This window comes from Bubalus kerabau, unplaced genomic scaffold, assembly GCF_029407905.1.
Source record: "Bubalus kerabau isolate K-KA32 ecotype Philippines breed swamp buffalo unplaced genomic scaffold, PCC_UOA_SB_1v2 scaffold_92, whole genome shotgun sequence".
NCBI classification, from domain to species: domain Eukaryota; kingdom Metazoa; phylum Chordata; class Mammalia; order Artiodactyla; family Bovidae; genus Bubalus; species Bubalus kerabau.
Genome location: NW_026577946.1, coordinates 31,642 through 310,766, shown reverse-complemented (window position 1 = coordinate 310,766; position 279,125 = coordinate 31,642). Strand labels below are relative to the sequence as shown.

Below are 279,125 nucleotides of genomic sequence, written 5' to 3'. Positions count from 1 at the left end.
ACCCTCGGTGTTCCCCTCGGGGGAACCCGGCGTGTCGGGGGACTTTTGGGGGTCGCAGGAAGGCTGTCAGGGACCGTCTCGCCCTTCAGGGCGGAACAGGGGACTTCCCTTGAGACGCCGTCGCGGGCAAGGGCCTCATCTTGCCAAGCGGTGGGAACCACGTGGTTTTTCTCGAGTTGCGGCGGCATTCTCGACTTACGACGGGGATCTCAGCCTTCCCCTTGGGTTGGCCCTGGGAAGCCCAATCTTCCCCTCGGGTTGCGAGGGAAAGCTGGGGGTGGCGCTCGAGTCACTGCAGGGCCGAAGAGACCTCACCTAAGCGTGTGTCCGGGACCTAATTTTCCTCTCCAGGGAAGGCAGGGATCTCGGGGTTGCATTCCAGGCTCCCCCGGGGAGTCAGGCCTCGTCTCGAGGGGAAGCCAAGGACTCCGCTCTCCTCTCGAGTCGCGACGCGGGTCTCTTGGAGCCCCCTGAGCGGCCTCAAGGGAGTCCAGCCTCCTCTTCCGTTTGGAGAGAGGACCCGGGATTGCTCTCCAGGCCATGCAGGAAAAGAAGGCCCTCAGCTCGCGAGGACGGGGGCGTCTCAGGGGTTTCCTCGAGCTGCGGCGCCTGTGGGGGTTTTCTCCCGAGGCACGACGAGGATCTCAGGGAGCCTCTCGTGCGGCGCCAGGGAAGTCAGGTCTCCACGCGCGTGGCGAGGGGGAGCGCGTCCTGGCTCTCGAGTCACGGGAGGGGACTAGGGCCTCGAGACGCGTTGAAGAAGGACTCTCGAGGTCTTTGTCGGGGGGCGGCGGGAAACCCTCGTGTCCCTCGCCTTCTGCCGGGGACCTTAGGGAACTTCCCAGGGTGCCTCTGAGAGGCGAGGGATCCTGTGGAGGTGGCGGGGCCCCTCGGGACTCCGCTGGGTCTGGCGCAACGGAAGAGGGCCTCACCTCGAGGGGAGGCAGGCACCTCAGGCTTCCTCTGCGTTTCGGACTCCGACCGCAGGGTCCCTGCAGAGTTGGGACAGGAGAGTCAGGCCTCGTCTTGTCTGAGGAAGGGAACCCCGCTGGCCTCTCGAGTTGCTCAGGGGGTCTCAGGCCCCTCGTCGAGCTGTGTGTGGAACCCGCGGGTCTTTGCGGACGATGCACGGGGGTGGCAGTGCCCCTTCGTGTTGTGCCTTCACCCACAGGGTTGCCTTCGAAGAGGGCTCCGGGCCTCGGGTCCTTCTCAAGAGCGGACCGGGGAATCGGGGGCGTTCGGCCTGTGGCCCCACCCACGTGGCTCGTCTCGAATTTCCTCGTGAGACCGGCCTCATCCTGAGGTGCGCCGGGAAGGCCGGGAACCCCTTCCAGACCACGCAGGGGAATCGCCTCTCCTGTCGCGATCAGGAGGGGAGAAGGGGCTCAGAGGAAGCGGTGCCGGGACCCTCGGTGTTCCCCTCGGGGGAACCCGGCGTGTCGGGGGACTTTTGGGGGTCGCAGGAAGGCTGTCAGGGACCGTCTCGCCCTTCAGGGCGGAACAGGGGACTTCCCTTGAGACGCCGTCGCGGGCAAGGGCCTCATCTTGCCAAGCGGTGGGAACCACGTGGTTTTTCTCGAGTTGCGGCGGCATTCTCGACTTACGACGGGGATCTCAGCCTTCCCCTTGGGTTGGCCCTGGGAAGCCCAATCTTCCCCTCGGGTTGCGAGGGAAAGCTGGGGGTGGCGCTCGAGTCACTGCAGGGCCGAAGAGACCTCACCTAAGCGTGTGTCCGGGACCTAATTTTCCTCTCCAGGGAAGGCAGGGATCTCGGGGTTGCATTCCAGGCTCCCCCGGGGAGTCAGGCCTCGTCTCGAGGGGAAGCCAAGGACTCCGCTCTCCTCTCGAGTCGCGACGCGGGTCTCTTGGAGCCCCCTGAGCGGCCTCAAGGGAGTCCAGCCTCCTCTTCCGTTTGGAGAGAGGACCCGGGATTGCTCTCCAGGCCATGCAGGAAAAGAAGGCCCTCAGCTCGCGAGGACGGGGGCGTCTCAGGGGTTTCCTCGAGCTGCGGCGCCCGTGGGGGTTTTCTCCCGAGGCACGACGAGGATCTCAGGGAGCCTCTCGTGCGGCGCCAGGGAAGTCAGGTCTCTACGCCCGTGGCGAGGGGGAGCGCGTCCTGGCTCTCGAGTCACGGGAGGGGACTAGGGCCTCGAGACGCGTTGAAGAAGGACTCTCGAGGTCTTTGTCGGGGGGCGGCGGGAAACCCTCGTGTCCCTCGCCTTCTGCCGGGGACCTTAGGGAACTTCCCAGGGTGCCTCTGAGAGGCGAGGGATCCTGTGGAGGTGGCGGGGCCCCTCGGGACTCCGCTGGGTCTGGCGCAACGGAAGAGGGCCTCACCTCGAGGGGAGGCAGGCACCTCAGGCTTCCTCTGCATTTCGGACTCCGACCGCAGGGTCCCTGCAGAGTTGGGACAGGAGAGTCAGGCCTCGTCTTGTCTGAGGAAGGGAACCCCGCTGGCCTCTCGAGTTGCTCAGGGGGTCTCAGGCCCCTCGTCGAGCTGTGTGTGGAACCCGCGGGTCTTTGCGGACGATGCACGGGGGTGGCAGTGCCCCTTCGTGTTGTGCCTTCACCCACAGGGTTGCCTTCGAAGCGGGCTCCGGGCCTCGGGTCCTTCTCAAGAGCGGACCGGGGAATCGGGGGCGTTCGGCCTGTGGCCCCACCCACGTGGCTCGTCTCGAATTTCCTCGTGAGACCGGCCTCATCCTGAGGTGCGCCGGGAAGGCCGGGAACCCCTTCCAGACCACGCAGGGGAATCGCCTCTCCTGTCGCGATCAGGAGGGGAGAAGGGGCTCAGAGGAAGCGGTGCCGGGACCCTCGGTGTTCCCCTCGGGGGAACCCGGCGTGTCGGGGGACTTTTGGGGGTCGCAGGAAGGCTGTCAGGGACCGTCTCGCCCTTCAGGGCGGAACAGGGGACTTCCCTTGAGACGCCGTCGCGGGCAAGGGCCTCATCTTGCCAAGCGGTGGGAACCACGTGGTTTTTCTCGAGTTGCGGCGGCATTCTCGACTTACGACGGGGATCTCAGCCTTCCCCTTGGGTTGGCCCTGGGAAGCCCAGTCTTCCCCTCGGGTTGCGAGGGAAAGCTGGGGGTGGCGCTCGAGTCACTGCAGGGCCGAAGAGACCTCACCTAAGCGTGTGTCCGGGACCTAATTTTCCTCTCCAGGGAAGGCAGGGATCTCGGGGTTGCATTCCAGGCTCCCCCGGGGAGTCAGGCCTCGTCTCGAGGGGAAGCCAAGGACTCCGCTCTCCTCTCGAGTCGCGACGCGGGTCTCTTGGAGCCCCCTGAGCGGCCTCAAGGGAGTCCAGCCTCCTCTTCCGTTTGGAGAGAGGACCCGGGATTGCTCTCCAGGCCATGCAGGAAAAGAAGGCCCTCAGCTCGCGAGGACGGGGGCGTCTCAGGGGTTTCCTCGAGCTGCGGCGCCCGTGGGGGTTTTCTCCCGAGGCACGACGAGGATCTCAGGGAGCCTCTCGTGCGGCGCCAGGGAAGTCAGGTCTCCACGCGCGTGGCGAGGGGGAGCGCGTCCTGGCTCTCGAGTCACGGGAGGGGACTAGGGCCTCGAGACGCGTTGAAGAAGGACTCTCGAGGTCTTTGTCGGGGGGCGGCGGGAAACCCTCGTGTCCCTCGCCTTCTGCCGGGGACCTTAGGGAACTTCCCAGGGTGCCTCTGAGAGGCGAGGGATCCTGTGGAGGTGGCGGGGCCCCTCGGGACTCCGCTGGGTCTGGCGCAACGGAAGAGGGCCTCACCTCGAGGGGAGGCAGGCACCTCAGGCTTCCTCTGCGTTTCGGACTCCGACCGCAGGGTCCCTGCAGAGTTGGGACAGGAGAGTCAGGCCTCGTCTTGTCTGAGGAAGGGAACCCCGCTGGCCTCTCGAGTTGCTCAGGGGGTCTCAGGCCCCTCGTCGAGCTGTGTGTGGAACCCGCGGGTCTTTGCGGACGATGCACGGGGGTGGCAGTGCCCCTTCGTGTTGTGCCTTCACCCACAGGGTTGCCTTCGAAGAGGGGTCCGGGCCTCGGGTCCTTCTCAAGAGCGGACCGGGGAATCGGGGGCGTTCGGCCTGTGGCCCCACCCACGTGGCTCGTCTCGAATTTCCTCGTGAGACCGGCCTCATCCTGAGGTGCGCCGGGAAGGCCGGGAACCCCTTCCAGACCACGCAGGGGAATCGCCTCTCCTGTCGCGATCAGGAGGGGAGAAGGGGCTCAGAGGAAGCGGTGCCGGGACCCTCGGTGTTCCCCTCGGGGGAACCCGGCGTGTCGGGGGACTTTTGGGGGTCGCAGGAAGGCTGTCAGGGACCGTCTCGCCCTTCAGGGCGGAACAGGGGACTTCCCTTGAGACGCCGTCGCGGGCAAGGGCCTCATCTTGCCAAGCGGTGGGAACCACGTGGTTTTTCTCGAGTTGCGGCGGCATTCTCGAGTTACGACGGGGATCTCAGCCTTCCCCTTGGGTTGGCCCTGGGAAGCCCAGTCTTCCCCTCGGGTTGCGAGGGAAAGCTGGGGGTGGCGCTCGAGTCACTGCAGGGCCGAAGAGACCTCACCTAAGCGTGTGTCCGGGACCTAATTTTCCTCTCCAGGGAAGGCAGGGATCTCGGGGTTGCATTCCAGGCTCCCCCGGGGAGTCAGGCCTCGTCTCGAGGGGAAGCCAAGGACTCCGCTCTCCTCTCGAGTCGCGACGCGGGTCTCTTGGAGCCCCCTGAGCGGCCTCAAGGGAGTCCAGCCTCCTCTTCCGTTTGGAGAGAGGACCCGGGATTGCTCTCCAGGCCATGCAGGAAAAGAAGGCCCTCAGCTCGCGAGGACGGGGGCGTCTCAGGGGTTTCCTCGAGCTGCGGCGCCCGTGGGGGTTTTCTCCCGAGGCACGACGAGGATCTCAGGGAGCCTCTCGTGCGGCGCCAGGGAAGTCAGGTCTCCACGCGCGTGGCGAGGGGGAGCGCGTCCTGGCTCTCGAGTCACGGGAGGGGACTAGGGCCTCGAGACGCGTTGAAGAAGGACTCTCGAGGTCTTTGTCGGGGGGCGGCGGGAAACCCTCGTGTCCCTCGCCTTCTGCCGGGGACCTTAGGGAACTTCCCAGGGTGCCTCTGAGAGGCGAGGGATCCTGTGGAGGTGGCGGGGCCCCTCGGGACTCCGCTGGGTCTGGCGCAACGGAAGAGGGCCTCACCTCGAGGGGAGGCAGGCACCTCAGGCTTCCTCTGCGTTTCGGACTCCGACCGCAGGGTCCCTGCAGAGTTGGGACAGGAGAGTCAGGCCTCGTCTTGTCTGAGGAAGGGAACCCCGCTGGCCTCTCGAGTTGCTCAGGGGGTCTCAGGCCCCTCGTCGAGCTGTGTGTGGAACCCGCGGGTCTTTGCGGACGATGCACGGGGGTGGCAGTGCCCCTTCGTGTTGTGCCTTCACCCACAGGGTTGCCTTCGAAGAGGGCTCCGGGCCTCGGGTCCTTCTCAAGAGCGGACCGGGGAATCGGGGGCGTTCGGCCTGTGGCCCCACCCACGTGGCTCGTCTCGAATTTCCTCGTGAGACCGGCCTCATCCTGAGGTGCGCCGGGAAGGCCGGGAACCCCTTCCAGACCACGCAGGGGAATCGCCTCTCCTGTCGCCATCAGGAGGGGAGAAGGGGCTCAGAGGAAGCGGTGCCGGGACCCTCGGTGTTCCCCTCGGGGGAACCCGGCGTGTCGGGGGACTTTTGGGGGTCGCAGGAAGGCTGTCAGGGACCGTCTCGCCCTTCAGGGCGGAACAGGGGACTTCCCTTGAGACGCCGTCGCGGGCAAGGGCCTCATCTTGCCAAGCGGTGGGAACCACGTGGTTTTTCTCGAGTTGCGGCGGCATTCTCGACTTACGACGGGGATCTCAGCCTTCCCCTTGGGTTGGCCCTGGGAAGCCCAATCTTCCCCTCGGGTTGCGAGGGAAAGCTGGGGGTGGCGCTCGAGTCACTGCAGGGCCGAAGAGACCTCACCTAAGCGTGTGTCCGGGACCTAATTTTCCTCTCCAGGGAAGGCAGGGATCTCGGGGTTGCATTCCAGGCTCCCCCGGGGAGTCAGGCCTCGTCTCGAGGGGAAGCCAAGGACTCCGCTCTCCTCTCGAGTCGCGACGCGGGTCTCTTGGAGCCCCCTGAGCGGCCTCAAGGGAGTCCAGCCTCCTCTTCCGTTTGGAGAGAGGACCCGGGATTGCTCTCCAGGCCATGCAGGAAAAGAAGGCCCTCAGCTCGCGAGGACGGGGGCGTCTCAGGGGTTTCCTCGAGCTGCGGCGCCCGTGGGGGTTTTCTCCCGAGGCACGACGAGGATCTCAGGGAGCCTCTCGTGCGGCGCCAGGGAAGTCAGGTCTCCACGCGCGTGGCGAGGGGGAGCGCGTCCTGGCTCTCGAGTCACGGGAGGGGACTAGGGCCTCGAGACGCGTTGAAGAAGGACTCTCGAGGTCTTTGTCGGGGGGCGGCGGGAAACCCTCGTGTCCCTCGCCTTCTGCCGGGGACCTTAGGGAACTTCCCAGGGTGCCTCTGAGAGGCGAGGGATCCTGTGGAGGTGGCGGGGCCCCTCGGGACTCCGCTGGGTCTGGCGCAACGGAAGAGGGCCTCACCTCGAGGGGAGGCAGGCACCTCAGGCTTCCTCTGCGTTTCGGACTCCGACCGCAGGGTCCCTGCAGAGTTGGGACAGGAGAGTCAGGCCTCGTCTTGTCTGAGGAAGGGAAGCCCGCTGGCCTCTCGAGTTGCTCAGGGGGTCTCAGGCCCCTCGTCGAGCTGTGTGTGGAACCCGCGGGTCTTTGCGGACGATGCACGGGGGTGGCAGTGCCCCTTCGTGTTGTGCCTTCACCCACAGGGTTGCCTTCGAAGAGGGGTCCGGGCCTCGGGTCCTTCTCAAGAGCGGACCGGGGAATCGGGGGCGTTCGGCCTGTGGCCCCACCCACGTGGCTCGTCTCGAATTTCCTCGTGAGACCGGCCTCATCCTGAGGTGCGCCGGGAAGGCCGGGAACCCCTTCCAGACCACGCAGGGGAATCGCCTCTCCTGTCGCGATCAGGAGGGGAGAAGGGGCTCAGAGGAAGCGGTGCCGGGACCCTCGGTGTTCCCCTCGGGGGAACCCGGCGTGTCGGGGGACTTTTGGGGGTCGCAGGAAGGCTGTCAGGGACCGTCTCGCCCTTCAGGGCGGAACAGGGGACTTCCCTTGAGACGCCGTCGCGGGCAAGGGCCTCATCTTGCCAAGCGGTGGGAACCACGTGGTTTTTCTCGAGTTGCGGCGGCATTCTCGACTTACGACGGGGATCTCAGCCTTCCCCTTGGGTTGGCCCTGGGAAGCCCAATCTTCCCCTCGGGTTGCGAGGGAAAGCTGGGGGTGGCGCTCGAGTCACTGCAGGGCCGAAGAGACCTCACCTAAGCGTGTGTCCGGGACCTAATTTTCCTCTCCAGGGAAGGCAGGGATCTCGGGGTTGCATTCCAGGCTCCCCCGGGGAGTCAGGCCTCGTCTCGAGGGGAAGCCAAGGACTCCGCTCTCCTCTCGAGTCGCGACGCGGGTCTCTTGGAGCCCCCTGAGCGGCCTCAAGGGAGTCCAGCCTCCTCTTCCGTTTGGAGAGAGGACCCGGGATTGCTCTCCAGGCCATGCAGGAAAAGAAGGCCCTCAGCTCGCGAGGACGGGGGCGTCTCAGGGGTTTCCTCGAGCTGCGGCGCCCGTGGGGGTTTTCTCCCGAGGCACGACGAGGATCTCAGGGAGCCTCTCGTGCGGCGCCAGGGAAGTCAGGTCTCCACGCGCGTGGCGAGGGGGAGCGCGTCCTGGCTCTCGAGTCACGGGAGGGGACTAGGGCCTCGAGACGCGTTGAAGAAGGACTCTCGAGGTCTTTGTCGGGGGGCGGCGGGAAACCCTCGTGTCCCTCGCCTTCTGCCGGGGACCTTAGGGAACTTCCCAGGGTGCCTCTGAGAGGCGAGGGATCCTGTGGAGGTGGCGGGGCCCCTCGGGACTCCGCTGGGTCTGGCGCAACGGAAGAGGGCCTCACCTCGAGGGGAGGCAGGCACCTCAGGCTTCCTCTGCGTTTCGGACTCCGACCGCAGGGTCCCTGCAGAGTTGGGACAGGAGAGTCAGGCCTCGTCTTGTCTGAGGAAGGGAACCCCGCTGGCCTCTCGAGTTGCTCAGGGGGTCTCAGGCCCCTCGTCGAGCTGTGTGTGGAACCCGCGGGTCTTTGCGGACGATGCACGGGGGTGGCAGTGCCCCTTCGTGTTGTGCCTTCACCCACAGGGTTGCCTTCGAAGAGGGGTCCGGGCCTCGGGTCCTTCTCAAGAGCGGACCGGGGAATCGGGGGCGTTCGGCCTGTGGCCCCACCCACGTGGCTCGTCTCGAATTTCCTCGTGAGACCGGCCTCATCCTGAGGTGCGCCGGGAAGGCCGGGAACCCCTTCCAGACCACGCAGGGGAATCGCCTCTCCTGTCGCGATCAGGAGGGGAGAAGGGGCTCAGAGGAAGCGGTGCCGGGACCCTCGGTGTTCCCCTCGGGGGAACCCGGCGTGTCGGGGGACTTTTGGGGGTCGCAGGAAGGCTGTCAGGGACCGTCTCGCCCTTCAGGGCGGAACAGGGGACTTCCCTTGAGACGCCGTCGCGGGCAAGGGCCTCATCTTGCCAAGCGGTGGGAACCACGTGGTTTTTCTCGAGTTGCGGCGGCATTCTCGAGTTACGACGGGGATCTCAGCCTTCCCCTTGGGTTGGCCCTGGGAAGCCCAATCTTCCCCTCGGGTTGCGAGGGAAAGCTGGGGGTGGCGCTCGAGTCACTGCAGGGCCGAAGAGACCTCACCTAAGCGTGTGTCCGGGACCTAATTTTCCTCTCCAGGGAAGGCAGGGATCTCGGGGTTGCATTCCAGGCTCCCCCGGGGAGTCAGGCCTCGTCTCGAGGGGAAGCCAAGGACTCCGCTCTCCTCTCGAGTCGCGACGCGGGTCTCTTGGAGCCCCCTGAGCGGCCTCAAGGGAGTCCAGCCTCCTCTTCCGTTTGGAGAGAGGACCCGGGATTGCTCTCCAGGCCATGCAGGAAAAGAAGGCCCTCAGCTCGCGAGGACGGGGGCGTCTCAGGGGTTTCCTCGAGCTGCGGCGCCCGTGGGGGTTTTCTCCCGAGGCACGACGAGGATCTCAGGGAGCCTCTCGTGCGGCGCCAGGGAAGTCAGGTCTCCACGCGCGTGGCGAGGGGGAGCGCGTCCTGGCTCTCGAGTCACGGGAGGGGACTAGGGCCTCGAGACGCGTTGAAGAAGGACTCTCGAGGTCTTTGTCGGGGGGCGGCGGGAAACCCTCGTGTCCCTCGCCTTCTGCCGGGGACCTTAGGGAACTTCCCAGGGTGCCTCTGAGAGGCGAGGGATCCTGTGGAGGTGGCGGGGCCCCTCGGGACTCCGCTGGGTCTGGCGCAACGGAAGAGGGCCTCACCTCGAGGGGAGGCAGGCACCTCAGGCTTCCTCTGCGTTTCGGACTCCGACCGCAGGGTCCCTGCAGAGTTGGGACAGGAGAGTCAGGCCTCGTCTTGTCTGAGGAAGGGAACCCCGCTGGCCTCTCGAGTTGCTCAGGGGGTCTCAGGCCCCTCGTCGAGCTGTGTGTGGAACCCGCGGGTCTTTGCGGACGATGCACGGGGGTGGCAGTGCCCCTTCGTGTTGTGCCTTCACCCACAGGGTTGCCTTCGAAGAGGGGTCCGGGCCTCGGGTCCTTCTCAAGAGCGGACCGGGGAATCGGGGGCGTTCGGCCTGTGGCCCCACCCACGTGGCTCGTCTCGAATTTCCTCGTGAGACCGGCCTCATCCTGAGGTGCGCCGGGAAGGCCGGGAACCCCTTCCAGACCACGCAGGGGAATCGCCTCTCCTGTCGCGATCAGGAGGGGAGAAGGGGCTCAGAGGAAGCGGTGCCGGGACCCTCGGTGTTCCCCTCGGGGGAACCCGGCGTGTCGGGGGACTTTTGGGGGTCGCAGGAAGGCTGTCAGGGACCGTCTCGCCCTTCAGGGCGGAACAGGGGACTTCCCTTGAGACGCCGTCGCGGGCAAGGGCCTCATCTTGCCAAGCGGTGGGAACCACGTGGTTTTTCTCGAGTTGCGGCGGCATTCTCGACTTACGACGGGGATCTCAGCCTTCCCCTTGGGTTGGCCCTGGGAAGCCCAATCTTCCCCTCGGGTTGCGAGGGAAAGCTGGGGGTGGCGCTCGAGTCACTGCAGGGCCGAAGAGACCTCACCTAAGCGTGTGTCCGGGACCTAATTTTCCTCTCCAGGGAAGGCAGGGATCTCGGGGTTGCATTCCAGGCTCCCCCGGGGAGTCAGGCCTCGTCTCGAGGGGAAGCCAAGGACTCCGCTCTCCTCTCGAGTCGCGACGCGGGTCTCTTGGAGCCCCCTGAGCGGCCTCAAGGGAGTCCAGCCTCCTCTTCCGTTTGGAGAGAGGACCCGGGATTGCTCTCCAGGCCATGCAGGAAAAGAAGGCCCTCAGCTCGCGAGGACGGGGGCGTCTCAGGGGTTTCCTCGAGCTGCGGCGCCCGTGGGGGTTTTCTCCCGAGGCACGACGAGGATCTCAGGGAGCCTCTCGTGCGGCGCCAGGGAAGTCAGGTCTCCACGCGCGTGGCGAGGGGGAGCGCGTCCTGGCTCTCGAGTCACGGGAGGGGACTAGGGCCTCGAGACGCGTTGAAGAAGGACTCTCGAGGTCTTTCTCGGGGGGCGGCGGGAAACCCTCGTGTCCCTCGCCTTCTGCCGGGGACCTTAGGGAACTTCCCAGGGTGCCTCTGAGAGGCGAGGGATCCTGTGGAGGTGGCGGGGCCCCTCGGGACTCCGCTGGGTCTGGCGCAACGGAAGAGGGCCTCACCTCGAGGGGAGGCAGGCACCTCAGGCTTCCTCTGCGTTTCGGACTCCGACCGCAGGGTCCCTGCAGAGTTGGGACAGGAGAGTCAGGCCTCGTCTTGTCTGAGGAAGGGAACCCCGCTGGCCTCTCGAGTTGCTCAGGGGGTCTCAGGCCCCTCGTCGAGCTGTGTGTGGAACCCGCGGGTCTTTGCGGACGATGCACGGGGGTGGCAGTGCCCCTTCGTGTTGTGCCTTCACCCACAGGGTTGCCTTCGAAGAGGGGTCCGGGCCTCGGGTCCTTCTCAAGAGCGGACCGGGGAATCGGGGGCGTTCGGCCTGTGGCCCCACCCACGTGGCTCGTCTCGAATTTCCTCGTGAGACCGGCCTCATCCTGAGGTGCGCCGGGAAGGCCGGGAACCCCTTCCAGACCACGCAGGGGAATCGCCTCTCCTGTCGCGATCAGGAGGGGAGAAGGGGCTCAGAGGAAGCGGTGCCGGGACCCTCGGTGTTCCCCTCGGGGGAACCCGGCGTGTCGGGGGACTTTTGGGGGTCGCAGGAAGGCTGTCAGGGACCGTCTCGCCCTTCAGGGCGGAACAGGGGACTTCCCTTGAGACGCCGTCGCGGGCAAGGGCCTCATCTTGCCAAGCGGTGGGAACCACGTGGTTTTTCTCGAGTTGCGGCGGCATTCTCGACTTACGACGGGGATCTCAGCCTTCCCCTTGGGTTGGCCCTGGGAAGCCCAATCTTCCCCTCGGGTTGCGAGGGAAAGCTGGGGGTGGCGCTCGAGTCACTGCAGGGCCTAAGAGACCTCACCTAAGCGTGTGTCCGGGACCTAATTTTCCTCTCCAGGGAAGGCAGGGATCTCGGGGTTGCATTCCAGGCTCCCCCGGGGAGTCAGGCCTCGTCTCGAGGGGAAGCCAAGGACTCCGCTCTCCTCTCGAGTCGCGACGCGGGTCTCTTGGAGCCCCCTGAGCGGCCTCAAGGGAGTCCAGCCTCCTCTTCCATTTGGAGAGAGGACCCGGGATTGCTCTCCAGGCCATGCAGGAAAAGAAGGCCCTCAGCTCGCGAGGACGGGGGCGTCTCAGGGGTTTCCTCGAGCTGCGGCGCCCGTGGGGGTTTTCTCCCGAGGCACGACGAGGATCTCAGGGAGCCTCTCGTGCGGCGCCAGGGAAGTCAGGTCTCCACGCGCGTGGCGAGGGGGAGCGCGTCCTGGCTCTCGAGTCACGGGAGGGGACTAGGGCCTCGAGACGCGTTGAAGAAGGACTCTCGAGGTCTTTGTCGGGGGGCGGCGGGAAACCCTCGTGTCCCTCGCCTTCTGCCGGGGACCTTAGGGAACTTCCCAGGGTGCCTCTGAGAGGCGAGGGATCCTGTGGAGGTGGCGGGGCCCCTCGGGACTCCGCTGGGTCTGGCGCAACGGAAGAGGGCCTCACCTCGAGGGGAGGCAGGCACCTCAGGCTTCCTCTGCGTTTCGGACTCCGACCGCAGGGTCCCTGCAGAGTTGGGACAGGAGAGTCAGGCCTCGTCTTGTCTGAGGAAGGGAACCCCGCTGGCCTCTCGAGTTGCTCAGGGGGTCTCAGGCCCCTCGTCGAGCTGTGTGTGGAACCCGCGGGTCTTTGCGGACGATGCACGGGGGTGGCAGTGCCCCTTCGTGTTGTGCCTTCACCCACAGGGTTGCCTTCGAAGAGGGGTCCGGGCCTCGGGTCCTTCTCAAGAGCGGACCGGGGAATCGGGGGCGTTCGGCCTGTGGCCCCACCCACGTGGCTCGTCTCGAATTTCCTCGTGAGACCGGCCTCATCCTGAGGTGCGCCGGGAAGGCCGGGAACCCCTTCCAGACCACGCAGGGGAATCGCCTCTCCTGTCGCGATCAGGAGGGGAGAAGGGGCTCAGAGGAAGCGGTGCCGGGGCCCTCGGTGTTCCCCTCGGGGGAACCCGGCGTGTCGGGGGACTTTTGGGGGTCGCAGGAAGGCTGTCAGGGACCGTCTCGCCCTTCAGGGCGGAACAGGGGACTTCCCTTGAGACGCCGTCGCGGGCAAGGGCCTCATCTTGCCAAGCGGTGGGAACCACGTGGTTTTTCTCGAGTTGCGGCGGCATTCTCGACTTACGACGGGGATCTCAGCCTTCCCCTTGGGTTGGCCCTGGGAAGCCCAATCTTCCCCTCGGGTTGCGAGGGAAAGCTGGGGGTGGCGCTCGAGTCACTGCAGGGCCTAAGAGACCTCACCTAAGCGTGTGTCCGGGACCTAATTTTCCTCTCCAGGGAAGGCAGGGATCTCGGGGTTGCATTCCAGGCTCCCCCGGGGAGTCAGGCCTCGTCTCGAGGGGAAGCCAAGGACTCCGCTCTCCTCTCGAGTCGCGACGCGGGTCTCTTGGAGCCCCCTGAGCGGCCTCAAGGGAGTCCAGCCTCCTCTTCCGTTTGGAGAGAGGACCCGGGATTGCTCTCCAGGCCATGCAGGAAAAGAAGGCCCTCAGCTCGCGAGGACGGGGGCGTCTCAGGGGTTTCCTCGAGCTGCGGCGCCCGTGGGGGTTTTCTCCCGAGGCACGACGAGGATCTCAGGGAGCCTCTCGTGCGGCGCCAGGGAAGTCAGGTCTCCATGCGCGTGGCGAGGGGGAGCGCGTCCTGGCTCTCGAGTCACGGGAGGGGACTAGGGCCTCGAGACGCGTTGAAGAAGGACTCTCGAGGTCTTTGTCGGGGGGCGGCGGGAAACCCTCGTGTCCCTCGCCTTCTGCCGGGGACCTTAGGGAACTTCCCAGGGTGCCTCTGAGAGGCGAGGGATCCTGTGGAGGTGGCGGGGCCCCTCGGGACTCCGCTGGGTCTGGCGCAACGGAAGAGGGCCTCACCTCGAGGGGAGGCAGGCACCTCAGGCTTCCTCTGCGTTTCGGACTCCGACCGCAGGGTCCCTGCAGAGTTGGGACAGGAGAGTCAGGCCTCGTCTTGTCTGAGGAAGGGAACCCCGCTGGCCTCTCGAGTTGCTCAGGGGGTCTCAGGCCCCTCGTCGAGCTGTGTGTGGAACCCGCGGGTCTTTGCGGACGATGCACGGGGGTGGCAGTGCCCCTTCGTGTTGTGCCTTCACCCACAGGGTTGCCTTCGAAGAGGGCTCCGGGCCTCGGGTCCTTCTCAAGAGCGGACCGGGGAATCGGGGGCGTTCGGCCTGTGGCCCCACCCACGTGGCTCGTCTCGAATTTCCTCGTGAGACCGGCCTCATCCTGAGGTGCGCCGGGAAGGCCGGGAACCCCTTCCAGACCACGCAGGGGAATCGCCTCTCCTGTCGCCATCAGGAGGGGAGAAGGGGCTCAGAGGAAGCGGTGCCGGGACCCTCGGTGTTCCCCTCGGGGGAACCCGGCGTGTCGGGGGACTTTTGGGGGTCGCAGGAAGGCTGTCAGGGACCGTCTCGCCCTTCAGGGCGGAACAGGGGACTTCCCTTGAGACGCCGTCGCGGGCAAGGGCCTCATCTTGCCAAGCGGTGGGAACCACGTGGTTTTTCTCGAGTTGCGGCGGCATTCTCGACTTACGACGGGGATCTCAGCCTTCCCCTTGGGTTGGCCCTGGGAAGCCCAATCTTCCCCTCGGGTTGCGAGGGAAAGCTGGGGGTGGCGCTCGAGTCACTGCAGGGCCGAAGAGACCTCACCTAAGCGTGTGTCCGGGACCTAATTTTCCTCTCCAGGGAAGGCAGGGATCTCGGGGTTGCATTCCAGGCTCCCCCGGGGAGTCAGGCCTCGTCTCGAGGGGAAGCCAAGGACTCCGCTCTCCTCTCGAGTCGCGACGCGGGTCTCTTGGAGCCCCCTGAGCGGCCTCAAGGGAGTCCAGCCTCCTCTTCCGTTTGGAGAGAGGACCCGGGATTGCTCTCCAGGCCATGCAGGAAAAGAAGGCCCTCAGCTCGCGAGGACGGGGGCGTCTCAGGGGTTTCCTCGAGCTGCGGCGCCCGTGGGGGTTTTCTCCCGAGGCACGACGAGGATCTCAGGGAGCCTCTCGTGCGGCGCCAGGGAAGTCAGGTCTCCACGCGCGTGGCGAGGGGGAGCGCGTCCTGGCTCTCGAGTCACGGGAGGGGACTAGGGCCTCGAGACGCGTTGAAGAAGGACTCTCGAGGTCTTTGTCGGGGGGCGGCGGGAAACCCTCGTGTCCCTCGCCTTCTGCCGGGGACCTTAGGGAACTTCCCAGGGTGCCTCTGAGAGGCGAGGGATCCTGTGGAGGTGGCGGGGCCCCTCGGGACTCCGCTGGGTCTGGCGCAACGGAAGAGGGCCTCACCTCGAGGGGAGGCAGGCACCTCAGGCTTCCTCTGCGTTTCGGACTCCGACCGCAGGGTCCCTGCAGAGTTGGGACAGGAGAGTCAGGCCTCGTCTTGTCTGAGGAAGGGAACCCCGCTGGCCTCTCGAGTTGCTCAGGGGGTCTCAGGCCCCTCGTCGAGCTGTGTGTGGAACCCGCGGGTCTTTGCGGACGATGCACGGGGGTGGCAGTGCCCCTTCGTGTTGTGCCTTCACCCACAGGGTTGCCTTCGAAGAGGGGTCCGGGCCTCGGGTCCTTCTCAAGAGCGGACCGGGGAATCGGGGGCGTTCGGCCTGTGGCCCCACCCACGTGGCTCGTCTCGAATTTCCTCGTGAGACCGGCCTCATCCTGAGGTGCGCCGGGAAGGCCGGGAACCCCTTCCAGACCACGCAGGGGAATCGCCTCTCCTGTCGCGATCAGGAGGGGAGAAGGGGCTCAGAGGAAGCGGTGCCGGGACCCTCGGTGTTCCCCTCGGGGGAACCCGGCGTGTCGGGGGACTTTTGGGGGTCGCAGGAAGGCTGTCAGGGACCGTCTCGCCCTTCAGGGCGGAACAGGGGACTTCCCTTGAGACGCCGTCGCGGGCAAGGGCCTCATCTTGCCAAGCGGTGGGAACCACGTGGTTTTTCTCGAGTTGCGGCGGCATTCTCGACTTACGACGGGGATCTCAGCCTTCCCCTTGGGTTGGCCCTGGGAAGCCCAATCTTCCCCTCGGGTTGCGAGGGAAAGCTGGGGGTGGCGCTCGAGTCACTGCAGGGCCGAAGAGACCTCACCTAAGCGTGTGTCCGGGACCTAATTTTCCTCTCCAGGGAAGGCAGGGATCTCGGGGTTGCATTCCAGGCTCCCCCGGGGAGTCAGGCCTCGTCTCGAGGGGAAGCCAAGGACTCCGCTCTCCTCTCGAGTCGCGACGCGGGTCTCTTGGAGCCCCCTGAGCGGCCTCAAGGGAGTCCAGCCTCCTCTTCCGTTTGGAGAGAGGACCCGGGATTGCTCTCCAGGCCATGCAGGAAAAGAAGGCCCTCAGCTCGCGAGGACGGGGGCGTCTCAGGGGTTTCCTCGAGCTGCGGCGCCCGTGGGGGTTTTCTCCCGAGGCACGACGAGGATCTCAGGGAGCCTCTCGTGCGGCGCCAGGGAAGTCAGGTCTCCACGCGCGTGGCGAGGGGGAGCGCGTCCTGGCTCTCGAGTCACGGGAGGGGACTAGGGCCTCGAGACGCGTTGAAGAAGGACTCTCGAGGTCTTTGTCGGGGGGCGGCGGGAAACCCTCGTGTCCCTCGCCTTCTGCCGGGGACCTTAGGGAACTTCCCAGGGTGCCTCTGAGAGGCGAGGGATCCTGTGGAGGTGGCGGGGCCCCTCGGGACTCCGCTGGGTCTGGCGCAACGGAAGAGGGCCTCACCTCGAGGGGAGGCAGGCACCTCAGGCTTCCTCTGCGTTTCGGACTCCGACCGCAGGGTCCCTGCAGAGTTGGGACAGGAGAGTCAGGCCTCGTCTTGTCTGAGGAAGGGAACCCCGCTGGCCTCTCGAGTTGCTCAGGGGGTCTCAGGCCCCTCGTCGAGCTGTGTGTGGAACCCGCGGGTCTTTGCGGACGATGCACGGGGGTGGCAGTGCCCCTTCGTGTTGTGCCTTCACCCACAGGGTTGCCTTCGAAGAGGGGTCCGGGCCTCGGGTCCTTCTCAAGAGCGGACCGGGGAATCGGGGGCGTTCGGCCTGTGGCCCCACCCACGTGGCTCGTCTCGAATTTCCTCGTGAGACCGGCCTCATCCTGAGGTGCGCCGGGAAGGCCGGGAACCCCTTCCAGACCACGCAGGGGAATCGCCTCTCCTGTCGCGATCAGGAGGGGAGAAGGGGCTCAGAGGAAGCGGTGCCGGGACCCTCGGTGTTCCCCTCGGGGGAACCCGGCGTGTCGGGGGACTTTTGGGGGTCGCAGGAAGGCTGTCAGGGACCGTCTCGCCCTTCAGGGCGGAACAGGGGACTTCCCTTGAGACGCCGTCGCGGGCAAGGGCCTCATCTTGCCAAGCGGTGGGAACCACGTGGTTTTTCTCGAGTTGCGGCGGCATTCTCGAGTTACGACGGGGATCTCAGCCTTCCCCTTGGGTTGGCCCTGGGAAGCCCAATCTTCCCCTCGGGTTGCGAGGGAAAGCTGGGGGTGGCGCTCGAGTCACTGCAGGGCCGAAGAGACCTCACCTAAGCGTGTGTCCGGGACCTAATTTTCCTCTCCAGGGAAGGCAGGGATCTCGGGGTTGCATTCCAGGCTCCCCCGGGGAGTCAGGCCTCGTCTCGAGGGGAAGCCAAGGACTCCGCTCTCCTCTCGAGTCGCGACGCGGGTCTCTTGGAGCCCCCTGAGCGGCCTCAAGGGAGTCCAGCCTCCTCTTCCGTTTGGAGAGAGGACCCGGGATTGCTCTCCAGGCCATGCAGGAAAAGAAGGCCCTCAGCTCGCGAGGACGGGGGCGTCTCAGGGGTTTCCTCGAGCTGCGGCGCCCGTGGGGGTTTTCTCCCGAGGCACGACGAGGATCTCAGGGAGCCTCTCGTGCGGCGCCAGGGAAGTCAGGTCTCCACGCGCGTGGCGAGGGGGAGCGCGTCCTGGCTCTCGAGTCACGGGAGGGGACTAGGGCCTCGAGACGCGTTGAAGAAGGACTCTCGAGGTCTTTGTCGGGGGGCGGCGGGAAACCCTCGTGTCCCTCGCCTTCTGCCGGGGACCTTAGGGAACTTCCCAGGGTGCCTCTGAGAGGCGAGGGATCCTGTGGAGGTGGCGGGGCCCCTCGGGACTCCGCTGGGTCTGGCGCAACGGAAGAGGGCCTCACCTCGAGGGGAGGCAGGCACCTCAGGCTTCCTCTGCGTTTCGGACTCCGACCGCAGGGTCCCTGCAGAGTTGGGACAGGAGAGTCAGGCCTCGTCTTGTCTGAGGAAGGGAACCCCGCTGGCCTCTCGAGTTGCTCAGGGGGTCTCAGGCCCCTCGTCGAGCTGTGTGTGGAACCCGCGGGTCTTTGCGGACGATGCACGGGGGTGGCAGTGCCCCTTCGTGTTGTGCCTTCACCCACAGGGTTGCCTTCGAAGAGGGGTCCGGGCCTCGGGTCCTTCTCAAGAGCGGACCGGGGAATCGGGGGCGTTCGGCCTGTGGCCCCACCCACGTGGCTCGTCTCGAATTTCCTCGTGAGACCGGCCTCATCCTGAGGTGCGCCGGGAAGGCCGGGAACCCCTTCCAGACCACGCAGGGGAATCGCCTCTCCTGTCGCGATCAGGAGGGGAGAAGGGGCTCAGAGGAAGCGGTGCCGGGACCCTCGGTGTTCCCCTCGGGGGAACCCGGCGTGTCGGGGGACTTTTGGGGGTCGCAGGAAGGCTGTCAGGGACCGTCTCGCCCTTCAGGGCGGAACAGGGGACTTCCCTTGAGACGCCGTCGCGGGCAAGGGCCTCATCTTGCCAAGCGGTGGGAACCACGTGGTTTTTCTCGAGTTGCGGCGGCATTCTCGACTTACGACGGGGATCTCAGCCTTCCCCTTGGGTTGGCCCTGGGAAGCCCAATCTTCCCCTCGGGTTGCGAGGGAAAGCTGGGGGTGGCGCTCGAGTCACTGCAGGGCCGAAGAGACCTCACCTAAGCGTGTGTCCGGGACCTAATTTTCCTCTCCAGGGAAGGCAGGGATCTCGGGGTTGCATTCCAGGCTCCCCCGGGGAGTCAGGCCTCGTCTCGAGGGGAAGCCAAGGACTCCGCTCTCCTCTCGAGTCGCGACGCGGGTCTCTTGGAGCCCCCTGAGCGGCCTCAAGGGAGTCCAGCCTCCTCTTCCGTTTGGAGAGAGGACCCGGGATTGCTCTCCAGGCCATGCAGGAAAAGAAGGCCCTCAGCTCGCGAGGACGGGGGCGTCTCAGGGGTTTCCTCGAGCTGCGGCGCCCGTGGGGGTTTTCTCCCGAGGCACGACGAGGATCTCAGGGAGCCTCTCGTGCGGCGCCAGGGAAGTCAGGTCTCCACGCGCGTGGCGAGGGGGAGCGCGTCCTGGCTCTCGAGTCACGGGAGGGGACTAGGGCCTCGAGACGCGTTGAAGAAGGACTCTCGAGGTCTTTCTCGGGGGGCGGCGGGAAACCCTCGTGTCCCTCGCCTTCTGCCGGGGACCTTAGGGAACTTCCCAGGGTGCCTCTGAGAGGCGAGGGATCCTGTGGAGGTGGCGGGGCCCCTCGGGACTCCGCTGGGTCTGGCGCAACGGAAGAGGGCCTCACCTCGAGGGGAGGCAGGCACCTCAGGCTTCCTCTGCGTTTCGGACTCCGACCGCAGGGTCCCTGCAGAGTTGGGACAGGAGAGTCAGGCCTCGTCTTGTCTGAGGAAGGGAACCCCGCTGGCCTCTCGAGTTGCTCAGGGGGTCTCAGGCCCCTCGTCGAGCTGTGTGTGGAACCCGCGGGTCTTTGCGGACGATGCACGGGGGTGGCAGTGCCCCTTCGTGTTGTGCCTTCACCCACAGGGTTGCCTTCGAAGAGGGGTCCGGGCCTCGGGTCCTTCTCAAGAGCGGACCGGGGAATCGGGGGCGTTCGGCCTGTGGCCCCACCCACGTGGCTCGTCTCGAATTTCCTCGTGAGACCGGCCTCATCCTGAGGTGCGCCGGGAAGGCCGGGAACCCCTTCCAGACCACGCAGGGGAATCGCCTCTCCTGTCGCGATCAGGAGGGGAGAAGGGGCTCAGAGGAAGCGGTGCCGGGACCCTCGGTGTTCCCCTCGGGGGAACCCGGCGTGTCGGGGGACTTTTGGGGGTCGCAGGAAGGCTGTCAGGGACCGTCTCGCCCTTCAGGGCGGAACAGGGGACTTCCCTTGAGACGCCGTCGCGGGCAAGGGCCTCATCTTGCCAAGCGGTGGGAACCACGTGGTTTTTCTCGAGTTGCGGCGGCATTCTCGACTTACGACGGGGATCTCAGCCTTCCCCTTGGGTTGGCCCTGGGAAGCCCAATCTTCCCCTCGGGTTGCGAGGGAAAGCTGGGGGTGGCGCTCGAGTCACTGCAGGGCCTAAGAGACCTCACCTAAGCGTGTGTCCGGGACCTAATTTTCCTCTCCAGGGAAGGCAGGGATCTCGGGGTTGCATTCCAGGCTCCCCCGGGGAGTCAGGCCTCGTCTCGAGGGGAAGCCAAGGACTCCGCTCTCCTCTCGAGTCGCGACGCGGGTCTCTTGGAGCCCCCTGAGCGGCCTCAAGGGAGTCCAGCCTCCTCTTCCATTTGGAGAGAGGACCCGGGATTGCTCTCCAGGCCATGCAGGAAAAGAAGGCCCTCAGCTCGCGAGGACGGGGGCGTCTCAGGGGTTTCCTCGAGCTGCGGCGCCCGTGGGGGTTTTCTCCCGAGGCACGACGAGGATCTCAGGGAGCCTCTCGTGCGGCGCCAGGGAAGTCAGGTCTCCACGCGCGTGGCGAGGGGGAGCGCGTCCTGGCTCTCGAGTCACGGGAGGGGACTAGGGCCTCGAGACGCGTTGAAGAAGGACTCTCGAGGTCTTTGTCGGGGGGCGGCGGGAAACCCTCGTGTCCCTCGCCTTCTGCCGGGGACCTTAGGGAACTTCCCAGGGTGCCTCTGAGAGGCGAGGGATCCTGTGGAGGTGGCGGGGCCCCTCGGGACTCCGCTGGGTCTGGCGCAACGGAAGAGGGCCTCACCTCGAGGGGAGGCAGGCACCTCAGGCTTCCTCTGCGTTTCGGACTCCGACCGCAGGGTCCCTGCAGAGTTGGGACAGGAGAGTCAGGCCTCGTCTTGTCTGAGGAAGGGAACCCCGCTGGCCTCTCGAGTTGCTCAGGGGGTCTCAGGCCCCTCGTCGAGCTGTGTGTGGAACCCGCGGGTCTTTGCGGACGATGCACGGGGGTGGCAGTGCCCCTTCGTGTTGTGCCTTCACCCACAGGGTTGCCTTCGAAGAGGGGTCCGGGCCTCGGGTCCTTCTCAAGAGCGGACCGGGGAATCGGGGGCGTTCGGCCTGTGGCCCCACCCACGTGGCTCGTCTCGAATTTCCTCGTGAGACCGGCCTCATCCTGAGGTGCGCCGGGAAGGCCGGGAACCCCTTCCAGACCACGCAGGGGAATCGCCTCTCCTGTCGCGATCAGGAGGGGAGAAGGGGCTCAGAGGAAGCGGTGCCGGGGCCCTCGGTGTTCCCCTCGGGGGAACCCGGCGTGTCGGGGGACTTTTGGGGGTCGCAGGAAGGCTGTCAGGGACCGTCTCGCCCTTCAGGGCGGAACAGGGGACTTCCCTTGAGACGCCGTCGCGGGCAAGGGCCTCATCTTGCCAAGCGGTGGGAACCACGTGGTTTTTCTCGAGTTGCGGCGGCATTCTCGACTTACGACGGGGATCTCAGCCTTCCCCTTGGGTTGGCCCTGGGAAGCCCAATCTTCCCCTCGGGTTGCGAGGGAAAGCTGGGGGTGGCGCTCGAGTCACTGCAGGGCCTAAGAGACCTCACCTAAGCGTGTGTCCGGGACCTAATTTTCCTCTCCAGGGAAGGCAGGGATCTCGGGGTTGCATTCCAGGCTCCCCCGGGGAGTCAGGCCTCGTCTCGAGGGGAAGCCAAGGACTCCGCTCTCCTCTCGAGTCGCGACGCGGGTCTCTTGGAGCCCCCTGAGCGGCCTCAAGGGAGTCCAGCCTCCTCTTCCGTTTGGAGAGAGGACCCGGGATTGCTCTCCAGGCCATGCAGGAAAAGAAGGCCCTCAGCTCGCGAGGACGGGGGCGTCTCAGGGGTTTCCTCGAGCTGCGGCGCCCGTGGGGGTTTTCTCCCGAGGCACGACGAGGATCTCAGGGAGCCTCTCGTGCGGCGCCAGGGAAGTCAGGTCTCCATGCGCGTGGCGAGGGGGAGCGCGTCCTGGCTCTCGAGTCACGGGAGGGGACTAGGGCCTCGAGACGCGTTGAAGAAGGACTCTCGAGGTCTTTGTCGGGGGGCGGCGGGAAACCCTCGTGTCCCTCGCCTTCTGCCGGGGACCTTAGGGAACTTCCCAGGGTGCCTCTGAGAGGCGAGGGATCCTGTGGAGGTGGCGGGGCCCCTCGGGACTCCGCTGGGTCTGGCGCAACGGAAGAGGGCCTCACCTCGAGGGGAGGCAGGCACCTCAGGCTTCCTCTGCGTTTCGGACTCCGACCGCAGGGTCCCTGCAGAGTTGGGACAGGAGAGTCAGGCCTCGTCTTGTCTGAGGAAGGGAACCCCGCTGGCCTCTCGAGTTGCTCAGGGGGTCTCAGGCCCCTCGTCGAGCTGTGTGTGGAACCCGCGGGTCTTTGCGGACGATGCACGGGGGTGGCAGTGCCCCTTCGTGTTGTGCCTTCACCCACAGGGTTGCCTTCGAAGAGGGGTCCGGGCCTCGGGTCCTTCTCAAGAGCGGACCGGGGAATCGGGGGCGTTCGGCCTGTGGCCCCACCCACGTGGCTCGTCTCGAATTTCCTCGTGAGACCGGCCTCATCCTGAGGTGCGCCGGGAAGGCCGGGAACCCCTTCCAGACCACGCAGGGGAATCGCCTCTCCTGTCGCGATCAGGAGGGGAGAAGGGGCTCAGAGGAAGCGGTGCCGGGACCCTCGGTGTTCCCCTCGGGGGAACCCGGCGTGTCGGGGGACTTTTGGGGGTCGCAGGAAGGCTGTCAGGGACCGTCTCGCCCTTCAGGGCGGAACAGGGGACTTCCCTTGAGACGCCGTCGCGGGCAAGGGCCTCATCTTGCCAAGCGGTGGGAACCACGTGGTTTTTCTCGAGTTGCGGCGGCATTCTCGACTTACGACGGGGATCTCAGCCTTCCCCTTGGGTTGGCCCTGGGAAGCCCAATCTTCCCCTCGGGTTGCGAGGGAAAGCTGGGGGTGGCGCTCGAGTCACTGCAGGGCCTAAGAGACCTCACCTAAGCGTGTGTCCGGGACCTAATTTTCCTCTCCAGGGAAGGCAGGGATCTCGGGGTTGCATTCCAGGCTCCCCCGGGGAGTCAGGCCTCGTCTCGAGGGGAAGCCAAGGACTCCGCTCTCCTCTCGAGTCGCGACGCGGGTCTCTTGGAGCCCCCTGAGCGGCCTCAAGGGAGTCCAGCCTCCTCTTCCGTTTGGAGAGAGGACCCGGGATTGCTCTCCAGGCCATGCAGGAAAAGAAGGCCCTCAGCTCGCGAGGACGGGGGCGTCTCAGGGGTTTCCTCGAGCTGCGGCGCCCGTGGGGGTTTTCTCCCGAGGCACGACGAGGATCTCAGGGAGCCTCTCGTGCGGCGCCAGGGAAGTCAGGTCTCCATGCGCGTGGCGAGGGGGAGCGCGTCCTGGCTCTCGAGTCACGGGAGGGGACTAGGGCCTCGAGACGCGTTGAAGAAGGACTCTCGAGGTCTTTGTCGGGGGGCGGCGGGAAACCCTCGTGTCCCTCGCCTTCTGCCGGGGACCTTAGGGAACTTCCCAGGGTGCCTCTGAGAGGCGAGGGATCCTGTGGAGGTGGCGGGGCCCCTCGGGACTCCGCTGGGTCTGGCGCAACGGAAGAGGGCCTCACCTCGAGGGGAGGCAGGCACCTCAGGCTTCCTCTGCGTTTCGGACTCCGACCGCAGGGTCCCTGCAGAGTTGGGACAGGAGAGTCAGGCCTCGTCTTGTCTGAGGAAGGGAACCCCGCTGGCCTCTCGAGTTGCTCAGGGGCTCTCAGGCCCCTCGTCGAGCTGTGTGTGGAACCCGCGGGTCTTTGCGGACGATGCACGGGGGTGGCAGTGCCCCTTCGTGTTGTGCCTTCACCCACAGGGTTGCCTTCGAAGAGGGGTCCGGGCCTCGGGTCCTTCTCAAGAGCGGACCGGGGAATCGGGGGCGTTCGGCCTGTGGCCCCACCCACGTGGCTCGTCTCGAATTTCCTCGTGAGACCGGCCTCATCCTGAGGTGCGCCGGGAAGGCCGGGAACCCCTTCCAGACCACGCAGGGGAATCGCCTCTCCTGTCGCGATCAGGAGGGGAGAAGGGGCTCAGAGGAAGCGGTGCCGGGACCCTCGGTGTTCCCCTCGGGGGAACCCGGCGTGTCGGGGGACTTTTGGGGGTCGCAGGAAGGCTGTCAGGGACCGTCTCGCCCTTCAGGGCGGAACAGGGGACTTCCCTTGAGACGCCGTCGCGGGCAAGGGCCTCATCTTGCCAAGCGGTGGGAACCACGTGGTTTTTCTCGAGTTGCGGCGGCATTCTCGACTTACGACGGGGATCTCAGCCTTCCCCTTGGGTTGGCCCTGGGAAGCCCAATCTTCCCCTCGGGTTGCGAGGGAAAGCTGGGGGTGGCGCTCGAGTCACTGCAGGGCCTAAGAGACCTCACCTAAGCGTGTGTCCGGGACCTAATTTTCCTCTCCAGGGAAGGCAGGGATCTCGGGGTTGCATTCCAGGCTCCCCCGGGGAGTCAGGCCTCGTCTCGAGGGGAAGCCAAGGACTCCGCTCTCCTCTCGAGTCGCGACGCGGGTCTCTTGGAGCCCCCTGAGCGGCCTCAAGGGAGTCCAGCCTCCTCTTCCGTTTGGAGAGAGGACCCGGGATTGCTCTCCAGGCCATGCAGGAAAAGAAGGCCCTCAGCTCGCGAGGACGGGGGCGTCTCAGGGGTTTCCTCGAGCTGCGGCGCCCGTGGGGGTTTTCTCCCGAGGCACGACGAGGATCTCAGGGAGCCTCTCGTGCGGCGCCAGGGAAGTCAGGTCTCCATGCGCGTGGCGAGGGGGAGCGCGTCCTGGCTCTCGAGTCACGGGAGGGGACTAGGGCCTCGAGACGCGTTGAAGAAGGACTCTCGAGGTCTTTGTCGGGGGGCGGCGGGAAACCCTCGTGTCCCTCGCCTTCTGCCGGGGACCTTAGGGAACTTCCCAGGGTGCCTCTGAGAGGCGAGGGATCCTGTGGAGGTGGCGGGGCCCCTCGGGACTCCGCTGGGTCTGGCGCAACGGAAGAGGGCTTCACCTCGAGGGGAGGCAGGCACCTCAGGCTTCCTCTGCGTTTCGGACTCCGACCGCAGGGTCCCTGCAGAGTTGGGACAGGAGAGTCAGGCCTCGTCTTGTCTGAGGAAGGGAACCCCGCTGGCCTCTCGAGTTGCTCAGGGGCTCTCAGGCCCCTCGTCGAGCTGTGTGTGGAACCCGCGGGTCTTTGCGGACGATGCACGGGGGTGGCAGTGCCCCTTCGTGTTGTGCCTTCACCCACAGGGTTGCCTTCGAAGAGGGGTCCGGGCCTCGGGTCCTTCTCAAGAGCGGACCGGGGAATCGGGGGCGTTCGGCCTGTGGCCCCACCCACGTGGCTCGTCTCGAATTTCCTCGTGAGACCGGCCTCATCCTGAGGTGCGCCGGGAAGGCCGGGAACCCCTTCCAGACCACGCAGGGGAATCGCCTCTCCTGTCGCGATCAGGAGGGGAGAAGGGGCTCAGAGGAAGCGGTGCCGGGGCCCTCGGTGTTCCCCTCGGGGGAACCCGGCGTGTCGGGGGACTTTTGGGGGTCGCAGGAAGGCTGTCAGGGACCGTCTCGCCCTTCAGGGCGGAACAGGGGACTTCCCTTGAGACGCCGTCGCGGGCAAGGGCCTCATCTTGCCAAGCGGTGGGAACCACGTGGTTTTTCTCGAGTTGCGGCGGCATTCTCGACTTACGACGGGGATCTCAGCCTTCCCCTTGGGTTGGCCCTGGGAAGCCCAATCTTCCCCTCGGGTTGCGAGGGAAAGCTGGGGGTGGCGCTCGAGTCACTGCAGGGCCTAAGAGACCTCACCTAAGCGTGTGTCCGGGACCTAATTTTCCTCTCCAGGGAAGGCAGGGATCTCGGGGTTGCATTCCAGGCTCCCCCGGGGATTCAGGCCTCGTCTCGAGGGGAAGCCAAGGACTCCGCTCTCCTCTCGAGTCGCGACGCGGGTCTCTTGGAGCCCCCTGAGCGGCCTCAAGGGAGTCCAGCCTCCTCTTCCGTTTGGAGAGAGGACCCGGGATTGCTCTCCAGGCCATGCAGGAAAAGAAGGCCCTCAGCTCGCGAGGACGGGGGCGTCTCAGGGGTTTCCTCGAGCTGCGGCGCCCGTGGGGGTTTTCTCCCGAGGCACGACGAGGATCTCAGGGAGCCTCTCGTGCGGCGCCAGGGAAGTCAGGTCTCCATGCGCGTGGCGAGGGGGAGCGCGTCCTGGCTCTCGAGTCACGGGAGGGGACTAGGGCCTCGAGACGCGTTGAAGAAGGACTCTCGAGGTCTTTGTCGGGGGGCGGCGGGAAACCCTCGTGTCCCTCGCCTTCTGCCGGGGACCTTAGGGAACTTCCCAGGGTGCCTCTGAGAGGCGAGGGATCCTGTGGAGGTGGCGGGGCCCCTCGGGACTCTGCTGGGTCTGGCGCAACGGAAGAGGGCCTCACCTCGAGGGGAGGCAGGCACCTCAGGCTTCCTCTGCGTTTCGGACTCCGACCGCAGGGTCCCTGCAGAGTTGGGACAGGAGAGTCAGGCCTCGTCTTGTCTGAGGAAGGGAACCCCGCTGGCCTCTCGAGTTGCTCGGGGGGTCTCAGGCCCCTCGTCGAGCTGTGTGTGGAACCCGCGGGTCTTTGCGGACGATGCACGGGGGTGGCAGTGCCCCTTCGTGTTGTGCCTTCACCCACAGGGTTGCCTTCGAAGAGGGGTCCGGGCCTCGGGTCCTTCTCAAGAGCGGACCGGGGAATCGGGGGCGTTCGGCCTGTGGCCCCACCCACGTGGCTCGTCTCGAATTTCCTCGTGAGACCGGCCTCATCCTGAGGTGCACCGGGAAGGCCGGGAACCCCTTCCAGACCACGCAGGGGAATCGCCTCTCCTGTCGCGATCAGGAGGGGAGAAGGGGCTCAGAGGAAGCGGTGCCGGGGCCCTCGGTGTTCTCCTCGGTGAAACCCGGCGTGTCGGGGGACTTTTGGGGGTCGCAGGAAGGCTGTCAGGGACCGTCTCGCCCTTCAGGGCGGAACAGGGGACTTCCCTTGAGACGCCGTCGCGGGCAAGGGCCTCATCTTGCCAAGCGGTGGGAACCACGTGGTTTTTCTCGAGTTGCGGCGGCATTCTCGAGTTACGACGGGGATCTCAGCCTTCCCCTTGGGTTGGCCCTGGGAAGCCCAATCTTCCCCTCGGGTTGCGAGGGAAAGCTGGGGGTGGCGCTCGAGTCACTGCAGGGCCTAAGAGACCTCACCTAAGCGTGTGTCCGGGACCTAATTTTCCTCTCCAGGGAAGGCAGGGATCTCGGGGTTGCATTCCAGGCTCCCCCGGGGATTCAGGCCTCGTCTCGAGGGGAAGCCAAGGACTCCGCTCTCCTCTCGAGTCGCGACGCGGGTCTCTTGGAGCCCCCTGAGCGGCCTCAAGGGAGTCCAGCCTCCTCTTCCGTTTGGAGAGAGGACCCGGGATTGCTCTCCAGGCCATGCAGGAAAAGAAGGCCCTCAGCTCGCGAGGACGGGGGCGTCTCAGGGGTTTCCTCGAGCTGCGGCGCCCGTGGGGGTTTTCTCCCGAGGCACGACGAGGATCTCAGGGAGCCTCTCGTGCGGCGCCAGGGAAGTCAGGTCTCCATGCGCGTGGCGAGGGGGAGCGCGTCCTGGCTCTCGAGTCACGGGAGGGGACTAGGGCCTCGAGACGCGTTGAAGAAGGACTCTCGAGGTCTTTGTCGGGGGGCGGCGGGAAACCCTCGTGTCCCTCGCCTTCTGCCGGGGACCTTAGGGAACTTCCCAGGGTGCCTCTGAGAGGCGAGGGATCCTGTGGAGGTGGCGGGGCCCCTCGGGACTCCGCTGGGTCTGGCGCAACGGAAGAGGGCCTCACCTCGAGGGGAGGCAGGCACCTCAGGCTTCCTCTGCGTTTCGGACTCCGACCGCAGGGTCCCTGCAGAGTTGGGACAGGAGAGTCAGGCCTCGTCTTGTCTGAGGAAGGGAACCCCGCTGGCCTCTCGAGTTGCTCAGGGGGTCTCAGGCCCCTCGTCGAGCTGTGTGTGGAACCCGCGGGTCTTTGCGGACGATGCACGGGGGTGGCAGTGCCCCTTCGTGTTGTGCCTTCACCCACAGGGTTGCCTTCGAAGAGGGGTCCGGGCCTCGGGTCCTTCTCAAGAGCGGACCGGGGAATCGGGGGCGTTCGGCCTGTGGCCCCACCCACGTGGCTCGTCTCGAATTTCCTCGTGAGACCGGCCTCATCCTGAGGTGCGCCGGGAAGGCCGGGAACCCCTTCCAGACCACGCAGGGGAATCGCCTCTCCTGTCGCGATCAGGAGGGGAGAAGGGGCTCAGAGGAAGCGGTGCCGGGGCCCTCGGTGTTCCCCTCGGGGGAACCCGGCGTGTCGGGGGACTTTTGGGGGTCGCAGGAAGGCTGTCAGGGACCGTCTCGCCCTTCAGGGCGGAACAGGGGACTTCCCTTGAGACGCCGTCGCGGGCAAGGGCCTCATCTTGCCAAGCGGTGGGAACCACGTGGTTTTTCTCGAGTTGCGGCGGCATTCTCGACTTACGACGGGGATCTCAGCCTTCCCCTTGGGTTGGCCCTGGGAAGCCCAATCTTCCCCTCGGGTTGCGAGGGAAAGCTGGGGGTGGCGCTCGAGTCACTGCAGGGCCTAAGAGACCTCACCTAAGCGTGTGTCCGGGACCTAATTTTCCTCTCCAGGGAAGGCAGGGATCTCGGGGTTGCATTCCAGGCTCCCCCGGGGAGTCAGGCCTCGTCTCGAGGGGAAGCCAAGGACTCCGCTCTCCTCTCGAGTCGCGACGCGGGTCTCTTGGAGCCCCCTGAGCGGCCTCAAGGGAGTCCAGCCTCCTCTTCCGTTTGGAGAGAGGACCCGGGATTGCTCTCCAGGCCATGCAGGAAAAGAAGGCCCTCAGCTCGCGAGGACGGGGGCGTCTCAGGGGTTTCCTCGAGCTGCGGCGCCCGTGGGGGTTTTCTCCCGAGGCACGACGAGGATCTCAGGGAGCCTCTCGTGCGGCGCCAGGGAAGTCAGGTCTCCATGCGCGTGGCGAGGGGGAGCGCGTCCTGGCTCTCGAGTCACGGGAGGGGACTAGGGCCTCGAGACGCGTTGAAGAAGGACTCTCGAGGTCTTTGTCGGGGGGCGGCGGGAAACCCTCGTGTCCCTCGCCTTCTGCCGGGGACCTTAGGGAACTTCCCAGGGTGCCTCTGAGAGGCGAGGGATCCTGTGGAGGTGGCGGGGCCCCTCGGGACTCCGCTGGGTCTGGCGCAACGGAAGAGGGCCTCACCTCGAGGGGAGGCAGGCACCTCAGGCTTCCTCTGCGTTTCGGACTCCGACCGCAGGGTCCCTGCAGAGTTGGGACAGGAGAGTCAGGCCTCGTCTTGTCTGAGGAAGGGAACCCCGCTGGCCTCTCGAGTTGCTCAGGGGGTCTCAGGCCCCTCGTCGAGCTGTGTGTGGAACCCGCGGGTCTTTGCGGACGATGCACGGGGGTGGCAGTGCCCCTTCGTGTTGTGCCTTCACCCACAGGGTTGCCTTCGAAGAGGGGTCCGGGCCTCGGGTCCTTCTCAAGAGCGGACCGGGGAATCGGGGGCGTTCGGCCTGTGGCCCCACCCACGTGGCTCGTCTCGAATTTCCTCGTGAGACCGGCCTCATCCTGAGGTGCGCCGGGAAGGCCGGGAACCCCTTCCAGACCACGCAGGGGAATCGCCTCTCCTGTCGCGATCAGGAGGGGAGAAGGGGCTCAGAGGAAGCGGTGCCGGGACCCTCGGTGTTCCCCTCGGGGGAACCCGGCGTGTCGGGGGACTTTTGGGGGTCGCAGGAAGGCTGTCAGGGACCGTCTCGCCCTTCAGGGCGGAACAGGGGACTTCCCTTGAGACGCCGTCGCGGGCAAGGGCCTCATCTTGCCAAGCGGTGGGAACCACGTGGTTTTTCTCGAGTTGCGGCGGCATTCTCGACTTACGACGGGGATCTCAGCCTTCCCCTTGGGTTGGCCCTGGGAAGCCCAATCTTCCCCTCGGGTTGCGAGGGAAAGCTGGGGGTGGCGCTCGAGTCACTGCAGGGCCTAAGAGACCTCACCTAAGCGTGTGTCCGGGACCTAATTTTCCTCTCCAGGGAAGGCAGGGATCTCGGGGTTGCATTCCAGGCTCCCCCGGGGAGTCAGGCCTCGTCTCGAGGGGAAGCCAAGGACTCCGCTCTCCTCTCGAGTCGCGACGCGGGTCTCTTGGAGCCCCCTGAGCGGCCTCAAGGGAGTCCAGCCTCCTCTTCCGTTTGGAGAGAGGACCCGGGATTGCTCTCCAGGCCATGCAGGAAAAGAAGGCCCTCAGCTCGCGAGGACGGGGGCGTCTCAGGGGTTTCCTCGAGCTGCGGCGCCCGTGGGGGTTTTCTCCCGAGGCACGACGAGGATCTCAGGGAGCCTCTCGTGCGGCGCCAGGGAAGTCAGGTCTCCATGCGCGTGGCGAGGGGGAGCGCGTCCTGGCTCTCGAGTCACGGGAGGGGACTAGGGCCTCGAGACGCGTTGAAGAAGGACTCTCGAGGTCTTTGTCGGGGGGCGGCGGGAAACCCTCGTGTCCCTCGCCTTCTGCCGGGGACCTTAGGGAACTTCCCAGGGTGCCTCTGAGAGGCGAGGGATCCTGTGGAGGTGGCGGGGCCCCTCGGGACTCCGCTGGGTCTGGCGCAACGGAAGAGGGCCTCACCTCGAGGGGAGGCAGGCACCTCAGGCTTCCTCTGCGTTTCGGACTCCGACCGCAGGGTCCCTGCAGAGTTGGGACAGGAGAGTCAGGCCTCGTCTTGTCTGAGGAAGGGAACCCCGCTGGCCTCTCGAGTTGCTCAGGGGCTCTCAGGCCCCTCGTCGAGCTGTGTGTGGAACCCGCGGGTCTTTGCGGACGATGCACGGGGGTGGCAGTGCCCCTTCGTGTTGTGCCTTCACCCACAGGGTTGCCTTCGAAGAGGGGTCCGGGCCTCGGGTCCTTCTCAAGAGCGGACCGGGGAATCGGGGGCGTTCGGCCTGTGGCCCCACCCACGTGGCTCGTCTCGAATTTCCTCGTGAGACCGGCCTCATCCTGAGGTGCGCCGGGAAGGCCGGGAACCCCTTCCAGACCACGCAGGGGAATCGCCTCTCCTGTCGCGATCAGGAGGGGAGAAGGGGCTCAGAGGAAGCGGTGCCGGGGCCCTCGGTGTTCCCCTCGGGGGAACCCGGCGTGTCGGGGGACTTTTGGGGGTCGCAGGAAGGCTGTCAGGGACCGTCTCGCCCTTCAGGGCGGAACAGGGGACTTCCCTTGAGACGCCGTCGCGGGCAAGGGCCTCATCTTGCCAAGCGGTGGGAACCACGTGGTTTTTCTCGAGTTGCGGCGGCATTCTCGACTTACGACGGGGATCTCAGCCTTCCCCTTGGGTTGGCCCTGGGAAGCCCAATCTTCCCCTCGGGTTGCGAGGGAAAGCTGGGGGTGGCGCTCGAGTCACTGCAGGGCCTAAGAGACCTCACCTAAGCGTGTGTCCGGGACCTAATTTTCCTCTCCAGGGAAGGCAGGGATCTCGGGGTTGCATTCCAGGCTCCCCCGGGGAGTCAGGCCTCGTCTCGAGGGGAAGCCAAGGACTCCGCTCTCCTCTCGAGTCGCGACGCGGGTCTCTTGGAGCCCCCTGAGCGGCCTCAAGGGAGTCCAGCCTCCTCTTCCGTTTGGAGAGAGGACCCGGGATTGCTCTCCAGGCCATGCAGGAAAAGAAGGCCCTCAGCTCGCGAGGACGGGGGCGTCTCAGGGGTTTCCTCGAGCTGCGGCGCCCGTGGGGGTTTTCTCCCGAGGCACGACGAGGATCTCAGGGAGCCTCTCGTGCGGCGCCAGGGAAGTCAGGTCTCCATGCGCGTGGCGAGGGGGAGCGCGTCCTGGCTCTCGAGTCACGGGAGGGGACTAGGGCCTCGAGACGCGTTGAAGAAGGACTCTCGAGGTCTTTGTCGGGGGGCGGCGGGAAACCCTCGTGTCCCTCGCCTTCTGCCGGGGACCTTAGGGAACTTCCCAGGGTGCCTCTGAGAGGCGAGGGATCCTGTGGAGGTGGCGGGGCCCCTCGGGACTCCGCTGGGTCTGGCGCAACGGAAGAGGGCCTCACCTCGAGGGGAGGCAGGCACCTCAGGCTTCCTCTGCGTTTCGGACTCCGACCGCAGGGTCCCTGCAGAGTTGGGACAGGAGAGTCAGGCCTCGTCTTGTCTGAGGAAGGGAACCCCGCTGGCCTCTCGAGTTGCTCAGGGGGTCTCAGGCCCCTCGTCGAGCTGTGTGTGGAACCCGCGGGTCTTTGCGGACGATGCACGGGGGTGGCAGTGCCCCTTCGTGTTGTGCCTTCACCCACAGGGTTGCCTTCGAAGAGGGCTCCGGGCCTCGGGTCCTTCTCAAGAGCGGACCGGGGAATCGGGGGCGTTCGGCCTGTGGCCCCACCCACGTGGCTCGTCTCGAATTTCCTCGTGAGACCGGCCTCATCCTGAGGTGCGCCGGGAAGGCCGGGAACCCCTTCCAGACCACGCAGGGGAATCGCCTCTCCTGTCGCGATCAGGAGGGGAGAAGGGGCTCAGAGGAAGCGGTGCCGGGGCCCTCGGTGTTCCCCTCGGGGGAACCCGGCGTGTCGGGGGACTTTTGGGGGTCGCAGGAAGGCTGTCAGGGACCGTCTCGCCCTTCAGGGCGGAACAGGGGACTTCCCTTGAGACGCCGTCGCGGGCAAGGGCCTCATCTTGCCAAGCGGTGGGAACCACGTGGTTTTTCTCGAGTTGCGGCGGCATTCTCGACTTACGACGGGGATCTCAGCCTTCCCCTTGGGTTGGCCCTGGGAAGCCCAATCTTCCCCTCGGGTTGCGAGGGAAAGCTGGGGGTGGCGCTCGAGTCACTGCAGGGCCTAAGAGACCTCACCTAAGCGTGTGTCCGGGACCTAATTTTCCTCTCCAGGGAAGGCAGGGATCTCGGGGTTGCATTCCAGGCTCCCCCGGGGAGTCAGGCCTCGTCTCGAGGGGAAGCCAAGGACTCCGCTCTCCTCTCGAGTCGCGACGCGGGTCTCTTGGAGCCCCCTGAGCGGCCTCAAGGGAGTCCAGCCTCCTCTTCCGTTTGGAGAGAGGACCCGGGATTGCTCTCCAGGCCATGCAGGAAAAGAAGGCCCTCAGCTCGCGAGGACGGGGGCGTCTCAGGGGTTTCCTCGAGCTGCGGCGCCCGTGGGGGTTTTCTCCCGAGGCACGACGAGGATCTCAGGGAGCCTCTCGTGCGGCGCCAGGGAAGTCAGGTCTCCATGCGCGTGGCGAGGGGGAGCGCGTCCTGGCTCTCGAGTCACGGGAGGGGACTAGGGCCTCGAGACGCGTTGAAGAAGGACTCTCGAGGTCTTTGTCGGGGGGCGGCGGGAAACCCTCGTGTCCCTCGCCTTCTGCCGGGGACCTTAGGGAACTTCCCAGGGTGCCTCTGAGAGGCGAGGGATCCTGTGGAGGTGGCGGGGCCCCTCGGGACTCCGCTGGGTCTGGCGCAACGGAAGAGGGCCTCACCTCGAGGGGAGGCAGGCACCTCAGGCTTCCTCTGCGTTTCGGACTCCGACCGCAGGGTCCCTGCAGAGTTGGGACAGGAGAGTCAGGCCTCGTCTTGTCTGAGGAAGGGAACCCCGCTGGCCTCTCGAGTTGCTCAGGGGGTCTCAGGCCCCTCGTCGAGCTGTGTGTGGAACCCGCGGGTCTTTGCGGACGATGCACGGGGGTGGCAGTGCCCCTTCGTGTTGTGCCTTCACCCACAGGGTTGCCTTCGAAGAGGGCTCCGGGCCTCGGGTCCTTCTCAAGAGCGGACCGGGGAATCGGGGGCGTTCGGCCTGTGGCCCCACCCACGTGGCTCGTCTCGAATTTCCTCGTGAGACCGGCCTCATCCTGAGGTGCGCCGGGAAGGCCGGGAACCCCTTCCAGACCACGCAGGGGAATCGCCTCTCCTGTCGCGATCAGGAGGGGAGAAGGGGCTCAGAGGAAGCGGTGCCGGGGCCCTCGGTGTTCCCCTCGGGGGAACCCGGCGTGTCGGGGGACTTTTGGGGGTCGCAGGAAGGCTGTCAGGGACCGTCTCGCCCTTCAGGGCGGAACAGGGGACTTCCCTTGAGACGCCGTCGCGGGCAAGGGCCTCATCTTGCCAAGCGGTGGGAACCACGTGGTTTTTCTCGAGTTGCGGCGGCATTCTCGACTTACGACGGGGATCTCAGCCTTCCCCTTGGGTTGGCCCTGGGAAGCCCAATCTTCCCCTCGGGTTGCGAGGGAAAGCTGGGGGTGGCGCTCGAGTCACTGCAGGGCCTAAGAGACCTCACCTAAGCGTGTGTCCGGGACCTAATTTTCCTCTCCAGGGAAGGCAGGGATCTCGGGGTTGCATTCCAGGCTCCCCCGGGGAGTCAGGCCTCGTCTCGAGGGGAAGCCAAGGACTCCGCTCTCCTCTCGAGTCGCGACGCGGGTCTCTTGGAGCCCCCTGAGCGGCCTCAAGGGAGTCCAGCCTCCTCTTCCGTTTGGAGAGAGGACCCGGGATTGCTCTCCAGGCCATGCAGGAAAAGAAGGCCCTCAGCTCGCGAGGACGGGGGCGTCTCAGGGGTTTCCTCGAGCTGCGGCGCCCGTGGGGGTTTTCTCCCGAGGCACGACGAGGATCTCAGGGAGCCTCTCGTGCGGCGCCAGGGAAGTCAGGTCTCCATGCGCGTGGCGAGGGGGAGCGCGTCCTGGCTCTCGAGTCACGGGAGGGGACTAGGGCCTCGAGACGCGTTGAAGAAGGACTCTCGAGGTCTTTGTCGGGGGGCGGCGGGAAACCCTCGTGTCCCTCGCCTTCTGCCGGGGACCTTAGGGAACTTCCCAGGGTGCCTCTGAGAGGCGAGGGATCCTGTGGAGGTGGCGGGGCCCCTCGGGACTCCGCTGGGTCTGGCGCAACGGAAGAGGGCCTCACCTCGAGGGGAGGCAGGCACCTCAGGCTTCCTCTGCGTTTCGGACTCCGACCGCAGGGTCCCTGCAGAGTTGGGACAGGAGAGTCAGGCCTCGTCTTGTCTGAGGAAGGGAACCCCGCTGGCCTCTCGAGTTGCTCAGGGGGTCTCAGGCCCCTCGTCGAGCTGTGTGTGGAACCCGCGGGTCTTTGCGGACGATGCACGGGGGTGGCAGTGCCCCTTCGTGTTGTGCCTTCACCCACAGGGTTGCCTTCGAAGAGGGCTCCGGGCCTCGGGTCCTTCTCAAGAGCGGACCGGGGAATCGGGGGCGTTCGGCCTGTGGCCCCACCCACGTGGCTCGTCTCGAATTTCCTCGTGAGACCGGCCTCATCCTGAGGTGCGCCGGGAAGGCCGGGAACCCCTTCCAGACCACGCAGGGGAATCGCCTCTCCTGTCGCCATCAGGAGGGGAGAAGGGGCTCAGAGGAAGCGGTGCCGGGGCCCTCGGTGTTCCCCTCGGGGGAACCCGGCGTGTCGGGGGACTTTTGGGGGTCGCAGGAAGGCTGTCAGGGACCGTCTCGCCCTTCAGGGCGGAACAGGGGACTTCCCTTGAGACGCCGTCGCGGGCAAGGGCCTCATCTTGCCAAGCGGTGGGAACCACGTGGTTTTTCTCGAGTTGCGGCGGCATTCTCGAGTTACGACGGGGATCTCAGCCTTCCCCTTGGGTTGGCCCTGGGAAGCCCAATCTTCCCCTCGGGTTGCGAGGGAAAGCTGGGGGTGGCGCTCGAGTCACTGCAGGGCCTAAGAGACCTCACCTAAGCGTGTGTCCGGGACCTAATTTTCCTCTCCAGGGAAGGCAGGGATCTCGGGGTTGCATTCCAGGCTCCCCCGGGGAGTCAGGCCTCGTCTCGAGGGGAAGCCAAGGACTCCGCTCTCCTCTCGAGTCGCGACGCGGGTCTCTTGGAGCCCCCTGAGCGGCCTCAAGGGAGTCCAGCCTCCTCTTCCGTTTGGAGAGAGGACCCGGGATTGCTCTCCAGGCCATGCAGGAAAAGAAGGCCCTCAGCTCGCGAGGACGGGGGCGTCTCAGGGGTTTCCTCGAGCTGCGGCGCCCGTGGGGGTTTTCTCCCGAGGCACGACGAGGATCTCAGGGAGCCTCTCGTGCGGCGCCAGGGAAGTCAGGTCTCCATGCGCGTGGCGAGGGGGAGCGCGTCCTGGCTCTCGAGTCACGGGAGGGGACTAGGGCCTCGAGACGCGTTGAAGAAGGACTCTCGAGGTCTTTGTCGGGGGGCGGCGGGAAACCCTCGTGTCCCTCGCCTTCTGCCGGGGACCTTAGGGAACTTCCCAGGGTGCCTCTGAGAGGCGAGGGATCCTGTGGAGGTGGCGGGGCCCCTCGGGACTCCGCTGGGTCTGGCGCAACGGAAGAGGGCCTCACCTCGAGGGGAGGCAGGCACCTCAGGCTTCCTCTGCGTTTCGGACTCCGACCGCAGGGTCCCTGCAGAGTTGGGACAGGAGAGTCAGGCCTCGTCTTGTCTGAGGAAGGGAACCCCGCTGGCCTCTCGAGTTGCTCAGGGGGTCTCAGGCCCCTCGTCGAGCTGTGTGTGGAACCCGCGGGTCTTTGCGGACGATGCACGGGGGTGGCAGTGCCCCTTCGTGTTGTGCCTTCACCCACAGGGTTGCCTTCGAAGAGGGGTCCGGGCCTCGGGTCCTTCTCAAGAGCGGACCGGGGAATCGGGGGCGTTCGGCCTGTGGCCCCACCCACGTGGCTCGTCTCGAATTTCCTCGTGAGACCGGCCTCATCCTGAGGTGCGCCGGGAAGGCCGGGAACCCCTTCCAGACCACGCAGGGGAATCGCCTCTCCTGTCGCGATCAGGAGGGGAGAAGGGGCTCAGAGGAAGCGGTGCCGGGACCCTCGGTGTTCCCCTCGGGGGAACCCGGCGTGTCGGGGGACTTTTGGGGGTCGCAGGAAGGCTGTCAGGGACCGTCTCGCCCTTCAGGGCGGAACAGGGGACTTCCCTTGAGACGCCGTCGCGGGCAAGGGCCTCATCTTGCCAAGCGGTGGGAACCACGTGGTTTTTCTCGAGTTGCGGCGGCATTCTCGAGTTACGACGGGGATCTCAGCCTTCCCCTTGGGTTGGCCCTGGGAAGCCCAATCTTCCCCTCGGGTTGCGAGGGAAAGCTGGGGGTGGCGCTCGAGTCACTGCAGGGCCTAAGAGACCTCACCTAAGCGTGTGTCCGGGACCTAATTTTCCTCTCCAGGGAAGGCAGGGATCTCGGGGTTGCATTCCAGGCTCCCCCGGGGAGTCAGGCCTCGTCTCGAGGGGAAGCCAAGGACTCCGCTCTCCTCTCGAGTCGCGACGCGGGTCTCTTGGAGCCCCCTGAGCGGCCTCAAGGGAGTCCAGCCTCCTCTTCCGTTTGGAGAGAGGACCCGGGATTGCTCTCCAGGCCATGCAGGAAAAGAAGGCCCTCAGCTCGCGAGGACGGGGGCGTCTCAGGGGTTTCCTCGAGCTGCGGCGCCCGTGGGGGTTTTCTCCCGAGGCGCGACGAGGATCTCAGGGAGCCTCTCGTGCGGCGCCAGGGAAGTCAGGTCTCCATGCGCGTGGCGAGGGGGAGCGCGTCCTGGCTCTCGAGTCACGGGAGGGGACTAGGGCCTCGAGACGCGTTGAAGAAGGACTCTCGAGGTCTTTGTCGGGGGGCGGCGGGAAACCCTCGTGTCCCTCGCCTTCTGCCGGGGACCTTAGGGAACTTCCCAGGGTGCCTCTGAGAGGCGAGGGATCCTGTGGAGGTGGCGGGGCCCCTCGGGACTCCGCTGGGTCTGGCGCAACGGAAGAGGGCCTCACCTCGAGGGGAGGCAGGCACCTCAGGCTTCCTCTGCGTTTCGGACTCCGACCGCAGGGTCCCTGCAGAGTTGGGACAGGAGAGTCAGGCCTCGTCTTGTCTGAGGAAGGGAACCCCGCTGGCCTCTCGAGTTGCTCAGGGGGTCTCAGGCCCCTCGTCGAGCTGTGTGTGGAACCCGCGGGTCTTTGCGGACGATGCACGGGGGTGGCAGTGCCCCTTCGTGTTGTGCCTTCACCCACAGGGTTGCCTTCGAAGAGGGGTCCGGGCCTCGGGTCCTTCTCAAGAGCGGACCGGGGAATCGGGGGCGTTCGGCCTGTGGCCCCACCCACGTGGCTCGTCTCGAATTTCCTCGTGAGACCGGCCGCATCCTGAGGTGCGCCGGGAAGGCCGGGAACCCCTTCCAGACCACGCAGGGGAATCGCCTCTCCTGTCGCGATCAGGAGGGGAGAAGGGGCTCAGAGGAAGCGGTGCCGGGACCCTCGGTGTTCCCCTCGGGGGAACCCGGCGTGTCGGGGGACTTTTGGGGGTCGCAGGAAGGCTGTCAGGGACCGTCTCGCCCTTCAGGGCGGAACAGGGGACTTCCCTTGAGACGCCGTCGCGGGCAAGGGCCTCATCTTGCCAAGCGGTGGGAACCACGTGGTTTTTCTCGAGTTGCGGCGGCATTCTCGACTTACGACGGGGATCTCAGCCTTCCCCTTGGGTTGGCCCTGGGAAGCCCAATCTTCCCCTCGGGTTGCGAGGGAAAGCTGGGGGTGGCGCTCGAGTCACTGCAGGGCCTAAGAGACCTCACCTAAGCGTGTGTCCGGGACCTAATTTTCCTCTCCAGGGAAGGCAGGGATCTCGGGGTTGCATTCCAGGCTCCCCCGGGGAGTCAGGCCTCGTCTCGAGGGGAAGCCAAGGACTCCGCTCTCCTCTCGAGTCGCGACGCGGGTCTCTTGGAGCCCCCTGAGCGGCCTCAAGGGAGTCCAGCCTCCTCTTCCGTTTGGAGAGAGGACCCGGGATTGCTCTCCAGGCCATGCAGGAAAAGAAGGCCCTCAGCTCGCGAGGACGGGGGCGTCTCAGGGGTTTCCTCGAGCTGCGGCGCCCGTGGGGGTTTTCTCCCGAGGCACGACGAGGATCTCAGGGAGCCTCTCGTGCGGCGCCAGGGAAGTCAGGTCTCCATGCGCGTGGCGAGGGGGAGCGCGTCCTGGCTCTCGAGTCACGGGAGGGGACTAGGGCCTCGAGACGCGTTGAAGAAGGACTCTCGAGGTCTTTGTCGGGGGGCGGCGGGAAACCCTCGTGTCCCTCGCCTTCTGCCGGGGACCTTAGGGAACTTCCCAGGGTGCCTCTGAGAGGCGAGGGATCCTGTGGAGGTGGCGGGGCCCCTCGGGACTCCGCTGGGTCTGGCGCAACGGAAGAGGGCCTCACCTCGAGGGGAGGCAGGCACCTCAGGCTTCCTCTGCGTTTCGGACTCCGACCGCAGGGTCCCTGCAGAGTTGGGACAGGAGAGTCAGGCCTCGTCTTGTCTGAGGAAGGGAACCCCGCTGGCCTCTCGAGTTGCTCAGGGGGTCTCAGGCCCCTCGTCGAGCTGTGTGTGGAACCCGCGGGTCTTTGCGGACGATGCACGGGGGTGGCAGTGCCCCTTCGTGTTGTGCCTTCACCCACAGGGTTGCCTTCGAAGAGGGGTCCGGGCCTCGGGTCCTTCTCAAGAGCGGACCGGGGAATCGGGGGCGTTCGGCCTGTGGCCCCACCCACGTGGCTCGTCTCGAATTTCCTCGTGAGACCGGCCGCATCCTGAGGTGCGCCGGGAAGGCCGGGAACCCCTTCCAGACCACGCAGGGGAATCGCCTCTCCTGTCGCGATCAGGAGGGGAGAAGGGGCTCAGAGGAAGCGGTGCCGGGACCCTCGGTGTTCCCCTCGGGGGAACCCGGCGTGTCGGGGGACTTTTGGGGGTCGCAGGAAGGCTGTCAGGGACCGTCTCGCCCTTCAGGGCGGAACAGGGGACTTCCCTTGAGACGCCGTCGCGGGCAAGGGCCTCATCTTGCCAAGCGGTGGGAACCACGTGGTTTTTCTCGAGTTGCGGCGGCATTCTCGAGTTACGACGGGGATCTCAGCCTTCCCCTTGGGTTGGCCCTGGGAAGCCCAATCTTCCCCTCGGGTTGCGAGGGAAAGCTGGGGGTGGCGCTCGAGTCACTGCAGGGCCTAAGAGACCTCACCTAAGCGTGTGTCCGGGACCTAATTTTCCTCTCCAGGGAAGGCAGGGATCTCGGGGTTGCATTCCAGGCTCCCCCGGGGAGTCAGGCCTCGTCTCGAGGGGAAGCCAAGGACTCCGCTCTCCTCTCGAGTCGCGACGCGGGTCTCTTGGAGCCCCCTGAGCGGCCTCAAGGGAGTCCAGCCTCCTCTTCCGTTTGGAGAGAGGACCCGGGATTGCTCTCCAGGCCATGCAGGAAAAGAAGGCCCTCAGCTCGCGAGGACGGGGGCGTCTCAGGGGTTTCCTCGAGCTGCGGCGCCCGTGGGGGTTTTCTCCCGAGGCACGACGAGGATCTCAGGGAGCCTCTCGTGCGGCGCCAGGGAAGTCAGGTCTCCATGCGCGTGGCGAGGGGGAGCGCGTCCTGGCTCTCGAGTCACGGGAGGGGACTAGGGCCTCGAGACGCGTTGAAGAAGGACTCTCGAGGTCTTTGTCGGGGGGCGGCGGGAAACCCTCGTGTCCCTCGCCTTCTGCCGGGGACCTTAGGGAACTTCCCAGGGTGCCTCTGAGAGGCGAGGGATCCTGTGGAGGTGGCGGGGCCCCTCGGGACTCCGCTGGGTCTGGCGCAACGGAAGAGGGCCTCACCTCGAGGGGAGGCAGGCACCTCAGGCTTCCTCTGCGTTTCGGACTCCGACCGCAGGGTCCCTGCAGAGTTGGGACAGGAGAGTCAGGCCTCGTCTTGTCTGAGGAAGGGAACCCCGCTGGCCTCTCGAGTTGCTCAGGGGGTCTCAGGCCCCTCGTCGAGCTGTGTGTGGAACCCGCGGGTCTTTGCGGACGATGCACGGGGGTGGCAGTGCCCCTTCGTGTTGTGCCTTCACCCACAGGGTTGCCTTCGAAGAGGGGTCCGGGCCTCGGGTCCTTCTCAAGAGCGGACCGGGGAATCGGGGGCGTTCGGCCTGTGGCCCCACCCACGTGGCTCGTCTCGAATTTCCTCGTGAGACCGGCCTCATCCTGAGGTGCGCCGGGAAGGCCGGGAACCCCTTCCAGACCACGCAGGGGAATCGCCTCTCCTGTCGCGATCAGGAGGGGAGAAGGGGCTCAGAGGAAGCGGTGCCGGGACCCTCGGTGTTCCCCTCGGGGGAACCCGGCGTGTCGGGGGACTTTTGGGGGTCGCAGGAAGGCTGTCAGGGACCGTCTCGCCCTTCAGGGCGGAACAGGGGACTTCCCTTGAGACGCCGTCGCGGGCAAGGGCCTCATCTTGCCAAGCGGTGGGAACCACGTGGTTTTTCTCGAGTTGCGGCGGCATTCTCGAGTTACGACGGGGATCTCAGCCTTCCCCTTGGGTTGGCCCTGCGAAGCCCAATCTTCCCCTCGGGTTGCGAGGGAACGCTGGGGGTGGCGCTCGAGTCACTGCAGGGCCGAAGAGACCTCACCTAAGCGTGTGTCCGGGACCTAATTTTCCTCTCCAGGGAAGGCCGGGATCTCGGGGTTGCATTCCAGGCTCCCCCGGGGAGTCAGGCCTCGTCTCGAGGGGAAGCCAAGGACTCCGCTCTCCTCTCGAGTCGCGACGCGGGTCTCTTGGAGCCCCCTGAGCGGCCTCAAGGGAGTCCAGCCTCCTCTTCCGTTTGGAGAGAGGACCCGGGATTGCTCTCCAGGCCATGCAGGAAAAGAAGGCCCTCAGCTCGCGAGGACGGGGGCGTCTCAGGGGTTTCCTCGAGCTGCGGCGCCCGTGGGGGTTTTCTCCCGAGGCACGACGAGGATCTCAGGGAGCCTCTCGTGCGGCGCCAGGGAAGTCAGGTCTCCATGCGCGTGGCGAGGGGGAGCGCGTCCTGGCTCTCGAGTCACGGGAGGGGACTAGGGCCTCGAGACGCGTTGAAGAAGGACTCTCGAGGTCTTTGTCGGGGGGCGGCGGGAAACCCTCGTGTCCCTCGCCTTCTGCCGGGGACCTTAGGGAACTTCCCAGGGTGCCTCTGAGAGGCGAGGGATCCTGTGGAGGTGGCGGGGCCCCTCGGGACTCCGCTGGGTCTGGCGCAACGGAAGAGGGCCTCACCTCGAGGGGAGGCAGGCACCTCAGGCTTCCTCTGCGTTTCGGACTCCGACCGCAGGGTCCCTGCAGAGTTGGGACAGGAGAGTCAGGCCTCGTCTTGTCTGAGGAAGGGAACCCCGCTGGCCTCTCGAGTTGCTCAGGGGGTCTCAGGCCCCTCGTCGAGCTGTGTGTGGAACCCGCGGGTCTTTGCGGACGATGCACGGGGGTGGCAGTGCCCCTTCGTGTTGTGCCTTCACCCACAGGGTTGCCTTCGAAGAGGGGTCCGGGCCTCGGGTCCTTCTCAAGAGCGGACCGGGGAATCGGGGGCGTTCGGCCTGTGGCCCCACCCACGTGGCTCGTCTCGAATTTCCTCGTGAGACCGGCCTCATCCTGAGGTGCGCCGGGAAGGCCGGGAACCCCTTCCAGACCACGCAGGGGAATCGCCTCTCCTGTCGCGATCAGGAGGGGAGAAGGGGCTCAGAGGAAGCGGTGCCGGGACCCTCGGTGTTCCCCTCGGGGGAACCCGGCGTGTCGGGGGACTTTTGGGGGTCGCAGGAAGGCTGTCAGGGACCGTCTCGCCCTTCAGGGCGGAACAGGGGACTTCCCTTGAGACGCTGTCGCGGGCAAGGGCCTCATCTTGCCAAGCGGTGGGAACCACGTGGTTTTTCTCGAGTTGCGGCGGCATTCTCGACTTACGACGGGGATCTCAGCCTTCCCCTTGGGTTGGCCCTGGGAAGCCCAATCTTCCCCTCGGGTTGCGAGGGAACGCTGGGGGTGGCGCTCGAGTCACTGCAGGGCCGAAGAGACCTCACCTAAGCGTGTGTCCGGGACCTAATTTTCCTCTCCAGGGAAGGCAGGGATCTCGGGGTTGCATTCCAGGCTCCCCCGGGGAGTCAGGCCTCGTCTCGAGGGGAAGCCAAGGACTCCGCTCTCCTCTCGAGTCGCGACGCGGGTCTCTTGGAGCCCCCTGAGCGGCCTCAAGGGAGTCCAGCCTCCTCTTCCGTTTGGAGAGAGGACACGGGATTGCTCTCCAGGCCATGCAGGAAAAGAAGGCCCTCAGCTCGCGAGGACGGGGGCGTCTCAGGGGTTTCCTCGAGCTGCGGCGCCCGTGGGGGTTTTCTCCCGAGGCACGACGAGGATCTCAGGGAGCCTCTCGTGCGGCGCCAGGGAAGTCAGGTCTCCATGCGCGTGGCGAGGGGGAGCGCGTCCTGGCTCTCGAGTCACGGGAGGGGACTAGGGCCTCGAGACGCGTTGAAGAAGGACTCTCGAGGTCTCTGTCGGGGGGCGGCGGGAAACCCTCGTGTCCCTCGCCTTCTGCCGGGGACCTTAGGGAACTTCCCAGGGTGCCTCTGAGAGGCGAGGGATCCCGTGGAGGTGGCGGGGCCCCTCGGGACTCCGCTGGGTCTGGCGCAACGGAAGAGGGCCTCACCTCGAGGGGAGGCAGGCACCTCAGGCTTCCTCTGCGTTTCGGACTCCGACCGCAGGGTCCCTGCAGAGTTGGGACAGGAGAGTCAGGCCTCGTCTTGTCTGAGGAAGGGAACCCCGCTGGCCTCTCGAGTTGCTCAGGGGGTCTCAGGCCCCTCGTTGAGCTGTGTGTGGAACCCGCGGGTCTTTGCGGACGATGCACGGGGGTGGCAGTGCCCCTTCGTGTTGTGCCTTCACCCACAGGGTTGCCTTCGAAGAGGGGTCCGGGCCTCGGGTCCTTCTCAAGAGCGGACCGGGGAATCGGGGGCGTTCGGCCTGTGGCCCCACCCACGTGGCTCGTCTCGAATTTCCTCGTGAGACCGGCCTCATCCTGAGGTGCGCCGGGAAGGCCGGGAACCCCTTCCAGACCACGCAGGGGAATCGCCTCTCCTGTCGCGATCAGGAGGGGAGAAGGGGCTCAGAGGAAGCGGTGCCGGGACCCTCGGTGTTCCCCTCGGGGGAACCCGGCGTGTCGGGGGACTTTTGGGGGTCGCAGGAAGGCTGTCAGGGACCGTCTCGCCCTTCAGGGCGGAACAGGGGACTTCCCTTGAGACGCCGTCGCGGGCAAGGGCCTCATCTTGCCAAGCGGTGGGAACCACGTGGTTTTTCTCGAGTTGCGGCGGCATTCTCGAGTTACAACGGGGATCTCAGCCTTCCCCTTGGGTTGGCCCTGGGAAGCCCAATCTTCCCCTCGGGTTGCGAGGGAACGCTGGGGGTGGCGCTCGAGTCACTGCAGGGCCGAAGAGACCTCACCTAAGCGTGTGTCCGGGACCTAATTTTCCTCTCCAGGGAAGGCCGGGATCTCGGGGTTGCATTCCAGGCTCCCCCGGGGAGTCAGGCCTCGTCTCGAGGGGAAGCCAAGGACTCCGCTCTCCTCTCGAGTCGCGACGCGGGTCTCTTGGAGCCCCCTGAGCGGCCTCAAGGGAGTCCAGCCTCCTCTTCCGTTTGGAGAGAGGACCCGGGATTGCTCTCCAGGCCATGCAGGAAAAGAAGGCCCTCAGCTCGCGAGGACGGGGGCGTCTCAGGGGTTTCCTCGAGCTGCGGCGCCCGTGGGGGTTTTCTCCCGAGGCACGACGAGGATCTCAGGGAGCCTCTCGTGCGGCGCCAGGGAAGTCAGGTCTCCATGCGCGTGGCGAGGGGGAGCGCGTCCTGGCTCTCGAGTCACGGGAGGGGACTAGGGCCTCGAGACGCGTTGAAGAAGGACTCTCGAGGTCTTTGTCGGGGGGCGGCGGGAAACCCTCGTGTCCCTCGCCTTCTGCCGGGGACCTTAGGGAACTTCCCAGGGTGCCTCTGAGAGGCGAGGGATCCTGTGGAGGTGGCGGGGCCCCTCGGGACTCCGCTGGGTCTGGCGCAACGGAAGAGGGCCTCACCTCGAGGGGAGGCAGGCACCTCAGGCTTCCTCTGCGTTTCGGACTCCGACCGCAGGGTCCCTGCAGAGTTGGGACAGGAGAGTCAGGCCTCGTCTTGTCTGAGGAAGGGAACCCCGCTGGCCTCTCGAGTTGCTCAGGGGGTCTCAGGCCCCTCGTCGAGCTGTGTGTGGAACCCGCGGGTCTTTGCGGACGATGCACGGGGGTGGCAGTGCCCCTTCGTGTTGTGCCTTCACCCACAGGGTTGCCTTCGAAGAGGGGTCCGGGCCTCGGGTCCTTCTCAAGAGCGGACCGGGGAATCGGGGGCGTTCGGCCTGTGGCCCCACCCACGTGGCTCGTCTCGAATTTCCTCGTGAGACCGGCCTCATCCTGAGGTGCGCCGGGAAGGCCGGGAACCCCTTCCAGACCACGCAGGGGAATCGCCTCTCCTGTCGCGATCAGGAGGGGAGAAGGGGCTCAGAGGAAGCGGTGCCGGGACCCTCGGTGTTCCCCTCGGGGGAACCCGGCGTGTCGGGGGACTTTTGGGGGTCGCAGGAAGGCTGTCAGGGACCGTCTCGCCCTTCAGGGCGGAACAGGGGACTTCCCTTGAGACGCCGTCGCGGGCAAGGGCCTCATCTTGCCAAGCGGTGGGAACCACGTGGTTTTTCTCGAGTTGCGGCGGCATTCTCGAGTTACGACGGGGATCTCAGCCTTCCCCTTGGGTTGGCCCTGCGAAGCCCAATCTTCCCCTCGGGTTGCGAGGGAACGCTGGGGGTGGCGCTCGAGTCACTGCAGGGCCGAAGAGACCTCACCTAAGCGTGTGTCCGGGACCTAATTTTCCTCTCCAGGGAAGGCCGGGATCTCGGGGTTGCATTCCAGGCTCCCCCGGGGAGTCAGGCCTCGTCTCGAGGGGAAGCCAAGGACTCCGCTCTCCTCTCGAGTCGCGACGCGGGTCTCTTGGAGCCCCCTGAGCGGCCTCAAGGGAGTCCAGCCTCCTCTTCCGTTTGGAGAGAGGACCCGGGATTGCTCTCCAGGCCATGCAGGAAAAGAAGGCCCTCAGCTCGCGAGGACGGGGGCGTCTCAGGGGTTTCCTCGAGCTGCGGCGCCCGTGGGGGTTTTCTCCCGAGGCACGACGAGGATCTCAGGGAGCCTCTCGTGCGGCGCCAGGGAAGTCAGGTCTCCATGCGCGTGGCGAGGGGGAGCGCGTCCTGGCTCTCGAGTCACGGGAGGGGACTAGGGCCTCGAGACGCGTTGAAGAAGGACTCTCGAGGTCTTTGTCGGGGGGCGGCGGGAAACCCTCGTGTCCCTCGCCTTCTGCCGGGGACCTTAGGGAACTTCCCAGGGTGCCTCTGAGAGGCGAGGGATCCTGTGGAGGTGGCGGGGCCCCTCGGGACTCCGCTGGGTCTGGCGCAACGGAAGAGGGCCTCACCTCGAGGGGAGGCAGGCACCTCAGGCTTCCTCTGCGTTTCGGACTCCGACCGCAGGGTCCCTGCAGAGTTGGGACAGGAGAGTCAGGCCTCGTCTTGTCTGAGGAAGGGAACCCCGCTGGCCTCTCGAGTTGCTCAGGGGGTCTCAGGCCCCTCGTCGAGCTGTGTGTGGAACCCGCGGGTCTTTGCGGACGATGCACGGGGGTGGCAGTGCCCCTTCGTGTTGTGCCTTCACCCACAGGGTTGCCTTCGAAGAGGGGTCCGGGCCTCGGGTCCTTCTCAAGAGCGGACCGGGGAATCGGGGGCGTTCGGCCTGTGGCCCCACCCACGTGGCTCGTCTCGAATTTCCTCGTGAGACCGGCCTCATCCTGAGGTGCGCCGGGAAGGCCGGGAACCCCTTCCAGACCACGCAGGGGAATCGCCTCTCCTGTCGCGATCAGGAGGGGAGAAGGGGCTCAGAGGAAGCGGTGCCGGGACCCTCGGTGTTCCCCTCGGGGGAACCCGGCGTGTCGGGGGACTTTTGGGGGTCGCAGGAAGGCTGTCAGGGACCGTCTCGCCCTTCAGGGCGGAACAGGGGACTTCCCTTGAGACGCCGTCGCGGGCAAGGGCCTCATCTTGCCAAGCGGTGGGAACCACGTGGTTTTTCTCGAGTTGCGGCGGCATTCTCGAGTTACGACGGGGATCTCAGCCTTCCCCTTGGGTTGGCCCTGCGAAGCCCAATCTTCCCCTCGGGTTGCGAGGGAACGCTGGGGGTGGCGCTCGAGTCACTGCAGGGCCGAAGAGACCTCACCTAAGCGTGTGTCCGGGACCTAATTTTCCTCTCCAGGGAAGGCCGGGATCTCGGGGTTGCATTCCAGGCTCCCCCGGGGAGTCAGGCCTCGTCTCGAGGGGAAGCCAAGGACTCCGCTCTCCTCTCGAGTCGCGACGCGGGTCTCTTGGAGCCCCCTGAGCGGCCTCAAGGGAGTCCAGCCTCCTCTTCCGTTTGGAGAGAGGACCCGGGATTGCTCTCCAGGCCATGCAGGAAAAGAAGGCCCTCAGCTCGCGAGGACGGGGGCGTCTCAGGGGTTTCCTCGAGCTGCGGCGCCCGTGGGGGTTTTCTCCCGAGGCACGACGAGGATCTCAGGGAGCCTCTCGTGCGGCGCCAGGGAAGTCAGGTCTCCATGCGCGTGGCGAGGGGGAGCGCGTCCTGGCTCTCGAGTCACGGGAGGGGACTAGGGCCTCGAGACGCGTTGAAGAAGGACTCTCGAGGTCTTTGTCGGGGGGCGGCGGGAAACCCTCGTGTCCCTCGCCTTCTGCCGGGGACCTTAGGGAACTTCCCAGGGTGCCTCTGAGAGGCGAGGGATCCTGTGGAGGTGGCGGGGCCCCTCGGGACTCCGCTGGGTCTGGCGCAACGGAAGAGGGCCTCACCTCGAGGGGAGGCAGGCACCTCAGGCTTCCTCTGCGTTTCGGACTCCGACCGCAGGGTCCCTGCAGAGTTGGGACAGGAGAGTCAGGCCTCGTCTTGTCTGAGGAAGGGAACCCCGCTGGCCTCTCGAGTTGCTCAGGGGGTCTCAGGCCCCTCGTCGAGCTGTGTGTGGAACCCGCGGGTCTTTGCGGACGATGCACGGGGGTGGCAGTGCCCCTTCGTGTTGTGCCTTCACCCACAGGGTTGCCTTCGAAGAGGGGTCCGGGCCTCGGGTCCTTCTCAAGAGCGGACCGGGGAATCGGGGGCGTTCGGCCTGTGGCCCCACCCACGTGGCTCGTCTCGAATTTCCTCGTGAGACCGGCCTCATCCTGAGGTGCGCCGGGAAGGCCGGGAACCCCTTCCAGACCACGCAGGGGAATCGCCTCTCCTGTCGCGATCAGGAGGGGAGAAGGGGCTCAGAGGAAGCGGTGCCGGGACCCTCGGTGTTCCCCTCGGGGGAACCCGGCGTGTCGGGGGACTTTTGGGGGTCGCAGGAAGGCTGTCAGGGACCGTCTCGCCCTTCAGGGCGGAACAGGGGACTTCCCTTGAGACGCCGTCGCGGGCAAGGGCCTCATCTTGCCAAGCGGTGGGAACCACGTGGTTTTTCTCGAGTTGCGGCGGCATTCTCGAGTTACGACGGGGATCTCAGCCTTCCCCTTGGGTTGGCCCTGCGAAGCCCAATCTTCCCCTCGGGTTGCGAGGGAACGCTGGGGGTGGCGCTCGAGTCACTGCAGGGCCGAAGAGACCTCACCTAAGCGTGTGTCCGGGACCTAATTTTCCTCTCCAGGGAAGGCCGGGATCTCGGGGTTGCATTCCAGGCTCCCCCGGGGAGTCAGGCCTCGTCTCGAGGGGAAGCCAAGGACTCCGCTCTCCTCTCGAGTCGCGACGCGGGTCTCTTGGAGCCCCCTGAGCGGCCTCAAGGGAGTCCAGCCTCCTCTTCCGTTTGGAGAGAGGACCCGGGATTGCTCTCCAGGCCATGCAGGAAAAGAAGGCCCTCAGCTCGCGAGGACGGGGGCGTCTCAGGGGTTTCCTCGAGCTGCGGCGCCCGTGGGGGTTTTCTCCCGAGGCACGACGAGGATCTCAGGGAGCCTCTCGTGCGGCGCCAGGGAAGTCAGGTCTCCATGCGCGTGGCGAGGGGGAGCGCGTCCTGGCTCTCGAGTCACGGGAGGGGACTAGGGCCTCGAGACGCGTTGAAGAAGGACTCTCGAGGTCTTTGTCGGGGGGCGGCGGGAAACCCTCGTGTCCCTCGCCTTCTGCCGGGGACCTTAGGGAACTTCCCAGGGTGCCTCTGAGAGGCGAGGGATCCTGTGGAGGTGGCGGGGCCCCTCGGGACTCCGCTGGGTCTGGCGCAACGGAAGAGGGCCTCACCTCGAGGGGAGGCAGGCACCTCAGGCTTCCTCTGCGTTTCGGACTCCGACCGCAGGGTCCCTGCAGAGTTGGGACAGGAGAGTCAGGCCTCGTCTTGTCTGAGGAAGGGAACCCCGCTGGCCTCTCGAGTTGCTCAGGGGGTCTCAGGCCCCTCGTCGAGCTGTGTGTGGAACCCGCGGGTCTTTGCGGACGATGCACGGGGGTGGCAGTGCCCCTTCGTGTTGTGCCTTCACCCACAGGGTTGCCTTCGAAGAGGGGTCCGGGCCTCGGGTCCTTCTCAAGAGCGGACCGGGGAATCGGGGGCGTTCGGCCTGTGGCCCCACCCACGTGGCTCGTCTCGAATTTCCTCGTGAGACCGGCCTCATCCTGAGGTGCGCCGGGAAGGCCGGGAACCCCTTCCAGACCACGCAGGGGAATCGCCTCTCCTGTCGCGATCAGGAGGGGAGAAGGGGCTCAGAGGAAGCGGTGCCGGGACCCTCGGTGTTCCCCTCGGGGGAACCCGGCGTGTCGGGGGACTTTTGGGGGTCGCAGGAAGGCTGTCAGGGACCGTTTCGCCCTTCAGGGCGGAACAGGGGACTTCCCTTGAGACGCCGTGGCGGGCAAGGGCCTCATCTTGCCAAGAGGTGGGAACCACGTGGTTTTTCTCGAGTTGCGGCGGGATTCTCGAGTTACGACGGGGATCTCAGCCTTCCCCTTGGGTTGGCCCTGGGAAGCCCAATCCTCCCCTCGGGTTGCGAGGGAAAGCTGGGGGTTGCGCTCGAGTCACTGCATGGCCGAAGAGACCTCACCTAGGCGTGTGTCCGGGACCTACTATTCCTCTCCAGGGAAGGCAGGGATCTCGGGGTTGCATTCCAGGCTCCCCCGGGGAGTCAGGACTCGTCTCGTGGGGAAGCCAAGGACTCCGCTCTCCTCTCGAGTCGCGACGCGGGTCTCTTGGAGCCCCCTGAGCGGCCTCAAGGGAGTCCAGCCTCCTCTTCCGTTTGGAGAGAGGACCCGGGATTGCTCTCCAGGCCATGGAGGAAAAGAAGGCCCTCAGCTCGCGAGGACGGGGGCGTCTCAGGGGTTTCCTCGAGCTGCGGCGCCCGTGGGGGTTTTCTCCCGAGGCACGACGAGGACCTCAGGGAGCCTCTCGTGCGGCGCCAGGGAAGTCAGGTCTCCATGCGCGTGGCGAGGGGGAGCTCGTCCTGGCTCTCGAGTCACAGGAGGGGACTAGGACCTCGAGACGCGTTGAAGAAGGACTCTCGAGGTCTTTCTCGGGGGGCGGCGGGAAACCCTCGTGTCCCTCGCCTTCTGCCGGGGACCTTAGGGAACTTCCCATGGTACCTCTGAGAGGCGAGGGATCCTGTGGAGGTGGCGGGGCCCCTCGGGACTCCGCTGGGTCTGGCGCAACGGAAGAGGGCCTCACCTCGAGGGGAGGCAGCAACCTCAGGCTTCCTCTGCGTTTCGGACTCCGACCGCAGGGTCCCTGCAGAGTTGGGACAGGAGAGTCAGGCCTCGTCTTGTCTGAGGAAGGGAACCCCGCTGGCCTCTCGAGTTGCTCAGGGGGTCTCAGGCCCCTCGTCGAGCTGTGTGTGGAACCCGCGGGTCTTTGCAGACGATGCATGGGGGTGGCAGTGCCCCTTCGTGTTGTGCCTTCACCCACAGGGTTGCCTTCGAAGAGGGGTCCGGGCCTCGGGTCCTTCTCAAGGGCGGACCGGGGAATCGGGGGCGTTCGGATTGTGGCCCCACCCACGTGGCTCGTCTCGAATTTCCTCGTGAGACCGGCCTCATCCTGAGGTGCGCCGGGAAGGCCGGGAACCCCTTCCAGACCACGCAGGGGAATCGCCTCTCCTGTCGCGATCAGGAGGGGAGAAGGGGCTCAGAGGAAGCGGTGCCGGGACCCTCGGTGTTCCCCTCGGGGGAACCCGGCGTGTCGGGGGACTTTTGGGGGTCGCAGGAAGGCTGTCAGGGACCGTCTCGCCCTTCAGGGCGGAACAGGGGACTTCCCTTGAGACGCCGTCGCGGGCAAGGGCCTCATCTTGCCAAGCGGTGGGAACCACGTGGTTTTTCTCGAGTTGCGGCGGCATTCTCGAGTTACGACGGGGATCTCAGCCTTCCCCTTGGGTTGGCCCTGGGAAGCCCAATCTTCCCCTCGGGTTGCGAGGGAACGCTGGGGGTGGCGCTCGAGTCACTGCAGGGCCGAAGAGACCTCACCTAAGCGTGTGTCCGGGACCTAATTTTCCTCTCCAGGGAAGGCCGGGATCTCGGGGTTGCATTCCAGGCTCCCCCGGGGAGTCAGGCCTCGTCTCGAGGGGAAGCCAAGGACTCCGCTCTCCTCTCGAGTCGCGACGCGGGTCTCTTGGAGCCCCCTGAGCGGCCTCAAGGGAGTCCAGCCTCCTCTTCCGTTTGGAGAGAGGACCCGGGATTGCTCTCCAGGCCATGCAGGAAAAGAAGGCCCTCAGCTCGCGAGGACGGGGGCGTCTCAGGGGTTTCCTCGAGCTGCGGCGCCCGTGGGGGTTTTCTCCCGAGGCACGACGAGGATCTCAGGGAGCCTCTCGTGCGGCGCCAGGGAAGTCAGGTCTCCATGCGCGTGGCGAGGGGGAGCGCGTCCTGGCTCTCGAGTCACGGGAGGGGACTAGGGCCTCGAGACGCGTTGAAGAAGGACTCTCGAGGTCTTTGTCGGGGGGCGGCGGGAAACCCTCGTGTCCCTCGCCTTCTGCCGGGGACCTTAGGGAACTTCCCAGGGTGCCTCTGAGAGGCGAGGGATCCTGTGGAGGTGGCGGGGCCCCTCGGGACTCCGCTGGGTCTGGCGCAACGGAAGAGGGCCTCACCTCGAGGGGAGGCAGGCACCTCAGGCTTCCTCTGCGTTTCGGACTCCGACCGCAGGGTCCCTGCAGAGTTGGGACAGGAGAGTCAGGCCTCGTCTTGTCTGAGGAAGGGAACCCCGCTGGCCTCTCGAGTTGCTCAGGGGGTCTCAGGCCCCTCGTCGAGCTGTGTGTGGAACCCGCGGGTCTTTGCGGACGATGCACGGGGGTGGCAGTGCCCCTTCGTGTTGTGCCTTCACCCACAGGGTTGCCTTCGAAGAGGGGTCCGGGCCTCGGGTCCTTCTCAAGAGCGGACCGGGGAATCGGGGGCGTTCGGCCTGTGGCCCCACCCACGTGGCTCGTCTCGAATTTCCTCGTGAGACCGGCCTCATCCTGAGGTGCGCCGGGAAGGCCGGGAACCCCTTCCAGACCACGCAGGGGAATCGCCTCTCCTGTCGCGATCAGGAGGGGAGAAGGGGCTCAGAGGAAGCGGTGCCGGGACCCTCGGTGTTCCCCTCGGGGGAACCCGGCGTGTCGGGGGACTTTTGGGGGTCGCAGGAAGGCTGTCAGGGACCGTTTCGCCCTTCAGGGCGGAACAGGGGACTTCCCTTGAGACGCCGTGGCGGGCAAGGGCCTCATCTTGCCAAGAGGTGGGAACCACGTGGTTTTTCTCGAGTTGCGGCGGGATTCTCGAGTTACGACGGGGATCTCAGCCTTCCCCTTGGGTTGGCCCTGGGAAGCCCAATCCTCCCCTCGGGTTGCGAGGGAAAGCTGGGGGTTGCGCTCGAGTCACTGCATGGCCGAAGAGACCTCACCTAGGCGTGTGTCCGGGACCTACTATTCCTCTCCAGGGAAGGCAGGGATCTCGGGGTTGCATTCCAGGCTCCCCCGGGGAGTCAGGACTCGTCTCGTGGGGAAGCCAAGGACTCCGCTCTCCTCTCGAGTCGCGACGCGGGTCTCTTGGAGCCCCCTGAGCGGCCTCAAGGGAGTCCAGCCTCCTCTTCCGTTTGGAGAGAGGACCCGGGATTGCTCTCCAGGCCATGGAGGAAAAGAAGGCCCTCAGCTCGCGAGGACGGGGGCGTCTCAGGGGTTTCCTCGAGCTGCGGCGCCCGTGGGGGTTTTCTCCCGAGGCACGACGAGGACCTCAGGGAGCCTCTCGTGCGGCGCCAGGGAAGTCAGGTCTCCATGCGCGTGGCGAGGGGGAGCTCGTCCTGGCTCTCGAGTCACAGGAGGGGAGTAGGACCTCGAGACGCGTTGAAGAAGGACTCTCGAGGTCTTTCTCGGGGGGCGGCGGGAAACCCTCGTGTCCCTCGCCTTCTGCCGGGGACCTTAGGGAACTTCCCATGGTACCTCTGAGAGGCGAGGGATCCTGTGGAGGTGGCGGGGCCCCTCGGGACTCCGCTGGGTCTGGCGCAACGGAAGAGGGCCTCACCTCGAGGGGAGGCAGCAACCTCAGGCTTCCTCTGCGTTTCGGACTCCGACCGCAGGGTCCCTGCAGAGTTGGGACAGGAGAGTCAGGCCTCGTCTTGTCTGAGGAAGGGAACCCCGCTGGCCTCTCGAGTTGCTCAGGGGGTCTCAGGCCCCTCGTCGAGCTGTGTGTGGAACCCGCGGGTCTTTGCAGACGATGCATGGGGGTGGCAGTGCCCCTTCGTGTTGTGCCTTCACCCACAGGGTTGCCTTCGAAGAGGGGTCCGGGCCTCGGGTCCTTCTCAAGGGCGGACCGGGGAATCGGGGGCGTTCGGATTGTGGCCCCACCCACGTGGCTCGTCTCGAATTTCCTCGTGAGACCGGCCTCATCCTGAGGTGCGCCGGGAAGGCCGGGAACCCCTTCCAGACCACGCAGGGGAATCGCCTCTCCTGTCGCGATCAGGAGGGGAGAAGGGGCTCAGAGGAAGCGGTGCCGGGACCCTCGGTGTTCCCCTCGGGGGAACCCGGCGTGTCGGGGGACTTTTGGGGGTCGCAGGAAGGCTGTCAGGGACCGTCTCGCCCTTCAGGGCGGAACAGGGGACTTCCCTTGAGACGCCGTCGCGGGCAAGGGCCTCATCTTGCCAAGCGGTGGGAACCACGTGGTTTTTCTCGAGTTGCGGCGGCATTCTCGAGTTACGACGGGGATCTCAGCCTTCCCCTTGGGTTGGCCCTGGGAAGCCCAATCTTCCCCTCGGGTTGCGAGGGAACGCTGGGGGTGGCGCTCGAGTCACTGCAGGGCCGAAGAGACCTCACCTAAGCGTGTGTCCGGGACCTAATTTTCCTCTCCAGGGAAGGCCGGGATCTCGGGGTTGCATTCCAGGCTCCCCCGGGGAGTCAGGCCTCGTCTCGAGGGGAAGCCAAGGACTCCGCTCTCCTCTCGAGTCGCGACGCGGGTCTCTTGGAGCCCCCTGAGCGGCCTCAAGGGAGTCCAGCCTCCTCTTCCGTTTGGAGAGAGGACCCGGGATTGCTCTCCAGGCCATGCAGGAAAAGAAGGCCCTCAGCTCGCGAGGACGGGGGCGTCTCAGGGGTTTCCTCGAGCTGCGGCGCCCGTGGGGGTTTTCTCCCGAGGCACGACGAGGATCTCAGGGAGCCTCTCGTGCGGCGCCAGGGAAGTCAGGTCTCCATGCGCGTGGCGAGGGGGAGCGCGTCCTGGCTCTCGAGTCACGGGAGGGGACTAGGGCCTCGAGACGCGTTGAAGAAGGACTCTCGAGGTCTTTGTCGGGGGGCGGCGGGAAACCCTCGTGTCCCTCGCCTTCTGCCGGGGACCTTAGGGAACTTCCCAGGGTGCCTCTGAGAGGCGAGGGATCCTGTGGAGGTGGCGGGGCCCCTCGGGACTCCGCTGGGTCTGGCGCAACGGAAGAGGGCCTCACCTCGAGGGGAGGCAGGCACCTCAGGCTTCCTCTGCGTTTCGGACTCCGACCGCAGGGTCCCTGCAGAGTTGGGACAGGAGAGTCAGGCCTCGTCTTGTCTGAGGAAGGGAACCCCGCTGGCCTCTCGAGTTGCTCAGGGGGTCTCAGGCCCCTCGTCGAGCTGTGTGTGGAACCCGCGGGTCTTTGCGGACGATGCACGGGGGTGGCAGTGCCCCTTCGTGTTGTGCCTTCACCCACAGGGTTGCCTTCGAAGAGGGGTCCGGGCCTCGGGTCCTTCTCAAGAGCGGACCGGGGAATCGGGGGCGTTCGGCCTGTGGCCCCACCCACGTGGCTCGTCTCGAATTTCCTCGTGAGACCGGCCTCATCCTGAGGTGCGCCGGGAAGGCCGGGAACCCCTTCCAGACCACGCAGGGGAATCGCCTCTCCTGTCGCGATCAGGAGGGGAGAAGGGGCTCAGAGGAAGCGGTGCCGGGACCCTCGGTGTTCCCCTCGGGGGAACCCGGCGTGTCGGGGGACTTTTGGGGGTCGCAGGAAGGCTGTCAGGGACCGTTTCGCCCTTCAGGGCGGAACAGGGGACTTCCCTTGAGACGCCGTGGCGGGCAAGGGCCTCATCTTGCCAAGAGGTGGGAACCACGTGGTTTTTCTCGAGTTGCGGCGGGATTCTCGAGTTACGACGGGGATCTCAGCCTTCCCCTTGGGTTGGCCCTGGGAAGCCCAATCCTCCCCTCGGGTTGCGAGGGAAAGCTGGGGGTTGCGCTCGAGTCACTGCAGGGCCGAAGAGACCTCACCTAGGCGTGTGTCCGGGACCTACTATTCCTCTCCAGGGAAGGCAGGGATCTCGGGGTTGCATTCCAGGCTCCCCCGGGGAGTCAGGACTCGTCTCGTGGGGAAGCCAAGGACTCCGCTCTCCTCTCGAGTCGCGACGCGGGTCTCTTGGAGCCCCCTGAGCGGCCTCAAGGGAGTCCAGCCTCCTCTTCCGTTTGGAGAGAGGAACCGGGATTGCTCTCCAGGCCATGGAGGAAAAGAAGGCCCTCAGCTCGCGAGGACGGGGGCGTCTCAGGGGTTTCCTCGAGCTGCGGCGCCCGTGGGGGTTTTCTCCCGAGGCACGACGAGGATCTCAGGGAGCCTCTCGTGCGGCGCCAGGGAAGTCAGGTCTCCATGCGCGTGGCGAGGGGGAGCGCGTCCTGGCTCTCGAGTCACAGGAGGGGACTAGGACCTCGAGACGCGTTGAAGAAGGACTCTCGAGGTCTTTCTCGGGGGGCGGCGGGAAACCCTCGTGTCCCTCGCCTTCTGCCGGGGACCTTAGGGAACTTCCCATGGTACCTCTGAGAGGCGAGGGATCCTGTGGAGGTGGCGGGGCCCCTCGGGACTCCGCTGGGTCTGGCGCAACGGAAGAGGGCCTCACCTCGAGGGGAGGCAGCAACCTCAGGCTTCCTCTGCGTTTCGGACTCCGACCGCAGGGTCCCTGCAGAGTTGGGACAGGAGAGTAAGGCCTCGTCTTGTCTGAGGAAGGGAACCCCGCTGGCCTCTCGAGTTGCTCAGGGGGCCTCAGGCCCCTCGTCGAGCTGTGTGTGGAACCCGCGGGTCTTTGCAGACGATGCATGGGGGTGGCAGTGCCCCTTCGTGTTGTGCCTTCACCCACAGGGTTGCCTTCGAAGAGGGGTCCGGGCCTCGGGTCCTTCTCAAGGGCGGACCGGGGAATCGGGGGCGTTCGGATTGTGGCCCCACCCACGTGGCTCGTCTCGAAATTCCTCGTGAGACCGGCCTCATCCTGAGGTGCGCCGGGAAGGCCGGGAACCCCTTCCAGACCACGCAGTGGAATCGCCTCTCCTGTCGCGATCAGGAGGGGAGAAGGAGCTCAGAGGAAGCGGTGCCGGGACCCTCGGTGTTCCCCTCGAGGGAACCCGGCGTGTCGGGGGACTTTTGGGGGTCGCAGGAAGGCTGTCAGGGACCGTTTCGCCCTTCAGGGCGGAACAGGGGACTTCCCTTGAGACGCCGTGGCGGGCAAGGGCCTCATCTTGCCAAGAGGTGGGAACCACGTGGTTTTTCTCGAGTTGCGGCGGGATTCTCGAGTTACGACGGGGATCTCAGCCTTCCCCTTGGGTTGGCCCTGGGAAGCCCAATCCTCCCCTCGTGTTGCGAGGGAAAGCTGGGGGTTGCGCTCGAGTCACTGCAGGGCCGAAGAGACCTCACCTAGGCGTGTGTCCGGGACCTACTATTCCTCTCCAGGGAAGGCAGGGATCTCGGGGTTGCATTCCAGGCTCCCCCGGGGAGTCAGGCCTCGTCTCGAGAGGAAGCCAAGGACTCCGCTCTCCTCTCGAGTCGCGACGCGGGTCTCTTGGAGCCCCCTGAGTGGCCACAAGGGAGTCCAGCCTCCTCTTCCGTTTGGAGAGAGGACCCGGGATTGCTCTCCAGGCCATGCAGGAAAAGAAGGCCCTCAGCTCGCGAGGACGGGGGCGTCTCAGGGGTTTCCTCGAGCTGCGGCGCCCATGGGGGTTTTCTCCCGAGGCACGACGAGGATCTCAGGGAGCCTCTCGTGCGGCGCCAGGGAAGTCAGGTCTCCATGCGCGTGGCGAGGGGGAGCGCGTCCTGGCTCTCGAGTCACGGGAGGGGACTAGGGCCTCGAGACGCGTTGAAGAAGGACTCTCGAGGTCTTTGTCGGGGGGCGGCGGGAAACCCTCGTGTCCCTCGCCTTCTGCCGGGGACCTTAGGGAACTTCCCAGGGTGCCTCTGAGAGGCGAGGGATCCTGTGGAGGTGGCGGGGCCCCTCGGGACTCCGCTGGGTCTGGCGCAACGGAAGAGGGCCTCACCTCGAGGGGAGGCAGGCACCTCAGGCTTCCTCTGCGTTTCGGACTCCGACCGCAGGGTCCCTGCAGAGTTGGGACAGGAGAGTCAGGCCTCGTCTTGTCTGAGGAAGGGAACCCCGCTGGCCTCTCGAGTTGCTCAGGGGGTCTCAGGCCCCTCGTCGAGCTGTGTGTGGAACCCGCGGGTCTTTGCGGACGATGCACGGGGGTGGCAGTGCCCCTTCGTGTTGTGCCTTCACCCACAGGGTTGCCTTCGAAGAGGGGTCCGGGCCTCGGGTCCTTCTCAAGAGCGGACCGGGGAATCGGGGGCGTTCGGCATGTGGCCCCACCCACGTGGCTCGTCTCGAATTTCCTCGTGAGACCGGCCTCATCCTGAGGTGCGCCGGGAAGGCCGGGAACCCCTTCCAGACCACGCAGGGGAATCGCCTCTCCTGTCGCGATCAGGAGGGGAGAAGGGGCTCAGAGGAAGCGGTGCCGGGACCCTCGGTGTTCCCCTCGAGGGAACCCGGCGTGTCGGGGGAATTTTGGGGGTCGCAGGAAGGCCTCAGGGACCGTTTCGCCCTTCAGGGCGGAACAGGGGACTTCCCTTGAGACGCCGTGGCGGGCAAGGTCCTCCTCTTGCCAAGAGGTGGGAACCACGTGGTTTTTCTCGAGTTGCGGCGGGATTCTCGAGTTACGACGGGGATCTCAGCCTTCCCCTTGGGTTGGCCCTGGGAAGCCCAATCCTCCCCTCGAGTTGCGAGGGAAAGCTGGGGGTTGCGCTCGAGTCACTGCAGGGCCGAAGAGACCTCACCTAGGCGTGTGTCCGGGACCTACTATTCCTCTCCAGGGAAGGCAGGGATCTCGGGGTTGCATTCCAGGCTCCCCCGGGGAGTCAGACCTCGTCTCGAGGGGAAGCCAAGGACTCCGCACTCCTCTCGAGTCGCGACGCGCGTCTCTTGGAGCCCCCTGAGCGGCCTCAAGGGAGTCCAGCCTCCTCTTCCGTTTGGAGAGAGGACCCGGGATTGCTCTCCAGGCCATGCAGGAAAAGAAGGCCCTCAGCTCGCGAGGACGGGGGCGTCTCAGGGGTTTCCTCCAGCTGCGGCGCCCGTGGGGGTTTTCTCCCGAGGCACGACGAGGATCTCAGGGAGCCTCTCGTGCGGCGCCAGGGAAGTCAGGTCTCCATGCGCGTGGCGAGGGGGAGCGCGTCCTGGCTCTCGAGTCACAGGAGGGGACTAGGGCCTCGAGACGCGTTGAAGAAGGACTCTCGAGGTCTTTGTCGGGGGGCGGCGGGAAACCCTCGTGTCCCTCGCCTTCTGCCGGGGACCTTAGGGAACTTCCCATGGTGCCTCTGAGAGGCGAGGGATCCTGTGGAGGTGGCGGGGCCCCTCGGGACTCCGCTGGGTCTGGCGCAACGGAAGAGGGCCTCACCTCGAGGGGAGGCAGCAACCTCAGGGTTCCTCTCCGTTTAGGACTCCGACCGCAGGGTCCCTGCAGAGTTGGGACAGGAGAGTCAGGCCTCGTCTTGTCTGAGGAAGGGAACCCCGCTGGCCTCTCGAGTTGCTCAGGGGGTCTCAGGCCCCTCGTCGAGCTGTGTGTGGAACCCACGGGTCTTTGCGGACGATGCACGGGGGTGGCAGTGCCCCTTCGTGTTGTGCCTTCACCCACAGGGTTGCCTTCGAAGAGGGGTCCGGGCCTTGGGTCCTTCTCAAGGGCGGACCGGGGAATCGGGGCCGTTCGGCATGTGGCCCCACCCACGTGGCTCGTCTCGAATTTCCTCGTGAGACCGGCCTCATCCTGAGGTGCGCCGGGAAGGCCGGGAACCCCTTCCAGACCACGCAGGGGAATCGCCTCTCCTGTCGCGATCAGGAGGGGAGAAGGGGCTCAGAGGAAGCGGTGCCGGGACCCTCGGTGTTCCCCTCGAGGGAACCCGGCGTGTCGGGGGACTTTTGGGGCTCGCAGGAAGTCTGTCAGGGACCGTTTCGCCCTTCAGTGCGGAACAGGGGACTTCCCTTGAGACGCCGTGGCGGGCAAGGGCCTCATCTTGCCAAGAGGTGGGAACCACGTGGTTTTTCTCGAGTTGCGGCGGGATTCTCGAGTTACGACGGGGATCTCAGCCTTCCCCTTGGGTTGGCCCTGGGAAGCCCAATCTTCCCCTCGGGTTGCGAGGGAAAGCTGGGGGTTGCGCTCGAGTCACCGCAGGGCCGAAGAGACCTCACCTAGGCGTGTGTCCGGGACCTAATATTCCTCTCCAGGGAAAGCATGGATCTCGGGGTTGCATTCCAGGCTCCCCCGGGGAGTCAGGCCTCGTCTCGATGGGAAGACAAGGACTCCGCTCTCCTCTCGAGTCGCGACGCGGATCTCTTGGAGCCCCCTGAGCGGCCTCAAGGGAGTCCGGCCTCCTCTTCCGTTTGGAGAGAGGACCCGGGATTGCTCTCCAGGCCATGCAGGAAAAGAAGGCCCTCAGCTCGCGAGGACGGGGGCGTCTCAGGGGTTTCCTCGAGCTGCGGCGCCCGTGGGGGTTTTCTCCCGAGGCACGACGAGGATCTCAGGGAGCCTCTCGTGCGGCGCCAGGGAAGTCAGGTCTCCATGCGCGTGGCGAGGGGGAGCGCGTCCTGGCTCTCGAGTCACGGGAGGGGACTAGGGCCTCGAGACGCGTTGAAGAAGGATTCTCGAGGTCTTTCTCGGGGGGCGGCGGGAAACCCTCGTGTCCCTCGCCTTCTGCCGGGGACCTTAGGGAACTTCCCAGGGTGCCTCTGAGAGGCGAGGGATCCTGTGGAGGTGGCGGGGCCCCTCGGGACTCCGCTGGGTCTGGCGCAACGGAAGAGGGCCTCACCTCGAGGGGAGGCAGGAACCTCAGGCTTCCCCTCTGTTTCGGACTCCGACCGCAGGGTCCCTGCAGAGTTGGGACAGGAGAGTCAGGCCTCGTCTTGTCTGAGGAAGGGAACCCCGCTGGCCTCTCGAGTTGCTCAGGGGGTCTCAGGCCCCTCGTCGAGATGTGTGTGGAACCCGCGGGTCTTTGCGGACGATGCACGGGGGTGGCAGTGCCCCTTCGTGTTGTGCCTTCCCCCCCCAGGGTTGCCTTCGAAGAGGGGTCCGGGCCTCGGGTCCTTCGCAAGGGCGGACCGGGGAATCGGGTGCGTTCGGCATGTGGCCCCACCCACGTGGCTCGTCTTGAATTTCCTCGTGAGACCGGCCTCATCCTGAGGTGCGCCGGGAAGGCCGGGAACCCCTTCAAGACCACGCAGGGGAATCGCCTCTCCTGTCGCAATCAAGAGGGGGGAAGGGGATCAGAGGAAGCGGTGCCGGGACCCTCGGTGTTCCCCTCGAGGGAACCCGGCGTTTCGGGGGACTTTTGGGGGTCGCAGGTAGGCTGTCAGGGACCGTTTCGCCCTTCAGGGCGGAACAGGGACCTTCCCTTGAGACGCCGTCGCGGTCAAGGGCCTCATCTTGCCAAGAGGTGGGAACCACGTGGTTTTTCTCGAGTTGCGGCAGAATTCTCGAGTTACGACGGGGATCTCAGGCTTCCTCTTGGGTTGGCCCTGGGAAGCCCAATCTTCCCCTCGGGTTGCGAGGGAAAGCTGGGGGTTGCGCTCGAGTCACCGCAGGGCCGAAGAGACCTCACCTAGGCGTGTGTCCGGGACCTAATATTCCTCTCCAGGGAAGGCAGGGATCTCGGGGTTGCATTCCAGACCCCTCCGGGGAGTCAGGCCTCGTCTCGAGGGGAAGCCAAGGATTCCGGTCTCCTCTCAAGTCGCGACGCGGGTCTCTTGGAGCCCTCTGAGCGGCCTCAAGGGAGTCCAGCCTCCTCTTCCGTTTGGAGAGAGGACCCGGAATTGCTCTCTAGGCCATGCAGGAAAAGAAGGCCCTCAGCTCGCGAGGACGGGGGCGTCTCAGGGGTTTCCTCGAGCTGCGGCTCCCGTGGGGGTTTCTTCCCGAGGCACGACGAGGATCTCAGGGAGCCTCTCGTGCGGCGCCAGGGAAGTCAGGTCTCCATGCGCGTGGCGAGGGGGAGCGCGTCATGGCTCTCGAGTCACGGGAGGGGACTAGGGCCTCGAGACGCGTTGAAGAAGTACTCTCGAGGTCTTTCTCGGGGTGCGGCGGGAAAACCTCGTATCCCTCGCCTTCTGCCGGGGACCTTAGGTAACTTCCCAGGGTGCCTCTGAGAGGCGAGGGATCCTGTGGAGGTGGCGGGGCCCCTCGGGACTCCGCTGGGTCTGGCGCAACGGAAGAGGGCCTCACCTCGAGGGGAGGCAGGATCCTCAGGCTTCCTCTCCGTTTTGGACTCCGACCGCAGGGTCCCTGCAGAGTTGGGACAGGAGAGTCAGGCCTCGTCTTGTCTGAGGAAGGGAACCCCGCTAGCCTCTCGAGTTGCTCAGGGGGTCTCAGGCCCATCGTCGAGCTGTGTGTGGAACCCGCGGGTGTTTGCAGACGATGCACGGGGGTGGCAGTGCCCCTTCGTGTTGTGCCTTCACCCACAGGGTTGCCTTCGAAGAGGGGTCCGGGCCTCGGGTCCTTCTCAAGAGCGGACCGGGGAATCGGGGGCGTTCAGCATGTGGCCCCACCCACGTGGCTCGTCTCGAGTTTCCTCGTGAAACCGTCCTCATCCTGAGGTGCGCCGGGAAGTCCGGGAACCCCTTCCAGACCACGCAGGGGAATCGCCTCTCCTGTCGCGATCAGGAGGGGAGAAGGGGCTCAGAGGAAGCGGTGCCGGGACCCTGGTGTTCCCCTTGGGGGAACCCGGCGTGTCGGGGGTCTCTTGGCGGTCGCAGGAAGGCTGTCAGGGACCGTTTCACCCTTCAGGGCGGAACAGGGGACTTCCCTTGAGACGCCATCGCGGGCAAGGGCCTCATCTTGCCAAGAGGTGGGAACCACGTGGTTTTTCTCGAGTTGCGGCGGGATTCTCGAGTTACGACGGGGATCTCAGCCTTCCTCTAGGGTTGGCCCTGGGAAGCTCAATCTTCCCCTCTTGTTGCGAGGGAAAGCTGGGGGTTGCGCTCGAGTCACTGCAGGGCCGAAGAGACCTCACCTAGGCGTGTGTCCGGGACCTAATATTCTTCTCCAGGGAAGGCAGGGATCTCGGGGTTTTATTCCAGGCTCCCCCGGGGAGTCAGGCCTCGTCTCGAGCGGAAGCCAAGGACTCCGCTCTCCTCTCGAGTCGCGACGCGGGTCTCTTGGAGCCCCCTGAGCGGCCTCAAGGGAGTCCAGCCTCCTCTTCCTTTTGGAGAGAGGACCAGGGATTGCTCTCCAGGCCATGCAGGAAAAGAAGGCCCTCAGCTCGCGAGGACGGGGGCGTCTCAGGGGTTTCCTCGAGCTGCGGCGCCCGTGGGGGTTTTCTCCCGAGGCACGACGAGGATCTCAGGGAGCCTCTCGTGCGGCACCAGGGAAGTCAGGTCTCCATGCGCGTGGCGAGGGGGAGCGCGTCCTGGCTCTCGAGTCACGGGAGGGGACTAGGGCCTCGAGACGCGTTGAAGAAGGACTCTCGAGGTCTTTCTCGGGGGGCGGCGGGAAACCCTCGTGTCCCTCACCTTCTGCCGGGGACCTTAGAGAACTTCCCAGGGTGCCTCTGAGAGGCGAGGGATCCTGTGGAGGTGGCGGGGCCCCTCGGGACTCCGCTGGGACTGGAGAAACGGAAGAGGGCCTCATCTCGAGGGGAGGCAGGAACCTCAGGCTTCCTCTCCGTTTCTGGATCCCATGGTCCCTGCAGTGTAGGCACATGAGAGTCACACCTAGTCTTCTCTTGAGGAATGGACCTTCGTTTGCCTTTCGAGTTGTTTACAGGGTGACAGGCCACTTGTCGAAATGTCTGTGGGACCTGCGGGTTTTTCTGGACGATGCACGCGGGTGTCAGTGCCCCTTCGTCTTGTGCCTTCATCCACAGGTTTTCCTTCAAAGAGTTGTGCTGGCATAGGGTTCTTTTCAAGAGTGGACCGTGAAATTGGGGTCTTTCGGCATGTGGCACCACCCACGAGGCTACGTCTTGAACTTCCTCATGAGACCGGCCTCATCCTGAGGTGCGCCCGGAAGGTCGGGAACCCCTTGCAGACAGAGAAGGGGAGTCGACCCTCCTGTCGCACTCAGGAGAGGAGAAGGGGCTCAGATGAAGTGGTGCCGGGAACCTTGGTGTTCCCTTTGAGTGAGTCTGGTATGTCGCGGAACTTTTGGGGTCGCATCAAGGGTGCCAAGTACCGTTTCACACTTCAGGATGGAACGTGGGACTTCTCTTGAGATGCTGTAGCGGACAAAGGGCCTCATCTTGCGATGACGAGGGAAGCACGTGGTTTTTCTCGAGTTGCGATGGGATTCTCGAGTTACGACGGGGAATTCAGGCTTCCTCTTGTGTTGGCCCAGGAAGTCTAATCTTCCATTTGAGTTGCCAGGGAGAGCTGGGGATTGGGCTCCATTCACTGAAGTGCAAACTAGACCTCATCTAGGCTTGTACCAGGACTTAATGTTCCTTTCCATAGGCGACAGGGATTTGGGGTTGCATTCCATACTCACCCAGGGAGTCAGGCCTCATCTCGAGGGGAAGCAAAGGACTCCACTCTCTTCTCGAGTCGCGACAGGTATCTCTTGGAGCCCACTGAGTGGTCTTCGCTCTGTAGGAGAGCTCTAGTGTACATAAGCCTGTACATAAGTGAACACAGACACTCTGTGTGCATGTTGCTGCGTACCCAAAATAGGGCCACAAGGAGCCTCATGCTCTCCATGCGGCACGGAAGCTGTGCAGCCACGCAGCAGCTGAGGAATCCAACCAATTGCTCTTTTCTTACCTCTGACAGAGCTCGCATTGCCGTAGCCCTTGGCAGTTTGGAAACACTGGACCCTAACCCCTCTCAAAGTAGGCCTGGGTTCTAGTTTGAATAGAAAGTCAATAGCGGAGCTGAGGACAGGAACGCGGCAGTCATTTATCACACGCTCCTGCAGCCTGCTACTACAGGGACACTAACGCTAGAAGCTAGGAATGTCTTTGCAAGGTGCGCAAAGGACAAGGGAGAACCTCGACCCTGACTCTAGTATTTCAGTCCCCTGAGCAGATCTGAGGTTCTCCCTCTGTAGAAGCTAACCCATTCCTTTCAAATACAGGCTTCCTAACACAGGGCCAGTTGGCTGCTTGCTCTTCCACGAAGCAGGCTTCCTTAACTTGCAAACTGCGAATTCCGCTTAACAGCCTGGAGGAAAATCGCTTCTTGGAAGATTTTTTTCAGAGGCTGTATCCCCGGAGCTGGGGCCAAGCTAGGGGACCCATACTGACAAGGGAAGGCAAAACCACATCCAATGTCTTTGCTCTGGAGGACAGCTTTGGTGAGCCTAAGTCTTTCAGGAATATTTCTGGCTCCAACAGAGTCAAATTCTGAGTGTGAAGCTGCACAGCCAAAATAGGGGAACAGAGAGCCTGATTCTCTCTGTGTAGCTTTGAAGCTGTCATTCAAACAACAGCTTGAGAATCCATACAATGCTCTCCCTTACTGCTAAGAGAATTCTCATTGCTGTCGTCCTTGACAGTTTGTAGAAATCCGCACCCTAACCCTTCTCCAAGTAGGCCTGGGTCCTAGCTCGGAACAACAGGCAACGGAGAAGCTGAGGCCAGTAAGGCACAAGTGAGGTCTCACACACTCTTGCAGCCTGATCGTCCAGGAGCAGTAAGGCCTCTTTTTCCCTGCAGGAGGCTCGCTTGCCTTGCCTCCTGTGAACTGCATTTCCCAGCCTGGGCGCAAAGCTGTTCCTGGAGATTTTTTCTCAGGGGCTGTTTCCCTGGAGCTGGGTCGGACCTCGGGGGCCCAACTCACAGGGGAAGACAAAACCACATGGACAGGTCTATGCTCTGTAGGAGAGCTCTAGTGAACCTCATGTCTCAGGAACATTCTTGGCTTCTACAGAGACACCTCTGTGCATGAAGCTACACACCCAACATAGTGGCAAAGGGAGTCTGATTCTCTCCGTGGGTGCTGATGCTTTGTGGCAAAGCACCTGCTAAGAATCCATCCGCATAGGCTTCCCTCACCTTGACAGAGGTCTCATTGCTGTAGCCCTTGGCAGTTTGGAAAGAATCAGACCCTTACCCTTCACCAAGTAGGCCCTTGTCCTTGTTTGAATGGAAAGGCAGTAGCTGAGCTGAGGCCAGTAAGGTGCCAGTCAAGTCTGACATATTCCCGATGCCTGCTCCTTCATGGAAAATAACGTTAGAATCTGGGAATGTCTTTTCAAGGTTGGCAAAGGGCAGTCAGGAACCTCGACCCTGCCTCTGGAATTTCTATCTTCTCAGCACATCTGGCGGTCTCGGTCAGGAGAAACTAACCCATTCCTTGCAAATATAGGCTTCCAAACACAGGCCGGTTGGCTGTCTCTTCTTGCCGAAGGAAGCTTGCTTATCCCACCTCCTGCAAACTCCGCTTCCCAGCCTGGGGGATAAGAGGTTCTTGGAGATCTTTTCCCAGAGGCTGTTTCCACGGAGCAGGGGCCGATCCCGGAGACCCACACGCACAGGGGAAGGGAAAACCGCATGGACAAGTCTTTGCTCTCTAGGAGTGCTCTAGTGAACCTCAGTCTATGGGGAATGTTCTTGGCTCCAACGGGGACATCTCTGTGTGGGAAGCTGCATAGCCAACATAGAGACACAGAGACCTGATTCTCTCTGTGCAGCTTTGACGCTGTCGTTCAAACAACAAATTGAAAATCCATAGAATGCTCTCCCTTACCACTGAGAGAGTTATCATTGCTGTAGCCCTTCGCAGTTTCTGGAAATCGGCACACAAACACTTCTCCAAGTAGGCCTGGGTTCAAGTTCAGATGAATATGCAATGGCGGAGCTGAGGCCAGTAAGGCACCAGTCAGGTGTCACACACTCTGGCAGCCTGCTCCTCCAGGGACAGTAAGGCCTCTATTTCCCTTCAGGAGGCTCGCTTGCCTTACTTCCTGTGAACAGCGTTTCCCAGCCTGGGCGGAAAGCAGTTCCTGGAGATTTTTTCTCAGGGGCTGTTTCCCCGGAGTTGGGGCGGACCTCGGGGACCCAACTCACAGGGGAAGGCAAAACCAAATGGACAGGTCTATGCTCTGTAGGAGATCTCTAGTGAACTGCCGGGGTCCAGCCCCAGCTGATCCAGGGTATTCGAAGCAGAGACGGCGTAGGCGAGGGTCAGGGAACAACTGCTTAATTAAACGTTAATTAAGGATATAAAGAGTAATAAAATGAGGATAGCTCAGTAGGAAAATTCAGTGGAGAAAAGAGGCTGAGTAGCTTGGTTTATGCGGGGGACCAATAAAACTTCAAGACAAGAAGCTTGCACCACTTACGTAGGCCGCAGGCGTCCTTCCGTTCTCCCGAAGGAGAGGAGACACTGAGGCCTCCCCAGTCGGATCTTAGAAGCCCAGGCAAAATTAGTAAGCTTGGTGGCTTCCGCGCTCCAGATGGAGACTCAACCAGAGTGAGAGAGAGAGAGAGACATGGGGAGACCAGTATTTCGAGAAACTGATCCCAATTCTTTATTTTCCATGGTCTACTTTTATACACTGAGATGTTATGCAAAAGTCACGTGGGGTCAACAGTCCTGACTTTTATCAAAGTCAGGTGCTTCATACAAAAGTATACAGAGGTCTTAGGGGTGTTACATCATCTTCTGGCCGGGGGGCCTGCTGACAATTTACGACCCTCTCCTTGTGACAGTGGTCAGCCAACCAGGACACTTATTTCTCCAGGGGTGATTATTCTTAAAACAGACGCCACCCAAATAAAGTTACATTCCTATAGGGTGAGGGTGTAGTGGGTTTTAGTTAAGGAAAGAATTTACTTAGCCTAAGGTCTAACGTGATTTATAGCAAAGGTTAATACTTATTTCTTCTATATATACATTAATGTGTATAAGGGCAGGGGATGTGGAGACTTAGCAGTAAACATCAGCTCAACAAATGAAAAACCCTTCACCAATATGATTTCTAATCAGCCCATTATACTTATACTAATAATTTTCTAACTTTTCTAAGGAACCTGTTTTTAGAAGGTTTAAAGCATCTCGTGCCTCTCATGGTTGGGAGGCTGTGAGCAATCACATGTGGCCGGACAAGCCTGTCAGGCAGGCTAGAGAACCTTCAGAGGAGTTTGTAGGTTAAAACACTCTTGTCACACCCAGGGGTTTTTATCAACTGGAGCTCTAGGTTAACTCCTTCTCCAAAAGAGGTGGTGGGGGACAGCCCCCTGTAAAGTCAGAGGTGTAGGTGAGAGCACAAAGTAGTAAGGTAGGCAGGCTCTGGTTATGGGGGTAGATGCTCGAGGATTTCCAGGGGGACTCCTGAGGCTCGATCCCGCCTTTGCGTATGTCGAGCCTCCTTCCTCATGACCTTTGCCATGGGCGGAGTGCCTCACTCTGGCCCCCAACAGTGAACCTCCTCTCTCAGGAACATTCTTGGCTCCTATCGAGACACCTCTGTGTGTGTAGCTACACACGCAACGTAGGGGCAAAGGGAGCCAGATTCTTTCCGTGGGGTGCTGATGCTTTGTGGCAAAGCACCTGCTTGAGAATCCATCAGCTTACGCTTCCCTCGCCTTGACAGAGGTCTCATTGCTGTAGCCCTTGGCAGTTTGGAAAGAAGAGGACCCTTACCTTTCATAAAGTGGGCCCTTGTCCTAGTTTGAAAGGAAAGGCAAGAGCTGAGCTGAGGCCAATAAGGTGCCAGTCAAGTCTGACATATTCCCGAAGCCTGCTCCTTCATGGAAAATAATGCTGGAATCTAGGAATGTCTCTGCAAGGCTGGCAAAGGGCAGTCAGGAGCCTGCACCCTGCCTCTGGAATTACCGATTTCTGAGCAGATCTGGAGGTCTCCTTTAGGAGAATCTAACTCATTCCTTCCATATTGAGACTTCCAAAAACAGGCCAGTAGGCTGCCTCTTCGTGCCCGAAGGAGGCTTGCTTTTCCTGCCTCCTATGAACCCAGCTTCCCAGGCTCTGGGAAAAGCGGATCTTGAAGATCTTTTCTCAGGGGTTGTTTCCACGGAGCTGGGGCTAAGCCTGGAGACCCAAACTCACAGGGGAAGAAAAACCACATGGACAAGTCTTTGCTCTCTAGGAGAGCTCTAGTGAACTTCACTCTGTCACGAACATTCTTGATTCATATGGAGACACCCCTATGTGCGAAGCTGCGTACCCAACATGGGGGAACAGAGAGCCTGATTCTCTCTGTGTAGCTTTAAAGATGTTGTTCAAAGAACACCTTGAAAATCCATACAATGCTCTTCCTTACCCGTGACAGAGTTCTCATTGCTGTAGCCCTTGGCAGTTTTTAGAAATCCGCACCCAAACCCTTCTCCAAGTAGTCCTGGGTCCTAGTTCGGAGGAACATGCAATGGCGGAGCTGAGGCCAGTAAGGCACCAGTCAGGTCTCACACACTCTTGCAGCCTGATCGTCCAGGGACAGTAAGCCCTCTTTTTCCCTGCAGGAGGCTCACTTGACTTCCCTCCTGTGAGCTGCATTTCCCAGCCTGGGGGAAAAGAGGTCCCTGGAGATCTTTTCTCAGGGGCTCCTTCCCCGGAGCTGGGGAGGACCTCGAGGACCCAAATCACAGGGGAAGGCAAAAGCACATGGACAGGTCTATGCTCTGTAGGAGAGCTCTAGTGAACCTCATCTCTCAGGAACATTCTGGCCTCCTATAGAGACACCTCTGTGTGTGAAGCTACACACCCAACATAGGGGCAAATGGAGCCTGATTCTCTCCGTGGGGTGCTGATGCTTTGTGGCAAAGCACCTGCTTGAGAATCCATCCACTTAGGCTTCCCTCGCCTTGACAGAGGTCCCATTGCTGTAGCCCTTGGCAGTTTGGAAAGAAGAAGACCCTTACCCTTCATAAAGTAGGCCTTTGTCCTAGTTTGAATGGAAAGGTAATAGCTGAGCTGAGGCCAATAAGGTGCCTGCCAAGTCTGACATACTCCCGTAGCCTTCACCTTCATGGAAAATAACTCTAGAATCTGGGAATGTCTTTGCAAGGCTGGCAAAGGGCAGTCAGGAACCAGCACCCTGCCTCTGGAATTACCAACTTCTGAGCAGATCTGGAGGTCTCCTTTAGGAGAAGCTAACCCATTCTTTCCAAATAGAGGCTTCCAAACAGGCCGGTTGGCTGCCTCTTCGTGCCCGAAGGAGGCCTGCTTTTCTTGCATCCTATGAAGCCCTGTTCCCAGCCTCTGGGAAAAGCGGATCTTGAAGATATTTTCTCAGGGGTTGTTTCCATGGAGCTGGGGCCGAGACCAGAGACCCAATCGCACAGGGGAAGGAAAACCACATGGACAAGTCTTTGCTCTCCAGGAGACCTCTAAGTGAAACTTACTCTGTCAGGAACGTTCTTGACTCCTATGGAGACACCCCTATGTGTGAAGCTGCGTACCCAACAATGGGGCACAGAGAGACTGATTCTCTCTTTGCAGCTTTGAAGCTGTCATTCAAACAACAGCTTGAGAATCCATACAATGCTCTCCCTTACCTCTGAGAGAGTTCTCATTGCTGTAGCCCTTGGCAGTTTTTTAGAAATCCGCACCCAAACCCTTCTCCTAGTAGGCCTGGGTCCTAGTTCGGAGGAGCATGCAATGGCGGAGCTGAGGCCAGTAAGGCACCAGTCAGCTCTCACACACTCTTGCAGCCTGCTCCTCCAGGGGCAGTAAGGCCTCTTTTTCTCTGCAGGAGGCTCGCTTGCCTTGCCTTCTGTGAACTGCATTTCCCAGTCTGGACGAAAAGTAATTCCTGGAGGTGTTTTCTCAGGGGTTTCTTCCTCGGAGCTGGGGCGAACATCGGGAACCCAACTCACAGGGGAAGGCAAAACCATATGGACAGGTCTATGCTCCGTAGCAGAGCTCTAGTGAACCTCATCTCCCAGGAACATTCTTGGCTCCTATAGAGACACCTCTGTGTTTGAAGCTACACACCCAACATAGGGGCAAATGCAGCCTGATTCTCTCCGTGGGGTGCAGATGCTTTGTGGCAAAGCACCTGTTTGAGAATCCATCCGCTTCCACTTCCCTCTCTTTGACAGAGGTCTCTTTGCTGTAGCCTTTGGCAGTTTGGAAAGAAGCAGACCCTTACCCTTCACCAAGTAGGCCCTTGTCCTAGTTTGAACGGAAAGGCGATAGCTGAGCTGAGGCCAGTAAGGCGCCAGTCAAGTCTGTCATATTCCTGAAGCCTGCTCCTTCATGGAAAATAACGCTAGAATCTAGAAATGTCTTTGCAAGGCTGGCAAAGGACAGTCAGGAACCTCGACCCTGCCTCTGGAATTTCCGTCTTCTGAGCAGATCTGGAGGTCTTCTTTTGGAGAAGCTAACCATTCCTTCCAAAGAGTGGCTTCCAAACACAGGCTAGTTGGCTGCCTCTACTTGCCCGAAGGAGACTTGCTTGTTCCGCTTCCTGTGAACTCCGCTTCCCGCCTGGGGGAAAAGTGGTTCTTGGAGATCTTTTTTCAGGGGCTATTTCAACTGAGTTGGAGCTGAGCCCGGAGACCCACACGCACAGAGGAAGGCAAAACCACATGGACAAGTCTTTGCTCTGTAGGAGAACTCTAGTTAACCTCAGTATGTGAGGAAAGTCTTGGATTCTACGGGGATACCTCTGTGTGTGGAGCTGCGTACCCAACAAGGGGGCACACAGGGCCTGATTCTCTCTTTGCAGCTTTGAAGCTGTCGTTCAAACAACAGCTTGAGAATCCATACAATGCTCTCCCTTACCTCTGAGAGACTTCTCATTGCAGTAGCCCTTGGCAGTTTTTACAAATCCGCACCCAAACCCTTCTCCAAGTAGGCCTGGGTCCTGGTTTGGATGGCCATGCAATGGCAGAGCTGAGGTCAGTAAGGCACCAGTCAGGTGTCACACACTCTGGCAGCCTGCTCCTCCAGGGACAGTAAGGCCTATTTTTCCCTGCGGGAGGCTCGCTTGCCTTGCCTCCTGTGAACTGCGTTTCCCAGCCTGGGCGAAAAGCGGTTCCTGGAGATCTTTTCTCAGGGGCTCTATCCCCAGAGCTGGGGTGGACCTCGGGGACTCATCTCACAGGGGAAGGAAAAACCACATGGACAGGTCTATGCTCTGTAGGAGACGTTAGTGAGTCCCATCTCTTAGGAACATTCCTGGCTCGTACAGAGACACCTCTGTGTGTAAAGCTACACACCGAACATAGGGGCACAGGGAGCCTGATTCTCTCCGTGGGGTGCTGATGCTTTGTGGCAAAGCACCTGTTTGAGAAGCCATCCGCTTACGCTTCCCTCGCCTTGACAGTGGTCTCATTGCTGTGTCTCTTGGCAGTTTGGAAAGCAGCAGACCCTTACCCTTTACCAAGTAAGCCCTGATCCTAGTTTGAAAGGAAAGGCAATAGCTGAGCTGAGGCCAGTAAGGAACCCGTCAACTCTGACATATTCCCGATGCCTGCTCCTTCATGGAAAATAACGCTAGAATCTAGGAATGTCTTTGCAAGGCTGGCAAAGGGCAGTCAGGAACCTCGACCCTGCCTCTGGAATATCTATCTTCTGAGCAGATCTGGAGGTCTCGTTCTGGAGAAGCTAACCCATTCCTTGCAAATATAGGCTTCCAAACACAGGCCGGTTGGCTGCCTCTTCTTGCCTGAAGGAGGCTTGCTTTTCCTGCCTCCTATGATCCCTGGTTCCCAGCATGGGGGAAAAGCAGATCTTGGAGATCTTTGCTCAGGGGTTGTTTCCACGGAGCTGGGGTTGTGCCCGGAGACCCACACGTACAGGGGAAGGCAAAACCACATGAACAAGTCTTTGCTCTCTAAGAGAGCTCTAGTGAACCTCAGTCTTTGACGAACGTTCTTGGCTCCTATGCGGACACCTCTGTGTGTGAAACTGCGTACCCAACATGGGGGCAGAGAGCCTGATTCTCTCTGTGCAGGTTTAATGCTGTCGTTCAGAAAACAGCTTGAGAATCCATACAATTCTCGCTCTTACCTCTGAAAGAGTTCTCATTGCAGTAGCCCTTGGCAGTTTGTAGAAATCTGCACCTAAACCCTTCTCCAAGTAGGCCTGAGTCCCAGTTCGGAGGAACAAGCAATGGCGGAGCTGAGACCAGTATGGCACCAGTCAGTTTTCACACACTCTGGCAGCCTGCTCCTCCATGGACAGTAAGGCTTCTTTTTCTCTGCAGGAGGCTCCCTTGCCTTACTTCCTGTGAACAGCTTTTCCCAGCCTGGGCGAAAAGCTGTTCCTGGAGATCTTTCCTGAGGGGCTGTTTTCCCAGAGCTGGGGCGGACCTCGGGGACCCAACTCACAGGGGAAGGCGAAACCACATGGATAGGTGAGCACTCTGTAGGAGAGCTCTTGTGAACCTCATCTCTCAGGAACATTCTTGGCTCCTGTAGAGACACCACTGTGTGTGAAGCTACACACCCCCACATAGGGGCAAATGGAGCCTGATTCTCTCCGTGGGGTGCTGATGCTTGGTGGCAAAGAACCTTCTTGAGAATCCATCCCCTTACACTTCCCTCGCATTTACGGAGGTCTCATTGCTGTAGCCCTCGGCAGTTTGGAAAGAAGAAGACCCTTACCCTTCATAAAATAGGGCCTTGTCCTAGTTTGAATGGAAAGGCAATAGCTGAGCTGAGGCCAATAAGGCGCCAGTCAAGTCTGACATATTCCTGAAGCCTGCTTCTTCAGGAAGATAACGGTAGAATCTAGGAATGTCTTTGCAAGGCTGGCAAAGGGCAGTCAGGACCCTGCACACTGCCTCTGGAATTACCGGACTTCTGAGCAGATCTGGAGGTCTCCTTTAGGAGAAGCTAACCCATTCTTCCAAATAGGGGCTTCCAAACGCAGGCCGCTTGGCTGCCTCTTGCTGTCTGAAGGAGACCTGCTTTTCCCGCCTCCTATGAACCCCACATCCCAGCCTCTGGGAAAAGCGGATCTTGAAGATCTTTTCTCAGGGTTTGTTTCCACGGAGCTGGGGCCGAGCCTGGAGCCCCAAACGCACAGGGGAAGAAAAACCACATGGACAAGTCTTTGCTCTCTAGGAGAGCTCTAGTGAACCTCACTCTGTCAGGAACGTTCTTGTTTCCTATGGAGACACCCCTGTCTGTGAAGCTGTGTACCGAACATGGAGACACAGAGTCTGATTCTATCTGTGCAGCTTTGAAGCTGTCGTTCAAACAACAGCTTGAAAATCCATACAATGCCCTTCCTTACCCGTGACACAGTTCTCATTGCTATACCCCTTGGCAGTATTTAGAAATCCATACCCAAACCCTTCTCCTAGTAGGCCTGGGTCCTAGTTCGGAGGAACATGCAATGGCGGAGCTGAGGCCAGTAAGGCACCAGTCAGGTCTCACACACTCTTGAAGCCTGATCGTCCAGGGACAGTAAGGCCTGTTGTGCCCTGCAGGAGGCTCTCTTGCATTACCTCCTGTGAACTGCGTTTGCCAGCCTGGGGGAATAGCGGTCCCAGGAGATCTTTTCTCAGGGGCTCCTTTCCCTGAGCTGGGGCGGACCTCGGGGACCCAACTCACAGGGCAAGGCAAAACCATATGGACAGGTCTATGCTCTGTAGCAAACCTCTAGTGAACCTCATCTCTCAGGAACATTCTTGGCTCCTATAGAGACACCTCTGTGTGTGAAGCTGCGTACCTAACATAGGGGCACAGAGAGCCTGATTCTCTCTCTTCATTTTGACGCTGTCGTTCAGAAAACAGCTTAAGTTCCACATAATGCTCTCCCTTACCGCTGAGAGAATTCTCACTGCTATAGCCCTTGGCACTTTGTAGAAATCCGCACCCAAACGCTTCTCCAAGTAGGCCTGGGTCCTAGCTCGGATGAACAGGCAATGGCGGAGCTGAGGCCAGTAAGGCAGCAGTCAGGTTTCACACACTCTGGCAGCCTATTCCTCCAGGGACAGTAAGGCCTCTTTTTCTCTGCAGGAGATTCGCTTGCCTTACTTCCTGTGAACAGCGTTTCCCAGCCTCAGTGAAGTGGTTCCTGGAGATCTTTTCTCAGGCACAGTTTCCCCGGATGTGTGGCGGACCTCGGGGACCCAACTCACAGGGGAAGGCAAAACCACATGGACAGGTCTATGCTCTGTAGGAGAGGTTTAGTGAACCTAATCTCTCAGGAAAATTCTTGGCTCCTATAGAGACAACTCTGTGTGTGAAGCTACACTCCCAACATTGGGGCACAGGGAGCTTGATTCTCTCCGTGGGGTGCTGATGCTTTGTGGCAAAGCACCTGCTTGAGAATCCATCCTCTTAGGCTTCCCTCGCCTTGACAGAGGTCTCATTGCTGTAGCCCTTGGCAGTTGGCAAAGAAGAAGATCCTTACCCTTCATAAAGTAGCCCCTTGTCCTAGTTGAATGGAAAGGCAATAGCTGAGCTGAAGCCAATAAGGAGCCAGTCCCGTCTGACACATTCCCGATGCCTGCTCCTTCATGGAATATAACTCTAGAATCTAGGAATGTCTTTGCAAGGCTGGCAAAGGGCAGTCAGGAACCAGCACCCTGCCTCTGGAATTACCGACTTCTGAGCAGATCTGGAGGTCTCCTTTAGGAGAAGCTAACCCATTCCTTCCAAATAGAGGCTTCAAAACACAGGCAGGTTGGCTGCCTTTCGTGCCCGAAGGCGGCTTGCTTTTCTCTCCTCCTATGAACCCCAGTTCCCAGCCTCTGGGAAAAGTGGATCTTGAAGATATTTTCTCAGGGGTTGTTTCCACGGAGCTGGGGCCGAGCCCGGAGACCCAAAGCCACAGGGGAAGGCAAGACCACATGGAGACGTCTATGCTCTGCAGCAGACCTCTAGTGAACCTCATCTCTCAGGAGCATTCTTGGCTCCTATAGAGACACCTCTGTGTGTGAAGCTGCATACCTAACATAGGGGGACAGAGAGCCTGATTCTCTCTGTTCATTTTGATGCTGTCGTTCAGAAAACAGCTTGAGAATCCATACAATGCTCTCCCTTACCGCTGAGAGAATTCTCACTGCTGTAGCCCTTGGCACTTTGTAGAAATCCGCACCCAAACGCTTCTCCAAGTAGGCCTGGGTCCTAGCTCGGATGAACAGGCAATGGCGGAGCTGAGGCCAGTAAGGCAGCAGTCAGGTTTCACACACTCTGGCAGCCTGCTCCTCCAGGGACAGTAAGGCCTCTTTTTCTCTGCAGGAGATTCGCTTGCCTTACTTCCTGTGAACAGCGTTTCCCAGCCTCAGTGAAGCGGTTCCTGGAGATCTTTTCTCTGGCACAGTTTCCCCGGATGTGTGGCGGACCTCGGGGACCCAACTCACAGGGGAAGGCAAAACCACATGGACAGGTCTATGCTCTGTAGGAGAGGTTTAGTGAACCTAATCTCTCAGGAACATTCTTGGCTCCTATAGAGACAACTCTGTGTGTGAAGCTACACTCCCAACATTGGGGCACAGGGAGCTTGATTCTCTCCGTGGGGTGCTGATGCTTTGTGGCAAAGCACCTGCTTGAGAATCCATCCTCTTAGGCTTCCCTCGCCTTGACAGAGGTCTCATTGCTGTAGCCCTTGGCAGTTGGCAAAGAAGAAGACCCTTACCCTTCATAAAGTAGGCCCTTGTCCTAGTTTGAATGGAAAGGCAATAGCTGAGCTGAGGCCAATAAGGAGCCAGTCCTGTCTGACACATTCCCGAAGCCTGCTCCTTCATGGAAAATAACTCTAGAACCTAGGAATGTCTTTGCAAGGCTAGCAAAGGGCAATCAGGAACCAGCACCCTGCCTCTGGAATTACCGACTTCTGAGCAGATCTGGAGGTCTCCTTTAGGAGAAGCTAACCCACTCCTTCCAAATAGAGGCTTCAAATCACAGGCAGGTTGGCTGCCTTTTCGTTCCCGATGGAGGCGTGCTTTTCTCTCCTCCTATGAACCCCAGTTCCCAGACACTGGGAAAAGCAGATCTTGAAGATATTTTCTCAGGGGTTGTTTCCACGGAGCTGGGGGCGAGCCCGGAGACCCAAACGCACAGGAGAAGGCAAGACCACATGGACAAGTCTTTGCTCTTTAGTATAGCTCTAGTGAACCTCACTCTGTCAGGAACTTTCTTGATTCCTACGGAGACACACCTGTGTGTGAAGCTGCATGCCCAACATAGGGGCACAGAGAGCCTGATTCCCCCTGTGCAGCGCTGAGTCTGGGCGGCTAAACAACAGCTTGGGAATGCAGCCTGGGGCGCTTCCCTTCCCTCTGACAGAGCTCTCCTTCGGGACCTAAGCCCTCTGCAAGGAGGCATGGATCATAGGTGCAAAGGGAAGGGAAGAGCGGAGCTGAGGCCAGTAAGGCGCCCGCCAGTCACGTCTCCCCCACTTCCGCAGTCTGTTCCTTCCCCTGCGCGAAAGCTAGAAGCTGGGAAGGGCTTGGCGAGGCTCGCTCAGGCAGAGCAGCATCTCGACAGGGGCTCTGTCCTATCGCGCCTGGGCACAGATCTGCAGCTCCGCCGGTGTGAAGCTCATTCGGTCCTTTCCAATACAGGCTTGCAAGAACCCGCCAATGGCCTAACTCATCTCTCCCGCGTGCTGGGACTGGGCATCCAGGCCTGGGCACAAAGCACTGCCTGGAGCTCTTTGCTAAGGGGCTGGTTCCCCTACGCTGGGGCTGTGCTAGGGAGCCCAAACGCACAAGTCAAGGCCCCAAAACACATCCACACGTCTCTGCTCTGCAACAGAGCTCCAGGGAAGCCCAGTCTGGCAGGCGCTTTCTGGGCACAAACGGAGGAACACTCTGGCTGTGGAGCTCCCTCCCCAAGACTGGGGCACTAGGACCCTGATTCCCTCCGTTTAGCGCTGAGTCTGGGTTGCCTAGCAACAGCTTGGGAACGCAGCCTGGGGCACTTCCCTTCCCTCCGACAGAGCTCTCCTTGCGGTAGGCCTTGGTAGTTTGCATACAATAGGGCAATAAGCCCTCTGCAAGTTGGCCTGGCTCCTAGGTCCAAAGGGCAGGCCAGAGCGGAGCTGAGGCTGTCAGGCTCCAGACACATCTCCCATACTCCTACATCCTGCTCCTATCCTGGCGTGAACGCTAGAAATTGGTAAGGTACCAGGAGCATGGCAGGGGCGGGGCGAAACAGGGCGGCGCGGGTCGGGGTTCCGATCGGGAGGGGTGGGAAGCGGTCCCAGTTGTGCTCTCGGGGGTCCCCACTGCGGCTGGAAAGGTACCGGGAGCGAGGCAGGGGCGGGGCGAAACCGGGCGGCGCGGGGCCGTTTTCCGGTCGGGAGGGGGTGGGAAGCAGTCCCAGTAGTGCTCTCGGAAGTGGCCACTGCGGCTGGAAACGCGCCGGGACCGCACCGGGGCGGGGTAAACTCCGGCTGCGCGGGTGGAGATTACGATGGCTGTAAGTGGGGGTCGGTCCCAGTTGTGCTCCCGGGGGTCGCCACTGTGGCTGGGAACGCGCCGGGAGCGCGGCAGGGGCGGGGCGAACCCTGGCGCGAGGGGAGGGGGTCCGGTTGTGGCGGGGTTGGCTCTTGGCGGGGATGGGGAGGGCTTCCCAGTTGTGCTCTCAGGGGTCTCCACTGAGGCTGGGAACACCCATTTCGTCCGCTCCTGGGTCCCCAAGGATCGCCATCCCGTGGGTGCAGCGGAGGGCTGCGGACCACTGGTAAGGGCACTGGGACTGCGTGGAGCAGGGAACCACGTATTCCGCCGTCTGTTGGTACATTCTCGGAGCTCCCCCACCTGGCGGTCGCAGAAAGGCCTCGCCTTTAGGGTCAAGGCCTTTACCGCTCCACCCCTTTGCTGAAAAATCTCCGAGTCTGCGCGGGTTTCCCAAGCAGCCTAGTGTCCGCTAGAAGTCCAAGGGACAGAACCCTGAACTCTGGCCGGCTGGCCCAGCCCTGCTTCTGGCACTTTGTAGGCCAGCGGGCCCTGGAGCACCTACTGGGATGGGAAAGCGAAGGGTCCACGGATTGCACCCTAGAAACTTAGTAGGGTGCATGGATTTCAAACCCTGGTGGCCGCCCAGGCAGCAAAGAAGGGGGGAGGGTACCTTGCTGCCCTTTCATGTCAGAATCTGTGGCTGTCCTGCTGCGTGGGCCTTTTCATGGGGACCCTGTGGAAGAAAAGTTTGGTGTTTTGGAACTGAATAATTAGAACGTGTAAAAAGTTTAAATTATGTGGTGGTGTAATTAAAACAAAACCAAGCTACAAGTGTTTTTCCAATGGAGTTCCTAATATTGAAGGCCTGTTTCCTTCCACTGTGGCATTTATCAAGAAGTGTGCGGGATATTTTTTTTTTTTTAAGAAAAGTGTTTGAAGTGAGGGAAACAGGAAACCCAGAGGTGCCCCTGTAGTTTGGGGAAGGCCTAAGGAGGTCACTTGGAAATGCTGCTTGCTGTGGGGTGGGGCAGATTGGCTGTGCAGGCTTGTCCTTTGCATGCATGTTCTTGTGTGTGGAAACCCAGCTCGAGCCATCTCCTGATGTGTAAGCATTTCGCAGACAAACCTTGAGCTAAGAAATGCTTTTTTTCCTGAGGAAATGTTTGTCTTAAGTGATATAAATATCCTATGTATTTCCACTAGACTCTGGCTTCAGGTCGTTTCCCCCAAAAGGCTCAGAAGCAACTTGAAAAAAACAGTATGTTTTCCTCCTAGCTTGTTCTCCTTATCTATATTAAGGAAATGATATATTTGCCTTGAATACTGCCTTTCTTCAAGATTCAGGTCTATCAAATTTTGGCCCGGGATGACTCACCTGCTGCCAATGATATCTCAAGGCATATCGAGGGGGAGGGGCCTGCGGCAATTCCCTGAGACAGTGTCTTTCTTTCCTTAGCTGACTGCTAGTGCCTGTAGAATACCTGGCTAGAGCCCAGCAGGGTGTACATCCAGCCTCAAGACTAAGTCAGCAGCTTTCTCTATCTCTTTTATACTTTAATAACAATTGATGACACAAAAGCTCTGAGCGATCAAACCATATCGAATATTTATTTCAGATGGAAGATGCATTCCATGTGATTGCCATCTTAAGTCTTTCCATCATTATGGAATATCTGTCCATGTATTCAGGATAGTTTTCAGCCAGGGTGTATAATTTCCAGTGTGCCAGTCTTGTCATCGTCGTTAATACATGGCAAATTGTTGTATTCATGTTGACATTATTGAAAGGGAATTATTTAAAATTCCTTTTCAGAATATTATCTGCTAATGTATACAGAGAAAACTGTGTAATCATTCGTTTTTATCAGTTTGGACAGCTTGATAGTTTCTTTAATTTCTTTCCTTTCTCATATTTAAGATTTTCCAGGCACATACATGTACTACCTCACCCCTAAACTCAGTCATGTGCTCAAAGAACTTCTGTCCTTATTTTTTGCAACATTGAATTCGTTTTGACTATGCTGGGTCTCTGCTGCAAGATGGAAGTCGCTAGGACCTCTGGACTGCAGTCTGCCATCTCTTACTGACCTCTTGTTGACCTCTGCAGAATCCTGCTTGGAGGGAGCTTGTTAGTTCCTTGTTGCTTACCAGGACCTCCTGTGTTAAGTGGTTTCTCTTCTCTGTTGCCTGGTAAGGGTGGATGGTCATTGGCATCCCAAAGCTAGCTAGAAGTCAATTATTTAGGCAGGCTTGTGCATAGATATGGGAGAAGGTAATGGCACCCCACTCCAGTACTCTTGCGTGGAAAATCCCACGGACAGAGGAGCCTGCTAGGCTGCAGTCCATGGGGTCGCTAAGAGTCGGACACCACTGAGCGACTTCACGTTCATTATTCACTTTCATGCATGGGAGGAGGAAATGGCAACCCACTCCAGTGTTCTTGCCTAGAGAACCCCAGGGACTGCGGGACCTGGTGGGCTGCCATGTATGGGGTCGCACAGAGTCGGACACGACTGAAACGACTTAGCAGCAGCAGCAGAAGCAGTGCATTGAAATCAAAAGGGTTGAGAACAGTCAGGTAGGATCACATATGTCACCGTGAAACACTACTTCTCCACTTAGCCAAAGCTAACCAAAGATTTCTGTTCTAGGTCAACCTAGAAGACATCACTTAAGAGGTAAAGAAACTGAAACTCCATTAGCAAAAGCAGTTCAACATCTCAAGAAAACTTCTGCTAGGCACAGAACTCTTTTCTGGGGGTCCACTTTTGCTACAACCTCCTTATCCCATTCTGTACCCATTCCTTTGCTTCTCCCATCCTGAAACTTCCACCTGTAAGACAGAACTACTTCGTTTTCCTTCCTCAAGTGTCAATGCATTCCACATACCTTCTTGTAAAAACAAGTCATACATTTCCCTTCAGCAACCAAGAACTGACTTTTATATTGGCGTTCGATATAGCGCGCTCCCTTCCCCCACCCCCAAGAATAGAACAAAACAAAACAAAACAATTGCTTTCTTACATTTAACATGTCAGGATGGTGCCAGACAAGATTCATGGAGAGTCAAAAATCTCTTTTGTTTCTGTGTAAAAGGGAGGTCCTTTCAGAACTTTCATTTCTTTGGAAATGACCCAGCTATGAAATACACTGCCATCACTTAGTTTAGCACAAGGGTAGAAACTCGGGGAACCAAAACACCTGGAGAAACGTTTTTCAGTTCAGTTCAGTTCAGTTGCTCAGTCGTGTCTGACTCTTTGGGACCCGGTGGCCTGCAGGATGCCAGGCTTCCGTGTCTGTCACCAACTCCAGGGGCTTGCTCAAACTCATCTCCATCAGGTCAGTGATGCCATCCAACCATTTTATCCTCTGTCGTCCCCTTCTCCTCTGCCTTCAATCAAGACTATGAGAGGCAGATATTTTAGAGTATAATCATTGTTAAGAGTTTGTCTAAAAGCTCATATCACACTTACGTTTTTTCCTTTTGATGTTGTCGTTTCCAGGTACTTTCTTGCTGACAGGCTTGTGACAGATATAACAATAGAGCAATTTTTACCTCAAAGGAAACCTAGGCACTATGAACATGTTGTGCTTAATGTTGTTGACTCTTAGACATGTCTATAGTGGAGGAGCAAAACCAAAAATACTAGATATTTCATATTGACTAGTTCCCAGTTCACGGGACTCTGACGTTCATTTAGGTCAATGTTTTCTTGTATTTCCAGCAGTTAGATTTGGAAGGGCTGCCTTGTCTTGAGACCATTGAAATCAGAACTCAGAACTTGAGCAATATTATCAAAAACCACAAGGCTCACACTGACACATACCTAAATCCAGAGAGACAGACAAGACATCTTCCAGTTTTCCACCTGAGATTTAAAATATTTCTTTGAGCCGGTCTTCTGGGGAGTGGGGGATGGGGGTGGGGGTGGGGGTGGCAGCGAGGCAGGCTTGGGTAACAAGCTAATTGTTGGTCATTGCATATGCAAAGAACCAGCTTTCCCGGTTCCAAGGAAAAAAGTTTCCTTGGTAACCAACTTTGTCTGGTTCTATAGACTCTCATGGCCCTCCTAGGTCAGGTCACCTTGCCTTTCTGTAGTCCTCGTTTGATCCCTAAATCATAGACAGCTTGGATTGTCCCTGTGGGGTGGATGTATTGTCCTCGTGTTTGAACTGGCGGCAGTAGCCAGAGCCTCTCCTGGAACCGGGCGTGGGGGCGGGGCTCACCGGGAGCCCCCGGTGAAGGTGAGCAGCGCGCCGCGCCAGGAGTGGGGCGAACCCTGGCGGCGCGGGTCGGGGTTCCGGTCGGGAGGGGGTGGGGGGCGGTCTCAGTTGTGTTCTCCGGGGTCCCCACTGCGGCTGGGAAGGCAACGGGAGCGCGGCAGGGGCGGGGCGAACCATGGCGGCGCGGGGAGAGAGGTGGGGTCCGGTCGCGGCGGGGGTCGGCTCCTGGCGGGGGTGGGGGAGGGCTTCCCAGTTGTGCTCTCGGGGTCGCCATTGCGGCTGGGCACGCCCATTTCGTGCGCTCCTGGGTCCCCAAGGATCGGCATCCAGTGGGCGCAGCGGAGGGGTGCGGACCACGGGTCAGGGCACTGGGACTGCGTGGAGCAGGGAACCACGTATTCCGCCCTCTGTTGGCACATTCTCGGAGCTCCCCCACCTGGCGGTCGCAGAAAGGCCTCGCCTTTGGGGTCAAGGCCTTTACCGCTCCACCCCTCTGCTGAAAAATCTCCGAGTCTGCGCGGGTTTCCCAAGCAGCCTAGGGTCCGCTGGAAGTCCAAGGGACAGAACCCTGAATCTTGGCTGGCTGGCCCAGCCCTGCTTCTGGCACTTTGTAGGCCAGCGGGCCCTGGAGCACCTGCTGGGATGGGAAAGGGAAGGGTCCACGAATTGCACCCTAGAAACCTAGTAGGGTGCATGGATTTCAAACCCTGGTGGCCGCCCAGGCAGCAAAGAAGGGGGGAGGGTACCTTGCTGCACTTTCATGTCAGAATCTGTGGCTGTCCTGCTGCGTGGGCCTTTTCATGGGGACCCTGTGGAAGAAAAGTTTGGTGTTTTGGAACTGAATAATTAGAACGTGTAAAAAGTTTAAATTATGTGGTGGTGTAATTAAAACAAAACCAAGCTACAAGTGTTTTTCAAATGGAGTTCCTAATATTGAAGGCCTGTTTCCTTCCACTGTGGCATTTATCAAGAAGTGTGCGGGATTTTTTTTTTTTTTTAAGAAAAGTGTTTGAAGTGAGGGAAACAGGAAACCCAGAGGTGCCCCTGTAGTTTGGGGAAGGCCTAAGGAGGTCACTTGGAAATGCTGCTTGCTGTGGGGTGGGGCAGATTGGCTGTGCAGGCTTGTCCTTTGCATGCATGTTCTTGTGTGTGGAAACCCAGCTCGAGCCATCTCCTGATGTGTAAGCATTTCGCAGACAAACCTTGAGCTAAGCAATGCTTTTTTTTTTCCTGAGGAAATGTTTGTCTTAAGTGATATAAATATCCTATGTATTTCCGCTAGACTCTGGCTTCAGGTCGGTTCCCCCAAAAGGCTCAGAAGCAACTTGAAAAAAACAGTATGTTTTCCTCCTAGCTTGTTCTCCTTATCTATATTAAGGAAATGATATATTTGCCTTGAATACTGCCTTTCTTCAAGATTCAGGTCTATCAAATTTTGGCCCGGGATGACTCACCTGCTGCCAATGTTATCTCAAGGCATATCGTGGGGGAGGGGCCTGCTGCAATTACCTGAGACAGTGCCTTTCTTTCCTTAGCTGACTGCTAGTGCCTGTAGAATACCTGGCTAGAACCCAGCAGGGTGTACATCCAGCCTCAAGACTAAGTCAGCAGCTTTCTCTATCTCTTTTATACTTTAATAACAATTGATGACACAAAAGCTCTGAGCGATCAAACCATATCGAATATTTATTTCAGATTGAAGATGCATTCCATGTGATTGCCATCTTAAGTCTTTCCATCATTATGGAATATCTGTCCATGTATTCAGGATAGTTTTCAGCCAGGGTGTATAATTTCCAGTGTGCCAGTCTTGTCATCATCGTTAATACATGGCAAAGTGTTGTATTCATGTTGACATTATTGAAAGGGAATTTTTTTAAATTCCTTTTCAGATTATTATCTGCTAATGTATACAGAGAAAACTGTGTAATCATTCGCTTTTATCAGTTTGGACAGCTTGATAGTTTCTTTAATTTCTTTCCTTTCTGATATTTAAGATTTTCCAGGCACATACATGTACTACCTCACCCCTAAACTCAGTCATGTGCTCAAAGACTTCTGTCCTTATTTTTTGCAACATTGAATTCGTTTGGACTATGCTGGGTCTCTGCTGCAAGATGGAAGTCGCTAGGACCTCTGGACTGCAGTCTGCCATCTCTTACTGACCTCTTGTTGACCTCTGCAGAATCCTGCTTGGAGGGAGCTTGTTAGTTCCTTGTTGCTTACCAGGACCTCCTGTGGTAAGTGTTTTCTCTTCTCTGTTGCCTGGTAAGGGTGGATGGTCATTGGCATCCCAAAGCTAGCTAGAAGTCAATTATTTAGGCAGGCTTGTGCATAGATATGGGAGAAGGCAATGGCACCCCACTCCAGTACTCTTGCGTGGAAAATCCCATGGACGGGGGAGCCTGGTAGGCTGCAGTCCATGGGGTCGCTAAGAGTCGGACACCACTGAGCGACTTCACGTTCACTTTTCACTTTCATGCATGGGAAGAGGAAATGGCAACCCACTCCAGTGTTCTTGCCTAGAGAACCCCAGGGACTGCGGGGCCTGGTGGGCTGCCATCTACGGGGTCGCACAGAGTCGGACACGACTGAAACGCCTTAGCGGCGGCGGCGGCAGCGGCGGCGGCAGCAGCAGCAGCAGCAGAAGCAGTGCATCGATATCAAAAGGGTTGAGAACAGTCAGGTAGGATCACATATGTCACCGTGAAACACTACTTCTCCACGTAGCCAAAGCTAACCAAAGATTTCTGTTCTAGGTCCACCTAGAAGAGATCACTTAAGAGGTAAAGAAACTGAAACTCCATTAGCAAAGGCAGTTCCACATCTCAAGAAAACTTGTGCTAGGCACAGAACTCTTTTCTGGGGGTCCACTTTCCCTACCACCTCCTTATCCCATTCTGTACCCATTCCTTTGCTTCTGCCATCCTGAAACTGCCACCTGTAAGACAGAACTACTTCGTTTTCCTTCCTCAAGTGCCATTGCATTCCACATACCTTCTTGTAATAACAAGTCATACATTTCCCTTCAGCAACCAAGAACTGACTTTTATACTGGCATTCGATATAGCGCGCCACCCCCCACCAACAAGAACAGAAGAGAACAAAACAAAACAATTGCTTTCTTACATTTAACATGTCAGGAAGGTGCCAGACACTATTCATGGAGAGTCAAAAATCTCTTTTGTTTCTGTGTAAAAGGGAGGTCCGTTCAAGTCGTGAGTGTTTCAGAACTTTCATTTCTTTGGAAATGACCTAGCTATGAAATACACTGTCGTCACTTAGTTTAGCACAAGGATAGAAACTCGGGGAACCAAAACACCTGGAGAAACGTTTTTCAGTTCAGTTCAGTTCAGTTGCTCAGTCGTGTCTGACTCTTTGGGACCCGGTGGCCTGCAGGATGCCAGGCTTCCGTGTCCGTCACCAACTCCAGGGGCTTGCTCAAACTCATCTCCATCAGGTCAGTGATGCCATCCAACCATTTTGTCCTCTGTCGTCCCCTTCTCCTCTGCCTTCAGTCAAGACTATGAGAGGCAGATATTTTAGAGTATAATCATTGTTAAGAGTTTGTCTAAAAGCTCATATCACATTTACGTTTTTTTGCTTTTGATGTTGTCGTTTCCAGGTCCTTTCTTGCTGACAGGCTTGTGACAGATATAACAATAGAGCAATTTTTACCTCAAAGGAAACCTAGGCACTATGAACATGTTGTGCTTAATGTTGTTGACTCTTAGACATGTCTATAGTGGAGGAGCAAAACCAAAAATACTAGATATTTCATATTGACTAGTTCCCAGTTCACGGGACTCTGACGTTCATTTAGGTCAATGTTTTCTTGTATTTCCAGCAGTTTGATTTGGAAGCGCTGCCTTGTCTTGAGACCATTGAAATCAGAACTCAGAACTTGAGCAATATTATCAAAAACCACAAGGCTCACACTGACACATACCTAAATCCAGAGAGACAGACAAGACATCTTCCAGTTTTCCGCCTGAGATTTAAAATATTTCTTTGAGCCGGTCTCCTGGGGAGTGGGGGATGGGGGTGGAGGTGGGGGTGGGGGTGGCAGCGAGGCAGGCTTGGGTAACAAGCTAATTGTTGGTCATTGCATATGCAAAGAACCAGCTTTCCCGGTTCCAAGGAAAAAAGTTTCCTTGCTAACCAACTTTGTCTGGTTCTATAGACTCTCATGGCCCTCCTAGGTCAGGTCACCTTGCCTTTCTGTAGTCCTCGTTTGATCCCTAAATCATAGACAGCTTGGATTGTCCCTGTGGGGTGGATGTATTGTCCTCGTGTTTGAACTGGCGGCAGTAGCCAGAGCCTCTCCTGGAACCGGGCGTGGGGGCGGGGCTCACCGGGAGCCCCCGGTGAAGGTGAGCAGCGCGCCGCGCCAGGAGTGGGGCGAACCCTGGCGGCGTGGGTCGGGGTTCCGGTCGGGAGGGGGTGGGGGGCGGTCTCAGTTGTGTTCTCCGGGGTCCCCACTGCGGCTGGGAAGGCAACGGGAGCGCGGCAGGGGCGGGGCGAACCCGGGCGGCGCGGGGCGGGGTCCGGTCTCGGCTGGGGTCGGCTCCTGGCGGGGGTGGGGGAGGGCTTCCCAGTTGTGCTCTCGGGGGTCGCCATTGCGGCTGGGCACGCCCATTTCGTGCGCTCCTGGGTCCCCAAGGATCGGCATCCAGTGGGCGCAGCGGAGGGGTGCGGACCACGGGTCAGGGCACTGGGACTGCGTGGAGCAGGGAACCACGTATTCCGCCCTCTGTTGGCACATTCTCGGAGCTCCCCCACCTGGCGGTCGCAGAAAGGCCTCGCCTTTGGGGTCAAGGCCTTTACCGCTCCACCCCTCTGCTGAAAAATCTCCGAGTCTGCGCGGGTTTCCCAAGCAGCCTAGGGTCCGCTGGAAGTCCAAGGGACAGAACCCTGAATCTTGGCTGGCTGGCCCAGCCCTGCTTCTGGCACTTTGTAGGCCAGCGGGCCCTGGAGCACCTGCTGGGATGGGAAAGGGAAGGGTCCACGAATTGCACCCTAGAAACTTAGTAGGGTGCATGGATTTCAAACCCTGGTGGCCGCCCAGGCAGCAAAGAAGGGGGGAGGGCATCTTGCTGCCCTTTCATGGCCGAATCTGTGGCTGTCCTGCTGCGTGGGCCTTTTCAAGGGGACCTTGTGCAATAAAAGTTTGGTATTTTGGAACTGAATGATTAGAACTTGTAACCAGTTTAAATTATGTGGTGGTGTAATTCAACACAAAACAAAACCAAACCAAGCTCCAAGTGTTTGGCACAGGGAGGTTTCAATATTGAAGGCCTGTTTTCCTTCCACTGTGGCATTCTATCAAGAAGTGTGCGGGATTTTTTTTTTTTTTTTAAAGAAAAGTGTTCGAAGTGAGGGAAACAGGAAACCCAGAGGTGCCCCTGTAGTTTGGGGAAGGCCTTAGGAGGTCACTTGGAAATGCTGCTGGCTGTGGGGGAGGGGGGCAGATGGGCTGTGCAGGCTTGTCCTTTGCATGCATGTTCTTGTGTGTGGAAACCCAACTCGGAGCCATCTCCTGATGTGTAAGCATTTCGCAGACAAACCTTGAGCTAAGCAATGCCTTTGTTCCTAAGGAAATGTTTGTCTTAAGCGATGTACATATCCTATGGATTTCCGCTGGACTCTGGCTTCAGGTCGGTTCCCCCAATAGGCTCAGAAACGACTTGAACAAAACAGTATGTTTTCCCCCTACCTTGTTCTCCTCATCTATGTTAAGGAAATGATATAGTTGCCTGGAATACTGCCTTTCTTCAAGATTCATGTCAATCAGTATTTGGCCCCGGAGGACTCACCTGCGGCCAATGTGACCTCAAGGCATGTCGTGGGGGAGGGGCCTGGTGCCATTCCCTGAGACAGTGCCTTTCTTTCCTGAGCTGACTGCTAGTGCCTGTAGAATATCTGGCTAGAGCCCAGCAGGGCGTACACCCCGCCTCAAGTCTAAGTCAGCAGCTTTCTCTATCTCTTTTATACTTTAATAACAGTTGATGGCACAAAAGCTCTGAGCGATCAACTCATATCGAATCTTCATTTCAGATTGAAGATGCATTCCATGGGATTGCCATCCTAAGTCTTTCCATCGTTATGGAATATCTGTCCATGTATTCAGGATAGTTTTCAGCCAGGGTGTATAAGTTCCAGCGTGCCGGTCTTGTCATCGTCATTACATCCATGGCAAAGTGTGGTATTCATGTTGACATTATTGAAAGGGAATTTTTTTAATTTCCTTTTCAGATTATTATCTGCTAATGTATACAGAGAACACTGTGTAATCATTCGTTTTTATCAGTTTGGACAGCTTGATAGTTGTCTTTAATTTCTTTCCTTTCTTATACTTTAGGATTTTCCGGGCACATACATGTACTGCCTCACCCCTAATCTCAGTCATGTGTGCAAAGAACTTCTGTCCTTTTATTTGTTTATTGATTTGTTGCAACATTGAATTCGTTTGGACTATGCTGGGTCTCTGCTGCAAGATGGAAGTCGCTAGGACCTCTGGACTGCAGTCTGCCATCTCTTCCTGACCTCTTGTTGACCTCTGCAGAATCCTGGTTGGTGGGAGCTTGTTAGTTCCTTGTTCCTTACCAGGACCTCCTGTGGTAAGTGTTTTCTCTTCTCTGTTGCCTGGTAAGGGTGGATGGTCATTGGCATCCCAAAGCTAGCTAGAAGTCAATTATTTAGGCAGGCTTGTGCATAGATATGGGAGAAGGCAATGGCACCCCACTCCAGTACTCTTGCGTGGAAAATCCCATGGACGGGGGAGCCTGGTAGGCTGCAGTCCATGGGGTCGCTAAGAGTCGGACACCACTGAGCGACTTCACGTTCACTTTTCACTTTCATGCATGGGAGGAGGAAATGGCAACCCACTCCAGTGTTCTTGCCTAGAGAACCCCAGGGACTGCGGGGCCTGGTGGGCTGCCGTCTACGGGGTCGCACAGAGTCGGACACGACTGAAACGCCTTAGCGGCGGCGGCGGCGGCGGCGGCGGCAGCAGAAGCAGTGCATCGATATCAAAAGGGTTGAGAACAGTCAGGTAGGATCACATATGTCACCGTGAAACACTACTTCTCCACGTAGCCAAAGCTAACCAAAGATTTCTGTTCTAGGTCCACCTAGAAGAGATCACTTAGGAGGTAAAGAAACTGAAACTCCATTAGCAAAGGCAGTTCCACATCTCAAGAAAACTTGTGCTAGGCACAGAACTCTTTTCTGGGGGTCCACTTTCCCTACCACCTCCTTATCCCATTCTGTACCCATTCCTTTGCTTCTGCCATCCTGAAACTGCCACCTGTAAGACAGAACTACTTCGTTTTCCTTCCTCAAGTGCCATTGCATTCCACATACCTTCTTGTAATAACAAGTCATACATTTCCCTTCAGCAACCAAGAACTGACTTTTATACTGGCATTCGATATAGCGCGCCACCCCCCACCAACAAGAACAGAAGAGAACAAAACAAAACAATTGCTTTCTTACATTTAACATGTCAGGAAGGTGCCAGACACTATTCATGGAGAGTCAAAAATCTCTTTTGTTTCTGTGTAAAAGGGAGGTCCGTTCAAGTCGTGAGTGTTTCAGAACTTTCATTTCTTTGGAAATGACCTAGCTATGAAATACACTGTCGTCACTTAGTTTAGCACAAGGATAGAAACTCGGGGAACCAAAACACCTGGAGAAACGTTTTTCAGTTCAGTTCAGTTCAGTTGCTCAGTCGTGTCTGACTCTTTGGGACCCGGTGGCCTGCAGGATGCCAGGCTTCCGTGTCCGTCACCAACTCCAGGGGCTTGCTCAAACTCATCTCCATCAGGTCAGTGATGCCATCCAACCATTTTGTCCTCTGTCGTCCCCTTCTCCTCTGCCTTCAGTCAAGACTATGAGAGGCAGATATTTTAGAGTATAATCATTGTTAAGAGTTTGTCTAAAAGCTCATATCACATTTACGTTTTTTTGCTTTTGATGTTGTCGTTTCCAGGTCCTTTCTTGCTGACAGGCTTGTGACAGATATAACAATAGAGCAATTTTTACCTCAAAGGAAACCTAGGCACTATGAACATGTTGTGCTTAATGTTGTTGACTCTTAGACATGTCTATAGTGGAGGAGCAAAACCAAAAATACTAGATATTTCATATTGACTAGTTCCCAGTTCACGGGACTCTGACGTTCATTTAGGTCAATGTTTTCTTGTATTTCCAGCAGTTTGATTTGGAAGCGCTGCCTTGTCTTGAGACCATTGAAATCAGAACTCAGAACTTGAGCAATATTATCAAAAACCACAAGGCTCACACTGACACATACCTAAATCCAGAGAGACAGACAAGACATCTTCCAGTTTTCCGCCTGAGATTTAAAATATTTCTTTGAGCCGGTCTCCTGGGGAGTGGGGGATGGGGGTGGAGGTGGGGGTGGGGGTGGCAGCGAGGCAGGCTTGGGTAACAAGCTAATTGTTGGTCATTGCATATGCAAAGAACCAGCTTTCCCGGTTCCAAGGAAAAAAGTTTCCTTGCTAACCAACTTTGTCTGGTTCTATAGACTCTCATGGCCCTCCTAGGTCAGGTCACCTTGCCTTTCTGTAGTCCTCGTTTGATCCCTAAATCATAGACAGCTTGGATTGTCCCTGTGGGGTGGATGTATTGTCCTCGTGTTTGAACTGGCGGCAGTAGCCAGAGCCTCTCCTGGAACCGGGCGTGGGGGCGGGGCTCACCGGGAGCCCCCGGTGAAGGTGAGCAGCGCGCCGCGCCAGGAGTGGGGCGAACCCTGGCGGCGTGGGTCGGGGTTCCGGTCGGGAGGGGGTGGGGGGCGGTCTCAGTTGTGTTCTCCGGGGTCCCCACTGCGGCTGGGAAGGCAACGGGAGCGCGGCAGGGGCGGGGTCCGGTCTCGGCTGGGGTCGGCTCCTGGCGGGGGTGGGGGAGGGCTTCCCAGTTGTGCTCTCGGGGGTCGCCATTGCGGCTGGGCACGCCCATTTCGTGCGCTCCTGGGTGCCCAAGGATCGGCATCCAGTGGGCGCAGCGGAGGGGTGCGGACCACGGGTCAGGGCACTGGGACTGCGTGGAGCAGGGAACCACGTATTCCGCCCTCTGTTGGCACATTCTCGGAGCTCCCCCACCTGGCGGTCGCAGAAAGGCCTCGCCTTTGGGGTCAAGGCCTTTACCGCTCCAGCCCTCTGCTGAAAAATCTCCGAGTCTGCGCGGGTTTCCCAAGCAGCCTAGGGTCCGCTGGAAGTCCAAGGGACAGAACCCTGAATCTTGGCTGGCTGGCCCAGCCCTGCTTCTGGCACTTTGTAGGCCAGCGGGCCCTGGAGCACCTGCTGGGATGGGAAAGGGAAGGGTCCACGAATTGCACCCTAGAAACTTAGTAGGGTGCATGGATTTCAAACCCTGGTGGCCGCCCAGGCAGCAAAGAAGGGGGGAGGGCATCTTGCTGCCCTTTCATGGCCGAATCTGTGGCTGTCCTGCTGCGTGGGCCTTTTCAAGGGGACCTTGTGCAATAAAAGTTTGGTATTTTGGAACTGAATGATTAGAACTTGTAACCAGTTTAAATTATGTGGTGGTGTAATTCAACACAAAACAAAACCAAACCAAGCTCCAAGTGTTTGGCACAGGGAGGTTTCAATATTGAAGGCCTGTTTTCCTTCCACTGTGGCATTCTATCAAGAAGTGTGCGGGATTTTTTTTTTTTTTTAAGAAAAGTGTTCGAAGTGAGGGAAACAGGAAACCCAGAGGTGCCCTTGTAGTTTGGGGAAGGCCTTAGGAGGTCACTTGGAAATGCTGCTGGCTGTGGGGGAGGGGGGCAGATGGGCTGTGCAGGCTTGTCCTTTGCATGCATGTTCTTGTGTGTGGAAACCCAACTCGGAGCCATCTCCTGATGTGTAAGCATTTCGCAGACAAACCTTGAGCTAAGCAATGCCTTTGTTCCTAAGGAAATGTTTGTCTTAAGCGATGTACATATCCTATGGATTTCCGCTGGACTCTGGCTTCAGGTCGGTTCCCCCAATAGGCTCAGAAACGACTTGAACAAAACAGTATGTTTTCCCCCTACCTTGTTCTCCTCATCTATGTTAAGGAAATGATATAGTTGCCTGGAATACTGCCTTTCTTCAAGATTCATGTCAATCAGTTTTTGGCCCCGGAGGACTCACCTGCTGCCAATGTGACCTCAAGGCATGTCGTGGGGGAGGGGCCTGGTGCCATTCCCTGAGACAGTGCCTTTCTTTCCTGAGCTGACTGCTAGTGCCTGTAGAATATCTGGCTAGAGCCCAGCAGGGCGTACACCCCGCCTCAAGTCTAAGTCAGCAGCTTTCTCTATCTCTTTTATACTTTAATAACAGTTGATGGCACAAAAGCTCTGAGCGATCAACTCATATCGAATCTTCATTTCAGATTGAAGATGCATTCCATGGGATTGCCATCCTAAGTCTTTCCATCGTTATGGAATATCTGTCCATGTATTCAGGATAGTTTTCAGCCAGGGTGTATAAGTTCCAGCGTGCCGGTCTTGTCATCCTCATTACATCCATGGCAAAGTGTGGTATTCATGTTGACATTATTGAAAGGGAATTTTTTTAATTTCCTTTTCAGATTATTATCTGCTAATGTATACAGAGAACACTGTGTAATCATTCGTTTTTATCAGTTTGGACAGCTTGATAGTTGTCTTTAATTTCTTTCCTTTCTTATACTTTAGGATTTTCCGGGCACATACATGTACTGCCTCACCCCTAATCTCAGTCATGTGTGCAAAGAACTTCTGTCCTTTTATTTGTTTATTGATTTGTTGCAACATTGAATTCGTTTGGACTATGCTGGGTCTCTGCTGCAAGATGGAAGTCGCTAGGACCTCTGGACTGCAGTCTGCCATCTCTTCCTGACCTCTTGTTGACCTCTGCAGAATCCTGGTTGGTGGGAGCTTGTTAGTTCCTTGTTCCTTACCAGGACCTCCTGTGGTAAGTGTTTTCTCTTCTCTGTTGCCTGGTAAGGGTGGATGGTCATTGGCATCCCAAAGCTAGCTAGAAGTCAATTATTTAGGCAGGCTTGTGCATAGATATGGGAGAAGGCAATGGCACCCCACTCCAGTACTCTTGCGTGGAAAATCCCATGGACGGGGGAGCCTGGTAGGCTGCAGTCCATGGGGTCGCTAAGAGTCGGACACCACTGAGCGACTTCACGTTCACTTTTCACTTTCATGCATGGGAGGAGGAAATGGCAACCCACTCCAGTGTTCTTGCCTAGAGAACCCCAGGGACTGCGGGGCCTGGTGGGCTGCCGTCTACGGGGTCGCACAGAGTCGGACACGACTGAAACGACTTAGCGGCGGTGGCGGCGGCGGCAGCAGCAGCAGCAGCAGAAGCAGTGCATCGATATCAAAAGGGTTGAGAACAGTCAGGTAGGATCACATATGTCACCGTGAAACACTACTTCTCCACGTAGCCAAAGCTAACCAAAGATTTCTGTTCTAGGTCCACCTAGAAGAGATCACTTAAGAGGTAAAGAAACTGAAACTCCATTAGCAAAGGCAGTTCCACATCTCAAGAAAACTTGTGCTAGGCACAGAACTCTTTTCTGGGGGTCCACTTTCCCTACCACCTCCTTATCCCATTCTGTACCCATTCCTTTGCTTCTGCCATCCTGAAACTGCCACCTGTAAGACAGAACTACTTCGTTTTCCTTCCTCAAGTGCCATTGCATTCCACATACCTTCTTGTAATAACAAGTCATACATTTCCCTTCAGCAACCAAGAACTGACTTTTATACTGGCATTCGATATAGCGCGCCACCCCCCACCAACAAGAACAGAAGAGAACAAAACAAAACAATTGCTTTCTTACATTTAACATGTCAGGAAGGTGCCAGACACTATTCATGGAGAGTCAAAAATCTCTTTTGTTTCTGTGTAAAAGGGAGGTCCGTTCAAGTCGTGAGTGTTTCAGAACTTTCATTTCTTTGGAAATGACCTAGCTATGAAATACACTGTCGTCACTTAGTTTAGCACAAGGATAGAAACTCGGGGAACCAAAACACCTGGAGAAACGTTTTTCAGTTCAGTTCAGTTCAGTTGCTCAGTCGTGTCTGACTCTTTGGGACCCGGTGGCCTGCAGGATGCCAGGCTTCCGTGTCCGTCACCAACTCCAGGGGCTTGCTCAAACTCATCTCCATCAGGTCAGTGATGCCATCCAACCATTTTGTCCTCTGTCGTCCCCTTCTCCTCTGCCTTCAGTCAAGACTATGAGAGGCAGATATTTTAGAGTATAATCATTGTTAAGAGTTTGTCTAAAAGCTCATATCACATTTACGTTTTTTTGCTTTTGATGTTGTCGTTTCCAGGTCCTTTCTTGCTGACAGGCTTGTGACAGATATAACAATAGAGCAATTTTTACCTCAAAGGAAACCTAGGCACTATGAACATGTTGTGCTTAATGTTGTTGACTCTTAGACATGTCTATAGTGGAGGAGCAAAACCAAAAATACTAGATATTTCATATTGACTAGTTCCCAGTTCACGGGACTCTGACGTTCATTTAGGTCAATGTTTTCTTGTATTTCCAGCAGTTTGATTTGGAAGCGCTGCCTTGTCTTGAGACCATTGAAATCAGAACTCAGAACTTGAGCAATATTATCAAAAACCACAAGGCTCACACTGACACATACCTAAATCCAGAGAGACAGACAAGACATCTTCCAGTTTTCCGCCTGAGATTTAAAATATTTCTTTGAGCCGGTCTCCTGGGGAGTGGGGGATGGGGGTGGAGGTGGGGGTGGGGGTGGCAGCGAGGCAGGCTTGGGTAACAAGCTAATTGTTGGTCATTGCATATGCAAAGAACCAGCTTTCCCGGTTCCAAGGAAAAAAGTTTCCTTGCTAACCAACTTTGTCTGGTTCTATAGACTCTCATGGCCCTCCTAGGTCAGGTCACCTTGCCTTTCTGTAGTCCTCGTTTGATCCCTAAATCATAGACAGCTTGGATTGTCCCTGTGGGGTGGATGTATTGTCCTCGTGTTTGAACTGGCGGCAGTAGCCAGAGCCTCTCCTGGAACCGGGCGTGGGGGCGGGGCTCACCGGGAGCCCCCGGTGAAGGTGAGCAGCGCGCCGCGCCAGGAGTGGGGCGAACCCTGGCGGCGTGGGTCGGGGTTCCGGTCGGGAGGGGGTGGGGGGCGGTCTCAGTTGTGTTCTCCGGGGTCCCCACTGCGGCTGGGAAGGCAACGGGAGCGCGGCAGGGGCGGGGCGAACCCGGGCGGCGCGGGGCGGGGTCCGGTCTCGGCTGGGGTCGGCTCCTGGCGGGGGTGGGGGAGGGCTTCCCAGTTGTGCTCTCGGGGGTCGCCATTGCGGCTGGGCACGCCCATTTCGTGCGCTCCTGGGTGCCCAAGGATCGGCATCCAGTGGGCGCAGCGGAGGGGTGCGGACCACGGGTCAGGGCACTGGGACTGCGTGGAGCAGGGAACCACGTATTCCGCCCTCTGTTGGCACATTCTCGGAGCTCCCCCACCTGGCGGTCGCAGAAAGGCCTCGCCTTTGGGGTCAAGGCCTTTACCGCTCCAGCCCTCTGCTGAAAAATCTCCGAGTCTGCGCGGGTTTCCCAAGCAGCCTAGGGTCCGCTGGAAGTCCAAGGGACAGAACCCTGAATCTTGGCTGGCTGGCCCAGCCCTGCTTCTGGCACTTTGTAGGCCAGCGGGCCCTGGAGCACCTGCTGGGATGGGAAAGGGAAGGGTCCACGAATTGCACCCTAGAAACTTAGTAGGGTGCATGGATTTCAAACCCTGGTGGCCGCCCAGGCAGCAAAGAAGGGGGGAGGGCATCTTGCTGCCCTTTCATGGCCGAATCTGTGGCTGTCCTGCTGCGTGGGCCTTTTCAAGGGGACCTTGTGCAATAAAAGTTTGGTATTTTGGAACTGAATGATTAGAACTTGTAACCAGTTTAAATTATGTGGTGGTGTAATTCAACACAAAACAAAACCAAACCAAGCTCCAAGTGTTTGGCACAGGGAGGTTTCAATATTGAAGGCCTGTTTTCCTTCCACTGTGGCATTCTATCAAGAAGTGTGCGGGATTTTTTTTTTTTTTTAAGAAAAGTGTTCGAAGTGAGGGAAACAGGAAACCCAGAGGTGCCCCTGTAGTTTGGGGAAGGCCTTAGGAGGTCACTTGGAAATGCTGCTGGCTGTGGGGGAGGGGGGCAGATGGGCTGTGCAGGCTTGTCCTTTGCATGCATGTTCTTGTGTGTGGAAACCCAACTCGGAGCCATCTCCTGATGTGTAAGCATTTCGCAGACAAACCTTGAGCTAAGCAATGCCTTTGTTCCTAAGGAAATGTTTGTCTTAAGCGATGTACATATCCTATGGATTTCCGCTGGACTCTGGCTTCAGGTCGGTTCCCCCAATAGGCTCAGAAACGACTTGAACAAAACAGTATGTTTTCCCCCTACCTTGTTCTCCTCATCTATGTTAAGGAAATGATATAGTTGCCTGGAATACTGCCTTTCTTCAAGATTCATGTCAATCAGTTTTTGGCCCCGGAGGACTCACCTGCTGCCAATGTGACCTCAAGGCATGTCGTGGGGGAGGGGCCTGGTGCCATTCCCTGAGACAGTGCCTTTCTTTCCTGAGCTGACTGCTAGTGCCTGTAGAATATCTGGCTAGAGCCCAGCAGGGCGTACACCCCGCCTCAAGTCTAAGTCAGCAGCTTTCTCTATCTCTTTTATACTTTAATAACAGTTGATGGCACAAAAGCTCTGAGCGATCAACTCATATCGAATCTTCATTTCAGATTGAAGATGCATTCCATGGGATTGCCATCCTAAGTCTTTCCATCGTTATGGAATATCTGTCCATGTATTCAGGATAGTTTTCAGCCAGGGTGTATAAGTTCCAGCGTGCCGGTCTTGTCAGCGTCATTACATCCATGGCAAAGTGTGGTATTCATGTTGACATTATTGAAAGGGAATTTTTTTAATTTCCTTTTCAGATTATTATCTGCTAATGTATACAGAGAACACTGTGTAATCATTCGTTTTTATCAGTTTGGACAGCTTGATAGTTGTCTTTAATTTCTTTCCTTTCTTATACTTTAGGATTTTCCGGGCACATACATGTACTGCCTCACCCCTAATCTCAGTCATGTGTGCAAAGAACTTCTGTCCTTTTATTTGTTTATTGATTTGTTGCAACATTGAATTCGTTTGGACTATGCTGGGTCTCTGCTGCAAGATGGAAGTCGCTAGGACCTCTGGACTGCAGTCTGCCATCTCTTCCTGACCTCTTGTTGACCTCTGCAGAATCCTGGTTGGTGGGAGCTTGTTAGTTCCTTGTTCCTTACCAGGACCTCCTGTGGTAAGTGTTTTCTCTTCTCTGTTGCCTGGTAAGGGTGGATGGTCATTGGCATCCCAAAGCTAGCTAGAAGTCAATTATTTAGGCAGGCTTGTGCATAGATATGGGAGAAGGCAATGGCACCCCACTCCAGTACTCTTGCGTGGAAAATCCCATGGACGGGGGAGCCTGGTAGGCTGCAGTCCATGGGGTCGCTAAGAGTCGGACACCACTGAGCGACTTCACGTTCACTTTTCACTTTCATGCATGGGAGGAGGAAATGGCAACCCACTCCAGTGTTCTTGCCTAGAGAACCCCAGGGACTGCGGGGCCTGGTGGGCTGCCGTCTACGGGGTCGCACAGAGTCGGACACGACTGAAACGCCTTAGCGGCGGCGGCGGCGGCGGCAGCAGCAGCAGCAGCAGAAGCAGTGCATCGATATCAAAAGGGTTGAGAACAGTCAGGTAGGATCACATATGTCACCGTGAAACACTACTTCTCCACGTAGCCAAAGCTAACCAAAGATTTCTGTTCTAGGTCCACCTAGAAGAGATCACTTAAGAGGTAAAGAAACTGAAACTCCATTAGCAAAGGCAGTTCCACATCTCAAGAAAACTTGTGCTAGGCACAGAACTCTTTTCTGGGGGTCCACTTTCCCTACCACCTCCTTATCCCATTCTGTACCCATTCCTTTGCTTCTGCCATCCTGAAACTGCCACCTGTAAGACAGAACTACTTCGTTTTCCTTCCTCAAGTGCCATTGCATTCCACATACCTTCTTGTAATAACAAGTCATACATTTCCCTTCAGCAACCAAGAACTGACTTTTATACTGGCATTCGATATAGCGCGCCACCCCCCACCAACAAGAACAGAAGAGAACAAAACAAAACAATTGCTTTCTTACATTTAACATGTCAGGAAGGTGCCAGACACTATTCATGGAGAGTCAAAAATCTCTTTTGTTTCTGTGTAAAAGGGAGGTCCGTTCAAGTCGTGAGTGTTTCAGAACTTTCATTTCTTTGGAAATGACCTAGCTATGAAATACACTGTCGTCACTTAGTTTAGCACAAGGATAGAAACTCGGGGAACCAAAACACCTGGAGAAACGTTTTTCAGTTCAGTTCAGTTCAGTTGCTCAGTCGTGTCTGACTCTTTGGGACCCGGTGGCCTGCAGGATGCCAGGCTTCCGTGTCCGTCACCAACTCCAGGGGCTTGCTCAAACTCATCTCCATCAGGTCAGTGATGCCATCCAACCATTTTGTCCTCTGTCGTCCCCTTCTCCTCTGCCTTCAGTCAAGACTATGAGAGGCAGATATTTTAGAGTATAATCATTGTTAAGAGTTTGTCTAAAAGCTCATATCACATTTACGTTTTTTTGCTTTTGATGTTGTCGTTTCCAGGTCCTTTCTTGCTGACAGGCTTGTGACAGATATAACAATAGAGCAATTTTTACCTCAAAGGAAACCTAGGCACTATGAACATGTTGTGCTTAATGTTGTTGACTCTTAGACATGTCTATAGTGGAGGAGCAAAACCAAAAATACTAGATATTTCATATTGACTAGTTCCCAGTTCACGGGACTCTGACGTTCATTTAGGTCAATGTTTTCTTGTATTTCCAGCAGTTTGATTTGGAAGCGCTGCCTTGTCTTGAGACCATTGAAATCAGAACTCAGAACTTGAGCAATATTATCAAAAACCACAAGGCTCACACTGACACATACCTAAATCCAGAGAGACAGACAAGACATCTTCCAGTTTTCCGCCTGAGATTTAAAATATTTCTTTGAGCCGGTCTCCTGGGGAGTGGGGGATGGGGGTGGAGGTGGGGGTGGGGGTGGCAGCGAGGCAGGCTTGGGTAACAAGCTAATTGTTGGTCATTGCATATGCAAAGAACCAGCTTTCCCGGTTCCAAGGAAAAAAGTTTCCTTGCTAACCAACTTTGTCTGGTTCTATAGACTCTCATGGCCCTCCTAGGTCAGGTCACCTTGCCTTTCTGTAGTCCTCGTTTGATCCCTAAATCATAGACAGCTTGGATTGTCCCTGTGGGGTGGATGTATTGTCCTCGTGTTTGAACTGGCGGCAGTAGCCAGAGCCTCTCCTGGAACCGGGCGTGGGGGCGGGGCTCACCGGGAGCCCCCGGTGAAGGTGAGCAGCGCGCCGCGCCAGGAGTGGGGCGAACCCTGGCGGCGTGGGTCGGGGTTCCGGTCGGGAGGGGGTGGGGGGCGGTCTCAGTTGTGTTCTCCGGGGTCCCCACTGCGGCTGGGAAGGCAACGGGAGCGCGGCAGGGGCGGGGCGAACCCGGGCGGCGCGGGGCGGGGTCCGGTCTCGGCTGGGGTCGGCTCCTGGCGGGGGTGGGGGAGGGCTTCCCAGTTGTGCTCTCGGGGGTCGCCATTGCGGCTGGGCACGCCCATTTCGTGCGCTCCTGGGTCCCCAAGGATCGGCATCCAGTGGGCGCAGCGGAGGGGTGCGGACCACGGGTCAGGGCACTGGGACTGCGTGGAGCAGGGAACCACGTATTCCGCCCTCTGTTGGCACATTCTCGGAGCTCCCCCACCTGGCGGTCGCAGAAAGGCCTCGCCTTTGGGGTCAAGGCCTTTACCGCTCCACCCCTCTGCTGAAAAATCTCCGAGTCTGCGCGGGTTTCCCAAGCAGCCTAGGGTCCGCTGGAAGTCCAAGGGACAGAACCCTGAATCTTGGCTGGCTGGCCCAGCCCTGCTTCTGGCACTTTGTAGGCCAGCGGGCCCTGGAGCACCTGCTGGGATGGGAAAGGGAAGGGTCCACGAATTGCACCCTAGAAACTTAGTAGGGTGCATGGATTTCAAACCCTGGTGGCCGCCCAGGCAGCAAAGAAGGGGGGAGGGCATCTTGCTGCCCTTTCATGGCCGAATCTGTGGCTGTCCTGCTGCGTGGGCCTTTTCAAGGGGACCTTGTGCAATAAAAGTTTGGTATTTTGGAACTGAATGATTAGAACTTGTAACCAGTTTAAATTATGTGGTGGTGTAATTCAACACAAAACAAAACCAAACCAAGCTCCAAGTGTTTGGCACAGGGAGGTTTCAATATTGAAGGCCTGTTTTCCTTCCACTGTGGCATTCTATCAAGAAGTGTGCGGGATTTTTTTTTTTTTTTAAGAAAAGTGTTCGAAGTGAGGGAAACAGGAAACCCAGAGGTGCCCCTGTAGTTTGGGGAAGGCCTTAGGAGGTCACTTGGAAATGCTGCTGGCTGTGGGGGAGGGGGGCAGATGGGCTGTGCAGGCTTGTCCTTTGCATGCATGTTCTTGTGTGTGGAAACCCAACTCGGAGCCATCTCCTGATGTGTAAGCATTTCGCAGACAAACCTTGAGCTAAGCAATGCCTTTGTTCCTAAGGAAATGTTTGTCTTAAGCGATGTACATATCCTATGGATTTCCGCTGGACTCTGGCTTCAGGTCGGTTCCCCCAATAGGCTCAGAAACGACTTGAACAAAACAGTATGTTTTCCCCCTACCTTGTTCTCCTCATCTATGTTAAGGAAATGATATAGTTGCCTGGAATACTGCCTTTCTTCAAGATTCATGTCAATCAGTTTTTGGCCCCGGAGGACTCACCTGCTGCCAATGTGACCTCAAGGCATGTCGTGGGGGAGGGGCCTGGTGCCATTCCCTGAGACAGTGCCTTTCTTTCCTGAGCTGACTGCTAGTGCCTGTAGAATATCTGGCTAGAGCCCAGCAGGGCGTACACCCCGCCTCAAGTCTAAGTCAGCAGCTTTCTCTATCTCTTTTATACTTTAATAACAGTTGATGGCACAAAAGCTCTGAGCGATCAACTCATATCGAATCTTCATTTCAGATTGAAGATGCATTCCATGGGATTGCCATCCTAAGTCTTTCCATCGTTATGGAATATCTGTCCATGTATTCAGGATAGTTTTCAGCCAGGGTGTATAAGTTCCAGCGTGCCGGTCTTGTCATCGTCATTACATCCATGGCAAAGTGTGGTATTCATGTTGACATTATTGAAAGGGAATTTTTTTAATTTCCTTTTCAGATTATTATCTGCTAATGTATACAGAGAACACTGTGTAATCATTCGTTTTTATCAGTTTGGACAGCTTGATAGTTGTCTTTAATTTCTTTCCTTTCTTATACTTTAGGATTTTCCGGGCACATACATGTACTGCCTCACCCCTAATCTCAGTCATGTGTGCAAAGAACTTCTGTCCTTTTATTTGTTTATTGATTTGTTGCAACATTGAATTCGTTTGGACTATGCTGGGTCTCTGCTGCAAGATGGAAGTCGCTAGGACCTCTGGACTGCAGTCTGCCATCTCTTCCTGACCTCTTGTTGACCTCTGCAGAATCCTGGTTGGTGGGAGCTTGTTAGTTCCTTGTTCCTTACCAGGACCTCCTGTGGTAAGTGTTTTCTCTTCTCTGTTGCCTGGTAAGGGTGGATGGTCATTGGCATCCCAAAGCTAGCTAGAAGTCAATTATTTAGGCAGGCTTGTGCATAGATATGGGAGAAGGCAATGGCACCCCACTCCAGTACTCTTGCGTGGAAAATCCCATGGACGGGGGAGCCTGGTAGGCTGCAGTCCATGGGGTCGCTAAGAGTCGGACACCACTGAGCGACTTCACGTTCACTTTTCACTTTCATGCATGGGAGGAGGAAATGGCAACCCACTCCAGTGTTCTTGCCTAGAGAACCCCAGGGACTGCGGGGCCTGGTGGGCTGCCGTCTACGGGGTCGCACAGAGTCGGACACGACTGAAACGACTTAGCGGCGGCGGCGGCGGCGGCGGCAGCAGCAGCAGCAGCAGAAGCAGTGCATCGATATCAAAAGGGTTGAGAACAGTCAGGTAGGATCACATATGTCACCGTGAAACACTACTTCTCCACGTAGCCAAAGCTAACCAAAGATTTCTGTTCTAGGTCCACCTAGAAGAGATCACTTAAGAGGTAAAGAAACTGAAACTCCATTAGCAAAGGCAGTTCCACATCTCAAGAAAACTTGTGCTAGGCACAGAACTCTTTTCTGGGGGTCCACTTTCCCTACCACCTCCTTATCCCATTCTGTACCCATTCCTTTGCTTCTGCCATCCTGAAACTGCCACCTGTAAGACAGAACTACTTCGTTTTCCTTCCTCAAGTGCCATTGCATTCCACATACCTTCTTGTAATAACAAGTCATACATTTCCCTTCAGCAACCAAGAACTGACTTTTATACTGGCATTCGATATAGCGCGCCACCCCCCACCAACAAGAACAGAAGAGAACAAAACAAAACAATTGCTTTCTTACATTTAACATGTCAGGAAGGTGCCAGACACTATTCATGGAGAGTCAAAAATCTCTTTTGTTTCTGTGTAAAAGGGAGGTCCGTTCAAGTCGTGAGTGTTTCAGAACTTTCATTTCTTTGGAAATGACCTAGCTATGAAATACACTGTCGTCACTTAGTTTAGCACAAGGATAGAAACTCGGGGAACCAAAACACCTGGAGAAACGTTTTTCAGTTCAGTTCAGTTCAGTTGCTCAGTCGTGTCTGACTCTTTGGGACCCGGTGGCCTGCAGGATGCCAGGCTTCCGTGTCCGTCACCAACTCCAGGGGCTTGCTCAAACTCATCTCCATCAGGTCAGTGATGCCATCCAACCATTTTGTCCTCTGTCGTCCCCTTCTCCTCTGCCTTCAGTCAAGACTATGAGAGGCAGATATTTTAGAGTATAATCATTGTTAAGAGTTTGTCTAAAAGCTCATATCACATTTACGTTTTTTTGCTTTTGATGTTGTCGTTTCCAGGTCCTTTCTTGCTGACAGGCTTGTGACAGATATAACAATAGAGCAATTTTTACCTCAAAGGAAACCTAGGCACTATGAACATGTTGTGCTTAATGTTGTTGACTCTTAGACATGTCTATAGTGGAGGAGCAAAACCAAAAATACTAGATATTTCATATTGACTAGTTCCCAGTTCACGGGACTCTGACGTTCATTTAGGTCAATGTTTTCTTGTATTTCCAGCAGTTTGATTTGGAAGCGCTGCCTTGTCTTGAGACCATTGAAATCAGAACTCAGAACTTGAGCAATATTATCAAAAACCACAAGGCTCACACTGACACATACCTAAATCCAGAGAGACAGACAAGACATCTTCCAGTTTTCCGCCTGAGATTTAAAATATTTCTTTGAGCCGGTCTCCTGGGGAGTGGGGGATGGGGGTGGAGGTGGGGGTGGGGGTGGCAGCGAGGCAGGCTTGGGTAACAAGCTAATTGTTGGTCATTGCATATGCAAAGAACCAGCTTTCCCGGTTCCAAGGAAAAAAGTTTCCTTGCTAACCAACTTTGTCTGGTTCTATAGACTCTCATGGCCCTCCTAGGTCAGGTCACCTTGCCTTTCTGTAGTCCTCGTTTGATCCCTAAATCATAGACAGCTTGGATTGTCCCTGTGGGGTGGATGTATTGTCCTCGTGTTTGAACTGGCGGCAGTAGCCAGAGCCTCTCCTGGAACCGGGCGTGGGGGCGGGGCTCACCGGGAGCCCCCGGTGAAGGTGAGCAGCGCGCCGCGCCAGGAGTGGGGCGAACCCTGGCGGCGTGGGTCGGGGTTCCGGTCGGGAGGGGGTGGGGGGCGGTCTCAGTTGTGTTCTCCGGGGTCCCCACTGCGGCTGGGAAGGCAACGGGAGCGCGGCAGGGGCGGGGCGAACCCGGGCGGCGCGGGGCGGGGTCCGGTCTCGGCTGGGGTCGGCTCCTGGCGGGGGTGGGGGAGGGCTTCCCAGTTGTGCTCTCGGGGGTCGCCATTGCGGCTGGGCACGCCCATTTCGTGCGCTCCTGGGTGCCCAAGGATCGGCATCCAGTGGGCGCAGCGGAGGGGTGCGGACCACGGGTCAGGGCACTGGGACTGCGTGGAGCAGGGAACCACGTATTCCGCCCTCTGTTGGCACATTCTCGGAGCTCCCCCACCTGGCGGTCGCAGAAAGGCCTCGCCTTTGGGGTCAAGGCCTTTACCGCTCCAGCCCTCTGCTGAAAAATCTCCGAGTCTGCGCGGGTTTCCCAAGCAGCCTAGGGTCCGCTGGAAGTCCAAGGGACAGAACCCTGAATCTTGGCTGGCTGGCCCAGCCCTGCTTCTGGCACTTTGTAGGCCAGCGGGCCCTGGAGCACCTGCTGGGATGGGAAAGGGAAGGGTCCACGAATTGCACCCTAGAAACTTAGTAGGGTGCATGGATTTCAAACCCTGGTGGCCGCCCAGGCAGCGAAGAAGGGGGGAGGGCATCTTGCTGCCCTTTCATGGCCGAATCTGTGGCTGTCCTGCTGCGTGGGCCTTTTCAAGGGGACCTTGTGCAATAAAAGTTTGGTATTTTGGAACTGAATGATTAGAACTTGTAACCAGTTTAAATTATGTGGTGGTGTAATTCAACACAAAACAAAACCAAACCAAGCTCCAAGTGTTTGGCACAGGGAGGTTTCAATATTGAAGGCCTGTTTTCCTTCCACTGTGGCATTCTATCAAGAAGTGTGCGGGATTTTTTTTTTTTTTTTAAGAAAAGTGTTCGAAGTGAGGGAAACAGGAAACCCAGAGGTGCCCCTGTAGTTTGGGGAAGGCCTTAGGAGGTCACTTGGAAATGCTGCTGGCTGTGGGGGAGGGGGGCAGATGGGCTGTGCAGGCTTGTCCTTTGCATGCATGTTCTTGTGTGTGGAAACCCAACTCGGAGCCATCTCCTGATGTGTAAGCATTTCGCAGACAAACCTTGAGCTAAGCAATGCCTTTGTTCCTAAGGAAATGTTTGTCTTAAGCGATGTACATATCCTATGGATTTCCGCTGGACTCTGGCTTCAGGTCGGTTCCCCCAATAGGCTCAGAAACGACTTGAACAAAACAGTATGTTTTCCCCCTACCTTGTTCTCCTCATCTATGTTAAGGAAATGATATAGTTGCCTGGAATACTGCCTTTCTTCAAGATTCATGTCAATCAGTTTTTGGCCCCGGAGGACTCACCTGCTGCCAATGTGACCTCAAGGCATGTCGTGGGGGAGGGGCCTGGTGCCATTCCCTGAGACAGTGCCTTTCTTTCCTGAGCTGACTGCTAGTGCCTGTAGAATATCTGGCTAGAGCCCAGCAGGGCGTACACCCCGCCTCAAGTCTAAGTCAGCAGCTTTCTCTATCTCTTTTATACTTTAATAACAGTTGATGGCACAAAAGCTCTGAGCGATCAACTCATATCGAATCTTCATTTCAGATTGAAGATGCATTCCATGGGATTGCCATCCTAAGTCTTTCCATCGTTATGGAATATCTGTCCATGTATTCAGGATAGTTTTCAGCCAGGGTGTATAAGTTCCAGCGTGCCGGTCTTGTCATCGTCATTACATCCATGGCAAAGTGTGGTATTCATGTTGACATTATTGAAAGGGAATTTTTTTAATTTCCTTTTCAGATTATTATCTGCTAATGTATACAGAGAACACTGTGTAATCATTCGTTTTTATCAGTTTGGACAGCTTGATAGTTGTCTTTAATTTCTTTCCTTTCTTATACTTTAGGATTTTCCGGGCACATACATGTACTGCCTCACCCCTAATCTCAGTCATGTGTGCAAAGAACTTCTGTCCTTTTATTTGTTTATTGATTTGTTGCAACATTGAATTCGTTTGGACTATGCTGGGTCTCTGCTGCAAGATGGAAGTCGCTAGGACCTCTGGACTGCAGTCTGCCATCTCTTCCTGACCTCTTGTTGACCTCTGCAGAATCCTGGTTGGTGGGAGCTTGTTAGTTCCTTGTTCCTTACCAGGACCTCCTGTGGTAAGTGTTTTCTCTTCTCTGTTGCCTGGTAAGGGTGGATGGTCATTGGCATCCCAAAGCTAGCTAGAAGTCAATTATTTAGGCAGGCTTGTGCATAGATATGGGAGAAGGCAATGGCACCCCACTCCAGTACTCTTGCGTGGAAAATCCCATGGACGGGGGAGCCTGGTAGGCTGCAGTCCATGGGGTCGCTAAGAGTCGGACACCACTGAGCGACTTCACGTTCACTTTTCACTTTCATGCATGGGAGGAGGAAATGGCAACCCACTCCAGTGTTCTTGCCTAGAGAACCCCAGGGACTGCGGGGCCTGGTGGGCTGCCGTCTACGGGGTCGCACAGAGTCGGACACGACTGAAACGACTTAGCGGCGGCGGCGGCGGCGGCAGCAGCAGCAGCAGCAGAAGCAGTGCATCGATATCAAAAGGGTTGAGAACAGTCAGGTAGGATCACATATGTCACCGTGAAACACTACTTCTCCACGTAGCCAAAGCTAACCAAAGATTTCTGTTCTAGGTCCACCTAGAAGAGATCACTTAAGAGGTAAAGAAACTGAAACTCCATTAGCAAAGGCAGTTCCACATCTCAAGAAAACTTGTGCTAGGCACAGAACTCTTTTCTGGGGGTCCACTTTCCCTACCACCTCCTTATCCCATTCTGTACCCATTCCTTTGCTTCTGCCATCCTGAAACTGCCACCTGTAAGACAGAACTACTTCGTTTTCCTTCCTCAAGTGCCATTGCATTCCACATACCTTCTTGTAATAACAAGTCATACATTTCCCTTCAGCAACCAAGAACTGACTTTTATACTGGCATTCGATATAGCGCGCCACCCCCCACCAACAAGAACAGAAGAGAACAAAACAAAACAATTGCTTTCTTACATTTAACATGTCAGGAAGGTGCCAGACACTATTCATGGAGAGTCAAAAATCTCTTTTGTTTCTGTGTAAAAGGGAGGTCCGTTCAAGTCGTGAGTGTTTCAGAACTTTCATTTCTTTGGAAATGACCTAGCTATGAAATACACTGTCGTCACTTAGTTTAGCACAAGGATAGAAACTCGGGGAACCAAAACACCTGGAGAAACGTTTTTCAGTTCAGTTCAGTTCAGTTGCTCAGTCGTGTCTGACTCTTTGGGACCCGGTGGCCTGCAGGATGCCAGGCTTCCGTGTCCGTCACCAACTCCAGGGGCTTGCTCAAACTCATCTCCATCAGGTCAGTGATGCCATCCAACCATTTTGTCCTCTGTCGTCCCCTTCTCCTCTGCCTTCAGTCAAGACTATGAGAGGCAGATATTTTAGAGTATAATCATTGTTAAGAGTTTGTCTAAAAGCTCATATCACATTTACGTTTTTTTGCTTTTGATGTTGTCGTTTCCAGGTCCTTTCTTGCTGACAGGCTTGTGACAGATATAACAATAGAGCAATTTTTACCTCAAAGGAAACCTAGGCACTATGAACATGTTGTGCTTAATGTTGTTGACTCTTAGACATGTCTATAGTGGAGGAGCAAAACCAAAAATACTAGATATTTCATATTGACTAGTTCCCAGTTCACGGGACTCTGACGTTCATTTAGGTCAATGTTTTCTTGTATTTCCAGCAGTTTGATTTGGAAGCGCTGCCTTGTCTTGAGACCATTGAAATCAGAACTCAGAACTTGAGCAATATTATCAAAAACCACAAGGCTCACACTGACACATACCTAAATCCAGAGAGACAGACAAGACATCTTCCAGTTTTCCGCCTGAGATTTAAAATATTTCTTTGAGCCGGTCTCCTGGGGAGTGGGGGATGGGGGTGGAGGTGGGGGTGGGGGTGGCAGCGAGGCAGGCTTGGGTAACAAGCTAATTGTTGGTCATTGCATATGCAAAGAACCAGCTTTCCCGGTTCCAAGGAAAAAAGTTTCCTTGCTAACCAACTTTGTCTGGTTCTATAGACTCTCATGGCCCTCCTAGGTCAGGTCACCTTGCCTTTCTGTAGTCCTCGTTTGATCCCTAAATCATAGACAGCTTGGATTGTCCCTGTGGGGTGGATGTATTGTCCTCGTGTTTGAACTGGCGGCAGTAGCCAGAGCCTCTCCTGGAACCGGGCGTGGGGGCGGGGCTCACCGGGAGCCCCCGGTGAAGGTGAGCAGCGCGCCGCGCCAGGAGTGGGGCGAACCCTGGCGGCGTGGGTCGGGGTTCCGGTCGGGAGGGGGTGGGGGGCGGTCTCAGTTGTGTTCTCCGGGGTCCCCACTGCGGCTGGGAAGGCAACGGGAGCGCGGCAGGGGCGGGGCGAACCCGGGCGGCGCGGGGCGGGGTCCGGTCTCGGCTGGGGTCGGCTCCTGGCGGGGGTGGGGGAGGGCTTCCCAGTTGTGCTCTCGGGGGTCGCCATTGCGGCTGGGCACGCCCATTTCGTGCGCTCCTGGGTCCCCAAGGATCGGCATCCAGTGGGCGCAGCGGAGGGGTGCGGACCACGGGTCAGGGCACTGGGACTGCGTGGAGCAGGGAACCACGTATTCCGCCCTCTGTTGGCACATTCTCGGAGCTCCCCCACCTGGCGGTCGCAGAAAGGCCTCGCCTTTGGGGTCAAGGCCTTTACCGCTCCACCCCTCTGCTGAAAAATCTCCGAGTCTGCGCGGGTTTCCCAAGCAGCCTAGGGTCCGCTGGAAGTCCAAGGGACAGAACCCTGAATCTTGGCTGGCTGGCCCAGCCCTGCTTCTGGCACTTTGTAGGCCAGCGGGCCCTGGAGCACCTGCTGGGATGGGAAAGGGAAGGGTCCACGAATTGCACCCTAGAAACTTAGTAGGGTGCATGGATTTCAAACCCTGGTGGCCGCCCAGGCAGCAAAGAAGGGGGGAGGGCATCTTGCTGCCCTTTCATGGCCGAATCTGTGGCTGTCCTGCTGCGTGGGCCTTTTCAAGGGGACCTTGTGCAATAAAAGTTTGGTATTTTGGAACTGAATGATTAGAACTTGTAACCAGTTTAAATTATGTGGTGGTGTAATTCAACACAAAACAAAACCAAACCAAGCTCCAAGTGTTTGGCACAGGGAGGTTTCAATATTGAAGGCCTGTTTTCCTTCCACTGTGGCATTCTATCAAGAAGTGTGCGGGATTTTTTTTTTTTTTTTAAAGAAAAGTGTTCGAAGTGAGGGAAACAGGAAACCCAGAGGTGCCCCTGTAGTTTGGGGAAGGCCTTAGGAGGTCACTTGGAAATGCTGCTGGCTGTGGGGGAGGGGGGCAGATGGGCTGTGCAGGCTTGTCCTTTGCATGCATGTTCTTGTGTGTGGAAACCCAACTCGGAGCCATCTCCTGATGTGTAAGCATTTCGCAGACAAACCTTGAGCTAAGCAATGCCTTTGTTCCTAAGGAAATGTTTGTCTTAAGCGATGTACATATCCTATGGATTTCCGCTGGACTCTGGCTTCAGGTCGGTTCCCCCAATAGGCTCAGAAACGACTTGAACAAAACAGTATGTTTTCCCCCTACCTTGTTCTCCTCATCTATGTTAAGGAAATGATATAGTTGCCTGGAATACTGCCTTTCTTCAAGATTCATGTCAATCAGTTTTTGGCCCCGGAGGACTCACCTGCTGCCAATGTGACCTCAAGGCATGTCGTGGGGGAGGGGCCTGGTGCCATTCCCTGAGACAGTGCCTTTCTTTCCTGAGCTGACTGCTAGTGCCTGTAGAATATCTGGCTAGAGCCCAGCAGGGCGTACACCCCGCCTCAAGTCTAAGTCAGCAGCTTTCTCTATCTCTTTTATACTTTAATAACAGTTGATGGCACAAAAGCTCTGAGCGATCAACTCATATCGAATCTTCATTTCAGATTGAAGATGCATTCCATGGGATTGCCATCCTAAGTCTTTCCATCGTTATGGAATATCTGTCCATGTATTCAGGATAGTTTTCAGCCAGGGTGTATAAGTTCCAGCGTGCCGGTCTTGTCAGCGTCATTACATCCATGGCAAAGTGTGGTATTCATGTTGACATTATTGAAAGGGAATTTTTTTAATTTCCTTTTCAGATTATTATCTGCTAATGTATACAGAGAACACTGTGTAATCATTCGTTTTTATCAGTTTGGACAGCTTGATAGTTGTCTTTAATTTCTTTCCTTTCTTATACTTTAGGATTTTCCGGGCACATACATGTACTGCCTCACCCCTAATCTCAGTCATGTGTGCAAAGAACTTCTGTCCTTTTATTTGTTTATTGATTTGTTGCAACATTGAATTCGTTTGGACTATGCTGGGTCTCTGCTGCAAGATGGAAGTCGCTAGGACCTCTGGACTGCAGTCTGCCATCTCTTCCTGACCTCTTGTTGACCTCTGCAGAATCCTGGTTGGTGGGAGCTTGTTAGTTCCTTGTTCCTTACCAGGACCTCCTGTGGTAAGTGTTTTCTCTTCTCTGTTGCCTGGTAAGGGTGGATGGTCATTGGCATCCCAAAGCTAGCTAGAAGTCAATTATTTAGGCAGGCTTGTGCATAGATATGGGAGAAGGCAATGGCACCCCACTCCAGTACTCTTGCGTGGAAAATCCCATGGACGGGGGAGCCTGGTAGGCTGCAGTCCATGGGGTCGCTAAGAGTCGGACACCACTGAGCGACTTCACGTTCACTTTTCACTTTCATGCATGGGAGGAGGAAATGGCAACCCACTCCAGTGTTCTTGCCTAGAGAACCCCAGGGACTGCGGGGCCTGGTGGGCTGCCGTCTACGGGGTCGCACAGAGTCGGACACGACTGAAACGACTTAGCGGCGGCGGCGGCGGCGGCAGCAGCAGCAGCAGCAGAAGCAGTGCATCGATATCAAAAGGGTTGAGAACAGTCAGGTAGGATCACATATGTCACCGTGAAACACTACTTCTCCACGTAGCCAAAGCTAACCAAAGATTTCTGTTCTAGGTCCACCTAGAAGAGATCACTTAAGAGGTAAAGAAACTGAAACTCCATTAGCAAAGGCAGTTCCACATCTCAAGAAAACTTGTGCTAGGCACAGAACTCTTTTCTGGGGGTCCACTTTCCCTACCACCTCCTTATCCCATTCTGTACCCATTCCTTTGCTTCTGCCATCCTGAAACTGCCACCTGTAAGACAGAACTACTTCGTTTTCCTTCCTCAAGTGCCATTGCATTCCACATACCTTCTTGTAATAACAAGTCATACATTTCCCTTCAGCAACCAAGAACTGACTTTTATACTGGCATTCGATATAGCGCGCCACCCCCCACCAACAAGAACAGAAGAGAACAAAACAAAACAATTGCTTTCTTACATTTAACATGTCAGGAAGGTGCCAGACACTATTCATGGAGAGTCAAAAATCTCTTTTGTTTCTGTGTAAAAGGGAGGTCCGTTCAAGTCGTGAGTGTTTCAGAACTTTCATTTCTTTGGAAATGACCTAGCTATGAAATACACTGTCGTCACTTAGTTTAGCACAAGGATAGAAACTCGGGGAACCAATACACCTGGAGAAACGTTTTTCAGTTCAGTTCAGTTCAGTTGCTCAGTCGTGTCTGACTCTTTGGGACCCGGTGGCCTGCAGGATGCCAGGCTTCCGTGTCCGTCACCAACTCCAGGGGCTTGCTCAAACTCATCTCCATCAGGTCAGTGATGCCATCCAACCATTTTGTCCTCTGTCGTCCCCTTCTCCTCTGCCTTCAGTCAAGACTATGAGAGGCAGATATTTTAGAGTATAATCATTGTTAAGAGTTTGTCTAAAAGCTCATATCACATTTACGTTTTTTTGCTTTTGATGTTGTCGTTTCCAGGTCCTTTCTTGCTGACAGGCTTGTGACAGATATAACAATAGAGCAATTTTTACCTCAAAGGAAACCTAGGCACTATGAACATGTTGTGCTTAATGTTGTTGACTCTTAGACATGTCTATAGTGGAGGAGCAAAACCAAAAATACTAGATATTTCATATTGACTAGTTCCCAGTTCACGGGACTCTGACGTTCATTTAGGTCAATGTTTTCTTGTATTTCCAGCAGTTTGATTTGGAAGCGCTGCCTTGTCTTGAGACCATTGAAATCAGAACTCAGAACTTGAGCAATATTATCAAAAACCACAAGGCTCACACTGACACATACCTAAATCCAGAGAGACAGACAAGACATCTTCCAGTTTTCCGCCTGAGATTTAAAATATTTCTTTGAGCCGGTCTCCTGGGGAGTGGGGGATGGGGATGGGGGTGGGGGTGGGGGTGGCAGCGAGGCAGGCTTGGGTAACAAGCTAATTGTTGGTCATTGCATATGCAAAGAACCAGCTTTCCCGGTTCCAAGGAAAAAAGTTTCCTTGCTAACCAACTTTGTCTGGTTCTATAGACTCTCATGGCCCTCCTAGGTCAGGTCACCTTGCCTTTCTGTAGTCCTCGTTTGATCCCTAAATCATAGACAGCTTGGATTGTCCCTGTGGGGTGGATGTATTGTCCTCGTGTTTGAACTGGCGGCAGTAGCCAGAGCCTCTCCTGGAACCGGGCGTGGGGGCGGGGCTCACCGGGAGCCCCCGGTGAAGGTGAGCAGCGCGCCGCGCCAGGAGTGGGGCGAACCCTGGCGGCGTGGGTCGGGGTTCCGGTCGGGAGGGGGTGGGGGCGGTCTCAGTTGTGTTCTCCGGGGTCCCCACTGCGGCTGGGAAGGCAACGGGAGCGCGGCAGGGGCGGGGCGAACCCGGGCGGCGCGGGGCGGGGTCCGGTCTCGGCTGGGGTCGGCTCCTGGCGGGGGTGGGGGAGGGCTTCCCAGTTGTGCTCTCGGGGGTCGCCATTGCGGCTGGGCACGCCCATTTCGTGCGCTCCTGGGTCCCAAGGATCGGCATCCAGTGGGCGCAGCGGAGGGGTGCGGACCACGGGTCAGGGCACTGGGACTGCGTGGAGCAGGGAACCACGTATTCCGCCCTCCTGTTGGCACATTCTCGGAGCTCCCCCACCTGGCGGTCGCAGAAAGGCCTCGCCTTTGGGGTCAAGGCCTTTACCGCTCCACCCCTCTGCTGAAAAATCTCCGAGTCTGCGCGGGTTTCCCAAGCAGCCTAGGGTCCGCTGGAAGTCCAAGGGACAGAACCCTGAATCTTGGCTGGCTGGCCCAGCCCTGCTTCTGGCACTTTGTAGGCCAGCGGGCCCTGGAGCACCTGCTGGGATGGGAAAGGGAAGGGTCCACGAATTGCACCCTAGAAACTTAGTAGGGTGCATGGATTTCAAACCCTGGTGGCCGCCCAGGCAGCAAAGAAGGGGGGAGGGCATCTTGCTGCCCTTTCATGGCCGAATCTGTGGCTGTCCTGCTGCGTGGGCCTTTTCAAGGGGACCTTGTGCAATAAAAGTTTGGTATTTTGGAACTGAATGATTAGAACTTGTAACCAGTTTAAATTATGTGGTGGTGTAATTCAACACAAAACAAAACCAAACCAAGCTCCAAGTGTTTGGCACAGGGAGGTTTCAATATTGAAGGCCTGTTTTCCTTCCACTGTGGCATTCTATCAAGAAGTGTGCGGGATTTTTTTTTTTTTTTAAGAAAAGTGTTCGAAGTGAGGGAAACAGGAAACCCAGAGGTGCCCCTGTAGTTTGGGGAAGGCCTTAGGAGGTCACTTGGAAATGCTGCTGGCTGTGGGGGAGGGGGGCAGATGGGCTGTGCAGGCTTGTCCTTTGCATGCATGTTCTTGTGTGTGGAAACCCAACTCGGAGCCATCTCCTGATGTGTAAGCATTTCGCAGACAAACCTTGAGCTAAGCAATGCCTTTGTTCCTAAGGAAATGTTTGTCTTAAGCGATGTACATATCCTATGGATTTCCGCTGGACTCTGGCTTCAGGTCGGTTCCCCCAATAGGCTCAGAAACGACTTGAACAAAACAGTATGTTTTCCCCCTACCTTGTTCTCCTCATCTATGTTAAGGAAATGATATAGTTGCCTGGAATACTGCCTTTCTTCAAGATTCATGTCAATCAGTTTTTGGCCCCGGAGACTCACCTGCTGCCAATGTGACCTCAAGGCATGTCGTGGGGGAGGGGCCTGGTGCCATTCCCTGAGACAGTGCCTTTCTTTCCTGAGCTGACTGCTAGTGCCTGTAGAATATCTGGCTAGAGCCCAGCAGGGCGTACACCCCGCCTCAAGTCTAAGTCAGCAGCTTTCTCTATCTCTTTTATACTTTAATAACAGTTGATGGCACAAAAGCTCTGAGCGATCAACTCATATCGAATCTTCATTTCAGATTGAAGATGCATTCCATGGGATTGCCATCCTAAGTCTTTCCATCGTTATGGAATATCTGTCCATGTATTCAGGATAGTTTTCAGCCAGGGTGTATAAGTTCCAGCGTGCCGGTCTTGTCATCGTCATTACATCCATGGCAAAGTGTGGTATTCATGTTGACATTTTATTGAAAGGGAATTTTTTTAATTTCCTTTTCAGATTATTATCTGCTAATGTATACAGAGAACACTGTGTAATCATTCGTTTTTATCAGTTTGGACAGCTTGATAGTTGTCTTTAATTTCTTTCCTTTCTTATACTTTAGGATTTTCCGGGCACATACATGTACTGCCTCACCCCTAATCTCAGTCATGTGTGCAAAGAACTTCTGTCCTTTTATTTGTTTATTGATTTGTTGCAACATTGAATTCGTTTGGACTATGCTGGGTCTCTGCTGCAAGATGGAAGTCGCTAGGACCTCTGGACTGCAGTCTGCCATCTCTTCCTGACCTCTTGTTGACCTCTGCAGAATCCTGGTTGGTGGGAGCTTGTTAGTTCCTTGTTCCTTACCAGGACCTCCTGTGGTAAGTGTTTTCTCTTCTCTGTTGCCTGGTAAGGGTGGATGGTCATTGGCATCCCAAAGCTAGCTAGAAGTCAATTATTTAGGCAGGCTTGTGCATAGATATGGGAGAAGGCAATGGCACCCCACTCCAGTACTCTTGCGTGGAAAATCCCATGGACGGGGGAGCCTGGTAGGCTGCAGTCCATGGGGTCGCTAAGAGTCGGACACCACTGAGCGACTTCACGTTCACTTTTCACTTTCATGCATGGGAGGAGGAAATGGCAACCCACTCCAGTGTTCTTGCCTAGAGAACCCCAGGGACTGCGGGGCCTGGTGGGCTGCCGTCTACGGGGTCGCACAGAGTCGGACACGACTGAAACGACTTAGCGGCGGCGGCGGCGGCGGCAGCAGCAGCAGCAGCAGAAGCAGTGCATCGATATCAAAAGGGTTGAGAACAGTCAGGTAGGATCACATATGTCACCGTGAAACACTACTTCTCCACGTAGCCAAAGCTAACCAAAGATTTCTGTTCTAGGTCCACCTAGAAGAGATCACTTAAGAGGTAAAGAAACTGAAACTCCATTAGCAAAGGCAGTTCCACATCTCAAGAAAACTTGTGCTAGGCACAGAACTCTTTTCTGGGGGTCCACTTTCCCTACCACCTCCTTATCCCATTCTGTACCCATTCCTTTGCTTCTGCCATCCTGAAACTGCCACCTGTAAGACAGAACTACTTCGTTTTCCTTCCTCAAGTGCCATTGCATTCCACATACCTTCTTGTAATAACAAGTCATACATTTCCCTTCAGCAACCAAGAACTGACTTTTATACTGGCATTCGATATAGCGCGCCACCCCCCACCAACAAGAACAGAAGAGAACAAAACAAAACAATTGCTTTCTTACATTTAACATGTCAGGAAGGTGCCAGACACTATTCATGGAGAGTCAAAAATCTCTTTTGTTTCTGTGTAAAAGGGAGGTCCGTTCAAGTCGTGAGTGTTTCAGAACTTTCATTTCTTTGGAAATGACCTAGCTATGAAATACACTGTCGTCACTTAGTTTAGCACAAGGATAGAAACTCGGGGAACCAAAACACCTGGAGAAACGTTTTTCAGTTCAGTTCAGTTCAGTTGCTCAGTCGTGTCTGACTCTTTGGGACCCGGTGGCCTGCAGGATGCCAGGCTTCCGTGTCCGTCACCAACTCCAGGGGCTTGCTCAAACTCATCTCCATCAGGTCAGTGATGCCATCCAACCATTTTGTCCTCTGTCGTCCCCTTCTCCTCTGCCTTCAGTCAAGACTATGAGAGGCAGATATTTTAGAGTATAATCATTGTTAAGAGTTTGTCTAAAAGCTCATATCACATTTACGTTTTTTTGCTTTTGATGTTGTCGTTTCCAGGTCCTTTCTTGCTGACAGGCTTGTGACAGATATAACAATAGAGCAATTTTTACCTCAAAGGAAACCTAGGCACTATGAACATGTTGTGCTTAATGTTGTTGACTCTTAGACATGTCTATAGTGGAGGAGCAAAACCAAAAATACTAGATATTTCATATTGACTAGTTCCCAGTTCACGGGACTCTGACGTTCATTTAGGTCAATGTTTTCTTGTATTTCCAGCAGTTTGATTTGGAAGCGCTGCCTTGTCTTGAGACCATTGAAATCAGAACTCAGAACTTGAGCAATATTATCAAAAACCACAAGGCTCACACTGACACATACCTAAATCCAGAGAGACAGACAAGACATCTTCCAGTTTTCCGCCTGAGATTTAAAATATTTCTTTGAGCCGGTCTCCTGGGGAGTGGGGGATGGGGGTGGAGGTGGGGGTGGGGGTGGCAGCGAGGCAGGCTTGGGTAACAAGCTAATTGTTGGTCATTGCATATGCAAAGAACCAGCTTTCCCGGTTCCAAGGAAAAAAGTTTCCTTGCTAACCAACTTTGTCTGGTTCTATAGACTCTCATGGCCCTCCTAGGTCAGGTCACCTTGCCTTTCTGTAGTCCTCGTTTGATCCCTAAATCATAGACAGCTTGGATTGTCCCTGTGGGGTGGATGTATTGTCCTCGTGTTTGAACTGGCGGCAGTAGCCAGAGCCTCTCCTGGAACCGGGCGTGGGGGCGGGGCTCACCGGGAGCCCCCGGTGAAGGTGAGCAGCGCGCCGCGCCAGGAGTGGGGCGAACCCTGGCGGCGTGGGTCGGGGTTCCGGTCGGGAGGGGGTGGGGGGCGGTCTCAGTTGTGTTCTCCGGGGTCCCCACTGCGGCTGGGAAGGCAACGGGAGCGCGGCAGGGGCGGGGCGAACCCGGGCGGCGCGGGGCGGGGTCCGGTCTCGGCTGGGGTCGGCTCCTGGCGGGGGTGGGGGAGGGCTTCCCAGTTGTGCTCTCGGGGGTCGCCATTGCGGCTGGGCACGCCCATTTCGTGCGCTCCTGGGTGCCCAAGGATCGGCATCCAGTGGGCGCAGCGGAGGGGTGCGGACCACGGGTCAGGGCACTGGGACTGCGTGGAGCAGGGAACCACGTATTCCGCCCTCTGTTGGCACATTCTCGGAGCTCCCCCACCTGGCGGTCGCAGAAAGGCCTCGCCTTTGGGGTCAAGGCCTTTACCGCTCCACCCCTCTGCTGAAAAATCTCCGAGTCTGCGCGGGTTTCCCAAGCAGCCTAGGGTCCGCTGGAAGTCCAAGGGACAGAACCCTGAATCTTGGCTGGCTGGCCCAGCCCTGCTTCTGGCACTTTGTAGGCCAGCGGGCCCTGGAGCACCTGCTGGGATGGGAAAGGGAAGGGTCCACGAATTGCACCCTAGAAACTTAGTAGGGTGCATGGATTTCAAACCCTGGTGGCCGCCCAGGCAGCAAAGAAGGGGGGAGGGCATCTTGCTGCCCTTTCATGGCCGAATCTGTGGCTGTCCTGCTGCGTGGGCCTTTTCAAGGGGACCTTGTGCAATAAAAGTTTGGTATTTTGGAACTGAATGATTAGAACTTGTAACCAGTTTAAATTATGTGGTGGTGTAATTCAACACAAAACAAAACCAAACCAAGCTCCAAGTGTTTGGCACAGGGAGGTTTCAATATTGAAGGCCTGTTTTCCTTCCACTGTGGCATTCTATCAAGAAGTGTGCGGGATTTTTTTTTTTTTTTAAGAAAAGTGTTCGAAGTGAGGGAAACAGGAAACCCAGAGGTGCCCCTGTAGTTTGGGGAAGGCCTTAGGAGGTCACTTGGAAATGCTGCTGGCTGTGGGGGAGGGGGGCAGATGGGCTGTGCAGGCTTGTCCTTTGCATGCATGTTCTTGTGTGTGGAAACCCAACTCGGAGCCATCTCCTGATGTGTAAGCATTTCGCAGACAAACCTTGAGCTAAGCAATGCCTTTGTTCCTAAGGAAATGTTTGTCTTAAGCGATGTACATATCCTATGGATTTCCGCTGGACTCTGGCTTCAGGTCGGTTCCCCCAATAGGCTCAGAAACGACTTGAACAAAACAGTATGTTTTCCCCCTACCTTGTTCTCCTCATCTATGTTAAGGAAATGATATAGTTGCCTGGAATACTGCCTTTCTTCAAGATTCATGTCAATCAGTTTTTGGCCCCGGAGGACTCACCTGCTGCCAATGTGACCTCAAGGCATGTCGTGGGGGAGGGGCCTGGTGCCATTCCCTGAGACAGTGCCTTTCTTTCCTGAGCTGACTGCTAGTGCCTGTAGAATATCTGGCTAGAGCCCAGCAGGGCGTACACCCCGCCTCAAGTCTAAGTCAGCAGCTTTCTCTATCTCTTTTATACTTTAATAACAGTTGATGGCACAAAAGCTCTGAGCGATCAACTCATATCGAATCTTCATTTCAGATTGAAGATGCATTCCATGGGATTGCCATCCTAAGTCTTTCCATCGTTATGGAATATCTGTCCATGTATTCAGGATAGTTTTCAGCCAGGGTGTATAAGTTCCAGCGTGCCGGTCTTGTCATCCTCATTACATCCATGGCAAAGTGTGGTATTCATGTTGACATTATTGAAAGGGAATTTTTTTAATTTCCTTTTCAGATTATTATCTGCTAATGTATACAGAGAACACTGTGTAATCATTCGTTTTTATCAGTTTGGACAGCTTGATAGTTGTCTTTAATTTCTTTCCTTTCTTATACTTTAGGATTTTCCGGGCACATACATGTACTGCCTCACCCCTAATCTCAGTCATGTGTGCAAAGAACTTCTGTCCTTTTATTTGTTTATTGATTTGTTGCAACATTGAATTCGTTTGGACTATGCTGGGTCTCTGCTGCAAGATGGAAGTCGCTAGGACCTCTGGACTGCAGTCTGCCATCTCTTCCTGACCTCTTGTTGACCTCTGCAGAATCCTGGTTGGTGGGAGCTTGTTAGTTCCTTGTTCCTTACCAGGACCTCCTGTGGTAAGTGTTTTCTCTTCTCTGTTGCCTGGTAAGGGTGGATGGTCATTGGCATCCCAAAGCTAGCTAGAAGTCAATTATTTAGGCAGGCTTGTGCATAGATATGGGAGAAGGCAATGGCACCCCACTCCAGTACTCTTGCGTGGAAAATCCCATGGACGGGGGAGCCTGGTAGGCTGCAGTCCATGGGGTCGCTAAGAGTCGGACACCACTGAGCGACTTCACGTTCACTTTTCACTTTCATGCATGGGAGGAGGAAATGGCAACCCACTCCAGTGTTCTTGCCTAGAGAACCCCAGGGACTGCGGGGCCTGGTGGGCTGCCGTCTACGGGGTCGCACAGAGTCGGACACGACTGAAACGACTTAGCGGCGGCGGCGGCGGCGGCAGCAGCAGCAGCAGCAGAAGCAGTGCATCGATATCAAAAGGGTTGAGAACAGTCAGGTAGGATCACATATGTCACCGTGAAACACTACTTCTCCACGTAGCCAAAGCTAACCAAAGATTTCTGTTCTAGGTCCACCTAGAAGAGATCACTTAAGAGGTAAAGAAACTGAAACTCCATTAGCAAAGGCAGTTCCACATCTCAAGAAAACTTGTGCTAGGCACAGAACTCTTTTCTGGGGGTCCACTTTCCCTACCACCTCCTTATCCCATTCTGTACCCATTCCTTTGCTTCTGCCATCCTGAAACTGCCACCTGTAAGACAGAACTACTTCGTTTTCCTTCCTCAAGTGCCATTGCATTCCACATACCTTCTTGTAATAACAAGTCATACATTTCCCTTCAGCAACCAAGAACTGACTTTTATACTGGCATTCGATATAGCGCGCCACCCCCCACCAACAAGAACAGAAGAGAACAAAACAAAACAATTGCTTTCTTACATTTAACATGTCAGGAAGGTGCCAGACACTATTCATGGAGAGTCAAAAATCTCTTTTGTTTCTGTGTAAAAGGGAGGTCCGTTCAAGTCGTGAGTGTTTCAGAACTTTCATTTCTTTGGAAATGACCTAGCTATGAAATACACTGTCGTCACTTAGTTTAGCACAAGGATAGAAACTCGGGGAACCAAAACACCTGGAGAAACGTTTTTCAGTTCAGTTCAGTTCAGTTGCTCAGTCGTGTCTGACTCTTTGGGACCCGGTGGCCTGCAGGATGCCAGGCTTCCGTGTCCGTCACCAACTCCAGGGGCTTGCTCAAACTCATCTCCATCAGGTCAGTGATGCCATCCAACCATTTTGTCCTCTGTCGTCCCCTTCTCCTCTGCCTTCAGTCAAGACTATGAGAGGCAGATATTTTAGAGTATAATCATTGTTAAGAGTTTGTCTAAAAGCTCATATCACATTTACGTTTTTTTGCTTTTGATGTTGTCGTTTCCAGGTCCTTTCTTGCTGACAGGCTTGTGACAGATATAACAATAGAGCAATTTTTACCTCAAAGGAAACCTAGGCACTATGAACATGTTGTGCTTAATGTTGTTGACTCTTAGACATGTCTATAGTGGAGGAGCAAAACCAAAAATACTAGATATTTCATATTGACTAGTTCCCAGTTCACGGGACTCTGACGTTCATTTAGGTCAATGTTTTCTTGTATTTCCAGCAGTTTGATTTGGAAGCGCTGCCTTGTCTTGAGACCATTGAAATCAGAACTCAGAACTTGAGCAATATTATCAAAAACCACAAGGCTCACACTGACACATACCTAAATCCAGAGAGACAGACAAGACATCTTCCAGTTTTCCGCCTGAGATTTAAAATATTTCTTTGAGCCGGTCTCCTGGGGAGTGGGGGATGGGGGTGGAGGTGGGGGTGGGGGTGGCAGCGAGGCAGGCTTGGGTAACAAGCTAATTGTTGGTCATTGCATATGCAAAGAACCAGCTTTCCCGGTTCCAAGGAAAAAAGTTTCCTTGCTAACCAACTTTGTCTGGTTCTATAGACTCTCATGGCCCTCCTAGGTCAGGTCACCTTGCCTTTCTGTAGTCCTCGTTTGATCCCTAAATCATAGACAGCTTGGATTGTCCCTGTGGGGTGGATGTATTGTCCTCGTGTTTGAACTGGCGGCAGTAGCCAGAGCCTCTCCTGGAACCGGGCGTGGGGGCGGGGCTCACCGGGAGCCCCCGGTGAAGGTGAGCAGCGCGCCGCGCCAGGAGTGGGGCGAACCCTGGCGGCGTGGGTCGGGGTTCCGGTCGGGAGGGGGTGGGGGGCGGTCTCAGTTGTGTTCTCCGGGGTCCCCACTGCGGCTGGGAAGGCAACGGGAGCGCGGCAGGGGCGGGGTCCGGTCTCGGCTGGGGTCGGCTCCTGGCGGGGGTGGGGGAGGGCTTCCCAGTTGTGCTCTCGGGGGTCGCCATTGCGGCTGGGCACGCCCATTTCGTGCGCTCCTGGGTCCCCAAGGATCGGCATCCAGTGGGCGCAGCGGAGGGGTGCGGACCACGGGTCAGGGCACTGGGACTGCGTGGAGCAGGGAACCACGTATTCCGCCCTCTGTTGGCACATTCTCGGAGCTCCCCCACCTGGCGGTCGCAGAAAGGCCTCGCCTTTGGGGTCAAGGCCTTTACCGCTCCAGCCCTCTGCTGAAAAATCTCCGAGTCTGCGCGGGTTTCCCAAGCAGCCTAGGGTCCGCTGGAAGTCCAAGGGACAGAACCCTGAATCTTGGCTGGCTGGCCCAGCCCTGCTTCTGGCACTTTGTAGGCCAGCGGGCCCTGGAGCACCTGCTGGGATGGGAAAGGGAAGGGTCCACGAATTGCACCCTAGAAACTTAGTAGGGTGCATGGATTTCAAACCCTGGTGGCCGCCCAGGCAGCAAAGAAGGGGGGAGGGCATCTTGCTGCCCTTTCATGGCCGAATCTGTGGCTGTCCTGCTGCGTGGGCCTTTTCAAGGGGACCTTGTGCAATAAAAGTTTGGTATTTTGGAACTGAATGATTAGAACTTGTAACCAGTTTAAATTATGTGGTGGTGTAATTCAACACAAAACAAAACCAAACCAAGCTCCAAGTGTTTGGCACAGGGAGGTTTCAATATTGAAGGCCTGTTTTCCTTCCACTGTGGCATTCTATCAAGAAGTGTGCGGGATTTTTTTTTTTTTTTAAGAAAAGTGTTCGAAGTGAGGGAAACAGGAAACCCAGAGGTGCCCCTGTAGTTTGGGGAAGGCCTTAGGAGGTCACTTGGAAATGCTGCTGGCTGTGGGGGAGGGGGGCAGATGGGCTGTGCAGGCTTGTCCTTTGCATGCATGTTCTTGTGTGTGGAAACCCAACTCGGAGCCATCTCCTGATGTGTAAGCATTTCGCAGACAAACCTTGAGCTAAGCAATGCCTTTGTTCCTAAGGAAATGTTTGTCTTAAGCGATGTACATATCCTATGGATTTCCGCTGGACTCTGGCTTCAGGTCGGTTCCCCCAATAGGCTCAGAAACGACTTGAACAAAACAGTATGTTTTCCCCCTACCTTGTTCTCCTCATCTATGTTAAGGAAATGATATAGTTGCCTGGAATACTGCCTTTCTTCAAGATTCATGTCAATCAGTTTTTGGCCCCGGAGGACTCACCTGCTGCCAATGTGACCTCAAGGCATGTCGTGGGGGAGGGGCCTGGTGCCATTCCCTGAGACAGTGCCTTTCTTTCCTGAGCTGACTGCTAGTGCCTGTAGAATATCTGGCTAGAGCCCAGCAGGGCGTACACCCCGCCTCAAGTCTAAGTCAGCAGCTTTCTCTATCTCTTTTATACTTTAATAACAGTTGATGGCACAAAAGCTCTGAGCGATCAACTCATATCGAATCTTCATTTCAGATTGAAGATGCATTCCATGGGATTGCCATCCTAAGTCTTTCCATCGTTATGGAATATCTGTCCATGTATTCAGGATAGTTTTCAGCCAGGGTGTATAAGTTCCAGCGTGCCGGTCTTGTCATCCTCATTACATCCATGGCAAAGTGTGGTATTCATGTTGACATTATTGAAAGGGAATTTTTTTAATTTCCTTTTCAGATTATTATCTGCTAATGTATACAGAGAACACTGTGTAATCATTCGTTTTTATCAGTTTGGACAGCTTGATAGTTGTCTTTAATTTCTTTCCTTTCTTATACTTTAGGATTTTCCGGGCACATACATGTACTGCCTCACCCCTAATCTCAGTCATGTGTGCAAAGAACTTCTGTCCTTTTATTTGTTTATTGATTTGTTGCAACATTGAATTCGTTTGGACTATGCTGGGTCTCTGCTGCAAGATGGAAGTCGCTAGGACCTCTGGACTGCAGTCTGCCATCTCTTCCTGACCTCTTGTTGACCTCTGCAGAATCCTGGTTGGTGGGAGCTTGTTAGTTCCTTGTTCCTTACCAGGACCTCCTGTGGTAAGTGTTTTCTCTTCTCTGTTGCCTGGTAAGGGTGGATGGTCATTGGCATCCCAAAGCTAGCTAGAAGTCAATTATTTAGGCAGGCTTGTGCATAGATATGGGAGAAGGCAATGGCACCCCACTCCAGTACTCTTGCGTGGAAAATCCCATGGACGGGGGAGCCTGGTAGGCTGCAGTCCATGGGGTCGCTAAGAGTCGGACACCACTGAGCGACTTCACGTTCACTTTTCACTTTCATGCATGGGAGGAGGAAATGGCAACCCACTCCAGTGTTCTTGCCTAGAGAACCCCAGGGACTGCGGGGCCTGGTGGGCTGCCGTCTACGGGGTCGCACAGAGTCGGACACGACTGAAACGACTTAGCGGCGGTGGCGGCGGCGGCAGCAGCAGCAGCAGCAGAAGCAGTGCATCGATATCAAAAGGGTTGAGAACAGTCAGGTAGGATCACATATGTCACCGTGAAACACTACTTCTCCACGTAGCCAAAGCTAACCAAAGATTTCTGTTCTAGGTCCACCTAGAAGAGATCACTTAAGAGGTAAAGAAACTGAAACTCCATTAGCAAAGGCAGTTCCACATCTCAAGAAAACTTGTGCTAGGCACAGAACTCTTTTCTGGGGGTCCACTTTCCCTACCACCTCCTTATCCCATTCTGTACCCATTCCTTTGCTTCTGCCATCCTGAAACTGCCACCTGTAAGACAGAACTACTTCGTTTTCCTTCCTCAAGTGCCATTGCATTCCACATACCTTCTTGTAATAACAAGTCATACATTTCCCTTCAGCAACCAAGAACTGACTTTTATACTGGCATTCGATATAGCGCGCCACCCCCCACCAACAAGAACAGAAGAGAACAAAACAAAACAATTGCTTTCTTACATTTAACATGTCAGGAAGGTGCCAGACACTATTCATGGAGAGTCAAAAATCTCTTTTGTTTCTGTGTAAAAGGGAGGTCCGTTCAAGTCGTGAGTGTTTCAGAACTTTCATTTCTTTGGAAATGACCTAGCTATGAAATACACTGTCGTCACTTAGTTTAGCACAAGGATAGAAACTCGGGGAACCAAAACACCTGGAGAAACGTTTTTCAGTTCAGTTCAGTTCAGTTGCTCAGTCGTGTCTGACTCTTTGGGACCCGGTGGCCTGCAGGATGCCAGGCTTCCGTGTCCGTCACCAACTCCAGGGGCTTGCTCAAACTCATCTCCATCAGGTCAGTGATGCCATCCAACCATTTTGTCCTCTGTCGTCCCCTTCTCCTCTGCCTTCAGTCAAGACTATGAGAGGCAGATATTTTAGAGTATAATCATTGTTAAGAGTTTGTCTAAAAGCTCATATCACATTTACGTTTTTTTGCTTTTGATGTTGTCGTTTCCAGGTCCTTTCTTGCTGACAGGCTTGTGACAGATATAACAATAGAGCAATTTTTACCTCAAAGGAAACCTAGGCACTATGAACATGTTGTGCTTAATGTTGTTGACTCTTAGACATGTCTATAGTGGAGGAGCAAAACCAAAAATACTAGATATTTCATATTGACTAGTTCCCAGTTCACGGGACTCTGACGTTCATTTAGGTCAATGTTTTCTTGTATTTCCAGCAGTTTGATTTGGAAGCGCTGCCTTGTCTTGAGACCATTGAAATCAGAACTCAGAACTTGAGCAATATTATCAAAAACCACAAGGCTCACACTGACACATACCTAAATCCAGAGAGACAGACAAGACATCTTCCAGTTTTCCGCCTGAGATTTAAAATATTTCTTTGAGCCGGTCTCCTGGGGAGTGGGGGATGGGGGTGGAGGTGGGGGTGGGGGTGGCAGCGAGGCAGGCTTGGGTAACAAGCTAATTGTTGGTCATTGCATATGCAAAGAACCAGCTTTCCCGGTTCCAAGGAAAAAAGTTTCCTTGCTAACCAACTTTGTCTGGTTCTATAGACTCTCATGGCCCTCCTAGGTCAGGTCACCTTGCCTTTCTGTAGTCCTCGTTTGATCCCTAAATCATAGACAGCTTGGATTGTCCCTGTGGGGTGGATGTATTGTCCTCGTGTTTGAACTGGCGGCAGTAGCCAGAGCCTCTCCTGGAACCGGGCGTGGGGGCGGGGCTCACCGGGAGCCCCCGGTGAAGGTGAGCAGCGCGCCGCGCCAGGAGTGGGGCGAACCCTGGCGGCGTGGGTCGGGGTTCCGGTCGGGAGGGGGTGGGGGGCGGTCTCAGTTGTGTTCTCCGGGGTCCCCACTGCGGCTGGGAAGGCAACGGGAGCGCGGCAGGGGCGGGGTCCGGTCTCGGCTGGGGTCGGCTCCTGGCGGGGGTGGGGGAGGGCTTCCCAGTTGTGCTCTCGGGGGTCGCCATTGCGGCTGGGCACGCTCATTTCGTGCGCTCCTGGGTCCCCAAGGATCGGCATCCAGTGGGCGCAGCGGAGGGGTGCGGACCACGGGTCAGGGCACTGGGACTGCGTGGAGCAGGGAACCACGTATTCCGCCCTCTGTTGGCACATTCTCGGAGCTCCCCCACCTGGCGGTCGCAGAAAGGCCTCGCCTTTGGGGTCAAGGCCTTTACCGCTCCACCCCTCTGCTGAAAAATCTCCGAGTCTGCGCGGGTTTCCCAAGCAGCCTAGGGTCCGCTGGAAGTCCAAGGGACAGAACCCTGAATCTTGGCTGGCTGGCCCAGCCCTGCTTCTGGCACTTTGTAGGCCAGCGGGCCCTGGAGCACCTGCTGGGATGGGAAAGGGAAGGGTCCACGAATTGCACCCTAGAAACTTAGTAGGGTGCATGGATTTCAAACCCTGGTGGCCGCCCAGGCAGCAAAGAAGGGGGGAGGGCATCTTGCTGCCCTTTCATGGCCGAATCTGTGGCTGTCCTGCTGCGTGGGCCTTTTCAAGGGGACCTTGTGCAATAAAAGTTTGGTATTTTGGAACTGAATGATTAGAACTTGTAACCAGTTTAAATTATGTGGTGGTGTAATTCAACACAAAACAAAACCAAACCAAGCTCCAAGTGTTTGGCACAGGGAGGTTTCAATATTGAAGGCCTGTTTTCCTTCCACTGTGGCATTCTATCAAGAAGTGTGCGGGATTTTTTTTTTTTTTTAAGAAAAGTGTTCGAAGTGAGGGAAACAGGAAACCCAGAGGTGCCCCTGTAGTTTGGGGAAGGCCTTAGGAGGTCACTTGGAAATGCTGCTGGCTGTGGGGGAGGGGGGCAGATGGGCTGTGCAGGCTTGTCCTTTGCATGCATGTTCTTGTGTGTGGAAACCCAACTCGGAGCCATCTCCTGATGTGTAAGCATTTCGCAGACAAACCTTGAGCTAAGCAATGCCTTTGTTCCTAAGGAAATGTTTGTCTTAAGCGATGTACATATCCTATGGATTTCCGCTGGACTCTGGCTTCAGGTCGGTTCCCCCAATAGGCTCAGAAACGACTTGAACAAAACAGTATGTTTTCCCCCTACCTTGTTCTCCTCATCTATGTTAAGGAAATGATATAGTTGCCTGGAATACTGCCTTTCTTCAAGATTCATGTCAATCAGTTTTTGGCCCCGGAGGACTCACCTGCGGCCAATGTGACCTCAAGGCATGTCGTGGGGGAGGGGCCTGGTGCCATTCCCTGAGACAGTGCCTTTCTTTCCTGAGCTGACTGCTAGTGCCTGTAGAATATCTGGCTAGAGCCCAGCAGGGCGTACACCCCGCCTCAAGTCTAAGTCAGCAGCTTTCTCTATCTCTTTTATACTTTAATAACAGTTGATGGCACAAAAGCTCTGAGCGATCAACTCATATCGAATCTTCATTTCAGATTGAAGATGCATTCCATGGGATTGCCATCCTAAGTCTTTCCATCGTTATGGAATATCTGTCCATGTATTCAGGATAGTTTTCAGCCAGGGTGTATAAGTTCCAGCGTGCCGGTCTTGTCATCGTCATTACATCCATGGCAAAGTGTGGTATTCATGTTGACATTATTGAAAGGGAATTTTTTTAATTTCCTTTTCAGATTATTATCTGCTAATGTATACAGAGAACACTGTGTAATCATTCGTTTTTATCAGTTTGGACAGCTTGATAGTTGTCTTTAATTTCTTTCCTTTCTTATACTTTAGGATTTTCCGGGCACATACATGTACTGCCTCACCCCTAATCTCAGTCATGTGTGCAAAGAACTTCTGTCCTTTTATTTGTTTATTGATTTGTTGCAACATTGAATTCGTTTGGACTAGGCTGGGTCTCTGCTGCAAGATGGAAGTCGCTAGGACCTCTGGACTGCAGTCTGCCATCTCTTCCTGACCTCTTGTTGACCTCTGCAGAATCCTGGTTGGTGGGAGCTTGTTAGTTCCTTGTTCCTTACCAGGACCTCCTGTGGTAAGTGTTTTCTCTTCTCTGTTGCCTGGTAAGGGTGGATGGTCATTGGCATCCCAAAGCTAGCTAGAAGTCAATTATTTAGGCAGGCTTGTGCATAGATATGGGAGAAGGCAATGGCACCCCACTCCAGTACTCTTGCGTGGAAAATCCCATGGATGGGGGAGCCTGGTAGGCTGCAGTCCATGGGGTCGCTAAGAGTCGGACACCACTGAGCGACTTCACGTTCACTTTTCACTTTCATGCATGGGAGGAGGAAATGGCAACCCACTCCAGTGTTCTTGCCTAGAGAACCCCAGGAACTGCGGGGCCTGGTGGGCTGCCGTCTACGGGGTCGCACAGAGTCGGACACGACTGAAACGACTTAGCGGCGGCGGCGGCGGCGGCGGCGGCGGCGGCAGCAGCAGCAGCAGAAGCAGTGCATCGATATCAAAAGGGTTGAGAACAGTCAGGTAGGATCACATATGTCACCGTGAAACACTACTTCTCCACGTAGCCAAAGCTAACCAAAGATTTCTGTTCTAGGTCCACCTAGAAGAGATCACTTAGGAGGTAAAAAACTGAAACTCCATTAGCAAAGGCAGTTCCACATCTCAAGAAAACTTGTGCTAGGCACAGAACTCTTTTCTGGGGGTCCACTTTCCCTACCACCTCCTTATCCCATTCTGTACCCATTCCTTTGCTTCTGCCATCCTGAAACTGCCACCTGTAAGACAGAACTACTTCGTTTTCCTTCCTCAAGTGCCATTGCATTCCACATACCTTCTTGTAATAACAAGTCATACATTTCCCTTCAGCAACCAAGAACTGACTTTTATACTGGCATTCGATATAGCGCGCCACCCCCCACCAACAAGAACAGAAGAGAACAAAACAAAACAATTGCTTTCTTACATTTAACATGTCAGGAAGGTGCCAGACACTATTCATGGAGAGTCAAAAATCTCTTTTGTTTCTGTGTAAAAGGGAGGTCCGTTCAAGTCGTGAGTGTTTCAGAACTTTCATTTCTTTGGAAATGACCTAGCTATGAAATACACTGTCGTCACTTAGTTTAGCACAAGGATAGAAACTCGGGGAACCAAAACACCTGGAGAAACGTTTTTCAGTTCAGTTCAGTTCAGTTGCTCAGTCGTGTCTGACTCTTTGGGACCCGGTGGCCTGCAGGATGCCAGGCTTCCGTGTCCGTCACCAACTCCAGGGGCTTGCTCAAACTCATCTCCATCAGGTCAGTGATGCCATCCAACCATTTTATCCTCTGTCGTCCCCTTCTCCTCTGCCTTCAGTCAAGACTATGAGAGGCAGATATTTTAGAGTATAATCATTGTTAAGAGTTTGTCTAAAAGCTCATATCACATTTACGTTTTTTTCTTTTGATGTTGTCGTTTCCAGGTCCTTTCTTGCTGACAGGCTTGTGACAGATATAACAATAGAGCAATTTTTACCTCAAAGGAAACCTAGGCACTATGAACATGTTGTGCTTAATGTTGTTGACTCTTAGACATGTCTATAGTGGAGGAGCAAAACCAAAAATACTAGATATTTCATATTGACTAGTTCCCAGTTCACGGGACTCTGACGTTCATTTAGGTCAATGTTTTCTTGTATTTCCAGCAGTTTGATTTGGAAGCGCTGCCTTGTCTTGAGACCATTGAAATCAGAACTCAGAACTTGAGCAATATTATCAAAAACCACAAGGCTCACACTGACACATACCTAAATCCAGAGAGACAGACAAGACATCTTCCAGTTTTCCGCCTGAGATTTAAAATATTTCTTTGAGCCGGTCTCCTGGGGAGTGGGGGATGGGGGTGGGGGTGGGGGTGGCAGCGAGGCAGGCTTGGGTAACAAGCTAATTGTTGGTCATTGCATATGCAAAGAACCAGCTTTCCCGGTTCCAAGGAAAAAAGTTTCCTTGGTAACCAACTTTGTCTGGTTCTATAGACTCTCATGGCCCTCCTAGGTCAGGTCACCTTGCCTTGCTGTAGTCCTCGTTTGATCCCTAAATCATAGACAGCTTGGATTGTCCCTGTGGGGTGGATGTATTGTCCTCGTGTTTGAACTGGCGGCAGTAGCCAGAGCCTCTCCTGGAACCGGGCGTGGGGGCGGGGCTCACCGGGAGCCCCCGGTGAAGGTGAGCAGCGCGCCGCGCCAGGAGTGGGGCGAACCCTGGCGGCGTGGGTCGGGGTTCCGGTCGGGAGGGGGTGGGGGGCGGTCTCAGTTGTGTTCTCCGGGGTCCCCACTGCGGCTGGGAAGGCAACGGGAGCGCGGCAGGGGCGGGGCGAACCCGGGCGGCGCGGGGCGGGGTCCGGTCTCGGCTGGGGTCGGCTCCTGGCGGGGGTGGGGGAGGGCTTCCCAGTTGTGCTCTCGGGGGTCACCATTGCGGCTGGGCACGCCCATTTCGTGCGCTCCTGGGTCCCCAAGGATCGGTATCCAGTGGGCGCAGCGGAGGGGTGCGGACCACGGGTCAGGGCACTGGGACTGCGTGGAGCAGGGAACCACGTATTCCGCCCTCTGTTGGCACATTCTTGGAGCTCCCCCACCTGGCGGTCGCAGAAAGGCCTCGCCTTTGGGGTCAAGGCCTTTACCGCTCCACCCCTCTGCTGAAAAATCTCCGAGTCTGCGCGGGTTTCCCAAGCAGCCTAGGGTCCGCTGGAAGTCCAAGGGACAGAACCCTGAATCTTGGCTGGCTGGCCCAGCCCTGCTTCTGGCACTTTGTAGGCCAGCGGGCCCTGGAGCACCTGCTGGGATGGGAAAGGGAAGGGTCCACGAATTGCACCCTAGAAACTTAGTAGGGTGCATGGATTTCAAACCCTGGTGGCCGCCCAGGCAGCAAAGAAGGGGGGAGGGCATCTTGCTGCCCTTTCATGGCCGAATCTGTGGCTGTCCTGCTGCGTGGGCCTTTTCAAGGGGACCTTGTGCAATAAAAGTTTGGTATTTTGGAACTGAATGATTAGAACTTGTAACCAGTTTAAATTATGTGGTGGTGTAATTCAACACAAAACCAAACCAAACCAAGCTCCAAGTGTTTGGCACAGGGAGGTTTCAATATTGAAGGCCTGTTTTCCTTCCACTGTGGCATTCTATCAAGAAGTGTGCGGGATTTTTTTTTTTTTTAAAGAAAAGTGTTCGAAGTGAGGGAAACAGGAAACCCAGAGGTGCCCCTGTAGTTTGGGGAAGGCCTTAGGAGGTCACTTGGAAATGCTGCTGGCTGTGGGGAAGGGGGGCAGATGGGCTGTGCAGGCTTGTCCTTTGCATGCATGTTCTTGTGTGTGGAGACCCAACTCGGAGCCATCTCCTGATGTGTAAGCATTTCGCAGACAAACCTTGAGCTAAGCAATGCCTTTGTTCCTAAGGAAATGTTTGTCTTAAGCGATGTACATATCCTATGGATTTCCGCTGGACTCTGGCTTCAGGTCGGTTCCCCCAATAGGCTCAGAAACGACTTGAACAAAACAGTATGTTTTCCCCCTACCTTGTTCTCCTCATCTATGTTAAGGAAATGATATAGTTGCCTGGAATACTGCCTTTCTTCAAGATTCATGTCAATCAGTTTTTGGCCCCGGAGGACTCACCTGCTGCCAATGTGACCTCAAGGCATGTCGTGGGGGAGGGGCCTGGTGCCATTCCCTGAGACAGTGCCTTTCTTTCCTGAGCTGACTGCTAGTGCCTGTAGAATATCTGGCTAGAGCCCAGCAGGGCGTACACCCCGCCTCAAGTCTAAGTCAGCAGCTTTCTCTATCTCTTTTATACTTTAATAACAGTTGATGGCACAAAAGCTCTGAGCGATCAACTCATATCGAATCTTCATTTCAGATTGAAGATGCATTCCATGGGATTGCCATCCTAAGTCTTTCCATCGTTATGGAATATCTGTCCATGTATTCAGGATAGTTTTCAGCCAGGGTGTATAAGTTCCAGCGTGCCGGTCTTGTCATCGTCATTACATCCATGGCAAAGTGTGGTATTCATGTTGACATTATTGAAAGGGAATTTTTTTAATTTCCTTTTCAGATTATTATCTGCTAATGTATACAGAGAACACTGTGTAATCATTCGTTTTTATCAGTTTGGACAGCTTGATAGTTGTCTTTAATTTCTTTCCTTTCTTATACTTTAGGATTTTCCGGGCACATACATGTACTGCCTCACCCCTAATCTCAGTCATGTGTGCAAAGAACTTCTGTCCTTTTATTTGTTTATTGATTTTTTGCAACATTGAATTCGTTTGGACTAGGCTGGGTCTCTGCTGCAAGATGGAAGTCGCTAGGACCTCTGGACTGCAGTCTGCCATCTCTTACTGACCTCTTGTTGACCTCTGCAGAATCCTGGTTGGTGGGAGCTTGTTAGTTCCTTGTTCCTTACCAGGACCTCCTGTGGTAAGTGTTTTCTCTTCTCTGTTGCCTGGTAAGGGTGGATGGTCATTGGCATCCCAAAGCTAGCTAGAAGTCAATTATTTAGGCAGGCTTGTGCATAGATATGGGAGAAGGCAATGGCACCCCACTCCAGTACTCTTGCGTGGAAAATCCCATGGACGGGGGAGCCTGGTAGGCTGCAGTCCATGGGGTCGCTAAGAGTCCGACACCACTGAGCGACTTCACGTTCACTTTTCACTTTCATGCATGGGAGGAGGAAATGGCAACCCACTCCAGTGTTCTTGCCTAGAGAACCCCAGGAACTGCGGGGCCTGGTGGGCTGCCGTCTACGGGGTCGCACAGAGTCGGACACGACTGAAACGACTTAGCGGCGGCGGCGGCGGCGGCAGCAGCAGCAGCAGAAGCAGTGCATCGATATCAAAAGGGTTGAGAACAGTCAGGCAGGATCACATATGTCACCGTGAAACACTACTTCTCCACGTAGCCAAAGCTAACCAAAGATTTCTGTTCTAGGTCCACCTAGAAGAGATCACTTAAGAGGTAAAGAAACTGAAACTCCATTAGCAAAGGCAGTTCCACATCTCAAGAAAACTTGTGCTAGGCACAGAACTCTTTTCTGGGGGTCCACTTTCCCTACCACCTCCTTATCCCATTCTGTACCCATTCCTTTGCTTCTGCCATCCTGAAACTGCCACCTGTAAGACAGAACTACTTCGTTTTCCTTCCTCAAGTGCCATTGCATTCCACATACCTTCTTGTAATAACAAGTCATACATTTCCCTTCAGCAACCAAGAACTGACTTTTATACTGGCATTCGATATAGCGCGCCACCCCCCACCAACAAGAACAGAAGAGAACAAAACAAAACAAAACAATTGCTTTCTTACATTTAACATGTCAGGAAGGTGCCAGACACTATTCATGGAGAGTCAAAAATCTCTTTTGTTTCTGTGTAAAAGGGAGGTCCGTTCAAGTCGTGAGTGTTTCAGAACTTTCATTTCTTTGGAAATGACCTAGCTATGAAATACACTGTCGTCACTTAGTTTAGCACAAGGATAGAAACTCGGGGAACCAAAACACCTGGAGAAACGTTTTTCAGTTCAGTTCAGTTCAGTTGCTCAGTCGTGTCTGACTCTTTGGGACCCGGTGGCCTGCAGGATGCCAGGCTTCCGTGTCCGTCACCAACTCCAGGGGCTTGCTCAAACTCATCTCCATCAGGTCAGTGATGCCATCCAACCATTTTATCCTCTGTCGTCCCCTTCTCCTCTGCCTTCAGTCAAGACTATGAGAGGCAGATATTTTAGAGTATAATCATTGTTAAGAGTTTGTCTAAAAGCTCATATCACATTTACGTTTTTTTCTTTTGATGTTGTCGTTTCCAGGTCCTTTCTTGCTGACAGGCTTGTGACAGATATAACAATAGAGCAATTTTTACCTCAAAGGAAACCTAGGCACTATGAACATGTTGTGCTTAATGTTGTTGACTCTTAGACATGTCTATAGTGGAGGAGCAAAACCAAAAATACTAGATATTTCATATTGACTAGTTCCCAGTTCACGGGACTCTGACGTTCATTTAGGTCAATGTTTTCTTGTATTTCCAGCAGTTTGATTTGGAAGCGCTGCCTTGTCTTGAGACCATTGAAATCAGAACTCAGAACTTGAGCAATATTATCAAAAACCACAAGGCTCACACTGACACATACCTAAATCCAGAGAGACAGACAAGACATCTTCCAGTTTTCCGCCTGAGATTTAAAATATTTCTTTGAGCCGGTCTCCTGGGGAGTGGGGGATGGGGGTGGGGGTGGGGGTGGCAGCGAGGCAGGCTTGGGTAACAAGCTAATTGTTGGTCATTGCATATGCAAAGAACCAGCTTTCCCGGTTCCAAGGAAAAAAGTTTCCTTGGTAACCAACTTTGTCTGGTTCTATAGACTCTCATGGCCCTCCTAGGTCAGGTCACCTTGCCTTGCTGTAGTCCTCGTTTGATCCCTAAATCATAGACAGCTTGGATTGTCCCTGTGGGGTGGATGTATTGTCCTCGTGTTTGAACTGGCGGCAGTAGCCAGAGCCTCTCCTGGAACCGGGCGTGGGGGCGGGGCTCACCGGGAGCCCCCGGTGAAGGTGAGCAGCGCGCCGCGCCAGGAGTGGGGCGAACCCTGGCGGCGTGGGTCGGGGTTCCGGTCGGGAGGGGGTGGGGGGCGGTCTCAGTTGTGTTCTCCGGGGTCCCCACTGCGGCTGGGAAGGCAACGGGAGCGCGGCAGGGGCGGGGCGAACCCGGGCGGCGCGGGGCGGGGTCCGGTCTCGGCTGGGGTCGGCTCCTGGCGGGGGTGGGGGAGGGCTTCCCAGTTGTGCTCTCGGGGGTCACCATTGCGGCTGGGCACGCCCATTTCGTGCGCTCCTGGGTCCCCAAGGATCGGCATCCAGTGGGCGCAGCGGAGGGGTGCGGACCACGGGTCAGGGCACTGGGACTGCGTGGAGCAGGGAACCACGTATTCCGCCCTCTGTTGGCACATTCTTGGAGCTCCCCCACCTGGCGGTCGCAGAAAGGCCTCGCCTTTGGGGTCAAGGCCTTTACCGCTCCACCCCTCTGCTGAAAAATCTCCGAGTCTGCGCGGGTTTCCCAAGCAGCCTAGGGTCCGCTGGAAGTCCAAGGGACAGAACCCTGAATCTTGGCTGGCTGGCCCAGCCCTGCTTCTGGCACTTTGTAGGCCAGCGGGCCCTGGAGCACCTGCTGGGATGGGAAAGGGAAGGGTCCACGAATTGCACCCTAGAAACTTAGTAGGGTGCATGGATTTCAAACCCTGGTGGCCGCCCAGGCAGCAAAGAAGGGGGGAGGGCATCTTGCTGCCCTTTCATGGCCGAATCTGTGGCTGTCCTGCTGCGTGGGCCTTTTCAAGGGGACCTTGTGCAATAAAAGTTTGGTATTTTGGAACTGAATGATTAGAACTTGTAACCAGTTTAAATTATGTGGTGGTGTAATTCAACACAAAACAAAACCAAACCAAGCTCCAAGTGTTTGGCACAGGGAGGTTTCAATATTGAAGGCCTGTTTTCCTTCCACTGTGGCATTCTATCAAGAAGTGTGCGGGATTTTTTTTTTTTTTAAAGAAAAGTGTTCGAAGTGAGGGAAACAGGAAACCCAGAGGTGCCCCTGTAGTTTGGGGAAGGCCTTAGGAGGTCACTTGGAAATGCTGCTGGCTGTGGGGAAGGGGGGCAGATGGGCTGTGCAGGCTTGTCCTTTGCATGCATGTTCTTGTGTGTGGAGACCCAACTCGGAGCCATCTCCTGATGTGTAAGCATTTCGCAGACAAACCTTGAGCTAAGCAATGCCTTTGTTCCTAAGGAAATGTTTGTCTTAAGCGATGTACATATCCTATGGATTTCCGCTGGACTCTGGCTTCAGGTCGGTTCCCCCAATAGGCTCAGAAACGACTTGAACAAAACAGTATGTTTTCCCCCTACCTTGTTCTCCTCATCTATGTTAAGGAAATGATATAGTTGCCTGGAATACTGCCTTTCTTCAAGATTCATGTCAATCAGTTTTTGGCCCCGGAGGACTCACCTGCTGCCAATGTGACCTCAAGGCATGTCGTGGGGGAGGGGCCTGGTGCCATTCCCTGAGACAGTGCCTTTCTTTCCTGAGCTGACTGCTAGTGCCTGTAGAATATCTGGCTAGAGCCCAGCAGGGCGTACACCCCGCCTCAAGTCTAAGTCAGCAGCTTTCTCTATCTCTTTTATACTTTAATAACAGTTGATGGCACAAAAGCTCTGAGCGATCAACTCATATCGAATCTTCATTTCAGATTGAAGATGCATTCCATGGGATTGCCATCCTAAGTCTTTCCATCGTTATGGAATATCTGTCCATGTATTCAGGATAGTTTTCAGCCAGGGTGTATAAGTTCCAGCGTGCCGGTCTTGTCATCGTCATTACATCCATGGCAAAGTGTGGTATTCATGTTGACATTATTGAAAGGGAATTTTTTTAATTTCCTTTTCAGATTATTATCTGCTAATGTATACAGAGAACACTGTGTAATCATTCGTTTTTATCAGTTTGGACAGCTTGATAGTTGTCTTTAATTTCTTTCCTTTCTTATACTTTAGGATTTTCCGGGCACATACATGTACTGCCTCACCCCTAATCTCAGTCATGTGTGCAAAGAACTTCTGTCCTTTTATTTGTTTATTGATTTTTTGCAACATTGAATTCGTTTGGACTAGGCTGGGTCTCTGCTGCAAGATGGAAGTCGCTAGGACCTCTGGACTGCAGTCTGCCATCTCTTACTGACCTCTTGTTGACCTCTGCAGAATCCTGGTTGGTGGGAGCTTGTTAGTTCCTTGTTCCTTACCAGGACCTCCTGTGGTAAGTGTTTTCTCTTCTCTGTTGCCTGGTAAGGGTGGATGGTCATTGGCATCCCAAAGCTAGCTAGAAGTCAATTATTTAGGCAGGCTTGTGCATAGATATGGGAGAAGGCAATGGCACCCCACTCCAGTACTCTTGCGTGGAAAATCCCATGGACGGGGGAGCCTGGTAGGCTGCAGTCCATGGGGTCGCTAAGAGTCCGACACCACTGAGCGACTTCACGTTCACTTTTCACTTTCATGCATGGGAGGAGGAAATGGCAACCCACTCCAGTGTTCTTGCCTAGAGAACCCCAGGAACTGCGGGGCCTGGTGGGCTGCCGTCTACGGGGTCGCACAGAGTCGGACACGACTGAAACGACTTAGCGGCGGCGGCGGCGGCGGCGGCAGCAGCAGCAGCAGAAGCAGTGCATCGATATCAAAAGGGTTGAGAACAGTCAGGCAGGATCACATATGTCACCGTGAAACACTACTTCTCCACGTAGCCAAAGCTAACCAAAGATTTCTGTTCTAGGTCCACCTAGAAGAGATCACTTAAGAGGTAAAGAAACTGAAACTCCATTAGCAAAGGCAGTTCCACATCTCAAGAAAACTTGTGCTAGGCACAGAACTCTTTTCTGGGGGTCCACTTTCCCTACCACCTCCTTATCCCATTCTGTACCCATTCCTTTGCTTCTGCCATCCTGAAACTGCCACCTGTAAGACAGAACTACTTCGTTTTCCTTCCTCAAGTGCCATTGCATTCCACATACCTTCTTGTAATAACAAGTCATACATTTCCCTTCAGCAACCAAGAACTGACTTTTATACTGGCATTCGATATAGCGCGCCACCCCCCACCAACAAGAACAGAAGAGAACAAAACAAAACAAAACAATTGCTTTCTTACATTTAACATGTCAGGAAGGTGCCAGACACTATTCATGGAGAGTCAAAAATCTCTTTTGTTTCTGTGTAAAAGGGAGGTCCGTTCAAGTCGTGAGTGTTTCAGAACTTTCATTTCTTTGGAAATGACCTAGCTATGAAATACACTGTCGTCACTTAGTTTAGCACAAGGATAGAAACTCGGGGAACCAAAACACCTGGAGAAACGTTTTTCAGTTCAGTTCAGTTCAGTTGCTCAGTCGTGTCTGACTCTTTGGGACCCGGTGGCCTGCAGGATGCCAGGCTTCCGTGTCCGTCACCAACTCCAGGGGCTTGCTCAAACTCATCTCCATCAGGTCAGTGATGCCATCCAACCATTTTATCCTCTGTCGTCCCCTTCTCCTCTGCCTTCAGTCAAGACTATGAGAGGCAGATATTTTAGAGTATAATCATTGTTAAGAGTTTGTCTAAAAGCTCATATCACATTTACGTTTTTTTCTTTTGATGTTGTCGTTTCCAGGTCCTTTCTTGCTGACAGGCTTGTGACAGATATAACAATAGAGCAATTTTTACCTCAAAGGAAACCTAGGCACTATGAACATGTTGTGCTTAATGTTGTTGACTCTTAGACATGTCTATAGTGGAGGAGCAAAACCAAAAATACTAGATATTTCATATTGACTAGTTCCCAGTTCACGGGACTCTGACGTTCATTTAGGTCAATGTTTTCTTGTATTTCCAGCAGTTTGATTTGGAAGCGCTGCCTTGTCTTGAGACCATTGAAATCAGAACTCAGAACTTGAGCAATATTATCAAAAACCACAAGGCTCACACTGACACATACCTAAATCCAGAGAGACAGACAAGACATCTTCCAGTTTTCCGCCTGAGATTTAAAATATTTCTTTGAGCCGGTCTCCTGGGGAGTGGGGGATGGGGGTGGGGGTGGGGGTGGCAGCGAGGCAGGCTTGGGTAACAAGCTAATTGTTGGTCATTGCATATGCAAAGAACCAGCTTTCCCGGTTCCAAGGAAAAAAGTTTCCTTGGTAACCAACTTTGTCTGGTTCTATAGACTCTCATGGCCCTCCTAGGTCAGGTCACCTTGCCTTGCTGTAGTCCTCGTTTGATCCCTAAATCATAGACAGCTTGGATTGTCCCTGTGGGGTGGATGTATTGTCCTCGTGTTTGAACTGGCGGCAGTAGCCAGAGCCTCTCCTGGAACCGGGCGTGGGGGCGGGGCTCACCGGGAGCCCCCGGTGAAGGTGAGCAGCGCGCCGCGCCAGGAGTGGGGCGAACCCTGGCGGCGTGGGTCGGGGTTCCGGTCGGGAGGGGGTGGGGGGCGGTCTCAGTTGTGTTCTCCGGGGTCCCCACTGCGGCTGGGAAGGCAACGGGAGCGCGGCAGGGGCGGGGCGAACCCGGGCGGCGCGGGGCGGGGTCCGGTCTCGGCTGGGGTCGGCTCCTGGCGGGGGTGGGGGAGGGCTTCCCAGTTGTGCTCTCGGGGGTCACCATTGCGGCTGGGCACGCCCATTTCGTGCGCTCCTGGGTCCCCAAGGATCGGCATCCAGTGGGCGCAGCGGAGGGGTGCGGACCACGGGTCAGGGCACTGGGACTGCGTGGAGCAGGGAACCACGTATTCCGCCCTCTGTTGGCACATTCTTGGAGCTCCCCCACCTGGCGGTCGCAGAAAGGCCTCGCCTTTGGGGTCAAGGCCTTTACCGCTCCACCCCTCTGCTGAAAAATCTCCGAGTCTGCGCGGGTTTCCCAAGCAGCCTAGGGTCCGCTGGAAGTCCAAGGGACAGAACCCTGAATCTTGGCTGGCTGGCCCAGCCCTGCTTCTGGCACTTTGTAGGCCAGCGGGCCCTGGAGCACCTGCTGGGATGGGAAAGGGAAGGGTCCACGAATTGCACCCTAGAAACTTAGTAGGGTGCATGGATTTCAAACCCTGGTGGCCGCCCAGGCAGCAAAGAAGGGGGGAGGGCATCTTGCTGCCCTTTCATGGCCGAATCTGTGGCTGTCCTGCTGCGTGGGCCTTTTCAAGGGGACCTTGTGCAATAAAAGTTTGGTATTTTGGAACTGAATGATTAGAACTTGTAACCAGTTTAAATTATGTGGTGGTGTAATTCAACACAAAACAAAACCAAACCAAGCTCCAAGTGTTTGGCACAGGGAGGTTTCAATATTGAAGGCCTGTTTTCCTTCCACTGTGGCATTCTATCAAGAAGTGTGCGGGATTTTTTTTTTTTTTAAAGAAAAGTGTTCGAAGTGAGGGAAACAGGAAACCCAGAGGTGCCCCTGTAGTTTGGGGAAGGCCTTAGGAGGTCACTTGGAAATGCTGCTGGCTGTGGGGAAGGGGGGCAGATGGGCTGTGCAGGCTTGTCCTTTGCATGCATGTTCTTGTGTGTGGAGACCCAACTCGGAGCCATCTCCTGATGTGTAAGCATTTCGCAGACAAACCTTGAGCTAAGCAATGCCTTTGTTCCTAAGGAAATGTTTGTCTTAAGCGATGTACATATCCTATGGATTTCCGCTGGACTCTGGCTTCAGGTCGGTTCCCCCAATAGGCTCAGAAACGACTTGAACAAAACAGTATGTTTTCCCCCTACCTTGTTCTCCTCATCTATGTTAAGGAAATGATATAGTTGCCTGGAATACTGCCTTTCTTCAAGATTCATGTCAATCAGTTTTTGGCCCCGGAGGACTCACCTGCGGCCAATGTGACCTCAAGGCATGTCGTGGGGGAGGGGCCTGGTGCCATTCCCTGAGACAGTGCCTTTCTTTCCTGAGCTGACTGCTAGTGCCTGTAGAATATCTGGCTAGAGCCCAGCAGGGCGTACACCCCGCCTCAAGTCTAAGTCAGCAGCTTTCTCTATCTCTTTTATACTTTAATAACAGTTGATGGCACAAAAGCTCTGAGCGATCAACTCATATCGAATCTTCATTTCAGATTGAAGATGCATTCCATGGGATTGCCATCCTAAGTCTTTCCATCGTTATGGAATATCTGTCCATGTATTCAGGATAGTTTTCAGCCAGGGTGTATAAGTTCCAGCGTGCCGGTCTTGTCATCGTCATTACATCCATGGCAAAGTGTGGTATTCATGTTGACATTATTGAAAGGGAATTTTTTTAATTTCCTTTTCAGATTATTATCTGCTAATGTATACAGAGAACACTGTGTAATCATTCGTTTTTATCAGTTTGGACAGCTTGATAGTTGTCTTTAATTTCTTTCCTTTCTTATACTTTAGGATTTTCCGGGCACATACATGTACTGCCTCACCCCTAATCTCAGTCATGTGTGCAAAGAACTTCTGTCCTTTTATTTGTTTATTGATTTGTTGCAACATTGAATTCGTTTGGACTATGCTGGGTCTCTGCTGCAAGATGGAAGTCGCTAGGACCTCTGGACTGCAGTCTGCCATCTCTTACTGACCTCTTGTTGACCTCTGCAGAATCCTGGTTGGTGGGAGCTTGTTAGTTCCTTGTTCCTTACCAGGACCTCCTGTGGTAAGTGTTTTCTCTTCTCTGTTGCCTGGTAAGGGTGGATGGTCATTGGCATCCCAAAGCTAGCTAGAAGTCAATTATTTAGGCAGGCTTGTGCATAGATATGGGAGAAGGCAATGGCACCCCACTCCAGTACTCTTGCGTGGAAAATCCCATGGACGGGGGAGCCTGGTAGGCTGCAGTCCATGGGGTCGCTAAGAGTCGGACACCACTGAGCGACTTCACGTTCACTTTTCACTTTCATGCATGGGAGGAGGAAATGGCAACCCACTCCAGTGTTCTTGCCTAGAGAACCCCAGGAACTGCGGGGCCTGGTGGGCTGCCGTCTACGGGGTCGCACAGAGTCGGACACGACTGAAACGACTTAGCGGCGGCGGCGGCGGCGGCGGCAGCAGCAGCAGCAGCAGAAGCAGTGCATCGATATCAAAAGGGTTGAGAACAGTCAGGTAGGATCACATATGTCACCGTGAAACACTACTTCTCCACGTAGCCAAAGCTAACCAAAGATTTCTGTTCTAGGTCCACCTAGAAGAGATCACTTAAGAGGTAAAGAAACTGAAACTCCATTAGCAAAGGCAGTTCCACATCTCAAGAAAACTTGTGCTAGGCACAGAACTCTTTTCTGGGGGTCCACTTTCCCTACCACCTCCTTATCCCATTCTGTACCCATTCCTTTGCTTCTGCCATCCTGAAACTGCCACCTGTAAGACAGAACTACTTCGTTTTCCTTCCTCAAGTGCCATTGCATTCCACATACCTTCTTGTAATAACAAGTCATACATTTCCCTTCAGCAACCAAGAACTGACTTTTATACTGGCATTCGATATAGCGCGCCACCCCCCACCAACAAGAACAGAAGAGAACAAAACAAAACAAAACAATTGCTTTCTTACATTTAACATGTCAGGAAGGTGCCAGACACTATTCATGGAGAGTCAAAAATCTCTTTTGTTTCTGTGTAAAAGGGAGGTCCGTTCAAGTCGTGAGTGTTTCAGAACTTTCATTTCTTTGGAAATGACCTAGCTATGAAATACACTGTCGTCACTTAGTTTAGCACAAGGATAGAAACTCGGGGAACCAAAACACCTGGAGAAACGTTTTTCAGTTCAGTTCAGTTCAGTTGCTCAGTCGTGTCTGACTCTTTGGGACCCGGTGGCCTGCAGGATGCCAGGCTTCCGTGTCCGTCACCAACTCCAGGGGCTTGCTCAAACTCATCTCCATCAGGTCAGTGATGCCATCCAACCATTTTATCCTCTGTCGTCCCCTTCTCCTCTGCCTTCAGTCAAGACTATGAGAGGCAGATATTTTAGAGTATAATCATTGTTAAGAGTTTGTCTAAAAGCTCATATCACATTTACGTTTTTTTCTTTTGATGTTGTCGTTTCCAGGTCCTTTCTTGCTGACAGGCTTGTGACAGATATAACAATAGAGCAATTTTTACCTCAAAGGAAACCTAGGCACTATGAACATGTTGTGCTTAATGTTGTTGACTCTTAGACATGTCTATAGTGGAGGAGCAAAACCAAAAATACTAGATATTTCATATTGACTAGTTCCCAGTTCACGGGACTCTGACGTTCATTTAGGTCAATGTTTTCTTGTATTTCCAGCAGTTTGATTTGGAAGCGCTGCCTTGTCTTGAGACCATTGAAATCAGAACTCAGAACTTGAGCAATATTATCAAAAACCACAAGGCTCACACTGACACATACCTAAATCCAGAGAGACAGACAAGACATCTTCCAGTTTTCCGCCTGAGATTTAAAATATTTCTTTGAGCCGGTCTCCTGGGGAGTGGGGGATGGGGGTGGGGGTGGGGGTGGCAGCGAGGCAGGCTTGGGTAACAAGCTAATTGTTGGTCATTGCATATGCAAAGAACCAGCTTTCCCGGTTCCAAGGAAAAAAGTTTCCTTGGTAACCAACTTTGTCTGGTTCTATAGACTCTCATGGCCCTCCTAGGTCAGGTCACCTTGCCTTGCTGTAGTCCTCGTTTGATCCCTAAATCATAGACAGCTTGGATTGTCCCTGTGGGGTGGATGTATTGTCCTCGTGTTTGAACTGGCGGCAGTAGCCAGAGCCTCTCCTGGAACCGGGCGTGGGGGCGGGGCTCACCGGGAGCCCCCGGTGAAGGTGAGCAGCGCGCCGCGCCAGGAGTGGGGCGAACCCTGGCGGCGTGGGTCGGGGTTCCGGTCGGGAGGGGGTGGGGGGCGGTCTCAGTTGTGTTCTCCGGGGTCCCCACTGCGGCTGGGAAGGCAACGGGAGCGCGGCAGGGGCGGGGCGAACCCGGGCGGCGCGGGGCGGGGTCCGGTCTCGGCTGGGGTCGGCTCCTGGCGGGGGTGGGGGAGGGCTTCCCAGTTGTGCTCTCGGGGGTCACCATTGCGGCTGGGCACGCCCATTTCGTGCGCTCCTGGGTCCCCAAGGATCGGCATCCAGTGGGCGCAGCGGAGGGGTGCGGACCACGGGTCAGGGCACTGGGACTGCGTGGAGCAGGGAACCACGTATTCCGCCCTCTGTTGGCACATTCTTGGAGCTCCCCCACCTGGCGGTCGCAGAAAGGCCTCGCCTTTGGGGTCAAGGCCTTTACCGCTCCACCCCTCTGCTGAAAAATCTCCGAGTCTGCGCGGGTTTCCCAAGCAGCCTAGGGTCCGCTGGAAGTCCAAGGGACAGAACCCTGAATCTTGGCTGGCTGGCCCAGCCCTGCTTCTGGCACTTTGTAGGCCAGCGGGCCCTGGAGCACCTGCTGGGATGGGAAAGGGAAGGGTCCACGAATTGCACCCTAGAAACTTAGTAGGGTGCATGGATTTCAAACCCTGGTGGCCGCCCAGGCAGCAAAGAAGGGGGGAGGGCATCTTGCTGCCCTTTCATGGCCGAATCTGTGGCTGTCCTGCTGCGTGGGCCTTTTCAAGGGGACCTTGTGCAATAAAAGTTTGGTATTTTGGAACTGAATGATTAGAACTTGTAACCAGTTTAAATTATGTGGTGGTGTAATTCAACACAAAACAAAACCAAACCAAGCTCCAAGTGTTTGGCACAGGGAGGTTTCAATATTGAAGGCCTGTTTTCCTTCCACTGTGGCATTCTATCAAGAAGTGTGCGGGATTTTTTTTTTTTTTTAAAGAAAAGTGTTCGAAGTGAGGGAAACAGGAAACCCAGAGGTGCCCCTGTAGTTTGGGGAAGGCCTTAGGAGGTCACTTGGAAATGCTGCTGGCTGTGGGGAAGGGGGGCAGATGGGCTGTGCAGGCTTGTCCTTTGCATGCATGTTCTTGTGTGTGGAGACCCAACTCGGAGCCATCTCCTGATGTGTAAGCATTTCGCAGACAAACCTTGAGCTAAGCAATGCCTTTGTTCCTAAGGAAATGTTTGTCTTAAGCGATGTACATATCCTATGGATTTCCGCTGGACTCTGGCTTCAGGTCGGTTCCCCCAATAGGCTCAGAAACGACTTGAACAAAACAGTATGTTTTCCCCCTACCTTGTTCTCCTCATCTATGTTAAGGAAATGATATAGTTGCCTGGAATACTGCCTTTCTTCAAGATTCATGTCAATCAGTTTTTGGCCCCGGAGGACTCACCTGCTGCCAATGTGACCTCAAGGCATGTCGTGGGGGAGGGGCCTGGTGCCATTCCCTGAGACAGTGCCTTTCTTTCCTGAGCTGACTGCTAGTGCCTGTAGAATATCTGGCTAGAGCCCAGCAGGGCGTACACCCCGCCTCAAGTCTAAGTCAGCAGCTTTCTCTATCTCTTTTATACTTTAATAACAGTTGATGGCACAAAAGCTCTGAGCGATCAACTCATATCGAATCTTCATTTCAGATTGAAGATGCATTCCATGGGATTGCCATCCTAAGTCTTTCCATCGTTATGGAATATCTGTCCATGTATTCAGGATAGTTTTCAGCCAGGGTGTATAAGTTCCAGCGTGCCGGTCTTGTCATCGTCATTACATCCATGGCAAAGTGTGGTATTCATGTTGACATTATTGAAAGGGAATTTTTTTAATTTCCTTTTCAGATTATTATCTGCTAATGTATACAGAGAACACTGTGTAATCATTCGTTTTTATCAGTTTGGACAGCTTGATAGTTGTCTTTAATTTCTTTCCTTTCTTATACTTTAGGATTTTCCGGGCACATACATGTACTGCCTCACCCCTAATCTCAGTCATGTGTGCAAAGAACTTCTGTCCTTTTATTTGTTTATTGATTTTTTGCAACATTGAATTCGTTTGGATTAGGCTGGGTCTCTGCTGCAAGATGGAAGTCGCTAGGACCTCTGGACTGCAGTCTGCCATCTCTTCCTGACCTCTTGTTGACCTCTGCAGAATCCTGGTTGGTGGGAGCTTGTTAGTTCCTTGTTCCTTACCAGGACCTCCTGTGGTAAGTGTTTTCTCTTCTCTGTTGCCTGGTAAGGGTGGATGGTCATTGGCATCCCAAAGCTAGCTAGAAGTCAATTATTTAGGCAGGCTTGTGCATAGATATGGGAGAAGGCAATGGCACCCCACTCCAGTACTCTTGCGTGGAAAATCCCATGGACGGGGGAGCCTGGTAGGCTGCAGTCCATGGGGTCGCTAAGAGTCGGACACCACTGAGCGACTTCACGTTCACTTTTCACTTTCATGCATGGGAGGAGGAAATGGCAACCCACTCCAGTGTTCTTGCCTAGAGAACCCCAGGAACTGCGGGGCCTGGTGGGCTGCCGTCTACGGGGTCGCACAGAGTCGGACACGACTGAAACGACTTAGCGGCGGCGGCGGCGGCGGCGGCAGCAGCAGCAGCAGAAGCAGTGCATCGATATCAAAAGGGTTGAGAACAGTCAGGTAGGATCACATATGTCACCGTGAAACACTACTTCTCCACGTAGCCAAAGCTAACCAAAGATTTCTGTTCTAGGTCCACCTAGAAGAGATCACTTAAGAGGTAAAGAAACTGAAACTCCATTAGCAAAGGCAGTTCCACATCTCAAGAAAACTTGTGCTAGGCACAGAACTCTTTTCTGGGGGTCCACTTTCCCTACCACCTCCTTATCCCATTCTGTACCCATTCCTTTGCTTCTGCCATCCTGAAACTGCCACCTGTAAGACAGAACTACTTCGTTTTCCTTCCTCAAGTGCCATTGCATTCCACATACCTTCTTGTAATAACAAGTCATACATTTCCCTTCAGCAACCAAGAACTGACTTTTATACTGGCATTCGATATAGCGCGCCACCCCCCACCAACAAGAACAGAAGAGAACAAAACAAAACAAAACAATTGCTTTCTTACATTTAACATGTCAGGAAGGTGCCAGACACTATTCATGGAGAGTCAAAAATCTCTTTTGTTTCTGTGTAAAAGGGAGGTCCGTTCAAGTCGTGAGTGTTTCAGAACTTTCATTTCTTTGGAAATGACCTAGCTATGAAATACACTGTCGTCACTTAGTTTAGCACAAGGATAGAAACTCGGGGAACCAAAACACCTGGAGAAACGTTTTTCAGTTCAGTTCAGTTCAGTTGCTCAGTCGTGTCTGACTCTTTGGGACCCGGTGGCCTGCAGGATTCCAGGCTTCCGTGTCCGTCACCAACTCCAGGGCCTTGCTCAAACTCATCTCCTTCAGGTCAGTGATGCCATCCAACCATTTTATCCTCTGTCGTCCCCTTCTCCTCTGCCTTCAGTCAAGACTATGAGAGGCAGATATTTTAGAGTATAATCATTGTTAAGAGTTTGTCTAAAAGCTCATATCACATTTACGTTTTTTTCTTTTGATGTTGTCGTTTCCAGGTCCTTTCTTGCTGACAGGCTTGTGACAGATATAACAATAGAGCAATTTTTACCTCAAAGGAAACCTAGGCACTATGAACATGTTGTGCTTAATGTTGTTGACTCTTAGACATGTCTATAGTGGAGGAGCAAAACCAAAAATACTAGATATTTCATATTGACTAGTTCCCAGTTCACGGGACTCTGACGTTCATTTAGGTCAATGTTTTCTTGTATTTCCAGCAGTTTGATTTGGAAGCGCTGCCTTGTCTTGAGACCATTGAAATCAGAACTCAGAACTTGAGCAATATTATCAAAAACCACAAGGCTCACACTGACACATACCTAAATCCAGAGAGACAGACAAGACATCTTCCAGTTTTCCGCCTGAGATTTAAAATATTTCTTTGAGCCGGTCTCCTGGGGAGTGGGGGATGGGGATGGGGGTGGGGGTGGGGGTGGCAGCGAGGCAGGCTTGGGTAACAAGCTAATTGTTGGTCATTGCATATGCAAAGAACCAGCTTTCCCGGTTCCAAGGAAAAAAGTTTCCTTGGTAACCAACTTTGTCTGGTTCTATAGACTCTCATGGCCCTCCTAGGTCAGGTCACCTTGCCTTGCTGTAGTCCTCGTTTGATCCCTAAATCATAGACAGCTTGGATTGTCCCTGTGGGGTGGATGTATTGTCCTCGTGTTTGAACTGGCGGCAGTAGCCAGAGCCTCTCCTGGAACCGGGCGTGGGGGCGGGGCTCACCGGGAGCCCCCGGTGAAGGTGAGCAGCGCGCCGCGCCAGGAGTGGGGCGAACCCTGGCGGCGTGGGTCGGGGTTCCGGTCGGGAGGGGGTGGGGGGCGGTCTCAGTTGTGTTCTCCGGGGTCCCCACTGCGGCTGGGAAGGCAACGGGAGCGCGGCAGGGGCGGGGCGAACCCAGGCGGCGCGGGGCGGGGTCCGGTCTCGGCTGGGGTCGGCTCCTGGCGGGGGTGGGGGAGGGCTTCCCAGTTGTGCTCTCGGGGGTCGCCATTGCGGCTGGGCACGCCCATTTCGTGCGCTCCTGGGTCCCCAAGGATCGGCATCCAGTGGGCGCAGCGGAGGGGTGCGGACCACGGGTCAGGGCACTGGGACTGCGTGGAGCAGGGAACCACGTATTCCGCCCTCTGTTGGCACATTCTCGGAGCTCCCCCACCTGGCGGTCGCAGAAAGGCCTCGCCTTTGGGGTCAAGGCCTTTACTGCTCCACTCCTCTGCTGAAAAATCTCCGAGCCTGCGCGGGTTTCCCAAGCAGCCTAGGGTCCGCTGGAAGTCCAAGGGACAGAACCCTGAATCTTGGCTGGCTGGCCCAGCCCTGCTTCTGGCACTTTGTAGGCCAGCGGGCCCTGGAGCACCTGCTGGGAGGGGAAAGGGAAGGGTCCACGAATTGCACCCTAGAAACTTAGTAGGGTGCATGGATTTCAAACCCTGGTGGCCGCCCAGGCAGCAAAGAAGGGGGGAGGGCATCTTGCTGCCCTTTCATGGCCGAATCTGTGGCTGTCCTGCTGTGTGGGCCTTTTCAAGGGGACCTTGTGCAATAAAAGTTTGGTATTTTGGAACTGAATGATTAGAACTTGTAACAAGTTTAAATTATGTGGTGGTGTAATTCAACACAAAACAAAACCAAACCAAGCTCCAAGTGTTTGGCACAGGGAGGTTTAAATATTGAAGGCCTGTTTTCCTTCCACTGTGGCATTCTATCAAGAAGTGTGCGGGATTTTTTTTTTTTTTTAAGAAAAGTGTTCGAAGTGAGGGAAACAGGAAACCCAGAGGTGCCCCTGTAGTTTGGGGAAGGCCTTAGGAGGTCACTTGGAAATGCTGCTGGCTGTGGGGGAGGGGGGCAGATGGGCTGTGCAGGCTTGTCCTTTGCATGCATGTTCTTGTGTGTGGAAACCCAACTCGGAGCCATCTCCTGATGTGTAAGCATTTCGCAGACAAACCTTGAGCTAAGCAATGCCTTTGTTCCTAAGGAAATGTTTGTCTTAAGCGATGTACATATCCTATGGATTTCCGCTGGACTCTGGCTTCAGGTCGGTTCCCCCAATAGGCTCAGAAACGACTTGAACAAAACAGTATGTTTTCCCCCTACCTTGTTCTCCTCATCTATGTTAAGGAAATGATATAGTTGCCTGGAATACTGCCTTTCTTCAAGATTCATGTCAATCAGTTTTTGGCCCCGGAGGACTCACCTGCTGCCAATGTGACCTCAAGGCATGTCGTGGGGGAGGGGCCTGGTGCCATTCCCTGAGACAGTGCCTTTCTTTCCTGAGCTGACTGCTAGTGCCTGTAGAATATCTGGCTAGAGCCCAGCAGGGCGTACACCCCGCCTCAAGTCTAAGTCAGCAGCTTTCTCTATCTCTTTCATACTTTAATAACAGTTGATGGCACAAAAGCTCTGAGCGATCAAATCATATCGAATCTTCATTTCAGATTGAAGATGCATTCCATGGGATTGCCATCCTAAGTCTTTCCATCGTTATGGAATATCTGTCCATGTATTCAGGACAGTTTTCAGCCAGGGTGTATAAGTTCCAGCGTGCCGGTCTTGTCATCGTCATTACATCCATGGCAAAGTGTGGTATTCATGTTGACATTATTGAAAGGGAATTTTTTTAATTTCCTTTTCAGATTATTATCTGCTAATGTATACAGAGAACACTGTGTAATCATTCGTTTTTATCAGTTTGGACAGCTTGATAGTTGTCTTTAATTTCTTTCCTTTCTTATACTTTAGGATTTTCCGGGCACATACATGTACTGCCTCACCCCTAATCTCAGTCATGTGTGCAAAGAACTTCTGTCCTTTTATTTGTTTATTGATTTGTTGCAACATTGAATTCGTTTGGACTAGGCTGGGTCTCTGCTGCAAGATGGAAGTCGCTAGGACCTCTGGACTGCAGTCTGCCATCTCTTCCTGACCTCTTGTTGACCTCTGCAGAATCCTGGTTGGTGGGAGCTTGTTATTTCCTTGTTCCTTACCAGGACCTCCTGTGGTAAGTGTTTTCTCTTCTCTGTTGCCTGGTAAGGGTGGATGGTCATTGGCATCCCAAAGCTAGCTAGAAGTCAATTATTTAGGCAGGCTTGTGCATAGATATGGGAGAAGGCAATGGCACCCCACTCCAGTACTCTTGCGTGGAAAATCCCATGGACGGGGGAGCCTGGTAGGCTGCAGTCCATGGGGTCGCTAAGAGTCGGACACCACTGAGCGACTTCACGTTCACTTTTCACTTTCATGCATGGGAGGAGGAAATGGCCACCCACTCCAGTGTTCTTGCCTAGAGAACCCCAGGAACTGCGGGGCCTGGTGGGCTGCTGTCTACGGGGTCGCACAGAGTCGGACACGACTGAAACGCCTTAGCGGCGGCGGCGGCGGCGGCGGCGGCAGCAGCAGCAGCAGCAGAAGCAGTGCATCGATATCAAAAGGGTTGAGAACAGTCAGGTAGGATCACATATGTCACCGTGAAACACTACTTCTCCACGTAGCCAAAGCTAACCAAAGATTTCTGTTCTAGGTCCACCTAGAAGAGATCACTTAGGAGGTAAAAAACTGAAACTCCATTAGCAAAGGCAGTTCCACATCTCAAGAAAACTTGTGCTAGGCACAGAACTCTTTTCTGGGGGTCCACTTTCCCTACCACCTCCTTATCCCATTCTGTACCCATTCCTTTGCTTCTCCCATCCTGAAACTGCCACCTGTAAGACAGAACTACTTCGTTTTCCTTCCTCAAGTGCCATTGCATTCCACATACATTCTTGTAATAACAAGTCATACATTTCCCTTCAGCAACCAAGAACTGACTTTTATACTGGCATTCGATATAGCGCGCGCCCCCCTTCCCCCCCACCCCCAAGAACAGAAGAGAACAAAACAAAACAATTGCTTTCTTACATTTAACATGTCAGGAAGGTGCCAGACACTATTCGTGGAGAGTCAAAAATCTCTTTTTTTTCTGTGTAAAAGGGAGGTCCGTTCAAGTCGTGAGTGTTTCAGAACTTTCATTTCTTTGGACATGACCTAGCTATTGAATACACTGTCGTTACTTAGTTTAGCACAAGGATCCGAACTCGGGGACCAAAAACACCTGGAGAAACGTTTGTCAGTTCAGTTCAGTTCAGTTCAGTTGCTCAGTCGTGTCTGACTCTTTGGGACCCCGTGGCCTGCAGGACGCCAGGCTTCCATGTCCGTCACCAACTCCAGGGGCTTGCTCAAACTCATGTCCATCGAGTCAGTGATGCCATCTAACCATCTGATCCTCTGTCGTCCCCTTCTCCTCTGCCTTCAATCAAGACTATGAGAGGCAGATATTTTAGAGTATAGTTATTGTTAAGGGTTTGTCTAAAAGCTCATATCACATTTACATTTTTTACTTTTGTTGTTGTCGTTTCCAGGTACTTTCTTGCTGACGAACGAGCTTGTGACGGGTATAACAATAGAGCAATTTTGACCTCAAAAGAAACCTAGGCACTATGAACAGGTTGTGCTTAATGTTGTTGACTCTTAGACATGTCTAGAGTGGAGGAGCAAAACCAAAAACACTAGATATTTCGTATTGACTAGTTCCCAGCTCACGGGACTCTGACTTCCATTTAGGTCAATGTTTTCTTGTATTCCCAGGAGTTTGATTTGGAAGGGCTGCCTTGTCTTGAGACCATTGAAATCAGAACTCAGAACTTGAGCAATATTATCAAAAACCACAAGGCTCACACTGACACATACCTAAATCCAGAGAGACAGACAAGACATCTTCCAGTTTTCTGCCTGAGATTTAAAATATTTCTTTGAGCCGGTCTCCTGGGGAGTGGGGGATGGGGGTGGCGGTGGGGGTGGCAGCGAGGCAGGCTTGGGTAACAAGCTAATTGTTGGTCATTGCATATGCAAAGAACCAGGTTTCCGGGTTCCAAGGAAAAAAGTTTCCTTGGTAACCAACTTTGTCTGGTTCTATAGACTCTCATGGCCCTCCTAGGTCAGGTCACCTTGCCTTTCTGTAGTCCTCGTTTGATCCCTAAATCATAGACAGCTTGGATCGTCCCTGTGGGGTGGATGTATTGTCCTCGTGTTTGAACTGGCGGCAGTAGCCAGAGCCTCTCCTGGAACCTGGAGTGGGCGCGGGGCTCACCGGGAGCCCCCGGTGAAGGTGGGCAGCGTGCCGGGACAGGTGTGGGTCGAACCCTGGCGGCGCGGGTAGGGGTTCCGGTCGGGAGGGGGTGGGGGGCGGTCTCAGTTGTGCGCTCGGGGGTCCTCGCTGCGGCTGGGAAGGCACCGGGAGCGCGGCAGGGGCGGGGCGAACCCGGGCGGCGCGGGGCAGGGGTCGGCTCCTGGCGGGGGTGGGGCAGGGCTTCCCAGTTGTGCTCTCGGAGGTGGCCACTGCGGCTGGAAATGCCCCGGGAGCGCACCCTGGGCGGGGTAAACCCGGGCTTCGCGGGTCGAGATTCCGATGGCTGTGGGTGGGGGTTTGGTCCCAGTTGTGCTCCCGGGGGTCTCCACTGCGGCTAGGAAGCCTCAGGGAGAGCGGCAGGGGCGGGGCGGACCCGGGCGGCGCGGGGCGGGGTCCGGTCTCGGCTGGGGTCGGCTCCTGGCGGGGGTGGGGGAGGGCTTCCCAGTTGTGCTCTCGGGGGTCGCCATTGCGGCTGGGCACGCCCATTTCGTGCGCTCCTGGGTGCCCAAGGATCGGCATCCAGTGGGCGCAGCGGAGGGGTGCGGACCACGGGTCAGGGCACTGGGACTGCGTGGAGCAGGGAACCACGTATTCCGCCCTCTGTTGGCACATTCTCGGAGCTCCCCCACCTGGCGGTCGCAGAAAGGCCTCGCCTTTGGGGTCAAGGCCTTTACCGCTCCACCCCTCTGCTGAAAAATCTCCGAGTCTGCGCGGGTTTCCCAAGCAGCCTAGTGTCCGCTGGAAGTCCAAGGGACAGAACCCTGAATCTTGGCTGGCTGGCCCAGCCCTGCTTCTGGCACTTTGTAGGCCAGCGGGCCCTGGAGCACCTGCTGGGATGGGAAAGGGAAGGGTCCACGAATTGCACCCTAGAAACTTAGTAGGGTGCATGGATTTCCAACCCTGGTGGCCGCCCAGGCAGCAAAGAAGGGGGGAGGGTACCTTGCTGCACTTTCATGTCAGAATCTGTGGCTGTCCTGCTGCGTGGGCCTTTTCATGGGGACCCTGTGGAAGAAAAGTTTGGTGTTTTGGAACTGAATAATTAGAACGTGTAAAAAGTTTAAATTATGTGGTGGTGTAATTAAAACAAAACCAAGCTACAAGTGTTTTTCCAATGGAGTTCCTAATATTGAAGGCCTTTTTCCTTCCACTGTGGCATTTATCAAGAAGTGTGCGGGATATTTTTTTTTTTTTTAAGGAAAGTGTTTGAAGTGAGGGAAACAGGAAACCCAGAGGTGCCCCTGTAGTTTGGGGAAGGCCTAAGGAGGTCACTTGGAAATGCTGCTTGCTGTGGGGTGGGGCAGATTGGCTGTGCAGGCTTGTCCTTTGCATGCATGTTCTTGTGTGTGGAAACCCAGCTCGAGCCATCTCCTGATGTGTAAGCATTTCGCAGACAAACCTTGAGCTAAGCAATGCTTTTTTTTTCCTGAGGAAATGTTTGTCTTAAGTGATATAAATATCCTATGTATTTCCGCTAGACTCTGGCTTCAGGTCGGTTCCCCCAAAAGGCTCAGAAGCAACTTGAAAAAAACAGTATGTTTTCCTCCTAGCTTGTTCTCCTTATCTATATTAAGGAAATGATATATTTGCCTTGAATACTGCCTTTCTTCAAGATTCAGGTCTATCAAATTTTGGCCCGGGATGACTCACCTGCTGCCAATGTTATCTCAAGGCATATCGTGGGGGAGGGGCCTGCTGCAATTACCTGAGACAGTGCCTTTCTTTCCTTAGCTGACTGCTAGTGCCTGTAGAATACCTGGCTAGAACCCAGCAGGGTGTACATCCAGCCTCAAGACTAAGTCAGCAGCTTTCTCTATCTCTTTTATACTTTAATAACAATTGATGACACAAAAGCTCTGAGCGATCAAACCATATCGAATATTTATTTCAGATTGAAGATGCATTCCATGTGATTGCCATCTTAAGTCTTTCCATCATTATGGAATATCTGTCCATGTATTCAGGATAGTTTTCAGCCAGGGTGTATAATTTCCAGTGTGCCAGTCTTGTCATCATCGTTAATACATGGCAAAGTGTTGTATTCATGTGGACATTATTGAAAGGGAATTTTTTAAAATTCCTTTTCAGATTATTATCTGCTAATGTATACAGAGAAAACTGTGTAATCATTCGCTTTTATCAGTTTGGACAGCTTGATAGTTTCTTTCATTTCTTTCCTTTCTCATATTTAAGATTTTCCAGGCACATACATGTACTACCTCACCCCTAAACTCAGTCATGTGCTCAAAGACTTCTGTCCTTATTTTTTGCAACATTGAATTCGTTTGGACTATGCTGGGTCTCTGCTGCAAGATGGAAGTCGCTAGGACCTCTGGACTGCAGTCTGCCATCTCTTACTGACCTCTTGTTGACCTCTGCAGAATCCTGCTTGGAGGGAGCTTGTTAGTTCCTTGTTGCTTACCAGGACCTCCTGTGGTAAGTGTTTTCTCTTCTCTGTTGCCTGGTAAGGGTGGATGGTCATTGGCATCCCAAAGCTAGCTAGAAGTCAATTATTTAGGCAGGCTTGTGCATAGATATGGGAGAAGGCAATGGCACCCCACTCCAGTACTCTTGCGTGGAAAATCCCACGGACAGAGGAGCCTGGTAGGCTGCAGTCCATGGGGTCGCCAAGAGTCGGACACCACTGAGCAACTTCACGTTCATTTTCACTTTCATGCATGGGAGGAGGAAATGGCAACCCACTCCAGTGTTCTTGCCTAGAGAAACCCAGGGACTGCGGGACCTGGTGGGCTGCCGTCTACGAGGTCGCACAGAGTCGGACACGACTGAAACGAATTAGCAGCGGCTGCGGCGGCGGCAGCAGCAGCAGTAGCAGAAGCAGTGCATCGATATCAAAAGGGTTGCGAACAGTCAGGTAGGATCACATATGTCACCGTGAAACACTACTTCTCCACTTAGCCAAAGCTAACCAAAGATTTCTGTTCTAGGTCAACCTAGAAGACATCACTTAAGAGGTAAAGAAACTGAAACTCCATTAGCAAAGGCAGTTCCACATCTCAAGAAAACTTCTGCTAGGCACAGAACCCTTTTCTGGGGGTCCACTTTCGCTACAACCTCCTTATCCCATTCTGTACCCATTCCTTTGCTTCTCCCATCCTGAAACTTCCACCTGTAAGACAGAACTACTTCGTTTTCCTTCCTCAAGTGTCAATGCATTCCACATACCTTCTTATAAAAACAAGTCATACATTTCACTTCAGCAACCAAGAACTGACTTTTATATTGGCGTTCGATATAGCGCACTCCCTTCCCCCACCCCCAAGAATAGAACAAAACAAAACAAAACAATTGCTTTCTTACATTTAACATGTCAGGATGGTGCCAGACAAGATTCATGGAGAGTCAAAAATCTCTTTTGTTTCTGTGTAAAAGGGAGGTCCTTTCAGAACTTTCATTACTTTGGAAATGACCTAGCTATGAAATACACTGTCGTCACTTAGTTTAGCCCAAGGATAGAAACTCGGGGAACCAAAACACCTGGAGAAACGTTTTTCAGTTCAGTTCAGTTCAGTTGCTCAGACGTGTCTGACTCTTTGGGACCCGGTGGCCTGCAGGATGCCAGGCTTCCGAGTCCCTCAGCAACTCCAGGGGCTTGCTCAAACTCATGTCCATCGAGTCAGTGAAGCCATCCAAACATCTAATCCTATGTCGTCCCCTTCTCCTCTGCCTTCAATCAAGACTATGAGAGGCAGATATTTTGGAGTATAATTATTGTTAAGGGTTTGTCTAAAAGCTCATATCACATTTACATTTTTTACTTTTGTTGTTGTCGTTTCCAGGTACTTTCTTGCTGACAGGCTTGTGAGAGATATGACAATAGAGCAATTTTTACCTCAAAGGAAACCTAGGCACTATGAACATGTTGTGCTTAATGTTGTTGACTCTTAGACATATCTATAGTGGAGGAGCAAAACCAAAAATACTAGATATTTCATATTGACTAGTTCCCAGTTCACGGGACTCGGACGTTCATTTAGGTCAATGTTTTCTTGTATTTCCAGCAGTTAGATTTGGAAGGGCTGCCTTGTCTTGAGACCATTGAAATCAGAACTCAGAACTTGAGCAATATTATCAAAAACCACAAGGCTCACACTGACACATACCTAAATCCAGAGAGACAGACAAGACATCTTCCAGTTTTCTGCCTGAGATTTAAAATATTTCTTTGAGCCGGTCTCCTGGGGAGTGGGGGATGGGGGTGGCGGTGGGGGTGGCAGCGAGGCAGGCTTGGGTAACAAGCTAATTGTTGGTCATTGCATATGCAAAGAACCAGCTTTCCCGGTTCCAAGGAAAAAAGTTTCCTTGGTAACCAACTTTGTCTGGTTCTATAGACTCTCATGGCCCTCCTAGGTCAGGTCACCTTGCCTTTCTGTAGTCCTCGTTTGATCCCTAAATCATAGACAGCTTGGATCGTCCCTGTGGGGTGGATGTATTGTCCTCGTGTTTGAACTGGCGGCAGTAGCCAGAGCCTCTCCTGGAACCTGGAGTGGGCGCGGGGCTCACCGGGAGCCCCCGGTGAAGGTGGGCAGCGTGCCGGGACAGGTGTGGGTCGAACCCTGGCGGCGCGGGTCGGGGTTCCGGTCGGGAGGGGGTGGGGGGCGGTCTCAGTTGTGCGCTCGGGGGTCCTCACTGCGGCTGGGAAGGCACCGGGAGCGCGGCAGGGGCGGGGCGAACCCGGGCGGCGCGGGGCAGGGGTCGGCTCCTGGCGGGGGTGGGGCAGGGCTTCCCAGTTGTGCTCTCGGAGGTGGCCACTGCGGCTGGAAATGCCCCGGGAGCGCACCCTGGGCGGGGTAAACCCGGGCTTCGCGGGTCGAGATTCCGATGGCTGTGGGTGGGGGTTTGGTCCCAGTTGTGCTCCCGGGGGTCTCCACTGCGGCTAGGAAGCCTCAGGGAGAGCGGCAGGGGCGGGGCGGACCCGGGCGGCGCGGGGCGGGGTCCGGTCTCGGCTGGGGTCGGCTCCTGGCGGGGGTGGGGGAGGGCTTCCCAGTTGTGCTCTCGGGGGTCGCCATTGCGGCTGGGCACGCCCATTTCGTGCGCTCCTGGGTGCCCAAGGATCGGCATCCAGTGGGCGCAGCGGAGGGGTGCGGACCACGGGTCAGGGCACTGGGACTGCGTGGAGCAGGGAACCACGTATTCCGCCCTCTGTTGGCACATTCTCGGAGCTCCCCCACCTGGCGGTCGCAGAAAGGCCTCGCCTTTGGGGTCAAGGCCTTTACCGCTCCACCCCTCTGCTGAAAAATCTCCGAGTCTGCGCGGGTTTCCCAAGCAGCCTAGTGTCCGCTGGAAGTCCAAGGGACAGAACCCTGAATCTTGGCTGGCTGGCCCAGCCCTGCTTCTGGCACTTTGTAGGCCAGCGGGCCCTGGAGCACCTGCTGGGATGGGAAAGGGAAGGGTCCACGAATTGCACCCTAGAAACTTAGTAGGGTGCATGGATTTCCAACCCTGGTGGCCGCCCAGGCAGCAAAGAAGGGGGGAGGGTACCTTGCTGCACTTTCATGTCAGAATCTGTGGCTGTCCTGCTGCGTGGGCCTTTTCATGGGGACCCTGTGGAAGAAAAGTTTGGTGTTTTGGAACTGAATAATTAGAACGTGTAAAAAGTTTAAATTATGTGGTGGTGTAATTAAAACAAAACCAAGCTACAAGTGTTTTTCCAATGGAGTTCCTAATATTGAAGGCCTTTTTCCTTCCACTGTGGCATTTATCAAGAAGTGTGCGGGATATTTTTTTTTTTTTTAAGGAAAGTGTTTGAAGTGAGGGAAACAGGAAACCCAGAGGTGCCCCTGTAGTTTGGGGAAGGCCTAAGGAGGTCACTTGGAAATGCTGCTTGCTGTGGGGTGGGGCAGATTGGCTGTGCAGGCTTGTCCTTTGCATGCATGTTCTTGTGTGTGGAAACCCAGCTCGAGCCATCTCCTGATGTGTAAGCATTTCGCAGACAAACCTTGAGCTAAGCAATGCTTTTTTTTTCCTGAGGAAATGTTTGTCTTAAGTGATATAAATATCCTATGTATTTCCGCTAGACTCTGGCTTCAGGTCGGTTCCCCCAAAAGGCTCAGAAGCAACTTGAAAAAAACAGTATGTTTTCCTCCTAGCTTGTTCTCCTTATCTATATTAAGGAAATGATATATTTGCCTTGAATACTGCCTTTCTTCAAGATTCAGGTCTATCAAATTTTGGCCCGGGATGACTCACCTGCTGCCAATGTTATCTCAAGGCATATCGTGGGGGAGGGGCCTGCTGCAATTACCTGAGACAGTGCCTTTCTTTCCTTAGCTGACTGCTAGTGCCTGTAGAATACCTGGCTAGAACCCAGCAGGGTGTACATCCAGCCTCAAGACTAAGTCAGCAGCTTTCTCTATCTCTTTTATACTTTAATAACAATTGATGACACAAAAGCTCTGAGCGATCAAACCATATCGAATATTTATTTCAGATTGAAGATGCATTCCATGTGATTGCCATCTTAAGTCTTTCCATCATTATGGAATATCTGTCCATGTATTCAGGATAGTTTTCAGCCAGGGTGTATAATTTCCAGTGTGCCAGTCTTGTCATCATCGTTAATACATGGCAAAGTGTTGTATTCATGTGGACATTATTGAAAGGGAATTTTTTAAAATTCCTTTTCAGATTATTATCTGCTAATGTATACAGAGAAAACTGTGTAATCATTCGCTTTTATCAGTTTGGACAGCTTGATAGTTTCTTTCATTTCTTTCCTTTCTCATATTTAAGATTTTCCAGGCACATACATGTACTACCTCACCCCTAAACTCAGTCATGTGCTCAAAGACTTCTGTCCTTATTTTTTGCAACATTGAATTCGTTTGGACTATGCTGGGTCTCTGCTGCAAGATGGAAGTCGCTAGGACCTCTGGACTGCAGTCTGCCATCTCTTACTGACCTCTTGTTGACCTCTGCAGAATCCTGCTTGGAGGGAGCTTGTTAGTTCCTTGTTGCTTACCAGGACCTCCTGTGGTAAGTGTTTTCTCTTCTCTGTTGCCTGGTAAGGGTGGATGGTCATTGGCATCCCAAAGCTAGCTAGAAGTCAATTATTTAGGCAGGCTTGTGCATAGATATGGGAGAAGGCAATGGCACCCCACTCCAGTACTCTTGCGTGGAAAATCCCACGGACAGAGGAGCCTGGTAGGCTGCAGTCCATGGGGTCGCCAAGAGTCGGACACCACTGAGCGACTTCACGTTCATTTTCACTTTCATGCATGGGAGGAGGAAATGGCAACCCACTCCAGTGTTCTTGCCTAGAGAAACCCAGGGACTGCGGGACCTGGTGGGCTGCCGTCTACGAGGTCGCACAGAGTCGGACACGACTGAAACGAATTAGCAGCGGCTGCGGCGGCGGCAGCAGCAGCAGTAGCAGAAGCAGTGCATCGATATCAAAAGGGTTGCGAACAGTCAGGTAGGATCACATATGTCACCGTGAAACACTACTTCTCCACTTAGCCAAAGCTAACCAAAGATTTCTGTTCTAGGTCAACCTAGAAGACATCACTTAAGAGGTAAAGAAACTGAAACTCCATTAGCAAAGGCAGTTCCACATCTCAAGAAAACTTCTGCTAGGCACAGAACCCTTTTCTGGGGGTCCACTTTCGCTACAACCTCCTTATCCCATTCTGTACCCATTCCTTTGCTTCTCCCATCCTGAAACTTCCACCTGTAAGACAGAACTACTTCGTTTTCCTTCCTCAAGTGTCAATGCATTCCACATACCTTCTTATAAAAACAAGTCATACATTTCACTTCAGCAACCAAGAACTGACTTTTATATTGGCGTTCGATATAGCGCACTCCCTTCCCCCACCCCCAAGAATAGAACAAAACAAAACAAAACAATTGCTTTCTTACATTTAACATGTCAGGATGGTGCCAGACAAGATTCATGGAGAGTCAAAAATCTCTTTTGTTTCTGTGTAAAAGGGAGGTCCTTTCAGAACTTTCATTACTTTGGAAATGACCTAGCTATGAAATACACTGTCGTCACTTAGTTTAGCCCAAGGATAGAAACTCGGGGAACCAAAACACCTGGAGAAACGTTTTTCAGTTCAGTTCAGTTCAGTTGCTCAGACGTGTCTGACTCTTTGGGACCCGGTGGCCTGCAGGATGCCAGGCTTCCGAGTCCCTCAGCAACTCCAGGGGCTTGCTCAAACTCATGTCCATCGAGTCAGTGAAGCCATCCAAACATCTAATCCTATGTCGTCCCCTTCTCCTCTGCCTTCAATCAAGACTATGAGAGGCAGATATTTTGGAGTATAATTATTGTTAAGGGTTTGTCTAAAAGCTCATATCACATTTACATTTTTTACTTTTGTTGTTGTCGTTTCCAGGTACTTTCTTGCTGACAGGCTTGTGAGAGATATGACAATAGAGCAATTTTTACCTCAAAGGAAACCTAGGCACTATGAACATGTTGTGCTTAATGTTGTTGACTCTTAGACATATCTATAGTGGAGGAGCAAAACCAAAAATACTAGATATTTCGTATTGACTAGTTCCCAGTTCACGGGACTCGGACGTTCATTTAGGTCAATGTTTTCTTGTATTTCCAGCAGTTAGATTTGGAAGGGCTGCCTTGTCTTGAGACCATTGAAATCAGAACTCAGAACTTGAGCAATATTATCAAAAACCACAAGGCTCACACTGACACATACCTAAATCCAGAGAGACAGACAAGACATCTTCCAGTTTTCTGCCTGAGATTTAAAATATTTCTTTGAGCCGGTCTCCTGGGGAGTGGGGGATGGGGGTGGCGGTGGGGGTGGCAGCGAGGCAGGCTTGGGTAACAAGCTAATTGTTGGTCATTGCATATGCAAAGAACCAGGTTTCCAGGTTCCAAGGAAAAAAGTTTCCTTGGTAACCAACTTTGTCTGGTTCTATAGACTCTCATGGCCCTCCTAGGTCAGGTCACCTTGCCTTTCTGTAGTCCTCGTTTGATCCCTAAATCATAGACAGCTTGGATCGTCCCTGTGGGGTGGATGTATTGTCCTCGTGTTTGAACTGGCGGCAGTAGCCAGAGCCTCTCCTGGAACCTGGAGTGGGCGCGGGGCTCACCGGGAGCCCCCGGTGAAGGTGGGCAGCGTGCCGGGACAGGTGTGGGTCGAACCCTGGCGGCGCGGGTCGGGGTTCCGGTCGGGAGGGGGTGGGGGGCGGTCTCAGTTGTGCGCTCGGGGGTCCTCACTGCGGCTGGGAAGGCACCGGGAGCGCGGCAGGGGCGGGGCGAACCCGGGCGGCGCGGGGCAGGGGTCGGCTCCTGGCGGGGGTGGGGCAGGGCTTCCCAGTTGTGCTCTCGGAGGTGGCCACTGCGGCTGGAAATGCCCCGGGAGCGCACCCTGGGCGGGGTAAACCCGGGCTTCGCGGGTCGAGATTCCGATGACTGTGGGTGGGGGTTTGGTCCCAGTTGTGCTCCCGGTGGTCGCCACTGCGGCTAGGAAGCCTCAGGGAGAGCGGCAGGGGCGGGGCGGACCCGGGCGGCGCGGGGCGGGGTCCGGTCTCGGCTGGGGTCGGCTCCTGGCGGGGGTGGGGGAGGGCTTCCCAGTTGTGCTCTCGGGGGTCGCCATTGCGGCTGGGCACGCCCATTTCGTGCGCTCCTGGGTCCCCAAGGATCGGCATCCAGTGGGCGCAGCGGAGGGGTGCGGACCACGGGTCAGGGCACTGGGACTGCGTGGAGCAGGGAACCACGTATTCCGCCCTCTGTTGGCACATTCTCGGAGCTCCCCCACCTGGCGGTCGCAGAAAGGCCTCGCCTTTGGGGTCAAGGCCTTTACCGCTCCACCCCTCTGCTGAAAAATCTCCGAGCCTGCGCGGGTTTCCCAAGCAGCCTAGGGTCCGCTGGAAGTCCAAGGGACAGAACCCTGAATCTTGGCTGGCTGGCCCAGCCCTGCTTCTGGCACTTTGTAGGCCAGCGGGCCCTGGAGCACCTGCTGGGAGGGGAAAGGGAAGGGTCCACGAATTGCACCCTAGAAACTTAGTAGGGTGCATGGATTTCAAACCCTGGTGGCCGCCCAGGCAGCAAAGAAGGGGGGAGGGCATCTTGCTGCCCTTTCATGGCCGAATCTGTGGCTGTCCTGCTGCGTGGGCCTTTTCAAGGGGACCTTGTGCAATAAAAGTTTGGTATTTTGGAACTGAATGATTAGAACTTGTAACCAGTTTAAATTATGTGGTGGTGTAATTCAACACAAAACAAAACCAAACCAAGCTCCAAGTGTTTGGCACAGGGAGGTTTAAATATTGAAGGCCTGTTTTCCTTCCACTGTGGCATTCTATCAAGAAGTGTGCGGGATTTTTTTTTTTTTTAAAGAAAAGTGTTCGAAGTGAGGGAAACAGGAAACCCAGAGGTGCCCCTGTAGTTTGGGGAAGGCCTTAGGAGGTCACTTGGAAATGCTGCTGGCTGTGGGGGAGGGGGGCAGATGGGCTGTGCAGGCTTGTCCTTTGCATGCATGTTCTTGTGTGTGGAAACCCAACTCGGAGCCATCTCCTGATGTGTAAGCATTTCGCAGACAAACCTTGAGCTAAGCAATGCCTTTGTTCCTAAGGAAATGTTTGTCTTAAGCGATGTACATATCCTATGGATTTCCGCTGGACTCTGGCTTCAGGTCGGTTCCCCCAATAGGCTCAGAAACGACTTGAACAAAACAGTATGTTTTCCCCCTACCTTGTTCTCCTCATCTATGTTAAGGAAATGATATAGTTGCCTGGAATACTGCCTTTCTTCAAGATTCATGTCAATCAGTTTTTGGCCCCGGAGGACTCACCTGCTGCCAATGTGACCTCAAGGCATGTCGTGGGGGAGGGGCCTGGTGCCATTCCCTGAGACAGTGCCTTTCTTTCCTGAGCTGACTGCTAGTGCCTGTAGAATATCTGGCTAGAGCCCAGCAGGGCGTACACCCTGCCTCAAGTCTAAGTCAGCAGCTTTCTCTATCTCTTTTATACTTTAATAACAGTTGATGGCACAAAAGCTCTGAGCGATCAACTCATATCGAATCTTCATTTCAGATTGAAGATGCATTCCATGGGATTGCCATCCTAAGTCTTTCCATCGTTATGGAATATCTGTCCATGTATTCAGGATAGTTTTCAGCCAGGGTGTATAAGTTCCAGCGTGCCGGTCTTGTCAGCGTCATTACATCCATGGCAAAGTGTGGTATTCATGTTGACATTATTGAAAGGGAATTTTTTTAATTTCCTTTTCAGATTATTATCTGCTAATGTATACAGAGAACACTGTGTAATCATTCGTTTTTATCAGTTTGGACAGCTTGATAGTTGTCTTTAATTTCTTTCCTTTCTTATACTTTAGGATTTTCCGGGCACATACATGTACTGCCTCACCCCTAATCTCAGTCATGTGTGCAAAGAACTTCTGTCCTTTTATTTGTTTATTGATTTGTTGCAACATTGAATTCGTTTGGACTAGGCTGGGTCTCTGCTGCAAGATGGAAGTCGCTAGGACCTCTGGACTGCAGTCTGCCATCTCTTCCTGACCTCTTGTTGACCTCTGCAGAATCCTGGTTGGTGGGAGCTTGTTAGTTCCTTGTTCCTTACCAGGACCTCCTGTGGTAAGTGTTTTCTCTTCTCTGTTGCCTGGTAAGGGTGGATGGTCATTGGCATCCCAAAGCTAGCTAGAAGTCAATTATTTAGGCAGGCTTGTGCATAGATATGGGAGAAGGCAATGGCACCCCACTCCAGTACTCTTGCGTGGAAAATCCCATGGACGGGGGAGCCTGGTAGGCTGCAGTCCATGGGGTCGCTAAGAGTCGGACACCACTGAGCGACTTCACGTTCACTTTTCACTTTCATGCATGGGAGGAGGAAATGGCAACCCACTCCAGTGTTCTTGCCTAGAGAACCCCAGGGACTGCGGGGCCTGGTGGGCTGCCGTCTACGGGGTCGCACAGAGTCGGACACGACTGAAACGACTTAGCGGCGGCGGCGGCGGCGGCAGCAGCAGCAGCAGCAGAAGCAGTGCATCGATATCAAAAGGGTTGAGAACAGTCAGGTAGGATCACATATGTCACCGTGAAACACTACTTCTCCACGTAGCCAAAGCTAACCAAAGATTTCTGTTCTAGGTCCACCTAGAAGAGATCACTTAAGAGGTAAAGAAACTGAAACTCCATTAGCAAAGGCAGTTCCACATCTCAAGAAAACTTGTGCTAGGCACAGAACTCTTTTCTGGGGGTCCACTTTCCCTACCACCTCCTTATCCCATTCTGTACCCATTCCTTTGCTTCTGCCATCCTGAAACTGCCACCTGTAAGACAGAACTACTTCGTTTTCCTTCCTCAAGTGCCATTGCATTCCACATACCTTCTTGTAATAACAAGTCATACATTTCCCTTCAGCAACCAAGAACTGACTTTTATACTGGCATTCGATATAGCGCGCCACCCCCCACCAACAAGAACAGAAGAGAACAAAACAAAACAATTGCTTTCTTACATTTAACATGTCAGGAAGGTGCCAGACACTATTCATGGAGAGTCAAAAATCTCTTTTGTTTCTGTGTAAAAGGGAGGTCCGTTCAAGTCGTGAGTGTTTCAGAACTTTCATTTCTTTGGAAATGACCTAGCTATGAAATACACTGTCGTCACTTAGTTTAGCACAAGGATAGAAACTCGGGGAACCAAAACACCTGGAGAAACGTTTTTCAGTTCAGTTCAGTTCAGTTGCTCAGTCGTGTCTGACTCTTTGGGACCCGGTGGCCTGCAGGATGCCAGGCTTCCGTGTCCGTCACCAACTCCAGGGGCTTGCTCAAACTCATCTCCATCAGGTCAGTGATGCCATCCAACCATTTTGTCCTCTGTCGTCCCCTTCTCCTCTGCCTTCAGTCAAGACTATGAGAGGCAGATATTTTAGAGTATAATCATTGTTAAGAGTTTGTCTAAAAGCTCATATCACATTTACGTTTTTTTGCTTTTGATGTTGTCGTTTCCAGGTCCTTTCTTGCTGACAGGCTTGTGACAGATATAACAATAGAGCAATTTTTACCTCAAAGGAAACCTAGGCACTATGAACATGTTGTGCTTAATGTTGTTGACTCTTAGACATGTCTATAGTGGAGGAGCAAAACCAAAAATACTAGATATTTCATATTGACTAGTTCCCAGTTCACGGGACTCTGACGTTCATTTAGGTCAATGTTTTCTTGTATTTCCAGCAGTTTGATTTGGAAGCGCTGCCTTGTCTTGAGACCATTGAAATCAGAACTCAGAACTTGAGCAATATTATCAAAAACCACAAGGCTCACACTGACACATACCTAAATCCAGAGAGACAGACAAGACATCTTCCAGTTTTCCGCCTGAGATTTAAAATATTTCTTTGAGCCGGTCTCCTGGGGAGTGGGGGATGGGGGTGGAGGTGGGGGTGGGGGTGGCAGCGAGGCAGGCTTGGGTAACAAGCTAATTGTTGGTCATTGCATATGCAAAGAACCAGCTTTCCCGGTTCCAAGGAAAAAAGTTTCCTTGCTAACCAACTTTGTCTGGTTCTATAGACTCTCATGGCCCTCCTAGGTCAGGTCACCTTGCCTTTCTGTAGTCCTCGTTTGATCCCTAAATCATAGACAGCTTGGATTGTCCCTGTGGGGCGGATGTATTGTCCTCGTGTTTGAACTGGCGGCAGTAGCCAGAGCCTCTCCTGGAACCGGGCGTGGGGGCGGGGCTCACCGGGAGCCCCCGGTGAAGGTGAGCAGCGCGCCGCGCCAGGAGTGGGGCGAACCCTGGCGGCGTGGGTCGGGGTTCCGGTCGGGAGGGGGTGGGGGGCGGTCTCAGTTGTGTTCTCCGGGGTCCCCACTGCGGCTGGGAAGGCAACGGGAGCGCGGCAGGGGCGGGGCGAACCCGGGCGGCGCGGGGCGGGGTCCGGTCTCGGCTGGGGTCGGCTCCTGGCGGGGGTGGGGGAGGGCTTCCCAGTTGTGCTCTCGGGGGTCGCCATTGCGGCTGGGCACGCCCATTTCGTGCGCTCCTGGGTCCCCAAGGATCGGCATCCAGTGGGCGCAGCGGAGGGGTGCGGACCACGGGTCAGGGCACTGGGACTGCGTGGAGCAGGGAACCACGTATTCCACCCTCTGTTGGCACATTCTCGGAGCTCCCCCACCTGGCGGTCGCAGAAAGGCCTCGCCTTTGGGGTCAAGGCCTTTACCGCTCCAGCCCTCTGCTGAAAAATCTCCGAGTCTGCGCGGGTTTCCCAAGCAGCCTAGGGTCCGCTGGAAGTCCAAGGGACAGAACCCTGAATCTTGGCTGGCTGGCCCAGCCCTGCTTCTGGCACTTTGTAGGCCAGCGGGCCCTGGAGCACCTGCTGGGATGGGAAAGGGAAGGGTCCACGAATTGCACCCTAGAAACTTAGTAGGGTGCATGGATTTCAAACCCTGGTGGCCGCCCAGGCAGCAAAGAAGGGGGGAGGGCATCTTGCTGCCCTTTCATGGCCGAATCTGTGGCTGTCCTGCTGCGTGGGCCTTTTCAAGGGGACCTTGTGCAATAAAAGTTTGGTATTTTGGAACTGAATGATTAGAACTTGTAACCAGTTTAAATTATGTGGTGGTGTAATTCAACACAAAACAAAACCAAACCAAGCTCCAAGTGTTTGGCACAGGGAGGTTTCAATATTGAAGGCCTGTTTTCCTTCCACTGTGGCATTCTATCAAGAAGTGTGCGGGATTTTTTTTTTTTTTTTAAGAAAAGTGTTCGAAGTGAGGGAAACAGGAAACCCAGAGGTGCCCCTGTAGTTTGGGGAAGGCCTTAGGAGGTCACTTGGAAATGCTGCTGGCTGTGGGGAAGGGGGGCAGATGGGCTGTGCAGGCTTGTCCTTTGCATGCATGTTCTTGTGTGTGGAAACCCAACTCGGAGCCATCTCCTGATGTGTAAGCATTTCGCAGACAAACCTTGAGCTAAGCAATGCCTTTGTTCCTAAGGAAATGTTTGTCTTAAGCGATGTACATATCCTATGGATTTCCGCTGGACTCTGGCTTCAGGTCGGTTCCCCCAATAGGCTCAGAAACGACTTGAACAAAACAGTATGTTTTCCCCCTACCTTGTTCTCCTCATCTATGTTAAGGAAATGATATAGTTGCCTGGAATACTGCCTTTCTTCAAGATTCATGTCAATCAGTTTTTGGCCCCGGAGGACTCACCTGCTGCCAATGTGACCTCAAGGCATGTCGTGGGGGAGGGGCCTGGTGCCATTCCCTGAGACAGTGCCTTTCTTTCCTGAGCTGACTGCTAGTGCCTGTAGAATATCTGGCTAGAGCCCAGCAGGGCGTACACCCCGCCTCAAGTCTAAGTCAGCAGCTTTCTCTATCTCTTTTATACTTTAATAACAGTTGATGGCACAAAAGCTCTGAGCGATCAACTCATATCGAATCTTCATTTCAGATTGAAGATGCATTCCATGGGATTGCCATCCTAAGTCTTTCCATCGTTATGGAATATCTGTCCATGTATTCAGGATAGTTTTCAGCCAGGGTGTATAAGTTCCAGCGTGCCGGTCTTGTCATCGTCATTACATCCATGGCAAAGTGTGGTATTCATGTTGACATTATTGAAAGGGAATTTTTTTAATTTCCTTTTCAGATTATTATCTGCTAATGTATACAGAGAACACTGTGTAATCATTCGTTTTTATCAGTTTGGACAGCTTGATAGTTGTCTTTAATTTCCTTCCTTTCTTATACTTTAGGATTTTCCGGGCACATACATGTACTGCCTCACCCCTAATCTCAGTCATGTGTGCAAAGAACTTCTGTCCTTTTATTTGTTTATTGATTTGTTGCAACATTGAATTCGTTTGGACTAGGCTGGGCCTCTGCTGCAAGATGGAAGTCACTAGGACCTCTGGACTGCAGTCTGCCATCTCTTCCTGACCTCTTGTTGACCTCTGCAGAATCCTGGTTGGTGGGAGCTTGTTAGTTCCTTGTTCCTTACCAGGACCTCCTGTGGTAAGTGTTTTCTCTTCTCTGTTGCCTGGTAAGGGTGGATGGTCATTGGCATCCCAAAGCTAGCTAGAAGTCAATTATTTAGGCAGGCTTGTGCATAGATATGGGAGAAGGCAATGGCACCCCACTCCAGTACTCTTGCGTGGAAAATCCCATGGACGGGGGAGCCTGGTAGGCTGCAGTCCATGGGGTCGCTAAGAGTCGGACACCACTGAGCGACTTCACGTTCACTTTTCACTTTCATGCATGGGAGGAGGAAATGGCAACCCACTCCAGTGTTCTTGCCTAGAGAACCCCAGGGACTGCGGGGCCTGGTGGGCTGCCGTCTACGGGGTCGCACAGAGTCGGACACGACTGAAACGACTTAGCGGCGGCGGCGGCGGCGGCAGCAGCAGCAGCAGCAGAAGCAGTGCATCGATATCAAAAGGGTTGAGAACAGTCAGGTAGGATCACATATGTCACCGTGAAACACTACTTCTCCACGTAGCCAAAGCTAACCAAAGATTTCTGTTCTAGGTCCACCTAGAAGAGATCACTTAAGAGGTAAAGAAACTGAAACTCCATTAGCAAAGGCAGTTCCACATCTCAAGAAAACTTGTGCTAGGCACAGAACTCTTTTCTGGGGGTCCACTTTCCCTACCACCTCCTTATCCCATTCTGTACCCATTCCTTTGCTTCTGCCATCCTGAAACTGCCACCTGTAAGACAGAACTACTTCGTTTTCCTTCCTCAAGTGCCATTGCATTCCACATACCTTCTTGTAATAACAAGTCATACATTTCCCTTCAGCAACCAAGAACTGACTTTTATACTGGCATTCGATATAGCGCGCCACCCCCCACCAACAAGAACAGAAGAGAACAAAACAAAACAATTGCTTTCTTACATTTAACATGTCAGGAAGGTGCCAGACACTATTCATGGAGAGTCAAAAATCTCTTTTGTTTCTGTGTAAAAGGGAGGTCCGTTCAAGTCGTGAGTGTTTCAGAACTTTCATTTCTTTGGAAATGACCTAGCTATGAAATACACTGTCGTCACTTAGTTTAGCACAAGGATAGAAACTCGGGGAACCAAAACACCTGGAGAAACGTTTTTCAGTTCAGTTCAGTTCAGTTGCTCAGTCGTGTCTGACTCTTTGGGACCCGGTGGCCTGCAGGATGCCAGGCTTCCGTGTCCGTCACCAACTCCAGGGGCTTGCTCAAACTCATCTCCATCAGGTCAGTGATGCCATCCAACCATTTTGTCCTCTGTCGTCCCCTTCTCCTCTGCCTTCAGTCAAGACTATGAGAGGCAGATATTTTAGAGTATAATCATTGTTAAGAGTTTGTCTAAAAGCTCATATCACATTTACGTTTTTTTGCTTTTGATGTTGTCGTTTCCAGGTCCTTTCTTGCTGACAGGCTTGTGACAGATATAACAATAGAGCAATTTTTACCTCAAAGGAAACCTAGGCACTATGAACATGTTGTGCTTAATGTTGTTGACTCTTAGACATGTCTATAGTGGAGGAGCAAAACCAAAAATACTAGATATTTCATATTGACTAGTTCCCAGTTCACGGGACTCTGACGTTCATTTAGGTCAATGTTTTCTTGTATTTCCAGCAGTTTGATTTGGAAGCGCTGCCTTGTCTTGAGACCATTGAAATCAGAACTCAGAACTTGAGCAATATTATCAAAAACCACAAGGCTCACACTGACACATACCTAAATCCAGAGAGACAGACAAGACATCTTCCAGTTTTCCGCCTGAGATTTAAAATATTTCTTTGAGCCGGTCTCCTGGGGAGTGGGGGATGGGGGTGGAGGTAGGGGTGGGGGTGGCAGCGAGGCAGGCTTGGGTAACAAGCTAATTGTTGGTCATTGCATATGCAAAGAACCAGCTTTCCCGGTTCCAAGGAAAAAAGTTTCCTTGCTAACCAACTTTGTCTGGTTCTATAGACTCTCATGGCCCTCCTAGGTCAGGTCACCTTGCCTTTCTGTAGTCCTCGTTTGATCCCTAAATCATAGACAGCTTGGATTGTCCCTGTGGGGTGGATGTATTGTCCTCGTGTTTGAACTGGCGGCAGTAGCCAGAGCCTCTCCTGGAACCGGGCGTGGGGGCGGGGCTCACCGGGAGCCCCCGGTGAAGGTGAGCAGCGCGCCACGCCAGGAGTGGGGCGAACCCTGGCGGCGTGGGTCGGGGTTCCGGTCGGGAGGGGGTGGGGGGCGGTCTCAGTTGTGTTCTCCGGGGTCCCCACTGCGGCTGGGAAGGCAACGGGAGCGCGGCAGGGGCGGGGTCCGGTCTCGGCTGGGGTCGGCTCCTGGCGGGGGTGGGGGAGGGCTTCCCAGTTGTGCTCTCGGGGGTCGCCATTGCGGCTGGGCACGCCCATTTCGTGCGCTCCTGGGTGCCCAAGGATCGGCATCCAGTGGGCGCAGCGGAGGGGTGCGGACCACGGGTCAGGGCACTGGGACTGCGTGGAGCAGGGAACCACGTATTCCGCCCTCTGTTGGCACATTCTCGGAGCTCCCCCACCTGGCGGTCGCAGAAAGGCCTCGCCTTTGGGGTCAAGGCCTTTACCGCTCCAGCCCTCTGCTGAAAAATCTCCGAGTCTGCGCGGGTTTCCCAAGCAGCCTAGGGTCCGCTGGAAGTCCAAGGGACAGAACCCTGAATCTTGGCTGGCTGGCCCAGCCCTGCTTCTGGCACTTTGTAGGCCAGCGGGCCCTGGAGCACCTGCTGGGAGGGGAAAGGGAAGGGTCCACGAATTGCACCCTAGAAACTTAGTAGGGTGCATGGATTTCCAACCCTGGTGGCCGCCCAGGCAGCAAAGAAGGGGGGAGGGCATCTTGCTGCCCTTTCATGGCCGAATCTGTGGCTGTCCTGCTGCGTGGGCCTTTTCAAGGGGACCTTGTGCAATAAAAGTTTGGTATTTTGGAACTGAATGATTAGAACTTGTAACCAGTTTAAATTATGTGGTGGTGTAATTCAACACAAAACAAAACCAAACCAAGCTCCAAGTGTTTGGCACAGGGAGGTTTCAATATTGAAGGCCTGTTTTCCTTCCACTGTGGCATTCTATCAAGAAGTGTGCGGGATTTTTTTTTTTTTTTAAGAAAAGTGTTCGAAGTGAGGGAAACAGGAAACCCAGAGGTGCCCCTGTAGTTTGGGGAAGGCCTTAGGAGGTCACTTGGAAATGCTGCTGGCTGTGGGGGAGGGGGGCAGATGGGCTGTGCAGGCTTGTCCTTTGCATGCATGTTCTTGTGTGTGGAAACCCAACTCGGAGCCATCTCCTGATGTGTAAGCATTTCGCAGACAAACCTTGAGCTAAGCAATGCCTTTGTTCCTAAGGAAATGTTTGTCTTAAGCGATGTACATATCCTATGGATTTCCGCTGGACTCTGGCTTCAGGTCGGTTCCCCCAATAGGCTCAGAAACGACTTGAACAAAACAGTATGTTTTCCCCCTACCTTGTTCTCCTCATCTATGTTAAGGAAATGATATAGTTGCCTGGAATACTGCCTTTCTTCAAGATTCATGTCAATCAGTTTTTGGCCCCGGAGGACTCACCTGCGGCCAATGTGACCTCAAGGCATGTCGTGGGGGAGGGGCCTGGTGCCATTCCCTGAGACAGTGCCTTTCTTTCCTGAGCTGACTGCTAGTGCCTGTAGAATATCTGGCTAGAGCCCAGCAGGGCGTACACCCCGCCTCAAGTCTAAGTCAGCAGCTTTCTCTATCTCTTTTATACTTTAATAACAGTTGATGGCACAAAAGCTCTGAGCGATCAACTCATATCGAATCTTCATTTCAGATTGAAGATGCATTCCATGGGATTGCCATCCTAAGTCTTTCCATCGTTATGGAATATCTGTCCATGTATTCAGGATAGTTTTCAGCCAGGGTGTATAAGTTCCAGCGTGCCGGTCTTGTCAGCGTCATTACATCCATGGCAAAGTGTGGTATTCATGTTGACATTATTGAAAGGGAATTTTTTTAATTTCCTTTTCAGATTATTATCTGCTAATGTATACAGAGAACACTGTGTAATCATTCGTTTTTATCAGTTTGGACAGCTTGATAGTTGTCTTTAATTTCTTTCCTTTCTTATACTTTAGGATTTTCCGGGCACATACATGTACTGCCTCACCCCTAATCTCAGTCATGTGTGCAAAGAACTTCTGTCCTTTTATTTGTTTATTGATTTGTTGCAACATTGAATTCGTTTGGACTAGGCTGGGTCTCTGCTGCAAGATGGAAGTCGCTAGGACCTCTGGACTGCAGTCTGCCATCTCTTCCTGACCTCTTGTTGACCTCTGCAGAATCCTGGTTGGTGGGAGCTTGTTAGTTCCTTGTTCCTTACCAGGACCTCCTGTGGTAAGTGTTTTCTCTTCTCTGTTGCCTGGTAAGGGTGGATGGTCATTGGCATCCCAAAGCTAGCTAGAAGTCAATTATTTAGGCAGGCTTGTGCATAGATATGGGAGAAGGCAATGGCACCCCACTCCAGTACTCTTGCGTGGAAAATCCCATGGACGGGGGAGCCTGGTAGGCTGCAGTCCATGGGGTCGCTAAGAGTCGGACACCACTGAGCGACTTCACGTTCACTTTTCACTTTCATGCATGGGAGGAGGAAATGGCAACCCACTCCAGTGTTCTTGCCTAGAGAACCCCAGGGACTGCGGGGCCTGGTGGGCTGCCGTCTACGGGGTCGCACAGAGTCGGACACGACTGAAACGCCTTAGCGGCGGCGGCGGCGGCGGCGGCGGCAGCAGCAGCAGCAGCAGAAGCAGTGCATCGATATCAAAAGGGTTGAGAACAGTCAGGTAGGATCACATATGTCACCGTGAAACACTACTTCTCCATGTAGCCAAAGCTAACCAAAGATTTCTGTCCTAGGTCCACCTAGAAGAGATCACTTAGGAGGTAAAGAAACTGAAACTCCATTAGCAAAGGCAGTTCCACATCTCAAGAAAACTTGTGCTAGGCACAGAACTCTTTTCTGGGGGTCCACTTTCCCTACCACCTCCTTATCCCATTCTGTACCCATTCCTTTGCTTCTCCCATCCTGAAACTGCCACCTGTAAGACAGAACTACTTCGTTTTCCTTCCTCAAGTGCCATTGCATTCCACATACCTTCTTGTAATAACAAGTCATACATTTCCCTTCAGCAACCAAGAACTGACTTTTATACTGGCATTCGATATAGCGCGCCACCCCCCACCAACAAGAACAGAAGAGAACAAAACAAAACAATTGCTTTCTTACATTTAACATGTCAGGAAGGTGCCAGACACTATTCATGGAGAGTCAAAAATCTCTTTTGTTTCTGTGTAAAAGGGAGGTCCGTTCAAGTCGTGAGTGTTTCAGAACTTTCATTTCTTTGGAAATGACCTAGCTATGAAATACACTGTCGTCACTTAGTTTAGCACAAGGATAGAAACTCGGGGAACCAAAACACCTGGAGAAACGTTTTTCAGTTCAGTTCAGTTCAGTTGCTCAGTCGTGTCTGACTCTTTGGGACCCGGTGGCCTGCAGGATGCCAGGCTTCCGTGTCCGTCACCAACTCCAGGGGCTTGCTCAAACTCATCTCCATCAGGTCAGTGATGCCATCCAACCATTTTGTCCTCTGTCGTCCCCTTCTCCTCTGCCTTCAGTCAAGACTATGAGAGGCAGATATTTTAGAGTATAATCATTGTTAAGAGTTTGTCTAAAAGCTCATATCACATTTACGTTTTTTTCTTTTGATGTTGTCGTTTCCAGGTCCTTTCTTGCTGACAGGCCTGTGACAGATATAACAATAGAGCAATTTTTACCTCAAAGGAAACCTAGGCACTATGAACATGTTGTGCTTAATGTTGTTGACTCTTAGACATGTCTATAGTGGAGGAGCAAAACCAAAAATACTAGATATTTCATATTGACTAGTTCCCAGTTCACGGGACTCTGACGTTCATTTAGGTCAATGTTTTCTTGTATTTCCAGCAGTTTGATTTGGAAGCGCTGCCTTGTCTTGAGACCATTGAAATCAGAACTCAGAACTTGAGCAATATTATCAAAAACCACAAGGCTCACACTGACACATACCTAAATCCAGAGAGACAGACAAGACATCTTCCAGTTTTCCGCCTGAGATTTAAAATATTTCTTTGAGCCGGTCTCCTGGGGAGTGGGGGATGGGGGTGGGGGTGGGGGTGGCAGCGAGGCAGGCTTGGGTAACAAGCTAATTGTTGGTCATTGCATATGCAAAGAACCAGCTTTCCCGGTTCCAAGGAAAAAAGTTTCCTTGGTAACCAACTTTGTCTGGTTCTATAGACTCTCATGGCCCTCCTAGGTCAGGTCATCTTGCCTTGCTGTAGTCCTCGTTTGATCCCTAAATCATAGACAGCTTGGATTGTCCCTGTGGGGTGGATGTATTGTCCTCGTGTTTGAACTGGCGGCAGTAGCCAGAGCCTCTCCTGGAACCGGGCGTGGGGGCGGGGCTCACCGGGAGCCCCCGGTGAAGGTGAGCAGCGCGCCGCGCCAGGAGTGGGGCGAACCCTGGCGGCGTGGGTCGGGGTTCCGGTCGGGAGGGGGTGGGGGGCGGTCTCAGTTGTGTTCTCCGGGGTCCCCACTGCGGCTGGGAAGGCAACGGGAGCGCGGCAGGGGCGGGGCGAACCCGGGCGGCGCGGGGCGGGGTCCGGTCTCGGCTGGGGTCGGCTCCTGGCGGGGGTGGGGGAGGGCTTCCCAGTTGTGCTCTCGGGGGTCGCCATTGCGGCTGGGCACGCCCATTTCGTGCGCTCCTGGGTCCCCAAGGATCGGCATCCAGTGGGCGCAGCGGAGGGGTGCGGACCACGGGTCAGGGCACTGGGACTGCGTGGAGCAGGGAACCACGTATTCCGCCCTCTGTTGGCACATTCTCGGAGCTCCCCCACCTGGCGGTCGCAGAAAGGCCTCGCCTTTGGGGTCAAGGCCTTTACCGCTCCACCCCTCTGCTGAAAAATCTCCGAGTCTGCGCGGGTTTCCCAAGCAGCCTAGGGTCCGCTGGAAGTCCAAGGGACAGAACCCTGAATCTTGGCTGGCTGGCCCAGCCCTGCTTCTGGCACTTTGTAGGCCAGCGGGCCCTGGAGCACCTGCTGGGATGGGAAAGGGAAGGGTCCACGAATTGCACCCTAGAAACTTAGTAGGGTGCATGGATTTCAAACCCTGGTGGCCGCCCAGGCAGCAAAGAAGGGGGGAGGGCATCTTGCTGCCCTTTCATGGCCGAATCTGTGGCTGTCCTGCTGCGTGGGCCTTTTCAAGGGGACCTTGTGCAATAAAAGTTTGGTATTTTGGAACTGAATGATTAGAACTTGTAACCAGTTTAAATTATGTGGTGGTGTAATTCAACACAAAACAAAACCAAACCAAGCTCCAAGTGTTTGGCACAGGGAGGTTTCAATATTGAAGGCCTGTTTTCCTTCCACTGTGGCATTCTATCAAGAAGTGTGCGGGATTTTTTTTTTTTTTTTTTAAAGAAAAGTGTTCGAAGTGAGGGAAACAGGAAACCCAGAGGTGCCCCTGTAGTTTGGGGAAGGCCTTAGGAGGTCACTTGGAAATGCTGCTGGCTGTGGGGGAGGGGGGCAGATGGGCTGTGCAGGCTTGTCCTTTGCATGCATGTTCTTGTGTGTGGAAACCCAACTCGGAGCCATCTCCTGATGTGTAAGCATTTCGCAGACAAACCTTGAGCTAAGCAATGCCTTTGTTCCTAAGGAAATGTTTGTCTTAAGCGATGTACATATCCTATGGATTTCCGCTGGACTCTGGCTTCAGGTCGGTTCCCCCAATAGGCTCAGAAACGACTTGAACAAAACAGTATGTTTTCCCCCTACCTTGTTCTCCTCATCTATGTTAAGGAAATGATATAGTTGCCTGGAATACTGCCTTTCTTCAAGATTCATGTCAATCAGTTTTTGGCCCCGGAGGACTCACCTGCGGCCAATGTGACCTCAAGGCATGTCGTGGGGGAGGGGCCTGGTGCCATTCCCTGAGACAGTGCCTTTCTTTCCTGAGCTGACTGCTAGTGCCTGTAGAATATCTGGCTAGAGCCCAGCAGGGCGTACACCCCGCCTCAAGTCTAAGTCAGCAGCTTTCTCTATCTCTTTTATACTTTAATAACAGTTGATGGCACAAAAGCTCTGAGCGATCAACTCATATCGAATCTTCATTTCAGATTGAAGATGCATTCCATGGGATTGCCATCCTAAGTCTTTCCATCGTTATGGAATATCTGTCCATGTATTCAGGATAGTTTTCAGCCAGGGTGTATAAGTTCCAGCGTGCCGGTCTTGTCATCGTCATTACATCCATGGCAAAGTGTGGTATTCATGTTGACATTATTGAAAGGGAATTTTTTTAATTTCCTTTTCAGATTATTATCTGCTAATGTATACAGAGAACACTGTGTAATCATTCGTTTTTATCAGTTTGGAGAGCTTGATAGTTGTCTTTAATTTCTTTCCTTTCTTATACTTTAGGATTTTCCGGGCACATACATGTACTGCCTCACCCCTAATCTCAGTCATGTGTGCAAAGAACTTCTGTCCTTTTATTTGTTTATTGATTTGTTGCAACATTGAATTCGTTTGGACTATGCTGGGTCTCTGCTGCAAGATGGAAGTCGCTAGGACCTCTGGACTGCAGTCTGCCATCTCTTCCTGACCTCTTGTTGACCTCTGCAGAATCCTGGTTGGTGGGAGCTTGTTAGTTCCTTGTTCCTTACCAGGACCTCCTGTGGTAAGTGTTTTCTCTTCTCTGTTGCCTGGTAAGGGTGGATGGTCATTGGCATCCCAAAGCTAGCTAGAAGTCAATTATTTAGGCAGGCTTGTGCATAGATATGGGAGAAGGCAATGGCACCCCACTCCAGTACTCTTGCGTGGAAAATCCCATGGACGGGGGAGCCTGGTAGGCTGCAGTCCATGGGGTCGCTAAGAGTCGGACACCACTGAGCGACTTCACGTTCACTTTTCACTTTCATGCATGGGAGGAGGAAATGGCAACCCACTCCAGTGTTCTTGCCTAGAGAACCCCAGGAACTGCGGGGCCTGGTGGGCTGCCGTCTACGGGGTCGCACAGAGTCGGACACGACTGAAACGCCTTAGCGGCGGCGGCGGCGGCGGCGGCAGCAGCAGCAGCAGCAGAAGCAGTACATCGATATCAAAAGGGTTGAGAACAGTCAGGTAGGATCACATATGTCACCGTGAAACACTACTTCTCCACGTAGCCAAAGCTAACCAAAGATTTCTGTTCTAGGTCCACCTAGAAGAGATCACTTAGGAGGTAAAGAAACTGAAACTCCATTAGCAAAGGCAGTTCCACATCTCAAGAAAACTTGTGCTAGGCACAGAACTCTTTTCTGGGGGTCCACTTTCCCTACCACCTCCTTATCCCATTCTGTACCCATTCCTTTGCTTCTGCCATCCTGAAACTGCCACCTGTAAGACAGAACTACTTCGTTTTCCTTCCTCAAGTTCCATTGCATTCCACATACCTTCTTGTAATAACAAGTCATACATTTCCCTTCAGCAACCAAGAACTGACTTTTATACTGGCATTCGATATAGCGCGCCACCCCCCACCAACAAGAACAGAAGAGAACAAAACAAAACAATTGCTTTCTTACATTTAACATGTCAGGAAGGTGCCAGACACTATTCATGGAGAGTCAAAAATCTCTTTTGTTTCTGTGTAAAAGGGAGGTCCGTTCAAGTCGTGAGTGTTTCAGAACTTTCATTTCTTTGGAAATGACCTAGCTATGAAATACACTGTCGTCACTTAGTTTAGCACAAGGATAGAAACTCGGGGAACCAAAACACCTGGAGAAACGTTTTTCAGTTCAGTTCAGTTCAGTTGCTCAGTCGTGTCTGCCTCTTTGGGACCCCGTGGCCTGCAGGACGCCAGGCTTCCGTGTCCGTCACCAACTCCAGGGGCTTGCTCAAACTCATGTCCATCGAGTCAGTGATGCCATCCAACCCTCTTATCCTCTGTCGTCCCCTTCTCCTCTGCCTTCAATCAAGACTATGAGAGGCAGATATTTTAGAGTATAATTATTGTTAAGGGTTTGTCTAAAAGCTCATATCACATTTACATTTTTTACTTTTGTTGTTGTCATTTCCAGGTACTTTCTTGCTGACGAACGAGCTTGTGACGGGTATAACAATAGAGCAATTTTTACCTCAAAAGAAACCTAGGCACTATGAACAGGTTGTGCTTAATGTTGGTGACTCTTAGACATGTCTAGAGTGGAGGAGCAAAACCAAAACCACTAGCTATTTCCTATTGACTAGTTCCCAGCTCACGGGACTCTGACTTCCATTTAGGTCAATGTTTTCTTGTATTTCCAGCAGTTTGATTTGGAAGGGCTGCCTTGTCTTGAGACCATTGAAATCAGAACTCAGAACTTGAGCAATATTATCAAAAACCACAAGGCTCACACTGACACATACCTAAATCCAGAGAGACAGACAAGACATCTTCCAGTTTTCCGCCTGAGATTTAAAATATTTCTTTGAGCCGGTCTTCTGGGGAGTGGGGAGGGGGGTGGGGCTGGCAGCGAGGCAGGCTTGGGTAACAAGCTAATTGTTGGTCATTGCATATGCAAAGAACCAGGTTTCCGGGTTCCAAGGAAAAAAGTTTCCTTGGTAACCAACTTTGTCTGGTTCTATAGAATATCATGGCCCTCCTAGGTCAGGCCATCTTGCCTTTCTGTAGTCCTCGTTCGATCCCTAAATCATAGACAGCTTGGATTGTCTCTGTGTGGTGGATGTATTGTCCTCGTGTTTGACCTGGCGGCAGTAGCGAGGTCCGAGAGCCTCTGCTGGAACCGGGCGTGGGGGCGTGGGGGCGGGGCTCACCGGGAGCCCCTGGTGAAGGTGAGCAGCGCGCCGCGCCAGGAGTGGGGCGAACCCTGGCGGCGTGGGTCGGGGTTCCGGTCGGGAGGGGGTGGGGGGCGGTCTCAGTTGTGTTCTCCGGGGTCCCCACTGCGGCTGGGAAGGCAACGGGAGCGCGGCAGGGGCGGGGCGAACCTGGATGGCGCGGGGCGGTGGTCGGCTCCTGGCGGGGGTGGGGGAGGCCTTCCCAGTTGTGCTCTCGGAGGTGGCCACTGCGGCTGGAAACGCGCCGGGAGCGCACCCGGGCCGGGGTAAACCCGGGCTGTGCGTGTGGAGATTCCGATCGCTGTGGGTTGGGGGTCGGTCTCAATTGTGCTCCCTGGGGTCGCCACTGCGGCTGGGAACCCGCCGGGAGGGGGGCAGGGGCGGGGCGAACCCTGGCGGCATGGAGCGGGGGTCCGGTCTCGGCTGGGGTAGGCTCCTGGCAGGGTGGGGGAGGGCTTCCCAGTTGTGCTCTCTGAGGTGGCCATTGCGGCTGGGGACGCCCATTTCGTGAGCTCCTAGGTCCCCAAGGATCTGCACCCAGTGGGCACAGCGGAGGGGTGCGGACCACAGGTCAGGGCACTGGGACTGCGTGGAGCAGGGAACCACTTATTCCGCCCTCTGTTGGCACATTCTCGGAGCTCCCCAACCTGGCGGTCGCAGAAAGGCCTAGCCTTTGGGGTCAAGGCCTTTACCGCTCCACCCCTCTGCTGAAAAATCTCCGAGTCTGCACGGTTTTCCAAAGCAGCCTACTGTCCGCTGCAAGTCCAAGGGACAGAACCATGAACCCTGGCCAGCTGGCCCAGCCCTGCTTCTGGCACTTTGTAGGCCAGCAAGCCCTGGATCACCTGCTGGGATGGGAAAGGGAAGGGTCCGCGAATTGCACCCTAGAAACTTAGTAGGGTGCATGGATTTCAAACCCTGGTGGCCGCCCAGGCATCAAAGAAGGGGGGAGGGCACCTTGCTGCCCTTTCATGGCAGAATCTGTGGCTGTCCTGCTGCGTGGGCCTTTTCATAGGGACGTTGTGCAATAAAAATTTGGTGTTTTGGAACTGAATAATTAGAATGTGTAAACAGTTTAAATTATGTGGTGGTGTAATTCAAAACAAAACAAAACAAAAGCAAGCTCCAAGTGTTTGCACAGGGAGGTTTAAATATTGAAGGCCTGTTTTCCTTCCACTGTGGCATTCTATCAAGAAGTGTGAGAGTTTTGTTTTGTTTTATTTTTTTAAGAAATGTGTTCGAAGTGAGGCAAACAGGAAACCCAGAAGTGCTCATGTAGTTTGGGGAAGGCCTTAGGAGGTCACTTGGAAATGCTGCTGGCTGTGGGGGAGGGGGGCAGATGGGCTGTGCAGGCTTGTCCTTTGCATGCATGTTCTTGTGTGTGGAAACCCAGCTTGGCGTCATCTCCTGATGTGTAAGAATTTCGCAGACAAACCTTGAGCTAAGCAATGCATTTGTTCCTAAGGAAATGTTTGTCTCAAGCGATGTAAATATCCTATGTTTTGTGCTAGACTCTGGCTTCAGGTCCGTTCCCCCAAAAGGCTCAGAAGCGACTTGAACAAAACAGTATGTTTTCCTCCTACCGTGTTCTCCTCATCTATGTTAAGGAAATGATATAGTTGCCTGGAATACTGCCTTTCTTCAAGATTCATGTCAATCAGTTTTTGGCCCCGGAGGACTCACCTGCTGCCAATGTGACCTCAAGGCATGTCGTGGGGGAGGGGCCTGGTGCCATTCCCTGAGACAGTGCCTTTCTTTCCTGAGCTGACTGCTAGTGCCTGTAGAATATCTGGCTAGAGCCCAGCAGGGCATACACCCCGCCTCAAGTCTAAGTCAGCAGCTTTCTCTATCTCTTTCATACTTTAATAACAGTTGATGGCACAAAAGCTCTGAGCGATCAACTCATATCGAATCTTCATTTCAGATTGAAGATGCATTCCATGGGATTGCCATCCTAAGTCTTTCCATCGTTATGGAATATCTGTCCATGTATTCAGGATAGTTTTCAGCCAGGGTGTATAACTTCCAGCGTGCCAGTCTTGTCATCGTCAGTACATCCATGGCAAAGTGTTGTATTCATGTTGACATTATTGAAAGGGAATTTTTTAAATTTCCTTTTCAGATTATTATCTGCTAATGTATACAGATAAAACTGTGTAATCTTTCGTTTTTATCAGTTTGGACAGCTTGAGAGTTGTCTTTAATTTCTTTCCTTTCTTATGCTTTAAGAGTTTCCAGGCACATACATGTACTGCCTCATCCCTAACCTCAGTCATGTGTGCAAAGAACTTCTGTCCTTTTATTTATTTATTTATTTATTTATTTATTTTTGTAACATTGAAATAATTTTAACTGTGCTGTGTTTTGTTGCTAGATGGAAGTTGCTAGACCTCTGGTCTGCAGTCTCTCCCATCTCTTGGTGACCTCTTGCTGACCTGTGCAGAATCCTGGTTGGTGGGAGCTTGTTAGTTCCTTGTTCCTTACCAGGACCTCCGGTGGTAAGATGACTCCTGCAGGTGTTTTCTCTTCTATTTTGCCTGGAAGGTTGGGTGGTCACTGGTTCAGTTAACAGAGTGTCTTTTGGTTCTCTGGAATAAGGTCCTTCACACAGTCAATGTATAAAATTGTAAAAGTCAATATTTGAAATAATGTATATTCCTATTTGGTAATTTGGCTTTTTTGTTGTGTGTTAGAACTCATCACCAGACCAAAAGTCATGGAGAGCTTTTGTTGTTTTCTCAAACTGTATAGTTTTTTAAATGGAATTCCGGTGTTAGTTGCAAAGTTTGTGCTTCTGTTCATTTCATTTTTTTTAATAAATAGTTATTTATTTCTAGTTGATTGATCACTGCTTTACAATATCGGTTTGATTTGTCATACATCCACGCGAACGAACCATAGACGTACTCGTGTCCCCTCGCTCTGGAAACTCCCTCCCACATCCCATCCATCCCCACCTCTCTAGGTTATTACAGAGCCCCAGTTTGAGTTCCCTGAGTCCTAACAGCAAATCCCACTGGTTGTCTACTTACAAATGTTGGTGTACATGCATCCATGTTGCTCTCTCCATTCCCCACCCTGGTCCGTAAGTCTGTCCTCTATGTCTGCATCTCCGGTGCTGCTATGTGAACAGATTCGTCAGACCCATCCTTCTCGATTCCATGTTTTCCTCTTTCTGACTGACTTGCCTGTTTAATACGCTCTCGGTTCATCCCCTTCCTTAGAGCGGACTCAAATATGTTCCTTTTTATGGCTGCATTCCATCCAGGCTCTGACTGTTCCTTAGCCGTGTTTTGAGGAGGGTCATGGAGCCATTGTGCTCCATTTCAGTTTGGGCTTCCAGTCTGAGTGCTCACAGCAGAGCTGCTTGTGAGTGAGCCCTCTGAGGTCTGTGAGCATGGGGCTGCCCACTCTTCCCTGGTGGGAGCTCTGTCTCCTCAGGACCCTCAGGACTCGGGCTCTGGGGTTATGGGGCTGCATCCCAGCTGAGAGGAGAGGGGTTGCCTCAGTGCCCGCCAGCAGGGAGACGCTGCAAGAGGGGAAAATGAGGACGAAGTAGATGTTTCCTGTGTCCAGCTGAGCGCTGACCGGAGGTCCATCTCAGAGCACTCGGGGGGTGGGGGTGGGGGTGGGGAGAGCTCCATGTACAAATGGCAGGTTTTCAGTTCGATTTCTGTTCGATGGCCTAGAGGATGACCTTCGCAGATGTTCTTCTGAGTAGTTGGCCAGTTTTCCTGTCCCTGTTTCTTCAGAAGAGTGTCCTTTCCTCTTGGCTCATTCCTGGTTTGATTTTCATGAACTGACCACGTCCATGTGGGTTCACTCCTGGGCTCTCTCTTCTTTCCTGGAGTCCCTGTGTCTGTGTTCCTGCCAGTTCCTCACTGTGGTGGTTACTACAAGGCCGTGCTGTAGTTTGAAGTCGGAGAGGAAGATATCTCCAGCAGTGATCTTCTTTCTCAGAGTCTTCTTGGCCCTTTAAGGTCCTGTTCAATATTAGCAGCCTACTAGTAGGACTATTTCTGTTTCTGTGAAAAGGCCATTGAATATCATTTTGTGATGGCACTCAGTGTATTTGTTGATGGCTTTGTTTGAAATGGGCATTTGAATTCCTCTTGTTCCAGTGTTTGAGCGTGGTGTCGTTTTCTGTTTATTTGTGTTTTCTTTGGTTTCTTTATCAGTGCTTTCTAGTTTTCTGACTACTGGTCTTTTATGTCCTTGATTAAGTTTGTTGCTAGATGTTTTATTCTTTTGGGTGCAATTATAAGTGAGATTTTCTTAATGTTTGTTTCTGTTTGTTATTAGTTTATAGAAATGCAAGTGATTTTTATGTATTGATTGGGATTGTAAGTTGTAGTAGTTTATATGATTGTAAATTGATCGAAAATTATTCAACTTTACTGAATGTAGTCTAACAACTTTTGTGAAGTTATGGGGAACATTTTATTTGCAAAATCTGTTTGTTCTGCAGACCCAAGGCACAGTGGTTACTAATAGACTTCCCACAGTACTTCTTCATTCCATGTGGACTCCTACAAGGACAGTGGAGCATCACAGCTTCCCTTGAACTTCGCCTGGGTAAGTCTGAACTCTATAGAAAATTTTCTGCCTGTCTAATTCGATTTTCTTTTATGGTATTGACTTGTTTGTTTTGAAACATAATTTCCTTTCTGGGTAAAATGTACAGAAAACTCCTAGCAAAGGGAAAAAGTGCTCGCATTTGCCACATCATCTAAATCACTCTATGTGTTTTATTCAAAGTGGGTGCATTCTCCTGCAGAACCTCCACATAATCTCCAAAATCAGGACATCATTTGGTTTCTGCACTATAATGTAATCCACAGCCCCACTTCCCTTTCAGCAATTGTTCAATTGTATGAATATATCTTTTCTTCCCACCCACCCCCCTTTTTTTTAGGAATGCTATGGAGATGTACGTTGATTTGGACAAACTTGATGGACTTAGAGCAGACGGTGAATATGGGATCTGTGTGGCCTTTTCTATATGGATATTTTTTGCTAAAGATGGTTTTAATGTTTATTCATGTTATAAAATGTGTGAATCCTGCATTCTTTTTTTTTCTCCATAGTAATTAAAAATAAATAACATGCCATTTACCATTTAGCTATTTGTAAGCATACAGTGTTGTAGTATGAACTCCCTTTCCTTGTTTTGCACACCGGTTTATTATGTGTACCTTGTGCGTGCTTTGAAGAAACTCAGGAAACTGAGTCAGTGACTGAAATGGCCCAAGATATCACGTTAGATACCATTTTCATCTAAAACCAAACCAGGGGCTTCCTGGTGGTCCAGTAGCTAAGACTGGACACTCCCAAAGAAGGTGACCCAGGTTCAACCCCTTTTCCGAGAACTAGATCTCCCATGCCACAACGCAGAGTTGCATCCTTTACCTAAATATCTGGCTGGCTTCAATGAAGGTCGATCTGGTGCAGCCAAATACAAAAAAAAAAAAAAAAATCAATATTAATAAAAATAAAACCAAAGGAAAGGAAGGATATGGTCGTTCTACAGATTTACATCTTAGGTTTTCCTATTGATTTAAAAAAAAAAAAAAGAGTTTCACAAGACTGTCATCCTTCTATCTGGTATATGTCGAGGATTCCTTTGAAATGAGATTTCTCTTGTAAATGTGACTCACAGAAGAGCCGTCTTGAACTTGGGTGTGAGAGATGAGCATGTGTCCTCTTAAAAAAAAGTTAATTAGGTCCAACTAATTTTCATGCTGAAGTGGTATATTTTGGGGTAGCATTTGCTTCCCTTCACTTTGGATGTATCCCAATTTGCTTACACAGTCATCGCCCGAAGACATCCTGATATTTGAAAGTCTTTAGCTCTTAGAAGTAGAGCTGTGTGTAATTGTGTGATACTTTTTGTCTGGACACTTTTTCAAAGCTGTTTAGTAAGTGCTAGGCGTGTAGTGTTCAGGTCACAGGTGAGCCTTGTTTAGCTGTGGAAAAATCCAGCTAAGTTTCTCTGGCACGTGGGATCTTCCTGGGTAAGGGATCGAACTTGAGTGTCTTGCATCGTCACGCAGATTCTTTACCACTGAGCCACCAGAGAAGCCCCGTGCCCCCTTCCCCTTTTTGAGCTTACTGGATCTAATAGGTGTGCAGTGCTACTTCACTGCTGTTTTACCTTGTAATTTCCTAATGACATATGATTTTGAGTATTTTTGATATGCTGATTTACTATCTGTATCTTTCATTTGACCAGGAGTTCAGATTTACACACTTTTAATGATGTTGTTTGTTCCAGATATTTTGGTATATTTGGAGTACGATCCTTTATCATATATGTATTTTGTCAATACATTTTTCTGTGGCTTGCGTTTAAGTTGTGTGAAAAAGGTTTTTCACAGTTTAAATTTATAATTTTTTAAAGTTCATGTTATAATTTTTATGTCCGTTTTTGGATAGACTTTAGTGTGTTTTTTTTATTATTAAATTTCATAAGCAGAACTAAGGTACTGTAGATACAGTTTTAAGCAAAGCTGAGGTACCATAGATACAATTTTGCCTTTTGTCTGTTGAGATGTTTGAGTGAGGTTGGTATACATTGTAAAATTATATCTACATTCATTTGACTGGATATGACTTCCAATTATTTGTATAATCGGTTTTGGAGATGTCATGAGAAGTCAGTTTCCCCAAGGGAAACTGGGCGGGTTCTGTGAAACATGAACTGTCTTGGATCCCTGGGAATCACTTTCTGTTTTTCTGGCTTTGGACTTGACTTGTTTGGATATGTCATACTAGTGGAATCACAGAACGTTTCTCCTATTTTGGTCTGGTTTATTTCACGTAATATAATGACCATAAGGTTCGTCCACATTGTGGCATTGTCAGAATTACCGACTTTGAAGGGCTGAATCAGATTCCATTGTGTGTCTACCACAGTTTGTTTATGGAACTGGCTGTCCATGGACACTCAGATTGCCTCCGTTTGTTGGCCAGTGTGAATCACGCTGTTGTGACTATGACTGCAGAAATATGCATTTTTTCAGCCCCTTTTCCAAACCCTTTGGGTACATAGCATGAATTAGAATTGGAATATCTGTTTGTTCCATGCGTTAGTTTTGGAGTAATTTCTGTAGTGTCTTGTGCAGTGGCAGAACCATTTCAGTTTATCTTTTTGTATGGTAGAATACTGTTCAAGCTTTTGAATATACCCTGTGATGCATATTCATTCACCCACCGATGGACACTTGAATAGGTTCTACCTTTGGGCTATTGTGAATAAGGTCGCTATGAATACTTGTGTACCAGTTTTTGTTTGAAGTATTAACAACTACATAGTACTACATATGAAAGAAACCACAAGGACCTACTCTATAGTTTCAGAAACTGTATTGAATATCTTATGATAGCGTATAATGGAACAGAATCTCCAAAGGAATATATGAAAAAGACACAATACCCTGATAATTATTGTGCCAACACTGTGTATTTCTACACACCACTAAAATATTCACATTCGTAAGTATATTTCATTGCTTGGTTGTATAAAAATAGAGAAGTCGAACAGAGAAGAAATAAACTTCCTGTCATTGCTCATCATCATTTATGCACTATTACTACCTGTAACACGCGTTGTATAAATAAGTGCTGGACTAGGAACTTACATTCGTGTAAACCAAGAGATGGTGAAGGGGTAAGGAAGTACAACTTACTGAATTCCTTAACGAAGGATTATGGAACTCTATGCACATGAAGTGAATGAAAGTCAAACGGTTTAGTTTAGCCACATTCTTCCTAGAGTGATGAGCTTCCACCCCACCCAATGTTAGCTCACAATTAAATCCTGCAGTCATCTGGCCTCAGTGTGTGCTTCCTGCCATCCAGAACGCAAAAGCGAGGAAGTCCTGACAAAATCGTTGCTATTTTTCTTTTTTGGATTCGTATTTTATCGCAGGGCTTGGGAAAAAGAGGGCCTAGCCTGTTTTCAGAGTTGCATCCCAAGGCTTGCTCTGGCGTGTTACCTATGTTGACAAACTGCTGATCCTGTTCAACAAAGGACAGTGATCTGCACGTCAGTATCTGTTGCTTGAGCTGGAATAGTAGGCATCCCTTCAAGTGCAGTCCTTCATGCTGAAGCAGGTCTACCTGAAGCAGTAGGATAAGATGAACACATTGATCATAGAGACATCGCATCCCATGAATTTGTAAGAATTTTTCAGGTATACCGATCATCATTGGAGGAACTGACTTGTCCCAGTAATAACTGGAGTATCCAGCATAACAACAGTTCCTTGACTAAATAATATGCTTATGGGTACTTCTTCCAGCGTTCTTTCTCCTACTTCGGTCATGAACAGGAGAAGCTGATGGCAGTGGTTCTTGAAATGTGTATCGATTCCTAGGCGGCACGGTCAGTAAATACTCTGCCTACCAGTGCAGGATATGGAAGTGATGTGGGTTTGATCCCTGGGTCAGGAAGATAACAATTCATACACTCGTATTATGTGAACAAGTTTTATACTCATGAGTGTTTTTCTTCTGTATACAGAATATATAGGTGAACTATAAAGAAAGCTGAGCGCAGAAGAATGGATGCTTTCGAACTGTGGTGTTGGAGAAAACTCTTGAGAGTCCCTTGGGTTTCAAGGAAATCCAACCAGTCCATCCTAAAGGAAATCCGTTCTGGGTGTTCATCGGAAGGACTGATAGTGAAGCTGAAACTCCAGTTTTTGGAGAGCTGACTCATTTGAAAAGACCCTGATGTTGGGAAAGATTGAAGACAGGAGGAGAAGGGGACGACAGCGGATCAGCGACCCAATGGTCATGAGTTTGGGTAAACTCTGGGGATGGACAGGGAGGTCTGGCGTGCTGCGGTTCAATGGGGGTTGCAAAAAGTCGGACACGATCAAGCGACTGAACTGAACTGAACAGAAAAACAAATGCTGTTCAAGGACACTGAAAGAACCCTGATGTTGAAAAGCAGATCTGTATTGTGAGCAATGCTTAGAAATCCCTGAGTTGACACATAGTATTATGCCTATCATCCTTGTAGTTCCCTCCATGAAATATGTTGCGAAAAGCTCTTCCTTTGTGGTATAGATTCATGAAGAAGCTAAATAGCATGAATCCTTTACGTTGACAACTGTGAATTTAAATCTCCTGTGAATCCTATGTGACAACCACACATACCAACATGGTTTATTAGTATTCTATCAATATTTTTAGTCCTACTGTATTTCAACTAAAAATGTCACTATACAATGGTGCATGAAGTCAAGACATAAAATCAGGGCAAATACAAAATATTCCATCCTTTGAGAAAGGGAGCGAAAATATAATGTGCTTTGTCTATTGCATTTTTATGTATTAGATCCTTAAGTATTTTATTCACCACACCCAACTGAATGGTTCACAAATGTTTCAAAGAGGAAAGGATTACTTCTCTTTAATAATGAGGAGTTCAACTGCTCTCAAAGCAAATACCGGACAGTAATCACCATGCAGGACAAAGTTGATTATCCATATTTAGATTACTCATTCGTTAGCTTGCCAAAGGTTCTAGATCTGTTACCACATTTTTTTATATAATATCCGCATGTGAAAGTGAAAGTGGCTCAGTGGTGCCTGACTCTGTGACCCCATGGGCTATACAGCCCATGGCATTCTCTAGGCCAGAATACTGGAGTGGTAGCTTGTGCCTTCTCCAGGGAATCTTCCGGACCCAGGAATGAAACTGGAGTCTCCTGCATTCAGAAAAATCATGTCCCTTGAATTTCTAGTTTACTGTATAGGACCATGGCAATGTGATTCCATAAAATTGTTTAGTTTCCTTTACGTTTCTCTTGTTTGATATAGATAGCAGCCTTTGGTTCTATCACTAGCATTGCAAGTAAAAAGAAAAAAAATAATTAGAGCTCCAATAGTATTTTTACTGTTAACAATAAGTATAGCATAATGTGCGACCTAGCAACAGCTAGTGAGCCTAGGACTGTCTGGAACATTCTTGGATCCTGCGAGAAAACACCCTGTGTGCACCCCTTGATACCGGGCCTAGAGACCAAAATGTACATGAAAGGAAATAGTGGAGCTGACCAGAGTAATGCGCCCAAACATGTCTGACACAGTGCCGCAGCGTGCTCCTTCATGGGCAATGCCACTATAACCTAGGAATGTCATTACATGGTTCACAGATGACATGCGAGATGCTCAGCCCTGACTCTGAGTTTCGGTCCTCTGAGTAGATCTGGACGTCTCCCATTGTAGAAGCTAACCCGTTCCTTCCAAATACATGCTTGCAAACACACACCAGTTGGCTGCCTCTCCTTCCACAAGGGAGGCTTCATTTACACGCATTCTGTGAACTTCGCTTTCCAGCTGATGGACAAAACACTTATTGTAAGTATTTTCTCAGGGGCTGTTTCCCCGGGGCTGGGGCCGAGGTAAGAGACCCAAACTCATAGGGAAAGGCAAAACCACATCCACATGTCTTTGCTCTGTAGGTGAGCTCTAGTGTACATAAGCCTGTACATAAGCGAACACAGACACTCTGTGTGCGTGTTGCTGCATACCCAAAATAGGGCCACAAGGAGCCTCATGCTCTCCATGCAGCGCAGAAGCTGTGCAGCCACGCAGCAGCTGAAGAATCCAACCAATTGCTCTTTTCTTACCTCTGACAGAGCTCGCATTGCCGTAGCCCTTGGCAGTTTGGAAACACTGGACCCTAACCCCTCTCAAAGTAGGCCTGGGTTCTAGTTCGAATAGAAAGTCAATAGCGGAGCTGAGGACAGGAACGAGGCAGTCATTTATCACACGCTCCCGCAGCCTGCTACTACAGGGACACTAACGCTAGAAGCTAGGAATGTCTTTGCAAGGAGCCCAAAGGACAGGGGAGAACCTCGACCCTGACTCTAGTATTTCAGTCCCCTGAGCAGATCTGAGGTTCTCCCGCTGTAGAAACTAACCCATTCCTTCCAAATACAGGCTTCCTAACACAGGGCCAGTTGGCTGCTTGCTCTTCCACGAAGCAGGCTTCCTTAACTTGCAAACTGCGAATTCCGCTTAACAGCCTGGAGGAAAATCGCTTCTTGGAAGATTTTTTTTCAGAGGCTGTATCCCCGGAGCTGGGGCCAAGCTAGGGGTCCCATACTGACAAGGGAAGGCAAAACCACATCCAATGTCTTTGCTCTGGAGGACAGCTTTGGTGAGCCTAAGTCTTTCAGGAATATTTCTGGCTCCAACAGAGTCAAATTCTGAGTGTGAAGCTGCACAGCCAAAATAGGGGAACAGAGAGCCTGATTCTCTCTGTGTAGCTTTGAAACTGTCATTCAAACAACAGCTTGAGAATCCATACAATGCTCTCCCTTACCGCTAAGAGAATTCTCATTGCTGTCGTCCTTGACAGTTTGTAGAAATCCGCACCCTAACCCTTCTCCGAGTAGTCCTGGGTCCTAGCTCGGAACAACAGGCAATGGCGGAGCTGAGGCCAGTAAGGCACAAGTGAGGTCTCACACACTCTTGCAGCCTGATCGTCCAGGAGCAGTAAGGCCTCTTTTTCCCTGCAGGAGGCTCGCTTGCCTTGCCTCCTGTGAACTGCGTTTCCCAGCCTGGGCGAAAAGCTGTTCCTGGAGATCTTTTCTCAGGGGCTGTTTCCCTGGAGCTGGGTCGGACCTCAGGGGCCCAACTCACAGGGGAAGGCAAAACCACATGGACAGGTCTGTGCTCTGTAGGAGAGCTCTAGTGAACCTCATCTCTCAGGAACATTCTTGGCTTCTACAGAGACACCTCTGTGCATGAAGCTACACACCCAACATAGTGGCAAAGGGAGTCTGATTCTCTCCGTGGGGTGCTGATGCTTTGTGGCAAAGCACCTGCTAAGAATCCATCCGCATAGGCTTCCCTCACCTTGACAGAGGTCTCATTGCTGTAGTCCTTGGCAGTTTGGAAAGAAGCAGACCCTTACCTTTCACCAAGTAGGCCCTTGTCCTAGTTTGAATGGAAAGGCAATAGCTGAGCTGAGGCCAGTAAGGCGCCAGTCAAGTCTGACATATTCCCGATGCCTGCTCCTTCAAGGAAAATAACGCTAGAATCTGGGAATGTCTTTGCAAGGCTGGCAAAGGGCAGTCAGGAACCTCGACCCTGCCTCTGGAATTTCTATCTTCTCAGCACATCTGGCGGTCTCGGTCAGGAGAAACTAACCCATTCCTTGCAAATATAGGCTTCCAAACACAGGCCGGTTGGCTGTCTCTTCTTGCCGAAGGAAGCTTGCTTATCCCACCTCCTGCGAACTCCGCTTCCCAGCCTGGGGGATAAGAGGTTCTTGGAGATCTTTTCCCAGAGGCTGTTTCCACGGAGCAGGGGCCGATCCCGGAGACCCACACGCACAGGGGAAGGGAAAACCGCATGGACAAGTCTTTGCTCTCTAGGAGTGCTCTAGTGAACCTCAGTCTATGGGGAATGTTCTTGGCTCCAACGGGGACATCTCTGTGTGGGAAGCTGCATAGCCAACATAGAGACACAGAGACCTGATTCTCTCTGTGCAGCTTTGACGCTGTCGTTCAAACAACAAATTGAAAATCCATAGAATGCTCTCCCTTACCACTGAGAGAGTTATCATTGCTGTAGCCCTTGGCAGGTTCTGGAAATCGGCACACAAACACTTCTCCAAGTAGGCCTGGGTTCAAGTTCAGATGAACATGCAATGGCGGAGCTGAGGCCAGTAAGGCACCAGTCAGGTGTCACACACTCTGGCAGCCTGCTCCTCCAGGGACAGTAAGGCCTCTATTTCCCTACAGGAGGCTCGCTTGCCTTACTTCCTGTGAACAGCATTTCCCAGCCTGGGCAGAAAGCTGATCCTGGAGATGTTTTCTCAGGGGCTGTTTCCCCGGAGTTGGGGCGGACCTCGGGGACCCAACTCACAGGGGAAGGCAAAACCAAATGGACAGGTCTATGCTCTGTAGGAGATCTCTAGTGAACCTCCTCTCTCAGGAACATTCTTGGCTCCTATCGAGACACCTCTGTGTGTGTAGCTACACACCCAACATAGGGGCAAATGGAGCCAGATTCTTTCCTTGGGGTGCTGATGCTTTGTGGCAAAGCACCTGCTTGAGAATCCATCCACTTAGGCTTCCCTTGCCTTCACAGAGGTCTCATTGCTGTGGCCCTTGGCAGTTTGGAAAGAAGAGGACCCTTACCCTTCATAAAGTGGGCCCTTGTCCTAGTTTGAAAGGAAACGCAAGAGCTGAGCTGAGGCCAATAAGGCGCCAGTCAAGTCTGATATATTCCCGAAGCCTGCTCCTTCATGGAAAATAAGGCTGGAATCTAGGAATGTCTCTGCAAGGCTGGCAAAGGGCAGTCAGGAGCCTGCACCCTGCCTCTGGAATTACCGATTTCTGAGCAGATCTGGAGGTCTCCTTTAGGAGACTCTAACTCATTCCTTCCATATTGAGACTTCCAAAAACAGGCCGGTAGGCTGCCACTTCGTGCCCGAAGGAGGCTTGCTTTTCCTGCCTCCTATGAACCCAGCTTCCCAGGCTCTGGGAAAAGCGGATCTTGAAGATCTTTTCTCAGGGGTTGTTTCCACGGAGCTGGGGCTAAGCCCGGAGACCCAATCGCACAGGGGAAGAAAAACTACATGGACAAGTCTTTGCTCTCTAGGAGAGCTCTAGTGAACCTCAGTCTGTCAGGAACATTCTTGATTCATATGGAGACACCCCTGTGTGCGAAGCTGCGTACCCAACATGGGGGCACAGAGAGCCTGATTCTCTCTGTGTAGCTTTAAAGCTGTCGTTCAAAAAACACCTTGAAAATCCATACAATGCTCTTCCTTACCCGTGACAGAGTTCTCATTCCTGTAGCCCTTGGCAGTTTTTAGAAATCTGCACCCAAACCCTTCTCCTAGTAGTCCTGGGTCCTAGTTCGGAGGAACATGCAATGGCGAAGCTGAGGCCATAAGGCACCAGTCAGGTGTCACACACTCTGGCAGCCTGATCGTCCAGGGACAGTAAGGCCTCTTTTTCCCTGCAGGAGGCTCACTTGACTTGCCTCCTGTGAGCTGCGTTTCCCAACCTGGGGGAAAAGTGGTCCCTGGAGATCTTTTCTCAGGGGCTCCTTCCCCGGAGCTGGGGAGGACCACGAGGACCCAACTCACAGGGGAAGGCAAAACCACATGGACAGGTCTATGCTCTGTAGGAGAGCTCTAGTGAACCTCATCTCTCAGGAACATTCTGGGCTCCTATAGAGACACCTCTGTGTGTAAAGCTACACACCCAACATAGGGGCAAATGGAGCCTGATTCTCTCCCTGAGGTGCTGAGGCTTTGTGGCAAAGCACCTGCTTGAGAATCCGTCCACCTAGGCTTCCCTCGCCTTGACAGAGGTCTCATTGCTGTAGCCCTTGGCAGTTTGGAAAGAAGAAGACCCTTACCCTTCATAAAGTAGGCCTTTGTCCTAGTTTGAATGGAAAGGTAATAGCTGAGCTGAGGCCAATAAGGCGCCTGTCAAGTCTGACATACTCCCGTAGCCTGCACCTTCATGGAAAATAACTCTACAATCTGGGAATGTCTTTGCAAGGCTGGCAAAGGGCAGTCAGGAACCAGCACCCTGCCTCTGGAATTACTGACTTCTGAGCAGATCTGGAGGTCTCCTTTAGGAGAAGCTAACCCATTCCTTCCAAATAGAGGCTTCCAAACACAGGCTAGTTGGCTGCCTCTACTTGCCCGAAGGAGGCTTGCTTGTTCCGCTTCCTGTGAACTCTGCTTCCCGCCTGTGGGAAAAGTGGTTCTTGGAGATCTTTTTTCAGGGGCTATTTCAACTGAGTTGGAGCTGAGCCCGGAGACCCACACGCACAGAGGAAGGCAAAACCACATGGACAAGTCTTTGCTCTGTAGGAGAACTCTAGTTAACCTCAGTATGTGAGGAAAGTCTTGGATTCTAAGGGGATACCTCTGTGTGTGAAGCTGCGTACCCAACAAGGGGGCACACAGAGCCTGATTCTCTCTTTGCAGCTTTGAAGCTGTCGTTCAAACAACAGCTTGAGAATCCATACAATGCTCTCCCTTACCTCTGAGAGAGTTCTCATTGCTGTAGCCCTTGGCAGTTTTTACAAATCCGCACCCAAACCCTTCTCCAAGTAGGCCTGGGTCCTGGTTTGGATGGCCATGCAATGGCGGAGCTGAGGCAAATAAGGCACCAGTCAGGTGTCACACACTCTGGCAGCCTGCTCCTCCAGGGACAGTAAGGCCTCTTTTTCCTTGCAGGAGGCTCGCTTGCCTTGCCTCCTGTGAACTGCGTTTCCCAGCCTGGGCGAAAAGCGGTTCCTGGAGATCTTTTCTCGGGGGCTCTATCCCCAGAGCTGGGGTGGACCTCGGGGACCCATCTCACAGGGGAAGGCAAAACCACATGGACAGGTCTATGCTCTGTAGGAGACGTTAGTGAGTCCCATCTCTTAGGAACATTCCTGGCTCGTACAGAGACACCTCTGTGTGTAAAGCTACACACCGAACATAGGGGCACAGGGAGCCTGATTCTCTCCGTGGGGTGCTGATGCTTTGTGGCAAAGCACCTGTTTGAGAAGCCATCCGCTTACGCTTCCCTCGCCTTGACAGAGGTCTCATTGCTGTGTCTCTTGGCAGTTTGGAAAGCAGCAGACCCTTACCCTTTACCAAGTAAGCCCTGATCCTAGTTTGAAAGGAAAGGCAATAGCTGAGCTGAGGCCAGTAAGGCACCCGTCAACTCTGACATATTCCCGATGCCTGCTCCTTCATGGAAAATAACGCTAGAATCTAGGAATGTCTTTGCAAGGCTGGCAAAGGGCAGTCAGGAACCTCGACCCTGCCTCTGGAATTTCTATCTTCTCAGCACATCTGGAGGTCTCGTTCTGGAGAAGCTAACCCATTCCTTGCAAATATAGGCTTCCAAACACAGGCCGGTTGGCTGCCTCTTCTTGCCCGAAGGAGGCTTGCTTTTCCTGCCTCCTATGATCCCTGGTTCCCAGCATGGGGGAAAAGCAGATCTTGGAGATCTTTGCTCAGGGGTTGTTTCCACGGAGCTGGGGTTGTGCCCGGAGACCCACATGTACAGGGGAAGGCAAAACCACATGAACAAGTCTTTGCTCTCTAAGAGAGCTCTAGTGAACCTCAGTCTTTGACGAACGTTCTTGGCTCCTATGGGCACACCTCTGTGTGTGAAACTGCGTACCCAACATGGCGGCAGAGAGCCTGATTCTCTCTGTGAAGGTTTAATGCTGTCGTTCAGAAAACAGCTTGAGAATCCATACAATTCTCGCTCTTACCTCTGAGAGAGTTCTCATTGCAGTAGCCCTTGGCAGTTTGTAGAAATCTGCACCTAAACCCTTCTCCAAGTAGGCCTGAGTCCCAGTTCGGAGGAACAAGCAATGGCGGAGCTGAGACCAGTATGGCACCAGTCAGTTTTCACACACTCTGGCAGCCTGCTCCTCCAGGGACAGTAAGGCTTCTTTTTCTCTGCAGGAGGCTCACTTGCCTTACTTCCTGTGAACAGCTTTTCCCAGCCTGGGCGAAAAGCTGTTCCTGGAGATCTTTCCTGAGGGGCTGTTTTCCCGGAGCTGGGGCGGACCTCGGGGACCCAACTCACAGGGGAAGGCGAAACCACATGGATAGGTGAGCACTCTGTAGGAGAGCTCTTGTGAACCTCATCTCTCAGGAACATTCTTGGCTCCTGTAGAGACACCACTGTGTGTGAAGCTACACACCCCCACATAGGGGCAAATGGAGCCTGATTCTCTCCGTGGGGTGCTGATGCTTGGTGGCAAAGAACCTTCTTGAGAATCCATCCGCTTACACTTCCCTCGCATTTACGGAGGTCTCATTGCTGTAGCCCTCGGCAGTTTGGAAAGAAGAAGACCCTTACCCTTCATAAAATAGGGCCTTGTCCTAGTTTGAATGGAAAGGCAATAGCTGAGCTGAGGCCAATAAGGCGCCAGTCAAGTCTGACATATTCCTGAAGCCTGCTTCTTCAGGAAGATAACGGTAGAATCTAGGAATGTCTTTGCAAGTCTGGCAAAGGGCAGTCAGGACCCTGCACACTGCCTCTGGAATTACCGACTTCTGAGCAGATCTGGAGGTCTCCTTTGGGAGAAGCTAACCCATTCTTCCAAATAGGGGCTTCCAAACGCAGGCCGCTTGGCTGCCTCTTGCTGTCTGAAGGAGACCTGCTTTTCCCGCCTCCTATGAACCCCACATCCCAGCCTCTGGGAAAAGCGGATCTTGAAGATCTTTTCTCAGGGTTTGTTTCCACGGAGCTGGGGCCGAGCCTGGAGCCCCAAACGCACAGGGGAAGAAAAACCACATGGACAAGTCTTTGCTCTCTAGGAGAGCTCTAGTGAACCTCACTCTGTCAGGAACGTTCTTGTTTCCTATGGAGACACCCCTGTCTGTGAAGCTGTGTACCGAACATGGAGACACAGAGTCTGATTCTATCTGTGCAGCTTTGAAGCTGTCGTTCAAACAACAGCTTGAAAATCCATACAATGCCCTTCCTTACCCGTGACACAGTTCTCATTGCTATACCCCTTGGCAGTATTTAGAAATCCATACACAAACCCTTCTCCTAGTAGGCCTGGGTCCTAGTTCGGAGGAACATGCAATGGCGGAGCTGAGGTCAGTAAGGCACCAGTCAGGTCTCACACACTCTTGCAGCCTGATCGTCCAGGGACAGTAAGGCCTGTTGTGCCCTGCAGGAGGCTCTCTTGCATTACCTCCTGTGAACTGCGTTTGCCAGCCTGGGGGAATAGCGGTCCCAGGAGATCTTTTCTCAGGGGCTCCTTTCCCTGAGCTGGGGCGGACCTCGGGGACCCAACTCACAGGGCAAGGCAAAACCATATGGACAGGTCTATGCTCTGTAGCAAACCTCTAGTGAACCTCATCTCTCAGGAACATTCTTGGCTCCTATAGAGACACCTCTGTGTGTGAAGCTGCGTAACTAACATAGGGGCACAGAGAGCCTGATTCTCTCTCTTCATTTTGACGCTGTCATTCAGAAAACAGCTTGAGAATCCACATAATGCTCTCCCTTACCGCTGAGAGAATTCTCACTGCTATAGCCCTTGGCACTTTGTAGAAATCCGCACCCAAATGCTTCTCCAAGTAGGCCTGGGTCCTAGCTCGGATGAACAGGCAATGGCGGAGCTGAGGCCAGTAAGGCAGCAGTCAGGTTTCACACACTCTGGCAGCCTGCTCCTCCAGGGACTGTAAGGCCTCTTTTTCTCTGCAGGAGATTCGCTTGCCTTACTTCCTGTGAACAGCGTTTCCCAGCCTCAGCGAAGCGGTTCCTGGAGATCTTTTCTCAGGCACAGTTTCCCCGGATGTGTGGCGGACCTCGGGGACCCAACTCACAGGGGAAGGCAAAACCACATGGACAGGTCTATGCTCTGTAGGAGAGGTTTAGTGAACCTAATCTCTCAGGAACATTCTTGGCTCCTATAGAGACAACTCTGTGTGTGAAGCTACACTCCCAACATTGGGGCACAGGGAGCTTGATTCTCTCCGTGGGGTGCTGATGCTTTGTAGTAAAGCACCTGCTTGAGAATCCATCCTCTTAGGCTTCCCTCGCCTTGATAGAGGTCTCATTGCTGTAGCCCTTTGCAGTTGGCAAAGAAGAAGACCCTTACCCTTCATAAAGTAGGCCCTTGTCCTAGTTTGAATGGAAAGGAAATAGCTGAGCTGAGGCCAATAAGGAGCCAGTCCCGTCTGACACATTCCCGAAGCCTGCTCCTTCATGGAAAATAACTCTAGAACCTAGGAATGTCTTTGCAAGGCTAGCAAAGGGCAATCAGGAACCAGCACCCTGCCTCTGGAATTACCGACTTCTGAGCAGATCTGGAGGTCTCCTTTAGGAGAAGCTAACCCATTCCTTCCAAATAGAGGCTTCAAATCACAGGCAGGTTGGCTGCCTTTCATTCCCGATGGAGGCGTGCTTTTCTCTCCTCCTACGAACCCCAGTTCCCAGACACTGGGAAAAGCAGATCTTGAAGATATTTTCTCAGGGGTTGTTTCCACGGAGCTGGGGGCGAGCCCGGAGACCCAAACGCACAGGAGAAGGCAAGACCACATGGACAAGTCTTTGCTCTTTAGTATAGCTCTAGTGAACCTCACTCTGTCAGGAACTTTCTTGATTCCTACGGAGACACACCTGTGTGTGAAGCTGCATGCCCAACATAGGGGCACAGAGAGCCTGATTCCCCCTGTGCAGCGCTGAGTCTGGGCAGCTAAGCAACAGCTGGGAATGCAGCCTGGGGCGCTTCCCTTCCCTCTGACAGAGCTCTCCTTCGGGACCTAAGCCCTCTGCAAGGAGGCATGGATCATAGGTGCAAAGGGAAGGGAAGAGCGGAGCTGAGGCCAGTAAGGCGCCCGCCAGTCACGTCTCCCCCACTTCCGCAGTCTGTTCCTTCCCCTGCGCGAAAGCTAGAAGCTGGGAAGGGCTTGGCGAGGCTCGCTCAGGCAGAGCAGCATCTCGACAGGGGCTCTGTCCTATCGCGCCTGGGCACAGATCTGCAGCTCCGCCGGTGTGAAGCTCATTCGGTCCTTTCCAATACAGGCTTGCAAGAACCCTCCAACGGTCTAACTCATCTCTCCCGCGTGCTGGGACTGGGCATCCAGGCCTGGGCACAAAGCACTGCCTGGAGCTCTTTGCTAAGGGGCTGGTTCCCCTACGCTGGGGCTGTGCTAGGGAGCCCAAACGCACAAGTCAAGGCCCCAAAACACATCCACACGTCTCTGCTCTGCAACAGAGCTCCAGGGAAGCCCAGTCTGGCAGGCGCTTTCTGGGCACAAACGGAGGAACACTCTGGCTGTGGAGCTCCCTCCCCAAGACTGGGGCACTAGGACCCTGATTCCCTCCGTTTAGCGCTGAGTCTGGGTTGCCTAGCAACAGCTTGGGAACGCAGCCTGGGGCACTTCCCTTCCCTCCGACAGAGCTCTCCTTGCGGTAGGCCTTGGTAGTTTGCATACAATAGGGCAATAAGCCCTCTGCAAGTTGGCCTGGCTCCTAGGTCCAAAGGGCAGGCCAGAGCGCAGCTGAGGCTGTCAGGCTCCAGACACATCTCCCACACTCCTACATCCTGCTCCTATCCGGGCGTGAACGCTAGAAATTGGTAAGGTACCGGGAGCGTGGCAGGGGCGGGGCGAAACAGGGCGGCGCGGGGCGGGTTTCCGGTCGGGAGGGGGTGGGAAGCGGTCCCAGTTGTGCTCTCCGGGGTCCCCACTGCGGCTGGAAATGTACCGGGAGCGAGGCAGGGGCGGGGCGAAACCGGGCGGCGCGGGGCCGTTTTCCGGTCGGGAGGGGGTGGGAAGCAGTCCCAGTAGTGCTCTCGGAAGTGGCCACTGCGGCTGGAAACGCGCCGGGACCGCACCGGGGCGGGGTAAACTCCGGCTGCGCGGGTGGAGATTACGATGGCTGTAGGTGGGGGTCGGTCCCAGTTGTGCTCCCGGAGGTCGCCACTGCGGCTGGGAACGCGCCGGGAGCGCGGCAGGGGCGGGGCGAACCCTGGCGCGAGGGGAGGGGGTCCGGTTGTGGCGGGGTTGGCTCTTGGCGGGGATGGGGAGGGCTTCCCAGTTGTGCTCTCAGGGGTCTCCACTGAGGCTGGGAACACCCATTTCGTCCGCTCCTGGGTCCCCAAGGATCGCCATCCCGTGGGTGCAGCGGAGGGCTGCGGACCACTGGTAAGGGCACTGGGACTGCGTGGAGCAGGGAACCACGTATTCCGCCGTCTGTTGGTACATTCTCGGAGCTCCCCCACCTGGCGGTCGCAGAAAGGCCTCGCCTTTGGGGTCAAGGCCTTTACCGCTCCACCCCTTTGCTGAAAAATCTCCGAGTCTGCGCGGGTTTCCCAAGCAGCCTAGTGTCCGCTAGAAGTCCAAGGGACAGAACCCTGAACTCTGGCCGGCTGGCCCAGCCCTGCTTCTGGCACTTTGTAGGCCAGCGGGCCCTTGAGCACCTACTGGGATGGGAAAGGGAAGGGTCCACGGATTGCACCCTAGAAACTTAGTAGGGTGCATGGATTTCCAACCCTGGTGGCCGCCCAGGCAGCAAAGAAGGGGGGAGGGTACCTTGCTGCACTTTCATGTCAGAATCTGTGGCTGTCCTGCTGCGTGGGCCTTTTCATGGGGACCCTGTGGAAGAAAAGTTTGGTGTTTTGGAACTGAATAATTAGAACGTGTAAAAAGTTTAAATTATGTGGTGGTGTAATTAAAACAAAACCAAGCTACAAGTGTTTTTCCAATGGAGTTCCTAATATTGAAGGCCTTTTTCCTTCCACTGTGGCATTTATCAAGAAGTGTGCGGGATATTTTTTTTTTTTTTAAGGAAAGTGTTTGAAGTGAGGGAAACAGGAAACCCAGAGGTGCCCCTGTAGTTTGGGGAAGGCCTAAGGAGGTCACTTGGAAATGCTGCTTGCTGTGGGGTGGGGCAGATTGGCTGTGCAGGCTTGTCCTTTGCATGCATGTTCTTGTGTGTGGAAACCCAGCTCGAGCCATCTCCTGATGTGTAAGCATTTCGCAGACAAACCTTGAGCTAAGCAATGCTTTTTTTTCCTGAGGAAATGTTTGTCTTAAGTGATATAAATATCCTATGTATTTCCGCTAGACTCTGGCTTCAGGTCGGTTCCCCCAAAAGGCTCAGAAGCAACTTGAAAAAAACAGTATGTTTTCCTCCTAGCTTGTTCTCCTTATCTATATTAAGGAAATGATATATTTGCCTTGAATACTGCCTTTCTTCAAGATTCAGGTCTATCAAATTTTGGCCCGGGATGACTCACCTGCTGCCAATGTTATCTCAAGGCATATCGTGGGGGAGGGGCCTGCTGCAATTACCTGAGACAGTGCCTTTCTTTCCTTAGCTGACTGCTAGTGCCTGTAGAATACCTGGCTAGAACCCAGCAGGGTGTACATCCAGCCTCAAGACTAAGTCAGCAGCTTTCTCTATCTCTTTTATACTTTAATAACAATTGATGACACAAAAGCTCTGAGCGATCAAACCATATCGAATATTTATTTCAGATTGAAGATGCATTCCATGTGATTGCCATCTTAAGTCTTTCCATCATTATGGAATATCTGTCCATGTATTCAGGATAGTTTTCAGCCAGGGTGTATAATTTCCAGTGTGCCAGTCTTGTCATCATCGTTAATACATGGCAAAGTGTTGTATTCATGTGGACATTATTGAAAGGGAATTTTTTAAAATTCCTTTTCAGATTATTATCTGCTAATGTATACAGAGAAAACTGTGTAATCATTCGCTTTTATCAGTTTGGACAGCTTGATAGTTTCTTTCATTTCTTTCCTTTCTCATATTTAAGATTTTCCAGGCACATACATGTACTACCTAAACTCAGTCATGTGCTCAAAGACTTCTGTCCTTATTTTTTGCAACATTGAATTCGTTTGGACTATGCTGGGTCTCTGCTGCAAGATGGAAGTCGCTAGGACCTCTGGACTGCAGTCTGCCATCTCTTACTGACCTCTTGTTGACCTCTGCAGAATCCTGCTTGGAGGGAGCTTGTTAGTTCCTTGTTGCTTACCAGGACCTCCTGTGGTAAGTGTTTTCTCTTCTCTGTTGCCTGGTAAGGGTGGATGGTCATTGGCATCCCAAAGCTAGCTAGAAGTCAATTATTTAGGCAGGCTTGTGCATAGATATGGGAGAAGGCAATGGCACCCCACTCCAGTACTCTTGCGTGGAAAATCCCACGGACAGAGGAGCCTGGTAGGCTGCAGTCCATGGGGTCGCCAAGAGTCGGACACCACTGAGCGACTTCACGTTCATTTTCACTTTCATGCATGGGAGGAGGAAATGGCAACCCACTCCAGTGTTCTTGCCTAGAGAAACCCAGGGACTGCGGGACCTGGTGGGCTGCCGTCTACGAGGTCGCACAGAGTCGGACACGACTGAAACGAATTAGCAGCGGCTGCGGCGGCGGCAGCAGCAGCAGTAGCAGAAGCAGTGCATCGATATCAAAAGGGTTGCGAACAGTCAGGTAGGATCACATATGTCACCGTGAAACACTACTTCTCCACTTAGCCAAAGCTAACCAAAGATTTCTGTTCTAGGTCAACCTAGAAGACATCACTTAAGAGGTAAAGAAACTGAAACTCCATTAGCAAAGGCAGTTCCACATCTCAAGAAAACTTCTGCTAGGCACAGAACCCTTTTCTGGGGGTCCACTTTCGCTACAACCTCCTTATCCCATTCTGTACCCATTCCTTTGCTTCTCCCATCCTGAAACTTCCACCTGTAAGACAGAACTACTTCGTTTTCCTTCCTCAAGTGTCAATGCATTCCACATACCTTCTTATAAAAACAAGTCATACATTTCACTTCAGCAACCAAGAACTGACTTTTATATTGGCGTTCGATATAGCGCACTCCCTTCCCCCACCCCCAAGAATAGAACAAAACAAAACAAAACAATTGCTTTCTTACATTTAACATGTCAGGATGGTGCCAGACAAGATTCATGGAGAGTCAAAAATCTCTTTTGTTTCTGTGTAAAAGGGAGGTCCTTTCAGAACTTTCATTACTTTGGAAATGACCTAGCTATGAAATACACTGTCGTCACTTAGTTTAGCCCAAGGATAGAAACTCGGGGAACCAAAACACCTGGAGAAACGTTTTTCAGTTCAGTTCAGTTCAGTTGCTCAGACGTGTCTGACTCTTTGGGACCCGGTGGCCTGCAGGATGCCAGGCTTCCGAGTCCCTCAGCAACTCCAGGGGCTTGCTCAAACTCATGTCCATCGAGTCAGTGAAGCCATCCAAACATCTAATCCTATGTCGTCCCCTTCTCCTCTGCCTTCAATCAAGACTATGAGAGGCAGATATTTTGGAGTATAATTATTGTTAAGGGTTTGTCTAAAAGCTCATATCACATTTACATTTTTTACTTTTGTTGTTGTCGTTTCCAGGTACTTTCTTGCTGACAGGCTTGTGAGAGATATGACAATAGAGCAATTTTTACCTCAAAGGAAACCTAGGCACTATGAACATGTTGTGCTTAATGTTGTTGACTCTTAGACATGTCTATAGTGGAGGAGCAAAACCAAAAATACTAGATATTTCATATTGACTAGTTCCCAGTTCACGGGACTCGGACGTTCATTTAGGTCAATGTTTTCTTGTATTTCCAGCAGTTAGATTTGGAAGGGCTGCCTTGTCTTGAGACCATTGAAATCAGAACTCAGAACTTGAGCAATATTATCAAAAACCACAAGGCTCACACTGACACATACCTAAATCCAGAGAGACAGACAAGACATCTTCCAGTTTTCTGCCTGAGATTTAAAATATTTCTTTGAGCCGGTCTCCTGGGGAGTGGGGGATGGGGGTGGCGGTGGGGGTGGCAGCGAGGCAGGCTTGGGTAACAAGCTAATTGTTGGTCATTGCATATGCAAAGAGCCAGCTTTCCCGGTTCCAAGGAAAAAAGTTTCCTTGGTAACCAACTTTGTCTGGTTCTATAGACTCTCATGGCCCTCCTAGGTCAGGTCACCTTGCCTTTCTGTAGTCCTCGTTTGATCCCTAAATCATAGACAGCTTGGATCGTCCCTGTGGGGTGGATGTATTGTCCTCGTGTTTGAACTGGCGGCAGTAGCCAGAGCCTCTCCTGGAACCTGGAGTGGGCGCGGGGCTCACCGGGAGCCCCCGGTGAAGGTGGGCAGCGTGCCGGGACAGGTGTGGGTCGAACCCTGGCGGCGCGGGTAGGGGTTCCGGTCGGGAGGGGGTGGGGGGCGGTCTCAGTTGTGCGCTCGGGGGTCCTCGCTGCGGCTGGGAAGGCACCGGGAGCGCGGCAGGGGCGGGGCGAACCCGGGCGGCGCGGGGCAGGGGTCGGCTCCTGGCGGGGGTGGGGCAGGGCTTCCCAGTTGTGCTCTCGGAGGTGGCCACTGCGGCTGGAAATGCCCCGGGAGCGCACCCTGGGCGGGGTAAACCCGGGCTTCGCGGGTCGAGATTCCGATGGCTGTGGGTGGGGGTTTGGTCCCAGTTGTGCTCCCGGGGGTCTCCACTGCGGCTAGGAAGCCTCAGGGAGAGCGGCAGGGGCGGGGCGGACCCGGGCGGCGCGGGGCGGGGTCCGGTCTCGGCTGGGGTCGGCTCCTGGCGGGGGTGGGGGAGGGCTTCCCAGTTGTGCTCTCGGGGGTCGCCATTGCGGCTGGGCACGCCCATTTCGTGCGCTCCTGGGTGCCCAAGGATCGGCATCCAGTGGGCGCAGCGGAGGGGTGCGGACCACGGGTCAGGGCACTGGGACTGCGTGGAGCAGGGAACCACGTATTCCGCCCTCTGTTGGCACATTCTCGGAGCTCCCCCACCTGGCGGTCGCAGAAAGGCCTCGCCTTTGGGGTCAAGGCCTTTACCGCTCCACCCCTCTGCTGAAAAATCTCCGAGTCTGCGCGGGTTTCCCAAGCAGCCTAGTGTCCGCTGGAAGTCCAAGGGACAGAACCCTGAATCTTGGCTGGCTGGCCCAGCCCTGCTTCTGGCACTTTGTAGGCCAGCGGGCCCTGGAGCACCTGCTGGGATGGGAAAGGGAAGGGTCCACGAATTGCACCCTAGAAACTTAGTAGGGTGCATGGATTTCCAACCCTGGTGGCCGCCCAGGCAGCAAAGAAGGGGGGAGGGTACCTTGCTGCACTTTCATGTCAGAATCTGTGGCTGTCCTGCTGCGTGGGCCTTTTCATGGGGACCCTGTGGAAGAAAAGTTTGGTGTTTTGGAACTGAATAATTAGAACGTGTAAAAAGTTTAAATTATGTGGTGGTGTAATTAAAACAAAACCAAGCTACAAGTGTTTTTCCAATGGAGTTCCTAATATTGAAGGCCTTTTTCCTTCCACTGTGGCATTTATCAAGAAGTGTGCGGGATATTTTTTTTTTTTTTAAGGAAAGTGTTTGAAGTGAGGGAAACAGGAAACCCAGAGGTGCCCCTGTAGTTTGGGGAAGGCCTAAGGAGGTCACTTGGAAATGCTGCTTGCTGTGGGGTGGGGCAGATTGGCTGTGCAGGCTTGTCCTTTGCATGCATGTTCTTGTGTGTGGAAACCCAGCTCGAGCCATCTCCTGATGTGTAAGCATTTCGCAGACAAACCTTGAGCTAAGCAATGCTTTTTTTTTCCTGAGGAAATGTTTGTCTTAAGTGATATAAATATCCTATGTATTTCCGCTAGACTCTGGCTTCAGGTCGGTTCCCCCAAAAGGCTCAGAAGCAACTTGAAAAAAACAGTATGTTTTCCTCCTAGCTTGTTCTCCTTATCTATATTAAGGAAATGATATATTTGCCTTGAATACTGCCTTTCTTCAAGATTCAGGTCTATCAAATTTTGGCCCGGGATGACTCACCTGCTGCCAATGTTATCTCAAGGCATATCGTGGGGGAGGGGCCTGCTGCAATTACCTGAGACAGTGCCTTTCTTTCCTTAGCTGACTGCTAGTGCCTGTAGAATACCTGGCTAGAACCCAGCAGGGTGTACATCCAGCCTCAAGACTAAGTCAGCAGCTTTCTCTATCTCTTTTATACTTTAATAACAATTGATGACACAAAAGCTCTGAGCGATCAAACCATATCGAATATTTATTTCAGATTGAAGATGCATTCCATGTGATTGCCATCTTAAGTCTTTCCATCATTATGGAATATCTGTCCATGTATTCAGGATAGTTTTCAGCCAGGGTGTATAATTTCCAGTGTGCCAGTCTTGTCATCATCGTTAATACATGGCAAAGTGTTGTATTCATGTGGACATTATTGAAAGGGAATTTTTTAAAATTCCTTTTCAGATTATTATCTGCTAATGTATACAGAGAAAACTGTGTAATCATTCGCTTTTATCAGTTTGGACAGCTTGATAGTTTCTTTCATTTCTTTCCTTTCTCATATTTAAGATTTTCCAGGCACATACATGTACTACCTCACCCCTAAACTCAGTCATGTGCTCAAAGACTTCTGTCCTTATTTTTTGCAACATTGAATTCGTTTGGACTATGCTGGGTCTCTGCTGCAAGATGGAAGTCGCTAGGACCTCTGGACTGCAGTCTGCCATCTCTTACTGACCTCTTGTTGACCTCTGCAGAATCCTGCTTGGAGGGAGCTTGTTAGTTCCTTGTTGCTTACCAGGACCTCCTGTGGTAAGTGTTTTCTCTTCTCTGTTGCCTGGTAAGGGTGGATGGTCATTGGCATCCCAAAGCTAGCTAGAAGTCAATTATTTAGGCAGGCTTGTGCATAGATATGGGAGAAGGCAATGGCACCCCACTCCAGTACTCTTGCGTGGAAAATCCCACGGACAGAGGAGCCTGGTAGGCTGCAGTCCATGGGGTCGCCAAGAGTCGGACACCACTGAGCGACTTCACGTTCATTTTCACTTTCATGCATGGGAGGAGGAAATGGCAACCCACTCCAGTGTTCTTGCCTAGAGAAACCCAGGGACTGCGGGACCTGGTGGGCTGCCGTCTACGAGGTCGCACAGAGTCGGACACGACTGAAACGAATTAGCAGCGGCTGCGGCGGCGGCAGCAGCAGCAGTAGCAGAAGCAGTGCATCGATATCAAAAGGGTTGCGAACAGTCAGGTAGGATCACATATGTCACCGTGAAACACTACTTCTCCACTTAGCCAAAGCTAACCAAAGATTTCTGTTCTAGGTCAACCTAGAAGACATCACTTAAGAGGTAAAGAAACTGAAACTCCATTAGCAAAGGCAGTTCCACATCTCAAGAAAACTTCTGCTAGGCACAGAACCCTTTTCTGGGGGTCCACTTTCGCTACAACCTCCTTATCCCATTCTGTACCCATTCCTTTGCTTCTCCCATCCTGAAACTTCCACCTGTAAGACAGAACTACTTCGTTTTCCTTCCTCAAGTGTCAATGCATTCCACATACCTTCTTATAAAAACAAGTCATACATTTCACTTCAGCAACCAAGAACTGACTTTTATATTGGCGTTCGATATAGCGCACTCCCTTCCCCCACCCCCAAGAATAGAACAAAACAAAACAAAACAATTGCTTTCTTACATTTAACATGTCAGGATGGTGCCAGACAAGATTCATGGAGAGTCAAAAATCTCTTTTGTTTCTGTGTAAAAGGGAGGTCCTTTCAGAACTTTCATTACTTTGGAAATGACCTAGCTATGAAATACACTGTCGTCACTTAGTTTAGCCCAAGGATAGAAACTCGGGGAACCAAAACACCTGGAGAAACGTTTTTCAGTTCAGTTCAGTTCAGTTGCTCAGACGTGTCTGACTCTTTGGGACCCGGTGGCCTGCAGGATGCCAGGCTTCCGAGTCCCTCAGCAACTCCAGGGGCTTGCTCAAACTCATGTCCATCGAGTCAGTGAAGCCATCCAAACATCTAATCCTATGTCGTCCCCTTCTCCTCTGCCTTCAATCAAGACTATGAGAGGCAGATATTTTGGAGTATAATTATTGTTAAGGGTTTGTCTAAAAGCTCATATCACATTTACATTTTTTACTTTTGTTGTTGTCGTTTCCAGGTACTTTCTTGCTGACAGGCTTGTGAGAGATATGACAATAGAGCAATTTTTACCTCAAAGGAAACCTAGGCACTATGAACATGTTGTGCTTAATGTTTTTGACTCTTAGACATATCTATAGTGGAGGAGCAAAACCAAAAATACTAGATATTTCATATTGACTAGTTCCCAGTTCACGGGACTCGGACGTTCATTTAGGTCAATGTTTTCTTGTATTTCCAGCAGTTAGATTTGGAAGCGCTGCCTTGTCTTGAGACCATTGAAATCAGAACTCAGAACTTGAGCAATATTATCAAAAACCACAAGGCTCACACTGACACATACCTAAATCCAGAGAGACAGACAAGACATCTTCCAGTTTTCTGCCTGAGATTTAAAATATTTCTTTGAGCCGGTCTCCTGGGGAGTGGGGGATGGGGGTGGCGGTGGGGGTGGCAGCGAGGCAGGCTTGGGTAACAAGCTAATTGTTGGTCATTGCATATGCAAAGAACCAGGTTTCCAGGTTCCAAGGAAAAAAGTTTCCTTGGTAACCAACTTTGTCTGGTTCTATAGACTCTCATGGCCCTCCTAGGTCAGGTCACCTTGCCTTTCTGTAGTCCTCGTTTGATCCCTAAATCATAGACAGCTTGGATCGTCCCTGTGGGGTGGATGTATTGTCCTCGTGTTTGAACTGGCGGCAGTAGCCAGAGCCTCTCCTGGAACCTGGAGTGGGCGCGGGGCTCACCGGGAGCCCCCGGTGAAGGTGGGCAGCGTGCCGGGACAGGTGTGGGTCGAACCCTGGCGGCGCGGGTCGGGGTTCCGGTCGGGAGGGGGTGGGGGGCGGTCTCAGTTGTGCGCTCGGGGGTCCTCACTGCGGCTGGGAAGGCACCGGGAGCGCGGCAGGGGCGGGGCGAACCCGGGCGGCGCGGGGCAGGGGTCGGCTCCTGGCGGGGGTGGGGCAGGGCTTCCCAGTTGTGCTCTCGGAGGTGGCCACTGCGGCTGGAAATGCCCCGGGAGCGCACCCTGGGCGGGGTAAACCCGGGCTTCGCGGGTCGAGATTCCGATGACTGTGGGTGGGGGTTTGGTCCCAGTTGTGCTCCCGGTGGTCGCCACTGCGGCTAGGAAGCCTCAGGGAGAGCGGCAGGGGCGGGGCGGACCCGGGCGGCGCGGGGCGGGGTCCGGTCTCGGCTGGGGTCGGCTCCTGGCGGGGGTGGGGGAGGGCTTCCCAGTTGTGCTCTCGGGGGTCGCCATTGCGGCTGGGCACGCCCATTTCGTGCGCTCCTGGGTGCCCAAGGATCGGCATCCAGTGGGCGCAGCGGAGGGGTGCGGACCACGGGTCAGGGCACTGGGACTGCGTGGAGCAGGGAACCACGTATTCCGCCCTCTGTTGGCACATTCTCGGAGCTCCCCCACCTGGCGGTCGCAGAAAGGCCTCGCCTTTGGGGTCAAGGCCTTTACTGCTCCACCCCTCTGCTGAAAAATCTCCGAGCCTGCGCGGGTTTCCCAAGCAGCCTAGGGTCCGCTGGAAGTCCAAGGGACAGAACCCTGAATCTTGGCTGGCTGGCCCAGCCCTGCTTCTGGCACTTTGTAGGCCAGCGGGCCCTGGAGCACCTGCTGGGAGGGGAAAGGGAAGGGTCCACGAATTGCACCCTAGAAACTTAGTAGGGTGCATGGATTTCAAACCCTGGTGGCCGCCCAGGCAGCAAAGAAGGGGGGAGGGCATCTTGCTGCCCTTTCATGGCCGAATCTGTGGCTGTCCTGCTGTGTGGGCCTTTTCAAGGGGACCTTGTGCAATAAAAGTTTGGTATTTTGGAACTGAATGATTAGAACTTGTAACAAGTTTAAATTATGTGGTGGTGTAATTCAACACAAAACAAAACCAAACCAAGCTCCAAGTGTTTGGCACAGGGAGGTTTAAATATTGAAGGCCTGTTTTCCTTCCACTGTGGCATTCTATCAAGAAGTGTGCGGGATTTTTTTTTTTTTAAAGAAAAGTGTTCGAAGTGAGGGAAACAGGAAACCCAGAGGTGCCCCTGTAGTTTGGGGAAGGCCTTAGGAGGTCACTTGGAAATGCTGCTGGCTGTGGGGGAGGGGGGCAGATGGGCTGTGCAGGCTTGTCCTTTGCATGCATGTTCTTGTGTGTGGAAACCCAACTCGGAGCCATCTCCTGATGTGTAAGCATTTCGCAGACAAACCTTGAGCTAAGCAATGCCTTTGTTCCTAAGGAAATGTTTGTCTTAAGCGATGTACATATCCTATGGATTTCCGCTGGACTCTGGCTTCAGGTCGGTTCCCCCAATAGGCTCAGAAACGACTTGAACAAAACAGTATGTTTTCCCCCTACCTTGTTCTCCTCATCTATGTTAAGGAAATGATATAGTTGCCTGGAATACTGCCTTTCTTCAAGATTCATGTCAATCAGTTTTTGGCCCCGGAGGACTCACCTGCTGCCAATGTGACCTCAAGGCATGTCGTGGGGGAGGGGCCTGGTGCCATTCCCTGAGACAGTGCCTTTCTTTCCTGAGCTGACTGCTAGTGCCTGTAGAATATCTGGCTAGAGCCCAGCAGGGCGTACACCCCGCCTCAAGTCTAAGTCAGCAGCTTTCTCTATCTCTTTCATACTTTAATAACAGTTGATGGCACAAAAGCTCTGAGCGATCAAATCATATCGAATCTTCATTTCAGATTGAAGATGCATTCCATGGGATTGCCATCCTAAGTCTTTCCATCGTTATGGAATATCTGTCCATGTATTCAGGACAGTTTTCAGCCAGGGTGTATAACTTCCAGCGTGCCAGTCTTGTCATCGTCAGTACATCCATGGCAAAGTGTTGTATTCATGTTGACATTATTGAAAGGGAATTTTTTAAATTTCCTTTTCAGATTATTATCTGCTAATATATACAGATAAAACTGTGTAATCATTCGTTTTTATCAGTTTGGACAGCTTGAGAGTTGTCTTTAATTTCTTTCCTTTCTTATGCTTTAAGAGTTTCCGGGCACATACATGTACTGCCTCACCCCTAATCTCAGTCATGTGTGCAAAGAACTTCTGTCCCTTTATTTGTTTATTTATTTGTTGCAACATTGAATTCGTTTGGACTATGCTGGCTTCTCTGCTGCAAGATGGAAGTCGCTAGGACCTCTGGACTGCAGTCTGCCATCTCTTACTGACCTCTTGTTGACCTCTGCAGAATCCTGGTTGGTGGGAGCTTGTTAGTTCCTTGTTCCTTTACCAGGACCTCCTGTGGTAAGTGGTTTCTCTTCTCTGTTGCCTGGTAAGGGTGGATGGTCATTGGCATCCCAAAGCTAGCTAGAAGTCAGTGATTTAGGCAGGCTTGCGCATAGATATGGGAGAAGGCAATGGCACCCCACTCCAGGACTCTTGCGTGGAAAATCCCACGGACAGAGGAGCCTGGTAGGCTGCAGTCCATGGGGTCGCTAAGAGTCGGACACCACTGAGCGACTTCACGTTCACTTTTCACTTTCATGCATGGGAGGAGGAAATGGCCACCCACTCCAGTGTTCTTGCCTAGAGAACCCCAGGAACTGCGGGGCCTGGTGGGCTGCCGTCTACGGGGTCGCACAGAGTCGGACACGACTGAAACGACTTAGCAGCAGCAGCGGCGGCGGCAGCAGCAGCAGAAGCAGTGCATCGATATCAAAAAGGTTGAGAACAGTCAGGTAGGATCACATATGTCACCGTGAAACACTACTTCTCCACGTAGCCAAAGCTAACCAAAGATTTCTGTCCTAGGTCAACCTAGAAGAGATCACTTACGAGGTAAAGAAACTGAAACTCCATTAGCAAAGGCAGTTCAACCTCTCAAGAAAACTCGTGCTAGGCACAGAACTCTTTCCTGGGGGTCCACTTTCCCTACAACCTCCTTATCCCATTCTGTACCCATTCCTTTGCTTCTCCCATCCTGAAACTGCCACATGGAAGACCGAACTACTTCGTTTTCCTTCCTCAAGTGCCATTGCATTCCACATACCTTCGTGTAATAACAAGTCATACATTTCCCTTCAGCAACCAAGAACTGACTTTTATACTGGCATTCGCTATAGCGCGCGCCCCCCTTCCCCCCCACCCCCAAGAACAGTACAGAACAAAACAAAACAATTGCTTTCTTACATTTAACATGTCAGGATGTTGCCAGACACTATTCGTGGAGAGTCAAAAATCTCTTTTTTTTCTGTGTAAAAGGGAGGTCCTTTCAAGTCGTGAATGTTTCAGAACTTTCATTTCTTTGGACATGACCTAGCTATTGAATACACTGTCGTTACTTAGTTTAGCACAAGGATCCGAACTCGGGGACCAAAAACACCTGGAGAAACGTTTGTCAGTTCAGTTCAGTTCAGTTCAGTTGCTCAGTCGTGTCTGACTCTTTGGGACCCCGTGGCCTGCAGGACGCCAGGCTTCCATGTCCGTCACCAACTCCAGGGGCTTGCTCAAACTCATGTCCATCGAGTCAGTGATGCCATCTAACCATCTGATCCTCTGTCGTCCCCTTCTCCTCTGCCTTCAATCAAGACTATGAGAGGCAGATATTTTAGAGTATAGTTATTGTTAAGGGTTTGTCTAAAAGCTCATATCACATTTACATTTTTTACTTTTGTTGTTGTCGTTTCCAGGTACTTTCTTGCTGACGAACGAGCTTGTGACGGGTATAACAATAGAGCAATTTTGACCTCAAAAGAAACCTAGGCACTATGAACAGGTTGTGCTTAATGTTGTTGACTCTTAGACATGTCTAGAGTGGAGGAGCAAAACCAAAAATACTAGATATTTCGTATTGACTAGTTCCCAGCTCACGGGACTCTGACTTCCATTTAGGTCAATGTTTTCTTGTATTCCCAGGAGTTTGATTTGGAAGGGCTGCCTTGTCTTGAGACCATTGAAATCAGAACTCAGAACTTGAGCAATATTATCAAAAACCACAAGGCTCACACTGACACATACCTAAATCCAGAGAGACAGACAAGACATCTTCCAGTTTTCTGCCTGAGATTTAAAATATTTCTTTGAGCCGGTCTCCTGGGGAGTGGGGGATGGGGGTGGCGGTGGGGGTGGCAGCGAGGCAGGCTTGGGTAACAAGCTAATTGTTGGTCATTGCATATGCAAAGAACCAGGTTTCCGGGTTCCAAGGAAAAAAGTTTCCTTGGTAACCAACTTTGTCTGGTTCTATAGACTCTCATGGCCCTCCTAGGTCAGGTCACCTTGCCTTTCTGTAGTCCTCGTTTGATCCCTAAATCATAGACAGCTTGGATCGTCCCTGTGGGGTGGATGTATTGTCCTCGTGTTTGAACTGGCGGCAGTAGCCAGAGCCTCTCCTGGAACCTGGAGTGGGCGCGGGGCTCACCGGGAGCCCCCGGTGAAGGTGGGCAGCGTGCCGGGACAGGTGTGGGTCGAACCCTGGCGGCGCGGGTCGGGGTTCCGGTCGGGAGGGGGTGGGGGGCGGTCTCAGTTGTGCGCTCGGGGGTCCTCGCTGCGGCTGGGAAGGCACCGGGAGCGCGGCAGGGGCGGGGCGAACCCGGGCGGCGCGGGGCAGGGGTCGGCTCCTGGCGGGGGTGGGGCAGGGCTTCCCAGTTGTGCTCTCGGAGGTGGCCACTGCGGCTGGAAATGCCCCGGGAGCGCACCCTGGGCGGGGTAAACCCGGGCTTCGCGGGTCGAGATTCCGATGGCTGTGGGTGGGGGTTTGGTCCCAGTTGTGCTCCCGGGGGTCTCCACTGCGGCTAGGAAGCCTCAGGGAGAGCGGCAGGGGCGGGGCGGACCCGGGCGGCGCGGGGCGGGGTCCGGTCTCGGCTGGGGTCGGCTCCTGGCGGGGGTGGGGGAGGGCTTCCCAGTTGTGCTCTCGGGGGTCGCCATTGCGGCTGGGCACGCCCATTTCGTGCGCTCCTGGGTGCCCAAGGATCGGCATCCAGTGGGCGCAGCGGAGGGGTGCGGACCACGGGTCAGGGCACTGGGACTGCGTGGAGCAGGGAACCACGTATTCCGCCCTCTGTTGGCACATTCTCGGAGCTCCCCCACCTGGCGGTCGCAGAAAGGCCTCGCCTTTGGGGTCAAGGCCTTTACCGCTCCACCCCTCTGCTGAAAAATCTCCGAGTCTGCGCGGGTTTCCCAAGCAGCCTAGTGTCCGCTGGAAGTCCAAGGGACAGAACCCTGAATCTTGGCTGGCTGGCCCAGCCCTGCTTCTGGCACTTTGTAGGCCAGCGGGCCCTGGAGCACCTGCTGGGATGGGAAAGGGAAGGGTCCACGAATTGCACCCTAGAAACTTAGTAGGGTGCATGGATTTCCAACCCTGGTGGCCGCCCAGGCAGCAAAGAAGGGGGGAGGGTACCTTGCTGCCCTTTCATGTCAGAATCTGTGGCTGTCCTGCTGCGTGGGCCTTTTCATGGGGACCCTGTGGAAGAAAAGTTTGGTGTTTTGGAACTGAATAATTAGAACGTGTAAAAAGTTTAAATTATGTGGTGGTGTAATTAAAACAAAACCAAGCTACAAGTGTTTTTCCAATGGAGTTCCTAATATTGAAGGCCTTTTTCCTTCCACTGTGGCATTTATCAAGAAGTGTGCGGGATATTTTTTTTTTTTTTAAGGAAAGTGTTTGAAGTGAGGGAAACAGGAAACCCAGAGGTGCCCCTGTAGTTTGGGGAAGGCCTAAGGAGGTCACTTGGAAATGCTGCTTGCTGTGGGGTGGGGCAGATTGGCTGTGCAGGCTTGTCCTTTGCATGCATGTTCTTGTGTGTGGAAACCCAGCTCGAGCCATCTCCTGATGTGTAAGCATTTCGCAGACAAACCTTGAGCTAAGCAATGCTTTTTTTTTCCTGAGGAAATGTTTGTCTTAAGTGATATAAATATCCTATGTATTTCCGCTAGACTCTGGCTTCAGGTCGGTTCCCCCAAAAGGCTCAGAAGCAACTTGAAAAAAACAGTATGTTTTCCTCCTAGCTTGTTCTCCTTATCTATATTAAGGAAATGATATATTTGCCTTGAATACTGCCTTTCTTCAAGATTCAGGTCTATCAAATTTTGGCCCGGGATGACTCACCTGCTGCCAATGTTATCTCAAGGCATATCGTGGGGGAGGGGCCTGCTGCAATTACCTGAGACAGTGCCTTTCTTTCCTTAGCTGACTGCTAGTGCCTGTAGAATACCTGGCTAGAACCCAGCAGGGTGTACATCCAGCCTCAAGACTAAGTCAGCAGCTTTCTCTATCTCTTTTATACTTTAATAACAATTGATGACACAAAAGCTCTGAGCGATCAAACCATATCGAATATTTATTTCAGATTGAAGATGCATTCCATGTGATTGCCATCTTAAGTCTTTCCATCATTATGGAATATCTGTCCATGTATTCAGGATAGTTTTCAGCCAGGGTGTATAATTTCCAGTGTGCCAGTCTTGTCATCATCGTTAATACATGGCAAAGTGTTGTATTCATGTGGACATTATTGAAAGGGAATTTTTTAAAATTCCTTTTCAGATTATTATCTGCTAATGTATACAGAGAAAACTGTGTAATCATTCGCTTTTATCAGTTTGGACAGCTTGATAGTTTCTTTCATTTCTTTCCTTTCTCATATTTAAGATTTTCCAGGCACATACATGTACTACCTCACCCCTAAACTCAGTCATGTGCTCAAAGACTTCTGTCCTTATTTTTTGCAACATTGAATTCGTTTGGACTATGCTGGGTCTCTGCTGCAAGATGGAAGTCGCTAGGACCTCTGGACTGCAGTCTGCCATCTCTTACTGACCTCTTGTTGACCTCTGCAGAATCCTGCTTGGAGGGAGCTTGTTAGTTCCTTGTTGCTTACCAGGACCTCCTGTGGTAAGTGTTTTCTCTTCTCTGTTGCCTGGTAAGGGTGGATGGTCATTGGCATCCCAAAGCTAGCTAGAAGTCAATTATTTAGGCAGGCTTGTGCATAGATATGGGAGAAGGCAATGGCACCCCACTCCAGTACTCTTGCGTGGAAAATCCCACGGACAGAGGAGCCTGGTAGGCTGCAGTCCATGGGGTCGCCAAGAGTCGGACACCACTGAGCGACTTCACGTTCATTTTCACTTTCATGCATGGGAGGAGGAAATGGCAACCCACTCCAGTGTTCTTGCCTAGAGAAACCCAGGGACTGCGGGACCTGGTGGGCTGCCGTCTACGAGGTCGCACAGAGTCGGACACGACTGAAACGAATTAGCAGCGGCTGCGGCGGCGGCAGCAGCAGCAGTAGCAGAAGCAGTGCATCGATATCAAAAGGGTTGCGAACAGTCAGGTAGGATCACATATGTCACCGTGAAACACTACTTCTCCACTTAGCCAAAGCTAACCAAAGATTTCTGTTCTAGGTCAACCTAGAAGACATCACTTAAGAGGTAAAGAAACTGAAACTCCATTAGCAAAGGCAGTTCCACATCTCAAGAAAACTTCTGCTAGGCACAGAACCCTTTTCTGGGGGTCCACTTTCGCTACAACCTCCTTATCCCATTCTGTACCCATTCCTTTGCTTCTCCCATCCTGAAACTTCCACCTGTAAGACAGAACTACTTCGTTTTCCTTCCTCAAGTGTCAATGCATTCCACATACCTTCTTATAAAAACAAGTCATACATTTCACTTCAGCAACCAAGAACTGACTTTTATATTGGCGTTCGATATAGCGCACTCCCTTCCCCCACCCCCAAGAATAGAACAAAACAAAACAAAACAATTGCTTTCTTACATTTAACATGTCAGGATGGTGCCAGACAAGATTCATGGAGAGTCAAAAATCTCTTTTGTTTCTGTGTAAAAGGGAGGTCCTTTCAGAACTTTCATTACTTTGGAAATGACCTAGCTATGAAATACACTGTCGTCACTTAGTTTAGCCCAAGGATAGAAACTCGGGGAACCAAAACACCTGGAGAAACGTTTTTCAGTTCAGTTCAGTTCAGTTGCTCAGACGTGTCTGACTCTTTGGGACCCGGTGGCCTGCAGGATGCCAGGCTTCCGAGTCCCTCAGCAACTCCAGGGGCTTGCTCAAACTCATGTCCATCGAGTCAGTGAAGCCATCCAAACATCTAATCCTATGTCGTCCCCTTCTCCTCTGCCTTCAATCAAGACTATGAGAGGCAGATATTTTGGAGTATAATTATTGTTAAGGGTTTGTCTAAAAGCTCATATCACATTTACATTTTTTACTTTTGTTGTTGTCGTTTCCAGGTACTTTCTTGCTGACAGGCTTGTGAGAGATATGACAATAGAGCAATTTTTACCTCAAAGGAAACCTAGGCACTATGAACATGTTGTGCTTAATGTTGTTGACTCTTAGACATATCTATAGTGGAGGAGCAAAACCAAAAATACTAGATATTTCATATTGACTAGTTCCCAGTTCACGGGACTCGGACGTTCATTTAGGTCAATGTTTTCTTGTATTTCCAGCAGTTAGATTTGGAAGCGCTGCCTTGTCTTGAGACCATTGAAATCAGAACTCAGAACTTGAGCAATATTATCAAAAACCACAAGGCTCACACTGACACATACCTAAATCCAGAGAGACAGACAAGACATCTTCCAGTTTTCTGCCTGAGATTTAAAATATTTCTTTGAGCCGGTCTCCTGGGGAGTGGGGGATGGGGGTGGCGGTGGGGGTGGCAGCGAGGCAGGCTTGGGTAACAAGCTAATTGTTGGTCATTGCATATGCAAAGAACCAGGTTTCCAGGTTCCAAGGAAAAAAGTTTCCTTGGTAACCAACTTTGTCTGGTTCTATAGACTCTCATGGCCCTCCTAGGTCAGGTCACCTTGCCTTTCTGTAGTCCTCGTTTGATCCCTAAATCATAGACAGCTTGGATCGTCCCTGTGGGGTGGATGTATTGTCCTCGTGTTTGAACTGGCGGCAGTAGCCAGAGCCTCTCCTGGAACCTGGAGTGGGCGCGGGGCTCACCGGGAGCCCCCGGTGAAGGTGGGCAGCGTGCCGGGACAGGTGTGGGTCGAACCCTGGCGGCGCGGGTCGGGGTTCCGGTCGGGAGGGGGTGGGGGGCGGTCTCAGTTGTGCGCTCGGGGGTCCTCACTGCGGCTGGGAAGGCACCGGGAGCGCGGCAGGGGCGGGGCGAACCCGGGCGGCGCGGGGCAGGGGTCGGCTCCTGGCGGGGGTGGGGCAGGGCTTCCCAGTTGTGCTCTCGGAGGTGGCCACTGCGGCTGGAAATGCCCCGGGAGCGCACCCTGGGCGGGGTAAACCCGGGCTTCGCGGGTCGAGATTCCGATGACTGTGGGTGGGGGTTTGGTCCCAGTTGTGCTCCCGGTGGTCGCCACTGCGGCTAGGAAGCCTCAGGGAGAGCGGCAGGGGCGGGGCGGACCCGGGCGGCGCGGGGCGGGGTCCGGTCTCGGCTGGGGTCGGCTCCTGGCGGGGGTGGGGGAGGGCTTCCCAGTTGTGCTCTCGGGGGTCGCCATTGCGGCTGGGCACGCCCATTTCGTGCGCTCCTGGGTCCCCAAGGATCGGCATCCAGTGGGCGCAGCGGAGGGGTGCGGACCACGGGTCAGGGCACTGGGACTGCGTGGAGCAGGGAACCACGTATTCCGCCCTCTGTTGGCACATTCTCGGAGCTCCCCCACCTGGCGGTCGCAGAAAGGCCTCGCCTTTGGGGTCAAGGCCTTTACCGCTCCACCCCTCTGCTGAAAAATCTCCGAGCCTGCGCGGGTTTCCCAAGCAGCCTAGGGTCCGCTGGAAGTCCAAGGGACAGAACCCTGAATCTTGGCTGGCTGGCCCAGCCCTGCTTCTGGCACTTTGTAGGCCAGCGGGCCCTGGAGCACCTGCTGGGAGGGGAAAGGGAAGGGTCCACGAATTGCACCCTAGAAACTTAGTAGGGTGCATGGATTTCCAACCCTGGTGGCCGCCCAGGCAGCAAAGAAGGGGGGAGGGCATCTTGCTGCCCTTTCATGGCCGAATCTGTGGCTGTCCTGCTGTGTGGGCCTTTTCAAGGGGACCTTGTGCAATAAAAGTTTGGTATTTTGGAACTGAATGATTAGAACTTGTAACAAGTTTAAATTATGTGGTGGTGTAATTCAACACAAAACAAAACCAAACCAAGCTCCAAGTGTTTGGCACAGGGAGGTTTAAATATTGAAGGCCTGTTTTCCTTCCACTGTGGCATTCTATCAAGAAGTGTGCGGGATTTTTTTTTTTTTTAAAGAAAAGTGTTCGAAGTGAGGGAAACAGGAAACCCAGAGGTGCCCCTGTAGTTTGGGGAAGGCCTTAGGAGGTCACTTGGAAATGCTGCTGGCTGTGGGGGAGGGGGGCAGATGGGCTGTGCAGGCTTGTCCTTTGCATGCATGTTCTTGTGTGTGGAAACCCAACTCGGAGCCATCTCCTGATGTGTAAGCATTTCGCAGACAAACCTTGAGCTAAGCAATGCCTTTGTTCCTAAGGAAATGTTTGTCTTAAGCGATGTACATATCCTATGGATTTCCGCTGGACTCTGGCTTCAGGTCGGTTCCCCCAATAGGCTCAGAAACGACTTGAACAAAACAGTATGTTTTCCCCCTACCTTGTTCTCCTCATCTATGTTAAGGAAATGATATAGTTGCCTGGAATACTGCCTTTCTTCAAGATTCATGTCAATCAGTTTTTGGCCCCGGAGGACTCACCTGCTGCCAATGTGACCTCAAGGCATGTCGTGGGGGAGGGGCCTGGTGCCATTCCCTGAGACAGTGCCTTTCTTTCCTGAGCTGACTGCTAGTGCCTGTAGAATATCTGGCTAGAGCCCAGCAGGGCGTACACCCCGCCTCAAGTCTAAGTCAGCAGCTTTCTCTATCTCTTTCATACTTTAATAACAGTTGATGGCACAAAAGCTCTGAGCGATCAAATCATATCGAATCTTCATTTCAGATTGAAGATGCATTCCATGGGATTGCCATCCTAAGTCTTTCCATCGTTATGGAATATCTGTCCATGTATTCAGGATAGTTTTCAGCCAGGGTGTATAAGTTCCAGCGTGCCGGTCTTGTCATCGTCATTACATCCATGGCAAAGTGTGGTATTCATGTTGACATTATTGAAAGGGAATTTTTTTAATTTCCTTTTCAGATTATTATCTGCTAATGTATACAGAGAACACTGTGTAATCATTCGTTTTTATCAGTTTGGACAGCTTGATAGTTGTCTTTAATTTCTTTCCTTTCTTATACTTTAGGATTTTCCGGGCACATACATGTACTGCCTCACCCCTAATCTCAGTCATGTGTGCAAAGAACTTCTGTCCTTTTATTTGTTTATTGATTTGTTGCAACATTGAATTCGTTTGGACTATGCTGGGTCTCTGCTGCAAGATGGAAGTCGCTAGGACCTCTGGACTGCAGTCTGCCATCTCTTACTGACCTCTTGTTGACCTCTGTAGAATCCTGGTTGGTGGGAGCTTGTTAGTTCCTTGTTCCCTACCAGGACCTCCTGTGGTAAGATGACTCATGCAGGTCTTTTCTCTTCTATTTTGCCTGGAAGGTTGGGTGGTCACTGGTTCAGTTAACAGAGTGTCTTTTGGTTCTCTGGAATAAGGTCCTTCACACGGTCAATGTATAAAATTGTAAAAGTCAATATTTGAAATAATGTATATTCCTATTTGGTAATTTTGCTTTTTTGTTGTGTGTTAGAACTCATCACCAGACCAAAAGTCATGGAGAGCTTTTGTTGTTTTCTCAAATTGTATAGTTTTTTAAATGGAATTCTGGTGTTAGTTGCAAAGTTTGTGCTTCTGTTCATTTCGTTTTTTTTAATAAACAGTTATTTATTTCTAGTTGATTGATCACTGCTTTACAATATCGGTTTGATTTGTCATACATCCACGCGAACGAACCATAGACGTACTTGTGTCCCCTCGCTCTGGAAACTCCCTCCCACATCCCATCCATCCCCACCTCTCTAGGTTATTACAGAGCCCCAGTTTGAGTTCCCTGAGTCCTAACAGCAAATCCCACTGGTTGTCTACTTACAAATGTTGGTGTACATGCATCCATGTTGCTCTCTCCATTCCCCACCCTGGTCCGTAAGTCTGTCCTCTATGTCTGCATCTCCGGTGCTGCTATGTGAACAGATTCGTCAGACCCATCCTTCTCGATTCCATGTTTTCCTCTTTCTGACTGACTTGCCTGTTTAATACGCTCTCGGTTCATCCCCTTCCTTAGAGCGGACTCAAATATGTTCCTTTTTATGGCTGCATTCCATCCAGGCTCTGACTGTTCCTTAGCCGTGTTTTGAGGAGGGTCATGGAGCCATTGTGCTCCATTTCAGTTTGGGCTTCCAGTCTGAGTGCTCACAGCAGAGCTGCTTGTGAGTGAGCCCTCTGAGGTCTGTGAGCATGGGGCTGCCCACTCTTCCCTGGTGGGAGCTCTGTCTCCTCAGGACCCTCAGGACTCGGGCTCTGGGGTTATGGGGCTGCATCCCAGCTGAGAGGAGAGGGGTTGCCTCAGTGCCCGCCAGCAGGGAGACGCTGCAAGAGGGGAAAATGAGGACGAAGTAGATGTTTCCTGTGTCCAGCTGAGCGCTGACCGGAGGTCCATCTCAGAGCACTCGGGGGGTGGGGGTGGGGGTGGGGAGAGCTCCATGTACAAATGGCAGGTTTTCAGTTCGATTTCTGTTCGATGGCCTAGAGGATGACCTTCGCAGATGTTCTTCTGAGTAGTTGGCCAGTTTTCCTGTCCCTGTTTCTTCAGAAGAGTGTCCTTTCCTCTTGGCTCATTCCTGGTTTGATTTTCATGAACTGACCACGTCCATGTGGGTTCACTCCTGGGCTCTCTCTTCTTTCCTGGAGTCCCTGTGTCTGTGTTCCTGCCAGTTCCTCACTGTGGTGGTTACTACAAGGCCGTGCTGTAGTTTGAAGTCGGAGAGGAAGATATCTCCAGCAGTGATCTTCTTTCTCAGAGTCTTCTTGGCCCTTTAAGGTCCTGTTCAATATTAGCAGCCTACTAGTAGGACTATTTCTGTTTCTGTGAAAAGGCCATTGAATATCATTTTGTGATGGCACTCAGTGTATTTGTTGATGGCTTTGTTTGAAATGGGCATTTGAATTCCTCTTGTTCCAGTGTTTGAGCGTGGTGTCGTTTTCTGTTTATTTGTGTTTTCTTTGGTTTCTTTATCAGTGCTTTCTAGTTTTCTGACTACTGGTCTTTTATGTCCTTGATTAAGTTTGTTGCTAGATGTTTTATTCTTTTGGGTGCAATTATAAGTGAGATTTTCTTAATGTTTGTTTCTGTTTGTTATTAGTTTATAGAAATGCAAGTGATTTTTATGTATTGATTGGGATTGTAAGTTGTAGTAGTTTCTATGATTGTAAATTGATCGAAAATTATTCAACTTTACTGAATGTAGTCTAACAACTTTTTGTGAAGTTATGGGGAACATTTTATTTGCAAAATCTGTTTGTTCTGCAGACCCAAGGCACAGTGGTTACTAATAGACTTCCCACAGTACTTCTTCATTCCATGTGGACTCCTACAAGGACAGTGGAGCATCACAGCTTCCCTTGAACTTCGCCTGGGTAAGTCTGAACTCTATAGAAAATTTTCTGCCTGTCTAATTCGATTTTCTTTTATGGTATCGACTTGTTTGTTTTGAAACATAATTTCCTTTCTGGGTAAAATGTACAGAAAACTCCTAGCAAAGGGAAAAAGTGCTCGCATTTGCCACATCATCTAAATCACTCTATGTGTTTTATTCAAAGTGGGTGCATTCTCCTGCAGAACCTCCACATAATCTCCAAAATCAGGACATCATTTGATTTCTGCACTATAATGTAATCCACAGCCCCACTTCCCTTTCAGCAGTTGTTCAATTGTATGAATATATCTTTTCTTCCCACCCCACCCCCCTTTTTTTTTAGGAATGCTATGGAGATGTACGTTGATTTGGACAAACTTGATGGACTTAGAGCAGACGGTGAATATGGGATCTGTGTGGCCTTTTCTATATGGATATTTTTCGCTAAAGATGGTTTTAATGTTTATTCATGTTATAAAATGTGTGAATCCTGCATTCTTTTTTTTTCTCCATAGTAATTAAAAATAAATAACATGCCATTTACCATTTAGCTATTTGTAAGCATACAGTGTTGTAGTATGAACTCCCTTTCCTTGTTTTGCACACCGGTTTATTATGTGTACCTCATGCGTGCTTTGAAGAAACTCAGGAAACTGAGTCAGTGACTGAAATGGCCCAAGATATCACGTTAGATACCATCTTCATCTAAAACCAAACCAGGGGCTTCCTGGTGGTCCAGTAGCTAAGACTGGACACTCCCAAAGAAGGTGACCCAGGTTCAATCCCTTTTCCGAGAACTAGATCTCCCATGCCACAACGCAGAGTTGCATCCTTTACCTAAATATCTGGCTGGCTTCAATGAAGGTCGATCTGGTGCAGCCAAATACAAAAAAAAAAAAGAATCAATATTAATAAAAATAAAACCAAAGGAAAGGAAGGATATGGTCGTTCTACAGATTTACATCTTAGGTTTTCCTATTGATTTAAAAAAAAAAAGAGTTTCACAAGACTGTCATCCTTCTATCTGGTCGAGGATTCCTTTGAAATGAGATTTCTCTTGTAAATGTGACTCACAGAAGAGCCGTCTTGAACTTGGGTGTGAGAGATGAGCATGTGTCCTCTTAAGAAAAAGAAAGTTAATTAGGTCCAACTAATTTTCATGCTGAAGTGGTATATTTTGGGGTAGCATTTGCTTCCCTTCACTTTGGATGTATCCCAATTTGCTTACACAGTCATCGCCCGAAGACATCCTGATATTTGAAAGTCTTTAGCTCTTAGAAGTAGAGCTGTGTGTAATTGTGTGATACTTTTTGTCTGGACACTTTTTCAAAGCTGTTTAGTAAGTGCTAGGCGTGTAGTGTTCAGGTCACAGGTGAGCCTTGTTTAGCTGTGGAAAAATCCAGCTAAGTTTCTCTGGCACGTGGGATCTTCCTGGGTAAGGGATCGAACTTGAGTGTCTTGCATCATCACGCAGATTCTTTACCACTGAGCCACCAGAGAAGCCCCGCGCCCCCTTCCCCTTTTTGAGCTTACTGGATCTAATAGGTGTGCAGTGCTACTTCACTGCTGTTTTACCTTGTAATTTCCTAATGACATATGATTTTGAGTATTTTTGATATGCTGATTTACTATCTGTATCTTTCATTTGACCAGGAGTTCAGATTTACACACTTTTAATGATGTTGTTTGTTCCAGATATTTTGGTATATTTGGAGTACGATCCTTTATCATATATGTATTTTGTCAATACATTTTTCTGTGGCTTGCATTTAAGTTGTGTGAAAAAGGTTTTTCACAGTTTAAATTTATAATGTTTTAAAGTTCATGTTATAATTTTTATGTCCGTTTTTGGATAGACTTTAGTGTGGTTTTTTTTTATTATTAAATTTCATAAGCAGAACTAAGGTACTGTAGATACAGTTTTAAGCAAAGCTGAGGTACCATAGATACAATTTTGCCTTTTGTCTGTTGAGACGTTTGAGTGAGGTTGGTATACATTGTAAAATTATATCTACATTCATTTGACTGGATATGACTTCCAATTATTTGTATAATCGGTTTTGGAGATGTCATGAGAAGTCAGTTTCCCCAAGGGAAACTGGGCGGGTTCTGTGAAACATGAACTGTCTTCGATCCCTGGGAATCCCTTTCTGTTCTTCTGGCTTTGGACTTGACTTGTTTGGATATTTCATACTAGTGGAATCACGGAACGTTTCTCCTATTTTGGTTTATTTCACTTAATATAATGACCATAAGGTTCGTCCACATTGTGGCATTGTCAGAATTACCGACTTTGAAGGGCTGAATCAGATTCCATTGTGTGTCTACCACAGTTTGTTTATGGAACTGGCTGTCCATGGACACTCAGATTGCCTCTGTTTGTTGGCCAGTGTGAATCACGCTGTTGTGACTATGACTGCAGAAATATGCATTTTTTTTTCAGCCCCCTTTTCCAAACCTTTTGGGTACATAGCATGAATTAGAATTGAAATATCTGTTTGTTCCATGTGTTAGTTTTGGAGTAATTTCTGTAGTGTCTTGCGCAGTGGCAGAACCATTTCAGTTTATCTTTTTGTATGGTAGAATACTGTTCAAGCTTTTGAATATACCCTGTGATGCATATTCATTCACCCACCGATGGACACTTGAATGGGTTCTACCTTTGGGCTATTGTGAATAAGGTCGCTATGAATATTTGTGTACCAGTTTTTGTTTGAAGTATTAACAACTACATAGTACTACGTATGAAAGAAACCACAAGGACCTACTCTATAGTTTCAGAAACTGTATTGAATATCCTATGATACATATAATGGAACAGAATCTCCAAAGGAATATATGAAAAAGACACAATACCCTGATAATTATTGTGCCAACACTGTGTATTTCTACACACCACTAAAATATTCACATTCGTAAGTATATTTCACTGCTTGGTTGTATAAAAATAGAGAAGTCGAACAGAGAAGAAATAAACTTCCTGTCATTGCTCATCATCATTTATGCACTACTACTACCTGTAACACGCGTTGTATAAATAAGTGCTGGACTAGGAACTTACATTCGTGTAAACCAAGAGATGGTGAAGGGGTAAGGAAGTACAACTTACTGAATTCCTTAACGAAGGATTATGGAACTCTATGCACATGAAGTGAATGAAAGTCAAACGGTTTAGTTTAGCCACATTCTTCCTAGAGTGATGAGCTTCCACCCCACCCAATGTTAGCTCACAATTAAATCCTGCAGTCATCTGGCCTCAGTGTGTGCTTCCTGCCATCCAGAACGCAAAAGCGAGGAAGTCCTGACAAAATCGTTGCTATTTTTCTTTTTTGGATTCGTATTTTATCGCAGGGCTTGGGGAAAAGAGGGCCTAGCCTGTTTTCAGAGTTGCATCCCAAGGCTTGCTCTGGCGTGTTACCTATGTTGACAAACTGCTGATCCTGTTCAACAAAGGACAGTGATCTGCACGTCAGTATCTGTTGCTTGAGCTGGAATAGTAGGCATCCCTTCAAGTGCAGTCCTTCATGCTGAGGCAGGTCTACCTGAAGCAGTAGCATAAGATGAACACATTGATCATAGAGACATCGCATCCCATGAATTTGTAAGAATTTTTCAGGTATACCGATCATCATTGGAGGAACTGACTTGTCCCAGTAATAACTGGAGTATCCAGCATAACAACAGTTCCTTGACTAAATAATATGCTTATGGTACTTCTTCCAGCGTTCTTTCTCCTACCTCGGTCATGAACAGGAGAAGCTGATGGCAGTGGTTCTTGAAATGTGTATCGATTCCTTGGCAGCACGGTCAGTAAATACTCTGCCTACCAGCGCAGGATATGGAAGTGATGTGGGTTTGATCCCTGGGTCGGGAAGATAACAATTCATACACTCATTTTATGTGAACAAGTTTTATACTCATGAGTGTTTTTCTTCTGTATACAGAATATATAGGTGAACTATAAAGAAAGCTGAGCACAGAAGAATGGATGCTTTCGAACTGTGGTGTTGGAGAAAACTCTTGAGAGTCCCTTGGGTTTCAAGGAAATCCAACCAGTCCATCCTAAAGGAAATCCGTTCTGGGTGTTCATCGGAAGGACTGATGGTGAAGCTGAAACTCCAGTTTTTGGAGAGCTGACTCATTTGAAAAGACCCTGATGTTGGGAAAGATTGAAGACAGGAGGAGAAGGGGACGACAGCAGATCAGCGACCCAATGGTCACGAGTTTGGGTAAACTCTGGGAGTTGGTGATGGACAGGGAGGTCTGGCATGCTGCGGTTCAATGGGTGTCGCAAAGAGTCAGACACGACCGAGCGACTGAACTGAACTGAACAGGAAAACAAATGCTGTTCAAGGACACTGAAAGAACCCTGATGTTGAAAAGCAGATCTGTATTGTGAGCAATGCTTAGAAATCCATGAGTTGACACATAGTATTACGCCTATCATCCTTGTAGTTCCCTCAGTGAAATATGTTGCGAAAAGCTCTTCCTTTGTGGTATAGATTCATGAAGAAGCTAAATAGCATGAATCCTTTACGTTGACAACTGTGAATTTAAATCTCCTGTGAATCCTATGTGACAACCACACATACCAACATGGTTTATTAGTATTCTATCAATATTTTTAGTCCTACTGTATTTCAACTAAAAATGTCACTATACAATGGTACATGAAGTCAAGACATAAAATCAGGGCAAATACAAAATATTCCATCCTTTGAGAAACGGAGCGAAAAAATATTGTGCTTTGACTATTGCATTTTTATGTAGTAGATCCTTAAGTATTTTATTCACCACACCCAACTGAATGGTCCACAAATGCTTCAGAGAGGAAAGGATTATTTCTCTTTAATAATGAGGAGTTCAACTGCTCTCAAAGCAAATACCAGACAGTAATCACCATGCAGGACAAAGTTGATTATTCATATTTAGATTACTCATTCGTTAGCTTGCCAAAGGTTCTAGATCTGTTACCACATTTTTTTTTACATAATATCCGCATGTGAAAGTGAAAGTGGCTCAGTGGTGCCTGACTCTTTGTGACCCCATGGACTATACAGTCCATGGCATTCTCTAGGCCAGAATACTGGAGTGGTAGCTTGTACCTTCTCCAGGGAATCTTCCAGACCCTGGAATGAAACTGGAGTCTCCTGCATTCAGAAAAATCATGTCCCTTGAATTTCTAGTTTACTGTATAGGACCACGGCAATGTGATTACATAAAATTGCTTAGTTTCCTTTACGTTTCTCTTGTTTGATATAGATAGCAGCCTTTGGTTCTATCACTAGCATTGCAAGTAAAAAGAAAAAAAACATAATTAGAGCTCCAATAGTATTTTTACTGTTAACGATAAGTATAGCATAATGTGCGACCTAGCAACAGCTAGTGAGCCTAGGACTGTCTGGAACATTCTTGGATCCTGCAGGAAAACACCCTGTGTGCGCCCCTCGATACCGGGCCTAGAGACCAAAATGTACATGAAAGGAAATAGTGGAGCTGGGCAGAGTAATGCGCCCAAACATGTCTGACAGAGTGCCGCAGCCTGCTCCTTCATGGGCAATGCCACTATAACCTAGGAATGTCATTACATGGTTCACAGATGGCATGCAAGATGCTAGGCCCTGACACTGAGCTCAGCCCTGACTCTGAGTTTCGGTCCTCTGAGCAGATCTGGACGTCTCCCATTGTAGAAGCTAACCTGTTCCTTCCAAATACACGCTTGCAAACACACACCAGTTGGCTGACTCTCCTTCTACAAGGGAGGCTTCGTTTACCCGCATTCGGTGAACTTCGCTTCCCAGCTGACGGACAAACCACTTATTGTAAGTATTTTCTCAGGGACAGTTTCCCCGGGGCTGGGGCTGAGATAAGGGACCCAAACTCATAGGGAAAGGCAAAACCACATCCACATGTCTTTGCTCTGTAGGAGAGCTCTAGTGTACATAAGCCTGTACATAAGTGAACGCAGACACTCTGTGTGCGTGTTGCTGCGTACCCAAAATAGGGCCACAAGGAGCCTCATGCTCTCCATGTGGCGTGGAAGCTGTGCAGCCACGCAGCAGCTGAAGAATCCAACCAATTGCTCTTTTCTTACCTCTGACAGAGCTCGCATTGCCGTAGCCCTTGGCAGTTTGGAAACACTGGACCCTAACCCCTCTCAAAGTAGGCCTGGGTTCTAGTTCAAATAGAAAGGCAATAGTGGAGCTGAGGACGGGAACGCGCCAGTCATTTATCACACGCTCCCGCAGCCTGCTACTACAGGGACACTAACGCTAGAAGCTAGGAATGTCTTTGCAAGGTGCGCAAAGGACAGGGGAGAACCTCGACCCTGACTCTAGTATTTCAGTCCCCTGAGCAGATCTGAGGTTCTCCCGCTGTAGAAGCTAACCCATTCCTTCCAAATACAGGCTTCGTAACACAGGGCCAGTTGGCTGCCTGCTCTTCCACGAAGCAGGCTTCCTTTACTTACAAACTGTGAATTCCACTTAACAGCCTGGAGGAAAATCACTTCTTGGAAGATTTTTTTCAGAGGCTGTATCCCCAGAGCTGGGGCCAAGCTAGGGTACCCATACTGACAAGGGAAGGCAAAACCACATCCAATGTCTTTGCTCTGTAGGACAGCTTTCGTGAACCTAAGTCTTTCAGGAATATTTCTGGCTCCAACAGAGTCAAATTCTGAGTGTGAAGCTGCACAGCCAAATAGGGGCACAGAGAGCCTGATTCTCTCTGTGTAGCTTTGAAACTGTCATTCAAACAACAGCTTGAGAATCCATACAATGCTTTCCCTTACCTCAAAGAGAGTTCTCATTGCTGTAGCCCTTGGCAGCTTGTCGAAATCCGCACCCAAACCTTTCTCCAAGTAGGCCTGGGTCCTAGTTCGGATGAACATGCAATGGCGGAGCTGAGGCCAGTAAGGCACCAGTCAGGTCTCACACACTCTGGCAGCTTGCTCCTCCAGAGACAGTAAGGCCTCTTTTACTCTGCAGGAGGCTCGCTCTTACTTCCTGTGAACAGTGTTTCCCAGCCTGGGCGAAAAGCAGTTCCTGGAGATCTTTACTCTGGCTGTTTCCCCGGAGCTGGGTGGACTTTGGGGACCCCACTCACAGGGGAAGGCAGAACCACATGGACAGGTCTATGCTCTGTAGGAGAGCTCTACTGAACCTCATCTCGGAGGAACATTCTTTGCTCCTATAGAGACATTTCTGGGTGTGAAGCTGCATACCCAACATAGGGGCACAGAGAGCCTGATTCTCTCTGTGCAGCTTTGATGCTGTCATTCAGAAAACAGCTTGAGAATCCATACAATGCTCTCCCTTACTGCTGAGAGAATTCTCATTGCTGTAGTCCTTGACAGTTTGTAGAAATCCGCACCCAAACCCTTCTCCAAGTAGGCCTGGGTCCTAGCTCGGAACAACAGGCAATGGCGGAGCTGAGGCCAGTAAGGCACAAGTGAGGTCTCACACACTCTTGCAGCCTGCTCCTCCAGGAGCAGTAAGGCCTCTTTTTCACTGCAGGAGGCTCGTTTGCCTTGCCTTGCCTCCTGTGAACTGCATTTCCCAGCCTGGGCGCAAAGCTGTTCCTGGACATCTTTTCTCAGGGGCTGTTAACCCGAAGCTGGGTCGGACCTCGGGGGCCCAACTCACAGGGGAAGACAAAACCACATGGACAGGTCTATGCTCTGTAGGAGAGGTCTAGTGAACGTCATCTCTCAGGAACATTCTTGGCTTCTACAGAGACACCTCTGTGCGTGAAGCTACACACCCAACATAGTGGCAAAGGGAGTCTGATTCTCTCCATGGGGTGCTGATGCTTTGTGTCAAAGCACCTGCTAAGAATCCATCCGCATAGGCTTCCCTCACCTTGACAGAGGTCTCATTGCTGTAGTCCTTGGCAGTTTGGAAAGAAGCAGACCCTTACCCTTCACTAAGTAGGCCCTTGTCCTAGTTTGAATGGAAAGGCAATAGCTGAGCTGAGGCCAGTAAGGCCCCCGTCAAGTCTGACATATTCCCGAAGCCTGCTCCTTCATGGAAAATAACGCTAGAATCTAGGAATGTCTTTGCAAGGCTGGCAAAGGGCAGTCAGGAACCTTGACCCTGCCTCTGGAATTTCTATCTTCTCAGCAGATCTGGAGGTCTCGGTCAGGAGAAACTAACCCATTCCTTGCAAATAGAGGCTTCCAAACACAGGCCGGTTGGCTGCCTCTTCTTGCCCGAAGGAGGCTTGCTTATCCCGCCTCCTGCAAACTCCACTTCCCAGCCTGGGGGATAAGAGGTTCTTGGAGATCTTTTCTCAGAGGCTGTTTCCACGGAGAAGGGGCTGAGCCCAGAGACCCACACACACAGGGGAAGGGAAAACCACATGGACAAGTCTTTGCTCTCTAAGAGAGCTCTAGTGAACCTCAGTCTTTGACGAACGTTCTTGGCTCCTACGGGGACACCTCTGTGTGTGAAACTGCGTACCGAACATGGGGGCAAACAGCCTGATTCTCTCTGCAGGTTTAATGCTGTCGTTCAGAAAACAGCTTGAGAATCCATACAATTCTTGCCCTTACCTCTGAGAGAGTTCTCATTGATGTAGCCCTTGGCAGTTTGAAGAAATCTGCACCCAAACCCTTCTCCAAGTAGGCCTGAGTCCTAGTTCGGAGGAACATGCAATGGCGGAGCTGAGGCCAGTATGGCACCAGTCAGTTTTCACGCACTCTGGCAGCCTGCTCCTCCAGGGACAGTAAGGCCTCTTTTTCTCTGCAGGAGACTCACTTGCCTTACTTCCTGTGAATAGCGTTTCGCAGCCTGGGCAAAAAGCGGTTCCTGGAGATCTTTTCTCAGGGGCTGTTTCCCCGGAGCTGGGGCGGACCTTGGGGACCCAACTCACAGGGGAAGGCAAAACCACATGGACAGGTGTATGCTCTGTAGGAAAGCTCTAGTGAACCTCATCTCTCAGGAACATTCTGGGCTCCTGTAGAGACAACTCTGTGTGTGAAGCTACACACCCAACATAGGGGCAAAAGGAGCCTGATTCTCTCCGTGAGCTGCTGATGCTTTGTGGCAAAGCACCTGCTTGAGAATCCATCTGTTTACGCTTCCCTCACATTGACGGAGATCTTATTGCTGTAGCCCTTGACAGTTTGGAAAGAAGAAGACCCTTACCCTTCATAAAGTAGGCCCTTGTCCTAGTTTGAATGGCAAGGCAATAGCTGAGCTGAGGCCAATAAGGCGCCAGTCAAGTCTGACATATTCCCAAAGCCTGCTTCTTCAGGAAGATAATGGTAGAATCTAGGAATATCTTTGCAAGGCTGGCAAAGGGCAGTCAGGACCCTGCACACTGCCTCTGGAATTACCGACTTCTGAGCATATTGGGAGATCTCCTTTAGGAGAAGCTAACCCATTTCTTCCAAATAGAGGCTTCCAAAAACAAGCCGCTTGGCTGCCTCTTGCTGTCTGAAGGAGACCTGCTTTTCCCGCCTCCTATGAACCCCGCATTCCAGCCTCTGGGAAAAGCGGATCTTGACTATCTTTTCTCAGGGGTTGTTTCCACGGAGCTGGGGCCGAGCCTGGAGCCCCAAACGCACAGGGGAAGAAAAACCACATGGACAAGTCTTTGCTCTCTAGGAGAGCTCTAGTGAACCTCACTCTGTCAGGAACGTTCTTGTTTCCTATGGAGACACCCCTGTCTGTGAAGCTGCGTACCAAACATGGAGACAGAGAGAGCCTGATTCTCTCTGTGCAGCTTTGAAGCTGTCGTTCAAACAACAGCTTGAAAATCCATACAATGCTCTTCCTTACCCGTGAAACAGTTCTCATTGCTATAGCCCTTGGCAGTATTTAGAAATCCGCAACCAAACCCTTCTCCTAGAAGGCCTGGGTCGTAGTTTGGAGGAATATGCAATGGCGGAGCTGAGGCCAGTAAGGCACCAGTCAGGTCTCACACACTCTTGCAGCCTGATCGTCCAGGGACAGTAAGGCCTGTTGTGCCCTGCAGGAGGCTCTCTTGCATTACCTCCTGTGAACTGCATTTGCTAGCCTGGGTGAAAAGCGGTCCCTGGAGATCTTTTCTCAGGGGCTCCCTCCCCTGAGCTGGGACGGACCTTGGGGACCCAACTCACAGGGCAAGGCAAAACCATATGGACAGGTCTATGCTCTGTAGCAGGCCTCTAGTGAACCTCATCTCTCAGGAACATTCTTGGCTCCTATAGAGACACCTCTGTGTGTGAAGCTGCGTACCTAACATAGGGGCACAGAGAGCCTGATTCTCCTGTTCATTTTGATGCTGTCGTTCAGAAAACAGCTTGAGAATCCATACAATGCTCTCCCTTACCGCTGAGAGAATTCTCACTGCTGTAGCCCTTGGCACTTTGTAGAAATCCGCACCCAAACGCTTCTCCAAGTAGGCCTGGGTCCTAGCTTGGATGAACAGGCAATGGCACAGCTGAGGCCAGTAAGGCAGCAGTCAGGTTTCACACGCTCTTGCAGCCTGCTCCTCCAGGGACTGTAAGGCCTCTTTTTCTCTGCAGGAGGTTCGCTTGCCTTACTTCCTGTGAAGAGCATTTCCCAGTCTCAGCGAAGATGTTCCTGGAGATCTTTTCTCAAGGACAGTTTCCCCGGAGGTGTGGCGGACATCGGGGACCCAACTCACAGGGGAAGGCAAAACCAAATGGATAGGTCTATGCTCTGTAGGAGAGGTTTAGTGAACCTAATCTCTCAGGAAAATTCTTGGCTCCTATAGAGACAACTCTGTGTGTGAAGCTACACTCCCAACATTGGGGCACAGGGAGCCTGATTCTCTCCGTGGGGTGCTGATGCTTTGTGGCAAAGCACCTGCTTGAGAATCCATCCGCTTAGGCTTCCCTTGCCTTGATAGAGGTCTCATTGCTGTAGCCCTTGGCAGTTTGCAAAGAAGAAGACCCTTACCCTTCATAAAGTAGGCCCTTGTCCTAGTTTGAATGGAAAGGCAATAGCTGAGCTCTAGCCAATAAGGCGCCAGTCCCATCTGACATATTCCCGAAGCCTGCTGCTTCATGGAAAATAACTCTAGAATCTAGGAATGTCTTTGCAAGGCTGGCAAAGGGCAGTCAGGAACCAGCACCCTGCCTCTGGAATTACCGACTTCTGAGCAGATCTGGAAGTCTCCTATAGGAGAAGCTAACCCATTCCCTCCGAATAGAGGCTTCCAACACTGGCAGGTTGGCTGCATTTTCGTGCCCGACGGAGGCTTGCTTTTCTCTCCTCCTACGAACCCTGGTTCCCAGCCTCTGGGAAAAGCGTATCTTGAAGATATTTTCTCAGGGGTTGTTTCCACGGAGCTGGGGCTGAGCCAAGAGACCCAAACGCACAAGGGAAGACAAGACCACATGGACAAGTCTTTGCTCCCTAGTATAACTCTAGTGAACCTCACTCTTACAGGAACGTTCTTGATTCCTACGGAGACACCCTGTGTGTGAAGCTGCGTGCCCAACATAGGGGCACAGAGAGCCTGATTCCCTCCGTGCAGCGCTGAGTCTGGGCGGCCAAGCAACAGCTTGGGAATGCAGCCTGGGGCGCTTCCCTTCCCTCTGACAGAGCTCTCTTTCGGGACCTAAGCCCTCTGTAAGGAGGCCTGGATCATAGGTGCAAAGGGAAGGGAAGAGCGGAGCTGAGGCCAGTCGGGCGCCAGTTACGTCTCCCCCACTCCCGCAACCTGTTCCTTCCCGTGCGCGAAGGCTAGAAGATGGGAAGGGCTTGGCGAGGCTCGCCCAGGCAGAGCAGCCTCTCAGCCAGGGCTCTGCGCTATCGCGCCTGGGCGCAGAGCTGGAGCTCCGCTGCTGTGGAAGCTCACTCGGTCCATCCCAATACAGCTTGCAAGATCCCGCAGGCGGCCTGCCTCTTCTCTCCCACGTCTGGAAACTGGGCTTCCAGGCCTGGGCACAAAGCATTGCCTGAAGCTCTCTGCTCAGGGGCTGGTTCCCCTGCGCTGGGGCTGTGCTAGGGAGCCCAAACACACAAGGTAAGGCCCCAAACCACATCCACACATTTCTGCTCTGGAGGACAGCTCCAGGGAAGCCCAGTCTGGCAGGAGCTTTATTTTCCAAAGTAGTTTTTATACCTTAAGGTATGCATAGAGGATAATGGGGGAAGGGGTAGAGTCCTGCAGTAAGCCAGGCTTTCTTCCTGCAAACTTATCTTATGCAAAAGTTCAGGTGATTTACATCATCTCTGTCCGGGAGGCCTGTTAACATTTTAAGAAACTTATTTTTCTCTAAAGTTGATTATTCTAAAGTCAGGCGCCAGACTCCAAAAAAGCATTGGACAAAGCTGCATTCCTATAAGCAAAGGTGAGGTGGGCTCAGTCAAGAAAAGAATTAACTCAAGGGTCCAAGGTTAGAAACATTGAGGCTACTACTTACATTTCTATATACCCATTATATCAATCAATACACTGCCAAGGACACAGTAGGTAAGGGGTATGGAGACTTAACAGCAAAAATTGGCCCAACAAGTGAAAAACCCTTCACCAATACAATTTCTAATCAATCATTTAACTACTGACAGGAATCTGTGTTTAGACAGTTTAGAACATCTCCTGCCTCTCACAATTGGGAGGCTCTGACCAATCACATGTGCCCGGAAAACCCATACAGGCAGGCTAAAGGATTTCCAAAAGAGTTTGTACGTTGGAATATTGTCATTCCAAGGAATTATTAACTAGAGCTGTAAGTTTACTCTTTTTTTAGAGAGAGGTAGTGGGGGACACCACCCCGTAAGGTCAGAGGTGTAGGTGAGAGCACAAAGCAGAAAGTAGGCAGACATTAATTTTGGGGGTAGATGCTCGAGAACATGCAGGGGGAATCCTGAGGCTTGTTCCCAACTTTGCGTATGCCCGGCCCCCTTCCTTATGACTTTTGGGAAGGGCGTAGATCCTGCACGAGACAGGGCACAAAGCACTGCCAGGAGCTCTCTGCTCAGGGGCTGGTTCCCCTGCGCTAGGGCTGTGCTCTCCCTAGCCCAAACGCACCGGGGAAGGCCCCAAACCACATCCACACGACTCTACGCTGGGGGAGAGCTCCAGGGAAGCCCAGTCTGGCAGGCGCTTTCTGGGCACAAACGGAGGATACCTCTGGTTGTGGTGCTGCCTCGCCCAGCCAGGGGCGCTGGGACCCTGATTCCCCCCCGCGCAGCGCTTAGTCTGGGCGGCCAAGCAACCGCTTGGGAATGCAGCCCTGGGCGCTCTCTTTGCCTGACAAAGAGCTCTTCTTGCGGGACACTTTGGCAGGTTGCACACCCCCGGCCCCTGAGCCTTCGGCAAAGAGGCCTGGCTCCTAGGTCCAACGGGAAGGCGAGAGCGGAGCTGAGGCCAGCCAGGCGCCAGTCACGTCTCCCACACTCCCGCAGCCTGCTCCTTCCCGGGCGAGAACGCTAGAAGCTGGGAAGCGCTGGGCGAGGCTCGCCCAGGCAAGAGCAGCCTCTAGGCCGGGGCTCTGCGCTATCGCGCCTGGGCGCAGAGCTAGAGCTCCGCCGCTCTGGCAGCTCGCTCGGTCCTTCCCAGTAACAGGCCCGCAACCCCTCTCTTCTCTCCGGCGTGCTGGGAACCGGGCTTCCAGGCCTGGGCACAGAGCACTTGCCCGGAGCTCTCTGCTCAGGGACTGGTTCCCCTGCGCTGGGGCTGTGCTCTCCCTAGCCCAAACGCACCGGGGAAGGCCCCAAACCACATCCACACGACTCTACGCTGGGGGAGAGCTCCAGGGAAGCCCAGTCTGGCAGGCGCTTGCTGGGCACAAACGGAGGATCCCTCTGGCTGTGGTGCTGCCTCCCCCAGCCAGGGGCGCTGGGACCCTGATTCCCTCCGCCCAGCGCTTCGTCTGGGCGGCCAAGCAACCGCTTGGGAATGCAGCCCTGGGCGCTCTCTTTGCCTGACAAAGAGCTCTTCTTGCGGGAGGCTTTGGCAGTTTGCACACCCCCGGCCCCTGAGCCTTCTGCAGAGAGGCCTGGCTCCTAGGTCGAAAGGGAAGGCGAGAGCGGAGCTGAGGCCAGCCAGGCGCCAGTCACGTCTCCCACACTCCCGCAGCCTGCTCCTTCCCGGGCGAGAACGCTAGAAGCTGGGAAGCGCTGGGCGAGGCTCGCCCAGGCCAGAGCAGCCTCTCGGCCGGGGCTCTGCGCTATCGCGCCTGGGCGCAGAGCTGGAGCTCCGCCGCTCTGGCAGCTCGCTCGGTCCTTCCCAGTAACAGGCCCGCAACCCCTCTCTTCTGTCCGGCGTGCTGGGAACCGGGCTTCCAGGCCTGGGCACAGAGCACTTGCCCGGAGCTCTCTGCTCAGGGACTGGTTCCCCTGCGCTGGGGCTGTGCTCTCCCTAGCGCAAACGCACCGGGGAAGGCCCCAAACCACATCCACACGACTCTACGCTGGGGGAGAGCTCCAGGGAAGCCCAGTCTGGCAGGCGCTTGCTGGGCACAAACGGAGGATCCCTCTGGCTGTGGTGCTGCCTCCCCCAGCCAGGGGCGCTGGGACCCTGATTCCCTCCGCCCAGCGCTTCGTCTGGGCGGCCAAGCAACCGCTTGGGAATGCAGCCCTGGGCGCTCTCTTTGCCTGACAAAGAGCTCTGCTTGCGGGAGGCTTTGGCAGTTTGCACACCCCCGGTCCCTGAGCCTTCTGCAGAGAGGCCTGGCTCCTAGGTCCAAAGGGAAGGCGAGAGCGGAGCTGAGGCCAGCCAGGCGCCAGGCACGTCTCCCACACTCCCGCAGCCTGCTCCTTCCCGGGCGAGAACGCTAGAAGCTGGGAAGCGCTGGGCGAGGCTCGCCCAGGCCAGAGCAGCCTCTCGGCCGGGGCTCGGCGCTCTCGCGCCTGGGCGCAGAGCTGGAGCTCCGCCGCTCTGGCAGCTCGCTCGGTCCTTCCCAGTAACAGGCCCGCAACCCCTCTCTTCTCTCCGGCGTGCTGGGAACCGGGCTTCCAGGCCTGGGCACAGAGCACTTGCCCGGAGCTCTCTGCTCAGGGACTGGTTCCCCTGCGCTGGGGCTGTGCTCTCCCTAGCGCAAACGCACCGGGGAAGGCCCCAAACCACATCCACACGACTCTACGCTGGGGGAGAGCTCCAGGGAAGCCCAGTCTGGCAGGCGCTTGCTGGGCACAAACGGAGGATCCCTCTGGCTGTGGTGCTGCCTCCCCCAGCCAGGGGCGCTGGGACCCTGATTCCCTCCGCCCAGCGCTTCGTCTGGGCGGCCAAGCAACCGCTTGGGAATGCAGCCCTGGGCGCTCTCTTTGCCTGACAAAGAGCTCTGCTTGCGGGAGGCTTTGGCAGTTTGCACACCCCCGGCCCCTGAGCCTTCTGCAGAGAGGCCTGGCTCCTAGGTCCAAAGGGAAGGCGAGAGCGGAGCTGAGGCCAGCCAGGCGCCAGGCACGTCTCCCACACTCCCGCAGCCTGCTCCTTCCCGGCCGAGAACGCTAGAAGCTGGGAAGCGCTGGGCGAGGCTCGCCCAGGCCAGAGCAGCCTCTCGGCCGGGGCTCGGCGCTCTCGCGCCTGGGCGCAGAGCTGGAGCTCCGCCGCTCTGGCAGCTCGCTCGGTCCTTCCCAGTAACAGGCCCGCAACCCCTCTCTTCTGTCCGGCGTGCTGGGAACCGGGCTTCCAGGCCTGGGCACAGAGCACTTGCCCGGAGCTCTCTGCTCAGGGACTGGTTCCCCTGCGCTGGGGCTGTGCTCTCCCTAGCGCAAACGCACCGGGGAAGGCCCCAAACCACATCCACACGACTCTACGCTGGGGGAGAGCTCCAGGGAAGCCCAGTCTGGCAGGCGCTTGCTGGGCACTAACGGAGGATCCCTCTGGCTGTGGTGCTGCCTCCCCCAGCCAGGGGCCCTGGGACCCTGATTCCCTCCGCCCAGCGCTTCGTCTGGGCGGCCAAGCAACCGCTTGGGAATGCAGCCCTGGGCGCTCTCTTTGCCTGACAAAGAGCTCTGCTTGCGGGAGGCTTTGGCAGTTTGCACACCCCCGGCCCCTGAGCCTTCTGCAGAGAGGCCTGGCTCCTAGGTCCAAAGGGAAGGCGAGAGCGGAGCTGAGGCCAGCCAGGCGCCAGGCACGTCTCCCACACTCCCGCAGCCTGCTCCTTCCCGGGCGAGAACGCTAGAAGCTGGGAAGCGCTGGGCGAGGCTCGCCCAGGCCAGAGCAGCCTCTCGGCCGGGGCTCGGCGCTCTCGCGCCTGGGCGCAGAGCTGGAGCTCCGCCGCTCTGGCAGCTCGCTCGGTCCTTCCCAGTAACAGGCCCGCAACCCCTCTCTTCTCTCCGGCGTGCTGGGAACCGGGCTTCCAGGCCTGGGCACAGAGCACTTGCCCGGAGCTCTCTGCTCACGGACTGGTTCCCCTGCGCTGGGGCTGTGCTCTCCCTAGCGCAAACGCACCGGGGAAGGCCCCAAACCACATCCACACGACTCTACGCTGGGGGAGAGCTCCAGGGAAGCCCAGTCTGGCAGGCGCTTGCTGGGCACAAACGGAGGATCCCTCTGGCTGTGGTGCTGCCTCCCCCAGCCAGGGGCGCTGGGACCCTGATTCCCTCCGCCCAGCGCTTCGTCTGGGCGGCCAAGCAACCGCTTGGGAATGCAGCCCTGGGCGCTCTCTTTGCCTGACAAAGAGCTCTGCTTGCGGGAGGCTTTGGCAGTTTGCACACCCCCGGCCCCTGAGCCTTCTGCAGAGAGGCCTGGCTCCTAGGTCCAAAGGGAAGGCGAGAGCGGAGCTGAGGCCAGCCAGGCGCCAGTCACGTCTCCCACACTCCCGCAGCCTGCTCCTTCCCGGGCGAGAACGCTAGAAGCTGGGAAGCGCTGGGCGAGGCTCGCCCAGGCCAGAGCAGCCTCTCGGCCGGGGCTCTGCGCTATCGCGCCTGGGCGCAGAGCTGGAGCTCCGCCGCTCTGGCAGCTCGCTCGGTCCTTCCCAGTAACAGGCCCGCAACCCCTCTCTTCTGTCCGGCGTGCTGGGAACCGGGCTTCCAGGCCTGGGCACAGAGCACTTGCCCGGAGCTCTCTGCTCAGGGACTGGTTCCCCTGCGCTGGGGCTGTGCTCTCCCTAGCGCAAACGCACCGGGGAAGGCCCCAAACCACATCCACACGACTCTACGCTGGGGGAGAGCTCCAGGGAAGCCCAGTCTGGCAGGCGCTTGCTGGGCACAAACGGAGGATCCCTCTGGCTGTGGTGCTGCCTCCCCCAGCCAGGGGCGCTGGGACCCTGATTCCCTCCGCCCAGCGCTTCGTCTGGGCGGCCAAGCAACCGCTTGGGAATGCAGCCCTGGGCGCTCTCTTTGCCTGACAAAGAGCTCTGCTTGCGGGAGGCTTTGGCAGTTTGCACACCCCCGGTCCCTGAGCCTTCTGCAGAGAGGCCTGGCTCCTAGGTCCAAAGGGAAGGCGAGAGCGGAGCTGAGGCCAGCCAGGCGCCAGGCACGTCTCCCACACTCCCGCAGCCTGCTCCTTCCCGGGCGAGAACGCTAGAAGCTGGGAAGCGCTGGGCGAGGCTCGCCCAGGCCAGAGCAGCCTCTCGGCCGGGGCTCGGCGCTCTCGCGCCTGGGCGCAGAGCTGGAGCTCCGCCGCTCTGGCAGCTCGCTCGGTCCTTCCCAGTAACAGGCCCGCAACCCCTCTCTTCTCTCCGGCGTGCTGGGAACCGGGCTTCCAGGCCTGGGCACAGAGCACTTGCCCGGAGCTCTCTGCTCAGGGACTGGTTCCCCTGCGCTGGGGCTGTGCTCTCCCTAGCGCAAACGCACCGGGGAAGGCCCCAAACCACATCCACACGACTCTACGCTGGGGGAGAGCTCCAGGGAAGCCCAGTCTGGCAGGCGCTTGCTGGGCACAAACGGAGGATCCCTCTGGCTGTGGTGCTGCCTCCCCCAGCCAGGGGCGCTGGGACCCTGATTCCCTCCGCCCAGCGCTTCGTCTGGGCGGCCAAGCAACCGCTTGGGAATGCAGCCCTGGGCGCTCTCTTTGCCTGACAAAGAGCTCTGCTTGCGGGAGGCTTTGGCAGTTTGCACACCCCCGGCCCCTGAGCCTTCTGCAGAGAGGCCTGGCTCCTAGGTCCAAAGGGAAGGCGAGAGCGGAGCTGAGGCCAGCCAGGCGCCAGGCACGTCTCCCACACTCCCGCAGCCTGCTCCTTCCCGGCCGAGAACGCTAGAAGCTGGGAAGCGCTGGGCGAGGCTCGCCCAGGCCAGAGCAGCCTCTCGGCCGGGGCTCGGCGCTCTCGCGCCTGGGCGCAGAGCTGGAGCTCCGCCGCTCTGGCAGCTCGCTCGGTCCTTCCCAGTAACAGGCCCGCAACCCCTCTCTTCTGTCCGGCGTGCTGGGAACCGGGCTTCCAGGCCTGGGCACAGAGCACTTGCCCGGAGCTCTCTGCTCAGGGACTGGTTCCCCTGCGCTGGGGCTGTGCTCTCCCTAGCGCAAACGCACCGGGGAAGGCCCCAAACCACATCCACACGACTCTACGCTGGGGGAGAGCTCCAGGGAAGCCCAGTCTGGCAGGCGCTTGCTGGGCACTAACGGAGGATCCCTCTGGCTGTGGTGCTGCCTCCCCCAGCCAGGGGCCCTGGGACCCTGATTCCCTCCGCCCAGCGCTTCGTCTGGGCGGCCAAGCAACCGCTTGGGAATGCAGCCCTGGGCGCTCTCTTTGCCTGACAAAGAGCTCTGCTTGCGGGAGGCTTTGGCAGTTTGCACACCCCCGGCCCCTGAGCCTTCTGCAGAGAGGCCTGGCTCCTAGGTCCAAAGGGAAGGCGAGAGCGGAGCTGAGGCCAGCCAGGCGCCAGGCACGTCTCCCACACTCCCGCAGCCTGCTCCTTCCCGGGCGAGAACGCTAGAAGCTGGGAAGCGCTGGGCGAGGCTCGCCCAGGCCAGAGCAGCCTCTCGGCCGGGGCTCGGCGCTCTCGCGCCTGGGCGCAGAGCTGGAGCTCCGCCGCTCTGGCAGCTCGCTCGGTCCTTCCCAGTAACAGGCCCGCAACCCCTCTCTTCTCTCCGGCGTGCTGGGAACCGGGCTTCCAGGCCTGGGCACAGAGCACTTGCCCGGAGCTCTCTGCTCAGGGACTGGTTCCCCTGCGCTGGGGCTGTGCTCTCCCTAGCGCAAACGCACCGGGGAAGGCCCCAAACCACATCCACACGACTCTACGCTGGGGGAGAGCTCCAGGGAAGCCCAGTCTGGCAGGCGCTTGCTGGGCACAAACGGAGGATCCCTCTGGCTGTGGTGCTGCCTCCCCCAGCCAGGGGCGCTGGGACCCTGATTCCCTCCGCCCAGCGCTTCGTCTGGGCGGCCAAGCAACCGCTTGGGAATGCAGCCCTGGGCGCTCTCTTTGCCTGACAAAGAGCTCTGCTTGCGGGAGGCTTTGGCAGTTTGCACACCCCCGGCCCCTGAGCCTTCTGCAGAGAGGCCTGGCTCCTAGGTCCAAAGGGAAGGCGAGAGCGGAGCTGAGGCCAGCCAGGCGCCAGTCACGTCTCCCACACTCCCGCAGCCTGCTCCTTCCCGGGCGAGAACGCTAGAAGCTGGGAAGCGCTGGGCGAGGCTCGCCCAGGCCAGAGCAGCCTCTCGGCCGGGGCTCGGCGCTATCGCGCCTGGGCGCAGAGCTGGAGCTCCGCCGCTCTGGCAGCTCGCTCGGTCCTTCCCAGTAACAGGCCCGCAACCCCTCTCTTCTCTCCGGCGTGCTGGGAACCGGGCTTCCAGGCCTGGGCACAGAGCACTTGCCCGGAGCTCTCTGCTCACGGACTGGTTCCCCTGCGCTGGGGCTGTGCTCTCCCTAGCCCAAACGCACAGGGGAAAGCCCCAAACCACATCCACACGACTCTACGCTGGGGGAGAGCTCCAGGGAAGCCCAGTCTGGCAGGCGCTTGCTGGGCACAAACGGAGGATCCCTCTGGCTGTGGTGCTGCCTCCCCCAGCCAGGGGCGCTGGGACCCTGATTCCCTCCGCCCAGCGCTTCGTCTGGGCGGCCAAGCAACCGCTTGGGAATGCAGCCCTGGGCGCTCTCTTTGCCTGACAAAGAGCTCTGCTTGCGGGAGGCTTTGGCAGTTTGCACACCCCCGGCCCCTGAGCCTTCTGCAGAGAGGCCTGGCTCCTAGGTCCAAAGGGAAGGCGAGAGCGGAGCTGAGGACAGCCAGGCGCCAGTCACGTCTCCCACACTCCCGCAGCCTGCTCCTTCCCGGGCGAGAACGCTAGAAGCTGGGAAGCGCTGGGCGAGGCTCGCCCAGGCCAGAGCAGCCTCTCGGCCGGGGCTCGGCGCTCTCGCGCCTGGGCGCAGAGCTGGAGCTCCGCCGCTCTGGCAGCTCGCTCGGTCCTTCCCAGTAACAGGCCCGCAACCCCTCTCTTCTCTCCGGCGTGCTGGGAACCGGGCTTCCAGGCCTGGGCACAGAGCACTTGCCCTGAGCTCTCTGCTCAGGGACTGGTTCCCCTGCGCTGGGGCTGTGCTCTCCCTAGCGCAAACGCACCGGGGAAGGCCCCAAACCACATCCACACGACTCTACGCTGGGGGAGAGCTCCAGGGAAGCCCAGTCTGGCAGGCGCTTGCTGGGCACAAACGGAGGATCCCTCTGGCTGTGGTGCTGCCTCCCCCAGCCAGGGGCGCTGGGACCCTGATTCCCTCCGCCCAGCGCTTCGTCTGGGCGGCCAAGCAACCGCTTGGGAATGCAGCCCTGGGCGCTCTCTTTGCCTGACAAAGAGCTCTGCTTGCGGGAGGCTTTGGCAGTTTGCACACCCCCGGCCCCTGAGCCTTCTGCAGAGAGGCCTGGCTCCTAGGTCCAAAGGGAAGGCGAGAGCGGAGCTGAGGCCAGCCAGGCGCCAGTCACGTCTCCCACACTCCCGCAGCCTGCTCCTTCCCGGGCGAGAACGCTAGAAGCTGGGAAGCGCTGGGCGAGGCTCGCCCAGGCCAGAGCAGCCTCTCGGCCGGGGCTCGGCGCTATCGCGCCTGGGCGCAGAGCTGGAGCTCCGCCGCTCTGGCAGCTCGCTCGGTCCTTCCCAGTAACAGGCCCGCAACCCCTCTCTTCTCTCCGGCGTGCTGGGAACCGGGCTTCCAGGCCTGGGCACAGAGCACTTGCCCGGAGCTCTCTGCTCAGGGACTGGTTCCCCTGCGCTGGGGCTGTGCTCTCCCTAGCGCAAACGCACCGGGGAAGGCCCCAAACCACATCCACACGACTCTACGCTGGGGGAGAGCTCCAGGGAAGCCCAGTCTGGCAGGCGCTTGCTGGGCACAAACGGAGGATCCCTCTGGCTGTGGTGCTGCCTCCCCCAGCCAGGGGCGCTGGGACCCTGATTCCCTCCGCCCAGCGCTTCGTCTGGGCGGCCAAGCAACCGCTTGGGAATGCAGCCCTGGGCGCTCTCTTTGCCTGACAAAGAGCTCTGCTTGCGGGAGGCTTTGGCAGTTTGCACACCCCCGGTCCCTGAGCCTTCTGCAGAGAGGCCTGGCTCCTAGGTCCAAAGGGAAGGCGAGAGCGGAGCTGAGGCCAGCCAGGCGCCAGGCACGTCTCCCACACTCCCGCAGCCTGCTCCTTCCCGGGCGAGAACGCTAGAAGCTGGGAAGCGCTGGGCGAGGCTCGCCCAGGCCAGAGCAGCCTCTCGGCCGGGGCTCGGCGCTCTCGCGCCTGGGCGCAGAGCTGGAGCTCCGCCGCTCTGGCAGCTCGCTCGGTCCTTCCCAGTAACAGGCCCGCAACCCCTCTCTTCTCTCCGGCGTGCTGGGAACCGGGCTTCCAGGCCTGGGCACAGAGCACTTGCCCGGAGCTCTCTGCTCAGGGACTGGTTCCCCTGCGCTGGGGCTGTGCTCTCCCTAGCGCAAACGCACCGGGGAAGGCCCCAAACCACATCCACACGACTCTACGCTGGGGGAGAGCTCCAGGGAAGCCCAGTCTGGCAGGCGCTTGCTGGGCACAAACGGAGGATCCCTCTGGCTGTGGTGCTGCCTCCCCCAGCCAGGGGCGCTGGGACCCTGATTCCCTCCGCCCAGCGCTTCGTCTGGGCGGCCAAGCAACCGCTTGGGAATGCAGCCCTGGGCGCTCTCTTTGCCTGACAAAGAGCTCTGCTTGCGGGAGGCTTTGGCAGTTTGCACACCCCCGGCCCCTGAGCCTTCTGCAGAGAGGCCTGGCTCCTAGGTCCAAAGGGAAGGCGAGAGCGGAGCTGAGGCCAGCCAGGCGCCAGGCACGTCTCCCACACTCCCGCAGCCTGCTCCTTCCCGGCCGAGAACGCTAGAAGCTGGGAAGCGCTGGGCGAGGCTCGCCCAGGCCAGAGCAGCCTCTCGGCCGGGGCTCTGCGCTCTCGCGCCTGGGCGCAGAGCTGGAGCTCCGCCGCTCTGGCAGCTCGCTCGGTCCTTCCCAGTAACAGGCCCGCAACCCCTCTCTTCTGTCCGGCGTGCTGGGAACCGGGCTTCCAGGCCTGGGCACAGAGCACTTGCCCGGAGCTCTCTGCTCAGGGACTGGTTCCCCTGCGCTGGGGCTGTGCTCTCCCTAGCGCAAACGCACCGGGGAAGGCCCCAAACCACATCCACACGACTCTACGCTGGGGGAGAGCTCCAGGGAAGCCCAGTCTGGCAGGCGCTTGCTGGGCACTAACGGAGGATCCCTCTGGCTGTGGTGCTGCCTCCCCCAGCCAGGGGCCCTGGGACCCTGATTCCCTCCGCCCAGCGCTTCGTCTGGGCGGCCAAGCAACCGCTTGGGAATGCAGCCCTGGGCGCTCTCTTTGCCTGACAAAGAGCTCTGCTTGCGGGAGGCTTTGGCAGTTTGCACACCCCCGGCCCCTGAGCCTTCTGCAGAGAGGCCTGGCTCCTAGGTCCAAAGGGAAGGCGAGAGCGGAGCTGAGGCCAGCCAGGCGCCAGGCACGTCTCCCACACTCCCGCAGCCTGCTCCTTCCCGGGCGAGAACGCTAGAAGCTGGGAAGCGCTGGGCGAGGCTCGCCCAGGCCAGAGCAGCCTCTCGGCCGGGGCTCGGCGCTCTCGCGCCTGGGCGCAGAGCTGGAGCTCCGCCGCTCTGGCAGCTCGCTCGGTCCTTCCCAGTAACAGGCCCGCAACCCCTCTCTTCTCTCCGGCGTGCTGGGAACCGGGCTTCCAGGCCTGGGCACAGAGCACTTGCCCGGAGCTCTCTGCTCACGGACTGGTTCCCCTGCGCTGGGGCTGTGCTCTCCCTAGCGCAAACGCACCGGGGAAGGCCCCAAACCACATCCACACGACTCTACGCTGGGGGAGAGCTCCAGGGAAGCCCAGTCTGGCAGGCGCTTGCTGGGCACAAACGGAGGATCCCTCTGGCTGTGGTGCTGCCTCCCCCAGCCAGGGGCGCTGGGACCCTGATTCCCTCCGCCCAGCGCTTCGTCTGGGCGGCCAAGCAACCGCTTGGGAATGCAGCCCTGGGCGCTCTCTTTGCCTGACAAAGAGCTCTGCTTGCGGGAGGCTTTGGCAGTTTGCACACCCCCGGCCCCTGAGCCTTCTGCAGAGAGGCCTGGCTCCTAGGTCCAAAGGGAAGGCGAGAGCGGAGCTGAGGCCAGCCAGGCGCCAGTCACGTCTCCCACACTCCCGCAGCCTGCTCCTTCCCGGGCGAGAACGCTAGAAGCTGGGAAGCGCTGGGCGAGGCTCGCCCAGGCCAGAGCAGCCTCTCGGCCGGGGCTCTGCGCTATCGCGCCTGGGCGCAGAGCTGGAGCTCCGCCGCTCTGGCAGCTCGCTCGGTCCTTCCCAGTAACAGGCCCGCAACCCCTCTCTTCTGTCCTGCGTGCTGGGAACCGGGCTTCCAGGCCTGGGCACAGAGCACTTGCCCGGAGCTCTCTGCTCAGGGACTGGTTCCCCTGCGCTGGGGCTGTGCTCTCCCTAGCGCAAACGCACCGGGGAAGGCCCCAAACCACATCCACACGACTCTACGCTGGGGGAGAGCTCCAGGGAAGCCCAGTCTGGCAGGCGCTTGCTGGGCACAAACGGAGGATCCCTCTGGCTGTGGTGCTGCCTCCCCCAGCCAGGGGCGCTGGGACCCTGATTCCCTCCGCCCAGCGCTTCGTCTGGGCGGCCAAGCAACCGCTTGGGAATGCAGCCCTGGGCGCTCTCTTTGCCTGACAAAGAGCTCTGCTTGCGGGAGGCTTTGGCAGTTTGCACACCCCCGGTCCCTGAGCCTTCTGCAGAGAGGCCTGGCTCCTAGGTCCAAAGGGAAGGCGAGAGCGGAGCTGAGGCCAGCCAGGCGCCAGGCACGTCTCCCACACTCCCGCAGCCTGCTCCTTCCCGGGCGAGAACGCTAGAAGCTGGGAAGCGCTGGGCGAGGCTCGCCCAGGCCAGAGCAGCCTCTCGGCCGGGGCTCGGCGCTCTCGCGCCTGGGCGCAGAGCTGGAGCTCCGCCGCTCTGGCAGCTCGCTCGGTCCTTCCCAGTAACAGGCCCGCAACCCCTCTCTTCTCTCCGGCGTGCTGGGAACCGGGCTTCCAGGCCTGGGCACAGAGCACTTGCCCGGAGCTCTCTGCTCAGGGACTGGTTCCCCTGCGCTGGGGCTGTGCTCTCCCTAGCGCAAACGCACCGGGGAAGGCCCCAAACCACATCCACACGACTCTACGCTGGGGGAGAGCTCCAGGGAAGCCCAGTCTGGCAGGCGCTTGCTGGGCACAAACGGAGGATCCCTCTGGCTGTGGTGCTGCCTCCCCCAGCCAGGGGCGCTGGGACCCTGATTCCCTCCGCCCAGCGCTTCGTCTGGGCGGCCAAGCAACCGCTTGGGAATGCAGCCCTGGGCGCTCTCTTTGCCTGACAAAGAGCTCTGCTTGCGGGAGGCTTTGGCAGTTTGCACACCCCCGGCCCCTGAGCCTTCTGCAGAGAGGCCTGGCTCCTAGGTCCAAAGGGAAGGCGAGAGCGGAGCTGAGGCCAGCCAGGCGCCAGGCACGTCTCCCACACTCCCGCAGCCTGCTCCTTCCCGGCCGAGAACGCTAGAAGCTGGGAAGCGCTGGGCGAGGCTCGCCCAGGCCAGAGCAGCCTCTCGGCCGGGGCTCGGCGCTCTCGCGCCTGGGCGCAGAGCTGGAGCTCCGCCGCTCTGGCAGCTCGCTCGGTCCTTCCCAGTAACAGGCCCGCAACCCCTCTCTTCTGTCCGGCGTGCTGGGAACCGGGCTTCCAGGCCTGGGCACAGAGCACTTGCCCGGAGCTCTCTGCTCAGGGACTGGTTCCCCTGCGCTGGGGCTGTGCTCTCCCTAGCGCAAACGCACCGGGGAAGGCCCCAAACCACATCCACACGACTCTACGCTGGGGGAGAGCTCCAGGGAAGCCCAGTCTGGCAGGCGCTTGCTGGGCACTAACGGAGGATCCCTCTGGCTGTGGTGCTGCCTCCCCCAGCCAGGGGCCCTGGGACCCTGATTCCCTCCGCCCAGCGCTTCGTCTGGGCGGCCAAGCAACCGCTTGGGAATGCAGCCCTGGGCGCTCTCTTTGCCTGACAAAGAGCTCTGCTTGCGGGAGGCTTTGGCAGTTTGCACACCCCCGGCCCCTGAGCCTTCTGCAGAGAGGCCTGGCTCCTAGGTCCAAAGGGAAGGCGAGAGCGGAGCTGAGGCCAGCCAGGCGCCAGGCACGTCTCCCACACTCCCGCAGCCTGCTCCTTCCCGGGCGAGAACGCTAGAAGCTGGGAAGCGCTGGGCGAGGCTCGCCCAGGCCAGAGCAGCCTCTCGGCCGGGGCTCGGCGCTCTCGCGCCTGGGCGCAGAGCTGGAGCTCCGCCGCTCTGGCAGCTCGCTCGGTCCTTCCCAGTAACAGGCCCGCAACCCCTCTCTTCTCTCCGGCGTGCTGGGAACCGGGCTTCCAGGCCTGGGCACAGAGCACTTGCCCGGAGCTCTCTGCTCACGGACTGGTTCCCCTGCGCTGGGGCTGTGCTCTCCCTAGCGCAAACGCACCGGGGAAGGCCCCAAACCACATCCACACGACTCTACGCTGGGGGAGAGCTCCAGGGAAGCCCAGTCTGGCAGGCGCTTGCTGGGCACAAACGGAGGATCCCTCTGGCTGTGGTGCTGCCTCCCCCAGCCAGGGGCGCTGGGACCCTGATTCCCTCCGCCCAGCGCTTCGTCTGGGCGGCCAAGCAACCGCTTGGGAATGCAGCCCTGGGCGCTCTCTTTGCCTGACAAAGAGCTCTGCTTGCGGGAGGCTTTGGCAGTTTGCACACCCCCGGCCCCTGAGCCTTCTGCAGAGAGGCCTGGCTCCTAGGTCCAAAGGGAAGGCGAGAGCGGAGCTGAGGCCAGCCAGGCGCCAGTCACGTCTCCCACACTCCCGCAGCCTGCTCCTTCCCGGGCGAGAACGCTAGAAGCTGGGAAGCGCTGGGCGAGGCTCGCCCAGGCCAGAGCAGCCTCTCGGCCGGGGCTCGGCGCTATCGCGCCTGGGCGCAGAGCTGGAGCTCCGCCGCTCTGGCAGCTCGCTCGGTCCTTCCCAGTAACAGGCCCGCAACCCCTCTCTTCTCTCCGGCGTGCTGGGAACCGGGCTTCCAGGCCTGGGCACAGAGCACTTGCCCGGAGCTCTCTGCTCACGGACTGGTTCCCCTGCGCTGGGGCTGTGCTCTCCCTAGCCCAAACGCACAGGGGAAAGCCCCAAACCACATCCACACGACTCTACGCTGGGGGAGAGCTCCAGGGAAGCCCAGTCTGGCAGGCGCTTGCTGGGCACAAACGGAGGATCCCTCTGGCTGTGGTGCTGCCTCCCCCAGCCAGGGGCGCTGGGACCCTGATTCCCTCCGCCCAGCGCTTCGTCTGGGCGGCCAAGCAACCGCTTGGGAATGCAGCCCTGGGCGCTCTCTTTGCCTGACAAAGAGCTCTGCTTGCGGGAGGCTTTGGCAGTTTGCACACCCCCGGCCCCTGAGCCTTCTGCAGAGAGGCCTGGCTCCTAGGTCCAAAGGGAAGGCGAGAGCGGAGCTGAGGACAGCCAGGCGCCAGTCACGTCTCCCACACTCCCGCAGCCTGCTCCTTCCCGGGCGAGAACGCTAGAAGCTGGGAAGCGCTGGGCGAGGCTCGCCCAGGCCAGAGCAGCCTCTCGGCCGGGGCTCGGCGCTCTCGCGCCTGGGCGCAGAGCTGGAGCTCCGCCGCTCTGGCAGCTCGCTCGGTCCTTCCCAGTAACAGGCCCGCAACCCCTCTCTTCTCTCCGGCGTGCTGGGAACCGGGCTTCCAGGCCTGGGCACAGAGCACTTGCCCTGAGCTCTCTGCTCAGGGACTGGTTCCCCTGCGCTGGGGCTGTGCTCTCCCTAGCGCAAACGCACCGGGGAAGGCCCCAAACCACATCCACACGACTCTACGCTGGGGGAGAGCTCCAGGGAAGCCCAGTCTGGCAGGCGCTTGCTGGGCACAAACGGAGGATCCCTCTGGCTGTGGTGCTGCCTCCCCCAGCCAGGGGCGCTGGGACCCTGATTCCCTCCGCCCAGCGCTTCGTCTGGGCGGCCAAGCAACCGCTTGGGAATGCAGCCCTGGGCGCTCTCTTTGCCTGACAAAGAGCTCTGCTTGCGGGAGGCTTTGGCAGTTTGCACACCCCCGGCCCCTGAGCCTTCTGCAGAGAGGCCTGGCTCCTAGGTCCAAAGGGAAGGCGAGAGCGGAGCTGAGGCCAGCCAGGCGCCAGTCACGTCTCCCACACTCCCGCAGCCTGCTCCTTCCCGGGCGAGAACGCTAGAAGCTGGGAAGCGCTGGGCGAGGCTCGCCCAGGCCAGAGCAGCCTCTCGGCCGGGGCTCGGCGCTATCGCGCCTGGGCGCAGAGCTGGAGCTCCGCCGCTCTGGCAGCTCGCTCGGTCCTTCCCAGTAACAGGCCCGCAACCCCTCTCTTCTGTCCGGCGTGCTGGGAACCGGGCTTCCAGGCCTGGGCACAGAGCACTTGCCCGGAGCTCTCTGCTCAGGGACTGGTTCCCCTGCGCTGGGGATGTGCTCTCCCTAGCGCAAACGCACCGGGGAAGGCCCCAAACCACATCCACACGACTCTACGCTGGGGGAGAGCTCCAGGGAAGCCCAGTCTGGCAGGCGCTTGCTGGGCACAAACGGAGGATCCCTCTGGCTGTGGTGCTGCCTCCCCCAGCCAGGGGCGCTGGGACCCTGATTCCCTCCGCCCAGCGCTTCGTCTGGGCGGCCAAGCAACCGCTTGGGAATGCAGCCCTGGGCGCTCTCTTTGCCTGACAAAGAGCTCTGCTTGCGGGAGGCTTTGGCAGTTTGCACACCCCCGGCCCCTGAGCCTTCTGCAGAGAGGCCTGGCTCCTAGGTCCAAAGGGAAGGCGAGAGCGGAGCTGAGGCCAGCCAGGCGCCAGTCACGTCTCCCACACTCCCGCAGCCTGCTCCTTCCCGGGCGAGAACGCTAGAAGCTGGGAAGCGCTGGGCGAGGCTCGCCCAGGCCAGAGCAGCCTCTCGGCCGGGGCTCGGCGCTATCGCGCCTGGGCGCAGAGCTGGAGCTCCGCCGCTCTGGCAGCTCGCTCGGTCCTTCCCAGTAACAGGCCCGCAAACCCTCTCTTCTCTCCGGCGTGCTGGGAACCGGGCTTCCAGGCCTGGGCACAGAGCACTTGCCCGGAGCTCTCTGCTCAGGGACTGGTTCCCCTGCGCTGGGGCTGTGCTCTCCCTAGCCCAAACGCACCGGGGAAGGCCCCAAACCACATCCACACGACTCTACGCTGGGGGAGAGCTCCAGGGAAGCCCAGTCTGGCAGGCGCTTGCTGGGCACAAACGGAGGATCCCTCTGGCTGTGGTGCTGCCTCCCCCAGCCAGGGGCGCTGGGACCCTGATTCCCTCCGCCCAGCGCTTCGTCTGGGCGGCCAAGCAACCGCTTGGGAATGCAGCCCTGGGCGCTCTCTTTGCCTGACAAAGAGCTCTGCTTGCGGGAGGCTTTGGCAGTTTGCACACCCCCGGCCCCTGAGCCTTCTGCAGAGAGGCCTGGCTCCTAGGTCCAAAGGGAAGGCGAGAGCGGAGCTGAGGACAGCCAGGCGCCAGTCACGTCTCCCACACTCCCGCAGCCTGCTCCTTCCCGGGCGAGAACGCTAGAAGCTGGGAAGCGCTGGGCGAGGCTCGCCCAGGCCAGAGCAGCCTCTCGGCCGGGGCTCGGCGCTCTCGCGCCTGGGCGCAGAGCTGGAGCTCCGCCGCTCTGGCAGCTCGCTCGGTCCTTCCCAGTAACAGGCCCGCAACCCCTCTCTTCTCTCCGGCGTGCTGGGAACCGGGCTTCCAGGCCTGGGCACAGAGCACTTGCCCGGAGCTCTCTGCTCACGGACTGGTTCCCCTGCGCTGGGGCTGTGCTCTCCCTAGCCCAAACGCACAGGGGAAGGCCCCAAACCACATCCACACGACTCTACGCTGGGGGAGAGCTCCAGGGAAGCCCAGTCTGGCAGGCGCTTGCTGGGCACAAACGGAGGATCCCTCTGGCTGTGGTGCTGCCTCCCCCAGCCAGGGGCGCTGGGACCCTGATTCCCTCCGCCCAGCGCTTCGTCTGGGCGGCCAAGCAACCGCTTGGGAATGCAGCCCTGGGCGCTCTCTTTGCCTGACAAAGAGCTCTGCTTGCGGGAGGCTTTGGCAGTTTGCACACCCCCGGCCCCTGAGCCTTCTGCAGAGAGGCCTGGCTCCTAGGTCCAAAGGGAAGGCGAGAGCGGAGCTGAGGACAGCCAGGCGCCAGTCACGTCTCCCACACTCCCGCAGCCTGCTCCTTCCCGGGCGAGAACGCTAGAAGCTGGGAAGCGCTGGGCGAGGCTCGCCCAGGCCAGAGCAGCCTCTCGGCCGGGGCTCGGCGCTATCGCGCCTGGGCGCAGAGCTGGAGCTCCGCCGCTCTGGCAGCTCGCTCGGTCCTTCCCAGTAACAGGCCCGCAACCCCTCTCTTCTCTCCGGCGTGCTGGGAACCGGGCTTCCAGGCCTGGGCACAGAGCACTTGCCCGGAGCTCTCTGCTCAGGGACTGGTTCCCCTGCGCTGGGGATGTGCTCTCCCTAGCGCAAACGCACCGGGGAAGGCCCCAAACCACATCCACACGACTCTACGCTGGGGGAGAGCTCCAGGGAAGCCCAGTCTGGCAGGCGCTTGCTGGGCACAAACGGAGGATCCCTCTGGCTGTGGTGCTGCCTCCCCCAGCCAGGGGCGCTGGGACCCTGATTCCCTCCGCCCAGCGCTTCGTCTGGGCGGCCAAGCAACCGCTTGGGAATGCAGCCCTGGGCGCTCTCTTTGCCTGACAAAGAGCTCTGCTTGCGGGAGGCTTTGGCAGTTTGCACACCCCCGGCCCCTGAGCCTTCTGCAGAGAGGCCTGGCTCCTAGGTCCAAAGGGAAGGCGAGAGCGGAGCTGAGGACAGCCAGGCGCCAGTCACGTCTCCCACACTCCCGCAGCCTGCTCCTTCCCGGGCGAGAACGCTAGAAGCTGGGAAGCGCTGGGCGAGGCTCGCCCAGGCCAGAGCAGCCTCTCGGCCGGGGCTCGGCGCTCTCGCGCCTGGGCGCAGAGCTGGAGCTCCGCCGCTCTGGCAGCTCGCTCGGTCCTTCCCAGTAACAGGCCCGCAACCCCTCTCTTCTCTCCGGCGTGCTGGGAACCGGGCTTCCAGGCCTGGGCACAGAGCACTTGCCCGGAGCTCTCTGCTCAGGGACTGGTTCCCCTGCGCTGGGGCTGTGCTCTCCCTAGCCCAAACGCACCGGGGAAGGCCCCAAACCACATCCACACGACTCTACGCTGGGGGAGAGCTCCAGGGAAGCCCAGTCTGGCAGGCGCTTGCTGGGCACAAACGGAGGATCCCTCTGGCTGTGGTGCTGCCTCCCCCAGCCAGGGGCGCTGGGACCCTGATTCCCTCCGCCCAGCGCTTCGTCTGGGCGGCCAAGCAACCGCTTGGGAATGCAGCCCTGGGCGCTCTCTTTGCCTGACAAAGAGCTCTGCTTGCGGGAGGCTTTGGCAGTTTGCACACCCCCGGCCCCTGAGCCTTCTGCAGAGAGGCCTGGCTCCTAGGTCCAAAGGGAAGGCGAGAGCGGAGCTGAGGACAGCCAGGCGCCAGTCACGTCTCCCACACTCCCGCAGCCTGCTCCTTCCCGGGCGAGAACGCTAGAAGCTGGGAAGCGCTGGGCGAGGCTCGCCCAGGCCAGAGCAGCCTCTCGGCCGGGGCTCGGCGCTCTCGCGCCTGGGCGCAGAGCTGGAGCTCCGCCGCTCTGGCAGCTCGCTCGGTCCTTCCCAGTAACAGGCCCGCAACCCCTCTCTTCTGTCCGGCGTGCTGGGAACCGGGCTTCCAGGCCTGGGCACAGAGCACTTGCCCGGAGCTCTCTGCTCACGGACTGGTTCCCCTGCGCTGGGGCTGTGCTCTCCCTAGCCCAAACGCACAGGGGAAGGCCCCAAACCACATCCACACGACTCTACGCTGGGGGAGAGCTCCAGGGAAGCCCAGTCTGGCAGGCGCTTGCTGGGCACAAACGGAGGATCCCTCTGGCTGTGGTGCTGCCTCCCCCAGCCAGGGGCGCTGGGACCCTGATTCCCTCCGCCCAGCGCTTCGTCTGGGCGGCCAAGCAACCGCTTGGGAATGCAGCCCTGGGCGCTCTCTTTGCCTGACAAAGAGCTCTGCTTGCGGGAGGCTTTGGCAGTTTGCACACCCCCGGCCCCTGAGCCTTCTGCAGAGAGGCCTGGCTCCTAGGTCCAAAGGGAAGGCGAGAGCGGAGCTGAGGCCAGCCAGGCGCCAGTCACGTCTCCCACACTCCCGCAGCCTGCTCCTTCCCGGGCGAGAACGCTAGAAGCTGGGAAGCGCTGGGCGAGGCTCGCCCAGGCCAGAGCAGCCTCTCGGCCGGGGCTCTGCGCTCTCGCGCCTGGGCGCAGAGCTGGAGCTCCGCCGCTCTGGCAGCTCGCTCGGTCCTTCCCAGTAACAGGCCCGCAACCCCTCTCTTCTCTCCGGCGTGCTGGGAACCGGGCTTCCAGGCCTGGGCACAGAGCACTTGCCCGGAGCTCTCTGCTCAGGGACTGGTTCCCCTGCGCTGGGGCTGTGCTCTCCCTAGCGCAAACGCACCGGGGAAGGCCCCAAACCACATCCACACGACTCTACGCTGGGGGAGAGCTCCAGGGAAGCCCAGTCTGGCAGGCGCTTGCTGGGCACAAACGGAGGATCCCTCTGGCTGTGGTGCTGCCTCCCCCAGCCAGGGGCGCTGGGACCCTGATTCCCTCCGCCCAGCGCTTCGTCTGGGCGGCCAAGCAACCGCTTGGGAATGCAGCCCTGGGCGCTCTCTTTGCCTGACAAAGAGCTCTGCTTGCGGGAGGCTTTGGCAGTTTGCACACCCCCGGCCCCTGAGCCTTCTGCAGAGAGGCCTGGCTCCTAGGTCCAAAGGGAAGGCGAGAGCGGAGCTGAGGCCAGCCAGGCGCCAGTCACGTCTCCCACACTCCCGCAGCCTGCTCCTTCCCGGGCGAGAACGCTAGAAGCTGGGAAGCGCTGGGCGAGGCTCGCCCAGGCCAGAGCAGCCTCTCGGCCGGGGCTCTGCGCTCTCGCGCCTGGGCGCAGAGCTGGAGCTCCGCCGCTCTGGCAGCTCGCTCGGTCCTTCCCAGTAACAGGCCCGCAACCCCTCTCTTCTCTCCGGCGTGCTGGGAACCGGGCTTCCAGGCCTGGGCACAGAGCACTTGCCCGGAGCTCTCTGCTCAGGGACTGGTTCCCCTGCGCTGGGGCTGTGCTCTCCCTAGCGCAAACGCACCGGGGAAGGCCCCAAACCACATCCACACGACTCTACGCTGGGGGAGAGCTCCAGGGAAGCCCAGTCTGGCAGGCGCTTGCTGGGCACAAACGGAGGATCCCTCTGGCTGTGGTGCTGCCTCCCCCAGCCAGGGGCGCTGGGACCCTGATTCCCTCCGCCCAGCGCTTCGTCTGGGCGGCCAAGCAACCGCTTGGGAATGCAGCCCTGGGCGCTCTCTTTGCCTGACAAAGAGCTCTGCTTGCGGGAGGCTTTGGCAGTTTGCACACCCCCGGCCCCTGAGCCTTCTGCAGAGAGGCCTGGCTCCTAGGTCCAAAGGGAAGGCGAGAGCGGAGCTGAGGCCAGCCAGGCGCCAGTCACGTCTCCCACACTCCCGCAGCCTGCTCCTTCCCGGGCGAGAACGCTAGAAGCTGGGAAGCGCTGGGCGAGGCTCGCCCAGGCCAGAGCAGCCTCTCGGCCGGGGCTCGGCGCTCTCGCGCCTGGGCGCAGAGCTGGAGCTCCGCCGCTCTGGCAGCTCGCTCGGTCCTTCCCAGTAACAGGCCCGCAACCCCTCTCTTCTCTCCGGCGTGCTGGGAACCGGGCTTCCAGGCCTGGGCACAGAGCACTTGCCCGGAGCTCTCTGCTCAGGGACTGGTTCCCCTGCGCTGGGGCTGTGCTCTCCCTAGCCCAAACGCACCGGGGAAGGCCCCAAACCACATCCACACGACTCTACGCTGGGGGAGAGCTCCAGGGAAGCCCAGTCTGGCAGGCGCTTGCTGGGCACAAACGGAGGATCCCTCTGGCTGTGGTGCTGCCTCCCCCAGCCAGGGGCGCTGGGACCCTGATTCCCTCCGCCCAGCGCTTCGTCTGGGCGGCCAAGCAAGCGCTTGGAAATGCAGCCCTGGGCGCTCTCTTTGCCTGACAAAGAGCTCTGCTTGCGGGAGGCTTTGGCAGTTTGCACACCCCCGGCCTCTGAGCCTTCTGCAGAGAGGCCTGGCTCCTAGGTCCAAAGGGAAGGCGAGAGCGGAGCTGAGGCCAGCCAGGCGCCAGTCACGTCTCCCACAATCCCGCAGCCTGCTCCTTCCCGGCCGAGAACGCTAGAAGCTGGGAAGCGCTGGGCGAGGCTCGCCCAGGCCAGAGCAGCCTCTCGGCCGGGGCTCGGCGCTATCGCGCCGGGCGCAGAGCTGGAGCTCCGCCGCTCTGGCAGCTCGCTCGGTCCTTCCCAGTAACAGGCCCGCAACCCCTCTCTTCTCTCCGGCGTGCTGGGAACCGGGCTTCCAGGCCTGGGCACAGAGCACTTGCCCGGAGCTCTCTGCTCAGGGACTGGTTCCCCTGCGCTGGGGCTGTGCTCTCCCTAGCGCAAACGCACCGGGGAAGGCCCCAAACCACATCCACACGACTCTACGCTGGGGGAGAGCTCCAGGGAAGCCCAGTCTGGCAGGCGCTTGCTGGGCACAAACGGAGGATCCCTCTGGCTGTGGTGCTGCCTCGCCCAGCCAGGGGCGCTGGGACCCTGATTCCCTCCGCCCAGCGCTTCGTCTGGGCGGCCAAGCAACCGCTTGGGAATGCAGCCCTGGGCGCTCTCTTTGCCTGACAAAGAGCTCTGCTTGCGGGAGGCTTTGGCAGTTTGCACACCCCCGGCCCCTGAGCCTTCTGCAGAGAGGCCTGGCTCCTAGGTCCAAAGGGAAGGCGAGAGCGGAGCTGAGGCCAGCCAGGCGCCAGTCACGTCTCCCACACTCCCGCAGCCTGCTCCTTCCCGGGCGAGAACGCTAGAAGCTGGGAAGCGCTGGGCGAGGCTCGCCCAGGCCAGAGCAGCCTCTCGGCCGGGGCTCGGCGCTCTCGCGCCTGGGCGCAGAGCTGGAGCTCCGCCGCTCTGGCAGCTCGCTCGGTCCTTCCCAGTAACAGGCCCGCAACCCCTCTCTTCTCTCCGGCGTGCTGGGAACCGGGCTTCCAGGCCTGGGCACAGAGCACTTGCCCGGAGCTCTCTGCTCAGGGACTGGTTCCCCTGCGCTGGGGCTGTGCTCTCCCTAGCGCAAACGCACCGGGGAAGGCCCCAAACCACATCCACACGACTCTACGCTGGGGGAGAGCTCCAGGGAAGCCCAGTCTGGCAGGCGCTTGCTGGGCACAAACGGAGGATCCCTCTGGCTGTGGTGCTGCCTCGCCCAGCCAGGGGCGCTGGGACCCTGATTCCCTCCGCCCAGCGCTTCGTCTGGGCGGCCAAGCAACCGCTTGGGAATGCAGCCCTGGGCGCTCTCTTTGCCTGACAAAGAGCTCTGCTTGCGGGAGGCTTTGGCAGTTTGCACACCCCCGGCCCCTGAGCCTTCTGCAGAGAGGCCTGGCTCCTAGGTCCAAAGGGAAGGCGAGAGCGGAGCTGAGGCCAGCCAGGCGCCAGTCACGTCTCCCACACTCCCGCAGCCTGCTCCTTCCCGGGCGAGAACGCTAGAAGCTGGGAAGCGCTGGGCGAGGCTCGCCCAGGCCAGAGCAGCCTCTTGGCCGGGGCTCGGCGCTATCGCGCCTGGGCGCAGAGCTGGAGCTCCGCCGCTCTGGCAGCTCGCTCGGTCCTTCCCAGTAACAGGCCCGCAACCCCTCTCTTCTCTCCGGCGTGCTGGGAACCGGGCTTCCAGGCCTGGGCACAGAGCACTTGCCCGGAGCTCTCTGCTCAGGGACTGGTTCCCCTGCGCTGGGGCTGTGCTCTCCCTAGCGCAAACGCACCGGGGAGGGCCCCAAACCACATCCACACGACTCTACGCTGGGGGAGAGCTCCAGGGAAGCCCAGTCTGGCAGGCGCTTGCTGGGCACAAACGGAGGATCCCTCTGGCTGTGGTGCTGCCTCCCCCAGCCAGGGGCGCTGGGACCCTGATTCCCTCCGCCCAGCGCTTAGTCTGGGCGGCCAAGCAACCGCTTGGGAATGCAGCCCTGGGCGCTCTCTTTGCCTGACAAAGAGCTCTGCTTGCGGGAGGCTTTGGCAGTTTGCACACCCCCGGCCCCTGAGCCTTCTGCAGAGAGGCCTGGCTCCTAGGTCCAAAGGGAAGGCGAGAGCGGAGCTGAGGCCAGCCAGGCGCCAGGCACGTCTCCCACACTCCCGCAGCCTGCTCCTTCCCGGGCGAGAACGCTAGAAGCTGGGAAGCGCTGGGCGAGGCTCGCCCAGGCCAGAGCAGCCTCTCGGCCGGGGCTCGGCGCTATCGCGCCTGGGCGCAGAGCTGGAGCTCCGCCGCTCTGGCAGCTCGCTCGGTCCTTCCCAGTAACAGGCCCGCAACCCCTCTCTTCTGTCCGGCGTGCTGGGAACCGGGCTTCCAGGCCTGGGCACAGAGCACTTGCCCGGAGCTCTCTGCTCAGGGACTGGTTCCCCTGCGCTGGGGCTGTGCTCTCCCTAGCGCAAACGCACCGGGGAAGGCCCCAAACCACATCCACACGACTCTACGCTGGGGGAGAGCTCCAGGGAAGCCCAGTCTGGCAGGCGCTTGCTGGGCACAAACGGAGGATCCCTCTGGCTGTGGTGCTGCCTCCCCCAGCCAGGGGCGCTGGGACCCTGATTCCCTCCGCCCAGCGCTTAGTCTGGGCGGCCAAGCAACCGCTTGGGAATGCAGCCCTGGGCGCTCTCTTTGCCTGACAAAGAGCTCTGCTTGCGGGAGGCTTTGGCAGTTTGCACACCCCCGGCCTCTGAGCCTTCTGCAGAGAGGCCTGGCTCCTAGGTCCAAAGGGAAGGCGAGAGCGGAGCTGAGGCCAGCCAGGCGCCAGTCACGTCTCCCACAATCCCGCAGCCTGCTCCTTCCCGGCCGAGAACGCTAGAAGCTGGGAAGCGCTGGGCGAGGCTCGCCCAGGCCAGAGCAGCCTCTCGGCCGGGGCTCGGCGCTATCGCGCCGGGCGCAGAGCTGGAGCTCCGCCGCTCTGGCAGCTCGCTCGGTCCTTCCCAGTAACAGGCCCGCAACCCCTCTCTTCTCTCCGGCGTGCTGGGAACCGGGCTTCCAGGCCTGGGCACAGAGCACTTGCCCGGAGCTCTCTGCTCAGGGACTGGTTCCCCTGCGCTGGGGCTGTGCTCTCCCTAGCGCAAACGCACCGGGGAAGGCCCCAAACCACATCCACACGACTCTACGCTGGGGGAGAGCTCCAGGGAAGCCCAGTCTGGCAGGCGCTTGCTGGGCACAAACGGAGGATCCCTCTGGCTGTGGTGCTGCCTCGCCCAGCCAGGGGCGCTGGGACCCTGATTCCCTCCGCCCAGCGCTTCGTCTGGGCGGCCAAGCAACCGCTTGGGAATGCAGCCCTGGGCGCTCTCTTTGCCTGACAAAGAGCTCTGCTTGCGGGAGGCTTTGGCAGTTTGCACACCCCCGGCCCCTGAGCCTTCTGCAGAGATGCCTGGCTCCTAGGTCCAAAGGGAAGGCGAGAGCGGAGCTGAGGCCAGCCAGGCGCCAGTCACGTCTCCCACACTCCCGCAGCCTGCTCCTTCCCGGGCGAGAACGCTAGAAGCTGGGAAGCGCTGGGCGAGGCTCGCCCAGGCCAGAGCAGCCTCTCGGCCGGGGCTCGGCGCTCTCGCGCCTGGGCGCAGAGCTGGAGCTCCGCCGCTCTGGCAGCTCGCTCGGTCCTTCCCAGTAACAGGCCCGCAACCCCTCTCTTCTCTCCGGCGTGCTGGGAACCGGGCTTCCAGGCCTGGGCACAGAGCACTTGCCCGGAGCTCTCTGCTCAGGGACTGGTTCCCCTGCGCTGGGGCTGTGCTCTCCCTAGCGCAAACGCACCGGGGAAGGCCCCAAACCACATCCACACGACTCTACGCTGGGGGAGAGCTCCAGGGAAGCCCAGTCTGGCAGGCGCTTGCTGGGCACAAACGGAGGATCCCTCTGGCTGTGGTGCTGCCTCGCCCAGCCAGGGGCGCTGGGACCCTGATTCCCTCCGCCCAGCGCTTCGTCTGGGCGGCCAAGCAACCGCTTGGGAATGCAGCCCTGGGCGCTCTCTTTGCCTGACAAAGAGCTCTGCTTGCGGGAGGCTTTGGCAGTTTGCACACCCCCGGCCCCTGAGCCTTCTGCAGAGAGGCCTGGCTCCTAGGTCCAAAGGGAAGGCGAGAGCGGAGCTGAGGCCAGCCAGGCGCCAGTCACGTCTCCCACACTCCCGCAGCCTGCTCCTTCCCGGGCGAGAACGCTAGAAGCTGGGAAGCGCTGGGCGAGGCTCGCCCAGGCCAGAGCAGCCTCTTGGCCGGGGCTCGGCGCTATCGCGCCTGGGCGCAGAGCTGGAGCTCCGCCGCTCTGGCAGCTCGCTCGGTCCTTCCCAGTAACAGGCCCGCAACCCCTCTCTTCTGTCCGGCGTGCTGGGAACCGGGCTTCCAGGCCTGGGCACAGAGCACTTGCCCGGAGCTCTCTGCTCAGGGACTGGTTCCCCTGCGCTGGGGCTGTGCTCTCCCTAGCGCAAACGCACCGGGGAAGGCCCCAAACCACATCCACACGACTCTACGCTGGGGGAGAGCTCCAGGGAAGCCCAGTCTGGCAGGCGCTTGCTGGGCACAAACGGAGGATCCCTCTGGCTGTGGTGCTGCCTCCCCCAGCCAGGGGCGCTGGGACCCTGATTCCCTCCGCCCAGCGCTTAGTCTGGGCGGCCAAGCAACCGCTTGGGAATGCAGCCCTGGGCGCTCTCTTTGCCTGACAAAGAGCTCTGCTTGCGGGAGGCTTTGGCAGTTTGCACACCCCCGGCCCCTGAGCCTTCTGCAGAGAGGCCTGGCTCCTAGGTCGAAAGGGAAGGCGAGAGCGGAGCTGAGGCCAGCCAGGCGCCAGGCACGTCTCCCACACTCACGCAGCCTGCTCCTTCCCGGGCGAGAACGCTAGAAGCTGGGAAGCGCTGGGCGAGGCTCGCCCAGGCCACAGCAGCCTCTCGGCCGGGGCTCTGCGCTACCGCGCCTGGGCGCAGAGCTGGAGCTCCGCCGCTCTGGCAGCTCGCTCGGTCCTTCCCAGTAACAGGCCCGCAACCCCTCTCTTCTGTCCGGCGTGCTGGGAACCGGGCTTCCAGGCCTGGGCACAGAGCACTTGCCCGGAGCTCTCTGCTCAGGGACTGGTTCCCCTGCGCTGGGGCTGTGCTCTCCCTAGCGCAAACGCACCGGGGAAGGCCCCAAACCACATCCACACGACTCTACGCTGGGGGAGAGCTCCAGGGAAGCCCAGTCTGGCAGGCGCTTGCTGGGCACAAACGGAGGATCCCTCTGGCTGTGGTGCTGCCTCGCCCAGCCAGGGGCGCTGGGACCCTGATTCCCTCCGCCCAGCGCTTCGTCTGGGCGGCCAAGCAACCGCTTGGGAATGCAGCCCTGGGCGCTCTCTTTGCCTGACAAAGAGCTCTGCTTGCGGGAGGCTTTGGCAGTTTGCACACCCCCGGCCCCTGAGCCTTCTGCAGAGAGGCCTGGCTCCTAGGTCCAAAGGGAAGGCGAGAGCGGAGCTGAGGCCAGCCAGGCGCCAGTCACGTCTCCCACACTCCCGCAGCCTGCTCCTTCCCGGGCGAGAACGCTAGAAGCTGGGAAGCGCTGGGCGAGGCTCGCCCAGGCCAGAGCAGCCTCTTGGCCGGGGCTCGGCGCTATCGCGCCTGGGCGCAGAGCTGGAGCTCCGCCGCTCTGGCAGCTCGCTCGGTCCTTCCCAGTAACAGGCCCGCAACCCCTCTCTTCTCTCCGGCGTGCTGGGAACCGGGCTTCCAGGCCTGGGCACAGAGCACTTGCCCGGAGCTCTCTGCTCAGGGACTGGTTCCCCTGCGCTGGGGCTGTGCTCTCCCTAGCGCAAACGCACCGGGGAAGGCCCCAAACCACATCCACACGACTCTACGCTGGGGGAGAGCTCCAGGGAAGCCCAGTCTGGCAGGCGCTTGCTGGGCACAAACGGAGGATCCCTCTGGCTGTGGTGCTGCCTCCCCCAGCCAGGGGCGCTGGGACCCTGATTCCCTCCGCCCAGCGCTTAGTCTGGGCGGCCAAGCAACCGCTTGGGAATGCAGCCCTGGGCGCTCTCTTTGCCTGACAAAGAGCTCTGCTTGCGGGAGGCTTTGGCAGTTTGCACACCCCCGGCCCCTGAGCCTTCTGCAGAGAGGCCTGGCTCCTAGGTCCAAAGGGAAGGCGAGAGCGGAGCTGAGGCCAGCCAGGCGCCAGTCACGTCTCCCACACTCCCGCAGCCTGCTCCTTCCCGGGCGAGAACGCTAGAAGCTGGGAAGCGCTGGGCGAGGCTCGCCCAGGCCAGAGCAGCCTCTTGGCCGGGGCTCGGCGCTATCGCGCCTGGGCGCAGAGCTGGAGCTCCGCCGCTCTGGCAGCTCGCTCGGTCCTTCCCAGTAACAGGCCCGCAACCCCTCTCTTCTCTCCGGCGTGCTGGGAACCGGGCTTCCAGGCCTGGGCACAGAGCACTTGCCCGGAGCTCTCTGCTCAGGGACTGGTTCCCCTGCGCTGGGGCTGTGCTCTCCCTAGCGCAAACGCACCGGGGAAGGCCCCAAACCACATCCACAAGACTCTACGCTGGGGGAGAGCTCCAGGGAAGCCCAGTCTGGCAGGCGCTTGCTGGGCACAAACGGAGGATCCCTCTGGCTGTGGTGCTGCCTCCCCCAGCCAGGGGCGCTGGGACCCTGATTCCCTCCGCCCAGCGCTTCGTCTGGGCGGCCAAGCAAGCGCTTGGAAATGCAGCCCTGGGCGCTCTCTTTGCCTGACAAAGAGCTCTGCTTGCGGGAGGCTTTGGCAGTTTGCACACCCCCGGCCTCTGAGCCTTCTGCAGAGAGGCCTGGCTCCTAGGTCCAAAGGGAAGGCGAGAGCGGAGCTGAGGCCAGCCAGGCGCCAGTCACGTCTCCCACAATCCCGCAGCCTGCTCCTTCCCGGCCGAGAACGCTAGAAGCTGGGAAGCGCTGGGCGAGGCTCGCCCAGGCCAGAGCAGCCTCTCGGCCGGGGCTCGGCGCTATCGCGCCGGGCGCAGAGCTGGAGCTCCGCCGCTCTGGCAGCTCGCTCGGTCCTTCCCAGTAACAGGCCCGCAACCCCTCTCTTCTCTCCGGCGTGCTGGGAACCGGGCTTCCAGGCCTGGGCACAGAGCACTTGCCCGGAGCTCTCTGCTCAGGGACTGGTTCCCCTGCGCTGGGGCTGTGCTCTCCCTAGCGCAAACGCACCGGGGAAGGCCCCAAACCACATCCACACGACTCTACGCTGGGGGAGAGCTCCAGGGAAGCCCAGTCTGGCAGGCGCTTGCTGGGCACAAACGGAGGATCCCTCTGGCTGTGGTGCTGCCTCGCCCAGCCAGGGGCGCTGGGACCCTGATTCCCTCCGCCCAGCGCTTCGTCTGGGCGGCCAAGCAACCGCTTGGGAATGCAGCCCTGGGCGCTCTCTTTGCCTGACAAAGAGCTCTGCTTGCGGGAGGCTTTGGCAGTTTGCACACCCCCGGCCCCTGAGCCTTCTGCAGAGAGGCCTGGCTCCTAGGTCCAAAGGGAAGGCGAGAGCGGAGCTGAGGCCAGCCAGGCGCCAGTCACGTCTCCCACACTCCCGCAGCCTGCTCCTTCCCGGGCGAGAACGCTAGAAGCTGGGAAGCGCTGGGCGAGGCTCGCCCAGGCCAGAGCAGCCTCTCGGCCGGGGCTCGGCGCTCTCGCGCCTGGGCGCAGAGCTGGAGCTCCGCCGCTCTGGCAGCTCGCTCGGTCCTTCCCAGTAACAGGCCCGCAACCCCTCTCTTCTCTCCGGCGTGCTGGGAACCGGGCTTCCAGGCCTGGGCACAGAGCACTTGCCCGGAGCTCTCTGCTCAGGGACTGGTTCCCCTGCGCTGGGGCTGTGCTCTCCCTAGCGCAAACGCACCGGGGAAGGCCCCAAACCACATCCACACGACTCTACGCTGGGGGAGAGCTCCAGGGAAGCCCAGTCTGGCAGGCGCTTGCTGGGCACAAACGGAGGATCCCTCTGGCTGTGGTGCTGCCTCGCCCAGCCAGGGGCGCTGGGACCCTGATTCCCTCCGCCCAGCGCTTCGTCTGGGCGGCCAAGCAACCGCTTGGGAATGCAGCCCTGGGCGCTCTCTTTGCCTGACAAAGAGCTCTGCTTGCGGGAGGCTTTGGCAGTTTGCACACCCCCGGCCCCTGAGCCTTCTGCAGAGAGGCCTGGCTCCTAGGTCCAAAGGGAAGGCGAGAGCGGAGCTGAGGCCAGCCAGGCGCCAGTCACGTCTCCCACACTCCCGCAGCCTGCTCCTTCCCGGGCGAGAACGCTAGAAGCTGGGAAGCGCTGGGCGAGGCTCGCCCAGGCCAGAGCAGCCTCTTGGCCGGGGCTCGGCGCTATCGCGCCTGGGCGCAGAGCTGGAGCTCCGCCGCTCTGGCAGCTCGCTCGGTCCTTCCCAGTAACAGGCCCGCAACCCCTCTCTTCTGTCCGGCGTGCTGGGAACCGGGCTTCCAGGCCTGGGCACAGAGCACTTGCCCGGAGCTCTCTGCTCAGGGACTGGTTCCCCTGCGCTGGGGCTGTGCTCTCCCTAGCGCAAACGCACCGGGGAAGGCCCCAAACCACATCCACACGACTCTACGCTGGGGGAGAGCTCCAGGGAAGCCCAGTCTGGCAGGCGCTTGCTGGGCACAAACGGAGGATCCCTCTGGCTGTGGTGCTGCCTCGCCCAGCCAGGGGCGCTGGGACCCTGATTCCCTCCGCCCAGCGCTTCGTCTGGGCGGCCAAGCAACCGCTTGGGAATGCAGCCCTGGGCGCTCTCTTTGCCTGACAAAGAGCTCTGCTTGCGGGAGGCTTTGGCAGTTTGCACACCCCCGGCCCCTGAGCCTTCTGCAGAGAGGCCTGGCTCCTAGGTCGAAAGGGAAGGCGAGAGCGGAGCTGAGGCCAGCCAGGCGCCAGGCACGTCTCCCACACTCACGCAGCCTGCTCCTTCCCGGGCGAGAACGCTAGAAGCTGGGAAGCGCTGGGCGAGGCTCGCCCAGGCCACAGCAGCCTCTCGGCCGGGGCTCTGCGCTACCGCGCCTGGGCGCAGAGCTGGAGCTCCGCCGCTCTGGCAGCTCGCTCGGTCCTTCCCAGTAACAGGCCCGCAACCCCTCTCTTCTGTCCGGCGTGCTGGGAACCGGGCTTCCAGGCCTGGGCACAGAGCACTTGCCCGGAGCTCTCTGCTCAGGGACTGGTTCCCCTGCGCTGGGGCTGTGCTCTCCCTAGCGCAAACGCACCGGGGAAGGCCCCAAACCACATCCACACGACTCTACGCTGGGGGAGAGCTCCAGGGAAGCCCAGTCTGGCAGGCGCTTGCTGGGCACAAACGGAGGATCCCTCTGGCTGTGGTGCTGCCTCGCCCAGCCAGGGGCGCTGGGACCCTGATTCCCTCCGCCCAGCGCTTCGTCTGGGCGGCCAAGCAACCGCTTGGGAATGCAGCCCTGGGCGCTCTCTTTGCCTGACAAAGAGCTCTGCTTGCGGGAGGCTTTGGCAGTTTGCACACCCCCGGCCCCTGAGCCTTCTGCAGAGAGGCCTGGCTCCTAGGTCCAAAGGGAAGGCGAGAGCGGAGCTGAGGCCAGCCAGGCGCCAGTCACGTCTCCCACACTCCCGCAGCCTGCTCCTTCCCGGGCGAGAACGCTAGAAGCTGGGAAGCGCTGGGCGAGGCTCGCCCAGGCCAGAGCAGCCTCTTGGCCGGGGCTCGGCGCTATCGCGCCTGGGCGCAGAGCTGGAGCTCCGCCGCTCTGGCAGCTCGCTCGGTCCTTCCCAGTAACAGGCCCGCAACCCCTCTCTTCTCTCCGGCGTGCTGGGAACCGGGCTTCCAGGCCTGGGCACAGAGCACTTGCCCGGAGCTCTCTGCTCAGGGACTGGTTCCCCTGCGCTGGGGCTGTGCTCTCCCTAGCGCAAACGCACCGGGGAAGGCCCCAAACCACATCCACACGACTCTACGCTGGGGGAGAGCTCCAGGGAAGCCCAGTCTGGCAGGCGCTTGCTGGGCACAAACGGAGGATCCCTCTGGCTGTGGTGCTGCCTCCCCCAGCCAGGGGCGCTGGGACCCTGATTCCCTCCGCCCAGCGCTTAGTCTGGGCGGCCAAGCAACCGCTTGGGAATGCAGCCCTGGGCGCTCTCTTTGCCTGACAAAGAGCTCTGCTTGCGGGAGGCTTTGGCAGTTTGCACACCCCCGGCCCCTGAGCCTTCTGCAGAGAGGCCTGGCTCCTAGGTCCAAAGGGAAGGCGAGAGCGGAGCTGAGGCCAGCCAGGCGCCAGTCACGTCTCCCACACTCCCGCAGCCTGCTCCTTCCCGGGCGAGAACGCTAGAAGCTGGGAAGCGCTGGGCGAGGCTCGCCCAGGCCAGAGCAGCCTCTTGGCCGGGGCTCGGCGCTATCGCGCCTGGGCGCAGAGCTGGAGCTCCGCCGCTCTGGCAGCTCGCTCGGTCCTTCCCAGTAACAGGCCCGCAACCCCTCTCTTCTCTCCGGCGTGCTGGGAACCGGGCTTCCAGGCCTGGGCACAGAGCACTTGCCCGGAGCTCTCTGCTCAGGGACTGGTTCCCCTGCGCTGGGGCTGTGCTCTCCCTAGCGCAAACGCACCGGGGAAGGCCCCAAACCACATCCACAAGACTCTACGCTGGGGGAGAGCTCCAGGGAAGCCCAGTCTGGCAGGCGCTTGCTGGGCACAAACGGAGGATCCCTCTGGCTGTGGTGCTGCCTCCCCCAGCCAGGGGCGCTGGGACCCTGATTCCCTCCGCCCAGCGCTTCGTCTGGGCGGCCAAGCAACCGCTTGGGAATGCAGCCCTGGGCGCTCTCTTTGCCTGACAAAGAGCTCTGCTTGCGGGAGGCTTTGGCAGTTTGCACACCCCCGGCCCCTGAGCCTTCTGCAGAGAGGCCTGGCTCCTAGGTCCAAAGGGAAGGCGAGAGCGGAGCTGAGGCCAGCCAGGCGCCAGTCACGTCTCCCACACTCCCGCAGCCTGCTCCTTCCCGGGCGAGAACGCTAGAAGCTGGGAAGCGCTGGGCGAGGCTCGCCCAGGCCAGAGCAGCCTCTCGGCCGGGGCTCGGCGCTATCGCGCCTGGGCGCAGAGCTGGAGCTCCGCCGCTCTGGCAGCTCGCTCGGTCCTTCCCAGTAACAGGCACGCAACCCCTCTCTTCTCTCCGGCGTGCTGGGAACCGGGCTTCCAGGCCTGGGCACAGAGCACTTGCCCGGAGCTCTCTGCTCAGGGACTGGTTCCCCTGCGCTGGGGCTGTGCTCTCCCTAGCCCAAACGCACCGGGGAAGGCCCCAAACCACATCCACACGACTCTACGCTGGGGGAGAGCTCCAGGGAAGCCCAGTCTGGCAGGCGCTTGCTGGGCACAAACGGAGGATCCCTCTGGCTGTGGTGCTGCCTCCCCCAGCCAGGGGCGCTGGGACCATGATTCCCTCCGCCCAGCGCTTAGTCTGGGCGGCCAAGCAAGCGCTTGGGAATGCAGCCCTGGGCGCTCTCTTTGCCTGACAAAGATCTCTGCTTGCGGGAGGCTTTGGCAGTTTGCACACCCCCGGCCTCTGAGCCTTCTGCAGAGAGGCCTGGCTCCTAGGTCCAAAGGGAAGGCGAGAGCGGAGCTGAGGCCAGCCAGGCGCCAGTCACGTCTCCCACAATCCCGCAGCCTGCTCCTTCCCGGCCGAGAACGCTAGAAGCTGGGAAGCGCTGGGCGAGGCTCGCCCAGGCCAGAGCAGCCTCTCGGCCGGGGCTCGGCGCTATCGCGCCTGGGCGCAGAGCTGGAGCTCCGCCGCTCTGGCAGCTCGCTCGGTCCTTCCCAGTAACAGGCCCGCAACCCCTCTCTTCTCTCCGGCGTGCTGGGAACCGGGCTTCCAGGCCTGGGCACAGAGCACTTGCCCGGAGCTCTCTGCTCAGGGACTGGTTCCCCTGCGCTGGGGCTGTGCTCTCCCTAGCGCAAACGCACCGGGGAAGGCCCCAAACCACATCCACACGACTCTACGCTGGGGGAGAGCTCCAGGGAAGCCCAGTCTGGCAGGCGCTTGCTGGGCACAAACGGAGGATCCCTCTGGCTGTGGTGCTGCCTCGCCCAGCCAGGGGCGCTGGGACCCTGATTCCCTCCGCCCAGCGCTTCGTCTGGGCGGCCAAGCAACCGCTTGGGAATGCAGCCCTGGGCGCTCTCTTTGCCTGACAAAGAGCTCTGCTTGCGGGAGGCTTTGGCAGTTTGCACACCCCCGGCCCCTGAGCCTTCTGCAGAGAGGCCTGGCTCCTAGGTCCAAAGGGAAGGCGAGAGCGGAGCTGAGGCCAGCCAGGCGCCAGTCACGTCTCCCACACTCCCGCAGCCTGCTCCTTCCCGGGCGAGAACGCTAGAAGCTGGGAAGCGCTGGGCGAGGCTCGCCCAGGCCAGAGCAGCCTCTTGGCCGGGGCTCGGCGCTATCGCGCCTGGGCGCAGAGCTGGAGCTCCGCCGCTCTGGCAGCTCGCTCGGTCCTTCCCAGTAACAGGCCCGCAACCCCTCTCTTCTCTCCGGCGTGCTGGGAACCGGGCTTCCAGGCCTGGGCACAGAGCACTTGCCCGGAGCTCTCTGCTCAGGGACTGGTTCCCCTGCGCTGGGGCTGTGCTCTCCCTAGCGCAAACGCACCGGGGAAGGCCCCAAACCACATCCACACGACTCTACGCTGGGGGAGAGCTCCAGGGAAGCCCAGTCTGGCAGGCGCTTGCTGGGCACAAACGGAGGATCCCTCTGGCTGTGGTGCTGCCTCCCCCAGCCAGGGGCGCTGGGACCCTGATTCCCTCCGCCCAGCGCTTAGTCTGGGCGGCCAAGCAACCGCTTGGGAATGCAGCCCTGGGCGCTCTCTTTGCCTGACAAAGAGCTCTGCTTGCGGGAGGCTTTGGCAGTTTGCACACCCCCGGCCCCTGAGCCTTCTGCAGAGAGGCCTGGCTCCTAGGTCCAAAGGGAAGGCGAGAGCGGAGCTGAGGCCAGCCAGGCGCCAGTCACGTCTCCCACACTCCCGCAGCCTGCTCCTTCCCGGGCGAGAACGCTAGAAGCTGGGAAGCGCTGGGCGAGGCTCGCCCAGGCCAGAGCAGCCTCTTGGCCGGGGCTCGGCGCTATCGCGCCTGGGCGCAGAGCTGGAGCTCCGCCGCTCTGGCAGCTCGCTCGGTCCTTCCCAGTAACAGGCCCGCAACCCCTCTCTTCTCTCCGGCGTGCTGGGAACCGGGCTTCCAGGCCTGGGCACAGAGCACTTGCCCGGAGCTCTCTGCTCAGGGACTGGTTCCCCTGCGCTGGGGCTGTGCTCTCCCTAGCGCAAACGCACCGGGGAAGGCCCCAAACCACATCCACACGACTCTACGCTGGGGGAGAGCTCCAGGGAAGCCCAGTCTGGCAGGCGCTTGCTGGGCACAAACGGAGGATCCCTCTGGCTGTGGTGCTGCCTCCCCCAGCCAGGGGCGCTGGGACCCTGATTCCCTCCGCCCAGCGCTTCGTCTGGGCGGCCAAGCAACCGCTTGGGAATGCAGCCCTGGGCGCTCTCTTTGCCTGACAAAGAGCTCTGCTTGCGGGAGGCTTTGGCAGTTTGCACACCCCCGGCCCCTGAGCCTTCTGCAGAGAGGCCTGGCTCCTAGGTCCAAAGGGAAGGCGAGAGCGGAGCTGAGGCCAGCCAGGCGCCAGTCACGTCTCCCACACTCCCGCAGCCTGCTCCTTCCCGGGCGAGAACGCTAGAAGCTGGGAAGCGCTGGGCGAGGCTCGCCCAGGCCAGAGCAGCCTCTCGGCCGGGGCTCGGCGCTATCGCGCCTGGGCGCAGAGCTGGAGCTCCGCCGCTCTGGCAGCTCGCTCGGTCCTTCCCAGTAACAGGCCCGCAACCCCTCTCTTCTCTCCGGCGTGCTGGGAACCGGGCTTCCAGGCCTGGGCACAGAGCACTTGCCCGGAGCTCTCTGCTCAGGGACTGGTTCCCCTGCGCTGGGGCTGTGCTCTCCCTAGCCCAAACGCACCGGGGAAGGCCCCAAACCACATCCGCACGACTCTACGCTGGGGGAGAGCTCCAGGGAAGCCCAGTCTGGCAGGCGCTTGCTGGGCACAAACGGAGGATCCCTCTGGCTGTGGTGCTGCCTCCCCCAGCCAGGGGCGCTGGGACCATGATTCCCTCCGCCCAGCGCTTAGTCTGGGCGGCCAAGCAAGCGCTTGGGAATGCAGCCCTGGGCGCTCTCTTTGCCTGACAAAGATCTCTGCTTGCGGGAGGCTTTGGCAGTTTGCACACCCCGGGCCTCTGAGCCTTCTGCAGAGAGGCCTGGCTCCTAGGTCCAAAGGGAAGGCGAGAGAGGAGCTGAGGCCAGCCAGGCGCCAGTCACGTCTCCCACACTCCCGCAGCCTGCTCCTTCCCGGGCGAGAACGCTAGAAGCTGGGAAGCGCTGGGCGAGGCTCGCCCAGGCCAGAGCAGCCTCTTGGCCGGGGCTCGGCGCTATCGCGCCTGGGCGCAGAGCTGGAGCTCCGCCGCTCTGGCAGCTCGCTCGGTCCTTCCCAGTAACAGGCCCGCAACCCCTCTCTTCTCTCCGGCGTGCTGAGAACCGGGCTTCCAGGCCTGGGCACAGAGCACTTGCCCGGAGCTCTCTGCTCAGGGACTGGTTCCCCTGCGCTGGGGCTGTGCTCTCCCTAGCGCAAACGCACCGGGGAAGGCCCCAAACCACATCCACACGACTCTACGCTGGGGGAGAGCTCCAGGGAAGCCCAGTCTGGCAGGCGCTTGCTGGGCACAAACGGAGGATCCCTCTGGCTGTGGTGCTGCCTCCCCCAGCCAGGGGCGCTGGGACCCTGATTCCCTCCACCCAGCGCTTAGTCTGGGCGGCCAAGCAACCGCTTGGGAATGCAGCCCTGGGCGCTCTCTTTGCCTGACAAAGAGCTCTGCTTGCGGGAGGCTTTGGCAGTTTGCACACCCCCGGCCCCTGAGCCTTCTGCAGAGAGGCCTGGCTCCTAGGTCCAAAGGGAAGGCGAGAGCGGAGCTGAGGCCAGCCAGGCGCCAGTCACGTCTCCCACACTCCCGCAGCCTGCTCCTTCCCGGGCGAGAACGCTAGAAGCTGGGAAGCGCTGGGCGAGGCTCGCCCAGGCCAGAGCAGCCTCTTGGCCGGGGCTCGGCGCTATCGCGCCTGGGCGCAGAGCTGGAGCTCCGCCGCTCTGGCAGCTCGCTCGGTCCTTCCCAGTAACAGGCCCGCAACCCCTCTCTTCTCTCCGGCGTGCTGGGAACCGGGCTTCCAGGCCTGGGCACAGAGCACTTGCCCGGAGCTCTCTGCTCAGGGACTGGTTCCCCTGCGCTGGGGCTGTGCTCTCCCTAGCGCAAACGCACCGGGGAAGGCCCCAAACCACATCCACACGACTCTACGCTGGGGGAGAGCTCCAGGGAAGCCCAGTCTGGCAGGCGCTTGCTGGGCACAAACGGAGGATCCCTCTGGCTGTGGTGCTGCCTCCCCCAGCCAGGGGCCCTGGGACCCTGATTCCCTCCGCCCAGCGCTTCGTCTGGGCGGCCAAGCAACCGCTTGGGAATGCAGCCCTGGGCGCTCTCTTTGCCTGACAAAGAGCTCTGCTTGCGGGAGGCTTTGGCAGTTTGCACACCCCCGGCCCCTGAGCCTTCTGCAGAGAGGCCTGGCTCCTAGGTCCAAAGGGAAGGCGAGAGCGGAGCTGAGGCCAGCCAGGCGCCAGTCACGTCTCCCACACTCCCGCAGCCTGCTCCTTCCCGGGCGAGAACGCTAGAAGCTGGGAAGCGCTGGGCGAGGCTCGCCCAGGCCAGAGCAGCCTCTCGGCCGGGGCTCGGCGCTATCGCGCCTGGGCGCAGAGCTGGAGCTCCGCCGCTCTGGCAGCTCGCTCGGTCCTTCCCAGTAACAGGCCCGCAACCCCTCTCTTCTCTCCGGCGTGCTGGGAACCGGGCTTCCAGGCCTGGGCACAGAGCACTTGCCCGGAGCTCTCTGCTCAGGGACTGGTTCCCCTGCGCTGGGGCTGTGCTCTCCCTAGCCCAAACGCACCGGGGAAGGCCCCAAACCACATCCACACGACTCTACGCTGGGGGAGAGCTCCAGGGAAGCCCAGTCTGGCAGGCGCTTGCTGGGCACAAACGGAGGATCCCTCTGGCTGTGGTGCTGCCTCCCCCAGCCAGGGGCGCTGGGACCATGATTCCCTCCGCCCAGCGCTTAGTCTGGGCGGCCAAGCAAGCGCTTGGGAATGCAGCCCTGGGCGCTCTCTTTGCCTGACAAAGATCTCTGCTTGCGGGAGGCTTTGGCAGTTTGCACACCCCCGGCCTCTGAGCCTTCTGCAGAGAGGCCTGGCTCCTAGGTCCAAAGGGAAGGCGAGAGCGGAGCTGAGGCCAGCCAGGCGCCAGTCACGTCTCCCACAATCCCGCAGCCTGCTCCTTCCCGGCCGAGAACGCTAGAAGCTGGGAAGCGCTGGGCGAGGCTCGCCCAGGCCAGAGCAGCCTCTCGGCCGGGGCTCGGCGCTATCGCGCCTGGGCGCAGAGCTGGAGCTCCGCCGCTCTGGCAGCTCGCTCGGTCCTTCCCAGTAACAGGCCCGCAACCCCTCTCTTCTCTCCGGCGTGCTGGGAACCGGGCTTCCAGGCCTGGGCACAGAGCACTTGCCCGGAGCTCTCTGCTCAGGGACTGGTTCCCCTGCGCTGGGGCTGTGCTCTCCCTAGCGCAAACGCACCGGGGAAGGCCCCAAACCACATCCACACGACTCTACGCTGGGGGAGAGCTCCAGGGAAGCCCAGTCTGGCAGGCGCTTGCTGGGCACAAACGGAGGATCCCTCTGGCTGTGGTGCTGCCTCGCCCAGCCAGGGGCGCTGGGACCCTGATTCCCTCCGCCCAGCGCTTCGTCTGGGCGGCCAAGCAACCGCTTGGGAATGCAGCCCTGGGCGCTCTCTTTGCCTGACAAAGAGCTCTGCTTGCGGGAGGCTTTGGCAGTTTGCACACCCCCGGCCCCTGAGCCTTCTGCAGAGAGGCCTGGCTCCTAGGTCCAAAGGGAAGGCGAGAGCGGAGCTGAGGCCAGCCAGGCGCCAGTCACGTCTCCCACACTCCCGCAGCCTGCTCCTTCCCGGGCGAGAACGCTAGAAGCTGGGAAGCGCTGGGCGAGGCTCGCCCAGGCCAGAGCAGCCTCTTGGCCGGGGCTCGGCGCTATCGCGCCTGGGCGCAGAGCTGGAGCTCCGCCGCTCTGGCAGCTCGCTCGGTCCTTCCCAGTAACAGGCCCGCAACCCCTCTCTTCTCTCCGGCGTGCTGGGAACCGGGCTTCCAGGCCTGGGCACAGAGCACTTGCCCGGAGCTCTCTGCTCAGGGACTGGTTCCCCTGCGCTGGGGCTGTGCTCTCCCTAGCGCAAACGCACCGGGGAAGGCCCCAAACCACATCCACACGACTCTACGCTGGGGGAGAGCTCCAGGGAAGCCCAGTCTGGCAGGCGCTTGCTGGGCACAAACGGAGGATCCCTCTGGCTGTGGTGCTGCCTCCCCCAGCCAGGGGCGCTGGGACCCTGATTCCCTCCGCCCAGCGCTTAGTCTGGGCGGCCAAGCAACCGCTTGGGAATGCAGCCCTGGGCGCTCTCTTTGCCTGACAAAGAGCTCTGCTTGCGGGAGGCTTTGGCAGTTTGCACACCCCCGGCCCCTGAGCCTTCTGCAGAGAGGCCTGGCTCCTAGGTCCAAAGGGAAGGCGAGAGCGGAGCTGAGGCCAGCCAGGCGCCAGTCACGTCTCCCACACTCCCGCAGCCTGCTCCTTCCCGGGCGAGAACGCTAGAAGCTGGGAAGCGCTGGGCGAGGCTCGCCCAGGCCAGAGCAGCCTCTTGGCCGGGGCTCGGCGCTATCGCGCCTGGGCGCAGAGCTGGAGCTCCGCCGCTCTGGCAGCTCGCTCGGTCCTTCCCAGTAACAGGCCCGCAACCCCTCTCTTCTCTCCGGCGTGCTGGGAACCGGGCTTCCAGGCCTGGGCACAGAGCACTTGCCCGGAGCTCTCTGCTCAGGGACTGGTTCCCCTGCGCTGGGGCTGTGCTCTCCCTAGCGCAAACGCACCGGGGAAGGCCCCAAACCACATCCACACGACTCTACGCTGGGGGAGAGCTCCAGGGAAGCCCAGTCTGGCAGGCGCTTGCTGGGCACAAACGGAGGATCCCTCTGGCTGTGGTGCTGCCTCCCCCAGCCAGGGGCGCTGGGACCCTGATTCCCTCCGCCCAGCGCTTCGTCTGGGCGGCCAAGCAACCGCTTGGGAATGCAGCCCTGGGCGCTCTCTTTGCCTGACAAAGAGCTCTGCTTGCGGGAGGCTTTGGCAGTTTGCACACCCCCGGCCCCTGAGCCTTCTGCAGAGAGGCCTGGCTCCTAGGTCCAAAGGGAAGGCGAGAGCGGAGCTGAGGCCAGCCAGGCGCCAGTCACGTCTCCCACACTCCCGCAGCCTGCTCCTTCCCGGGCGAGAACGCTAGAAGCTGGGAAGCGCTGGGCGAGGCTCGCCCAGGCCAGAGCAGCCTCTCGGCCGGGGCTCGGCGCTATCGCGCCTGGGCGCAGAGCTGGAGCTCCGCCGCTCTGGCAGCTCGCTCGGTCCTTCCCAGTAACAGGCCCGCAACCCCTCTCTTCTCTCCGGCGTGCTGGGAACCGGGCTTCCAGGCCTGGGCACAGAGCACTTGCCCGGAGCTCTCTGCTCAGGGACTGGTTCCCCTGCGCTGGGGCTGTGCTCTCCCTAGCCCAAACGCACCGGGGAAGGCCCCAAACCACATCCACACGACTCTACGCTGGGGGAGAGCTCCAGGGAAGCCCAGTCTGGCAGGCGCTTGCTGGGCACAAACGGAGGATCCCTCTGGCTGTGGTGCTGCCTCCCCCAGCCAGGGGCGCTGGGACCATGATTCCCTCCGCCCAGCGCTTAGTCTGGGCGGCCAAGCAAGCGCTTGGGAATGCAGCCCTGGGCGCTCTCTTTGCCTGACAAAGATCTCTGCTTGCGGGAGGCTTTGGCAGTTTGCACACCCCGGGCCTCTGAGCCTTCTGCAGAGAGGCCTGGCTCCTAGGTCCAAAGGGAAGGCGAGAGAGGAGCTGAGGCCAGCCAGGCGCCAGTCACGTCTCCCACACTCCCGCAGCCTGCTCCTTCCCGGGCGAGAACGCTAGAAGCTGGGAAGCGCTGGGCGAGGCTCGCCCAGGCCAGAGCAGCCTCTCGGCCGGGGCTCGGCGCTATCGCGCCTGGGCGCAGAGCTGGAGCTCCGCCGCTCTGGCAGCTCGCTCGGTCCTTCCCAGTAACAGGCCCGCAACCCCTCTCTTCTGTCCGGCGTGCTGGGAACCGGGCTTCCAGGCCTGGGCACAGAGCACTTGCCCGGAGCTCTCTGCTCAGGGACTGGTTCCCCTGCGCTGGGGCTGTGCTCTGCCTAGCGCAAACGCACCGGGGAAGGCCCCAAACCACATCCACACGACTCTACGCTGGGGGAGAGCTCCAGGGAAGCCCAGTCTGGCAGGCGCTTGCTGGGCACAAACGGAGGATCCCTCTGGCTGTGGTGCTGCCTCCCCCAGCCAGGGGCGCTGGGACCCTGATTCCCTCCGCCCAGCGCTTCGTCTGGGCGGCCAAGCAAGCGCTTGGAAATGCAGCCCTGGGCGCTCTCTTTGCCTGACAAAGAGCTCTGCTTGCGGGAGGCTTTGGCAGTTTGCACACCCCCGGCCTCTGAGCCTTCTGCAGAGAGGCCTGGCTCCTAGGTCCAAAGGGAAGGCGAGAGCGGAGCTGAGGCCAGCCAGGCGCCAGTCACGTCTCCCACAATCCCGCAGCCTGCTCCTTCCCGGCCGAGAACGCTAGAAGCTGGGAAGCGCTGGGCGAGGCTCGCCCAGGCCAGAGCAGCCTCTCGGCCGGGGCTCGGCGCTATCGCGCCTGGGCGCAGAGCTGGAGCTCCGCCGCTCTGGCAGCTCGCTCGGTCCTTCCCAGTAACAGGCCCGCAACCCCTCTCTTCTCTCCGGCGTGCTGGGAACCGGGCTTCCAGGCCTGGGCACAGAGCACTTGCCCGGAGCTCTCTGCTCAGGGACTGGTTCCCCTGCGCTGGGGCTGTGCTCTCCCTAGCGCAAACGCACCGGGGAAGGCCCCAAACCACATCCACACGACTCTACGCTGGGGGAGAGCTCCAGGGAAGCCCAGTCTGGCAGGCGCTTGCTGGGCACAAACGGAGGATCCCTCTGGCTGTGGTGCTGCCTCCCCCAGCCAGGGGCGCTGGGACCCTGATTCCCTCCGCCCAGCGCTTCGTCTGGGCGGCCAAGCAACCGCTTGGGAATGCAGCCCTGGGCGCTCTCTTTGCCTGACAAAGAGCTCTGCTTGCGGGAGGCTTTGGCAGTTTGCACACCCCCGGCCCCTGAGCCTTCTGCAGAGAGGCCTGGCTCCTAGGTCCAAAGGGAAGGCGAGAGCGGAGCTGAGGCCAGCCAGGCGCCAGTCACGTCTCCCACACTCCCGCAGCCTGCTCCTTCCCGGGCGAGAACGCTAGAAGCTGGGAAGCGCTGGGCGAGGCTCGCCCAGGCCAGAGCAGCCTCTCGGCCGGGGCTCGGCGCTATCGCGCCTGGGCGCAGAGCTGGAGCTCCGCCGCTCTGGCAGCTCGCTCGGTCCTTCCCAGTAACAGGCCCGCAACCCCTCTCTTCTCTCCGGCGTGCTGGGAACCGGGCTTCCAGGCCTGGGCACAGAGCACTTGCCCGGAGCTCTCTGCTCAGGGACTGGTTCCCCTGCGCTGGGGCTGTGCTCTCCCTAGCCCAAACGCACCGGGGAAGGCCCCAAACCACATCCACACGACTCTACGCTGGGGGAGAGCTCCAGGGAAGCCCAGTCTGGCAGGCGCTTGCTGGGCACAAACGGAGGATCCCTCTGGCTGTGGTGCTGCCTCCCCCAGCCAGGGGCGCTGGGACCATGATTCCCTCCGCCCAGCGCTTAGTCTGGGCGGCCAAGCAAGCGCTTGGGAATGCAGCCCTGGGCGCTCTCTTTGCCTGACAAAGATCTCTGCTTGCGGGAGGCTTTGGCAGTTTGCACACCCCCGGCCTCTGAGCCTTCTGCAGAGAGGCCTGGCTCCTAGGTCCAAAGGGAAGGCGAGAGCGGAGCTGAGGCCAGCCAGGCGCCAGTCACGTCTCCCACAATCCCGCAGCCTGCTCCTTCCCGGCCGAGAACGCTAGAAGCTGGGAAGCGCTGGGCGAGGCTCGCCCAGGCCAGAGCAGCCTCTCGGCCGGGGCTCGGCGCTATCGCGCCTGGGCGCAGAGCTGGAGCTCCGCCGCTCTGGCAGCTCGCTCGGTCCTTCCCAGTAACAGGCCCGCAACCCCTCTCTTCTCTCCGGCGTGCTGGGAACCGGGCTTCCAGGCCTGGGCACAGAGCACTTGCCCGGAGCTCTCTGCTCAGGGACTGGTTCCCCTGCGCTGGGGCTGTGCTCTCCCTAGCGCAAACGCACCGGGGAAGGCCCCAAACCACATCCACACGACTCTACGCTGGGGGAGAGCTCCAGGGAAGCCCAGTCTGGCAGGCGCTTGCTGGGCACAAACGGAGGATCCCTCTGGCTGTGGTGCTGCCTCGCCCAGCCAGGGGCGCTGGGACCCTGATTCCCTCCGCCCAGCGCTTCGTCTGGGCGGCCAAGCAACCGCTTGGGAATGCAGCCCTGGGCGCTCTCTTTGCCTGACAAAGAGCTCTGCTTGCGGGAGGCTTTGGCAGTTTGCACACCCCCGGCCCCTGAGCCTTCTGCAGAGAGGCCTGGCTCCTAGGTCCAAAGGGAAGGCGAGAGCGGAGCTGAGGCCAGCCAGGCGCCAGTCACGTCTCCCACACTCCCGCAGCCTGCTCCTTCCCGGGCGAGAACGCTAGAAGCTGGGAAGCGCTGGGCGAGGCTCGCCCAGGCCAGAGCAGCCTCTTGGCCGGGGCTCGGCGCTATCGCGCCTGGGCGCAGAGCTGGAGCTCCGCCGCTCTGGCAGCTCGCTCGGTCCTTCCCAGTAACAGGCCCGCAACCCCTCTCTTCTCTCCGGCGTGCTGGGAACCGGGCTTCCAGGCCTGGGCACAGAGCACTTGCCCGGAGCTCTCTGCTCAGGGACTGGTTCCCCTGCGCTGGGGCTGTGCTCTCCCTAGCGCAAACGCACCGGGGAAGGCCCCAAACCACATCCACACGACTCTACGCTGGGGGAGAGCTCCAGGGAAGCCCAGTCTGGCAGGCGCTTGCTGGGCACAAACGGAGGATCCCTCTGGCTGTGGTGCTGCCTCCCCCAGCCAGGGGCGCTGGGACCCTGATTCCCTCCGCCCAGCGCTTAGTCTGGGCGGCCAAGCAACCGCTTGGGAATGCAGCCCTGGGCGCTCTCTTTGCCTGACAAAGAGCTCTGCTTGCGGGAGGCTTTGGCAGTTTGCACACCCCCGGCCCCTGAGCCTTCTGCAGAGAGGCCTGGCTCCTAGGTCCAAAGGGAAGGCGAGAGCGGAGCTGAGGCCAGCCAGGCGCCAGTCACGTCTCCCACACTCCCGCAGCCTGCTCCTTCCCGGGCGAGAACGCTAGAAGCTGGGAAGCGCTGGGCGAGGCTCGCCCAGGCCAGAGCAGCCTCTTGGCCGGGGCTCGGCGCTATCGCGCCTGGGCGCAGAGCTGGAGCTCCGCCGCTCTGGCAGCTCGCTCGGTCCTTCCCAGTAACAGGCCCGCAACCCCTCTCTTCTCTCCGGCGTGCTGGGAACCGGGCTTCCAGGCCTGGGCACAGAGCACTTGCCCGGAGCTCTCTGCTCAGGGACTGGTTCCCCTGCGCTGGGGCTGTGCTCTCCCTAGCGCAAACGCACCGGGGAAGGCCCCAAACCACATCCACACGACTCTACGCTGGGGGAGAGCTCCAGGGAAGCCCAGTCTGGCAGGCGCTTGCTGGGCACAAACGGAGGATCCCTCTGGCTGTGGTGCTGCCTCCCCCAGCCAGGGCCGCTGGGACCCTGATTCCCTCCGCCCAGCGCTTCGTCTGGGCGGCCAAGCAACCGCTTGGGAATGCAGCCCTGGGCGCTCTCTTTGCCTGACAAAGAGCTCTTCTTGCGGGAGGCTTTGGCAGTTTGCACACCCCCGGCCCCTGAGCCTTCTGCAGAGAGGCCTGGCTCCTAGGTCCAAAGGGAAGGCGAGAGCGGAGCTGAGGCCAGCCAGGCGCCAGTCACGTCTCCCACACTCCCGCAGCCTGCTCCTTCCCGGGCGAGAACGCTAGAAGCTGGGAAGCGCTGGGCGAGGCTCGCCCAGGCCAGAGCAGCCTCTCGGCCGGGGCTCGGCGCTATCGCGCCTGGGCGCAGAGCTGGAGCTCCGCCGCTCTGGTAGCTCGCTCGGTCCTTCCCAGTAACAGGCCCGCAACCCCTCTATTCTCTCCGGCGTGCTGGGAACCGGGCTTCCAGGCCTGGGCACAGAGCACTTGCCCGGAGCTCTCTGCTCAGGGACTGGTTCCCCTGCGCTGGGGCTGTGCTCTCCCTAGCCCAAACGCACCGGGGAAGGCCCCAAACCACATCCACACGACTCTACGCTGGGGGAGAGCTCCAGGGAAGCCCAGTCTGGCAGGCGCTTGCTGGGCACAAACGGAGGATCCCTCTGGCTGTGGTGCTGCCTCCCCCAGCCAGGGGCGCTGGGACCCTGATTCCCTCCGCCCAGCGCTTAGTCTGGGCGGCCAAGCAATCGCTTGGGAATGCAGCCCTGGGCGCTCTCTTTGCCTGACAAAGAGCTCTGCTTGCGGGAGGCTTTGGCAGTTTGCACACCCCCGGCCTCTGAGCCTTCTGCAGAGAGGCCTGGCTCCTAGGTCGAAAGGGAAGGCGAGAGCGGAGCTGAGGCCAGCCAGGCGCCAGTCACGTCTCCCACACTCCCGCAGCCTGCTCCTTCCCGGGCGAGAACGCTAGAAGCTGGGAAGCGCTGGGCGAGGCTCGCCCAGGCCAGAGCAGCCTCTCGGCCGGGGCTCGGCGCTATCGCGCCTGGGCGCAGAGCTGGAGCTCCGCCGCTCTGGCAGCTCGCTCGGTCCTTCCCAGTAACAGGCCCGCAACCCACTCTTCTCTCCGGCGTTCTGGGAACCGGGCTTCCAGGCCTGGGCACAGAGCACTTGCCCGGAGCTCTCTGCTCAGGGACTGGTTCCCCTGCGCTGGGGCTGTGCTCTCCCTAGCGCAAACGCACCGGGGAAGGCCCCAAACCACATCCACACGACTCTACGCTGGGGGAGAGCTCCAGGGAAGCCCAGTCTGGCAGGCGCTTGCTGGGCACAAACGGAGGATCCCTCTGGCTGTGGTGCTGCCTCCCCCAGCCAGGGGCGCTGGGACCCTGATTCCCTCCGCCCAGCGCTTCGTCTGGGCGGCCAAGCAACCGCTTGGGAATGCAGCCCTGGGCGCTCTCTTTGCCTGACAAAGAGCTCTGCTTGCGGGAGGCTTTGGCAGTTTGCACACCCCCGGCCCCTGAGCCTTCTGCAGAGAGGCCTGGCTCCTAGGTCCAAAGGGAAGGCGAGAGCGGAGCTGAGGCCAGCCAGGCGCCAGTCACGTCTCCCACACTCCCGCAGCCTGCTCCTTCCCGGGCGAGAACGCTAGAAGCTGGGAAGCGCTGGGCGAGGCTCGCCCA

At 56.1% G+C, this 279,125-nt stretch overlaps 1 protein-coding gene across 35 annotated transcripts; it reads left to right on the top strand.

The window, feature by feature from the left end:
- The first annotated feature begins 76,918 nt into the window (after positions 1-76,918).
- On the top strand, positions 76,919-225,877 carry LOC129641171 (uncharacterized). 35 transcript variants are annotated; one of them, XM_055565955.1, is made up of 11 exons: positions 198,724-198,744; positions 200,827-200,881; positions 201,167-201,320; positions 205,387-205,441; positions 205,714-205,880; positions 214,565-214,619; positions 214,892-215,058; positions 221,183-221,289; positions 221,632-221,687; positions 225,012-225,137; positions 225,233-225,877. In XM_055565955.1, the coding sequence occupies exons 1-11, from the start codon at positions 198,739-198,741 to the stop codon at positions 225,239-225,241; spliced, it is 957 nt and encodes a 318-aa protein (XP_055421930.1). In that variant the 5' UTR covers positions 198,724-198,738; the 3' UTR covers positions 225,242-225,877. The 35 variants fall into 35 exon arrangements, 1 of the variants encoding a protein (XP_055421930.1); XR_008709195.1 differs by lacking the exons at positions 198,724-198,744; positions 200,827-200,881; positions 201,167-201,320; ... (4 more) ...; positions 225,012-225,137; positions 225,233-225,877 and adding exons at positions 153,930-153,955; positions 154,205-154,394; positions 158,273-158,515; ... (2 more) ...; positions 182,809-182,915; positions 183,256-183,311 and having other exon boundaries at positions 221,632-221,834; XR_008709219.1 differs by lacking the exons at positions 198,724-198,744; positions 225,012-225,137; positions 225,233-225,877 and adding an exon at positions 197,428-198,440 and having other exon boundaries at positions 200,759-200,881; positions 205,691-205,880; positions 214,869-215,058; positions 221,632-221,834.
- The last annotated feature ends 53,248 nt before the right edge of the window (positions 225,878-279,125 follow it).

Coding starts and splice junctions, on each gene's coding strand:
- LOC129641171 (XM_055565955.1), top strand. Junction 205,881..214,564: donor AAAGGGTTGCGAACAGTCAG/GTAGGATCACAT, acceptor TGACCTCTGCAG/AATCCTGCTTGGAGGGAGCT. Junction 215,059..221,182: donor AAAGGGTTGCGAACAGTCAG/GTAGGATCACAT, acceptor TTTGTTCTGCAG/ACCCAAGGCACAGTGGTTAC.